Below are 276046 nucleotides of genomic sequence, written 5' to 3' on the forward strand. Positions count from 1 at the left end.
CCCTCTCGCGCCCGCTCCCCCCCCCCCCCCCCCAATCATCATCATGATGGAGCAACATGACTCGAGGTATTTACACTAAGTGCAGAAGAGAGCCAGGTTTATTCTGCTCTTTGTCTCTGACTCTGAGTCACGCTAGATTTGAACCTCAGGTAAAGCTGTTTGTTGTGCTCACTTTCTATAAGTCAAACCACATCCAAACGTCTAAGGCAAGACACGTTACTAATTTAAAACTCTAATATGAGACACGTTATTATACTAATATTGAGTTAAAACTAAATCTGAAACTCTAATTTAAGATAATTTGAATTAAGTCAAACCACATTTGAAACTCTAATATAAGACACTTTATTGTATTCATTTAAAACTCTATATAAGACATTTTGTTTTACTAATTTGTATTAAGTCCAACCACATTTGAAACTCTAATATAAGACACTTTATTTTGTTAATTTAAAACTCTATATAAGACATGTTGTTTTACTAATTTGCATTAAGTCAAAACACATTTGATACTCTAATATAAGACACTTTATTGTATTCATTTAAAACTCTATATAAGACATTTTGTTTTACTAATTTGTATTAAGTCAAATCACATTCAAAACTCTAATTGCTAATTTAAAACTCCATGATAAGGCAGTCAAACTACATTTCCACACAAAAACATTACAGGCTACATGTTTGAAGTATGTTTAAAACTGTTTAGAAAAAAGCTAACTCTGAAATTGAGTTCACCCCCCAAAAAAATGAAAGGCTTTACCCATCTGGAATTCAATTTGGAAGTAGTGTTTTTTTCAATTACATTTTTAAAAGAAAATAGTCACCTTTATAAATAAATGTTTATTGTCTACTAATGTTTACGACGTTTGTGTGTGCAACCATTGACTTTTGAAGAGCATTTCATAAGGGTCTTTTTTTCATGGCAGATGTTTTGATGTGTCACAGGAAAGCACAGGTGTAAACAGTCAAACAGCCACAGCTGAGTTCCATTCAGCTGCTTCAGGTTCAAGGTCCTGGTGGAGTTGTTGATGCTGACTCACTGTCACACTGTGACCTCGCCCTGGGACTGGAACTGAACACAGCCATAAGGGCACTTACACCTGTCATGTTACTATTAAATGGACAAAATTGCTTTTACTATAGGTATTACATAAATTAATCATAATCATTATTATTATTATAGAAACATTTAGCAATTATTTTTACTATTACGTAGAGCTCAATATAATTGTGTATCTATTTTATCCTCTTTAACTTATTGTCTCTCTCATGTAGCAGTTCTAATGACACCACTTTGGTAATTTATGACATATTATTTTCTGGCAAGGGGGGTGCATTTCATTCCACATATTTTTGCGTCTCTTTTCCATTTTCACAGGGCTACACAATATCACATTGATACGTGATCAAGTTTATTTATGAAGCACATTTAAACAATCTGAGTTGAAATAACGTACTAGATAAACATGAGAAGCACAATAACTCAGAAATATACACGGAAAACTCTAATATAAGACACTTTATTTTATTCATTTAAAACTCTATATAAGACATTTGTTTAACTAATTTGAATTGAGTCAAATCACATTCAAAACTCTAAGGCAAATAACTCTATTTCACTTATTCTAAACGTTGCCAAAGGCAGACACTTTATGTTACTAATATAAAACTCCATGATAATGCAGTTAAACTACATTTGTGACACATTATTTTTATTTGCTCATCGACTTTTCGGGCCAAGGGGGTGCAGTTCATTCAACATACATTTGCATCTCTTTTCCATGTTCACAGGGTTACACAATATCTAGTTGATAAGTTTATTTATGAAGCGTTTATGAAATGAGTTGAAATAATGTTCTAGATAAACATGAGAAGCACAATAACTCAATAAATAAATCAGATATATACATGGAAAAGTCTAAAAAGTGGATAAAAACTACTCTAAAAGCCAGAGCAAACATGTGTAGCCTTTAATATGTCTCCTGAGGGGGAGGTCATTGTAAATGCTAAAGTGCTTTGGGACGGCAAACACTTGATCACCTTTATCCTTCAGCCTGGAGCCGTACAGGTGGGAGGATCTAACTTGATTCCTGTTATCCTTGGCCAGGAGGGATGCAAGTACAGGTGAGTGCTGGGTGGTTCTGTTTATAAACTTCCTTTATTTCTACTCTGCTTCCTTGACCAGAGCTGATGAAGATCTCTGTGAAATCAATATGATGATTAATAGGCTGCATCTATAATTGCAGTATGAGAATCTGACTTTCACCCACAGGTTAACCATACATGTTCAACAACTGTCTTTGATCACATCTTATATATAAATAGGTTTTGGATCATTATAACAACTGACGACTGATCATTATAGCAACACAAACAAATTCAGTATATGAGGCAGCAACATGATTGTTGCCCTAATATGTAAAGTGCCTTGAGATAATGTATAATATGATTTGGCAATAAACAAATACAATTGAATTGAATTCACAAAATGTAAAATAAATAAAAATTGTGGTAATTTATGCTGCAAAACATTCTTAAATGTCAGCACTTTAAACAACTATACCTTGAAAAGACATAAATCCGTGATAAAAGGATAATGACAATTGACTTGGGGTTTCCGGGAATAAATCACAATGAGACTCCAGACTCTAGCAGTCAATATTACAAAAAATATAAAGTGATGCAAATTCAACATGCAACTTAAATATAATTTGTTTTTAGCGAAAGCCTAAGAAAAATGAAACTGACAATTATGAACTGAGTGCAGGTCAGTACATGCCTGCAAAGTGAGATTTCTCCCTTGGCCCTCTAGCCTCTAATATTCACTCCTCTGTGAAGAGTGTTTATTTTGACAGTGTTCTTACGTCTGACTTCCTCCGTTGTTAGCTCTAGCTTCTTTCAGTTGAGAGTTAGAGCTAAGGTAAAGGCCTGTACCCCACCTAAAGATCTAGAGAGGTGGGCCATGCTTTCATAACTTCTCAACTTGATTACAGTTATTAATTGTATGTGAGCTTAGATCAGTCATCCATTCAGTGCCTGCAGCTCGTCCAAAATGCTGCTGCTCGCCTCCTGACAGGAAAGAAAAAGAGGGACCATGTTACACCTGCGTTGTGCTCCCTTCACTGGCTTCCTGTTCGTCATAGATATATTTTGAAATTTTTGCGTTAACTTTTAAATTTCTTAATGGGCCGTCACGCCTTTGCAGTAGCCGTCGCAAACTTGTGGAACAGCTTATTCCTCCATATTAGATCTGCACCTTCTCTCACACACTTCTCTTTGGCCTTCTTTTCGATTTGATATCATTTTTATTCCAGGAGATTTTGTTTTATTTTATTAGTACTATATATTGATGATTTCTTGTACCTTTTACTTTGTAAAGCACTTCGGTCCACCGAGTTGACATTAAAGTTAGTATCTAAAAAACCTCAGGATATAGCCCGTAGATCTTAAGCAGAGGTTGCTGTAATAAGCCTTGAACTTGTTACCTTGCAGCCCAATGAGTTTGTCAAGTACTTTGTCAGGCACATCAGCTGGTTCCAGATTAAACAGCTTTTCTATTTGTTCGGTTACTTCAAGCCCTGAAACCTGTGGCTTAATGTCTGAAGGAGGTTTAAACACTCGTCAGCATATTCAGATGTCATTGCTGGCTTTTGTTCTTTCAGAGTATGAACATGCAGTGTTACCTCTGCCAAAGGCTTTACATTTAGTTTCAGATATCTTTTACATTTGGAAGCAGAGGGCTGAGAAGCTGGTTGGGACCTTGTTGCTTGACGTTAGGCCCTGAGAGGTAATTGATGTTGTCCACCTTGAAGGCCAAACCACATAGCAGCTGTGTCTCAATTCAAAGGCTGCATCCTTCTAGTCACGCCGCTGTGATGCAGTCGGTCTTCAAATGCAGCCTCCAAAGGATTCAGCCTGTAAATTGAGACACGGTTTTGATGTTGCTCTCTCTGTGTTCCCCAAAACGTTTCCCCTTCATCTTTACAAATGAATTTACCTCCTCCCACAGTTTGTTTGAGTATGAGTATGTGCACTTCACAGCAGTAAACCAGATATCGGCTCACACAGTAGTTCCCTTGATTCCTCTGGGAGTCAAACAGGGGACTTGGTGCTCAGGGCATTTACACCCATATGGTATGAGCCGTAAGCGCCGAGCTATAGGATCACTTTGGAACAGTTTGACTTTGTTCGGTTGTTCATAAATCCCCCCTCTGAATTCTTAATTCTCCTTCAGCTTAGCTATTAGCTCATTCACCACACAACTTGCCTTGTCAAACTCAACTCATCCAATTTACCATGTCTCCAGCTGTAATTGGACTTTGTCATCACTGCAAACAAGACAGACTGACTCATTCTTAATTCATCACAAATTATAATTTTTCCATTGGAAGGAGTAACATTCTTCATCTACTAGGTAGAGCTAACTTAACCGAAGTTTTTCTATTGGCGGACGTGTCCTAGAGCAAGATACTGAACCCAAAATTACCCCTGCCAGCAGTGTGTGACTGAGAAAGTACTGCAAATAGATACACTGTATGAATGAATGTGTAAATGAGTCAATGGCAGAAAACAACTGTCAAATAAATATTTTTCCTCATTATGTTATGTATTTATTTAATTATATTTGTGTCTACGATTTGTCTTGCGATTTGATCAAAGTATTTTGTTGGCTACACAAGAGTGGAGATTTCCCACCCCTGCAATACAGGTTTCTATAGAAATATCCTATAGCTATAGTACCATAATATTGACTAACAAGTTTTCACCTATGAAGACTGACCAAAACAAACACAAATACAGGATGCTAAATGAGCGGAGGGAAGGAGGTAAGCTGGAGAAGGCTGTTTGGCTCAAACACAATCCATGTGAGGGAGGCAGGGTTTTGTTCTGGAAGGAGCTCACATCCTGTTTGGACAAGCGAACACTCACTGGAGACGTTTTAATTTCTAATGTAAAGACTGCCCCCAGGGAGTTTGCATGTAATTATGAATTATCAAAGAACAGCAGACAGCCCCATCTTCACAGCGGTATTCACTTTTCACTGGATATTCCTTGAGTGGCATTCAAAGAGCAGCCCCCTCTGCTGCTGCTGCACACATTAAACTGGTGATTTGAGACGGTGCTGCTGCTGCTGCTGGCATCAAAACACCACCACCACCATGAGCTATTTGATATATGTGTGGAGAGAACATCAAAGTGAGTTAGATTCAGAAAAAGACTGTAGAAAAAAAAAAGATCTACATACTGTATGTAAGAGGAACGGAATGATTACATTTTAAGATCACGCACAGGGTGATTTCAAAAAACGCAATATATCCAACAAATAATTGACAAATCTTAAATATACACGTAGCGTCGTCACCCCCAGATAGGGGTGGAGGGTGCTATCTGACACTGAACACTGGAGAACAAAAGCAATACTGAAGAAGCAGGAGTATAAATTATCCCTGGGAAATGCAAAACAAACTAAATCATACTAGAGAAAGAAAAGGAGCACAAAACTAGAAAATTCTGCAGCCTCACAGCAAGCTGCCAACTCCTCTCTCCCCCTCACTACTGACTGGCATTTTAGCTTTATACCCTCACCTGCTTGGAACCTACCACCTGTGCTGGTAAGTATAAGGCGGGCTAAACAGAAAGACAAATCAGAATCAGAATAAGAAGGTATTTATTGCCAAGTAGGTTTACACCTACCTGGAATTTGCTCTGGTTATTGGTGCATACAATGGACATAGAAACATAAAAACACAATAAATACACCAAACAATAAAAAAATATATATATTTGGTCACTATTTACTTCTTATTTACTCACTTTTTCTAATATTTATACAAAGTTACATTAATTTAGACATAAACATATCTATATAAAAATATATAAGATAAAAGATAAGATTAAAGTAAAGTTAAAAAAGTGAAATGCAAAATGCAACATACAAAACAGTGAACAGTGTCAAATTGCAATATGAAATGTAATGCAGTATAATATAATATAATAAAATATTTGTGATAAACCATACTCAAGACAATATAAAGTTTGGACTCTAGGCTACTGCTGACCTATCAATGCAACCTAACTACACAGCAGATAAATGCAATAGGTTGACTCAAACACACGTCACCCATTCTCTGTCACATTGAGCCTGCCCAGCCCCTCCTCTCTCAGAGACCTGACCTGTGTGAACCTGTCACTTTCCCTGATCGACCTGCGGCACTGACCCCATGCACATATCTGGAAAACAACAAACAGAGCAGCTTCACAGACATAACAAAAATTAACTGTCAACACATACATAATAATACAACTCAAAACCAGATTATCTTCATAATCTAATTGATAATCAAAATTCAAATGACTCTTTTTGATTGTGGGCATGTCAAAATTGCATTAACCTCAAATATGAAATGAAACTAACTTCTATTAAGCTCCCACCCTTGCAACACCTACTGTATTGTTTGTGTTCTCTAGAGGATTACAGGGACATGCTGTGTTTAAATGGTGCAACATGTCACTCACAACAATCCCTTAGCCCTGACCCTGCATGGTGTGTTGGCCACTAACACACTGGGCTCCCTCCTTTGAATACAGCAGGAATTAAAAGTCACACCTAGCTGGGATCAGTGCTAATATTGGCAAACTAGGCTAACTAGCTTCCACTTCCACTGGGAATACAATATACATCTAAGGGAAGAAGTGGTTTCTCCCAACATGATGAATGTTCTTGTTGTGTCTGAAGAACAAACTTTAGACTTTAGCCCCTTTTCCACTGGTACAAAAAACTCATTATCACCCAATAACACGTGTCTTTTGTCTGCAATGGGAATGGATACAATCAGCATTCACTCCCAGGTCAAATGAGGTTGCAGTAGAAACAGGTTTTTATCAGTGGGATATTGGAATGTTGAACATGATGCATCGGGGAAAAATCAGGAAGGCCGACTTCTCTACCTGCAATTAAAGGCCGATCCCCTTTTATTGCTCTTTACTGACTAACAGACAATGTCTATCCTGTAGTCACTACTACTGTTTTAAAGACACACAGCTTTAGTTGTTAAACACTCATACCTAACTATTTGTGGACTTAATGAGAAATGGATGAAAAGCTTTTTAAGCATAATCATAGGCTGTCAGTGTATTTTCAAGTCACTAGCGACACAGAAGATAACGATCAGACAACATCAGTTGAAAATCTCTACAAAAACTGCACCACCATCTCAGTATATGTTTCTTTGCACAACTAGAACATTTCAGGATGACTTTAAAACTGCTGCTTCTCGACTGGCTCTCTGAACATGTTCTGTAGCCACCAGCTTAATCCAAGTGTAATTTTGACTTCTAAGAATCCAGATGACAGGCACAGATTTCACTGCAATCTGCGCATAGCTAGAAATTGATATGCATAATAAGTATATGAGGATTATGAGTGTACCCTCAATTTAAAAGTCAAATGTGACAGAGGGAAATCAGAGGTGTCTTTAAATAAGGAGCTAAATGCTCAATACGAAAGTGCTGCCTGTCAAGGAGTGTGTTTTTTTTAGGGGTCAGAGACACAGTTTGACAATCCCGCAGCTAATCCCCCAGATTAGTGAAGGTATTCATATTCATATACATCCACGCAGAAACCTTTGGGACATTTGAGGGTTTTTGATTCAGAATATCTAAGTTGTGGAGCTCCAAAGCGAGGCTGGGGGGCCGTGCACAGGCAGAGGCCAGTGGGTGCCAAAGGGGGCCGGGAGACGAGCTTTGACCAGCGTGTCACAGAGCGCTACTTTCACAGTCACCATCTTGGCTCCTGCTTCCAATGCATGAGGAGAATTTAATTACAGACTATGGAGTCCCTGCACACACACAAACACACACACACACACACACACACACACACACACACACACACACACACACACACACACACACACAGTGAGCAATAGCATTCCTGCACTCAATGACCTCTCCTCGAGGCCTTTTCAACAAAGGCGGCTGACTGAAGTTGGGTGGCGGAAAAAGGGGGAAGGTGTGGGGGATGAATGGGGTGGTGCTGTGGTGCTCTGGGGGTGAGAGAGTCCACAGAGCGACGGCATTAGCCCAGTCTTCCCGCCCAATGCCAAGGCTATTGACAAACACTGTGTTCTTATGTTGGTAAGACTAATTAGACTTAATAAAAGCAGCATGTGAACCGTCTGGTCACTCAGGGAAAGAGGAAGCCCCATGCAGGGGGGGGGGGGGGGGGGGGGGCTGCTCTGTGTGAACTCTGAAACCTTCAGCTTGAGGACAAGGCAGCGCCGACGATTGTGCAACACATGTGGAATGTTATTGTTTGGCTGATAGGTGTCGGAGGGAAATGTGCACTGTCATTCATGCTTCACTGAGAAGCAACAGATACACACATATGTCTCTTCTACTCACACACCTTCTGTTTGTTTAAACAACCCTGCAGGTACAACACTGTGCTCAACCTGCTCTCAGGCAGTTTATACCACCAGCTGTATTCTAAAGAAGAAACAGTTTATTACTAGCCATCGAGCAGTTATTAATATGTTTCTGCTAACTAAGCGAACACCAGCCAGGGTTTTTAGTTCTTTTCAAAACACTGAATTAACATTGTTCTTATCAATGGGTTATTACAAGTAAATATTTAATATAACTATTAATAAGAATACATATTTTGGTGATTAAAAATGCATTATTGAATTTCAACTTATAAAAAATACATTAATAATCACAAGTCTACAAAAATGTTCTAAACAGTAACAGGACAATTGCTTAAAGAAAGAAGCTGAAGGTGCACATGCAAACGCGTTACTTATCTCCTGCCTCCTACAACTTTATCAATTTATTGATTTGATCATATCAAGTCAAATATATCAAGTATTTTAGTCTAACACCAGTCTTGTCTTCTTAAATCAGAGAAAAATCAATCTGTTTATAAAACAAATCGACTTTTTTCTTTTCGAAATTAAGCTGAGCGAAAGTTCCACTTCCTGCTGTCTCCAGGCTCCACCAGCTCATTCTCTCAACCTGCCATACCTGTGCCATTCAGCTGTAAGTCAAGCTGTCATTCAGCTGCCAGTTCGGTACCGCCATCACTGATACCTCTTGTACACCAAAACTAAAGGGAACATGCAGGTTTTTAAACAAAGGTTTTTAAACATGGGTTAACCTGCTGACAAAAGGCGATGACTTATTTCTCATTGCCGGTAGAGGAGTTTGCTTCCTGTTTTTATGGTTAATGTCACGAACACTCAGGAAACTGAGGCTCTCTCTCACCTCGCTGTCTTGCCAAATTAACGCTTTTATTCGGATGTCTCACTTCCATCACTGTCGATCAGAGCTGGAGCCAATGAAAACCTGTCTGCTGCAGAGTCATTTGACTCGGTACTGAATGCTGATTGTATCTATTCCCATCGGAGACAAAAAAACACATATTAGTGGGTTTTTTCGACCGGTGGAAAAGGGGATTCAGTGCCCCATCTCTGCCCCTGCACCCCCGAAACACTGGATTGATCTATCTATTCAGGAGCCCCTAATGAGACGTCCAGACCTTCGTGCTCCATTCCTCATGGGCTCCGAGGAGAAGTCCTCCTCATATCTGAAGCACCTAATTCATTCAAGAAGTTTCACATAGCACTGGGGTGCCAAAGTGACTTTTATCAACTATTTCATTTGAGTTTACTTTTTTATTTTTCTATAAATCTCTGACATCTGTGTCAGTGTCATGAGTGATGACGCAATGATGCAGATCACTACAATTGGGAAAAATGACACTTGACACTTATTTCTAGTAAATTCCAGATGTGCGTTTGTGCTGGATTATGTAGCTTAAAGGTAATAATACGACTGCCACAGACTATAATAAGAGAAAAAACTGGTTTCTTCGTATACAGTTACAGTTCCTGGGCCCGGCCCTGTTGAGTGTCAGAGTCAGATTAGTGAAAACAGCCTGTTATTTCGGAGGGATTAGATGAAACGTGATCTGGGTAACAGCAGTTTTTATTCATCTGAACACAAACATGCACACATAATGTATCCAGCCTCTTCAGGAAGCTGTCTGCACAACAAGCATCTTATCACTAAAGCACTCATGACAGCTGTTTGCAACATTTTGTGTACCATGAATTCATGTTTTTATTTCCTAATTCAATATTTGGGGATTTCATGAGGCTTTTCAGTCACTAACAGCAACACAATGTATATCCAGAGTAGCTTAGTAAATATGCACTGTGCGCTGCACAAGCACATGTATAATCCTGCATCTGCTCGAAGCAATGACTCATAGGAGAAGTGTTCAAAGCAAGCAATCCAAAAGCATGAAAAAAAAATCTTGCTCAGAGCGAGAGACGTGTTGGTCAAAGAGTCATCAATTCAAGAGCGACGGTGACTCATCTCCAAGTGATTCATCAGGGTTTGCGGTCACCCGAATCGGACCGCCAGCCAAAAAGAAGCGGCGGCTGCAGGAGAGCAGCAAGTCCAGACAGAGGCACAAAGACGTAAATGCAGTTCCGTTGTCAGCGAGTGAGAAGGCATGTGACCCAACGCCAAATGCCTTTGATTACATCAATTACTGTGAGCCTGACGGTGCCTCAGGGAGCGATTTAACCGCCATTCAAAACAGAGGCTGCCACAGACCGACCAATCAGGATCTGGTTACGTTCAGCACAGCTCCTCGTTCACCCGAGAAAACATTCACATACAGACACAAGTTGGCCAATGCACATCTCAAACTCACATGTGTATTACTGTGTATACCCACACAACAGGTTTACATCTAAACTTTTATAGGCATGATTAACTTTAACTACCTTTACTTGTACACAACTTTCACTTTGTGTAATTTTGTCATATTGACATTGTTGGATGTATGTGAATTTAATTGTATTTTACCACTGCCGAGGAGGTTTTGTTTTCACCTCTGTATTCGTTTGTTTGTTGGTTTGTTTTGAACTAGGTTTTAACAAAAGCAACTGAACACATTTGCATGAAACGTGGTTGAAAGATGTGTTATAGGTCATATCGGGCTTATTTTGACATTTTCACCTTTTTCCCAGGGCATAATTCATGAACATTGTTGCAGCTTGATTTAAATTAAGGGGACTGTTTGTCAATGCAGAGGTACTGTATGTCCTACTGAGTGCCATTGTTATTATTGACCTCAGAGTTTGTTTTTACCAGGACACCATCTATGACCTCAATTTTGAACCAAATAATCAAATATCTGAAAACTGAACTTTCCAGATATGATAAAAATAGATTTTATGACAGAAACGTTGCACTGGATTGTACATGTGAACCTAATAAAGCCAAAGGCCACAGAGAAGCTCTGTCCTGTTGTAGGTTCATATGCAACTAATCTGTAGCAGCAAATACATCTTGCAGAACACATGATTTTTGACCGAACTACATTTTCTATTAACGTAATGAGGAAATAGTTTTGATAGTCTACTCTACATGTTTGGAAAGAATGATGTACTGAATGTATAAGTAATTTTTCCCTGACAAAAATACACAATCTTGCAGTACAAGAACTACTATTGTATCAACTCCAGCCTTATGAAACTTTTTAATGGTGAAATTAAGAATCTTACAGTAAAGGAAAGATCGTTGCCTGGCTTCAAATACAGAAAATGAACGGTGACTTCAGATATGACATGAACCAAAACCATCATCTTTCCCCAAACCCTTGCTAAACCGCTTTGCTGCAACTAAACCACAGAAGGGACTGAGGATGCAAACTCAGAACTGTTGAATTATTGACTCATCCACCACTGTAACTACTGTAACATTATTTCATAATGAACATTATGCGCTCACACTTCCTCTCTTCTATGGTGCGGTCACACCAGATTTAGCTTCCCATTCACTTGTTCACGCCTCCTCAATTGATCACCCACTTCCAACAGTCTGTCAGATTGATACTTGACTTGTGAAATCCGGTGGCTTTGAAAGCGGGGAAATACTGTTGGTTTATATTATTCTTTTGAAACTAAAACACAGTAACTAATGAAATGCTGCCTGGCTACAGAACTTTGAGGACTGCTGCTGTTAGCCTGCTAGACTCATTCTAGATCAAATTCATCACAAGACGTGCTGCAGGGCCTGTTCTAAACCTGCCTGTTTGGAATGGGATGTTTGTCTGGCCTGGGGTGATGCTGGTTGCAGCTTTCTTTTTTGAAACTGTTAAAGTGACTCGCAGTATTTGAGTTACCCGTCTGCATAACTCTGAGGCTGCAGCACTGCTGCTGCACAAAGCTGCTCACCTGTTTATTCAAAGTTTGAAGCAGTTGTCGTTGGCGTCAAAACTCCTGTTCGACAATGTCAGTTTTGTTGATGAGAACCAGCCGCTGCTACGACAGACGCCCTGCTCGCCTGGTTATTCAAGTTTTTGTATTGAACGTATCACATGTCCAAATTGTACCAAATTTGCCACTGCACTTCCTTGGGCCCTTGATAATGCACTTGCCAAGTATGAAGCTGATAAGATATTGGTTTGCGAGATATGCAAGACACAGACCGAGATTACAGACCAAGATTTCTAGAGGGTCTGTCGAACACCTTCTTTACTCTTCACCACTCCTTAATTTACACACTGCATGTGACTCTTCTCCTCAGTCCAATAAACATAGACCCATAACCCTGTGCATCTGTATATTCACATGCATATGTAGCTATGCTGTAATGCAAAGAACCCTGTAGAGGAGCTTCAGTTAATGTTCACATTAAACATCGCACCGAAGGAGAAATGTGATCTCAGTGACTTTGACCATGGTGTGATTGTTGGTGACAGATGAGCTTGTTTGAGTGTTTCAGAAACTCTCACAACATCCAGTGAGCAGCAGTTGTGTGTATATAAGAGAGGTCAGAGAAGAATAGTCTGACTGGTTGAGCTGACAGAAATGCAACGTTAACTCAGATAACCATCTCAGAATAAACAATACATCTAACCTTGCGTTGGATGCTTCTAGAACAGCAGAGACCACATCCTTTCAGCCAAGAACAGAAATGTGAGGTTGCCGGAAAACAGACTCACCAACACTGGACAGATGAAGATTGAAGAACGTAGCTTGGTCTGATGAATCTGTTTTTTTGCTGAGGCTGCAGATGTTAGACTCAAAATCTGGAGCATGAATCCATAGAGCAGCGGCAGATCTATATTTTTCTAAATCAGGGGCTATATCAGGTGCTACAATTTACACTAAGGGTCCAATTATCTGACAACATTCATGCACAATTCCTGATTGAGTAAGATGAACATTTAAGTAATTCCTTGTTCACTGTTAGCTCTATAACTTTGAATATATTTAGAAAATTGTTTCTTCCTTAAGCACAATATATCCTTCAGAAAAAAAGCCTAGAAAATAAACATTATATTTAATGTAAGTATTATTGGTAAGTCACTAGTTTTATTTTAAATTAATAAGTGAATACAAATATTAGGGAGAGGACTATCACATTTCATCTGGGGCCCCCTGCCCCCACCCCTGGATCCACCCCTGCCATGTGTCAACAACCCAGGCTGCAGGTGGTGTCATGGTGGGGATCTGAGTATTGTTGCTGTTGCTTGTTCGTGTCATGAACATGACGGTGAGTTCAGTGAACTCCAGTGACCTCCACAGTCAGCAACTAGTAGAACACCTTTGACATGTGGTAGAACAGGAGTTGGCTTCATGAATGTGCAGCTGACAAATATGCAGAAATAATGCGATGCAGTCATGTCAACATGCAGCAGATTAGAAAGGAAAGTTTTATTTTTTGCGATCTATGACATGAAAAATCCGAGGCTGTTTTGACAACAAAGGGAGGAACTGCCCACTGATAGTAAGAGTTTCTAACAAAGTGCACGGTAAGTGCATACTCACAGTGTGTTTGCTCTGGAGGCTGTTTACATGGTTAGGATGGATCAAACTAAGCTGCTTTGTCCTGGAGTCTAAAGAGTTGAAATCCTTTAAGACAGCCCAATCACTGGGTGACAGTTCCCTGTCTGTCACCGCTCTGGCTCCGGCAGGAGATGAGAGGAGTAAACAAACAGGAGTGAATGGGGTGTGAGAGATGAGTCATCGGTTCTGGGCTTGCAGTCGCTCTCTGTGTGCCTCTCTCAGTCTGCTGCACATCCGCTCCCCTGAAGGCCCTCGTCACCACAGGCATACTTCAGCAATTACCTTCTCGCCCACACACTGTCAGTCACATGGGCCGTAATAACAGGCTGTCGTACTGTCCCACTGCAGACTCACTCATCAGCCTCACACACACACACACACGCACATTCACGCACACACAAGCACACGCACGCACACACACACACACACACACACACACACACACACACACACACACACACACACACACACACACACACACACACACACACACACACACATACATACACACACACACACACACACACACACACACACACACACACACACACACACACACACAGGTTTGCAGCACTATCCTTATCATAACATTGCATTGACTTCCTTTCAGCATGGATGGCCTAACCCAAGAATAACTCCAAACCTTAACCCTAAACAACAAATGCCTAACACTAACCTGAACCCGACATCATCTCGTATCGTAGCCCTAAGGATCTCAGAAATTAGATTGTGCCTCATTAGGAGATCTTGTTCGCATGGGGAATTCCGGTCATGACAAGGTCGGTGTTTACAGTGGAAAAGGTCCCAAATGGCCTATTTATCATCTATTTATCATCCTTTATTATGCTTCCAGTTTACTCAAGCAAATTGAATGCATAAATGCAGTCCAGACCAAGCCAGATCAAGCAGTAAATAAAACACAATCTTGACATTTGACCTTTTGTTTGGCTTTTCGTGGAGCTTTTCTCATGCAAAACTGTGCAGGTTGGATGCAGGCTTTGTGTTGACATGTCAAGAACCTGGCTTGTTGTCAGTTTGAACTCCTCAGTCAGCGTGACCTTCTGCTGGAAAACAACCACCCGCTGTGGTGAGAAGAGCTTTACACCCTAACAGCAAAGTCTATAGCTGAGAGAAAATTGTTATATTATCAAATCAATATTGCTTCTGATGCTGTTCCACCCTGAATGAAAATATACACACCTTACATATTGCATATTACATTTTTGGGGACTTGCTGATGCTGTACAATAGACATTTCATTTTCTTTTAGCACTTCCCACTCATTCAGTATTGAACCTGTGGGAATCTGTTAATCTCACTGTCGCTCAGAAATGCCTCAACTCTTACTCATACAGTTCTCGCCATGAGGCAGCACATTCCACACATCAAAGGCAGGTGATACCTGGACTAGTGGATGTAAATGAATAGGACAACTCACCTGGGGTTGTCCAGGCAGTTAGTGATCCAGCACTGCAATCGCACAGTCTTATTCACCCCTTTATTCTTATTCTGCATAATTTTTGATTCTTCTGTATGGGATTTACCAACATACATTTACTGTACTCAAGTTCATTTTCCATACATCTGCACTTTTGCTTTACTCCCCCAGATATTCAGCAATTATCTGTATTTCAATATTTTAAATATATTCAAAATCAAATATAAAAGCTAACGTGTTACTTTAACCTTTACTTAAGTATATATTTGTCTATTTGACTACTTGTTTGAGTACTTCCTCCCCCACTAATCTATGATCTATTATAGATCTTCATAAAAGGTTAAGTCATACTTAACTCTGCATCTGTTTGCATTTATTTCAGCATAGTTACAAAGTTTGCAATTCTTTTAGACATTTTTAGAGTTTATAATGGGTATTAATACTGGATTTGTACTGTGCTCGTCAGTGTACTTGTACTTTAGTCTTTTCAATGCATCATGTTTCATGGGTTTACTAGAGGTGTATAGTGTTTTGATTATATATGAATGTGTATGTAAGCTGCAATTATTATCTCCTGTCGACAAAAGGTAGAGAAGTTGTTGAAAACTGGTGAAAGCTAATGGACATTCTTGTGCCTGTGCTATATGCCCCAGTTGTTCGTTGTCAGACAAATCTGACACACTGAACATTCTACATTGATCAATTCTATATCTGCCACTTCAACTTCTTTCAGTGCTTTAACTTCAAGTTCATTTACCAAAGCTCTATCAGGATTTAAACATATTTAAGTAGTTTCAAATGTTTAAATTGCTGTTTTTTAAGTGAAAGCTAATTTTTTGAGATTGACACGTTAGGCTTTATCTTGAAGTTGGCACAAAGCAGCGCCCAGTGCAACACAAATGTCTTCACTATACTTTCAGACTGACACATTTGTAATTCCTCCCATCCAGTGCTCATGTATGGTCCTCCATACTCATGTGGTTTTTGGCCCCACACAAATAAAACTGAATTGAATTGATTCAATGTTGTTCAAATATACTTAAGCCTTTCTACTCATTCATGAGCATTCTGATCTTAAAATGAGAAGTGGTCAGGCGCATCATTATCTTGCGGCAGCAGAAAGCCAATATCAAGATAACAAAATGCACCTGGATAGTTGTGTGCACAACATACATACACTCTTACACACATGGTGGCCTACCCATGTGCCAAGTGAAACCATTTCCTGTGCAGAGAAACTACCAACTGACATTCTGCCAAGGTGTAGGAGCAGTTGCAGCAGTTGGCTCTAAAGACAATGGGAGATGACACCCTGATATATTGATTTTGTTTTGCATCCAGAACACACCCTTTAAAACCATTCGCTGGCACAGCAACCTTGTTTTTTCCACTGTTGAAATAGCAAAAGTGGATTTGGAAATGTTCTAAATTCACCTGCGCCATTGGTTTCAGAGTGTGAGCTTAGATCGTTAAATCGGAGCACTGAGAGTGGGAGAGCTGGTTTGTGTGACTTGCAGGTTGAGTGGGTGGTGGCTCCCGGTCACCTTCCAGTGTGTGGAGTGGAAATTCAATCTACGAGTCGTACCTGCTGAGTTCCACCAGGCTGCACAGAGAGATTTGAGCTCTCTCACTCTCTGCTACCTCTCCAATCACAACTCTGCCTCTCTTGCATGATTCATACAAACAGCCACAGACTACTGATACATAAGACTACATTAAAGAAATTCTAAATAAATAAATCATCTAAATATGTATTTGTTAAAACCTTTGCTTCCAATATTGCATCCGAAAAGGAGCAGCTGCTCTCACTCTCCCTCCCATCACCCTCATTAGTGCCCCTGGGAATAGACCCGCAGTGAAATTATGAATGGAGAATGAAGGAGAGGAGTTCTGTTCCAAATAACAAATTAATTCATGATCCCAATTAGCATATTTACACAGCTACTGAAGCTAAAATGCAATGTGTAATTACATATTGCAAGGAGTGGAGTAAACAGAAAAATCTAATGTCACAACCTGAAGACTTTTGCTCCTCTAACATCGTTGAGTTTGCAGAGGAGACCTCGTAGAGCTGTTAAATAATCGCCTGCAGCCCCTCCACAGACCGACCAGGGATTCCTGCAGATTAATGGAATCCTAACTGGCACAGAGCGCAATTTATAGACCAACATGCAAGATATTATGACCCAAATTCTGTCCGTTATTGAAAACGGCAACATCTCTCTCTGCCACTGCTACCCTATTTATGTCATCCAGTTTCCATGGCTACCATGCCATAGATAAAATCTAAAGCACACACAGGTTTTCAAGTGCAACATCAACTTTGTGTTGTAAAAAGGGAAGAGTGATGACACTTCTGCCTTCCGTGCATTAATACACTTAAACAAAAGATAGATATGGATCTTATCATCCATTAGATCATAATCTGTATAAAGATGAAAGCAGGACCAGTGTGTTTGTATTTATTTAAAGATCTATAAAAAGAGTGAATCATAATGTTTGAAGCTACGCCTCAACCTATGTGTAGATGTGTAACCTACGCATATCCCTAGGCTGTACCCTGACGTGCACCTCCCCAAAAAATGTGTCTATGCGTCGATGCAACGCAGACCGCAGGAGCTGTGATTGGTCCGATTGGTAGCATCGCATTTGTGTCAGACTCATCACCATTTTTTAATTAAGTTGAAGGAAGAAACACAGACGTCTTTCTCTTCTCTGTTGCTGTTCTTCAATAAAAAAGTGTTTACTCTTCAACATCTATCAGCTCCAACTCCAACATGATTCCCTTAGTAACACTCACCATTGTTCTGAATACAGATACAGACAAGAAACAAGAAGAAACTCAAGACCAGCATAAAAACTTTCCCATACTTTCCCATGTGTACCCTACGTTTGAACCTACGGCGAAGCTTGGTAACAGAAGCATGAATTTGGTTGTTAAGGCTCCAGTGATGTCACGGTGCATCCAAGCCAAGCGAACGTGCTGCTGCATTAAGACTGTGTCCAGTGTCAGTACTTTTGCACTGACAAAAATATAGATATTAATAGTTAACATTAAATTAATTACACTAAAATGATACATTTAAACATATTTATACAAGTCAGATATGTGTCTTTACGTTTATTTCAAGCATTCCAATAGTGTTCCATATTTCATATCATTTACCATTGTTTGACTATGGCTGTAGGCTTTTTGTGTAACAACAACAATTAGTATTTGAGAATTTTGTCTCCCAAGACTTGACCTCTTTTGATGACACCAAAGTAATCCTCTCTTTTCCTGGATCTGAAACCCAGATAGCAGGACGAATCTCTGCCTGTCTGACTGACACCTCTCAGTGGAAGTCTGCACGCCACCTGAACATTTACCTTGACAAGACCGAACTGCTTTTCCTTCCAGGGAAAGGCTCTCCCAGCTATGACCTGACTATTACCTTTGACAACTCCGTGCTAGCCCCCAACCAGACTGCCAGGAACCTGGGTGTGACACTCGACAGTCAACTCTCCTTTACTGCCAACATTACTGCATCAACCCGTTCCTCTAGATACATGATTCACAACATCAGGTGAACACGTCCCCACCTCACTCAGGAGGCAGCCCAGGTTCTGGTCCAGGCTCGGGTCATCTCACACCTAGACTATTGGATCTCCCTCATGGCAGGTCTACCCGCTCGGGCCATCCGATCGAATGCAGCAGCTCGACTGGTCTTTAACCTAAATTCATTCCCAGTACTTAGCTCCTCTGCTCCCTTCACTGGTTACCAGTGGCTGCCCGTATCCGTTTCAAAACACTAGTACTTGCGTATCGTGCTGTGAACGGATCGGGCCCAGCCTACATCCAGGAAAAGGTCAAACCTTACACCCGAGCCCTTCCACTCCACTCTGCATCTGCCAATCGCCTTGTTGCTCTCTCACAACCAGCTAGCCACTCAACAAAATAACAACCCTTTGCTGTCCTGGCTACTAAATGGTGGAACAAGCTCCCCAAGGACATCAGGACAGCACAAAGTCTATACATCTTCCGCCACAGACAAAAAACATATTTCTTCCCACTATACCTTGGATAAAAAAAACCCACTATATTTAGTAGCACTTATATAGCACTCACATGCAGCACTTTGTAGCTGAGGAAGAAAATTGTACCGTCTTGATTCTTGTTGTTCTGGGTTTGTACCCTCATTGTTGAATGCACTTATTGTGAGTCGCTTTGGATGAAAGCGTCAGCTAAATGAAATGTAATCGAAAAGTGCAACAGAGCACGTCAACAAGATAACAATATTTACAACATTCAACACGTCAGCATGTTAAGAAGCGAGTTCCAAGTTAAATGTAACATGTGTGGTTTCATCTGTCCTTGTGGAAATCAAAAGCTTAAATATACAATGACACAAGCCAGATGGTTGCCTTCCTCTCCTGGTCTCACACACACACACACACACACACACACACACACACACACACACACACACACACACACACACACACACACACACAGACAGACAGACAGACAGACAGACAGACAGACAGACACACACACACACACACACACACACACACACACACACACACACACACACAATCACACACTCACACACACACACACACACACACACACACACACACACACACACACATACACACACACACACACACAGATCAACACCCTGCTCTTCCTCCCAGCCTCCAGCGGGCCAACACTACATGTCCTTCTGAGAACAAAAAAGCTGAGGACAAAGCTGGCAACCACCCTTGTCTTCCGTATTTCCACCAGTTCAGTGAGGGCACACACACACACACACACAGACACACACACACACACACACACACACACACACACACACACACACACACACACACGCACGCACACACACACACACACACACACACACACACACACACACACACACAACCTGGCTGGAGACGGAAGATTACATAATTTCTCCAGAATGAAATGACTCATTGTTCCCCATTTAGCTGCAACTTCAAATAGCGACAGTGAATAAAAGCCAGTGGTCTTTGTCAGCATATAAGTTGGATCTGAAATGTGAAACCTTCTAACCTTTGTCACTGTGTTCGCAGTGTCATCAGTCAATCGGGTCAGATTCAGGGTCATCCCTATCATGCACCTTATGTAACTCAATCTATTCCTATATGAGAAAGATAATTTCAGTTGAAGCAGCGGTTGTGTACACACAGGCAGTAAAGTGTGTCGGGCCGGGCACTGTGGAATGACAGAATGAGGCCTCACACTGATACTGGCTATTGATACACTGAAGATATGTTGGCTTCTTTGTCTGTGAAAAACAACCTCACTGACGAAGACTGGATGTTTAGCACCACCTGCTGGCTGAAGGGGCTCACGCTCAATTACTGTCTGAGCTGTGTTCAGAGTGCAGGGAAAAAACCTGCTTATGGAGAAAGATTCATTCAGTGTCAGCAAAAAAAGAAAACATTCCATGTGCTACACATAAATATATAATATCAGGGTGCTTCCACCTCATCTGTTCACTTGAGTGTTAATAAAAAGACTCGACATTGACAGACAGACAGATTTCCACTAGTTCTGAGATATCACGTTTTTCAAACTCATATAGTCATGCAACAATTCTAAAGTGTTGAACAATTACCTTTTCTACTAGAATCTACATTTTTTTATGAATCTAAATTTGTGCCCACCCCCCTCCCCCTCCATTGCAACATGAACATTATTATAAAAGAGAATTGTGTGATCTAGGTAGCAATATTACTACTATCATTAATAAATATATGTAATTGTGAATTTATCATGTTATTCCATAACTATTATATCATGTGGTATATCACATACTTGCTATTCCCCTATTATAAATTTTTATAATAATAATGTCATGGTTTAAGTTTAAATTGAGTGTTTTGAATCTCTCTGGGTTTTGTTGGGAGAAGGGGATGAGACAGGTAATGAAAGAAAAAAGATGGTGGGTTGAGGTCTCTGATCAGTCTTCAGTCTGCAGAGAGAAGCTCCAGTGGCTGTTTATCTGGAGCCTGGCAATCCAGCTCCTCTTCTTCTCTGACTTCCTATCCACCACTTCCTGCTTCCAGATGGTCCTTCCTGGAGACCATGACGCTGAACCTCTCAGTCACATCCTGCTCCTTGTCCTGCAGGTGGTAGTTACCTTTTTGCAGAGAGCTCTTCTGTCTCCACCGGACCTGCAGCTGCTCCTCTGCTTTCTTCTTGGCAGCTCTTACATCGCTGTTAATCTTCGTCAGGTGCTCCAGCTGAGCAGCGATAGACGCCTGGGTTTCTTCAGCTTCCTCTCTGAGCTGCTGGTTGTTCTTCAGCTGATCCACCTGTGGGTTTTCCACAGCGTTGTTCCTGTGCTGAAGCTCAGCCTGCAGTTTGTTGTTGGCCCATGTCTCTCCAGCATTCACTTTTCTTTGAGCTGCTGTATTTCCTCCGGAAGAACTTTGTCCTTCTGGTTTATGTCGGTCTCCTCACCCAGGTCCTGATGTTCTGTCTGCTGGTGAAGGTTCTGATACGTTCAATTTAAGAGTGAGAACATCAACTTTGATCTCAGATTCCAGAACGTCACAGCGAGTCTCTTCTAACTCCTTCATCGTATCAATAGATCTCCGCTCTTTAACCACTTTAGAGGAAGGTGTGTGTCAGTTGAAGAGAGTCTGAGCTGATCTCTCAGAATAACTCTGCTCCTCTTCAGGTCTCTGGATTTGTCCTGCTGGACTGTGGACTTGTCTTTACAGTTGTACATGGTGGTTCTGTGTTGCTTCTTTTGAAAGTGTTCAATTATTCTGTCCTGTATAGGTCTTCCCTCAGCATCGGGTGATAAAGAACTGACAGTCAACAGGAACTAAGCATAAATAACCTCTTTGTGTTCTTTATGTGTTATGTAGCAGTGATATCAAGGCCACATCGATATTTTTGCATTTCGTTTAAAATTCCTCTTTGATCACTGTTTCTTTTTAAACCTTGAATGCACAGAAAAGGAAATACCCAAAAAGAATCAAATGAGAAGAGACATATAAGTTCAACTATCACATGTAAAGTACAAACTTTAAAAGCAGCTCAGAAATGTACTGTTTTTATGGCCGTCTTGTTTTTATAGATTTACAGCTTTAATCTCTTTAATGCAGCCTCCTAAGAATGAACCTCCTGAATTGAGATGGAGATTGAAATCGGTTCTATCAGGATGAAATGTTTTGGTTTAAAAACTGTGCATCCGAGAGCGACTTCAAACCAGTGTATATTCCACGGGAGATCACATGTCGACAAACATCCTCCTGTAAACAGAGCTGTGAGGACAGAAAGACTTTGGGCACAAACAACCAAACAGTAGAATATATTTACATTGTACGAGTAAAGCAACAGCAACGGTCCAGGCCTGAGATCCACATGAATTATGAACAAACAAACTGTTGAGTTTACGTTACACAACATAAACATGTGGATAATTTCACCTGTCAACAGAGATGGATTCTTTATTTATTCAAATCAAACAAACGAGTCGGTGATGAGCTGCAGCAATATGTGTCTGGCTTGGATGAATGTTTACACTCATATATGACAAATCACGATTCAGATAATTCAGAAAACAAATAAATAAACATTTCTGAGAAAAGTGGTACAGGCCATTATCTAGAAATACAGTACAAAAGGAAGTAGAATGTGCATTCCTCTGACACCACATTTAAATTCACTAGATCCAAATGATAAATATGTCATAAATCCTCACGCCCATAAATAAAAAATCCTGGATCCTCCCCCTGATCCTGAGCTCCGTCCTGACCCAAATTGCATCGTTCCACCAAGTGTTGAAGTAAATGTCCAGTAATGCTTGAGAATTTCTGCCAAATAACAGACAAACAAACAAACACAGACAAACACATAACCATGGCGGATGTAGAAAATACAGTGAGTGAAGTTTCAGCTCTGACACAGCAGTGGAGGAACGTTTATTTGCTGTGTGACACATGTATTCCTGTGTCACTGGCCGTCCCACACACAGTCACACACTGACATACACAACCCCACCGTGCCCCGCCCACGTCCACACACTGAGCCACCTGTGGAATCTGAGAGCCCAAACTGAGTGTTCATTCATGGAGACTGAGTGTGACATGACCCATAGGCCTTATACTTCCTGTGTGTGACAGAGAGTGTGTGATGAACGGCGGTGAAAATTATTCACACCATACTTTACTGGGATCCCAGCCCATGAAGTGTGAAAATGTGTGTGTGTGTGTGTGTGTGTGTGTGCGTGTGTCTGTGTGTGGCGGGCTGCACACACTTCTCCTCTCTCCTCATTCTTTCCATCTGCACTTCTATCCATTGTTCCCAGCACAGCCACACACTGAAGCAGCAGGCAAGGTGGTAACTCTTTGGTTTCATTGAGTTAGTTCATCGCACACAAGACGTAAAACACATAAACATAAAGTAAACTATGAGATTGTTGTTTTTTCTCATTTGCTCTTACATTGTTCTTAGAAGATTTTATCATACTAGATAAGAATGTTTTTTTGTGCCTAATTTGACTTTGATTTTAACATCATATACCTATTTACACACATGTATTTTGGTTTAGTCATTTAAGTAATTTGATTTTTCGTTAAACTAATGTCAGTTTTCTTTGAGGTTACCAGTTTCGGGGGGGTTGTGCTGAAGTTGCCTGGCTGAGTCATCCCTGCAGCTTCAGATCTTTAAATACTACAGCTCACTAATTGGACGGTACCATGTCCCGCTGCGTGATGGGAAGGGCAGAGGTTACTATTTTAATTTACCTAAATTGTTTCGATACCGTTATTACTTTCTCACCATTGTGTTCAGTGATGCTATACTGACAGGTTTTGTTGTTTACTTAAATGATTTTTAATCAGTGTTTTATCCCGTATGTGTCAGAATGGATCAGCCTTGATAGGTTCCCGAGATGTCAGGTATGTTTGTACTTCTCACTTCTCCTTGGTTAGTGCTTGGGCTTAGTTATGTGATGTTGATCTCTTTTATAGGCCCACATTACTGTTTTGAGTATTTTGGACATTTCTTTGCATTTAAAAATAAAACGTCTTCCAAGAAAGCACCTGTGTACTTGCTCTTCCTATCCCTAACCCCATTTTCTTTCTCTGGGTGCCCCCCACTCACTCATGACTTCCTGCAAGACACTCAGTTTGGTTAATTAAATTCCAAGTTTCATATTGCAAGTATACTGTACATGCATAAGAGCCAAACATTTACACAAAAACACCTTTTCACCATTCAGTTTATTTCAGAATGCCTTGTTCTTTGCCATGTACTGTACCTCATTTCCCAAACATTCAGGAAACACTGTGTGTGTGTTTGTGTGGTAGTGAAAACAAAAACTGCTCCGAGGGAAATTGCTGAAGATTCCTTCTGTACAGACGCAGTTTCATGATTCAGACTCGTCAAACCTTGAACTCTAAAAACAGAATTGATCTAAATGAGAAATAAAATTTGAACATGACCAGAGGAAAAGAAGCGATTGTGCAAAAATACTTAAGAGATGAGAGAACAAAGAAATTGAAATTGATATCAAATGCTTCTTTTTTGAGCACTTTCCACTTTTTGGGATGTGAAGCTTTTACACCATCGTCTCACAGACGTACATTCCTCTCAGTCCCCTCCTTCCATTCAATGTCCATCATGATTTTTTCAAGCGTTCATCCCCAATAAATGTTACATAAAACAAGCACTTAAATGCAGGCAACTCCTAAGGCAACATGTGAACTAAAAACAAACTATACTGTATAGAGAATTATAGGCCCATCTACTTTGCCTTCAGGGGCATTCCCAGATAAAATATGTCCTAACGGAAAAACATGACACAAGAGCTATCATACAAAGTGAACTACTGATAGAAAAGACAAAAACATCGACACGCAAAAACAATACTGAAGTCAAAATAAAAAGGGAATCCATAGCCCGAGACTCTTTTTTTCCAGGTTCACACAAACGCTGAGAGAATCCTTTTACTGTGACGTCTGACATCAAGTGCCTCCCTGTGTGAACTGAACACATCAGCTGGAGGAAGTAAACCTGTGGACGGGCTCGTGCTCGTGATGAGAGAAGGGAGAGATAAATACGGTGATTTGAGGAGAGAGTGTGTTTTGCATAACAGGGATTCCATGTTCACACTGTAGAGCTGGTTTCGAACCCCCTCATTTCTCTGAAACATCTGCACACGGTTCACACTGTTTGCCGAGAAGACTTTTGTCTTGGTTTTCACATTGTGGAGGACGGTGTGGCTGTGAGCCAATGAGGAGTGGACACACACTGATTGGGCAAACCCAAGACGCCCTGAGAGCAAACGCAAAGAGACGCCCACGCCCGCGCTCGTCTGCCCGCCATCACACATCCAGGACAGCGTGCGGCTGACCCACCGGTCAGTCCCTGGGCGCAGAAGCAGGGGGGGGTGCAGTGACTGTTTGGCCTGCGGTGTCCCAGAATTCACTGCAACCGTGTGCAAATGTATATGTACAGTGGACGTCTTCCTGCCGGACAGGAGGACAGGTCTAAATGCAACATGCAGGACACAGTAGAGTGCAGGTCTCTTTACAAAGCTGGACTGGGTGTGAGTGAGTGTGGGTGAGCAGAGCATGAGGGCGGGGGGTGTTGTAGTGCAGGGGGGAAGGAGCATGGGGGGGCGGTCAACGGAGGGGAGGGAGGGACAGTAGTGGTTCAATATGTGTCTCATCAGGACGTGCCCTGTCTCTTCTGTTGCTGGACTCGTATCAGCTCCAGCTGTTTTTTGCATTTCTGGTAGTACGTGGACAGACTCTTGTTCTCCTCCAGCAGCTTCTTGTGCTCCTGCACCAGGCGAGAGGTGTTCTGCTGGTCCTTCTCATCTTGGTCCAGTTCAGCAATCAGCTCCTTCCTGCAAACACAGGAGTCGTCATCGTCATCGTCATCGTCATCATCATCATCATCATCATCATCATCATCATCATCATCATCATCATCATCATCATCATCATCATTATTATTACGTTTGAGACTGGTTTTCTTCACTATGCAGCCGTTGGGATTTTGGAAGCCATCCAATAAGGTTAAATTGAGGCAGCGTTTCCCAAAAGTGATCTAGACTTCTAATTTGTCCCACAGCAGTTGCGTAATAAAACAAATTATTTTAACACTTCTAATGATAAAATAAAATATTTCTCAGTTGGTCTGTTGCTCTATCGCAGCCTCGTATAACTGTGTGCAGGGTGTTTTGCCACATTCATGCTCCTGCGCTTGTGTATGATCCATAAAGTTGTCACTGTCCATGCAAACTGTCAGACCTCAGAGTTGCGATGCAGCTCTCTCTTGCATGTGAGAAATCCCAATGTGTGCGAGGGAGCAAGTCAATCATTTGCTTCCTATGGCGAAGCAAATGATTGACTTGTAGTTTGGTTTTCTTGAAGCAAATTATGCTAACTTGATTCTTGTTGTTACACAAACAACAATCAACAACAGCCTTAAGAGCAGTGAAGTGCTGGACAGAAACACTGAAGCAGTGAATGCAGATCCAGAGTAAAGACTGTATGTGTGAGCACAGCAGTGATCTTTGTAGAAAATGCTGATTCCATCATGTTCTATACATACCAGGTGAGCTGTTTAGTCAAACACTTGTTGTGTGTGCTGCTTCTGCTTCTACTAAATTTGGTGCTTGCCAACAGTTATCTTTTTCTACTCTCACTTCTCCGCATTTAGATAATGTTATGTTGTCGTGGCGTGGTGACATTTATTCTGCTCAACTTGTGACAACGCACACAGAGTAGAAGCTTTTCCCCTTCAGTGCCGATGCACTCATGTGAGCTGATTCGATTCCACATGAAAGCCAAACACACAAAAAGAACAGAAGATGAGAAGTGTCTGCTTTGTTCTTACTTTCTCTGGATCAGCAGGGCGATCTCGGTCTGCACCTTCAGATATTCCTGGGCCATCTTGCAGTGCTGCTCAAACACAGCCATGGACTCTTTGGAGTTGGGACAGGGAGCGAGGGGCTGCAGACACAGAAACACACGCAACAGCACGTTGCTGTTAATCGACTTTAAGTGGTCTTCTTGTGCATCACTGCAGCTGGAGCCTGAGCAGAGGGTAACACACCTCACTGATTAACCGTGTGTATTTATATTCACATAAGCGCCACCTTTTCAGGGACATTCCCTTTGTTATCCAGTTGCTACCAGAAATGTAAAGTGCCCTTAAATTCCTGTTTAAGAGTAAAGAGGTTGGCTGCAACACCAACAGGACATAACTAAAATTGCCATTATTCCAATGTACACAAAAAATAATTGTAGACTGTTGTGTTTGCTGGAGGCTGGACGGATGTTGTACCTGCAGCTGGTGATCCAGGGTGAGATACGCCATGGGAATGGAATTGTCTGAGCCGTTGCTGTCTGCGAAGAGAGAGGGAGACAGAGAGCGAGCGAAGACTGTTATTATCATTTGATGCGTCAAAACCATTTTCTCATGACTCCTACTTGCGTATTGGGCTGAATGTAGAGTCAAAATGCAGCACCATGTAAGAAAGCAGTCATATGGAGGACTGATAGAAAACTACTGCTGATTAAGGTTTTCCCTCAAGGGCTCTCTGAGGAAATTTGACAAAATCTGGAACCCCTTGTTGTTCATTATAGACTCATTAGATATTACACCTGAGGAGTCAGATATCTGAGTTCTGCTGACATACCACTAAAACTGACATTCCCAAAATGTTAGTTTTTCTTTAGTTTACTCTCTATGTGTTTTTTGTTTTGTTTCTAGTTTTTTTTTTTCTTTTAGTTTTGTTTCTTTTTCTCTTATGGAATTTGGAAAAATGTGAGCATTGTACAGTATCTCTTTTATGTCCTCATTTTGTATCGTCGATGCTCAATAAACATACTATAAAAAAATAATACTATATTGTACATAATGTATGAATGAGATTAAAATTCCTTCTTTAGCACAAAAAAAAAAAAGAAGAAAACTACTGCTGCTACTGCTGATTACATGCAGTAGCTGGGAAGTGGAAACACCGTCATGTTTATTAGTGTATAGTAATAATAATAATAAAGCCCTATGTCTATGCAGAAACTGGAATGATTAAAAAACAAGTGAGGAAAATGTTTATACGCGTATAGTTTGACCACGTTGTCAAGTTATTCACTTGTAAAAATTGTAGACACATTCAATGTTTTGATTCTACTTTTCATTTGTAGGTACAGATGAGATATTTTCACAATCTCTCTGGTGTATTGTTGTTGTGAGTACCTGTGGGATCCTCAGGGGAGAAGTAACCTCTGCTGCCCGTCTTATCCGGTGGCATCATCCTCATACTCGGACTGGAAGACCTGCTGCTGTTCCTGCTCCCCTGCAAGAAGATGCACACGCACACACACAGTCAGTCATGTGGGGAGCCAATCACAGCCTCTTAAGACTTGCAGCAGCAACATGTGATCAAGACCGTTAAAAAACAACAACAATCCAGCACACAAATCATCGTACACTTTTGAGATAGACTTTTATATTTCTGTGATAGTGATACAGTCATCGACTTCACAGGGCTGTAGTTGAGATTTAAATTAAGAAAATAATTGATTTTGTGTAGTAAAGAATAACTAATTATCCCCCTTAGGAATTAAAGAGCACTGTTTATAAGAAATATCTAAAGTTATTACAATTATACCCGCATTTAAGTCTCGAGTGTGTCTCTCTAGATCCCATCATAGGAAAGAGAATGATAATAAATTTAAATCAAAGAAAACCCATAATCAATAAGATAAACACATCGCTGGGAATTCGAGAGGTCAGATTGATCCCACAAACAACACAACACCATCTATCTTCCTTTTGCAATAGCACTTTTGTACAAAGTCCTTATGGTGAACTCTGAATGAACTTTTTGTTTCTACAGCCCTGTGGATTTTCTTATTAAACAAACGGAGACAAATGTTTGGGAAAGCAGGAGAAATGCTTCAAGCCGAGGATTTAAACTGTGAGAGTTTGTGTCAGAGTGTTTGTATGTGGAGGAGCAGTGTGTGGTTCCTCCACTAATATCTTCATTTTCCCTGCTCTGACATATCAATCACATATCTCCCCAAGGATGTCTCTCTCCAGAACCAGAATGCATCCAACACTTCTAAAAAAGACGACATCAATCAAACCTCCATGAGGCTTCACAAAAGGAGAGGAACTCAACAGTGAACACAGCAGCTGCCTTCAGGTCTCTGGTCGGTTTATAACCTTCATGAAACTGCACAGATCTCTCAAACACAAGATGATGTGGGTTTACATGTCTACTTCCAGAAGTAAAAGCCAGTTTATTTATGAGAAATGTTAAATTCAAACCAGTGTGTTGCTGCTATTGTTGATGAACACATTTGGGCAGGTGTTTGTCATTATACTAAGTCTCTGTGCACTGATCAGGTTATCTCTGGTTTGACCCACTTTCACAGCTATTTACAACAAATAAATAAAACTGTTAGGGACAAATCAGAAATTCTCCTGTAGTGGCATGATATCTTTGCAACAGACACGCCTGGTGCCCACAGTCATTTAGAGATGTTTGGAAATGCTGCTGGTCCGGGTTTGGTTTGAAAACTCTAGGGCAACGATCCTGTTTGGAAATGATGACGTAGACTCCCAGCCACTTGCTGACTGGATATGTTCGGTCACAAAATGGCCTTTGCTGATTTGTCAGGCTTCTATCACATGACCCTAGTCCTATGAAGCCTGAGTCACATTGTACTTCTATATGTAACTCCAGCTTTACAAGCCAAGGACAGAAAAAGCATTAGCAGTGTTGTGGTTGACGAATAAATCATGCGAAATTCACACCTGAAAGTGGCTTAAACTTTTGATACTGGGCGTGTCTGACTCTTGGTAATGTTGCGATCAACAACAACATATCATAGTTTCCTGATAAGGACACACAACACAGCCAGCTATGGCTCAAACATGCCGAGCTCGCTGTCAATGCAATACCAAAGGGCAGTACGCAGGAAATAAAAGGCACAACCACGTGAACACAAACCAGGTTCACCAGCTGCCTCTGCCTCTTCTCCCCAGGTTGTTCGTATGTTTTGTGTCAGACAATACCTGTATTTGAGGTAATTTGAAAGGATAGTGCCTGAAAACCTTTTCTTAACTTGTACCGCTTAGCAATAGAATCATACTGCTGTGCAGCAATGGATGGGTGGGCTGATTGAGCCTCTTGCTGGATATGCTGGAGAGTCAGGGGGGATGGGCAGTGACTTGAGCAACACTTTCCACCCTGCGGGCGAGTGTCATGGTTGAGGATATAAACACTAACTTAAGATTGGATACCACATGCTCCAGGGCAAATGCTACGGTTGCCTCATAAGGAAACTGTAGAAAGCCCATCAACAGGTGTCTGCCCCAAGTCACAAGTAATCCCCCATAAGTCAGAGTCACTGTCAGTCAATAATAAAACAGTGATGGCTACCACTTTATATAGATATTTAAAATATATATTAACCTGTCTGCACAGGCAGAGAAACAGATGGGACATTGTAATACATATAAACATACACTCTCTTAGTAAGTTTCCTAACCTACAAAGCAGCTGTAGCTAAAACATATTCAAATGAGACTAATGTCAATTCCCTGCCCCATAAGTCACTCTAACCATCAAGAGAGCAGTTCTTCTATTCATTTCCTTTTGCCCGACTGTGTCTTACCTGGTTGGACTCTGTGCTGATGCCTGGCAGATCCTGCACGGAGCGACGTCTCTGAGACTCACACGTGGCTGTGAACGGGATGGACGGGGCAGGGGAGAGAAGGAAATCAAGAACAGTTCGAAGTTAGTAACTGTGGGGGATCGATTCTGGTGTTAGCTGGTCGGTAGGAGAGGATCCAGACCCATGGGGAACAGCTGAACTGATTTAACCATTTACATTCTGGCCTGTCGACATGTGCTGCGGCATGGCTGGAACGCAACCGCAGTGCTCTAAGAACTCAGCTGCACTGCCGGTGCACGACAAATATACACATCAATCACTGAAGAGCAAATCTATCCACAGAAATAGCCGAGCCTTCTTATATGATTGGTTTGCACTGACTGGCTGGTTTGGGTTACAGGCCAGTGGTGAGGTGAGGACAAGGTCCCCAGGACCTGGCAGGTACAGCACTGACTTATCATCGCTTGCTTGTCTGCTGCCCGGCGGAACACCAGGATGAAACTAACGTCCCTGAGCTCTCACCTGTACAGGAACCGCCGTCAAAACATAAAATCTGCTTTACACTTGAATTTGTATTATAGTAATTTACCAGCCCCGAAGCCCATATTGTCCTCCAAATTTGTATTATTTATCTCATAACAAAAGTGAATGTCAATCAAGTGATCCGTTTGGTAAATAATAGTTTTTCAATCTCTTTTCCAAGCAGGATCACAGTTAATCAATTTTGGACACACTGTTTCCCAATAAAAAATTATAAAGTGTGTTTTCTGGAGTCAAATTTCATCCCTGGATGTGATGATGTTTTTATGAGTTTGAAATATATGTATATTTGAATTAACCAAATGCTTCAATTGGTTCTGTAGTTTTTCTGTTTAACTGAGAACTAAACACACAAAAAAAGAATATATAAGCATTCCTCTAGTTTGTTTTGCAGGAATTAGCTTTTTCCCTGAAAGGGTGTGTATTTTCCAAACTCTGCATGACCTGGAACTGATCATTGCACACTTACTCACACAACAGGCACAGACTGCTGGGTTTACCTGTCTAAGCTGTATAGAAGCTCTATCTACGGCACAATGAAGACAACAAAACACAAAGACACACACTGAAACTAGGTCAAGGTCACCTTTGACGTCTGAAATGTGATTACTTAATCTTTAGTCCAAGTGACAGCTGGTCAAAAGCTAAAGAAATTCACTTAAGCAGTCTTGAGATATCACATTTAAGAGGCCAAAAGCATGTTTTTGGAGACCAAAGTGACCTTAAAGGGAAAGTTTTTCACTCATTATCTACTCGCCACTAGATCTGGTCGATATGGGAAAAAAATATTATCGCAATATTTCTTTTCATATCAGTCAAAAGCGATAGATATCGCGATAAAAATCAAATAACCAGAACAAATTTGTTTTACACATTTGTGTTTATGTACAGTGTTCTTATGTACAAAAGTTTTTTCTTATGCACAAAACTCATTTGACTTGCTTGTACAATCCTTCTGTGCAACTGAACTTTACTTATTACATTTAAAACTAACCACTACAGTGAAAAGGTGCATATAATGAATTTTTATATTGCCCTTTTCTACTTCTTTATTCGGTTGTCTACCAGATTCTGAAGTGCCTGCTGCTGTGACAACGGATTTTCCCCGGTGTGTGGATTGATAAAGTTTTATCTTATCTTAACATAAATCAGCGTCACAGCACTTCACACACAAACTGATCATCACATGGGATATTCACCATCTAGTCCTATATTCTAAAGTAGTTATTAATTGATGATCGGATCATGTTAACTCTGATGTCCTCACTGTGTACGTCACAATATGTCTTGTGTTGTGTAGCAGGTTTAAACATGTTTCTCATAAACTCTGGAGCGAATAAAACAAAACAAAGTATAAACGTCAGTCCTGTACGAGTCCTAATGACTTGTGATCAGTGATGGTGTTTATTATTATAGTTTAAACTGAGAGCATGTCAGAGGGGGAGTGAGGAGCATACAGACTCCAACACATGATGACCAGACCTTAAATGTCGGTCTGTCCTGAAGCAGCGCTGCTTATAATTATTCAGTAGTGTGAACCTGCTATATTTATGCTCAGTCAATACATGCAGTGTTGTCCACATCTGTGCAGTCACCCAAACATGAACACGTGTGCTGCTCCTCCTCAACCTATGCTCTGTGCTTTGTGCTGTTTGAGAGGTCACAGTGACCTAAGACAATAAAATTCTCATCAGGTCAAAAGTGAATTGTGCCAGATGTATGAAATTTCTCGACATAAAACATTCACAAGAACATGAGGTCACTGTGACCTTGGCTTTTGACCTCCAGGGAACAAAATCTTATCAATTTATCTGGAGTCCAAGTGAACGTTTATACCAAATGTGAAGACACACGACTCCAGGGGAATGTTTTACCTAATTTGAAGAAATTCCCTAACGGCATTCTTGAAATATTGCATTCACAAGAATGGGATGGACGGACGGACAATCTGAAAACATAATGCCTCCGGCCACTGTCGCCAGTGCGGAAGCAAAAAAAACGTATTGGATCTGGTCCGGATCTGCTGCTGTTGCAAGATTGCCAATACAACGCTCAACCTGCGTTGTGTGCCATGAAACCAATACATAAAAATATGCCATTTAATAAACCCTGAATTAGTCATAGTACTTTAAGCAATAACTTGTAGTTCTATCATATGCAAAACACTCTTCTGTTAGCATGCGGGTAGGGCTCGGGCAGCTCTTCGATTTGCGGTACGTGCGTCGACACGTCGTTAGGTAGGTAGCTGAGCATACATACATCCGAAGAGCAAGCTGAAGCTATAAAAAACGCCCACAATCATCTAAAGCATAGGTCACCAAAAGGTGGACCACGGTCTGGACCGGACCCAGACCTATTATTAGATTTTGAAGGAGTGTTTCTGTTTTATCCTGACCTACTTTTCTCATATTTACGGTTGTCTTATTTTCACATTTTTGTCTTTACGGTAGTAAATCCTGGCAGCACAGAGTAGAATTTACTTCTCTCATTAAACAAGAGAAACTGGGTACAAAGAGAAAAGTGTTAAAGCTGTTTAGTTGTTAATATTTGTTGAGATTGTTCAGATGTGAAATGTCGTTAAGAAAAAGAAGAAACCAGAAAACATCTTTTTTTTCCCCTTCTAAAATTAAACACTTATTTTACTTGAAACGAGAAAATAACATTTATTTGGATATTAGAGTACACTAGTAAAATAATAATAAACATTGATGAACTACTATTGAATTGTACTTTCTTTATTTTATTTAACAGTCAGTTTTTGACTTCATAGAGACATTGATACAACTACCAGGCTACTTTAAAATGTATGACACTGACTAATAACGCATGTTAGACATTATGATGTTTCAGACCTTTGTTTGAGGAGATTTCATTGCGGATCAATTCATTATTACATAAATCGAGGAATGAAAGATAATTGTTGGATCAATAGAAAAATGTATCGTGAGATTAATAGAAAAAATAATGGTTGGATTAATTGTTTAAAAAAATAATAGATAGGTTCAGCCCTCCATGCAAGTAACTAGAGATGCAATAAGTTAGTATAATGTTGGATTTCAGCTAGAAAGTACAGAGAATGTGTCCGAGCTCTAATTTACTGATTTAACAGCAAATTTAACTTGACTGTAGAAACTTTAGCGCTTATCTGAGTAGGAAATTTTTATTGTATTACGTTCTTCTAGAGTAAACACAAATAAAAAAACAAAATCAATCCAAAGAAATTGTAATATATCTTGTCTCGTGGTTCTGTGCTGCTAGAGAGAACTTCAGCCAAAAAGCTGCCATTTACTTTAAAAATAAAAACATTTTACCAGGACCCTATGCCACAGGTACATACCCAACAGTGGACTTTGTATACCATTACCAATACTCCTACTCAACGTCTGCCAGGGTTATGAGTGCTGGGTAAGAAAGGCCTGCTGTCCAGATGTGTACATGCAATTATTAAGGTGCTCTTCCTTTGATAAGATGCAACAGTTGACTCCTTTTGTCACTGGATTAAGTTACTCTCTTATTCAACGCATCTCACACGGCTCCAAAAAAGAAACCTTTTCTGTCATCCAGAGCTTTACCCAGTCCTTTCATCCGTATCTCTGCTTGTAATAATAGCTCTGACCTTCAATCTGAGAGAGATTAATCAAAATGACTTCTTCAAAGTTAATGGATGTAAAGAGAGCAAGAGGAGGGTGGGGGTGGGGGTGGGGGAATGCCATGCTTCCTCACTGTCCTCTGTGCGTAAAAGGCAAGGACAAGCTCAAATACAGAGAAGTAGTGTGTTGTGGTTTACTCCTGCTGTCCCTGATCCACTGCAGCCAAGCCAGAGAGACGACAGCGCCATGAGTTAGGGAGTTGTCTCATCTGTGACACCTGATGTGAGGAAATGTGGATTTCCTCAAGTCAGCTTTTGGCTCTTAATGAAATTCTAAACGGAAGGTTCATTAGCCTCAGAGGAGGATAAATTAGCTTCCACAAATTTTTTGATAATAAAGGTGATAAGAGATGAGAAAGCTCCAGTTTCAACTCATGTTCTGTTTCTGCCCAGTAAAGGAATCACAGACGGGAAAGACATAAGGAAACTCTGATGTGTGTTACTCCAGAACCTGCTCGATTCTATCCGAAATTTCTCATTATTGTGTCTATAGTGACACATTTAATAGGAATGAAAATCCTGTGAGGGGCATAACATGGAGTGACACACAGGAGCACAGCAACCTACAGGCTGAGCCAAGCCAGCTCCACCCAGTCATCAGGAAGCCCAGTGGTCCAGTGGTACCTGTTATGACGATCTTGGGGACATCCAGAATGGTGCCGTATGATGCTGTTTTACGGTGGCCTCGTTTATACTGTGGGCGTGCTGCGGAAAAACATACACACATACAGCTGCGTACACAAAAAGCATGCAGACTGAGACAAACTGGGGGGACGGAGCCCACAGCTGGACTGGACTGGAAATGTAGGCCACACACATGCAGAGCATACAGTGTATGTGCAAGGGCAGCATGCACCTTGTACATTCCAGGCACTGTGCAGCCACTGCACTATAGCAACAGACAACAGCATGCATGAATTACACAAGCCCATGAAATGACATGTTTCTTTTAAATAAATGAATTTAATCAACAAAACAAAAACTAGACATAAAATGTGCGCTCTGCAGTTATCAAGTTTAATTCAGAACTATACAAGGGTGAAATTTCATCATGACACCACTGGCGAATCTGTTTCTTTCTCGCAGAGCATTTGAAGGGGGGGTGACAGCTGGGTCTGGCTCAGATGTTTTTAGAGACCAATCTTTACCTCAGATCAATGTAAGCACATGACAAACTGACTCAGGTGTTGGGGTAGCAGCTTCTTGCGGACTCAGAAAGGCCTCATTCCAGCAAGGCTCATGTATAAACGTATTATCAAATCTAAAATTGTAAGAAACTAACATCATGCCAATGTCCCTTTTAAGCTCCCTTCCTACTTTTCATGACGTTAAACTTTGTGCTTTGTAATGTGTGACATTACCTGCAGGTGCAAATGGCATCTTGTGCTCCAGCTCTGAAAGGTCAGCACTCATTCTTTTGCTGTCAGATGATGCCAGGCACTGTGTCCGTGAAGGCAGACTCTCAACACTGCCTCCTCTGGACAGAGGCAGACTCCTCAACGGGTCTCCCTAAAAACAGCAGAAGAACACTCACTCCAGTAGATGCTTTTCATATATATGTTTTATTTTCTTTGTTTATATTGGCTATAAACGACAACCTTAAGTGGTTTTGATAGGACTGTGAAGGACGGCTGTACCTTTGGCTTGAAGTAAGGTGCAAACTGAGGAGTAATCTTGATTGTGTCGTTGCTCCCTTGAGAATCGCTGCGCTCCATGTTTGCACCACTTCTGGTGCTTGTGCTGGTGCCAGTGTAGTCCACATATGAACCTGTTATTACCAAGAAACAGGACATAATCAACTTTTGCTCATTTAAAAACCAAATTCTTATTAGTAATGTTTACAGCCTGCAACTGTAATGCTCCAGCATTGTTTTCAGTATGTGAGGTATCTAAAATAAGAAAAGCGCAGACGCTTTTCCACAGTTCTATCAATGCTGATAACCCATGTTACAAGTACAAACTTTTGTACCTGTACTAGTTGCAGAGTTGCTCTGTCCATCATCTGAATACTGGTATGGATATTGCAGGGGTACATCGGATCCAGGGAAGTACTGAAAAATCAGATAAAAAGGCAGATAAAATATCAAAACCATTATCAGATATTGCCCAGGGTGGCTCTCAATACCTGCATCTGTGCAGTTAGTGTAACATCTGACTGAACACTGAACACAGCAAAGCTCCAAAACTAAACCAGGACAAAGTAAATATTCTAGTCCACAAGATGATCAGATTACAGATTTGCACCTATCTCAAGGATGGGCAAATACCTCTTATCTGGTTTAGTGTACTAGTATAAACCAGTACTAGTACTACTGCTAACACTACTAGTAGGCTGAGATAACTATCCAAACAATTAACAAAACAACCACCACACAACATTAAAGGGAACAAATTATATCATATTCTTGCCAATGAGTGTAAGTTGTATAAACCTACATGTATTTTTATATACATTTCTATTTAATGCATTGAGCATTAAATATGACATTCTGTAATGAAGTTATGTGAAATAGATAAGTCTAAATCATTTCTTTGTTGAGGGAAACTGAAAACTTGAAATAAAATGAATTATTTGGAGGTAGAAATTAGTATGGGCCCTTAACTACATTGAACTGTAGTCACTGTGCAAGAATATTATTTTTGGTCAAGAGCATTTCATCATAACAAGACTGAAATGATATAAGAAAGCACTGTAGTCTATTGTATTGTCCCACATGTATGATATTACTCTGATTAACTGATTAATTCTATCATTTTGTGAAATCTGTCCTGAACTAATATTTAGTCCACAGAATTAGATTCTCTCTCCTCTCTACGCACAGAGCCAGGTTGTATTTACACAAGAGTGTAAGTCACTGTTCAACATTCCTCTCATGCTACTCAAGTCGCTGTATGATGAGTGAAGGCATTCATCTAAGACCATTCCTTAAAACTGGTTAATGCTCCCCATGTTATTAAAGACTGCATGTACATTTAAAGTTTTACCTTTTCTCATTCTGCTCTCTGTGATTCAACTGCTTAAGTCAGGTTTAATGATTCATTCACCTCAGATTAATGGCAGCCTTATACAGATGGTAAGCAGTATGTGGGGACAGATTACCTTCATTAGATGAGTCATGATCTTCACAATCTCCTCCATAGAAGGCCGCTGAGAGGGGTCTTTAGACCAACAGCGAGTCATCAGACTCTCAATGTGCTTGGGCAAGTTTGTGATTAAAGGAGGTCTTGTACCTGAATGTAGAGAAATATTATTTTATTAAATGCTCAAACATAGCCAAAGGAACAAATAACATTACACAAGTCAAGCAAAGAAATATTCTAAATGTATTCTAAGTTTCTAGTGAGCTGCTGCTCGGGCCAGTAATGACTCAGGCAGGAAGATTCAGTGGTGAAAATTATCAGACTTATCCCCAGGTATTATTAGTGTCGCATTAGTATTCTCCTTCATCCATCTCTTTACAAAATAAACTGCAGGGAGTGCGGCTCTTTACTTTCACAGGCACCCAGCAGGCCTGGCTGTGCGGGCACATCTGTGAACTCCCAGTGGCTGACAGCTGGACGTGGCCTTTACTTCCTAACCCCACCATGAACGGTCGGTGACTCACCATTGTGCACAGCCCACATGATGCGAAAAGCCGGTCCTCCAATTTCGTCAAAGGGCTTCCTGCGAGTGATCACCTCCCAGAGAATGATCCCCCAGCTGAACACATCACACTTCTCGCTGTAATTGCTGCCTGCAAGAACAGAGGAACCCACAGCAACACTTAGGAACCTTGCAAACAAAGAAAAAAACACATTCTCCATTTGACATCACTGGCAACAGTTATTCTCCGTGGCACAGTAGGGATGAGAAGGAGGATGTGTTTGGGAAAGCACGGCACCTTTTGTGCCATTTCTGTTTTCAAAAGGGAAGGAGGAAATAAGGATTTTTTTTACAATTTTTTTCCCAAGGAACAGCTCCTGTGTTGCTTAATTACACGGCCTATTTTTGCAACATCGCACACCTACTTTAAAGGTGCCGCACTGAGGCTTTCTGATAACATTTCACACTGATGTTAATTACTTGTTTAAGAGTTCACCCAGAGGGCAGCAGTGCATCGTTAAGCTGCACGGGAACCTTGTAACTTGCCTCCAAATATAAGATAATGACTTGGCTTCAATTCATCTTTTCTGCTGACCCCGTCGCCAAGAACATGTCTCATCAAACAGAAATACATTTGGGCTTCTGGCCGAATGAGAACACCGATTTTATGCAGCTGTCTCCCGAGGGGAAATAAAGTCACCAGCATCAGTCAATTTATCTTCTCACTATGCCTAGGAGAATATACCACCATTAATAAGGCAGGAGAGTATGATGATGAATCAAATGAAATGCGTCAATTGTGGGACATTAAGTAAAAGAAAGAACACGTACAAATAAGTGAGTATGTTCAATGGTTTGTGGTGATTCTGAGACTTAATCGTAAGGTGACAGTGGATACATATGAATATGTTTTAGTCAGAAAAGGAAAACAGTGGACAGGGAAGTTATCTTAATAAATGCTTGGAATGCCGCTCATACTTGCCTTCAAATACCTCTGGGGCCATCCAGGCTGCACTTCCTTTGTTGTTGGTCATGTGCGTCTGAATGTCGCAAGCTGTTCCAAAGTCACATATCTTCAGCACGGTGCCACCTAACACTAGAAGCAGACTGAAACAAAGACGTCAAGAAATAAACACAAAGAAGCTTTGAGCATGAGAAGAAAAAAAGAGTATTAAGTAGAGTGAAAACACTGTGCTGTTATCAGCTACAGGTAGAACACAGTAGATTTTTCAACATAACTGCAACCCCACAAAAAGTCAACAATATCCGATACATGGCAAATGAAGCAAAAATATTTGCAAAAAGGTCAGAATTCTTTTGCAGTTGTCTTTCTTATTCGTTTAATTGACTTGTGAACCCAAAGACCAAATTGACCTAGAGGCTTGTCACCAATGTGCTAACATGCTGAGGTAAAGCATTTTAATTTTAAGTGATATTCCAGAACTATAAGCTGAAGGTTTTTATTTTATTTTATACAATCACACATTAAATGCTGTAGCTTAAACTAAAATGATTTATTAGCGTTAATAGCGTAACCTCATAACGGAAATAGGAAGGGCAAGTATACTCCAGGAAAAATAACTGAACACAGTTTGTCCCTAAATAAATTCATGTATAATGACCAAAAGTTGGCTACTTGTCACTATGTGTAACTTTGTCATTCTTGGAAACTGCAAACACTTTACAACAGCTGGTCTTTTCCTGATAATCCTGCCAGGAGTGTTCTCTCCATCAGACAACAACCTCTGGATATCCTCAGTAGTGCTGTGTTACTTAAGCCCTGAGGGGGGCTGAGTGTGTGAGAGTCTGTTGTTTTAAGTACTTTTCTGAATGGCCAAACACACACCAGAGTCATGGCAAAGAAATATGTGTGCAGTCCTTGTTGGCTAAACTGAGTCAGATTAATTTTGACTTGATGAAGTGCATCAAAGTTTTTTTCATCAAATGTTAATTATATTCTGAACGTGGGGCGGTTCAACGATGGCTGAGGGGCAATTCAATCCCAGTCTTCCCCATCAACAGGCTGAAGTGACCTTGGGCAAGATACGAACCCCCAATAGCCCCTCGTAGAAAAAGTGCTGCCCATAGATGCACTTTAGGAATGTGTGTGAATAAACTCTACTGTAAAGTGTTTTGAGTTGTCATCAAGACTAGACAAGGACTACATAAATACAGACCCTTTACCATATCTTACCTGACATTTCAATATAAAATATATAGAAATGAAAAGTCAGAGTAGTTGTTGCAGCAGTAGTTTTTTTGTATATATATTTTTTAAAACGTGCTACATAAATAAACTCTGAATCTAGTTGAAAGTAAAAGGAAAACTTTTGTCAATGAAATAAGGCCCTTTGTTGGCACAGTGAACCTGGAGAGAGGAGTGTGTAAGGTGAGGAGGAGCATACTTGGGTGGCTTGAGGTCCCTGTGAATGAGAGCCTTTGGTTTCATGCCATGGAGATAGGCCACGCCTTGGGAACACTGAAAACACCAGCTCATGGCATGGGAAGCAGTGTAATAGGGGAGGGGTTCAGCACCATGCAGCACTGTGGACAAGAGAGCACAGTCACAACAACCACCACAGATAATACATGTCCAGAGGAACCAAGCAGCCACATACAAACATAACAAACAGGGCCAGCTAATGTCGTGGTATAGTTTCTTTTACGAGTTTATTCAAGAGGGGAAGACCTGAGAATACATTGTTCAAAGACTTCCAGGACGAATTCTCATGAGTCTGTAACTAAGGAGGACAGGTAACTGTTGCTGACAAACCTCTAAAGCTGCTTTCAGACATGAACTGAACTCCAGAGATTCTCTGAACTTTCTCTGGAGGAGGTGCATGTGTGAATGTAAATGTCCAAGTGAGCGATTCTGGATTATCTGCAGACTTTCTACGCCTGGCCCCCTTATTACAAAGTCAGTAGAAAGTCATCGGAAACTGATTTGAGAACACAGTAGCATTTCGCCCGCTGGATTCACTACGAGCGAGTGGGGGGGTTGTTGACATATCTAACAAGCATCAGACATAAAAAAAAATAAAAAAATCTATGCGTCATACACATAGAAGACACGAAAATGTCAAGAAGGTTTGTGGTGATAAGAGCCAACTACTGAGTCGACATGCTGCTAACAAAATCATGTGATCTCTGCAGCGGAGTTAATAGGTACTTCCTGCCTCTCGCCTGCCTGTGCCACCCCTCGTCTGAGGATTTGTTGCTGTTGTGAAACGCGTCTGTGCAGAGAACCTCACGCCGCATTGAGCAGGTGTGAAAGACAAAGTGAGGATAAAATACGGACCAACTTATCCGGGTTTATCCGCTGGTCATGTTTGAAAATGGCAAGATTTTGTGGTTCACACTACTTTTCTGTTAAGGTGAGAGTTGTTTGAAACTGACAGATTGGGGTTCTTGAACCTATCAATCATCTTTTTGGTGCTGCTGCCACATTCTCAGTAGTTGACTTTGGAAATACATTTTTTTAGTATTTACAGTGGTGAGCAGTCTGCTGTGAGAGGGGAGAAACTCAATGTACTCGCCGCAGTACATCGAGTATATTCTATATATCGCACTACCCTATGACCATCAGGTATATGATTTTAGCTGACACACTGGCAGGTATTTACACTGTCTTAGGGATGTCCCATAAAGTTGAGAAGAACCTGAGCTGACTTGCAGCACTTTTTTAAGCTGACTGACACAGACCAGTGCAGAAGGAACAGTAAGACAGGGTGTTAACTATTACAAACCAAGTCCAGATTTAAAAATGACCACAAAAACCCTACAGATGTAGAGACAGGTTATGTTAATGTAGGTCAGAACAACTTGTTTCTGCTGTCTGCTGTGATACTCTCAGTTCCAGTGTCTGGCGGACAGAGCTGGCAGCCGCCCAGAGGCGGACAGGCACCGTGGTGTGGCAGGATGCCAACTTTTACTTTTGACTGTGTGTTTACATCTAAGATGAATATGAACCACGAAAGGCGAGCACCTTACAAATTAGTAAATGTAAACGTGCCAACATGGGGACAGCCCTAGAAATGATAGCATTACTAGATATTGCTGTTTACTTCATTTCCAAATTTACCAGATTCTTTTAAATGTATAACGCAAGAAGAAACCCGACATTTACAGCATGTCACTGTGCATGTATTTGATAAAGGAACTGGACGAGGGACTAAACATGCACACAGTGGGAGGATAACTGAACAGGGCTGCTTCTCATGTCTGTGCAAGGCTGTGTTCATTTCACCACTAGCACCGTGGAACAAGTGCGGTCACTGGTTATACAACAGTATCTTTCTTGAGCAAAACATGAAGACTCACCATTATACAAAGACCCGCCTTCAGCATATTCCATCACTAGGCATACCTGAGAGTGAAAGAAAATCATAGAGCAGAATTAACCAAACAGGAAAAAAACAATCGGACAGTAACACAGTGAGATACACTATTGGTGAGTTGGAGCATCATTGTGGCTGTAAAGCTAAAACAGCGTTACGTATAATAATGATCAAGTAACTTACTGGATTATTGCAGGAACCATACAACTTCACGATGTTGGGGTGATTCACACGTGAAAGCTGCCGGAGCTGAAGAAAAAAGGGGGGAAATGTTACACAAAATTCCTTCTGAATGCATCATGTCAAACACCTTGGGACTGTCATTATTTTGCACAAGGGGCGGGATTTGCTCATCACTGAAAAAAAATTAAAACAAAAGGTCTGACTGAAGTACTGGTGGAAAGGAAAACAGACTCCCTCCTCTCCTCCCCTTGTAATCTTATTTTGCCAAGCCTCTTTTACTTTAACATGAGCCAGAAGTACTGGCATTGGCCAGCTTTTACATGTATGTTCAAACCCTTGCAGTTGGAGGTGCATTTTTTGCATGTCCACGTTTGAATCTACAGGAACTTGCAGACTGATAAAAAAAAAAAGTCTGAGAGAGTGCTGAATGACTGCTGACGCTAGCTCCTCCCTGCTAATGATGATACTGAGGTACAGAAAGGGCACCAGCCACAGCATAGCTGTAGCATGTGTTCTAAGTCCTACCTATAGACCACCAGACTTACCCCCTTTCCTAGATCCCACACAACAAGTGGCACCAGAAGACCTGCAGGTGTGTCTGAATATAATCATAAGTCACCTAAACGTGTGGTAGGAGTGAGAAAGGAAGAGTAACAGTACCTCAACAATGAAGGCTTTCCTCTCCGATTCGCTCTCGATGGTCTTGATTGCCACATCTTTGCCTTTCCATTTGGCTTTGCATACAACCCCGAAGGCTCCTCTCCCCACAACCTGAAAATGCACAGTCAACAAGACAGTTACTTGTAGATATTCTGCTGCGGAAGTTTTAACAGTCGGTTGTTGCGAGCGCCCTCTTTTGTGCTGTGGTGTGCTGGGGAGACCACTTGAAGAAGAGAGAGGCTGTGGGACTGAGACTGGTGAGGACAGCCAGCTCTGTGGTGGGCAGGGAGCTGGAATCCCTCATATCAGTGGCAGAAGGATGGACCCTAAACAAACTGCTGGACATCATGGACAATACAGACCAACCCCTGCACAGCACACTGGCCGGGCAGAGGAGTACGTTCAGTGGCAGACTATGACTGGAATACTTTTACTCTTGCACTGTTTTCACTTCAAAAATAAAATACACTTACATCTGCTATACCGTAACTTCACAGGCTATGCAAGTCAACGGCACAGCTTGGCATCCAGCTTCATTTTATTGTATTAATCTGTATTTATATTTGTTTTCAATACCTCCGCGTCAGCTATTTGAGTCTTCAAACCACCTCATACTTTTGTATTGTCAATATCGCCATTAGCACATACTGACAGTGACAGCTTTGAAGTAGCTCTGGTGACTTTCATCTAACTGCAGTGAACTCATTGTTGACTAAATTTGAACTTTTTAATTAATCTATAATCACGATTCTTCACCTCTTGCTTATAAGTGTAGAGAAGTACTCTTGCGACATCTCTGAACATGAACAGACCACAGAAGTAAACACAACATACCTCCTCAACTTCAATGTCCTCATAGTTGATTTCTTCAAATGGGTACCCAGGTGGTGTTTCAAGCATGTCGGCGGAGGGCAGCGTTTGAGACATTACCAGCTAACGTCAGCTAGTAGCTCACTGAACACAAACAAACCACAGACAAATAAACACAGGTTACAGGTCAGCGTCTGATCGCAGTTCAAGGATGTGCGGACTTGCTTCAAGACCTGTATCTTCACTGTAAGACAGTCTAACTAACTCGTTACGTATAGTCATGGTTTAACAACACAATAGCTGCATAGGAAATTAGCTGCTCGGTTGGTTACACATAATGTCGCGACCTGTCAAACGAGATAGTGATGCAGCAAACCAACTGGCTAACTGCGTAGCCTAACTAGCAGAGCTAAGTGTAGCTACCTCACACAGACTCACGGAAAAGTTACGTAACAACACATTTACCTTTTGACATACGTAAAGGCAAGTTACGGATCCATAGCACCACTGTGCACCGGTGCTGGGCACAGTTTAATGTTATATTATTACAGTTGCAGGTAAAAACAAGACACCTAAGGCCTAGGCGGTGTTAGCTAGCTGGCCTGCTTGCTAACGCTAGCTACCGGGACTTGTTAGCTTCAACTCTCCAACCCTTCGCAGTTGACTTGTCACCGGTGCCGGCTCTCTGGACATGGGGGTGTTTTCTTCTATTCATGCACGGAAACCCGAGGAATCGTGCCCATGTCTAAAATCGTTCGTTCTCTATCCACTTGATAGCAGAAACATAACTTTTTTCATAACTGGGCTTGCAGGCTAAGCTAGGAGAGTATTTTTATTCTCCGCAGGAGCATCAGGAAGTGAGTGCGCACTGCAATGCTGTCCCCAGCACACGGAACTAAAGTTCTCATTCCATCCTAAAGAAAAGAAAGACTCACTTTAGAGTTACATTTACTTTATTTACATTGTTTAAATTACTACGTTGTAGTGAAGAAAACGCTACTTTAACTTTCACTCATCGATTAGCTTTCCACAGACTCCATAGTCCTATGAGGGGACCCAGCATATTTGCTGATTTTATTTTTGAATGTATATTAAATCAGTCATTTGATAGACAAGCACTTTTCTTTTCTTATTCTATTGTTATTTTACTTTACAGCATTTTGGTCAGTTGTGGTTATTTTTACACTTGTTTTATGAATTGACTTTAACTTTTCTTTTCTTTTAATATTCAGAATTTGTGTGAACTTTTTATTTCACACTAAACTATATGGTCACTCAGACAGACTCACTATAACAATGATGTTATATTTTTTGTCAAATATTGTACTGATTGTTGTTGTAACAGTGGAGGAATAACAAGAAAAAATCACTCTGCTCAAGTATTCTGCTTTGTATTGGATGTCCATTTTATTATGCTTAACACTTTTTACCCCCCCTGTTTTACCAACAACTCTAATTACTTGTTTGATTCAGATTTTATACAAAAAAATTATCATCTTATCAAATATGAGGCTTTAGAAATTTGTTTTAGATTAAACTTTTCAGCAGTGTAAATAAAGTATTCAAAAATAGCTACACCTAGAAGGTTCCATTATTGATTATACATTTGTTTGCAACACCTTAAAGAAAATATGTCAATACTTCATAATGTCTGTAAACTTTTTATATATTTTGGGTTTTCTATGAATTACTTCTTCTGTTCATAAATTTTCTTTTTTTTCCCGCTCAGGCTGGCTACCTCAAAGGGCCTATAAACATGGGATAAGACGCTAAACTTCAAGTATGTCATAACTTGAGATAAATACAACTTGTTGGTTAAGATCACTTTTGTTGGACAAAAGTTCCGTTGACCTTGGATGTAACAATTCAGCCTCGCAAGCAAGACACCCCTCGATCAGCCAGGTAACACTGATGTAATATCAAAATTACATTTATGAGGAGGGATGTTATATAAACACAACACTTGATGAATGCTAATTACATGCTCCACACACAGGGAGTAATAAGCAAGTTCCCAATGGAGGCTTTCCAAACCACTAGGCAAGCACAACTCATACTAATGAGCTTGAACTAATTTGTTGTGATATTGAACAGAGGGTTGTTAATAGCAGGAGCCATCTCTTTCCCCTGAAATAATTATTCTAATCGCTCATTTCAAAGGTGATTAAAATGTTCTCACCTGGCAGTTTTTCTGGGACTTCCTGCACTGGCATATGGTTTGGGACCTGAGTTCAACAGGAATTTGCATGTTTGTTTATTCTCTCAGCAGCCGAAAACCTTTCAGGAGTGAGATCTTATAAACAACTCTCCTTTCGGACAGATGACATGGACTACTCACAAAGGAGGCATCCTTTGCAGCACATGGCATCATCCTAGAGGACCTAGAGCAACGTGATTTGAGTGATGAATCTGGGTAATATCCTGCCATTCCAAAGTTACTTTCACCATCATGGACTTGAATATAGTGTGATGTCTGACAGGAAGAAACACAGCTGTCATCAGAGTAGTATTTTGCTTCAGGGGAAGCCGCCGCCACTGAGAGTGAAAAGAAAGGAGAAGAATTGAAAAGGGATAACAATGCACACTTTCGGTCTCTTCTCTAACAAACATGAAAAGTGACAGATAAAGTTATGTAAAGATGGTCCCCTCTTCTTATTTTTCTAGAGCAACTTTAGTTTGTCAGACACAGCTCCCTTCTTCCCAAATCTGCGCATTCTCATCTGAAACTTGTGGTTAGCCCCAGGACTCTGTCCTGGGCCCCAGTTCATTTTGTCTATGCCTGCCCATGGACAGATAATACATCAAGTATTACTAAAAGTATTTCACTTCAGAGCTTTATTTATATGGCACCAAATCATAATAAAAGTAAGGTCAGGGCATAGAGCAAGTCCAGACTCTTCTTGTTAATTAAAAAATGCTAAAAATACGATAAATTTCCCATCGGCAACGCATCATTTTCTCCTTAGCTAAATATACCCTATAAACTCTACAGGTCACTGGGGATGAGGAATAAACTATTGATCAGCATGTGAAGTGATTGATTGTATCCTATTGTTTTTTTCTACCCCAAATTCGAGAAACAGTGTTAATATAGGAGCCCTACCGTGGCTCGTATGAAGATATAGGTGGTAACACTCACAGTCATCCTGTCTTCACTCTTGTTTCTCCCATTTTGCCTGCAGTGAGACATTCATCTTTGGGAGTTTGTTATCTGACAGCTGCAAAACCTCATACACTATGGCTCATGTGACACAATCTAGAGGTACCTGCCACTATCATAGAGCTGCTGCGGCCCATAATCACTGGGTGCCAGATATAAGTCTTCTGGTCTTGCTCTTTGCTCCAAGTCAAAGTAGTAATAGTAATAGAGATTGTGTTTTTAAAGTTACAGTTCTTAACCTCAGATTGAGGGACACTATGGACAACTATGTGAATACAATTACCATAGTTTTGTTTTATTACTTTTTTCCACAATTCTCATGTCTGTATATATTTATATTTTGTTGTTGTAGTGTTTGCTTTAGACTATAAATCCTTGTACTTTGAAGTCTCATGCACAGGAGGAAACAGGCTGTTATGTCCTCACATGACCACTGGGTGCTGCTGTTGCACTTCCAACAGCTGGCTTCACCTTCAGATGAGGCCGATAGTGATGAGACACAATTCCACTTATGTAAAGCCTGGTTATTTCATTTGTTTGTGCGCCACCATACAAAGAAATTTCTCACAATTACAATGCATTCATTTATATTCTTATGTCAGCATCAGCATTCCCCTACATAGGAAATAATACATTTCCTCTGCTAAGTTGTATGATTGATTATGGTTCACTTGTGCAGCTGATGAACATTTGTCTTGTTTTTATGGCTTTTAAGTGCCACAAGCTCTCCACGCTGGTGTTATGGATATCTCTGTCCTCGATAAGACTCACGATGTTTAATTAGAGTAGAGGGGAAAAAGACCTTCGCAAATGCTCACCCAAATCATTTTCTATAAATGGAACAACCCCCCACCCTCCCGCCCCCAACAAGCAAACACTGTAAACACTGGGGACCGCTGCAAAGTCATTTTGCAATATCATTTAAGCTTTATCTAAATGCTGTGTTGGCTTACGCTGAATTTCCTAGACAGACTAAATACATCACCTGAAAATCCCGGAGGCCAATTAGTATTAGTCTGAGCAACCGCCTCTGTAGTGGAGTCACACAGTGTGAATCAAAGAGCTCCACCTGAAAGGCTGGCTTAAATCCTATATGACTCTGTAAAGACTGGAGCAATGGGACTATTATAGCCGGGGCATGTTCAAAGCCCAGGTAGAAATTAATGCATTATTGGCCTTCAGTCTGTTCTCACTTCAGGAGCTGATTTGAATCTGATTATTTTTTGGAGCATGAGTAGGTGTAGGGGACAAGAAACCCGCCTGGATTAGCCTCTGACACGTCTCAGCTGCCCTCAACTTCCATTTCTTTCTACCATGAAATTTACTTTTATTAAAAAAGGTAAATGTCTTGAGGCCATAAAACACATTCCTGATGTCACAGGTGGTGAAAATATGTTTTACTCAGAAAGCTACACTGCACAAATCACTTTGACAAGTTTATCCCCATCACAGATTATGGAGACATTTCATGTTGCTTTTGTGTGTGTGTGTGTGCGTGTGTGTGTGTGTGTGTGTGAGTGTGTGAGACTGTGTGTGTGTGTGTGTGTGTGTGTGTGTGTGTGTGTGTGTGTGTGTGTGTGTGTGTTTGTGAGTGTTGAGTATGAGTGTGTAGCATTAAAGGCTCTGTTTAGTTGAAGAATGGAGACATTATTTCACACAGCTACAAATGTTAAACGTGAAACTGTAATGTTCAGGTCCTGTATCAATTTGACGTATAACTACAGATGAATGACTAAATCACACTCAACAGCCTGTGAATTCTAATTTAAATTCATTCAATTCCCCATCATAAATCCATGAAGTTTTTACCGGACCTGTAGTCTCTTTACAGACACTCAAATGTATTGCATGTTCCAGGATAGGGTTCACTGGCCAATCACAACAAAGATTCACCCCGACAAGAGCAATGGAATTAAATAACATATTCCCCAATGTTCTATGTTAAAGAACTGACACTGAGTTCACTGCTTCAGCTATGTAATAAGCAAATTACTTTATATTTTTGTTGTAGTAACTTCCATTTCTAAAAGGCAGCAAACAACCTTTAGTTTTTTCCCAATTCTTCTGCTCAGCATGGCCTGCGAGTTGCCTCCCCCTTGCTTTATAATGAAGAGAGCAACAACGGTCGAATATGCTGACAGGTCAACAGGGCATGCAGTCCAGAGGTGCAGTTAAAAAAAAGGTTGCTCACTAAGTACAACACATAACACAGTGAATATTTTACTTTATCCTATTTTTGTTACATTTTCAAATTATAGGAACAGTGAAAGCACACTACCGACAAACCTGTTTGGGAAGTAGCTTTTCCCCTTGACCATCATAGATACTCAAAACAATATAACGATAGAATTGGCGCAAAATCTTAAAGCTGCAACCAATCAATATTTGTAGGTTGAATTTTTTGTCTTATGTCAAATTTGCAAATATGTTGCCCGTGATCAAACAAAATATATATCACTTACTCGGAGGTTCAACTGAGTTCTATTGTTTCATCTAATTGTTTTTGGTTGAATGGCCCACAACTGAACTATTTTGGTTCAGTCTAACCACTCACTAGCTTTGGAGAACAAAAAACTGTATGCCATCTGCTCAGCACCAAGTGGCAGAGGAAGTTAGCTTCCAGCTGTTAAACAGTGTTAGGGGCTAAAGATTTTACCACTTTAAAATCTGTCGCTTTTTCAAATATGATTTCATACACCTTCAACTTTATTAGATTTGCTTGAGCAAATATATGTTTTTTTCTCAAACGTGGACGGAGTCCAAACAAGAGCTAATACGGAACATTGGGTAAACTTGAATTTGTCTGGTAGCTAGAATAATGACTCATACAAGTGAATGCTAGTAATTGACAACACTTAACAACACTTTTGCTCTAATAACCTCACCTCCCTTAAATGTAGCTGTGTTGTTCACTTTCCTAGTGTTTTGATATCTATATATTAGAAACAGTCCAGAGAGGTTTTGACAATCTGACCATTATGGTAGATGCACTTAACATATCTGAATCTTTCTGGAAACAAACATTTGAACTCGTTGAGTATAACCAGCGTCCAACAATTCTTCCCTGAAAAAAACTTTTGTTTCCTGTTATAATTTTTTTTCTCTTTTTGCATTCAGACCAGTACATAGCCCAGTGCATGTAGCCATATATATATCCAGGGGAATCAATCATATTCAAGCAAATTGCAAAACTGTATGATATTATCAAAAGTCATAGATTAGCTTTCTCAAAGAGCTCCCATGGGATCCATCTGCAGGAAACACTACATTTCATCCGGAGCCACTGGCTTGACAGGCCAGTCTGCGGATATGTTTTGGCTTTGGAGTATATGATTATGGAAAGCAATCACTGGTACACAGTGGTTCGAAGCTGAAGTGGTTTTACACTCATTTAAAAGCTTGGTGTTTTTATTGGAAACACGAGAGGTTATCACAGGGCTCATATAGCTTGTGACATCATCTCAAGGAATGTCTGGCAGCCAAGTCTCGACACGAAATCATGACTGCTCCCACAGAGCTCCAGATAAAGACTCATTTATCAAACCTATTTTACCTGGCTGTGTCCTTGACAGTGAATCCAAAAGGCCCAGATGAAAGATAAGAATACCTTTTTTACAGCTGCTTTCCACATTAGAGACATGTTACTACAATCTGTTATACCTGGCATCTTGTCCTTTGGTACTCTGACCACTCATCCAGTCAAGAGTCTCTGTCTGTGATAAACACAAAGCGTCATGCCACAGAAACGACCAGTGCAGCAGCACATCAGGGTTGTGCATCAGAAGGCCTAGAGGAGTTGGATAAGGTAATGTCCGTACCCTTGAGCAGGCGGACAGTATCAAGGCGGGGAACAGTGTGTGGCGGTCTGCAGAGGGGGGTCAGACGGGGATCAAGGTCGTCCTTGTTATTTGGGATTATTCCTCCTGGTATCTGCAGGACTGCTTTTGGCGGTGATAAGAAACAGCAAAGAAAAGTAAGACACAGTTTTAGAGCCGCTTGCTCTCAACTCAGGTGCCCCATGAGAAATTGTTACAGTGCAAGGAACTAATTTCTTTTTCGGTGCCAGTGGGTCAGACGTACAATTTCTCAAGGATTTAGGCGGATTATGGCCGCCCTTTAGCACCATCCCTCTGCCTGACCACAGACTTTCAACGCCGACATCTATCTACAAGTACAGGAAGTTCACCATGCAGAGGTGACACTGATACCTGGCCTATGCTTGGTATCCAGGCATCAGTAAGAAAGAGTCGAGTTGATTAAATGTTGACTGAGAGACACAACAACATAAAGAAATAAGGTAAAGGCAGGGTTAAGGTCCACTTTAACTGATTTTACACATCCTGTGCTGAGTGATATGTGCTCTGTGGATTACCTTGTAATATTTTAGTTGTAGGTTGTTATTGTTTGTCATCGTGAAGGTGTTCTTGCAGATTTGGGTCCAGAATTCAGTATGGTCAGTAAGTGATAAGTCTCTTTGCCATGATTTGATTGTGATGGAAGCTGTTTGCTCAGCTATGGATATTAATTTATATAATTTTGAAAGACCTTTCCTTGGGTTGGAGATTTTTTTGATTTTCTCTACCAGTGAGGATGGGAGTAAATTATTGTTTGATATCTTGATTTTAGACTTTTAGACTTTTAGACTTTTAGACTTTTAGACTTAAATTGGAGTGGAGATATTCTTTTCCAATATTGTACTTCTGGCTGTCAAAAGTTGTTGAGCAGAAAATCTGGATTGTGCCGTATTGGAATGTATTTACAGGGTTTTATTGTGGATTATTTATTTTTTTTCTTGTCAATCATGAAGTGTCAATTCTAAATCTAAACATTTCTATTCTAGGATGTACTGTCATACTGTTATGTTAAAGAAACAACTTTTCCTTCGACCTGTCATAGTCATTATGCGATACCCTGCTCTATAAATGCGAAAGTCTCTGAACAGTGTTGACACCACTGATGTCTGACCATGTGTGGGACTTTTTCAGTTCCCAGAACAGCAACGACGCCGTGCATGATGTGTGTGGGAGTGTGAGGTCCCTTGGCAACACCACAAACCTTGTTAAGCATCTGAGATTTAATCACAATACAGAATATAATGAAGTTATGCAACAGCGGCCTGAAGAGGAGGAGAAGAAAGGTGTGAGACAGACTTCACTTCGCTGAGGCATTACACAGAACAGAGAGAGACAGAGTGGAGCTACTGGCCACGTTTATCACTGACCATGGGAAAGTGATTCCTGTCTGTCTAAACTCCAGATTGTGGGTTGATGTTCAATTCAATGGTAGTTCCCTGTATTCATAAAACCGCAGAATCTCATTCAGTCAAATTTATATAACCAAGCTAAAGAAATAAATATGGTTATGAAGCAAGAATGAAAACAAAAAAATAAACAGCTATAAAGATCATGGCTGCAACTTTTGAGTGCATCATGAAATGAGATTTGTGTTCCTGGGATCACCTCACATCAATTCAATAAAATAGTCCTCAGTTGTATTATTATTTTCAAAGCCCAGGATTCTGAAATGGCTGTTTTATTGCCAATACTCTCTGTGTGCCGGTGAGAGTACTGACTGGAATAATCATTCTCATGCATCTCACTGCACTCTCTCTTTCCAAATCCAGTTTAAAATGCTTTTATCACCCACAAGGTTCTGAATCATCTTTCATCGTGGTTTGTAACTGAGCTCCTGACACCCTGCTGTCCAAACAGGCCCCTCAGCTCTGCTGGTCCGGGTTTTCTAACTAATCCAGAGTCCAGTTTAGAAACAAAGGGTGGTCCAGCCTTTGCGGTACAGGCTCCTCAGCTCTAGATCTGTTTCCATGTTGAAATCTTGTCTTAAAACTTGCTTTTATAGAATGACTTTCCCTAACAGCTGACAGACTGCTCTTCTCTGGCCTTGAGCTATTTTCTTTCATTGAGAGTTTTTATCTTTTATTTTGTCTCTGTGAGAGATTTGTACAGTGCTGTGTTTAGGTGAAAGCGACCTTCCAGACTTCTTTTTCTTCTTCTCCTCCACCGTGGAGGAAAAAAAAGCCTCAGACAAAAAGCCCCTTTCACACTAGACAAAACACCAACACCCACTAACATCTGGCTTTTGTTTTCGTGGGAAAAATCCGCTTTTTACCTGCTTTGCAGCGAGCTGGATTGTTTTTTGTTGGTTCTCTTGTACAAAAGGTAACTTTATTCAGTTGTGCTCCTGGTTGTGCAATTAGGGTTCATCATTCACTTCACAACACTTACGGATTGTAAGGGCTGCACTTTACTGAAAACACAAAGAGAGGGGGAGTGGATGTGGCTCCTGAAGAGAGTCTGTGTTTGTCCCATATGTTGGTGCTGTATTGACAGTGAATACCGTATGACCCTTAGTCAGCTAAATAGAATCAGTCTTAACAGTGATTTATTTACGACGATATTAAGGTGATTTGGACTAATTATCGGAACTGAGATATTCCAACATACTCTATTTGTGTCCGCCCAAGGGGGATTTCGAATCCTTGAAACTAGTTTGCCGACTACTTTCCATGAAACTGAGACTCATCTCCATATTTCTGACTAGGTAACATTATGGAAATCATTTGGATTGTCACATTATATACAAAACGGAATATGGCGCTGTGATATTGTTGCACAAGCACAGATACACAGAGCCGTTGTTTGAAGAGCGGACACATTGTTAAAATACGGTGTGAAATGGGGTCGCCTCCTTCGGGAGACACGATGGAACAGCCGTGGTGCAGTCATCCAGTTTGGTGCTGCCCTGCTGCAATGAAGCCTTTAGCAAAAGCAGCTGGCTTGAGGCAGTTTTGCAGCCTCAGAGGGATGGTGAAGTTGCACGTGTGTTAATTAATTGGTGGTCTGGATATGCTTCACTGGTACACATCTTTCACATAGTTTGCACCTTAGGCTCACCTTTGGTATGTAAGTAAAACCCATACTATTCCCAAATAGGAGATGTTTTCTTTGCCCCTAACTCCTCCATTTAAACATTTCATTGCCTTGCTGTGATGTAACTCCCCCCACCCCTTGAAGATTGTCCTCTAATGCCTTGTGCTTCACTGAGTAGTTTGGGTTTGCTATATGGTGGTGCAGACCAAGACAAAACATCAACGCCCTTACAAAACATACAATACAAACAAAAGCCAGACTGTACAGAGATAGAGCATTACAGCCTATGCTAATCAATCCTTCAGTGAAAGTAAAGCATATGGCGAGGAATAGCCAAAATGGTATCATGCAATATTTGGGGTGTGATTCGGGAAAGTTAAGGTGCCTATTAATGCGTCAGGTTCAATCTGTAGATCATTCATTTTAGAATACCATTTAAAAAAATCCTGCCAGAAGGGGACAGATGTAAATCTTCTAAATCATTTGAAGATTTACATCTGCCACATATATCAGATACATTAGGATACATTATATTAATTTTTATATTTGTATTCAATTTTTCTTCTCTTTGGACTTTTAACCATAATCAAGGAGGCTATCGCGTTTATATAGTTGTGTCACCTCCTTATTGCGGGGTTGGTTACTTCGGAGAGAACTCTTACAAAGAATGACTGCCCCCTGGTGATCAATTTGTCTATCAGTGATCTCCAGTTCAGCAATTTACTGATGGATGATCAAGTCGAGCTGCATTTATCATTTCACTCAAAACATAATTGAAAAAGTACTTTTCTTATTTTCAAAGATATGCTATTCTGGCTAAGAACAGTCCGTTTATGCGTTACAACACCTCCAAAAATAACAATTACCATCCAATTTGCTGACATGCGTTCAAATGAGATGTGGGCTCACACTGCAGAGCCATCAGAGTGACGGAGGGTCTGGAGTATTTCCACAGCTCTATGGCCCAGCATTTATCTCCACACGGCTCCTTTTCAGCTGAGGAGACTTGTGGCAGCTGCTTATTTTGCCCCTACCTTGGCATGGCTGATGAACTGTGACAGCTGATGTCTGAACAACCAGTCAAAGAAACTGCCTGTAATGAGGAGTCTGCTGCTTGAGAGACAGATGCCATCATATTTCAGATAAAGTTATTCCCTTTGCACTGCCGAGGCCGGGCAGGCTCAACATGCCGGTGGCTGTCACGTGGTCGGGTTATTTCTGTTTGTGTGTGTGTGTGCATGTGTACGAGTCTTTTTTCCGGGAGGCGTAGGGGTGTGGGTGTGTGAAAATGTGGCTCTACACATATAATTTCATCGAAAATGCAAAATCTGGCCTCCACTCGGGCTTTGCTTGCCAGCTGCGTGTGGATGGAAGAAGCCAAAGTGAGATTCAAAGCCAGATTGGGCATTTTCAGACAACATTATGAATATATCTTGGCTGGATCTGTACTGGGAGTACTAATTGAAAAGCTGCATTTCCCTCTGGTTTAAAGGTGAGTCAGTGGTGTTAACGGTCATATGACTAATATTTTAAATTAGTCATTAATGTATTCAGCTGATTAACACTTACTAATAAACATCTTTACTGCTGTTGCAGACTCTCTCTGTTCTAATGCCAGGTTTCCAACATAGCTATTAGTTATCACACTTCTATATAATTGGGAACTCGTGAAAGCAAGATTGATATTACAAATCATCAGTCTTTAAAACTCTGAGCCTCCAGTTTGTCACCCAGGCTCTGTGTCAAATTGTGCTCCAATCAAGCCAAGATTGATGTTTGCAAAATTTTTGCAATATTTCAATAAGTATTCTTTAACGTGACGCTATATTTTTTTAAGTCTCAGTGCTGGAAAACATGGTGAGTCATCATGACAGCGGAGCAATCTGTCACTCATATGTCAAACAAGTGACCTGGATGACCTCAAGCTTCACCAGTGAGCAACTATAGAAACATGTTCTATACAGTGTGGACCTCGTTTCTTCCTGGATGTGAGGTAAAAAAAAGTCTAGAATCAGGTGTTGTTATAGCATGTTGGGAATGAAGTGAATGCTCATGCTCTGATACTGTCTCATCTGAAGCAGAGTCATATCACTAATGAGAGACACTGGTGTGACAACATATACTATGTTTTGTCAAAGCTCATGATATGCATGATCAAATGTACCCTAAAGAACACTGTATGTTGTAATATGCCCTTTTCTGATAATATTTTGACATTATTCTCAATATTGTGCTTTTATTTCTCCTGTTTTTTCTATACATTTAGTCTCAACTGCAGTTTTGCAAAGTAAGAACATTAAATCAAGTAATGTGCTTAAAGAGACGGTTGGTAATTTTTTTTTTTTTTTTTTTTATCTCATTTGTTGAAATCCTCTTCATGTCCCGAGAGCCATCAATTAATAAAGTTGTTGTAAAAAAGCTGGTTTATTCGGTCTGAATGAAATGAATGGTTGGCAAACCTGTCCGTCACTCACTGACCTGCATGCATGCATCCTGCCCGTGCGCACACTGCATTTCTAGCATTTTTAGCCTGCTGTTGCAGCTTTTCCAGTAATTGTAGACCCTAGCTTTGAGGACAAGTTGACGGTACTTGAATATTTCCATTTTATGCAGCTTCGAACATTTACTCCTGTTGACCGTTTTTAAGTTCATATTACTGTAAGTCTGTGCTCGGAACATAAGTAAACTTCCAAATGCAGGACTTCTAATTAAGTATTAAGAATTAAATTGATGTACTCTTCTTCCATCACTACTTAAGTTTCCCAAACAGACAATCAACTAGTACACCAAACTCTCGCACTAACCCCTAACCCTACCCCACTGTTTTGTAGAAAATAATTAGAATATATTGTTAATTAATGGAATTCGTGAGTTAAGGGAAATACTGCACTCACAGCTCTTGGTGAAGGTTAGAGAAAGACTGTTCTGGTTTAATAGAAAGAGAAAAGGTTCACAGTGACTTCAGACACAACACATTTAAATGTAAACACATTCATGGTCTTTCCCTGACTTTAGCCAAAGTGGTTTTGCTGCCCAAAACACACACTGTGCTCTGGACATGAACCCCGGCCAAATGTCTGACAGTCATTCGCTTTATACGCCCATCATACACCCCAACCACCTCCTGGCCACTCTGCTCTCCAATGTGAAGTTTATTCATTCAAACTGGTCTGTGTGTTTCTGTGTTCATGCTGAGAAAGGTTGTCATTACCTTTTTCTAATTTTCACATAAATCACATTGTATTCTCCGGGTATGTGAAATGTGGTATATAAAGAGACACTGAGAATGAAATCCTGTAGCTCCGAGCCACAAACATGTTTAACATTTAAACCACTGCTGTCCCTCCTGGCAACCAGAGCAGTTTGTTTTAAAACCACCTTTCCCACCAGTGGAAGGAGTCAAAAGTGCGTGTACATGTGTGTGTCTGTTTGTGTGTGTGTGTATGTGTGTGTGTGTGTGTGTGTGTGTGTGTGTGTGTGTGTGCGTGTGCGTGTGTGTTTGTGTGTGTGTGTGTGTGTGTGTGTGTGTGATGGAGTCACCTCTTCTTGTGTGGTAGGTGAGCTGAAATGTTGCGTCAGGTCCACTTACAGGCAAAGTTGTAGTGACGTTTGAAATTAATAAAGGAAATTGAGATTCATTTATACACGCCTGCCTCTGCAGGCACATCAGCAAATCTGTCAAGCAGAGGTCACATACTGTATATCCATGTTTCCTGCAGCGGAGGCTCCATGCCAAGGAGAAAATAACTCGTGTTTTTCAGCTCCAAAGGATGTTGTCTTCTCTGTGACCTGCAGCAGGCATCTATTCCTATGTCAAAGCAATAGATCAGCACTTTTAACTGAACTAGTCGGGGTCTGCTTCTGTGGAGTTTAGTGACAGATCTAATATAGCACAACCAGACATACTGCAGAAACATCAATGTGATCGTCAATCAGGCATCGCTTTGTCATGCACACCTAAAATACTTGTTTTCACAGAATTCCCTGTTGAGATGTATTTCATTAAATCTGAATCAACCAGACTGTTTTCTGTGATGTGATGCTGGTCAAAGCACTAACTTCCTCTTTCTCATTCAAATTAGATTCACAGGATGTTGTGTCCTCTGTGTTCGGCTCATACGTTAGTTTCCTTTATGATTCTGTGTAAGCTCATTTTACATGTGAGGAGTCGCCTCCTGTCCAGCCTTGTACTGGGTTGTGACACCTATTATAACCTATATCATAAAATAAAACATTTGCACATTTATCCATTGTTTTTATTGTGTTCTTCTTATCATCAATATAATATATTGTATACTGTAGCTTTATTCAATGCTTTTTCTTTGTTGTTGACGTCTTCATAGAGTAAGCTCATTCCTCTTTAGTCCAAAATTATAAAAAATATATATATATATTAACTGTATATCATTTAAATACATTTTTATACATCAAATACAGAGGTGGAGTTAGGATATGGTTAGTGTAACGGCCCCCCCGCTTCTCCATACAAACTTCTGAGTCTCTTGACTGATGTACACGGCTCTTTATTTTTGTATCTGGCCTGCCGTAGTAGCACCGTAAAACTGCAATGACAGTTTACAAGTAACAAAGATTTTAATCATTAAAACCAAACACTAACGTTTAAAATACAACGAACAAACAAATCGCCACGTGAGACACATCCGACTCGTTAACGTGACATAGCGACTCCCTTCCGCACCACCCGCAGCAAAGTAAATTGGACCAGATTCCTTACCTCGTTCCGCTTGGCGAGGGGTGTTAAGCTATTGTAGTTTGGATGGTTCTGAGGTCCGAGAAGTGCCGCAAGGCTGGCGTCCGGTTTGGTTTCCGCTCCTGATCTGCGCCGGGCTGTACGGCCGGTATTTTATTGCACTGGGGCGGAACGGAACGAGGGATCTGGTGTGTCGATTAAAACCGTCCGCTCCTTTGCTGCAGGTATTAATGCGAGGGGAGTCGCTACGTGTAAAGACAATAAAATAAAACTGAAAATACCCCAAGGCCTAGCTGCACATAACGACAAAATAAACCGAACCCAAAATAGCAGAATAAACAGTATGCATAAACTGGCTGGTTGTGCTGACAGTTACAGTTAGCGTAGCTCAGTATAAAGGGATGTATTTTTTTTCATACACCTACAACTTTAAAATTTTCCTAAAGAGCATGTTGTATCATTTTGTTTGGTCAGTCCATTAACACACATGTAAAATTAAATAGTATTTCACAGTTGTTCCCAAATGGTGTACCACGGCCCTTTAGTGTGCCATGAGGCAAGTCAAGGTGTGTCGTGGGAGTATAAAAATAATACAATATTATTATTGCAATAACTGCTTCTTAACAAAAACGTATATGTATTACTTTTGAAATTATTGTATCAGTTATTTTTATGCAATAATTTCTCAATATAGAGGTATTTATTTACGCCAAAAAAGTCCTTAAAATAACCTTCGAGAACCCTATATTTCTTTGTTGGCTCAGTTGTCAGGTGGTGGGAGTTATTAGTGAATGACACATCAAAAGGCCTTGATTGACAGCCAGTGTGAAGGAAAACAACTTAATAAAAGAGAGAAACATGGGTCAAATTGGATGATAACAAGAGCTTTTCATTGATAGGAATACGGTGTGCCTTGAGATTTTAGATTGCCCTTTGGTGTGCCCTAGGCAGAAAAAGTTTAAAAACCACTGGTGTAGCACGAAGAGTAGAAACTTCTAAATGCAGTGAAAGCGTCTAGTTGGCTCTCCTGTTTTTGTATTTATAGCTTCTTTCACAATGGACAAAAAAACCCACAAATACCCACTAGCATTTGCCTTTTGTCTGCAGTGGGAAAGGGTATGAGCAGCATTTAATCCAGGGTCAAATAACTGTCAATATTAACCAGCACCAGGTTCAATGGCAGTGGTGTAAATATGATGCCTTGGTGGATGTATTCATTTTCTGGCATGATGCAATTTTACCATGAAGGCAATAGAGGCTTGTCAAGCAGTAACCTGACTGAAGGTAGTCAGTTAGTCATCCTGACCAATGAATTATCTCTATCATCAACATATCAATAAAACAATATCAATATTAAATCACAGCTTCATCTCTCATCTCAACCAAGCTCATGAGAACACTGTGTGTCATATTTGATGACCAGCTCCTCTGAGCATGTTGTATCTGTCTCCTTCAGGCCTGACCTGAATAAGTACCACCCAGGCACAATGCACTTCTAGAAAAGAAACTGCAAATGATCCAGAATGTTGCGGTGCATCTTGTCTTCAAGCAACCTAAAGGTGGACATTTGCAGTTGTGTTGTGACTTTTGCTGTTGTGTTGTGGTTGTGTTGTGGCTTATGCAGTTGTGTTTTCTGTTAAAGCTCTTGTGTTAGACGTCTCGGCCACAATAGTTAACACTAAACTAAGCTATTTACCTTTCGACTCTCACATCATAGTTAAATGGTCGCTCCATTTTAGAAAAAAAAAGTTCACATTACTCATTTCAGGGAGTAATATGCCTTTTAAAATAATTGTATAATAAAATCCTCTGGGATCTGGAAGAGACTTTCTAACTTCTGAAAAGTGGTGAAAGGAGAATTCCGGCAGCAGCTGATGCTTTATGCAGAAAATTTTAATGTAGACTTGTTGCATCAAGGAGACCAGAAGGTGGAACAATATACAAATGCTTACAGAGTAACATGAGCAATTGTCAACACCAAGTCTGAAGAAGTGTAACACTGAATAGCTGGGACACCCGTTTAATGAATGTGTGAGAGAGGGTTGGGTTTGTAGTGGATATTCTGTTAAAGGGTTTCTAGTTCTCTAAAGATGTGGAAACTGGTGAAATATCATGCATTGAATGTGTGTCTTTTACAGGAGATAAACATGTCATTCAGTCTAAACTGTCCTATTTCGAAGGCCCCTTCAAACGCCTCCTTCAATTGACGGGAAACAAAGGCACTGGTGAATTCTTCCTGGCACAAACTATCCCAGGATTCATTGTGTTTCAGTGACAAACCTTTTTTTAAAAAGAGGTATTTCTGCCAGCTGGCAACAACGGTACACATGTTACAAAACCAAGGTTCATTAAAACTTTCTCGTTGTGTTCAACTTCAGCTCTGTTGCTCGGCAACTGCAATAACAGAGGGACGAGCTGGTGGTGCCCATCAAGAAAGTCCTGTATAGATCAGATCATTTAATTTAGGTTCGGCCTTCACGGTCTACACAGCCCACAAAAGAGGCGGTCTTCAGGGGCAGCATCGATCACGTCCTCCGGAGGATGCGGCCCCTGAATTGAGACACAGCTAAAGAAAGATAAATAAACACATTTCTAAATGTAATGAATTATTTATTTGTGATAAAAGTAATTATCTACAAAGTATGATAACACTAATGTTTTCCATTAGCAGGTAATATGCTGAATACCTGACAGAACATTCATACAGTTTGTCTGTATCTAAAAATGTTTTTCAGTTAGCTGTTTCCTGAATTATGTAACTATGATGGTCAGAGAGAGCTTGTGATCATATTTAAATTAGAAAATGCTGGCAGCTGATCCATGAAGATATAATAGAAGTTTGATGTTGAAGACCTCCTTGTTCCAACTCAGGCAACTCCTTCCTTCAATGATTCATTCCTGATCCAATCAATGCAATTAATTTACTCTAATAGTGGGCGGCTGTGGCTAAGGGGTAGAGTGGTCGTCCTCCAACATGAAGGTCGGCGGTTCGATCCCCAGTCTGAACCATCTGCATGCTGAAGTGTCCTTGGGCAGGATGCTGAACCCTAAATAGCCCCCCATAGAATAACAAAGTGCTGCAAGTAGATGCACTGTATGAATATGGGTGAATGTGAAACTGTACTGTAAAGCACTTTGAGTGGTCTTCATCAGACTAGAAAAGTGCTATACAAATCCATTTACCATACCATTTACTGTCTATTGCCACCTTCAAACTTATATCTCCTGAGTCCAGTTTCACTTTCACTGTGGTTGCTCACATCATTTGACCAATCTTTTCTTTTCCCAAGGCTGCACCTTATACCAAACTCTTAAATACAGCGTGCTTATTGTCATTGTGTTTAGGAAACTGCAGCTGTCATCTGCAGTGTGTAGGACCTTACTTTCCACTATATACTGGATGCATTTTAAAGCTCTAATACCATTAAAGATCATGTAACACCACTTCAGGATGCAACTGAATAAGCTTTTCAACAGCAGACTTACATTGAGAGACTTCACAGCACTGAGAGCTGCAACAGTGTAATTTGATTTCTTCTCTTGGTGATGTTCCTAGTCATTTGGTAAATTACAGATTGTGAAGTAATTTCCCCCAACACCAACAATCCATCCTTACCCTCCCTGATGAGCTGGAAGAGGCTTAATTTCCTCTGCAGAGTGGCTCCCTCTTGGGTCATTGGACACAACTATCATTGTTTCTTATCCACGTCTCAGTTTGGTTCCAAATTCAGACCCGTTTGAACACGCGGATTAAACATAGAACTAATCCAAGCCAAGTCAATGTATATTTTATACACCACAGGAACAGAGGAATAGCAAAGGAAATCAGATAGTTTTCCTTTGCATTTTCACTCTAATGTTGGAGTCAGCGTTTTCATTCTCCTTTTTCATTTCCTGCATGTCTTGCTGTAGTATGAAAAATGAAATGAAAACTTGTCTGACTCTCATCGAATTTATTTCAGCTTTAATTTAATTTTTCATTTCATTAGATCATATGACTGAAGCTGGTGGGCAACTTTAAATTGATCTGGAGGACATGACCAACTACATATATTAAAGATGTTGTGACTTGTTTTTGTAAGTTGTATATATTGTTAAAAAAATACTTTTATATTAAAACAGTTCATCTGCTTTGAAACAGCAGGGGTTTCACAGCATCAGACAATAAATAACCTGGTTTGTACTGTGAATGCTATTGTGCTGAGCTTTGCTCAAACATTTTTCAAAAATTATGCTTTTCACATCTGACTTCAACCTCACATCCTCTTACTTCAGTTTTCTTAGTTTTTTCTATCCATGAAGGAATGAAAGACATGTTTTACCAAGGTCCCTTTTTTTAAACTGGCAAGGCAGAATATCAATCTTATCAAAGCAGACTATGAAAAATATGAATTGATGAACATTCTTATCTCAAGATTAACCCAAGTATAAATGAAGAAGTGTGTTAAAATGAGGAATCTGAACAGAAATTTAAATAACAGAGGCTAAAAAGGATAAAGTAATTACTTTTTGAAAGCAAAGTCAGAACATATTTGCCTAACGGGGAAGCGTCACCAACTGGAGGTTGCCCACTTGTACAGCTTCGACTAAAAACAACAATACATTTCCCACTAACAAAATGTATATACCCCTTCTCAGCCATGAGTACCCCCGCCACCTTGTGTTGTTTCCCTCTAAAGTAATGTTTAATCACGAGTGCACGCTCCAGTTCAGAATGTGGCTGTAAGGTGCCTAAAGGTTGTTTGCCAACTACCATAAAAAAGACGAAGAAGAAGATAAAGCGAGTTTCTGTGAGATTTCAAGTCTCTGGAATGGCCACTGTGACATTGTTTTCTACAAACGGTAAGTGTGTGGTTGACGTTCTGGCCAAATCATCCAGTCCGATGTTGTGTAGATTATAAGATTAAAAATCGATTAAATCTGTCATCATGTCTGTGGTCTCCCATGTTTTTAAAAACTGGACAAGAGTCAAAATACTCTACTGTGCAGAGGCCCTTACATGCCAATCAAATGTCCAAAATGGACTGATCTCATCCAACGTGTTTGTAAGAGACCTGGAGCCTTGGTTTGTACGGGTTAGCCTTTAGCCTCTCCTCCCGCCTAAACTTAAGCTTGCCAGCCTGACTGACGTACATCATTGCTATACCCTTGCGGGTATTCCGACCCAACCACAGACATTGAGAATAGTTTATTGTATAGTTGACTTTCTTATTTGCTGTTGTAGGTCATAAAGAGGAGGCAATATTATAAAATCTGTCCGTTTCATAACCTGCTAAAAACTTTGAGTAGGGCATTTAAGGGACCCCTATGCCCTGCAAGGAGAATTTATCTGATGTTAAACCACTTCACAGACCCCTAACAGTGGGAACCAGAAATGCATGTGCCTTCATTCCTCTTTAGTGTCTCCACAGTTTCCCGTCCTTTCCAACTGCACAGTGTAAATTACTTGTTGCAAAGTCACTCAAAACCTCATGTAAAAAGGCACATGGCCCGTGTGAGGGTTGAACTCACGACCTTCAGATTATGAGACTGACGCACTGCCTACTGCGCCAACGAGGCCAATGGTACAGAGAAAATATGTGAGAAAAAAAAACGATATTTAAAAGTAGAGGAAATATAAAGGACTACTTGTCAGTCAAATAACCATATGCATCCAACGTCTGAAAATTCGGGATACATGTGTGTATTCTAGAACATTGCTGTCCCATACTGGGTCCAAATAATCCTCTTGGAGCGGGGTGGGGTTAACAGCCCATGTGGACTTTACTGCAAACGACAGAACCAACACCAGTGTGCTTTAGACTAGAAGGAGGCTATGGACATAGCAATCAATATACCCACACTTGAGATGTAAATCATTGGCTAAAGATACTCTGTTGCATTAGCCAGGAATCGAACCCAGACCTCCCGCGTGGCAGGCGAGAATTCTACCACTGAACCACCAATGCTTGTACATGCCTTTTTACGATTTGGATTTTTCGAAAAACGCACTCTTACAGGAACCCTATGGCCTGCCAGGACAATTTATCGGATGTTTAAACCACTTCACAGACCCCTAGGAAGTTTTGGAATGACAATAAATCTTCCTGAATCTGAAATCTTGAATCTTAGAAAGTTACTCTGTTGTGGGGCTAACAGCCCATGTGGACTTTACTGCAAACGACAGAACCAATACCAGAGAGCCTTTTTTTACGATTTTGAATTTTCCAAAACGCACTCTTAAGGGACCCCAATGCCCTGCCAGGACAATTTATCTGATGTTTAAACCACTTCAAAGACCCCTAAGAAGTTTTGGAATGACAATAAATCTTCCTGAATCTGAAATCTTGAATCTCAGAAAGTTGATCACTTGTCCAGGTTATGTCAGCTATGGGTGTGCAGAGGCTCTGTCTGCATTCCTGTCAATCTCGATTTTCTGCACATAGCAAAGAAGCACCACATGGTTTGGCCTGCTTTTCACCAGAAATGCAAAACTACTCTTTCATTTCTACAGTGGGAACCAGAAATGCATGTGCCTTCATTCCTCTTTAGTGTCTCCACAGTTTCCCGTCCTTTCCAACTGCACAGTGTAAATGACTTGTTGCAAGGTCACTCAAAACCTCATGTAAAAAGGCACGTGCCCCGTGTGAGGGTTGAACTCACGACCTTCAGATTATGAGACTGACGCGCTGCCTACTGCGCCAACGAGGCCAATGGTACAGAGAAAATATGTGAGAAAAAAAAACAATATTTAAAAGTAGAGGAAATATGAAGGACTACTTGTCAGTCAAATAACCATACGCATCCAACGTCTGAAAATTCGGGATACATGTGTGTATTCTAGAAAATTGCTGTCCCGTACTGGGTCCAAATAGTCCAAATGTTATGTACCAAGCCATTCGGACAAAACCGATGGTTGCTGTCAAAACTTTGAATAATCCAGAACAAGAGTCATACAAGATGACATATCAGTGTTTGTAAATTGATTTTGAACCAGTTAACAATGAGCATAATAAATCAATGATCTTAATCCTCTTGGAGCAGGGTGGGGTTAACAGCCCATGTGGACTTTACTGCAAACGACAGAACCAACACCAGTGTGCTTTAGACTAGAAGGAGGCTATGGACATAGCAATCAATATACCCACACTTGAGATGTAAATCATTGGCTAAAGATACTCTGTTGCATTAGCCGGGAATCGAACCCGGGCCTCCCGCGTGGCAGGCGAGAATTCTACCACTGAACCACCAATGCTTGTACATGCCTTTTTACGATTTGGATTTTTCGAAAAACGCACTCTTACAGGAACCCTATGGCCTGCCAGGACAATTTATCGGATGTTTAAACCACTTCACAGACCCCTAGGAAGTTTTGGAATGACAATAAATCTTCCTGAATCTGAAATCTTGAATCTTAGAAAGTTATTCTGTTGTGGGGCTAACAGCCCATGTGGACTTTACTGCAAACGACAGAACCAATACCAGAGAGCCTTTTTTTACGATTTTGAATTTTCCAAAACGCACTCTTAAGGGACCCCAATGCCCTGCCAGGACAATTTATCTGATGTTTAAACCACTTCAAAGACCCCTAAGAAGTTTTGGAATGACAATAAATCTTCCTGAATCTGAAATCTTGAATCTCAGAAAGTTGATCACTTGTCCAGGTTATGTCAGCTATGGGTGTGCAGAGGCTCTGTTTGCATTCCTGTCAATCTCGATTTTCTGCACATAGCAAAGAAGCACCACATGGTTTGGCCTGCTTTTCACCAGAAATGCAAAACTACTCTTTCATTTCTACAGTGGGAACCAGAAATGCATGTGCCTTCATTCCTCTTTAGTGTCTCCACAGTTTCCCGTCCTTTCCAACTGCACAGTGTAAATGACTTGTTGCAAGGTCACTCAAAACCTCATGTAAAAAGGCACGTGCCCCGTGTGAGGGTTGAACTCACGACCTTCAGATTATGAGACTGACGCGCTGCCTACTGCGCCAATGAGGCCAATGGTACAGAGAAAATATGTGAGAAAAAAAAACGATATTTAAAAGTAGAGGAAATATGAAGGACTACTTGTCAGTCAAATAACCATACGCATCCAACGTCTGAAAATTCGGGATACATGTGTGTATTCTAGAAAATTGCTGTCCCGTACTGGGTCCAAATAGTCCAAATGTTATGTACCAAGCCATTCGGACAAAACCGATGGTTGCTGTCAAAACTTTGAATAATCCAGAACAAGAGTCATACAAGATGACATATCAGTGTTTGTAAATTGATTTTGAACCAGTTAACAATGAGCATAATAAATCAATGATCTTAATCCTCTTGGAGCAGGGTGGGGTTAACAGCCCATGTGGACTTTACTGCAAACGACAGAACCAACACCAGTGTGCTTTAGACTAGAAGGAGGCTATGGACATAGCAATCAATATACCCACACTTGAGATGTAAATCATTGGCTAAAGATACTCTGTTGCATTAGCCGGGAACCGAACCCGGGCCTCCCGCGTGGCAGGCGAGAATTCTACCACTGAACCACCAATGCTTGTACTTGCCTTTTTACGATTTGGATTTTTCGAAAAACGCACTCTTACAGGAACCCTATGGCCTGCCAGGACAATTTATCGGATGTTTAAACCACTTCACAGACCCCTAGGAAGTTTTGGAATGACAATAAATCTTCCTGAATCTGAAATCTTGAATCTTAGAAAGTTACTCTGTTGTGGGGCTAACAGCCCATGTGGACTTTACTGCAAACGACAGAACCAATACCAGAGAGCCTTTTTTTACGATTTTGAATTTTCCAAAACGCACTCTTAAGGGACCCCAATGCCCTGCCAGGACAATTTATCTGATGTTTAAACCACTTCAAAGACCCCTAAGAAGTTTTGGAATGACAATAAATCTTCCTGAATCTGAAATCTTGAATGTCAGAAAGTTTATCACTTGTCCAGGTTATGTCAGCTATGGGTGTGCAGAGGCTCTGTCTGCATTCCTGTCAATCTCGATTTTCTGCACATAGCAAAGAAGCACCACATGGTTTGGCCTGCTTTTCACCAGAAATGCAAAACTACTCTTTCATTTCTACAGTGGGAACCAGAAATGCATGTGCCTTCATTCCTCTTTAGTGTCTCCACAGTTTCCCGTCCTTTCCAACTGCACCCTCTATGGAATACACAGTGTAAATGACTTGTTGCAAGGTCGCTCAAAACCTCATGTAAAAAGGCACATAGCCCGTGTGAGGGTTGAACTCACGACCTTCAGATTATGAGACTGACGAGCTGCCTACTGCGCCAACGAGGCCAATGGTACAGAGAAAATATGTGAGAAAAAAAAACGATATTTAAAAGTAGAGGAAATATGAAGGACTACTTGTCAGTCAAATAACCATACGCATCCAACGTCTGAAAATTCGGGATACATGTGTGTATTCTAGAACATTGCTGTCCCGTACTGGGTCCAAATAGTCCAAATGTTATGTACCAAGCCATTCGGACAAAACCGATGGTTGCTGTCAAAACTTTGAATAATCCAGAACAAGAGTCATACAAGATGACATATCAGTGTTTGTAAATTGATTTTGAACCAGTTAACAATGAGCATAATAAATCAATGATCTTAATCCTCTTGGAGCAGGGTGGGGTTAACAGCCCATGTGGACTTTACTGCAAACGACAGAACCAACACCAGTGTGCTTTCGACTAGAAGGAGGCTATGGACATAGCAATCAATATACCCACACTTGAGATGTAAATCATTGGCTAAAGATACTCTGTTGCATTAGCCGGGAATCGAACCCGGGCCTCCCGCGTGGCAGGCGAGAATTCTACCACTGAACCACCAATGCTTGTACATGCCTTTTTACGATTTGGATTTTTCGAAAAACGCACTCTTACAGGAACCCTATGGCCTGCCAGGACAATTTATCGGATGTTTAAACCACTTCACAGACCCCTAGGAAGTTTTGGAATGACAATAAATCTTCCTGAATCTGAAATCTTGAATCTTAGAAAGTTACTCTGTTGTGGGGCTAACAGCCCATGTGGACTTTACTGCAAACGACAGAACCAATACCAGAGAGCCTTTTTTTACGATTTTGAATTTTCCAAAACGCACTCTTAAGGGACCCCAATGCCCTGCCAGGACAATTTATCTGATGTTTAAACCACTTCAAAGACCCCTAAGAAGTTTTGGAATGACAATAAATCTTCCTGAATCTGAAATCTTGAATGTCAGAAAGTTTATCACTTGTCCAGGTTATGTCAGCTATGGGTGTGCAGAGGCTCTGTCTGCATTCCTGTCAATCTCGATTTTCTGCACATAGCAAAGAAGCACCACATGGTTTGGCCTGCTTTTCACCAGAAATGCAAAACTACTCTTTCATTTCTACAGTGGGAACCAGAAATGCATGTGCCTTCATTCCTCTTTAGTGTCTCCACAGTTTCCCGTCCTTTCCAGCTGCACCCTCTATGGAATACACAGTGTAAATGACTTGTTGCAAGGTCGCTCAAAACCTCATGTAAAAAGGCACATGCCCCGTGTGAGGGTTGAACTCACGACCTTCAGATTATGAGACTGACGCGCTGCCTACTGCGCCAACGAGGCCAATGGTACAGAGAAAATATGTGAGAAAAAAAAACGATATTTAAAAGTAGAGGAAATATGAAGGACTACTTGTCAGTCAAATAACCATACGCATCCAACGTCTGAAAATTCGGGATACATGTGTGTATTCTAGAACATTGCTGTCCCGTACTGGGTCCAAATAGTCCAAATGTTATGTACCAAGCCATTCGGACAAAACCGATGGTTGCTGTCAAAACTTTGAATAATCCAGAACAAGAGTCATACAAGATGACATATCAGTGTTTGTAAATTGATTTTGAACCAGTTAACAATGAGCATAATAAATCAATGATCTTAATCCTCTTGGAGCAGGGTGGGGTTAACAGCCCATGTGGACTTTACTGCAAACGACAGAACCAACACCAGTGTGCTTTAGACTAGAAGGAGGCTATGGACATAGCAATCAATATACCCACACTTGAGATGTAAATCATTGGCTAAAGATACTCTGTTGCATTAGCCGGGAACCGAACCCGGGCCTCCCGCGTGGCAGGCGAGAATTCTACCACTGAACCACCAATGCTTGTACATGCCTTTATACGATTTGGATTTTTCGAAAAACGCACTCTTACAGGAACCCTATGGCCTGCCAGGACAATTTATCGGATGTTTAAACCACTTCACAGACCCCTAGGAAGTTTTGGAATGACAATAAATCTTCCTGAATCTGAAATCTTGAATCTTAGAAAGTTAATCTGTTGTGGGGCTAACAGCCCATGTGGACTTTACTGCAAACGACAGAACCAATACCAGAGAGCCTTTTTTTACGATTTTGAATTTTCCAAAACGCACTCTTAAGGGACCCCAATGCCCTGCCAGGACAATTTATCTGATGTTTAAACCACTTCAAAGACCCCTAAGAAGTTTTGGAATGACAATAAATCTTCCTGAATCTGAAATCTTGAATGTCAGAAAGTTTATCACTTGTCCAGGTTATGTCAGCTATGGGTGTGCAGAGGCTCTGTCTGCATTCCTGTCAATCTCGATTTTCTGCACATAGCAAAGAAGCATCACATGGTTTGGCCTGCTTTTCACCAGAAATGCAAAACTACTCTTTCATTTCTACAGTGGGAACCAGAAATGCATGTGCCTTCATTCCTCTTTAGTGTCTCCACAGTTTCCCGTCCTTTCCAACTGCACCCTCTATGGAATACACAGTGTAAATTACTTGTTGCAAGGTCGCTCAAAACCTCATGTAAAAAGGCACATGCCCCGTGTGAGGGTTGAACTCACGACCTTCAGATTATGAGACTGACGCGCTGCCTACTGCGCCAACGAGGCCAATGGTACAGAGAAAATATGTGAGAAAAAAAAACGATATTTAAAAGTAGAGGAAATATGAAGGACTACTTGTCAGTCAAATAACCATACGCATCCAACGTCTGAAAATTCGGGATACATGTGTGTATTCTAGAACATTGCTGTCCCGTACTGGGTCCAAATAGTCCAAATGTTATGTACCAAGCCATTCGGACAAAACCGATGGTTGCTGTCAAAACTTTGAATAATCCAGAACAAGAGTCATACAAGATGACATATCAGTGTTTGTAAATTGATTTTGAACCAGTTAACAATGAGCATAATAAATCAATGATCTTAATCCTCTTGGAGCAGGGTGGGGTTAACAGCCCATGTGGACTTTACTGCAAACGACAGAACCAACACCAGTGTGCTTTAGACTAGAAGGAGGCTATGGACATAGCAATCAATATACCCACACTTGAGATGTAAATCATTGGCTAAAGATACTCTGTTGCATTAGCCGGGAACCGAACCCGGGCCTCCCGCGTGGCAGGCGAGAATTCTACCACTGAACCACCAATGCTTGTACATGCCTTTTTACGATTTGGATTTTTCGAAAAACGCACTCTTACAGGAACCCTATGGCCTGCCAGGACAATTTATCGGATGTTTAAACCACTTCACAGACCCCTAGGAAGTTTTGGAATGACAATAAATCTTCCTGAATCTGAAATCTTGAATCTTAGAAAGTTAATCTGTTGTGGGGCTAACAGCCCATGTGGACTTTACTGCAAACGACAGAACCAATACCAGAGAGCCTTTTTTTACGATTTTGAATTTTCCAAAACGCACTCTTAAGGGACCCCAATGCCCTGCCAGGACAATTTATCTGATGTTTAAACCACTTCAAAGACCCCTAAGAAGTTTTGGAATGACAATAAATCTTCCTGAATCTGAAATCTTGAATGTCAGAAAGTTTATCACTTGTCCAGGTTATGTCAGCTATGGGTGTGCAGAGGCTCTGTCTGCATTCCTGTCAATCTCGATTTTCTGCACATAGCAAAGAAGCACCACATGGTTTGGCCTGCTTTTCACCAGAAATGCAAAACTACTCTTTCATTTCTACAGTGGGAACCAGAAATGCATGTGCCTTCATTCCTCTTTAGTGTCTCCACAGTTTCCCGTCCTTTCCAACTGCACCCTCTATGGAATACACAGTGTAAATGACTTGTTGCAAGGTCGCTCAAAACCTCATGTAAAAAGGCACATGCCCCGTGTGAGGGTTGAACTCACGACCTTCAGATTATGAGACTGACGCGCTGCCTACTGCGCCAACGAGGCCAATGGTACAGAGAAAATATGTGAGAAAAAAAAACGATATTTAAAAGTAGAGGAAATATGAAGGACTACTTGTCAGTCAAATAACCATACGCATCCAACGTCTGAAAATTCGGGATACATGTGTGTATTCTAGAACATTGCTGTCCCGTACTGGGTCCAAATAGTCCAAATGTTATGTACCAAGCCATTCGGACAAAACCGATGGTTGCTGTCAAAACTTTGAATAATCCAGAACAAGAGTCATACAAGATGACATATCAGTGTTTGTAAATTGATTTTGAACCAGTTAACAATGAGCATAATAAATCAATGATCTTAATCCTCTTGGAGCAGGGTGGGGTTAACAGCCCATGTGGATTTTACTGCAAACGACAGAACCAACACCAGTGTGCTTTAGACTAGAAGGAGGCTATGGACATAGCAATCAATATACCCACACTTGAGATGTAAATCATTGGCTAAAGATACTCTGTTGCATTAGCCGGGAACCAAACCCGGGCCTCCCGCGTGGCAGGCGAGAATTCTACCACTGAACCACCAATGCTTGTACATGCCTTTTTACGATTTAGATTTTTCAAAAAACGCACTCTTACAGGAACCCTATGGCCTGCCAGGACAATTTATCGGATGTTTAAACCACTTCACAGACCCCTAGGAAGTTTTGGAATGACAATAAATCTTCCTGAATCTGAAATCTTGAATCTTAGAAAGTTAATCTGTTGTGGGGCTAACAGCCCATGTGGACTTTACTGCAAACGACAGAACCAATACCAGAGAGCCTTTTTTTACGATTTTGAATTTTCCAAAACGCACTCTTAAGGGACCCCAATGCCCTGCCAGGACAATTTATCTGATGTTTAAACCACTTCAAAGACCCCTAAGAAGTTTTGGAATGACAATAAATCTTCCTGAATCTGAAATCTTGAATGTCAGAAAGTTTATCACTTGTCCAGGTTATGTCAGCTATGGGTGTGCAGAGGCTCTGTCTGCATTCCTGTCAATCTCGATTTTCTGCACATAGCAAAGAAGCACCACATGGTTTGGCCTGCTTTTCACCAGAAATGCAAAACTACTCTTTCATTTCTACAGTGGGAACCAGAAATGCATGTGCCTTCATTCCTCTTTAGTGTCTCCACAGTTTCCCGTCCTTTCCAACTGCACCCTCTATGGAATACACAGTGTAAATGACTTGTTGCAAGGTCGCTCAAAACCTCATGTAAAAAGGCACATGCCCCGTGTGAGGGTTGAACTCACGACCTTCAGATTATGAGACTGACGCGCTGCCTACTGCGCCAACGAGGCCAATGGTACAGAGAAAATATGTGAGAAAAAAAAACGATATTTAAAAGTAGAGGAAATATGAAGGACTACTTGTCAGTCAAATAACCATACGCATCCAACGTCTGAAAATTCGGGATACATGTGTGTATTCTAGAACATTGCTGTCCCGTACTGGGTCCAAATAGTCCAAATGTTATGTACCAAGCCATTCGGACAAAACCGATGGTTGCTGTCAAAACTTTGAATAATCCAGAACAAGAGTCATACAAGATGACATATCAGTGTTTGTAAATTGATTTTGAACCAGTTAACAATGAGCATAATAAATCAATGATCTTAATCCTCTTGGAGCAGGGTGGGGTTAACAGCCCATGTGGATTTTACTGCAAACGACAGAACCAACACCAGTGTGCTTTAGACTAGAAGGAGGCTATGGACATAGCAATCAATATACCCACACTTGAGATGTAAATCATTGGCTAAAGATACTCTGTTGCATTAGCCGGGAACCAAACCCGGGCCTCCCGCGTGGCAGGCGAGAATTCTACCACTGAACCACCAATGCTTGTACATGCCTTTTTACGATTTAGATTTTTCAAAAAACGCACTCTTACAGGAACCCTATGGCCTGCCAGGACAATTTATCGGATGTTTAAACCACTTCACAGACCCCTAGGAAGTTTTGGAATGACAATAAATCTTCCTGAATCTGAAATCTTGAATCTTAGAAAGTTACTCTGTTGTGGGGCTAACAGCCCATGTGGACTTTACTGCAAACGACAGAACCAATACCAGAGAGCCTTTTTTTACGATTTTGAATTTTCCAAAACGCACTCTTAAGGGACCCCAATGCCCTGCCAGGACAATTTATCTGATGTTTAAACCACTTCAAAGACCCCTAAGAAGTTTTGGAATGACAATAAATCTTCCTGAATCTGAAATCTTGAATCTCAGAAAGTTGATCACTTGTCCAGGTTATGTCAGCTATGGGTGTGCAGAGGCTGTGTCTGCATTCCTGTCAATCTCGATTTTCTGCACATAGCAAAGAAGCACCACATGGTTTGGCCTGCTTTTCACCAGAAATGCAAAACTACTCTTTCATTTCTACAGTGGGAACCAGAAATGCATGTGCCTTCATTCCTCTTTAGTGTCTCCACAGTTTCCCGTCCTTTCCAACTGCACCCTCTATAGAATACACAGTGTAAATGACTTGTTGCAAGGTCGCTCAAAACCTCATGTAAAAAGGCACATGCCCCGTGTGAGGGTTGAACTCACGACCTTCAGATTATGAGACTGACGCGCTGCCTACTGCGCCAACGAGGCCAATGGTACAGAGAAAATATGTGAGAAAAAAAAACGATATTTAAAAGTAGAGGAAATATGAAGGACTACTTGTCAGTCAAATAACCATACGCATCCAACGTCTGAAAATTCGGGATACATGTGTGTATTCTAGAACATTGCTGTCCCGTACTGGGTCCAAATAGTCCAAATGTTATGTACCAAGCCATTCGGACAAAACCGATGGTTGCTGTCAAAACTTTGAATAATCCAGAACAAGAGTCATACAAGATGACATATCAGTGTTTGTAAATTGATTTTGAACCAGTTAACAATGAGCATAATAAATCAATGATCTTAATCCTCTTGGAGCAGGGTGGGGTTAACAGCCCATGTGGACTTTACTGCAAACGACAGAACCAACACCAGTGTGCTTTAGACTAGAAGGAGGCTATGGACATAGCAATCAATATACCCACACTTGAGATGTAAATCATTGGCTAAAGATACTCTGTTGCATTAGCCGGGAACCGAACCCGGGCCTCCCGCGTGGCAGGCGAGAATTCTACCACTGAACCACCAATGCTTGTACATGCCTTTTTACGATTTGGATTTTTCGAAAAACGCACTCTTACAGGAACCCTATGGCCTGGCAGGACAATTTATCGGATGTTTAAACCACTTCACAGACCCCTAGGAAGTTTTAGAATGACAATAAATCTTCCTGAATCTGAAATCTTGAATCTTAGAAAGTTACTCTGTTGTGGGGCTAACAGCCCATGTGGACTTTACTGCAAACGACAGAACCAATACCAGAGAGCCTTTTTTTACGATTTTGAATTTTCCAAAACGCACTCTTAAGGGACCCCAATGCCGTGCCAGGACAATTTATCTGATGTTTAAACCACTTCAAAGACCCCTAAGAAGTTTTGGAATGACAATAAATCTTCCTGAATCTGAAATCTTGAATCTCAGAAAGTTTATCACTTGTCCAGGTTATGTCAGCTATGGGTGTGCAGAGGCTCTGTCTGCATTCCTGTCAATCTCGATTTTCTGCACATAGCAAAGAAGCACCACATGGTTTGGCCTGCTTTTCACCAGAAATGCAAAACTACTCTTTCATTTCTACAGTGGGAACCAGAAATGCATGTGCCTTCATTCCTCTTTAGTGTCTCCACAGTTTCCCGTCCTTTCCAACTGCACCCTCTATGGAATACACAGTGTAAATGACTTGTTGCAAGGTCGCTCAAAACCTCATGTAAAAAGGCACATGCCCCGTGTGAGGGTTGAACTCACGACCTTCAGATTATGAGACTGACGCGCTGCCTACTGCGCCAACGAGGCCAATGGTACAGAGAAAATATGTGAGAAAAAAAAACGATATTTAAAAGTAGAGGAAATATGAAGGACTACTTGTCAGTCAAATAACCATACGCATCCAACGTCTGAAAATTCGGGATACATGTGTGTATTCTAGAACATTGCTGTCCCGTACTGGGTCCAAATAGTCCAAATGTTATGTACCAAGCCATTCGGACAAAACCGATGGTTGCTGTCAAAACTTTGAATAATCCAGAACAAGAGTCATACAAGATGACATATCAGTGTTTGTAAATTGATTTTGAACCAGTTAACAATGAGCATAATAAATCAATGATCTTAATCCTCTTGGAGCAGGGTGGGGTTAACAGCCCATGTGGACTTTACTGCAAACGACAGAACCAACACCAGTGTGCTTTAGACTAGAAGGAGGCTATGGACATAGCAATCAATATACCCACACTTGAGATGTAAATCATTGGCTAAAGATACTCTGTTGCATTAGCCGGGAACCGAACCCGGGCCTCCCGCGTGGCAGGCGAGAATTCTACCACTGAACCACCAATGCTTGTACATGCCTTTTTACGATTTGGATTTTTCGAAAAACGCACTCTTACAGGAACCCTATGGCCTGCCAGGACAATTTATCGGATGTTTAAACCACTTCACAGACCCCTAGGAAGTTTTGGAATGACAAAAATCAGAGGCTGTGTCTGCATTCCTGTCAATCTCGATTTTCTGCACATAGCAAAGAAGCACCACATGGTTTGGCCTGCTTTTCACCAGAAATGCAAAACTACTCTTTCATTTCTACAGTGGGAACCAGAAATGCATGTGCCTTCATTCCTCTTTAGTGTCTCCACAGTTTCCCGTCCTTTCCAACTGCACCCTCTATGGAATACACAGTGTAAATGACTTGTTGCAAGGTCGCTCAAAACCTCATGTAAAAAGGCACATGCCCCGTGTGAGGGTTGAACTCACGACCTTCAGATTATGAGACTGACGCGCTGCCTACTGCGCCAACGAGGCCAATGGTACAGAGAAAATATGTGAGAAAAAAAAACGATATTTAAAAGTAGAGGAAATATGAAGGACTACTTGTCAGTCAAATAACCATACGCATCCAACGTCGGAAAATTCGGGATACATGTGTGTATTCTAGAACATTGCTGTCCCGTACTGGGTCCAAATAGTCCAAATGTTATGTACCAAGCCATTCGGACAAAACCGATGGTTGCTGTCAAAACTTTGAATAATCCAGAACAAAAGTCATACAAGATGACATATCAGTGTTTGTAAATTGATTTTGAACCAGTTAACAATGAGCATAATAAATCAATGATCTTAATCCTCTTGGAGCAGGGTGGGGTTAACAGCCCATGTGGACTTTACTGCAAACGACAGAACCAACACCAGTGTGCTTTAGACTAGAAGGAGGCTATGGACATAGCAATCAATATACCCACACTTGAGATGTAAATCATTGGCTAAAGATTCTCTGTTACATTAGCCGGGAATCGAACCCGGGCCTCCCGCGTGGCAGGCGAGAATTCTACCACTGAACCACCAATGCTTGTACATGCCTTTTTACGATTTGGATTTTTCGAAAAACGCACTCTTACAGGAACCCTATGGCCTGGCAGGACAATTTATCGGATGTTTAAACCACTTCACAGACCCCTAGGAAGTTTTGGAATGACAATAAATCTTCCTGAATCTGAAATCTTGAATCTTAGAAAGTTACTCTGTTGTGGGGCTAACAGCCCATGTGGACTTTACTGCAAACGACAGAACCAATACCAGAGAGCCTTTTTTTACGATTTTGAATTTTCCAAAACGCACTCTTAAGGGACCCCAATGCCGTGCCAGGACAATTTATCTGATGTTTAAACCACTTCAAAGACCCCTAAGAAGTTTTGGAATGACAATAAATCTTCCTGAATCTGAAATCTTGAATCTCAGAAAGTTTATCACTTGTCCAGGTTATGTCAGCTATGGGTGTGCAGAGGCTCTGTCTGCATTCCTGTCAATCTCGATTTTCTGCACATAGCAAAGAAGCACCACATGGTTTGGCCTGCTTTTCACCAGAAATGCAAAACTACTCTTTCATTTCTACAGTGGGAACCAGAAATGCATGTGCCTTCATTCCTCTTTAGTGTCTCCACAGTTTCCCGTCCTTTCCAACTGCACCCTCTATGGAATACACAGTGTAAATGACTTGTTGCAAGGTCGCTCAAAACCTCATGTAAAAAGGCACATGCCCCGTGTGAGGGTTGAACTCACCACCTTCAGATTATGAGACTGACGCGCTGCCTACTGCGCCAACGAGGCCAATGGTACAGAGAAAATATGTGAGAAAAAAAAACGATATTTAAAAGTAGAGGAAATATGAAGGACTACTTGTCAGTCAAATAACCATACGCATCCAACGTCGGAAAATTCGGGATACATGTGTGTATTCTAGAACATTGCTGTCCCGTACTGGGTCCAAATAGTCCAAATGTTATGTACCAAGCCATTCGGACAAAACCGATGGTTGCTGTCAAAACTTTGAATAATCCAGAACAAGAGTCATACAAGATGACATATCAGTGTTTGTAAATTGATTTTGAACCAGTTAACAATGAGCATAATAAATCAATGATCTTAATCCTCTTGGAGCAGGGTGGGGTTAACAGCCCATGTGGACTTTACTGCAAACGACAGAACCAACACCAGTGTGCTTTAGACTAGAAGGAGGCTATGGACATAGCAATCAATATACCCACACTTGAGATGTAAATCATTGGCTAAAGATACTCTGTTGCATTAGCCGGGAATCGAACCCGGGCCTCCCGCGTGGCAGGCGAGAATTCTACCACTGAACCACCAATGCTTGTACATGCCTTTTTACGATTTAGATTTTTCAAAAAACGCACTCTTACAGGAACCCTATGGCCTGCCAGGACAATTTATCGGATGTTTAAACCACTTCACAGACCCCTAGGAAGTTTTGGAATGACAATAAATCTTCCTGAATCTGAAATCTTGAATCTTAGAAAGTTACTCTGTTGTGGGGCTAACAGCCCATGTGGACTTTACTGCAAACGACAGAACCAATACCAGAGAGCCTTTTTTTACGATTTTGAATTTTCCAAAACGCACTCTTAAGGGACCCCAATGCCCTGCCAGGACAATTTATCTGATGTTTAAACCACTTCAAAGACCCCTAAGAAGTTTTGGAATGACAATAAATCTTCCTGAATCTGAAATCTTGAATGTCAGAAAGTTTATCACTTGTCCAGGTTATGTCAGCTATGGGTGTGCAGAGGCTCTGTCTGCATTCCTGTCAATCTCGATTTTCTGCACATAGCAAAGAAGCACCACATGGTTTGGCCTGCTTTTCACCAGAAATGCAAAACTACTCTTTCATTTCTACAGTGGGAACCAGAAATGCATGTGCCTTCATTCCTCTTTAGTGTCTCCACAGTTTCCCGTCCTTTCCAACTGCACCCTCTATGGAATACACAGTGTAAATGACTTGTTGCAAGGTCGCTCAAAACCTCATGTAAAAAGGCACATGCCCCGTGTGAGGGTTGAACTCACGACCTTCAGATTATGAGACTGACGCGCTGCCTACTGCGCCAACGAGGCCAATGGTACAGAGAAAATATGTGAGAAAAAAAAACGATATTTAAAAGTAGAGGAACTATGAAGGACTACTTGTCAGTCAAATAACCATACGCATCCAACGTCTGAAAATTCGGGATACATGTGTGTATTCTAGAACATTGCTGTCCCGTACTGGGTCCAAATAGTCCAAATGTTATGTACCAAGCCATTCGGACAAAACCGATGGTTGCTGTCAAAACTTTGAATAATCCAGAACAAGAGTCATACAAGATGACATATCAGTGTTTGTAAATTGATTTTGAACCAGTTAACAATGAGCATAATAAATCAATGATATTAATCCTCTTGGAGCGGGGTGGGGTTAACAGCCCATGTGGACTTTACTGCAAATGACCGAACCAACACCAGTGTGCTTTAGACTAGAAGGAGGCTATGGACATAGCAATCAATATACCCACACTTGAGATGTAAATCATTGGCTAAAGTTACTCTGTTGCATTAGCCGGGAATCGAACCCGGGCCTCCCGCGTGGCAGGCGAGAATTCTACCACTGAACCACCAATGCTTGTACATGCCTTTTTACGATTTGGAATTTTCGAAAAACGCACTCTTACAGGAACCCTATGGCCTGCCAGGACAATTTATCGGATGTTTAAACCACTTCACAGACCCCTAGGAAGTTTTGGAATGACAATAAATCTTCCTGAATCTGAAATCTTGAATCTTAGAAAGTTACTCTGTTGTGGGGCTAACAGCCCATGTGGACTTTACTGCAAACGACAGAACCAATACCAGAGAGCCTTTTTTTACGATTTTGAATTTTCCAAAACGCACTCTTAAGGGACCCCAATGCCGTGCCAGGACAATTTATCTGATGTTTAAACCACTTCAAAGACCCCTAAGAAGTTTTGGAATGACAATAAATCTTCCTGAATCTGAAATCTTGAATCTCAGAAAGTTTATCACTTGTCCAGGTTATGTCAGCTATGGGTGTGCAGAGGCTCTGTCTGCATTCCTGTCAATCTCGATTTTCTGCACATAGCAAAGAAGCACCACATGGTTTGGCCTGCTTTTCACCAGAAATGCAAAACTACTCTTTCATTTCTACAGTGGGAACCAGAAATGCATGTGCCTTCATTCCTCTTTAGTGTCTCCACAGTTTCCCGTCCTTTCCAACTGCACAGTGTAAATGACTTGTTGCAAGGTCACTCAAAACCTCATGTAAAAAGGCACATGCCCCGTGTGAGGGTTGAACTCACGACCTTCAGATTATGAGACTGACGCTCTGCCTACTGCGCCAACGAGGCCAATGGTACAGAGAAAATATGTGAGAAAAAAAAACGATATTTAAAAGTAGAGGAAATATGAAGGACTACTTGTCAGTCAAATAACCATACGCATCCAACGTCTGAAAATTCGGGATACATGTGTGTATTCTAGAAAATTGCTGTCCCGTACTGGGTCCAAATAGTCCAAATGTTATGTACCAAGCCATTCGGACAAAACCGATGGTTGCTGTCAAAACTTTGAATAATCCAGAACAAGAGTCATACAAGATGACATATCAGTGTTTGTAAATTGATTTTGAACCAGTTAACAATGACCATAATAAATCAATGATCTTAATCCTCTTGGAGCAGGGTGGGGTTAACAGCCCATGTGGACTTTACTGCAAACGACAGAACCAACACCAGTGTGCTTTAGACTAGAAGGAGGCTATGGACATAGCAATCAATATACCCACACTTGAGATGTAAATCATTGGCTAAAGATACTCTGTTGCATTAGCCGGGAATCGAACCCGGGCCTCCCGCGTGGCAGGCGAGAATTCTACCACTGAACCACCAATGCTTGTACATGCCTTTTTACGATTTAGATTTTTCAAAAAACGCACTCTTACAGGAACCCTATGGCCTGCCAGGACAATTTATCGGATGTTTAAACCACTTCACAGACCCCTAGGAAGTTTTGGAATGACAATAAATCTTCCTGAATCTGAAATCTTGAATCTTAGAAAGTTACTCTGTTGTGGGGCTAACAGCCAATGTGGACTTTACTGCAAACGACAGAACCAATACCAGAGAGCCATTTTTTACGATTTTGATTTTTCCAAAACGCACTCTTAAGGGACCCCAATGCCCTGCTAGGACAATTTATCTGATGTTTAAACCACTTCAAAGACCCCTAAGAAGTTTTGGAATGACAATAAATCTTCCTGAATCTGAAATCTTGAATGTCAGAAAGTTTATCACTTGTCCAGGTTATGTCAGCTATGGGTGTGCAGAGGCTCTGTCTGCATTCCTGTCAATCTCGATTTTCTGCACATAGCAAAGAAGCACCACATGGTTTGGCCTGCTTTTCACCAGAAATGCAAAACTACTCTTTCATTTCTACAGTGGGAACCAGAAATGCATGTGCCTTCATTCCTCTTTAGTGTCTCCACAGTTTCCCGTCCTTTCCAACTGCACCCTCTATGGAATACACAGTGTAAATGACTTGTTGCAAGGTCGCTCAAAACCTCATGTAAAAAGGCACATGCCCCGTGTGAGGGTTGAACTCACGACCTTCAGATTATGAGACTGACGCGCTGCCTACTGCGCCAACGAGGCCAACGAGGCCAATGGTACAGAGAAAATATGTGAGAAAAAAAAACGATATTTAAAAGTAGAGGAAATATGAAGGACTACTTGTCAGTCAAATAACCATACGCATCCAACGTCTGAAAATTCGGGATACATGTGTGTATTCTAGAAAATTGCTGTCCCGTACTGGGTCCAAATAGTCCAAATGTTATGTACCAAGCCATTCGGACAAAACCGATGGTTGCTGTCAAAACTTTGAATAATCCAGAACAAGAGTCATACAAGATGACATATCAGTGTTTGTAAATTGATTTTGAACCAGTTAACAATGAGCATAATAAATCAATGATCTTAATCCTCTTGGAGCAGGGTGGGGTTAACAGCCCATGTGGACTTTACTGCAAACGACAGAACCAACACCAGTGTGCTTTAGACTAGAAGGAGGCTATGGACATAGCAATCAATATACCCACACTTGAGATGTAAATCATTGGCTAAAGATACTCTGTTGCATTAGCCGGGAATCGAACGCGGGCCTCCCGCGTGGCAGGCGAGAATTCTACCACTGAACCACCAATGCTTGTACATGCCTTTTTACGATTTGGATTTTTCGAAAAACGCACTCTTACAGGAACCCTATGGCCTGCCAGGACAATTTATCGGATGTTTAAACCACTTCACAGACCCCTAGGAAGTTTTGGAATGACAATAAATCTTCCTGAATCTGAAATCTTGAATCTTAGAAAGTTACTCTGTTGTGGGGCTAACAGCCCACTCTTAAGGGACCCCTATGCCCTGCAAGGAGAATTTATCTGATGTTAAACCACTTCACAGACCCCTAAGAAGTTTTGGAATGACAATAAATCGCAGTTGCTCTGCTTTTCACCGGAAATGCAAAACTACTCTTTCATTTCTACAGTGGGATCCAGAAATGCATGTGCCTTCATTCCTCTTTAGTGTCTCCACAGTTTCCCGTCCTTTCCAACTGCACAGTGTAAATGACTTGTTGCAAGGTCACTCAAAACCTCATGTAAAAAGGCACATGCCCCGTGTGAGGGTTGAACTCACGACCTTCAGATAATGAGACTGACGCGCTGCCTACTGCGCCAACGAGGCCAATGGTACAGAGAAAATATGTGAGAAAAAAAACGATATTTAAAAGTAGAGGAAATATGAAGGACTACTTCACAGACCCCTAGGAAGTTTTGGAATGACAATAAATCTTCCTGAATCTGAATCTGAAATCTTGAATCTTAGAAAGTAACTCTGTTGTGGGGCTAACAGCCCATGTGGACTTTACTGCAAACGACAGAACCACTACCAGAGAGCCTTTTTTTACGATTTTTAATTTTCCAAAACGCACTCTTAAGGGACCCCAATGCCCTGCCAGGACAATTTATCTGATGTTTAAACCACTTCAAAGACCCCTAAGAAGTTTTGGAGTGACAATAAATCTTCCTGAATCTGAAATCTTGAATGTCAGAAAGTTGATCACTTGTCCAGGTTATGGCAGCTATGGGTGTGCAGAGGCTCTGTCTGCATTCCTGTCAATCTCGATTTTCTGCACATAGCAAAGAAGCACCACATGGTTTGGCCTGCTTTTCACCAGAAATGCAAAACTACTCTTTCATTTCTACAGTGGGAACCAGAAATGCATGTGCCTTCATTCCTCTTTAGTGTCTCCACAGTTTCCCGTCCTTTCCAACTGCACAGTGTAAATGACTTGTTGCAAGGTCACTCAAAACCTCATGTAAAAAGGCACATGCCCCGTGTGAGGGTTGAACTCACGACCTTCAGAATATGAGACTGACGCGCTGCCTACTGCGCCAACGAGGCCAATGGTACAGAGAAAATATGTGAGAAAAAAAAACGATATTTAAAAGTAGAGGAAATATGAAGGACTACTTGTCAGTCAAATAAGCATACGCATCCAACGTCTGAAACTTCGGGATACATGTGTGTATTCTAGAACATTGCTGTCCCGTACTGGGTCCAAATAGTCCAAATGTTATGTACCAAGCCATTCGGACAAAACCGATGGTTGCTGTCAAAACTTTGAATAATCCAGAACAAGAGTCATACAAGATGACATATCAGTGTTTGTAAATTGATTTTGAACCAGTTAACAATGAGCATAATAAATCAATGATATTAATCCTCTTGGAGCGGGGTGGGGTTAACAGCCCATGTGGACTTTACTGCAAATGACAGAACCAACACCAGTGTGCTTTAGACTAGAAGGAGGCTATGGACATAGCAATCAATATACCCACACTTGAGATGTAAATCATTGGCTAAAGATACTCTGTTGCATTAGCCGGGAATCGAACCCGGGCCTCCCGCGTGGCAGGCGAGAATTCTACCACTGACCCACCAATGCTTGTACATGCCTTTTTACGATTTGGATTTTTCGAAAAACGCACTCTTACAGGAACCCTATGGCCTGCCAGGACAATTTATCGGATGTTTAAACCACTTCACAGACCCCTAGGAAGTTTTGGAATGACAATAAATCTTCCTGAATCTGAAATCTTGAATCTTAGAAAGTTACTCTGTTGTGGGGCTAACAGCCCATGTGGACTTTACTGCAAACGACAGAACCAATACCAGAGAGCCTTTTTTTACGATTTTGAATTTTCCAAAACGCACTCTTAAGGGACCCCAATGCCGTGCCAGGACAATTTATCTGATGTTTAAACCACTTCAAAGACCCCTAAGAAGTTTTGGAATGACAATAAATCTTCCTGAATCTGAAATCTTGAATCTCAGAAAGTTGATCACTTGTCCAGGTTATGTCAGCTATGGGTGTGCAGAGGCTCTGTCTGCATTCCTGTCAATCTCGATTTTCTGCACATAGCAAAGAAGCACCACATGGTTTGGCCTGCTTTTCACCAGAAATGCAAAACTACTCTTTCATTTCTACAGTGGGAACCAGAAATGCATGTGCCTTCATTCCTCTTTAGTGTCTCCACAGTTTCCCGTCCTTTCCAACTGCACCCTCTATGGAATACACAGTGTAAATGACTTGTTGCAAGGTCGCTCAAAACCTCATGTAAAAAGGCACATGCCTTGTGTTAGGGTTGAACTCACGACCTTCAGATTATGAGACTGACGCGCTGCCTACTGCGCCAACGAGGCCAATGGTACAGAGAAAATATGTGAGAAAAAAAAACGATATTTAAAAGTAGAGGAAATATGAAGGACTACTTGTCAGTCAAATAACCATACGCATCCAACGTCTGAAAATTCGGGATACATGTGTGTATTCTAGAACATTGCTGTCCCGTACTAGGTCCAAATAGTCCAAATGTTATGTACCAAGCCATTCGGACAAAACCGATGGTTGCTGTCAAAACTTTGAATAATCCAGAACAAGAGTCATACAAGATGACATGTCAGTGTTTGTAAATTGATTTTGAACCAGTTAACAATGAGCATAATAAATCAATGATCTTAATCCTCTTGGAGCAGGGTGGGGTTAACAGCCCATGTGGACTTTACTGCAAACGACAGAACCAACACCAGTGTGCTTTAGACTAGAAGGAGGCTATGGACATAGCAATCAATATACCCACACTTGAGATGTAAATCATTGGCTAAAGATACTCTGTTGCATTAGCCGGGAATCGAACCCGGGCCTCCCGCGTGGCAGGCGAAAATTCTACCACTGAACCAAACTCTTACAGGAACCCTATGGCCTGCCAGGACAACTTATCGGATGTTTAAACCACTTCACAGACACCTAGGAAGTTTTGGAATGACAATAAATCTTCCTGAATCTGAAATCTTGAATCTTAGAAAGTTACTCTGTTGTGGGGCTAACAGCCCATGTGGACTTTACTGCAAACGACAGAACCAATACCAGAGAGCCTTTTTTTACGATTTTGAATTTTCCAAAACGCACTCTTAAGGGACCCCAATGCCCTGCCAGGACAATTTATCTGATGTTTAAACCACTTCAAAGACCCCTAAGAAGTTTTGGAATGACAATAAATCTTCCTGAATCTGAAATCTTGAATGTCAGAAAGTTTATCACTTGTCCAGGTTATGTCAGCTATGGGTGTGCAGAGGCTCTGTCTGCATTCCTGTCAATCTCGATTTTCTGCACATAGCAAAGAAGCACCACATGGTTTGGCCTGCTTTTCACCAGAAATGCAAAACTACTCTTTCATTTCTACAGTGGGAACCAGAAATGCATGTGCCTTCATTCCTCTTTAGTGTCTCCACAGTTTCCCGTCCTTTCCAACTGCACAGTGTAAATGACTTGTTGCAAGGTCACTCAAAACCTCATGTAAAAAGGCACATGCCCCGTGTGAGGGTTGAACTCACGACCTTCAGATTATGAGACTGACGCGCTGCCTACTGCGCCAACGAGGCCAATGGTACAGAGAAAATATGTGAGAAAAAAAACGATATTTAAAAGTAGAGGAAATATGAAGGACTACTTCACAGACCCCTAGGAAGTTTTGGAATGACAATAAATCTTCCTGAATCTGAATCTGAAATCTTGAATCTTAGAAAGTAACTCTGTTGTGGGGCTAACAGCCCATGTGGACTTTATTGCAAACGACAGAACCACTACCAGAGAGCCTTTTTTTACGATTTTGAATTTTCCAAAACGCACTCTTAAGGGACCCCAATGCCCTGCCAGGACAATTTATCTGATGTTTAAACCACTTCAAAGACCCCTAAGAAGTTTTGGAGTGACAATAAATCTTCCTGAATCAGAAATCTTGAATGTCAGAAAGTTGATCACTTGTCCAGGTTATGGCAGCTATGGGTGTGCAGAGGCTCTGTCTGCATTCCTGTCAATCTCGATTTTCTGCACATAGCAAAGAAGCACCACATGGTTTGGCCTGCTTTTCACCAGAAATGCAAAACTACTCTTTCATTTCTACAGTGGGAACCAGAAATGCATGTGCCTTCATTCCTCTTTAGTGTCTCCACAGTTTCCCGTCCTTTCCAACTGCACCCTCTATGGAATACACAGTGTAAATGACTTGTTGCAAGGTCGCTCAAAACCTCATGTAAAAAGGCACATGCCTTGTGTGAGGGTTGAACTCACGACCTTCAGATTATGAGACTGACGCGCTGCCTACTGCGCCAACGAGGCCAATGGTACAGAGAAAATATGTGAGAAAAAAAAACGATATTTAAAAGTAGAGGAAATATGAAGGACTACTTGTCAGTCAAATAACCATACGCATCCAACGTCTGAAAATTCGGGATACATGTGTGTATTCTAGAACGTTGCTGTCCCGTACTAGGTCCAAATAGTCCAAATGTTATGTACCAAGCCATTCGGACAAAACCGATGGTTGCTGTCAAAACTTTGAATAATCCAGAACAAGAGTCATATGACATATCAGTGTTTGTAAATTGATTTTGAACCAGTTAACAATGAGCATAATAAATCAATGATCTTAATCCTCTTGGAGCAGGGTGGGGTTAACAGCCCAAGTGGACTTTACTGCAAACGACAGAACCAACACCAGTGTGCTTTAGACTAGAAGGAGGCTATGGACATAGCAATCAATATACCCACACTTGAGATGTAAATCATTGGCTAAAGATACTCTGTTGCATTAGCCGGGAATCGAACCCGGGCTTCCCGCGTGGCAGGCGAGATTACTACCACTGAACCACCAATGCTTGTACATGCCTTTTTACCATTTGGATTTTTCGAAAAACGCACTCTTACAGGAACCCTATGGCCTGCCAGGACAATTTATCGGATGTTTAAACCACTTCACAGACCCCTAGGAAGTTTTGGAATGACAATAAATCTTCCTGAATCTGAAATCTTGAATCTTAGAAAGTTACTCTGTTGTGGGGCTAACAGCCCATGTGGACTTTACTGCAAACGACAGAACCAATACCAGAGAGCCTTTTTTTACGATTTTGAATTTTCCAAAACGCACTCTTAAGGGACCCCAATGCCGTGCCAGGACAATTTATCTGATGTTTAAACCACTTCAAAGACCCCTAAGAAGTTTTGGAATGACAATAAATCTTCCTGAATCTGAAATCTTGAATCTCAGAAAGTTGATCACTTGTCCAGGTTATGTCAGCTACGGGTGTGCAGAGGCTCTGTCTGCATTCCTGTCAATCTCGATTTTCTGCACATAGCAAAGAAGCACCACATGGTTTGGCCTGCTTTTCACCAGAAATGCAAAACTACTCTTTCATTTCTACAGTGGGAACCAGAAATGCATGTGCCTTCATTCCTCTTTAGTGTCTCCACAGTTTCCCGTCCTTTCCAACTGCACAGTGTAAATGACTTGTTGCAAGGTCACTCAAAACCTCATGTAAAAAGGCACATGCCCCGTGTGAGGGTTGAACTCACGACCTTCAGATTATGAGACTGACGCGCTGCCTACTGCGCCAACGAGGCCAATGGTACAGAGAAAATATGTGAGAAAAAAAACGATATTTAAAAGTAGAGGAAATATGAAGGACTACTTCACAGACCCCTAGGAAGTTTTGGAATGACAATAAATCTTCCTGAATCTGAATCTGAAATCTTGAATCTTAGAAAGTAACTCTGTTATGGGGCTAACAGCCCATGTGGACTTTACTGCAAACGACAGAACCAATACCAGAGAGCCTTTTTTTACGATTTTGAATTTTCCAAAACGCACTCTTAAGGGACCCCAATGCCCTGCCAGGACAATTTATCTGATGTTTAAACCACTTCAAAGACCCCTAAGAAGTTTTGGAGTGACAATAAATCTTCCTGAATCTGAAATCTTGAATGTCAGAAAGTTGATCACTTGTCCAGGTTATGGCAGCTATGGGTGTGCAGAGGCTCTGTCTGCATTCCTGTCAATCTCGATTTTCTGCACATAGCAAAGAAGCACCACATGGTTTGGCCTGCTTTTCACCAGAAATGCAAAACTACTCTTTCATTTCTACAGTGGGAACCAGAAATGCATGTGCCTTCATTCCTCTTTAGTGTCTCCACAGTTTCCCGTCCTTTCCAACTGCACAGTGTAAATGACTTGTTGCAAGGTCACTCAAAACCTCATGTAAAAAGGCACGTGCCCCGTGTGAGGGTTGAACTCACGACCTTCAGATTATGACACTGACGCGCTGCCTACTGCGCCAATGAGGCCAATGGTACAGAGAAAATATGTGAGAAAAAAAAACGATATTTAAAAGTAGAGGAAATATGAAGGACAATATGAACCATACGCATCCAACGTCTGAAAATTCGGGATACATGTGTGTATTCTAGAACATTGCTGTCCCCTACTGGGTCCAAATAGTCCAAATGTTATGTACCAAGCCATTCGGACAAAACCGATGGTTGCTGTCAAAACTTTGAATAATCCAGAAAAAGAGTCATACAAGATGACATATCAGTGTTTGTAAATTGATTTTGAACCAGTTTACAATGAGCATAATAAATCAATGATATTAATCCTCTTGGAGCGGGGTGGGGTTAACAGCCCATGTGGACTTTACTGCAAATGACAGAACCAACACCAGTGTGCTTTAGACTAGAAGGAGGCTATGGACATAGCAATCAATATACCCACACTTGAGATGTAAATCATTGGCTAAAGATACTCTGTTGCATTAGCCGGGAATCGAACCCGGGCCTCCCGCGTGGCAGGCGAGAATTCTACCACTGAACCACCAATGCTTGTACATGCCTTTTTACGATTTGGATTTTTCGAAAAACGCACTCTTACAGGAACCCTATGGCCTGCCAGGACAATTTATCGGATGTTTAAACCACTTCACAGACCCCTAGGAAGTTTTGGAATGACAATAAATCTTCCTGAATCTGAAATCTTGAATCTTAGAAAGTTACTCTGTTGTGGGGCTAACAGCCCATGTGGACTTTACTGCAAACGACACAACCAATACCAGAGAGCCTTTTTTTACGATTTTGAATTTTCCAAAACGCACTCTTAAGGGACCCCAATGCCCTGCCAGGACAATTTATCTGATGTTTAAACCACTTCAAAGACCCCTAAGAAGTTTTGGAATGACAATAAATCTTCCTGAATCTGAAATCTTGAATGTCAGAAAGATTATCACTTGTCCAGGTTATGTCAGCTATGGGTGTGCAGAGGCTCTGTCTGCATTCCTGTCAATCTCGATTTTCTGCACATAGCAAAGAAGCATCACATGGTTTGGCCTGCTTTTCACCAGAAATGCAAAACTACTCTTTAATTTCTACAGTGGGAACCAGAAATGCATGTGCCTTCATTCCTCTTTAGTGTCTCCACAGTTTCCCGTCCTTTCCAACTGCACCCTCTATGGAATACACAGTGTAAATGACTTGTTGCAAGGTCGCTCAAAACCTCATGTAAAAAGGCACATGCCTTGTGTTAGGGTTGAACTCACGACCTTCAGATTATGAGACTGACGCGCTGCCTACTGCGCCAACGAGGCCAATGGTACAGAGAAAATATGTGAGAAAAAAAAACGATATTTAAAAGTAGAGGAAATATGAAGGACTACTTGTCAGTCAAATAACCATACGCATCCAACGTCTGAAAATTCGGGATACATGTGTGTATTCTAGAACATTGCTGTCCCGTACTAGGTCCAAATAGTCCAAATGTTATGTACCAAGCCATTCGGACAAAACCGATGGTTGCTGTCAAAACTTTGAATAATCCAGAACAAGAGTCATACAAGATGACATGTCAGTGTTTGTAAATTGATTTTGAACCAGTTAACAATGAGCATAATAAATCAATGATCTTAATCCTCTTGGAGCAGGGTGGGGTTAACAGCCCATGTGGACTTTACTGCAAACGACAGAACCAACACCAGTGTGCTTTAGACTAGAAGGAGGCTATGGACATAGCAATCAATATACCCACACTTGAGATGTAAATCATTGGCTAAAGATACTCTGTTGCATTAGCCGGGAATCGAACCCGGGCCTCCCGCGTGGCAGGCGAGAATTCTACCACTGAACCACCAATGCTTGTACATGCCTTTTTACGATTTGGATTTTTCGAAAAACGCACTCTTACAGGAACCCTAAGGCCTGCCAGGACAATTTATCGGATGTTTAAACCACTTCACAGACCCCTAGGAAGTTTTGGAATGACAATAAATCTTCCTGAATCTGAAATCTTGAATCTTAGAAAGTTACTCTGTTGTGGGGCTAACAGCCCATGTGGACTTTACTGCAAACAACAGAACCAATACCAGAGAGCCTTTTTTTACGATTTTGAATTTTCCAAAACGCACTCTTAAGGGACCCCAATGCCCTGCCAGGACAATTTATCTGATGTTTAAACCACTTCAAAGACCCCTAAGAAGTTTTGGAATGACAATAAATCTTCCTGAATCTGAAATCTTGAATCTCAGAAAGTTTATCACTTGTCCAGGTTATGTCAGCTATGGGTGTGCAGAGGCTCTGTCTGCATTCCTGTCAATCTCGATTTTCTGCACATAGCAAAGAAGCATCACATGGTTTGGCCTGCTTTTCACCAGAAATGCAAAACTACTCTTTCATTTCTACAGTGGGAACCAGAAATGCATGTGCCTTCATTCCTCTTTAGTGTCTCCACAGTTTCCCTTCCTTTCCAACTGCACCCTCTATGGAATACACAGTGTAAATGACTTGTTGCAAGGTCGCTCAAAACCTCATGTAAAAAGGCACATGCCCCGTGTGAGGGTTGAACTCACGACCTTCAGATTATGAGACTGACGCGCTGCCAACTGCGCCAAAGAGGCCAATGGTACAGAGAAAATATGTGAGAAAAAAAAACGATATTTAAAAGTAGAGGAAATATGAAGGACTACTTGTCAGTCAAATAACCATACGCATCCAACGTCTGAAAATTCGGGATACATGTGTGTATTCTAGAACATTGCTGTCCCGTACTAGGTCCAAATAGTCCAAATGTTATGTACCAAGCCATTCGGACAAAACCGATGGTTGCTGTCAAAACTTTGAATAATCCAGAACAAGAGTCATACAAGATGACATATCAGTGTTTGTAAATTGATTTTGAACCAGTTAACAATGAGCATAATAAATCATTGATCTTAATCCTCTTGCAGCAGGGTGGGGTTAACAGCCCATGTGGACTTAACTGCAAACGACAGAACCAGAAGGAGGCTATGGACATAGCAATCAATATACCCACACTTGAGATGTAAATCATTGGCTAAAGATACTCTGTTGCATTAGCCGGGAATCGAACCCGGGCCTCCCGCGTGGCAGGCGAGAATTCTACCACTGAACCACCAATGCTTAAACATGCCTTTTTACGATTTGGATTTTTCGAAAAACGCACTCTTACAGGAACCCTATGGCCTGCCAGGACAATTTATCGGATGTTTAAACCACTTCACAGACCCCTAGGAAGTTTTGGAATGACAATAAATCTTCCTGAATCTGAAATCTTGAATCTTAGAAAGTTACTCTGTTGTGGGGCTAACAGCCCATGTGGACTTTACTGCAAACGACAGAACCAATACCAGAGAGCCTTTTTTTACGATTTTGAATTTTCCAAAACGCACTCTTAAGGGACCCCAATGCCCTGCCAGGACAATTTATCTGATGTTTAAACCACTTCAAAGACCCCTAAGAAGTTTTGGAATGACAATAAATCTTCCTGAATCTGAAATCTTGAATGTCAGAAAGTTTATCACTTGTCCAGGTTATGTCAGCTATGGGTGTGCAGAGGCTCTGTCTGCATTCCTGTCAATCTCGATTTTCTGCACATAGCAAAGAAGCATCACATGGTTTGGCCTGCTTTTCACCAGAAATGCAAAACTACTCTTTCATTTCTACAGTGGGAACCAGAAATGCATGTGCCTTCATTCCTCTTTAGTGTCTCCACAGTTTCCCGTCCTTTCCAACTGCACCCTCTATGGAATACACAGTGTAAATGACTTGTTGCAAGGTCGCTCAAAACCTCATGTAAAAAGGCACATGCCTTGTGTTAGGGTTGAACTCACGACCTTCAGATTATGAGACTGACGCGCTGCCTACTGCGCCAACGAGGCCAATGGTACAGAGAAAATATGTGAGAAAAAAAAACGATATTTAAAAGTAGAGGAAATATGAAGGACTACTTGTCAGTCAAATAACCATACGCATCCAACGTCTGAAAATTCGGGATACATGTGTGTATTCTAGAACATTGCTGTCCCGTACTAGGTCCAAATAGTCCAAATGTTATGTACCAAGCCATTCGGACAAAACCGATGGTTGCTGTCAAAACTTTGAATAATCCAGAACAAGAGTCATACAAGATGACATGTCAGTGTTTGTAAATTGATTTTGAACCAGTTAACAATGAGCATAATAAATCAATGATCTTAATCCTCTTGGAGCAGGGTGGGGTTAACAGCCCATGTGGACTTTACTGCAAACGACAGAACCAACACCAGTGTGCTTTAGACTAGAAGGAGGCTATGGACATAGCAATCAATATACCCACACTTGAGATGTAAATCATTGGCTAAAGATACTCTGTTGCATTAGCCGGGAATCGAACCCGGGCCTCCCGCGTGGCAGGCGAGAATTCTACCACTGAACCACCAATGCTTGTACATGCCTTTTTACGATTTGGATTTTTCGAAAAACGCACTCTTACAGGAACCCTAAGGCCTGCCAGGACAATTTATCGGATGTTTAAACCACTTCACAGACCCCTAGGAAGTTTTGGAATGACAATAAATCTTCCTGAATCTGAAATCTTGAATCTTAGAAAGTTACTCTGTTGTGGGGCTAACAGCCCATGTGGACTTTACTGCAAACGACAGAACCAATACCAGAGAGCCTTTTTTTAAGATTTTGAATTTTCCAAAACGCACTCTTAAGGGACCCCAATGCCCTGCCAGGACAATTTATCTGATGTTTAAACCACTTCAAAGACCCCTAAGAAGTTTTGGAATGTCAATAAATCTTCCTGAATCTGAAATCTTGAATCTCAGAAAGTTTATCACTTGTCCAGGTTATGTCAGCTATGGGTGTGCAGAGGCTCTGTCTGCATTCCTGTCAATCTCGATTTTCTGCACATAGCAAAGAAGCATCACATGGTTTGGCCTGCTTTTCACCAGAAATGCAAAACTACTCTTTCATTTCTACAGTGGGAACCAGAAATGCATGTGCCTTCATTCCTCTTTAGTGTCTCCACAGTTTCCCGTCCTTTCCAACTGCACCCTCTATGGAATACACAGTGTAAATGACTTGTTGCAAGGTCGCTCAAAACCTCATGTAAAAAGGCACATGCCCCGTGTGAGGGTTGAACTCACGACCTTCAGATTATGAGACTGACGCGCTGCCAACTGCGCCAAAGAGGCCAATGGTACAGAGAAAATATGTGAGAAAAAAAAACGATATTTAAAAGTAGAGGAAATATGAAGGACTACTTGTCAGTCAAATAACCATACGCATCCAACGTCTGAAAATTCGGGATACATGTGTGTATTCTAGAACATTGCTGTCCCGTACTAGGTCCAAATAGTCCAAATGTTATGTACCAAGCCATTCGGACAAAACCGATGGTTGCTGTCAAAACTTTGAATAATCCAGAACAAGAGTCATACAAGATGACATATCAGTGTTTGTAAATTGATTTTGAACCAGTTAACAATGAGCATAATAAATCATTGATCTTAATCCTCTTGCAGCAGGGTGGGGTTAACAGCCCATGTGGACTTTACTGCAAACGACAGAACCAACACCAGTATGCTTTAGACTAGAAGGAGGCTATGGACATAGCAATCAATATACCCACACTTGAGATGTAAATCATTGGCTAAAGATACTCTGTTGCATTAGCCGGGAATCGAACCCGGGCCTCCAGCGTGGCAGGCGAGAATTCTACCACTGAACCACCAATGCTTGTACATGCCTTTTTACGATTTGGAATTTTCGAAAAACGCACTCTTACAGGAACCCTATGGCCTGCCAGGACAATTTATCGGATGTTTAAACCACTTCACAGACCCCTAGGAAGTTTTGGAATGACAATAAATCTTCCTGAATCTGAAATCTTGAATATTAGAAAGTTACTCTGTTGTGGGGCTAACAGCCCATGTGGACTTTACTGCAAACGACAGAACCAATACCAGAGAGCCTTTTTTTACGATTTTGAATTTTCCAAAACGCACTCTTAAGGGACCCCAATGCCCTGCCAGGACAATTTATCTGATGTTTAAACCACTTCAAAGACCCCTAAGAAGTTTTGGAATGACAATAAATCTTCCTGAATCTGAAATCTTGAATGTCAGAAAGTTGATCACTTGTCCAGGTTATGTCAGCTATGGGTGTGCAGAGGCTCTGTTTGCATTCCTGTCAATCTCGATTTTCTGCACATAGCAAAGAAGCACCACATGGTTTGGCCTGCTTTTCACCAGAAATGCAAAACTACTCTTTCATTTCGACAGTGGGAACCAGAAATGCATGTGCCTTCATTCCTCTTTAGTGTCTCCACAGTTTCCCGTCCTTTCCAACTGCACAGTGTAAATGACTTGTTGCAAGGTCACTCAAAACCTCATGTAAAAAGGCACGTGCCCCGTGTGAGGGTTGAACTCACGACCTTCAGATTATGAGACTGACGCGCTGCCTACTGCGCCAATGAGGCCAATGGTACAGAGAAAATATGTGAGAAAAAAAAACGATATTTAAAAGTAGAGGAAATATGAAGGACTACTTGTCAGTCAAATAACCATACGCATCCAACGTCTGAAAATTCGGGATACATGTGTGTATTCTAGAACATTGCTGTCCCGTACTGGGACCAAATAGTCCAAATGTTATGTACCAAGCCATTCGGACAAAACCGATGGTTGCTGTCAAAACTTTGAATAATCCAGAACAAGAGTCATACAAGATGACATATCAGTGTTTGTAAATTGATTTTGAACCAGTTAACAATGAGCATAATAAATCAATGATCTTAATCCTCTTGGAGCGGGGTGGGGTTAACAGCCCATGTGGACTTTACTGCAAACGACAGAACCAACACCAGTGTGCTTTAGACTAGAAGGAGGCTATGGACATAGCAATCAATATACCCACACTTGAGATGTAAATCATTGGCTAAAGATACTCTGTTGCATTAGCCGGGAATCGAACCCGGGCATCCCGCGTGGCAGGCGAGAATTCTACCACTGAACCACCAATGCTTGTACATGCCTTTTAACGATTTGGATTTTTCAAAAAATGCACTCTTACAGGAACCATATGGCCTGCCAGGACAATTTATCGGATGTTTAAACCACTTCACAGACCCCTAGGAAGTTTTGGAATGACAATAAATCTTCCTGAATCTGAAATCTTGAATCTTAGAAAGTTACTCTGTTGTGGGGCTAACAGCCCATGTGGACTTTACTGCAAACGACAGAACCAATACCAGAGAGCCTTTTTTTACGATTTTGAATTTTCCAAAACGCACTCTTAAGGGACCCCAATGCCCTGCCAGGACAATTTATCTGATGTTTAAACCACTTCAAAGACCCCTAAGAAGTTTTGGAATGACAATAAATCTTCCTGAATCTGAAATCTTGAATGTCAGAAAGTTTATCACTTGTCCAGGTTATGGCAGCTATGGGTGTGCAGAGGCTCTGTCTGCATTCCTGTCAATCTCGATTTTCTGCACATAGCAAAGAAGCACCACATGGTTTGGCCTGCTTTTCACCAGAAATGCAAAACTACTCTTTCATTTCTACAGTGGGAACCAGAAATGCATGTGCCTTCATTCCTCTTTAGTGTCTCCACAGTTTCCCGTCCTTTCCAACTGCACCCTCTATGGAATACACAGTGTAAATGACTTGTTGCAAGGTCGCTCAAAACCTCATGTAAAAAGGCACATGCCCCGTGTGAGGGTTGAACTCACGACCTTCAGATTATGAGACTGACGCGCTGCCTACTGCGCCAACGAGGCCAATGGTACAGAGAAAATATGTGAGAAAAAAAAACGATATTTAAAAGTAGAGGAAATATGAAGGACTACTTGTCAGTCAAATAACCATACGCATCCAACGTCTGAAAATTCGGGATACATGTGTGTATTCTAGAACATTGCTGTCCCGTACTAGGTCCAAATAGTCCAAATGTTATGTACCAAGCCATTCGGACAAAACCGATGGTTGCTGTCAAAACTTTGAATAATCCAGAACAAGAGTCATACATGATGACATATCAGTGTTTGTAAATTGATTTTGAACAAGTTAACAATGAGCATAATAAATCAATGATTTTAATCCTCTTGGAGCAGGGTGGGGTTAACAGCCCATGTGGACTTTACTGCAAACGACAGAACCAACACCAGTGTGCTTTAGACTAGAAGGAGGCTATGGACATAGCAATCAATATACCCACACTTGAGATGTAAATCATTGGCTAAAGATACTCTGTTGCATTAGCCGGGAATCGAACCCGGGCCTCCCGCGTGGCAGGCGAGAATTCTACCACTGAACCACCAATGCTTGTACATGCCTTTTTACGATTTGGATTTTTCGAAAAACGCACTCTTACAGGAACCCTATGGCCTGCCAGGACAATTTATCGGATGTTTAAACCACTTCACAGACCCCTAGGAAGTTTTGGAATGACAATAAATCTTCCTGAATCTGAAATCTTGAATCTTAGAAAGTTACTCTGTTGTGGGGCTAACAGCCCATGTGGACTTTACTGCAAACGACAGAACCAATACCAGAGAGCCTTTTTTTACGATTTTGAATTTTCCAAAACGCACTCTTAAGGGACCCCAATGCCCTGCCAGGACAATTTATCTGATGTTTAAACCACTTCAAAGACCCCTAAGAAGTTTTGGAATGACAATAAATCTTCCTGAATCTGAAATCTTGAATCTCAGAAAGTTTATCACTTGTCCAGGTTATGTCAGCTATGGGTGTGCAGAGGCTCTGTCTGCATTCCTGTCAATCTCGATTTTCTGCACATAGCAAAGAAGCATCACATGGTTTGGCCTGCTTTTCACCAGAAATGCAAAACTACTCTTTCATTTCTACAGTGGGAACCAGAAATGCATGTGCCTTCATTCCTCTTTAGTGTCTCCACAGTTTCCCGTCCTTTCCAACTGCACCCTCTATGGAATACACAGTGTAAATGACTTGTTGCAAGGTCGCTCAAAACCTCATGTAAAAAGGCACATGCCCCGTGTGAGGGTTGAACTCACGACCTTCAGATTATGAGACTGACGCGCTGCCTACTGCGCCAACGAGGCCAATGGTACAGAGAAAATATGTGAGAAAAAAAAACGATATTTAAAAGTAGAGGAAATATGAAGGACTACTTGTCAGTCAAATAACCATACGCATCCAACGTCTGAAAATTCGGGATACATGTGTGTATTCTAGAACATTGCTGTCCCGTACTAGGTCCAAATAGTCCAAATGTTATGTACCAAGCCATTCGGACAAAACCGATGGTTGCTGTCAAAACTTTGAATAATCCAGAACAAGAGTCATACAAGATGACATATCAGTGTTTGTAAATTGATTTTGAACAAGTTAACAATGAGCATAATAAATCAATGATTTTAATCCTCTTGGAGCAGGGTGGGGTTAACAGCCCATGTGGACTTTACTGCAAACGACAGAACCAACACCAGTGTGCTTTAGACTAGAAGGAGGCTATGGACATAGCAATCAATATACCCACACTTGAGATGTAAATCATTGGCTAAAGATACTCTGTTGCATTAGCCGGGAATCGAACCCGGGCCTCCCGCGTGGCAGGCGAGAATTCTACCACTGAACCACCAATGCTTGTACATGCCTTTTAACGATTTGGATTTTTCGAAAAACGCACTCTTACAGGAACCCTATGGCCTGCCAGGACAATTTATCGGATGTTTAAACCACTTCACAGACCCCTAGGAAGTTTTGGAATGACAATAAATCTTCCTGAATCTGAAATCTTGAATCTTAGAAAGTTACTCTGTTGTGGGGCTAACAGCCCATGTGGACTTTACTGCAAACGACAGAACCAATACCAGAGAGCCTTTTTTTACGATTTTGAATTTTCCAAAACGCACTCTTAAGGGACCCCAATGCCCTGCCAGGACAATTTATCTGATGTTTAAACCACTTCAAAGACCCCTAAGAAGTTTTGGAATGACAATAAATCTTCCTGAATCTGAAATCTTGAATGTCAGAAAGTTTATCACTTGTCCAGGTTATGTCAGCTATGGGTGTGCAGAGGCTCTGTCTGCATTCCTGTCAATCTCGATTTTCTGCACATAGCAAAGAAGCACCACATGGTTTGGCCTGCTTTTCACCAGAAATGCAAAACTACTCTTTCATTTCTACAGTGGGAACCAGAAATGCATGTGCCTTCATTCCTCTTTAGTGTCTCCACAGTTTCCCGTCCTTTCCAACTGCACCCTCTATGGAATACACAGTGTAAATGACTTGTTGCAAGGTCGCTCAAAACCTCATGTAAAAAGGCACATGCCCCGTGTGAGGGTTGAACTCACGACCTTCAGATTATGAGACTGACGCGCTGCCTACTGCGCCAACGAGGCCAATGGTACAGAGAAAATATGTGAGAAAAAAAAACGATATTTAAAAGTCGAGGAAATATGAAGGACTACTTGTCAGTCAAATAACCATACGCATCCAACGTCTGAAAATTCGGGATACATGTGTGTATTCTAGAACATTGCTGTCCCGTACTAGGTCCAAATAGTCCAAATGTTATGTACCAAGCCATTCGGACAAAACCGATGGTTGCTGTCAAAACTTTGAATAATCCAGAACAAGAGTCATACAAGATGACATATCAGTGTTTGTAAATTGATTTTGAACCAGTTAACAATGAGCATAATAAATCAATGATCTTAATCCTCTTGGAGCAGGGTGGGGTTAACAGCCCATGTGGACTTTACTGCAAACGACAGAACCAACACCAGTGTGCTTTCGACTAGAAGGAGGCTATGGACATAGCAATCAATATACCCACACTTGAGATGTAAATCATTGGCTAAAGATACTCTGTTGCATTAGCCGGGAATCGAACCCGGGCCTCCCGCGTGGCAGGCGAGAATTCTACCACTGAACCACCAATGCTTGTACATGCCTTTTTACGATTTGGATTTTTCGAAAAACGCACTCTTACAGGAACCCTATGGCCTGCCAGGACAATTTATCGGATGTTTAAACCACTTCACAGACCCCTAGGAAGTTTTGGAATGACAATAAATCTTCCTGAATCTGAAATCTTGAATCTTAGAAAGTTACTCTGTTGTGGGGCTAACAGCCCATGTGGACTTTACTGCAAACGACACAACCAATACCAGAGAGCCTTTTTTTACGATTTTGAATTTTCCAAAACGCACTCTTAAGGGACCCCAATGCCCTGCCAGGACAATTTATCTGATGTTTAAACCACTTCAAAGACCCCTAAGAAGTTTTGGAATGACAATAAATCTTCCTGAATCTGAAATCTTGAATGTCAGAAAGATTATCACTTGTCCAGGTTATGTCAGCTATGGGTGTGCAGAGGCTCTGTCTGCATTCCTGTCAATCTCGATTTTCTGCACATAGCAAAGAAGCATCACATGGTTTGGCCTGCTTTTCACCAGAAATGCAAAACTACTCTTTAATTTCTACAGTGGGAACCAGAAATGCATGTGCCTTCATTCCTCTTTAGTGTCTCCACAGTTTCCCGTCCTTTCCAACTGCACCCTCTATGGAATACACAGTGTAAATGACTTGTTGCAAGGTCGCTCAAAACCTCATGTAAAAAGGCACATGCCTTGTGTTAGGGTTGAACTCACGACCTTCAGATTATGAGACTGACGCGCTGCCTACTGCGCCAACGAGGCCAATGGTACAGAGAAAATATGTGAGAAAAAAAAACGATATTTAAAAGTAGAGGAAATATGAAGGACTACTTGTCAGTCAAATAACCATACGCATCCAACGTCTGAAAATTCGGGATACATGTGTGTATTCTAGAACATTGCTGTCCCGTACTAGGTCCAAATAGTCCAAATGTTATGTACCAAGCCATTCGGACAAAACCGATGGTTGCTGTCAAAACTTTGAATAATCCAGAACAAGAGTCATACAAGATGACATGTCAGTGTTTGTAAATTGATTTTGAACCAGTTAACAATGAGCATAATAAATCAATGATCTTAATCCTCTTGGAGCAGGGTGGGGTTAACAGCCCATGTGGACTTTACTGCAAACGACAGAACCAACACCAGTGTGCTTTAGACTAGAAGGAGGCTATGGACATAGCAATCAATATACCCACACTTGAGATGTAAATCATTGGCTAAAGATACTCTGTTGCATTAGCCGGGAATCGAACCCGGGCCTCCCGCGTGGCAGGCGAGAATTCTACCACTGAACCACCAATGCTTGTACATGCCTTTTTACGATTTGGATTTTTCGAAAAACGCACTCTTACAGGAACCCTAAGGCCTGCCAGGACAATTTATCGGATGTTTAAACCACTTCACAGACCCCTAGGAAGTTTTGGAATGACAATAAATCTTCCTGAATCTGAAATCTTGAATCTTAGAAAGTTACTCTGTTGTGGGGCTAACAGCCCATGTGGACTTTACTGCAAACAACAGAACCAATACCAGAGAGCCTTTTTTTACGATTTTGAATTTTCCAAAACGCACTCTTAAGGGACCCCAATGCCCTGCCAGGACAATTTATCTGATGTTTAAACCACTTCAAAGACCCCTAAGAAGTTTTGGAATGACAATAAATCTTCCTGAATCTGAAATCTTGAATCTCAGAAAGTTTATCACTTGTCCAGGTTATGTCAGCTATGGGTGTGCAGAGGCTCTGTCTGCATTCCTGTCAATCTCGATTTTCTGCACATAGCAAAGAAGCATCACATGGTTTGGCCTGCTTTTCACCAGAAATGCAAAACTACTCTTTCATTTCTACAGTGGGAACCAGAAATGCATGTGCCTTCATTCCTCTTTAGTGTCTCCACAGTTTCCCTTCCTTTCCAACTGCACCCTCTATGGAATACACAGTGTAAATGACTTGTTGCAAGGTCGCTCAAAACCTCATGTAAAAAGGCACATGCCCCGTGTGAGGGTTGAACTCACGACCTTCAGATTATGAGACTGACGCGCTGCCAACTGCGCCAAAGAGGCCAATGGTACAGAGAAAATATGTGAGAAAAAAAAACGATATTTAAAAGTAGAGGAAATATGAAGGACTACTTGTCAGTCAAATAACCATACGCATCCAACGTCTGAAAATTCGGGATACATGTGTGTATTCTAGAACATTGCTGTCCCGTACTAGGTCCAAATAGTCCAAATGTTATGTACCAAGCCATTCGGACAAAACCGATGGTTGCTGTCAAAACTTTGAATAATCCAGAACAAGAGTCATACAAGATGACATATCAGTGTTTGTAAATTGATTTTGAACCAGTTAACAATGAGCATAATAAATCATTGATCTTAATCCTCTTGCAGCAGGGTGGGGTTAACAGCCCATGTGGACTTAACTGCAAACGACAGAACCAGAAGGAGGCTATGGACATAGCAATCAATATACCCACACTTGAGATGTAAATCATTGGCTAAAGATACTCTGTTGCATTAGCCGGGAATCGAACCCGGGCCTCCCGCGTGGCAGGCGAGAATTCTACCACTGAACCACCAATGCTTGTACATGCCTTTTTACGATTTGGATTTTTCGAAAAACGCACTCTTACAGGAACCCTATGGCCTGCCAGGACAATTTATCGGATGTTTAAACCACTTCACAGACCCCTAGGAAGTTTTGGAATGACAATAAATCTTCCTGAATCTGAAATCTTGAATCTTAGAAAGTTACTCTGTTGTGGGGCTAACAGCCCATGTGGACTTTACTGCAAACGACAGAACCAATACCAGAGAGCCTTTTTTTACGATTTTGAATTTTCCAAAACGCACTCTTAAGGGACCCCAATGCCCTGCCAGGACAATTTATCTGATGTTTAAACCACTTCAAAGACCCCTAAGAAGTTTTGGAATGACAATAAATCTTCCTGAATCTGAAATCTTGAATGTCAGAAAGTTTATCACTTGTCCAGGTTATGTCAGCTATGGGTGTGCAGAGGCTCTGTCTGCATTCCTGTCAATCTCGATTTTCTGCACATAGCAAAGAAGCATCACATGGTTTGGCCTGCTTTTCACCAGAAATGCAAAACTACTCTTTCATTTCTACAGTGGGAACCAGAAATGCATGTGCCTTCATTCCTCTTTAGTGTCTCCACAGTTTCCCGTCCTTTCCAACTGCACCCTCTATGGAATACACAGTGTAAATGACTTGTTGCAAGGTCGCTCAAAACCTCATGTAAAAAGGCACATGCCTTGTGTTAGGGTTGAACTCACGACCTTCAGATTATGAGACTGACGCGCTGCCTACTGCGCCAACGAGGCCAATGGTACAGAGAAAATATGTGAGAAAAAAAAACGATATTTAAAAGTAGAGGAAATATGAAGGACTACTTGTCAGTCAAATAACCATACGCATCCAACGTCTGAAAATTCGGGATACATGTGTGTATTCTAGAACATTGCTGTCCCGTACTAGGTCCAAATAGTCCAAATGTTATGTACCAAGCCATTCGGACAAAACCGATGGTTGCTGTCAAAACTTTGAATAATCCAGAACAAGAGTCATACAAGATGACATGTCAGTGTTTGTAAATTGATTTTGAACCAGTTAACAATGAGCATAATAAATCAATGATCTTAATCCTCTTGGAGCAGGGTGGGGTTAACAGCCCATGTGGACTTTACTGCAAACGACAGAACCAACACCAGTGTGCTTTAGACTAGAAGGAGGCTATGGACATAGCAATCAATATACCCACACTTGAGATGTAAATCATTGGCTAAAGATACTCTGTTGCATTAGCCGGGAATCGAACCCGGGCCTCCCGCGTGGCAGGCGAGAATTCTACCACTGAACCACCAATGCTTGTACATGCCTTTTTACGATTTGGATTTTTCGAAAAACGCACTCTTACAGGAACCCTAAGGCCTGCCAGGACAATTTATCGGATGTTTAAACCACTTCACAGACCCCTAGGAAGTTTTGGAATGACAATAAATCTTCCTGAATCTGAAATCTTGAATCTTAGAAAGTTACTCTGTTGTGGGGCTAACAGCCCATGTGGACTTTACTGCAAACGACAGAACCAATACCAGAGAGCCTTTTTTTAAGATTTTGAATTTTCCAAAACGCACTCTTAAGGGACCCCAATGCCCTGCCAGGACAATTTATCTGATGTTTAAACCACTTCAAAGACCCCTAAGAAGTTTTGGAATGTCAATAAATCTTCCTGAATCTGAAATCTTGAATCTCAGAAAGTTTATCACTTGTCCAGGTTATGTCAGCTATGGGTGTGCAGAGGCTCTGTCTGCATTCCTGTCAATCTCGATTTTCTGCACATAGCAAAGAAGCATCACATGGTTTGGCCTGCTTTTCACCAGAAATGCAAAACTACTCTTTCATTTCTACAGTGGGAACCAGAAATGCATGTGCCTTCATTCCTCTTTAGTGTCTCCACAGTTTCCCGTCCTTTCCAACTGCACCCTCTATGGAATACACAGTGTAAATGACTTGTTGCAAGGTCGCTCAAAACCTCATGTAAAAAGGCACATGCCCCGTGTGAGGGTTGAACTCACGACCTTCAGATTATGAGACTGACGCGCTGCCAACTGCGCCAAAGAGGCCAATGGTACAGAGAAAATATGTGAGAAAAAAAAACGATATTTAAAAGTAGAGGAAATATGAAGGACTACTTGTCAGTCAAATAACCATACGCATCCAACGTCTGAAAATTCGGGATACATGTGTGTATTCTAGAACATTGCTGTCCCGTACTAGGTCCAAATAGTCCAAATGTTATGTACCAAGCCATTCGGACAAAACCGATGGTTGCTGTCAAAACTTTGAATAATCCAGAACAAGAGTCATACAAGATGACATATCAGTGTTTGTAAATTGATTTTGAACCAGTTAACAATGAGCATAATAAATCATTGATCTTAATCCTCTTGCAGCAGGGTGGGGTTAACAGCCCATGTGGACTTTACTGCAAACGACAGAACCAACACCAGTATGCTTTAGACTAGAAGGAGGCTATGGACATAGCAATCAATATACCCACACTTGAGATGTAAATCATTGGCTAAAGATACTCTGTTGCATTAGCCGGGAATCGAACCCGGGCCTCCAGCGTGGCAGGCGAGAATTCTACCACTGAACCACCAATGCTTGTACATGCCTTTTTACGATTTGGAATTTTCGAAAAACGCACTCTTACAGGAACCCTATGGCCTGCCAGGACAATTTATCGGATGTTTAAACCACTTCACAGACCCCTAGGAAGTTTTGGAATGACAATAAATCTTCCTGAATCTGAAATCTTGAATATTAGAAAGTTACTCTGTTGTGGGGCTAACAGCCCATGTGGACTTTACTGCAAACGACAGAACCAATACCAGAGAGCCTTTTTTTACGATTTTGAATTTTCCAAAACGCACTCTTAAGGGACCCCAATGCCCTGCCAGGACAATTTATCTGATGTTTAAACCACTTCAAAGACCCCTAAGAAGTTTTGGAATGACAATAAATCTTCCTGAATCTGAAATCTTGAATGTCAGAAAGTTGATCACTTGTCCAGGTTATGTCAGCTATGGGTGTGCAGAGGCTCTGTTTGCATTCCTGTCAATCTCGATTTTCTGCACATAGCAAAGAAGCACCACATGGTTTGGCCTGCTTTTCACCAGAAATGCAAAACTACTCTTTCATTTCGACAGTGGGAACCAGAAATGCATGTGCCTTCATTCCTCTTTAGTGTCTCCACAGTTTCCCGTCCTTTCCAACTGCACAGTGTAAATGACTTGTTGCAAGGTCACTCAAAACCTCATGTAAAAAGGCACGTGCCCCGTGTGAGGGTTGAACTCACGACCTTCAGATTATGAGACTGACGCGCTGCCTACTGCGCCAATGAGGCCAATGGTACAGAGAAAATATGTGAGAAAAAAAAACGATATTTAAAAGTAGAGGAAATATGAAGGACTACTTGTCAGTCAAATAACCATACGCATCCAACGTCTGAAAATTCGGGATACATGTGTGTATTCTAGAACATTGCTGTCCCGTACTGGGACCAAATAGTCCAAATGTTATGTACCAAGCCATTCGGACAAAACCGATGGTTGCTGTCAAAACTTTGAATAATCCAGAACAAGAGTCATACAAGATGACATATCAGTGTTTGTAAATTGATTTTGAACCAGTTAACAATGAGCATAATAAATCAATGATCTTAATCCTCTTGGAGCGGGGTGGGGTTAACAGCCCATGTGGACTTTACTGCAAACGACAGAACCAACACCAGTGTGCTTTAGACTAGAAGGAGGCTATGGACATAGCAATCAATATACCCACACTTGAGATGTAAATCATTGGCTAAAGATACTCTGTTGCATTAGCCGGGAATCGAACCCGGGCATCCCGCGTGGCAGGCGAGAATTCTACCACTGAACCACCAATGCTTGTACATGCCTTTTAACGATTTGGATTTTTCAAAAAATGCACTCTTACAGGAACCATATGGCCTGCCAGGACAATTTATCGGATGTTTAAACCACTTCACAGACCCCTAGGAAGTTTTGGAATGACAATAAATCTTCCTGAATCTGAAATCTTGAATCTTAGAAAGTTACTCTGTTGTGGGGCTAACAGCCCATGTGGACTTTACTGCAAACGACAGAACCAATACCAGAGAGCCTTTTTTTACGATTTTGAATTTTCCAAAACGCACTCTTAAGGGACCCCAATGCCCTGCCAGGACAATTTATCTGATGTTTAAACCACTTCAAAGACCCCAAAGAAGTTTTGGAATGACAATAAATCTTCCTGAATCTGAAATCTTGAATGTCAGAAAGTTTATCACTTGTCCAGGTTATGGCAGCTATGGGTGTGCAGAGGCTCTGTCTGCATTCCTGTCAATCTCGATTTTCTGCACATAGCAAAGAAGCACCACATGGTTTGGCCTGCTTTTCACCAGAAATGCAAAACTACTCTTTCATTTCTACAGTGGGAACCAGAAATGCATGTGCCTTCATTCCTCTTTAGTGTCTCCACAGTTTCCCGTCCTTTCCAACTGCACCCTCTATGGAATACACAGTGTAAATGACTTGTTGCAAGGTCGCTCAAAACCTCATGTAAAAAGGCACATGCCCCGTGTGAGGGTTGAACTCACGACCTTCAGATTATGAGACTGACGCGCTGCCTACTGCGCCAACGAGGCCAATGGTACAGAGAAAATATGTGAGAAAAAAAAACGATATTTAAAAGTAGAGGAAATATGAAGGACTACTTGTCAGTCAAATAACCATACGCATCCAACGTCTGAAAATTCGGGATACATGTGTGTATTCTAGAACATTGCTGTCCCGTACTAGGTCCAAATAGTCCAAATGTTATGTACCAAGCCATTCGGACAAAACCGATGGTTGCTGTCAAAACTTTGAATAATCCAGAACAAGAGTCATACATGATGACATATCAGTGTTTGTAAATTGATTTTGAACAAGTTAACAATGAGCATAATAAATCAATGATTTTAATCCTCTTGGAGCAGGGTGGGGTTAACAGCCCATGTGGACTTTACTGCAAACGACAGAACCAACACCAGTGTGCTTTAGACTAGAAGGAGGCTATGGACATAGCAATCAATATACCCACACTTGAGATGTAAATCATTGGCTAAAGATACTCTGTTGCATTAGCCGGGAATCGAACCCGGGCCTCCCGCGTGGCAGGCGAGAATTCTACCACTGAACCACCAATGCTTGTACATGCCTTTTTACGATTTGGATTTTTCGAAAAACGCACTCTTACAGGAACCCTATGGCCTGCCAGGACAATTTATCGGATGTTTAAACCACTTCACAGACCCCTAGGAAGTTTTGGAATGACAATAAATCTTCCTGAATCTGAAATCTTGAATCTTAGAAAGTTACTCTGTTGTGGGGCTAACAGCCCATGTGGACTTTACTGCAAACGACAGAACCAATACCAGAGAGCCTTTTTTTACGATTTTGAATTTTCCAAAACGCACTCTTAAGGGACCCCAATGCCCTGCCAGGACAATTTATCTGATGTTTAAACCACTTCAAAGACCCCTAAGAAGTTTTGGAATGACAATAAATCTTCCTGAATCTGAAATCTTGAATCTCAGAAAGTTTATCACTTGTCCAGGTTATGTCAGCTATGGGTGTGCAGAGGCTCTGTCTGCATTCCTGTCAATCTCGATTTTCTGCACATAGCAAAGAAGCATCACATGGTTTGGCCTGCTTTTCACCAGAAATGCAAAACTACTCTTTCATTTCTACAGTGGGAACCAGAAATGCATGTGCCTTCATTCCTCTTTAGTGTCTCCACAGTTTCCCGTCCTTTCCAACTGCACCCTCTATGGAATACACAGTGTAAATGACTTGTTGCAAGGTCGCTCAAAACCTCATGTAAAAAGGCACATGCCCCGTGTGAGGGTTGAACTCACGACCTTCAGATTATGAGACTGACGCGCTGCCTACTGCGCCAACGAGGCCAATGGTACAGAGAAAATATGTGAGAAAAAAAAACGATATTTAAAAGTAGAGGAAATATGAAGGACTACTTGTCAGTCAAATAACCATACGCATCCAACGTCTGAAAATTCGGGATACATGTGTGTATTCTAGAACATTGCTGTCCCGTACTAGGTCCAAATAGTCCAAATGTTATGTACCAAGCCATTCGGACAAAACCGATGGTTGCTGTCAAAACTTTGAATAATCCAGAACAAGAGTCATACAAGATGACATATCAGTGTTTGTAAATTGATTTTGAACAAGTTAACAATGAGCATAATAAATCAATGATTTTAATCCTCTTGGAGCAGGGTGGGGTTAACAGCCCATGTGGACTTTACTGCAAACGACAGAACCAACACCAGTGTGCTTTAGACTAGAAGGAGGCTATGGACATAGCAATCAATATACCCACACTTGAGATGTAAATCATTGGCTAAAGATACTCTGTTGCATTAGCCGGGAATCGAACCCGGGCCTCCCGCGTGGCAGGCGAGAATTCTACCACTGAACCACCAATGCTTGTACATGCCTTTTAACGATTTGGATTTTTCGAAAAACGCACTCTTACAGGAACCCTATGGCCTGCCAGGACAATTTATCGGATGTTTAAACCACTTCACAGACCCCTAGGAAGTTTTGGAATGACAATAAATCTTCCTGAATCTGAAATCTTGAATCTTAGAAAGTTACTCTGTTGTGGGGCTAACAGCCCATGTGGACTTTACTGCAAACGACAGAACCAATACCAGAGAGCCTTTTTTTACGATTTTGAATTTTCCAAAACGCACTCTTAAGGGACCCCAATGCCCTGCCAGGACAATTTATCTGATGTTTAAACCACTTCAAAGACCCCTAAGAAGTTTTGGAATGACAATAAATCTTCCTGAATCTGAAATCTTGAATGTCAGAAAGTTTATCACTTGTCCAGGTTATGTCAGCTATGGGTGTGCAGAGGCTCTGTCTGCATTCCTGTCAATCTCGATTTTCTGCACATAGCAAAGAAGCACCACATGGTTTGGCCTGCTTTTCACCAGAAATGCAAAACTACTCTTTCATTTCTACAGTGGGAACCAGAAATGCATGTGCCTTCATTCCTCTTTAGTGTCTCCACAGTTTCCCGTCCTTTCCAACTGCACCCTCTATGGAATACACAGTGTAAATGACTTGTTGCAAGGTCGCTCAAAACCTCATGTAAAAAGGCACATGCCCCGTGTGAGGGTTGAACTCACGACCTTCAGATTATGAGACTGACGCGCTGCCTACTGCGCCAACGAGGCCAATGGTACAGAGAAAATATGTGAGAAAAAAAAACGATATTTAAAAGTCGAGGAAATATGAAGGACTACTTGTCAGTCAAATAACCATACGCATCCAACGTCTGAAAATTCGGGATACATGTGTGTATTCTAGAACATTGCTGTCCCGTACTAGGTCCAAATAGTCCAAATGTTATGTACCAAGCCATTCGGACAAAACCGATGGTTGCTGTCAAAACTTTGAATAATCCAGAACAAGAGTCATACAAGATGACATATCAGTGTTTGTAAATTGATTTTGAACCAGTTAACAATGAGCATAATAAATCAATGATCTTAATCCTCTTGGAGCAGGGTGGGGTTAACAGCCCATGTGGACTTTACTGCAAACGACAGAACCAACACCAGTGTGCTTTCGACTAGAAGGAGGCTATGGACATAGCAATCAATATACCCACACTTGAGATGTAAATCATTGGCTAAAGATACTCTGTTGCATTAGCCGGGAATCGAACCCGGGCCTCCCGCGTGGCAGGCGAGAATTCTACCACTGAACCACCAATGCTTGTACATGCCTTTTTACGATTTGGATTTTTCAAAAAATGCACTCTTACAGGAACCCTATGGCCTGCCAGGACAATTTATCGGATGTTTAAACCACTTCACAGACCCCTAGGAAGTTTTGGAATGACAATAAATCTTCCTGAATCTGAAATCTTGAATCTTAGAAAGTTACTCTGTTGTGGGGCTAACAGCCCATGTGGACTTTACTGCAAACGACAGAACCAATACCAGAGAGCCTTTTTTTACGATTTTGAATTTTCCAAAACGCACTCTTAAGGGACCCCAATGCCCTGCCAGGACAATTTATCTGATGTTTAAACCACTTCAAAGACCCCTAAGAAGTTTTGGAATGACAATAAATCTTCCTGAATCTGAAATCTTGAATGTCAGAAAGTTTATCACTTGTCCAGGTTATGGCAGCTATGGGTGTGCAGAGGCTCTGTCTGCATTCCTGTCAATCTCGATTTTCTGCACATAGCAAAGAAGCACCACATGGTTTGGCCTGCTTTTCACCAGAAATGCAAAACTACTCTTTCATTTCTACAGTGGGAACCAGAAATGCATGTGCCTTCATTCCTCTTTAGTGTCTCCACAGTTTCCCGTCCTTTCCAACTGCACCCTCTATGGAATACACAGTGTAAATGACTTGTTGCAAGGTCGCTCAAAACCTCATGTAAAAAGGCACATGCCCCGTGTGAGGGTTGAACTCACAACCTTCAGATTATGAGACTGACGCGCTGCCTATTGCGCCAACGAGGCCAATGGTACAGAGAAAATATGTGAGAAGAAAAAACGATATTTAAAAGTAGAGGAAATATGAAGGACTACTTGTCAGTCAAATAACCATACGCATCCAACGTCTGAAAATTCGGGATACATGTGTGTATTCTAGAACATTGCTGTCCCGTACTAGGTCCAAATAGTCCAAATGTTATGTACCAAGCCATTCGGACAAAACCGATGGTTGCTGTCAAAACTTTGAATAATCCAGAACAAGAGTCATACAAGATGACATATCAGTGTTTGTAAATTGATTTTGAACCAGTTAACAATGAGCATAATAAATCAATGATCTTAATCCTCTTGGAGCAGGGTGGGGTTAACAGCCCATGTGGACTTTACTGCAAACGACAGAACCAACACCAGTGTGCTTTCGACTAGAAGGAGGCTATGGACATAGCAATCAATATACCCACACTTGAGATGTAAATCATTGGCTAAAGATACTCTGTTGCATTAGCCGGGAATCGAACCCGGGCCTCCCGCGTGGCAGGCGAGAATTCTACCACTGAACCACCAATGCTTGTACATGCCTTTTTACGATTTGGATTTTTCGAAAAACGCACTCTTACAGGAACCCTATGGCCTGCCAGGACAATTTATCGGATGTTTAAACCACTTCACAGACCCCTAGGAAGTTTTGGAATGACAATAAATCTTCCTGAATCTGAAATCTTGAATCTTAGAAAGTTACTCTGTTGTGGGGCTAACAGCCCATGTGGACTTTACTGCAAACGACAGAACCAATACCAGAGAGCCTTTTTTTACGATTTTGAATTTTCCAAAACGCACTCTTAAGGGACCCCAATGCCCTGCCAGGACAATTTATCTGATGTTTAAACCACTTCAAAGACCCCTAAGAAGTTTTGGAATGACAATAAATCTTCCTGAATCTGAAATCTTGAATGTCAGAAAGTTTATCACTTGTCCAGGTTATGGCAGCTATGGGTGTGCAGAGGCTCTGTCTGCATTCCTGTCAATCTCGATTTTCTGCACATAGCAAAGAAGCATCACATGGTTTGGCCTGCTTTTCACCAGAAATGCAAAACTACTCTTTCATTTCTACAGTGGGAACCAGAAATGCATGTGCCTTCATTCCTCTTTAGTGTCTCCACAGTTTCCCGTCCTTTCCAACTGCACCCTCTATGGAATACACAGTGTAAATGACTTGTTGCAAGGTCGCTCAAAACCTCATGTAAAAAGGCACATGCCCCGTGTGAGGGTTGAACTCACGACCTTCAGATTATGAGACTGACGCGCTGCCTACTGCGCCAACGAGGCCAATGGTACAGAGAAAATATGTGAGAAAAAAAAACGATATTTAAAAGTAGAGGAAATATGAAGGACTACTTGTCAGTCAAATAACCATACGCATCCAACGTCTGAAAATTCGGGATACATGTGTGTATTCTAGAACATTGCTGTCCCGTACTGGGTCCAAATAGTCCAAATGTTATGTACCAAGCCATTCGGACAAAACCGATGGTTGCTGTCAAAACTTTGAATAATCCAGAACAAGAGTCATACAAGATGACATATCAGTGTTTGTAAATTGATTTTGAACCAGTTAACAATGAGCATAATAAATCAATGATCTTAATCCTCTTGGAGCGGGGTGGGGTTAACAGCCCATGTGGACTTTACTGCAAACGACAGAACCAACACCAGTGTGCTTTAGACTAGAAGGAGGCTATGGACATAGCAATCAATATACCCACACTTGAGATGTAAATCATTGGCTAAAGATACTCTGTTGCATTAGCCGGGAATCGAACCCGGGCCTCCCGCGTGGCAGGCGAGAATTCTACCACTGAACCACCAATGCTTGTACATGCCTTTTTACGATTTGGATTTTTCAAAAAATGCACTCTTACAGGAACCCTATGGCCTGCCAGGACAATTTATCGGATGTTTAAACCACTTCACAGACCCCTAGGAAGTTTTGGAATGACAATAAATCTTCCTGAATCTGAAATCTTGAATCTTAGAAAGTTACTCTGTTGTGGGGCTAACAGCCCATGTGGACTTTACTGCAAACGACAGAACCAATACCAGAGAGCCTTTTTTTACGATTTTGAATTTTCCAAAACGCACTCTTAAGGGACCCCAATGCCCTGCCAGGACAATTTATCTGATGTTTAAACCACTTCAAAGACCCCTAAGAAGTTTTGGAATGACAATAAATCTTCCTGAATCTGAAATCTTGAATGTCAGAAAGTTTATCACTTGTCCAGGTTATGGCAGCTATGGGTGTGCAGAGGCTCTGTCTGCATTCCTGTCAATCTCGATTTTCTGCACATAGCAAAGAAGCACCACATGGTTTGGCCTGCTTTTCACCAGAAATGCAAAACTACTCTTTCATTTCTACAGTGGGAACCAGAAATGCATGTGCCTTCATTCCTCTTTAGTGTCTCCACAGTTTCCCGTCCTTTCCAACTGCACCCTCTATGGAATACACAGTGTAAATGACTTGTTGCAAGGTCGCTCAAAACCTCATGTAAAAAGGCACATGCCCCGTGTGAGGGTTGAACTCACAACCTTCAGATTATGAGACTGACGCGCTGCCTATTGCGCCAACGAGGCCAATGGTACAGAGAAAATATGTGAGAAGAAAAAACGATATTTAAAAGTAGAGGAAATATGAAGGACTACTTGTCAGTCAAATAACCATACGCATCCAACGTCTGAAAATTCGGGATACATGTGTGTATTCTAGAACATTGCTGTCCCGTACTAGGTCCAAATAGTCCAAATGTTATGTACCAAGCCATTCGGACAAAACCGATGGTTGCTGTCAAAACTTTGAATAATCCAGAACAAGAGTCATACAAGATGACATATCAGTGTTTGTAAATTGATTTTGAACCAGTTAACAATGAGCATAATAAATCAATGATCTTAATCCTCTTGGAGCAGGGTGGGGTTAACAGCCCATGTGGACTTTACTGCAAACGACAGAACCAACACCAGTGTGCTTTCGACTAGAAGGAGGCTATGGACATAGCAATCAATATACCCACACTTGAGATGTAAATCATTGGCTAAAGATACTCTGTTGCATTAGCCGGGAATCGAACCCGGGCCTCCCGCGTGGCAGGCGAGAATTCTACCACTGAACCACCAATGCTTGTACATGCCTTTTTACGATTTGGATTTTTCGAAAAACGCACTCTTACAGGAACCCTATGGCCTGCCAGGACAATTTATCGGATGTTTAAACCACTTCACAGACCCCTAGGAAGTTTTGGAATGACAATAAATCTTCCTGAATCTGAAATCTTGAATCTTAGAAAGTTACTCTGTTGTGGGGCTAACAGCCCATGTGGACTTTACTGCAAACGACAGAACCAATACCAGAGAGCCTTTTTTTACGATTTTGAATTTTCCAAAACGCACTCTTAAGGGACCCCAATGCCCTGCCAGGACAATTTATCTGATGTTTAAACCACTTCAAAGACCCCTAAGAAGTTTTGGAATGACAATAAATCTTCCTGAATCTGAAATCTTGAATGTCAGAAAGTTTATCACTTGTCCAGGTTATGGCAGCTATGGGTGTGCAGAGGCTCTGTCTGCATTCCTGTCAATCTCGATTTTCTGCACATAGCAAAGAAGCACCACATGGTTTGGCCTGCTTTTCACCAGAAATGCAAAACTACTCTTTCATTTCTACAGTGGGAACCAGAAATGCATGTGCCTTCATTCCTCTTTAGTGTCTCCACAGTTTCCCGTCCTTTCCAACTGCACCCCCTATGGAATACACAGTGTAAATGACTTGTTGCAAGGTCGCTCAAAACCTCATGTAAAAAGGCACATGCCCCGTGTGAGGGTTGAACTCACAACCTTCAGATTATGAGACTGACGCGCTGCCTACTGCGCCAACGAGGCCAATGGTACAGAGAAAATATGTGAGAAAAAAAAACGATATTTAAAAGTAGAGGAAATATGAAGGACTACTTGTCAGTCAAATAACCATACGCATCCAACGTCTGAAAATTCGGGATACATGTGTGTATTCTAGAACATTGCTGTCCCGTACTAGGTCCAAATAGTCCAAATGTTATGTACCAAGCCATTCGGACAAAACCGATGGTTGCTGTCAAAACTTTGAATAATCCAGAACAAGAGTCATACAAGATGACATATCAGTGTTTGTAAATTGATTTTGAACCAGTTAACAATGAGCATAATAAATCAATGATCTTAATCCTCTTGGAGCAGGGTGGGGTTAACAGCCCATGTGGACTTTACTGCAAACGACAGAACCAACACCAGTGTGCTTTCGACTAGAAGGAGGCTATGGACATAGCAATCAATATACCCACACTTGAGATGTAAATCATTGGCTAAAGATACTCTGTTGCATTAGCCGGGAATCGAACCCGGGCCTCCCGCGTGGCAGGCGAGAATTCTACCACTGAACCACCAATGCTTGTACATGCCTTTTTACGATTTGGATTTTTCGAAAAACGCACTCTTACAGGAACCCTATGGCCTGCCAGGACAATTTATCGGATGTTTAAACCACTTCACAGACCCCTAGGAAGTTTTGGAATGACAATAAATCTTCCTGAATCTGAAATCTTGAATCTTAGAAAGTTACTCTGTTGTGGGGCTAACAGCCCATGTGGACTTTACTGCAAACGACAGAACCAATACCAGAGAGCCTTTTTTTACGATTTTGAATTTTCCAAAACGCACTCTTAAGGGACCCCAATGCCCTGCCAGGACAATTTATCTGATGTTTAAACCACTTCAAAGACCCCTAAGAAGTTTTGGAATGACAATAAATCTTCCTGAATCTGAAATCTTGAATGTCAGAAAGTTTATCACTTGTCCAGTTTATGTCAGCTATGGGTGTGCAGAGGCTCTGTCTGCATTCCTGTCAATCTCGATTTTCTGCACATAGCAAAGAAGCACCACATGGTTTGGTCTGCTTTTCACCAGAAATGCAAAACTACTCTTTCATTTCTACAGTGGGAACCAGAAATGCATGTGCCTTCATTCCTCTTTAGTGTCTCCACAGTTTCCCGTCCTTTCCAACTGCACCCTCTATGGAATACACAGTGTAAATGACTTGTTGCAAGGTCGCTCAAAACCTCATGTAAAAAGGCACATGCCCTGTGTGAGGGTTGAACTCACGACCTTCAGATTATGAGACTGACGCGCTGCCTACTGCGCCAACGAGGCCAATGGTACAGAGAAAATATGTGAGAAAAAAAAACGATATTTAAAAGTAGAGGAAATATGAAGGACTACTTGTCAGTCAAATAACCATACGCATCCAACGTCTGAAAATTCGGGATACATGTGTGTATTCTAGAACATTGCTGTCCCGTACTGGGTCCAAATAGTCCAAATGTTATGTACCAAGCCATTCGGACAAAACCGATGGTTGCTGTCAAAACTTTGAATAATCCAGAACAAGAGTCATACAAGATGACATATCAGTGTTTGTAAATTGATTTTGAACCAGTTAACAATGAGCATAATAAATCAATGATCTTAATCCTCTTGGAGCGGGGTGGGGTTAACAGCCCATGTGGACTTTACTGCAAACGACAGAACCAACACCAGTGTGCTTTCGACTAGAAGGAGGCTATGGACATAGCAATCAATATACCCACACTTGAGATGTAAATCATTGGCTAAAGATACTCTGTTGCATTAGCCGGGAATCGAACCCGGGCCTCCCGCGTGGCAGGCGAGAATTCTACCACTGAACCACCAATGCTTGTACATGCCTTTTTACGATTTGGAATTTTCAAAAAATGCACTCTTACAGGAACCCTATGGCCTGCCAGGACAATTTATCGGATGTTTAAACCACTTCACAGACCCCTAGGAAGTTTTGGAATGACAATAAATCTTCCTGAATCTGAAATCTTGAATCTTAGAAAGTTACTCTGTTGTGGGGCTAACAGCCCATGTGGACTTTACTGCAAACGACAGAACCAATACCAGAGAGCCTTTTTTTACGATTTTGAATTTTCAAAAACGCACTCTTAAGGGACCCCAATGCCCTGCCAGGACAATTTATCTGATGTTTAAACCACTTCAAAGACCCCTAAGAAGTTTTGGAATGACAATAAATCTTCCTGAATCTGAAATCTTGAATGTCAGAAAGTTTATCACTTGTCCAGGTTATGTCAGCTATGGGTGTGCAGAGGCTCTGTCTGCATTCCTGTCAATCTCGATTTTCTGCACATAGCAAAGAAGCACCACATGGTTTGGCCTGCTTTTCACCAGAAATGCAAAACTACTCTTTCATTTCTACAGTGGGAACCAGAAATGCATGTGCCTTCATTCCTCTTTAGTGTCTCCACAGTTTCCCGTCCTTTCCAACTGCACCCTCTATGGAATACACAGTGTAAATGACTTGTTGCAAGGTCGCTCAAAACCTCATGTAAAAAGGCACATGCCCCGTGTAAGGGTTGAACTCACGACCTTCAGATTATGAGACTGACGCGCTGCCTACTGCGCCAACGAGGCCAATGGTACAGAGAAAATATGTGAGAAAAAAAAACGATATTTAAAAGTAGAGGAAATATGAAGGACTACTTGTCAGTCAAATAACCATACGCATCCAACGTCTGAAAATTCGGGATACATGTGTGTATTCTAGAACATTGCTGTCCCGTACTAGGTCCAAATAGTCCAAATGTTATGTACCAAGCCATTCGGACAAAACCGATGGTTGCTGTCAAAACTTTGAATAATCCAGAACAAGAGTCATACAAGATGACATATCAGTGTTTGTAAATTGATTTTGAACCAGTTAACAATGAGCATAATAAATCAATGATCTTAATCCTCTTGGAGCAGGGTGGGGTTAACAGCCCATGTGGACTTTACTGCAAACAACAGAACCAACACCAGTGTGCTTTAGACTAGAAGGAGGCTATGGACATAGCAATCAATATACCCACACTTGAGATGTAAATCATTGGCTAAAGATACTCTGTTGCATTAGCCGGGAATCGAACCCGGGCCTCCTGCGTGGCAGGCGAGAATTCTACCACTGAACCACCAATGCTTGTACATGCCTTTTTACGATTTGGATTTTTCGAAAAACGCACTCTTACAGGAACCCTATGGCCTGCCAGGACAATTTATCGGATGTTTAAACCACTTCACAGACCCCTAGGAAGTTTTGGAATGACAATAAATCTTCCTGAATCTGAAATCTTGAATCTTAGAAAGTTACTCTGTTGTGGGGCTAACAGCCCATGTGGACTTTACTGCAAACGACAGAACCAATACCAGAGAGCCTTTTTTTACGATTTTGAATTTTCAAAAACGCACTCTTAAGGGACCCCAATGCCCTGCCAGGACAATTTATCTGATGTTTAAACCACTTCAAAGACCCCTAAGAAGTTTTGGAATGACAATAAATCTTCCTGAATCTGAAATCTTGAATGTCAGAAAGTTTATCACTTGTCCAGGTTATGTCAGCTATGGGTGTGCAGAGGCTCTGTCTGCATTCCTGTCAATCTCGATTTTCTGCACATAGCAAAGAAGCATCACATGGTTTGGCCTGCTTTTCACCAGAAATGCAAAACTACTCTTTCATTTCTACAGTGGGAACCAGAAATGCATGTGCCTTCATTCCTCTTTAGTGTCTCCACAGTTTCCCGTCCTTTCCAACTGCACCCTCTATGGAATACACAGTGTAAATGACTTGTTGCAAGGTCGCTCAAAACCTCATGTAAAAAGGCACATGCCCCGTGTGAGGGTTGAACTCACGACCTTCAGATTATGAGACTGACGCGCTGCCTACTGCGCCAACGAGGCCAATGGTACAGAGAAAATATGTGAGAAAAAAAAACGATATTTAAATTAGAGGAAATATGAAGGACTACTTGTCAGTCAAATAACCATACGCATCCAACGTCTGAAAATTCGGGATACATGTGTGTATTCTAGAACATTGCTGTCCCGTACTAGGTCCAAATAGTCCAAATGTTATGTACCAAGCCATTCGGACAAAACCGATGGTTGCTGTCAAAACTTTGAATAATCCAGAACAAGAGTCATATGACATATCAGTGTTTGTAAATTGATTTTGAACCAGTTAACAATGAGCATAATAAATCAATGATCTTAATCCTCTTGGAGCAGGGTGGGGTTAACAGCCCATGTGGACTTTACTGCAAACGACAGAACCAACACCAGTGTGCTTTAGACTAGAAGGAGGCTATGGACATAGCAATCAATATACCCACACTTGAGATGTAAATCATTGGCTAAAGATACTCTGTTGCATTAGCCGGGAATCGAACCCGGGCCTCCCGCGTGGCAGGCAAGAATTCTACCACTGAACCACCAATGCTTGTACATGCCTTTTTACGATTTGGATTTTTCAAAAAATGCACTCTTACAGGAACCCTATGGCCTGCCAGGACAATTTATCGGATGTTTAAACCACTTCACAGACCCCTAGGAAGTTTTGGAATGACAATAAATCTTCCTGAATCTGAAATCTTGAATCTTAGAAAGTTACTCTGTTGTGGGGCTAACAGCCCATGTGGACTTTACTGCAAACGACAGAACCAATACCAGAGAGCCTTTTTTTACGATTTTGAATTTTCCAAAACGCACTCTTAAGGGACCCCAATGCCCTGCCAGGACAATTTATCTGATGTTTAAACCACTTCAAAGACCCCTAAGAAGTTTTGGAATGACAATAAATCTTCCTGAATCTGAAATCTTGAATGTCAGAAAGTTTATCACTTGTCCAGGTTATGTCAGCTATGGGTGTGCAGAGGCTCTGTCTGCATTCCTGTCAATCTCGATTTTCTGCACATAGCAAAGAAGCACCACATGGTTTGGCCTGCTTTTCACCAGAAATGCAAAACTACTCTTTCATTTCTACAGTGGGAACCAGAAATGCATGTGCCTTCATTCCTCTTTAGTGTCTCCACAGTTTCCCGTCCTTTCCAACTGCACCCTCTATGGAATACACAGTGTAAATGACTTGTTGCAAGGTCGCTCAAAACCTCATGTAAAAAGGCACATGCCCCGTGTGAGGGTTGAACTCACGACCTTCAGATTATGAGGCTGACGCGCTGCCTACTGCGCCAACGAGGCCAATGGTACAGAGAAAATATGTGAGAAAAAAAAACGATATTTAAAAGTAGAGGAAATATGAAGGACTACTTGTCAGTCAAATAACCATACGCATCCAACGTCTGAAAATTCGGGATACATGTGTGTATTCTAGAACATTGCTGTCCCGTACTAGGTCCAAATAGTCCAAATGTTATGTACCAAGCCATTCGGACAAAACCGATGGTTGCTGTCAAAACTTTGAATAATCCAGAACAAGAGTCATACAAGATGACATATCAGTGTTTGTAAATTGATTTTGAACCAGTTAACAATGAGCATAATAAATCAATGATCTTAATCCTCTTGGAGCAGGGTGGGGTTAACAGCCCATGTGGACTTTACTGCAAACGACAGAACCAACACCAGTGTGCTTTCGACTAGAAGGAGGCTATGGACATAGCAATCAATATACCCACACTTGAGATGTAAATCATTGGCTAAAGATACTCTGTTGCATTAGCCGGGAATCGAACCCGGGCCTCCCGCGTGGCAGGCGAGAATTCTACCACTGAACCACCAATGCTTGTACATGCCTTTTTACGATTTGGATTTTTCGAAAAACGCACTCTTACAGGAACCCTATGGCCTGCCAGGACAATTTATCGGATGTTTAAACCACTTCACAGACCCCTAGGAAGTTTTGGAATGACAATAAATCTTCCTGAATCTGAAATCTTGAATCTTAGAAAGTTACTCTGTTGTGGGGCTAACAGCCCATGTGGACTTTACTGCAAACGACAGAACCAATACCAGAGAGCCTTTTTTTACGATTTTGAATTTTCAAAAACGCACTCTTAAGGGACCCCAATGCCCTGCCAGGACAATTTATCTGATGTTTAAACCACTTCAAAGACCCCTAAGAAGTTTTGGAATGACAATAAATCTTCCTGAATCTGAAATCTTGAATGTCAGAAAGTTTATCACTTGTCCAGGTTATGGCAGCTATGGGTGTGCAGAGGCTCTGTCTGCATTCCTGTCAATCTCGATTTTCTGCACATAGCAAAGAAGCACCACATGGTTTGGCCTGCTTTTCACCAGAAATGCAAAACTACTCTTTCATTTCTACAGTGGGAACCAGAAATGCATGTGCCTTCATTCCTCTTTAGTGTCTCCACAGTTTCCCGTCCTTTCCAACTGCACTCTCTATGGAATACACAGTGTAAATGACTTGTTGCAAGGTCGCTCAAAACCTCATGTAAAAAGGCACATGCCCCGTGTGAGGGTTGAACTCACGACCTTCAGATTATGAGACTGACGCGCTGCCTACTGCGCCAACGAGGCCAATGGTACAGAGAAAATATGTGAGAAAAAAAAACGATATTTAAATTAGAGGAAATATGAAGGACTACTTGTCAGTCAAATAACCATACGCATCCAACGTCTGAAAATTCGGGATACATGTGTGTATTCTAGAACATTGCTGTCCCGTACTAGGTCCAAATAGTCCAAATGTTATGTACCAAGCCATTCGGACAAAACCGATGGTTGCTGTCAAAACTTTGAATAATCCAGAACAAGAGTCATATGACATATCAGTGTTTGTAAATTGATTTTTAACCAGTTAACAATGAGCATAATAAATCAATGATCTTAATCCTCTTGGAGCAGGGTGGGGTTAACAGCCCATGTGGACTTTACTGCAAACGACAGAACCAACACCAGTGTGCTTTAGACTAGAAGGAGGCTATGGACATAGCAATCAATATACCCACACTTGAGATGTAAATCATTGGCTAAAGATACTCTGTTGCATTAGCCGGGAATCGAACCCGGGCCTCCCGCGTGGCAGGCGAGAATTCTACCACTGAACCACCAATGCTTGTACATGCCTTTTTACGATTTGGATTTTTCGAAAAACGCACTCTTACAGGAACCCTATGGCCTGCCAGGACAATTTATCGGATGTTTAAACCACTTCACAGACCCCTAGGAAGTTTTGGAATGACAATAAATCTTCCTGAATCTGAAATCTTGAATCTTAGAAAGTTACTCTGTTGTGGGGCTAACAGCCCATGTGGACTTTACTGCAAACGACAGAACCAATACCAGAGAGCCTTTTTTTACGATTTTGAATTTTCCAAAACGCACTCTTAAGGGACCCCAATGCCCTGCCAGGACAATTTATCTGATGTTTAAACCACTTCAAAGACCCCTAAGAAGTTTTGGAATGACAATAAATCTTCCTGAATCTGAAATCTTGAATGTCAGAAAGTTTATCACTTGTCCAGGTTATGGCAGCTATGGGTGTGCAGAGGCTCTGTCTGCATTCCTGTCAATCTCGATTTTCTGCACATAGCAAAGAAGCACCACATGGTTTGGCCTGCTTTTCACCAGAAATGCAAAACTACTCTTTCATTTCTACAGTGGGAACCAGAAATGCATGTGCCTTCATTCCTCTTTAGTGTCTCCACAGTTTCCCGTCCTTTCCAACTGCACCCTCTATGGAATACACAGTGTAAATGACTTGTTGCAAGGTCGCTCAAAACCTCATGTAAAAAGGCACATGCCCCGTGTGAGGGTTGAACTCACGACCTTCAGATTATGAGACTGACGCGCTGCCTACTGCGCCAACGAGGCCAATGGTACAGAGAAAATATGTGAGAAAAAAAAACGATATTTAAAAGTAGAGGAAATATGAAGGACTACTTGTCAGTCAAATAACCATACGCATCCAACGTCTGAAAATTCGGGATACATGTGTGTATTCTAGAACATTGCTGTCCCGTACTAGGTCCAAATAGTCCAAATGTTATGTACCAAGCCATTCGGACAAAACCGATGGTTGCTGTCAAAACTTTGAATAATCCAGAACAAGAGTCATATGACATATCAGTGTTTGTAAATTGATTTTGAACCAGTTAACAATGAGCATAATAAATCAATGATCTTAATCCTCTTGGAGCAGGGTGGGGTTAACAGCCCATGTGGACTTTACTGCAAACGACAGAACCAACACCAGTGTGCTTTAGACTAGAAGGAGGCTATGGACATAGCAATCAATATACCCACACTTGAGATGTAAATCATTGGCTAAAGATACTCTGTTGCATTAGCCGGGAATCGAACCCGGGCCTCCCGCGTGGCAGGCGAGAATTCTACCACTGAACCACCAATGCTTGTACATGCCTTTTTACGATTTGGATTTTTCGAAAAACGCACTCTTACAGGAACCCTATGGCCTGCCAGGACAATTTATCGGATGTTTAAACCACTTCACAGACCCCTAGGAAGTTTTGGAATGACAATAATTCTTCCTGAATCTGAAATCTTGAATCTTAGAAAGTTACTCTGTTGTGGGGCTAACAGCCCATGTGGACTTTACTGCAAACGACAGAACCAATACCAGAGAGCCTTTTTTTACGATTTTGAATTTTCCAAAACGCACTCTTAAGGGACCCCAATGCCCTGCCAGGACAATTTATTTGATGTTTAAACCACTTCAAAGACCCCTAAGAAGTTTTGGAATGACAATAAATCTTCCTGAATCTGAAATCTTGAATGTCAGAAAGTTTATCACTTGTCCAGGTTATGTCAGCTATGGGTGTGCAGAGGCTCTGTCTGCATTCCTGTCAATCTCGATTTTCTGCACATAGCAAAGAAGTATCACATGGTTTGGCCTGCTTTTCACCAGAAATGCAAAACAACTCTTTCATTTCTACAGTGGGAACCAGAAATGCATGTGCCTTCATTCCTCTTTAGTGTCTCCACAGTTTCCCGTCCTTTCCAACTGCACAGTGTAAATGACTTGTTGCAAGGTCACTCAAAACCTCATGTAAAAAGGCACGTGCCCCGTGTGAGGGTTGAACTCACGACCTTCAGATTATGAGACTGACGCGCTGCCTACTGCGCCAATGAGGCAAATGGTACAGAGAAAATATGTGAGAAAAAAAACCGATATTTAAAAGTAGAGGAAATATGAAGGACTACTTGTCAGTCAAATAACCATACGCATCCAACGTCTGAAAATTCGAGATACATGTGTGTATTCTAGAAAATTGCTGTCCCGTACTGGGTCCAAATAGTCCAAATGTTATGTACCAAGCCATTCGGACAAAACCGATGGTTGCTGTCAAAACTTTGAATAATCCAGAACAAGAGTCATACAAGATGACATATCAGTGTTTGTAAATTGATTTTGAACCAGTTAACAATGAGCATAATAAATCAATGATCTTAATCCTCTTGGAGCAGGGTGGGGTTAACAGCCCATGTGGACTTTACTGCAAACGACAGAACCAACACCAGTGTGCTTTAGACTAGAAGGAGGCTATGGACATAGCAATCAATATACCCACACTTGAGATGTAAATCATTGGCTAAAGATACTCCGTTGCATTAGCCGGGAATCGAACCCGGGCCTCCCGCGTGGCAGGCAAGAATTCTACCACTGAACCACCAATGCTTGTACATGCCTTTTTACGATTTGGATTTTTCAAAAAATGCACTCTTACAGGAACCTTTTGGCCTGCCAGGACAATTTATCGGATGTTTAAACCACTTCACAGACCCCTAGGAAGTTTTGGAATGACAATAAATCTTCCTGAATCTGAAATCTTGAATCTTAGAAAGTTACTCTGTTGTGGGGCTAACAGCCCATGTGGACTTTACTGCAAACGACAGAACCAATACCAGAGAGCCTTTTTTTACGATTTAGAATTTTCCAAAACGCACTCTTAAGGGACCCCAATGCCCTGCCAGGACAAGTTATCTGATGTTTAAACCACTTCAAAGACCCCTAAGAAGTTTTGGAATGACAATAAATCTTCCTGAATCTGAAATCTTGAATGTCAGAAAGTTTATCACTTGTCCAGGTTATGTCAGCTATGGGTGTGCAGAGGCTCTGTCTGCATTCCTGTCAATCTCGATTTTCTGCACATAGCAAAGAAGCACCACATGGTTTGGCCTGCTTTTCACCAGAAATGCAAAACTACTCTTTCATTTCTACAGTGGGAACCAGAAATGCATGTGCCTTCATTCCTCTTTAGTGTCTCCACAGTTTCCCGTCCTTTCCAACTGCACCCTCTATGGAATACACAGTGTAAATGACTTGTTGCAAGGTCGCTCAAAACCTCATGTAAAAAGGCACATGCCCCGTGTGAGGGTTGAACTCACGACCTTCAGATTATGAGACTGACGCGCTGCCTACTGCGCCAACGAGGCCAATGGTACAGAGAAAATATGTGAGAAAAAAAAACGATATTTAAAAGTAGAGGAAATATGAAGGACTACTTGTCAGTCAAATAACCATACGCATCCAACGTCTGAAAATTCGGGATACATGTGTGTATTCTAGAACATTGCTGTCCCGTACTAGGTCCAAATAGTCCAAATGTTATGTACCAAGCCATTCGGACAAAACCGATGGTTGCTGTCAAAACTTTGAATAATCCAGAACAAGAGTCATACAAGATGACATATCAGTGTTTGTAAATTGATTTTGAACCAGTTAACAATGAGCATAATAAATCAATGATCTTAATCCTCTTGGAGCAGGGTGGGGTTAACAGCCCATGTGGACTTTACTGCAAACGACAGAACCAACACCAGTGTGCTTTAGACTAGAAGGAGGCTATGGACATAGCAATCAATATACCCACACTTGAGATGTAAATCATTGGCTAAAGATACTCTGTTGCATTAGCCGGGAATCGAACCCGGGCCTCCCGCGTGGCAGGCGAGAATTCTACCACTGAACCACCAATGCTTGTACATGCCTTTTTACGATTTGGATTTTTCGAAAAACGCACTCTTACAGGAACCCTATGGCCTGCCAGGACAATTTATCGGATGTTTAAACCACTTCACAGACCCCTAGGAAGTTTTGGAATGACAATAATTCTTCCTGAATCTGAAATCTTGAATCTTAGAAAGTTACTCTGTTGTGGGGCTAACAGCCCATGTGGACTTTACTGCAAACGACAGAACCAATACCAGAGAGCCTTTTTTTACGATTTTGAATTTTCCAAAACGCACTCTTAAGGGACCCCAATGCCCTGCCAGGACAATTTATTTGATGTTTAAACCACTTCAAAGACCCCTAAGAAGTTTTGGAATGACAATAAATCTTCCTGAATCTGAAATCTTGAATGTCAGAAAGTTTATCACTTGTCCAGGTTATGTCAGCTATGGGTGTGCAGAGGCTCTGTCTGCATTCCTGTCAATCTCGATTTTCTGCACATAGCAAAGAAGTATCACATGGTTTGGCCTGCTTTTCACCAGAAATGCAAAACTACTCTTTCATTTCTACAGTGGGAACCAGAAATGCATGTGCCTTCATTCCTCTTTAGTGTCTCCACAGTTTCCCGTCCTTTCCAACTGCACAGTGTAAATGACTTGTTGCAAGGTCACTCAAAACCTCATGTAAAAAGGCACGTGCCCCGTGTGAGGGTTGAACTCACGACCTTCAGATTATGAGACTGACGCGCTGCCTACTGCGCCAATGAGGCAAATGGTACAGAGAAAATATGTGAGAAAAAAAACCGATATTTAAAAGTAGAGGAAATATGAAGGACTACTTGTCAGTCAAATAACCATACGCATCCAACGTCTGAAAATTCGAGATACATGTGTGTATTCTAGAAAATTGCTGTCCCGTACTGGGTCCAAATAGTCCAAATGTTATGTACCAAGCCATTCGGACAAAACCGATGGTTGCTGTCAAAACTTTGAATAATCCAGAACAAGAGTCATACAAGATGACATATCAGTGTTTGTAAATTGATTTTGAACCAGTTAACAATGAGCATAATAAATCAATGATCTTAATCCTCTTGGAGCAGGGTGGGGTTAACAGCCCATGTGGACTTTACTGCAAACGACAGAACCAACACCAGTGTGCTTTAGACTAGAAGGAGGCTATGGACATAGCAATCAATATACCCACACTTGAGATGTAAATCATTGGCTAAAGATACTCCGTTGCATTAGCCGGGAATCGAACCCGGGCCTCCCGCGTGGCAGGCAAGAATTCTACCACTGAACCACCAATGCTTGTACATGCCTTTTTACGATTTGGATTTTTCAAAAAATGCACTCTTACAGGAACCTTTTGGCCTGCCAGGACAATTTATCGGATGTTTAAACCACTTCACAGACCCCTAGGAAGTTTTGGAATGACAATAAATCTTCCTGAATCTGAAATCTTGAATCTTAGAAAGTTACTCTGTTGTGGGGCTAACAGCCCATGTGGACTTTACTGCAAACGACAGAACCAATACCAGAGAGCCTTTTTTTACGATTTAGAATTTTCCAAAACGCACTCTTAAGGGACCCCAATGCCCTGCCAGGACAAGTTATCTGATGTTTAAACCACTTCAAAGACCCCTAAGAAGTTTTGGAATGACAATAAATCTTCCTGAATCTGAAATCTTGAATGTCAGAAAGTTTATCACTTGTCCAGGTTATGTCAGCTATGGGTGTGCAGAGGCTCTGTCTGCATTCCTGTCAATCTCGATTTTCTGCACATAGCAAAGAAGCACCACATGGTTTGGCCTGCTTTTCACCAGAAATGCAAAACTACTCTTTCATTTCTACAGTGGGAACCAGAAATGCATGTGCCTTCATTCCTCTTTAGTGTCTCCACAGTTTCCCGTCCTTTCCAACTGCACCCTCTATGGAATACACAGTGTAAATGACTTGTTGCAAGGTCGCTCAAAACCTCATGTAAAAAGGCACATGCCCCGTGTGAGGGTTGAACTCACGACCTTCAGATTATGAGACTGACGCGCTGCCTACTGCGCCAACGAGGCCAATGGTACAGAGAAAATATGTGAGAAAAAAAAACGATATTTAAAAGTAGAGGAAATATGAAGGACTACTTGTCAGTCAAATAACCATACGCATCCAACGTCTGAAAATTCGGGATACATGTGTGTATTCTAGAACATTGCTGTCCCGTACTAGGTCCAAATAGTCCAAATGTTATGTACCAAGCCATTCGGACAAAACCGATGGTTGCTGTCAAAACTTTGAATAATCCAGAACAAGAGTCATACAAGATGACATATCAGTGTTTGTAAATTGATTTTGAACCAGTTAACAATGAGCATAATAAATCAATGATCTTAATCCTCTTGGAGCAGGGTGGGGTTAACAGCCCATGTGGACTTTACTGCAAACGACAGAACCAACACCAGTGTGCTTTAGACTAGAAGGAGGCTATGGACATAGCAATCAATATACCCACACTTGAGATGTAAATCATTGGCTAAAGATACTCTGTTGCATTAGCCGGGAATCGAACCCGGGCCTCCCGCGTGGCAGGCGAGAATTCTACCACTGAACCACCAATGCTTGTACATGCCTTTTTACGATTTGGATTTTTCGAAAAACGCACTCTTACAGGAACCCTATGGCCTGCCAGGACAATTTATCGGATGTTTAAACCACTTCACAGACCCCTAGGAAGTTTTGGAATGACAATAAATCTTCCTGAATCTGAAATCTTGAATCTTAGAAAGTTACTCTGTTGTGGGGCTAACAGCCCATGTGGACTTTACTGCAAACGACAGAACCAATACCAGAGAGCCTTTTTTTACGATTTTGAATTTTTCAAAACGCACTCTTAAGGGACCCCAATGCCCTGCCAGGACAATTTATCTGATGTTTAAACCACTTCAAAGACCCCTAAGAAGTTTTGGAATGACAATAAATCTTCCTGAATCTGAAATCTTGAATGTCAGAAAGTTTATCACTTGTCCAGGTTATGTCAGCTATGGGTGTGCAGAGGCTCTGTCTGCATTCCTGTCAATCTCGATTTTCTGCACATAGCAAAGAAGCATCACATGGTTTGGCCTGCTTTTCACCAGAAATGCAAAACTACTCTTTCATTTCTACAGTGGGAACCAGAAATGCATGTGCCTTCATTCCTCTTTAGTGTCTCCACAGTTTCCCGTCCTTTCCAACTGCACCCTCTATGGAATACACAGTGTAAATGACTTGTTGCAAGGTCGCTCAAAACCTCATGTAAAAAGGCACATGCCTTGTGTGAGGGTTGAACTCACGACCTTCAGATTATGAGACTGACGCGCTGCCTACTGCGCCAAGGAGGCCAATGGTACAGAGAAAATATGTGAGAAAAAAAAACGATATTTAAAAGTAGAGGAAATATGAAGGACTACTTGTCAGTCAAATAACCATACGCATCCAACGTCTTTAAATTCGGGATACATGTGTGTATTCTAGAACATTGCTGTCCCGTACTAGGTCCAAATAGTCCAAATGTTATGTACCAAGCCATTAGGACAAAACCGATGGTTGCTGTCAAAACTTTGAATAATCCAGAACAAGAGTCATACAAGATGACATATCAGTGTTTGTAAATTGATTTTGAACCAGTTAACAATGAGCATAATAAATCAATGATCTTAATCCTCTTGGAGCAGGGTGGGGTTAACAGCCCATGTGGACTTTACTGCAAACGACAGAACCAACACCAGTGTGCTTTAGACTAGAAGGAGGCTATGGACATAGCAATCAATATACCCACACTTGAGATGTAAATCATTGGCTAAAGATACTCTGTTGCATTAGCCGGGAATCGAACCCGGGCCTCCCGCGTGGCAGGCGAGAATTCTACCACTGAACCATCAATGCTTGTACATGCCTTTTTACGATTTGGATTTTTCGAAAAACGCACTCTTACAGGAACCCTATGGCCTGCCAGGACAATTTATCGGATGTTTAAACCACTTCACAGACCCCTAGGAAGTTTTGGAATGACAATAAATCTTCCTGAATCTGAAATCTTGAATCTTAGAAAGTTACTCTGTTGTGGGGCTAACAGCCCATGTGGACTTTACTGCAAACGACAGAACCAATACCAGAGAGCCTTTTTTTACGATTTTGAATTTTCCAAAACGCACTCTTAAGGGACCCCAATGCCCTGCCAGGACAATTTATCTGATGTTTAAACCACTTCAAAGACCCCTAAGAAGTTTTGGAATGACAATAAATCTTCCTGAATCTGAAATCTTGAATCTCAGAAAGTTGATCACTTGTCCAGGTTATGTCAGCTATGGGTGTGCAGAGGCTCTGTTTGCATTCCTGTCAATCTCGATTTTCTGCACATAGCAAAGAAGCACCACATGGTTTGGCCTGCTTTTCACCAGAAATGCAAAACTACTCTTTCATTTCTACAGTGGGAACCAGAAATGCATGTGCCTTCATTCCTCTTTAGTGTCTCCACAGTTTCCCGTCCTTTCCAACTGCACAGTGTAAATGACTTGTTGCAACCAATACCAGAGAGCCTTTTTTTACGATTTTGAATTTTCCAAAACGCACTCTTAAGGGACCCCAATGCCCTGCCAGGACAATTTATCTGATGTTTAAACCACTTCAAAGACCCCTAAGAAGTTTTGGAATGACAATAAATCTTCCTGAATCTGAAATCTTGAATGTCAGAAAGTTTATCACTTGTCCAGGTTATGTCAGCTATGGGTGTGCAGAGGCTCTGTCTGCATTCCTGTCAATCTCGATTTTCTGCACATAGCAAAGAAGCATCACATGGTTTGGCCTGCTTTTCACCAGAAATGCAAAACTACTCTTTCATTTCTACAGTGGGAACCAGAAATGCATGTGCCTTCATTCCTCTTTAGTGTCTCCACAGTTTCCCGTCCTTTCCAACTGCACCCTCTATGGAATACACAGTGTAAATGACTTGTTGCAAGGTTGCTCAAAACCTCATGTAAAAAGGCACATGCCTTGTGTGAGGGTTGAACTCACGACCTTCAGATTATGAGACTGACGCGCTGCCTACTGCGCCAACGAGGCCAATGGTACAGAGAAAATATGTGAGAAAAAAAAACGATATTTAAAAGTAGAGGAAATATGAAGGACTACTTGTCAGTCAAATAACCATACGCATCCAACGTCTGAAAATTCGGGATACATGTGTGTATTCTAGAACATTGCTGTCCCGTACTAGGTCCAAATAGTCCAAATGTTATGTACCAAGCCATTCGGACAAAACCGATGGTTGCTGTCAAAACTTTGAATAATCCAGAACAAGAGTCATACAAGATGACATATCAGTGTTTGTAAATTGATTTTGAACCAGTTAACAATGAGCATAATAAATCAATGATCTTAATCCTCTTGGAGCAGGGTGGGGTTAACAGCCCATGTGGACTTTACTGCAAACGACAGAACCAACACCAGTGTGCTTTAGACTAGAAGGAGGCTATGGACATAGCAATCAATATACCCACACTTGAGATGTAAATCATTGGCTAAAGATACTCTGTTGAATTAGCCGGGAATCGAACCCGGGCCTCCCGCGTGGCAGGCGAGAATTCTACCACTGAACCATCAATGCTTGTACATGCCTTTTTACGATTTGGATTTTTCGAAAAACGCACTCTTACAGGAACCCTATGGCCTGCCAGGACAATTTATCGGATGTTTAAACCACTTCACAGACCCCTAGGAAGTTTTGGAATGACAATAAATCTTCCTGAATCTGAAATCTTGAATCTTAGAAAGTTACTCTGTTGTGGGGCTAACAGCCCATGTGGACTTTACTGCAAACGACAGAACCAATACCAGAGAGCCTTTTTTTACGATTTTGAATTTTCCAAAACGCACTCTTAAGGGACCCCAATGCCCTGCCAGGACAATTTATCTGATGTTTAAACCACTTCAAAGACCCCTAAGAAGTTTTGGAATGACAATAAATCTTCCTGAATCTGAAATCTTGAATGTCAGAAAGTTTATCACTTGTCCAGTTTATGTCAGCTATGGGTGTGCAGAGGCTCTGTCTGCATTCCTGTCAATCTCGATTTTCTGCACATAGCAAAGAAGCACCACATGGTTTGGTCTGCTTTTCACCAGAAATGCAAAACTACTCTTTCATTTCTACAGTGGGAACCAGAAATGCATGTGCCTTCATTCCTCTTTAGTGTCTCCACAGTTTCCCGTCCTTTCCAACTGCACCCTCTATGGAATACACAGTGTAAATGACTTGTTGCAAGGTCGCTCAAAACCTCATGTAAAAAGGCACATGCCCCGTGTGAGGGTTGAACTCACGACCTTCAGATTATGAGACTGACGCGCTGCCTACTGCGCCAACGAGGCCAATGGTACAGAGAAAATATGTGAGAAAAAAAAACGATATTTAAAAGTAGAGGAAATATGAAGGACTACTTGTCAGTCAAATAACCATACGCATCCAACGTCTGAAAATTCGGGATACATGTGTGTATTCTAGAACATTGCTGTCCCGTACTGGGTCCAAATAGTCCAAATGTTATGTACCAAGCCATTCGGACAAAACCGATGGTTGCTGTCAAAACTTTGAATAATCCAGAACAAGAGTCATACAAGATGACATATCAGTGTTTGTAAATTGATTTTGAACCAGTTAACAATGAGCATAATAAATCAATGATCTTAATCCTCTTGGAGCGGGGTGGGGTTAACAGCCCATGTGGACTTTACTGCAAACGACAGAACCAACACCAGTGTGCTTTCGACTAGAAGGAGGCTATGGACATAGCAATCAATATACCCACACTTGAGATGTAAATCATTGGCTAAAGATACTCTGTTGCATTAGCCGGGAATCGAACCCGGGCCTCCCGCGTGGCAGGCGAGAATTCTACCACTGAACCACCAATGCTTGTACATGCCTTTTTACGATTTGGAATTTTCAAAAAATGCACTCTTACAGGAACCCTATGGCCTGCCAGGACAATTTATCGGATGTTTAAACCACTTCACAGACCCCTAGGAAGTTTTGGAATGACAATAAATCTTCCTGAATCTGAAATCTTGAATCTTAGAAAGTTACTCTGTTGTGGGGCTAACAGCCCATGTGGACTTTACTGCAAACGACAGAACCAATACCAGAGAGCCTTTTTTTACGATTTTGAATTTTCCAAAACGCACTCTTAAGGGACCCCAATGCCCTGCCAGGACAATTTATCTGATGTTTAAACCACTTCAAAGACCCCTAAGAAGTTTTGGAATGACAATAAATCTTCCTGAATCTGAAATCTTGAATGTCAGAAAGTTTATCACTTGTCCAGGTTATGTCAGCTATGGGTGTGCAGAGGCTCTGTCTGCATTCCTGTCAATCTCGATTTTCTGCACATAGCAAAGAAGCACCACATGGTTTGGCCTGCTTTTCACCAGAAATGCAAAACTACTCTTTCATTTCTACAGTGGGAACCAGAAATGCATGTGCCTTCATTCCTCTTTAGTGTCTCCACAGTTTCCCGTCCTTTCCAACTGCACCCTCTATGGAATACACAGTGTAAATGACTTGTTGCAAGGTCGCTCAAAACCTCATGTAAAAAGGCACATGCCCCGTGTGAGGGTTGAACTCACGACCTTCAGATTATGAGACTGACGCGCTGCCTACTGCGCCAACGAGGCCAATGGTACAGAGAAAATATGTGAGAAAAAAAAACGATATTTAAATTAGAGGAAATATGAAGGACTACTTGTCAGTCAAATAACCATACGCATCCAACGTCTGAAAATTCGGGATACATGTGTGTATTCTAGAACATTGCTGTCCCGTACTAGGTCCAAATAGTCCAAATGTTATGTACCAAGCCATTCGGACAAAACCGATGGTTGCTGTCAAAACTTTGAATAATCCAGAACAAGAGTCATATGACATATCAGTGTTTGTAAATTGATTTTGAACCAGTTAACAATGAGCATAATAAATCAATGATCTTAATCCTCTTGGAGCAGGGTGGGGTTAACAGCCCATGTGGACTTTACTGCAAACGACAGAACCAACACCAGTGTGCTTTAGACTAGAAGGAGGCTATGGACATAGCAATCAATATACCCACACTTGAGATGTAAATCATTGGCTAAAGATACTCTGTTGCATTAGCCGGGAATCGAACCCGGGCCTCCCGCGTGGCAGGCGAGAATTCTACCACTGAACCACCAATGCTTGTACATGCCTTTTTACGATTTGGATTTTTCGAAAAACGCACTCTTACAGGAACCCTATGGCCTGCCAGGACAATTTATCGGATGTTTAAACCACTTCACAGACCCCTAGGAAGTTTTGGAATGACAATAAATCTTCCTGAATCTGAAATCTTGAATCTTAGAAAGTTACTCTGTTGTGGGGCTAACAGCCCATGTGGACTTTACTGCAAACGACAGAACCAATACCAGAGAGCCTTTTTTTACGATTTTGAATTTTCCAAAACGCACTCTTAAGGGACCCCAATGCCCTGCCAGGACAATTTATCTGATGTTTAAACCACTTCAAAGACCCCTAAGAAGTTTTGGAATGACAATAAATCTTCCTGAATCTGAAATCTTGAATGTCAGAAAGTTTATCACTTGTCCAGGTTATGGCAGCTATGGGTGTGCAGAGGCTCTGTCTGCATTCCTGTCAATCTCGATTTTCTGCACATAGCAAAGAAGCACCACATGGTTTGGCCTGCTTTTCACCAGAAATGCAAAACTACTCTTTCATTTCTACAGTGGGAACCAGAAATGCATGTGCCTTCATTCCTCTTTAGTGTCTCCACAGTTTCCCGTCCTTTCCAACTGCACCCTCTATGGAATACACAGTGTAAATGACTTGTTGCAAGGTCGCTCAAAACCTCATGTAAAAAGGCACATGCCCCGTGTGAGGGTTGAACTCACGACCTTCAGATTATGAGACTGACGCGCTGCCTACTGCGCCAACGAGGCCAATGGTACAGAGAAAATATGTGAGAAAAAAAAACGATATTTAAATTAGAGGAAATATGAAGGACTACTTGTCAGTCAAATAACCATACGCATCCAACGTCTGAAAATTCGGGATACATGTGTGTATTCTAGAACATTGCTGTCCCGTACTAGGTCCAAATAGTCCAAATGTTATGTACCAAGCCATTCGGACAAAACCGATGGTTGCTGTCAAAACTTTGAATAATCCAGAACAAGAGTCATATGACAAATCAGTGTTTGTAAATTGATTTTGAACCAGTTAACAATGAGCATAATAAATCAATGATCTTAATCCTCTTGGAGCAGGGTGGGGTTAACAGCCCATGTGGACTTTACTGCAAACGACAGAACCAACACCAGTGTGCTTTAGACTAGAAGGAGGCTATGGACATAGCAATCAATATACCCACACTTGAGATGTAAATCATTGGCTAAAGATACTCTGTTGCATTAGCCGGGAATCGAACCCGGGCCTCCCGCGTGGCAGGCGAGAATTCTACCACTGAACCACCAATGCTTGTACATGCCTTTTTACGATTTGGATTTTTCGAAAAACGCACTCTTACAGGAACCCTATGGCCTGCCAGGACAATTTATCGGATGTTTAAACCACTTCACAGACCCCTAGGAAGTTTTGGAATGACAATAAATCTTCCTGAATCTGAAATCTTGAATCTTAGAAAGTTACTCTGTTGTGGGGCTAACAGCCCATGTGGACTTTACTGCAAACGACAGAACCAATACCAGAGAGCCTTTTTTTACGATTTTGAATTTTCCAAAACGCACTCTTAAGGGACCCCAATGCCCTGCCAGGACAATTTATCTGATGTTTAAACCACTTCAAAGACCCCTAAGAAGTTTTGGAATGACAATAAATCTTCCTGAATCTGAAATCTTGAATGTCAGAAAGTTTATCACTTGTCCAGGTTATGGCAGCTATGGGTGTGCAGAGGCTCTGTCTGCATTCCTGTCAATCTCGATTTTCTGCACATAGCAAAGAAGCACCACATGGTTTGGCCTGCTTTTCACCAGAAATGCAAAACTACTCTTTCATTTCTACAGTGGGAACCAGAAATGCATGTGCCTTCATTCCTCTTTAGTGTCTCCACAGTTTCCCGTCCTTTCCAACTGCACCCTCTATGGAATACACAGTGTAAATGACTTGTTGCAAGGTCGCTCAAAACCTCATGTAAAAAGGCACATGCCCCGTGTGAGGGTTGAACTCACAACCTTCAGATTATGAGACTGACGCGCTGCCTACTGCGCCAACGAGGCCAATGGTACAGAGAAAATATGTGAGAAAAAAAAACGATATTTAAAAGTAGAGGAAATATGAAGGACTACTTGTCAGTCAAATAACCATACGCATCCAACGTCTGAAAATTCGGGATACATGTGTGTATTCTAGAACATTGCTGTCCCGTACTAGGTCCAAATAGTCCAAATGTTATGTACCAAGCCATTCGGACAAAACCGATGGTTGCTGTCAAAACTTTGAATAATCCAGAACAAGAGTCATATGACATATCAGTGTTTGTAAATTGATTTTGAACCAGTTAACAATGAGCATAATAAATCAATGATCTTAATCCTCTTGGAGCAGGGTGGGGTTAACAGCCCATGTGGACTTTACTGCAAACGACAGAACCAACACCAGTGTGCTTTAGACTAGAAGGAGGCTATGGACATAGCAATCAATATACCCACACTTGAGATGTAAATCATTGGCTAAAGATACTCTGTTGCATTAGCCGGGAATCGAACCCGGGCCTCCCGCGTGGCAGGCGAGAATTCTACCACTGAACCACCAATGCTTGTACATGCCTTTTTACGATTTGGATTTTTCGAAAAACGCACTCTTACAGGAACCCTATGGCCTGCCAGGACAATTTATCGGATGTTTAAACCACTTCACAGACCCCTAGGAAGTTTTGGAATGACAATAAATCTTCCTGAATCTGAAATCTTGAATCTTAGAAAGTTACTCTGTTGTGGGGCTAACAGCCCATGTGGACTTTACTGCAAACGACAGAACCAATACCAGAGAGCCTTTTTTTACGATTTTGAATTTTCCAAAACGCACTCTTAAGGGACCCCAATGCCCTGCCAGGACAATTTATCTGATGTTTAAACCACTTCAAAGACCCCTAAGAAGTTTTGGAATGACAATAAATCTTCCTGAATCTGAAATCTTGAATGTCAGAAAGTTTATCACTTGTCCAGGTTATGGCAGCTATGGGTGTGCAGAGGCTCTGTCTGCATTCCTGTCAATCTCGATTTTCTGCACATAGCAAAGAAGCACCACATGGTTTGGCCTGCTTTTCACCAGAAATGCAAAACTACTCTTTCATTTCTACAGTGGGAACCAGAAATGCATGTGCCTTCATTCCTCTTTAGTGTCTCCACAGTTTCCCGTCCTTTCCAACTGCACCCTCTATGGAATACACAGTGTAAATGACTTGTTGCAAGGTCGCTCAAAACCTCATGTAAAAAGGCACATGCCCCGTGTGAGGGTTGAACTCACAACCTTCAGATTATGAGACTGACGCGCTGCCTACTGCGCCAACGAGGCCAATGGTACAGAGAAAATATGTGAGAAAAAAAAACGATATTTAAAAGTAGAGGAAATATGAAGGACTACTTGTCAGTCAAATAACCATACGCATCCAACGTCTGAAAATTCGGGATACATGTGTGTATTCTAGAACATTGCTGTCCCGTACTAGGTCCAAATAGTCCAAATGTTATGTACCAAGCCATTCGGACAAAACCGATGGTTGCTGTCAAAACTTTGAATAATCCAGAACAAGAGTCATATGACATATCAGTGTTTGTAAATTGATTTTGAACCAGTTAACAATGAGCATAATAAATCAATGATCTTAATCCTCTTGGAGCAGGGTGGGGTTAACAGCCCATGTGGACTTTACTGCAAACGACAGAACCAACACCAGTGTGCTTTAGACTAGAAGGAGGCTATGGACATAGCAATCAATATACCCACACTTGAGATGTAAATCATTGGCTAAAGATACTCTGTTGCATTAGCCGGGAATCGAACCCGGGCCTCCCGCGTGGCAGGCGAGAATTCTACCACTGAACCACCAATGCTTGTACATGCCTTTTTACGATTTGGATTTTTCGAAAAACGCACTCTTACAGGAACCCTATGGCCTGCCAGGACAATTTATCGGATGTTTAAACCACTTCACAGACCCCTAGGAAGTTTTGGAATGACAATAATTCTTCCTGAATCTGAAATCTTGAATCTTAGAAAGTTACTCTGTTGTGGGGCTAACAGCCCATGTGGACTTTACTGCAAACGACAGAACCAATACCAGAGAGCCTTTTTTTACGATTTTGAATTTTCCAAAACGCACTCTTAAGGGACCCCAATGCCCTGCCAGGACAATTTATCTGATGTTTAAACCACTTCAAAGACCCCTAAGAAGTTTTGGAATGACAATAAATCTTCCTGAATCTGAAATCTTGAATGTCAGAAAGTTGATCACTTGTCCAGGTTATGTCAGCTATGGGTGTGCAGAGGCTCTGTCTGCATTCCTGTCAATCTCGATTTTCTGCACATAGCAAAGAAGTATCACATGGTTTGGCCTGCTTTTCACCAGAAATGCAAAACTACTCTTTCATTTCTACAGTGGGAACCAGAAATGCATGTGCCTTCATTCCTCTTTAGTGTCTCCACAGTTTCCCGTCCTTTCCAACTGCACAGTGTAAATGACTTGTTGCAAGGTCACTCAAAACCTCATGTAAAAAGGCACGTGCCCCGTGTGAGGGTTGAACTCACAACCTTCAGATTATGAGACTGACGCGCTGCCTACTGCGCCAATGAGGCAAATGGTACAGAGAAAATATGTGAGAAAAAAAACCGATATTTAAAAGTAGAGGAAATATGAAGGACTACTTGTCAGTCAAATAACCATACGCATCCAACGTCTGAAAATTCGAGATACATGTGTGTATTCTAGAAAATTGCTGTCCCGTACTGGGTCCAAATAGTCCAAATGTTATGTACCAAGCCATTCGGACAAAACCGATGGTTGCTGTCAAAACTTTGAATAATCCAGAACAAGAGTCATACAAGATGACATATCAGTGTTTGTAAATTGATTTTGAACCAGTTAACAATGAGCATAATAAATCAATGATCTTAATCCTCTTGGAGCAGGGTGGGGTTAACAGCCCATGTGGACTTTACTGCAAACGACAGAACCAACACCAGTGTGCTTTAGACTAGAAGGAGGCTATGGACATAGCAATCAATATACCCACACTTGAGATGTAAATCATTGGCTAAAGATACTCCGTTGCATTAGCCGGGAATCGAACCCGGGCCTCCCGCGTGGCAGGCAAGAATTCTACCACTGAACCACCAATGCTTGTACATGCCTTTTTACGATTTGGATTTTTCAAAAAATGCACTCTTACAGGAACCTTTTGGCCTGCCAGGACAATTTATCGGATGTTTAAACCACTTCACAGACCCCTAGGAAGTTTTGGAATGACAATAAATCTTCCTGAATCTGAAATCTTGAATCTTAGAAAGTTACTCTGTTGTGGGGCTAACAGCCCATGTGGACTTTACTGCAAACGACAGAACCAATACCAGAGAGCCTTTTTTTACGATTTAGAATTTTCCAAAACGCACTCTTAAGGGACCCCAATGCCCTGCCAGGACAAGTTATCTGATGTTTAAACCACTTCAAAGACCCCTAAGAAGTTTTGGAATGACAATAAATCTTCCTGAATCTGAAATCTTGAATGTCAGAAAGTTTATCACTTGTCCAGGTTATGTCAGCTATGGGTGTGCAGAGGCTCTGTCTGCATTCCTGTCAATCTCGATTTTCTGCACATAGCAAAGAAGCACCACATGGTTTGGCCTGCTTTTCACCAGAAATGCAAAACTACTCTTTCATTTCTACAGTGGGAACCAGAAATGCATGTGCCTTCATTCCTCTTTAGTGTCTCCACAGTTTCCCGTCCTTTCCAACTGCACCCTCTATGGAATACACAGTGTAAATGACTTGTTGCAAGGTCGCTCAAAACCTCATGTAAAAAGGCACATGCCCCGTGTGAGGGTTGAACTCACGACCTTCAGATTATGAGACTGACGCGCTGCCTACTGCGCCAACGAGGCCAATGGTACAGAGAAAATATGTGAGAAAAAAAAACGATATTTAAAAGTAGAGGAAATATGAAGGACTACTTGTCAGTCAAATAACCATACGCATCCAACGTCTGAAAATTCGGGATACATGTGTGTATTCTAGAACATTGCTGTCCCGTACTAGGTCCAAATAGTCCAAATGTTATGTACCAAGCCATTCGGACAAAACCGATGGTTGCTGTCAAAACTTTGAATAATCCAGAACAAGAGTCATACAAGATGACATATCAGTGTTTGTAAATTGATTTTGAACCAGTTAACAATGAGCATAATAAATCAATGATCTTAATCCTCTTGGAGCAGGGTGGGGTTAACAGCCCATGTGGACTTTACTGCAAACGACAGAACCAACACCAGTGTGCTTTAGACTAGAAGGAGGCTATGGACATAGCAATCAATATACCCACACTTGAGATGTAAATCATTGGCTAAAGATACTCTGTTGCATTAGCCGGGAATCGAACCCGGGCCTCCCGCGTGGCAGGCGAGAATTCTACCACTGAACCACCAATGCTTGTACATGCCTTTTTACGATTTGGATTTTTCGAAAAACGCACTCTTACAGGAACCCTATGGCCTGCCAGGACAATTTATCGGATGTTTAAACCACTTCACAGACCCCTAGGAAGTTTTGGAATGACAATAAATCTTCCTGAATCTGAAATCTTGAATCTTAGAAAGTTACTCTGTTGTGGGGCTAACAGCCCATGTGGACTTTACTGCAAACGACAGAACCAATACCAGAGAGCCTTTTTTTACGATTTTGAATTTTTCAAAACGCACTCTTAAGGGACCCCAATGCCCTGCCAGGACAATTTATCTGATGTTTAAACCACTTCAAAGACCCCTAAGAAGTTTTGGAATGACAATAAATCTTCCTGAATCTGAAATCTTGAATGTCAGAAAGTTTATCACTTGTCCAGGTTATGTCAGCTATGGGTGTGCAGAGGCTCTGTCTGCATTCCTGTCAATCTCGATTTTCTGCACATAGCAAAGAAGCATCACATGGTTTGGCCTGCTTTTCACCAGAAATGCAAAACTACTCTTTCATTTCTACAGTGGGAACCAGAAATGCATGTGCCTTCATTCCTCTTTAGTGTCTCCACAGTTTCCCGTCCTTTCCAACTGCACCCTCTATGGAATACACAGTGTAAATGACTTGTTGCAAGGTCGCTCAAAACCTCATGTAAAAAGGCACATGCCTTGTGTGAGGGTTGAACTCACGACCTTCAGATTATGAGACTGACGCGCTGCCTACTGCGCCAAGGAGGCCAATGGTACAGAGAAAATATGTGAGAAAAAAAAACGATATTTAAAAGTAGAGGAAATATGAAGGACTACTTGTCAGTCAAATAACCATACGCATCCAACGTCTGAAAATTCGGGATACATGTGTGTATTCTAGAACATTGCTGTCCCGTACTAGGTCCAAATAGTCCAAATGTTATGTACCAAGCCATTCGGACAAAACCGATGGTTGCTGTCAAAACTTTGAATAATCCAGAACAAGAGTCATACAAGATGACATATCAGTGTTTGTAAATTGATTTTGAACCAGTTAACAATGAGCATAATAAATCAATGATCTTAATCCTCTTGGAGCAGGGTGGGGTTAACAGCCCATGTGGACTTTACTGCAAACGACAGAACCAACACCAGTGTGCTTTAGACTAGAAGGAGGCTATGGACATAGCAATCAATATACCCACACTTGAGATGTAAATCATTGGCTAAAGATACTCTGTTGCATTAGCCGGGAATCGAACCCGGGCCTCCCGCGTGGCAGGCGAGAATTCTACCACTGAACCATCAATGCTTGTACATGCCTTTTTACGATTTGGATTTTTCGAAAAACGCACTCTTACAGGAACCCTATGGCCTGCCAGGACAATTTATCGGATGTTTAAACCACTTCACAGACCCCTAGGAAGTTTTGGAATGACAATAAATCTTCCTGAATCTGAAATCTTGAATCTTAGAAAGTTACTCTGTTGTGGGGCTAACAGCCCATGTGGACTTTACTGCAAACGACAGAACCAATACCAGAGAGCCTTTTTTTACGATTTAGAATTTTCCAAAACGCACTCTTAAGGGACCCCAATGCCCTGCCAGGACAATTTATCTGATGTTTAAACCACTTCAAAGACCCCTAAGAAGTTTTGGAATGACAATAAATCTTCCTGAATCTGAAATCTTGAATCTCAGAAAGTTGATCACTTGTCCAGGTTATGTCAGCTATGGGTGTGCAGAGGCTCTGTTTGCATTCCTGTCAATCTCGATTTTCTGCACATAGCAAAGAAGCACCACATGGTTTGGCCTGCTTTTCACCAGAAATGCAAAACTACTCTTTCATTTCTACAGTGGGAACCAGAAATGCATGTGCCTTCATTCCTCTTTAGTGTCTCCACAGTTTCCCGTCCTTTCCAACTGCACAGTGTAAATGACTTGTTGCAACCAATACCAGAGAGCCTTTTTTTACGATTTTGAATTTTCCAAAACGCACTCTTAAGGGACCCCAATGCCCTGCCAGGACAATTTATCTGATGTTTAAACCACTTCAAAGACCCCTAAGAAGTTTTGGAATGACAATAAATCTTCCTGAATCTGAAATCTTGAATGTCAGAAAGTTTATCACTTGTCCAGGTTATGTCAGCTATGGGTGTGCAGAGGCTCTGTCTGCATTCCCGTCAATCTCGATTTTCTGCACATAGCAAAGAAGCATCACATGGTTTGGCCTGCTTTTCACCAGAAATGCAAAACTACTCTTTCATTTCTACAGTGGGAACCAGAAATGCATGTGCCTTCATTCCTCTTTAGTGTCTCCACAGTTTCCCGTCCTTTCCAACTGCACCCTCTATGGAATACACAGTGTAAATGACTTGTTGCAAGGTCGCTCAAAACCTCATGTAAAAAGGCACATGCCTTGTGTGAGGGTTGAACTCACGACCTTCAGATTATGAGACTGACGCGCTGCCTACTGCGCCAACGAGGCCAATGGTACAGAGAAAATATGTGAGAAAAAAAAACGATATTTAAAAGTAGAGGAAATATGAAGGACTACTTGTCAGTCAAATAACCATACGCATCCAACGTCTGAAAATTCGGGATACATGTGTGTATTCTAGAACATTGCTGTCCCGTACTAGGTCCAAATAGTCCAAATGTTATGTACCAAGCCATTCGGACAAAACCGATGGTTGCTGTCAAAACTTTGAATAATCCAGAACAAGAGTCATACAAGATGACATATCAGTGTTTGTAAATTGATTTTGAACCAGTTAACAATGAGCATAATAAATCAATGATCTTAATCCTCTTGGAGCAGGGTGGGGTTAACAGCCCATGTGGACTTTACTGCAAACGACAGAACCAACACCAGTGTGCTTTAGACTAGAAGGAGGCTATGGACATAGCAATCAATATACCCACACTTGAGATGTAAATCATTGGCTAAAGATACTCTGTTGAATTAGCCGGGAATCGAACCCGGGCCTCCCGCGTGGCAGGCGAGAATTCTACCACTGAACCATCAATGCTTGTACATGCCTTTTTACGATTTGGATTTTTCGAAAAACGCACTCTTACAGGAACCCTATGGCCTGCCAGGACAATTTATCGGATGTTTAAACCACTTCACAGACCCCTAGGAAGTTTTGGAATGACAATAAATCTTCCTGAATCTGAAATCTTGAATCTTAGAAAGTTACTCTGTTGTGGGGCTAACAGCCCATGTGGACTTCACTCAAAACCTCATGTAAAAAGGCACATTCCCCGTGTGAGGGTTGAACTCACGACCTTCAGATTATGAGACTGACGCGCTGCCTACTGCGCCAATGAGGCCAATGGTACAGAGAAAATATGTGAGAAAAAAAAACGATATTTAAAAGTAGAGGAAATATGAAGGACTACTTGTCAGTCAAATAACCATACACATCCAACGTCTGAAAATTCGGGATACATGTGTGTATTCTAGAAAATTGCTGTCCCGTACTGGGTCCAAATAGTCCAAATGTTATGTACCAAGCCATTCGGACAATACCGATGGTTGCTGTCAAAACTTTGAATAATCCAGAACAAGAGTCATACAAGATGACATATCAGTGTTTGTAAATTGATTTTGAACCAGTTAACAATGAGCATAATAAATCAATGATCTTAATCCTCTTGGAGCAGGGTGGGGTTAACAGCCCATGTGGACTTTACTGCAAACGACAGAACCAACACCAGTGTGCTTTAGACTAGAAGGAGGCTATGGACATAGCAATCAATATACCCACACTTGAGATGTAAATCATTGGCTAAAGATACTCCGTTGCATTAGCCGGGAATCGAACCCGGGCCTCCCGCGTGGCAGGCAAAATTCTACCACTGAACCACCAATGCTTGTACATGCCTTTTTACGATTTGGATTTTTCAAAAAATGCACTCTTACAGGAACCTTTTGGCCTGCCAGGACAATTTATCGGATGTTTAAACCACTTCACAGACCCCTAGGAAGTTTTGGAATGACAATAAATCTTCCTGAATCTGAAATCTTGAATCTTAGAAAGTTACTCTGTTGTGGGGCTAACAGCCCATGTGGACTTTACTGCAAACGACAGAACCAATACCAGAGAGCCTTTTTTTACGATTTTGAATTTTCCAAAACGCACTCTTAAGGGACCCCAATGCCCTGCCAGGACAAGTTATCTGATGTTTAAACCACTTCAAAGACCCCTAAGAAGTTTTGGAATGACAATAAATCTTCCTGAATCTGAAATCTTGAATGTCAGAAAGTTGATCACTTGTCCAGGTTATGTCAGCTATGGGTGTGCAGAGGCTCTGTCTGCATTCCTGTCAATCTCGATTTTCTGCACATAGCAAAGAAGCACCACATGGTTTGGCCTGCTTTTCACCAGAAATGCAAAACTACTCTTTCATTTCTACAGTGGGAACCAGAAATGCATGTGCCTTCATTCCTCTTTAGTGTCTCCACAGTTTCCCGTCCTTTCCAACTGCACCCTCTATGGAATACACAGTGTAAATGACTTGTTGCAAGGTCGCTCAAAACCTCATGTAAAAAGGCACATGCCCCGTGTGAGGGTTGAACTCACGACCTTCAGATTATGAGACTGACGCGCTGCCTACTGCGCCAACGAGGCCAATGGTACAGAGAAAATATGTGAGAAAAAAAAACGATATTTAAAAGTAGAGGAAATATGAAGGACTACTTGTCAGTCAAATAACCATACGCATCCAACGTCTGAAAATTCGGGATACATGTGTGTATTCTAGAACATTGCTGTCCCGTACTGGGTCCAAATAGTCCAAATGTTATGTACCAAGCCATTCGGACAAAACCGATGGTTGCTGTCAAAACTTTGAATAATCCAGAACAAGAGTCATACAAGATGACATATCAGTGTTTGTAAATTGATTTTGAACCAGTTAACAATGAGCATAATAAATCAATGATCTTAATCCTCTTGGAGCAGGGTGGGGTTAACAGCCCATGTGGACTTTACTGCAAACGACAGAACCAACACCAGTGTGCTTTAGACTAGAAGGAGGCTATGGACATAGCAATCAATATACCCACACTTGAGATGTAAATCATTGGCTAAAGATACTCTGTTGCATTAGCCGGGAATCGAACCCGGGCCTCCCGCGTGGCAGGCGAGAATTCTACCACTGAACCACCAATGCTTGTACATGCCTTTTTGCGATTTGGATTTTTCGAAAAACGCACTCTTACAGGAACCCTATGGCCTGCCAGGACAATTTATCGGATGGTTAAACCACTTCACAGACCCCTAGGAAGTTTTGGAATGACAATAAATCTTCCTGAATCTGAAATCTTGAATCTTAGAAAGTTACTCTGTTGTGGGGCTAACAGCCCATGTGGACTTTACTGCAAACGACAGAACCAATACCAGAGAGCCTTTTTTTACGATTTTGAATTTTCCAAAACGCACTCTTAAGGGACCCCAATGCCCTGCCAGGACAATTTATCTGATGTTTAAACCACTTCAAAGACCCCTAAGAAGTTTTGGAATGACAATAAATCTTCCTGAATCTGAAATCTTGAATGTCAGAAAGTTTATCACTTGTCCAGGTTATGTCAGCTATGGGTGTGCAGAGGCTCTGTCTGCATTCCTGTCAATCTCGATTTTCTGCACATAGCAAAGAAGCACCACATGGTTTGGCCTGCTTTTCACCAGAAATGCAAAACTACTCTTTCATTTCTACAGTGGGAACCAGAAATGCATGTGCCTTCATTCCTCTTTAGTGTCTCCACAGTTTCCCGTCCTTTCCAACTGCACCCTCTATGGAATACACAGTGTAAATGACTTGTTGCAAGGTCGCTCAAAACCTCATGTAAAAAGGCACATGCCCCGTGTGAGGGTTGAACTCACGACCTTCAGATTATGAGACTGACGCGCTGCCTACTGCGCCAACGAGGCCAATGGTACAGAGAAAATATGTGAGAAAAAAAAACGATATTTAAAAGTAGAGGAAATATGAAGGACTACTTGTCAGTCAAATAACCATACGCATCCAACGTCGGAAAATTCGGGATACATGTGTGTATTGTAGAACATTGCTGTCCCGTACTAGGTCCAAATAGTCCAAATGTTATGTACCAAGCCATTTGGACAAAACCGATGGTTGTTGTCAAAACTTTGAATAATCCAGAACAAGAGTCATACAAGATGACTTATCAGTGTTTGTAAATTGATTTTGAACCAGTTAACAATGAGCATAATAAATCAATGATCTTAATCCTCTTGGAGCAGGGTGGGGTTAACAGCCCATGTGGACTTTACTGCAAACGACAGAACCAACACCAGTGTGCTTTAGACTAGAAGGAGGCTATGGACATAGCAATCAATATACCCACACTTGAGATGTAAATCATTGGCTAAAGATACTCTGTTGCATTAGCCGGGAATCGAACCCGGGCCTCCCGCGTGGCAGGCGAGAATTCTACCACTGAACCACCAATGCTTGTACATGCCTTTTTACGATTTGGATTTTTCCAAAAACGCACTCTTACAGGAACCCTATGGCCTGCCAGGACAATTTATCGGATGGTTAAACCACTTCACAGACCCCTAGGAAGTTTTGGAATGACAATAAATCTTCCTGAATCTGAAATCTTGAATCTTAGAAAGTTACTCTGTTGTGGGGCTAACAGCCCATGTGGACTTTACTGCAAACGACAGAACCAATACCAGAGAGCCTTTTTTTACGATTTTGAATTTTCCAAAACGCACTCTTAAGGGACCCCAATGCCCTGCCAGGACAATTTATCTGATGTTTAAACCACTTCAAAGACCCCTAAGAAGTTTTGGAATGACAATAAATCTTCCTGAATCTGAAATCTTGAATGTCAGAAAGTTTATCACTTGTCCAGGTTATGTCAGCTATGGGTGTGCAGAGGCTCTGTCTGCATTCCTGTCAATCTCGATTTTCTGCACATAGCAAAGAAGCACCACATGGTTTGGCCTGCTTTTCACCAGAAATGCAAAACTACTCTTTCATTTCTACAGTGGGAACCAGAAATGCATGTGCCTTCATTCCTCTTTAGTGTCTCCACAGTTTCCCGTCCTTTCCAACTGCACCCTCTATGGAATACACAGTGTAAATGACTTGTTGCAAGGTCGCTCAAAACCTCATGTAAAAAGGCACATAGCCCGTATGAGGGTTGAACTCACGACCTTCAGATTATGAGACTGACGCGCTGCCTACTGCGCCAACGAGGCCAATGGTACAGAGAAAATATGTGAGAAAAAAAAACGATATTTAAAAGTAGAGGAAATATGAAGGACTACTTGTCAGTCAAATAACCATACGCATCCAACGTCTGAAAATCCGGGATACATGTGTGTATTCTAGAACATTGCTGTCCCGTACTGGGTCCAAATAGTCCAAATGTTATGTACCAAGCCATTCGGACAAAACCGATGGTTGCTGTCAAAACTTTGAATAATCCAGAACAAGAGTCATACAAGATGACATATCAGTGTTTGTAAATTGATTTTGAACCAGTTAACAATGAGCATAATAAATCAATGATCTTAATCCTCTTGGAGCAGGGTGGGGTTAACAGCCCATGTGGACTTTACTGCAAACGACAGAACCAACACAAGTGTGCTTTAGACTAAAAGGAGGCTATGGACATAGCAATCAATATACCCACACTTGAGATGTAAATCATTGGCTAAAGATACTCTGTTGCATTAGCCGGGAATCGAACCCGGGCCTCCCGCGTGGCAGGCGAGAATTCTACCACTGAACCACCAATGCTTGTACATGCCTTTTTACGATTTGGATTTTTCGAAAAACGCACTCTTACAGGAACCCTATGGCCTGCCAGGACAATTTATCGGATGTTTAAACCACTTTACAGACCCCTAGGAAGTTTTGGAATGACAATAAATCTTCCTGAATCTGAAATCTTGAATGTCAGAAAGTTTATCACTTGTCCAGGTTATGTCAGCTATGGGTGTGCAGAGGCTCTGTCTGCATTCCTGTCAATCTCGATTTTCTGCACATAGCAAAGAAGCACCACATGGTTTGGCCTGCTTTTCACCAGAAATGCAAAACTACTCTGTCATTTCTACAGTGGGAACCAGAAATGCATGTGCCTTCATTCCTCTTTAGTGTCTCCACAGTTTCCCGTCCTTTCCAACTGCACCCTCTATGGAATACACAGTGTAAATGACTTGTTGCAAGGTCGCTCAAAACCTCATGTAAAAAGGCACATAGCCCGTGTGAGGGTTGAACTCACGACCTTCAGATTATGAGACTGACGCGCTGCCTACTGCGCCAACGAGGCCAATGGTACAGAGAAAATATGTGAGAAAAAAAACCGATATTTAAAAGTAGAGGAAATATGAAGGACTACTTGTCAGTCAAATAACCATACGCATCCAACGTCTGAAAATCCGGGATACATGTGTGTATTCTAGAACATTGCTGTCCCGTACTGGGTCCAAATAGTCCAAATGTTATGTACCAAGCCATTCGGACAAAACCGATGGTTGCTGTCAAAACTTTGAATAATCCAGAACAAGAGTCATACAAGATGACATATCAGTGTTTGTAAATTGATTTTGAACCAGTTAACAATGAGCATAATAAATCAATGATCTTAATCCTCTTGGAGCAGGGTGGGGTTAACAGCCCATGTGGACTTTACTGCAAACGACAGAACCAACACCAGTGTGCTTTAGACTAGAAGGAGGCTATGGACATAGCAATCAATATACCCACACTTGAGATGTAAATCATTGGCTAAAGATACTCTGTTGCATTAGCCGGGAATCGAACCCGGGCCTCCCGCGTGGCAGGCGAGAATTCTACCACTGAACCACCAATGCTTGTACATGCCTTTTTGCGATTTGGATTTTTCGAAAAACGCACTCTTACAGGAACCCTATGGCCTGCCAGGACAATTTATCGGATGGTTAAACCACTTCACAGACCCCTAGGAAGTTTTGGAATGACAATAAATCTTCCTGAATCTGAAATCTTGAATCTTAGAAAGTTACTCTGTTGTGGGGCTAACAGCCCATGTGGACTTTACTGCAAACGACAGAACCAATACCAGAGAGCCTTTTTTTACGATTTTGAATTTTCCAAAACGCACTCTTAAGGGACCCCAATGCCCTGCCAGGACAATTTATCTGATGTTTAAACCACTTCAAAGACCCCTAAGAAGTTTTGGAATGACAATAAATCTTCCTGAATCTGAAATCTTGAATGTCAGAAAGTTTATCACTTGTCCAGGTTATGTCAGCTATGGGTGTGCAGAGGCTCTGTCTGCATTCCTGTCAATCTCGATTTTCTGCACATAGCAAAGAAGCACCACATGGTTTGGCCTGCTTTTCACCAGAAATGCAAAACTACTCTTTCATTTCTACAGTGGGAACCAGAAATGCATGTGCCTTCATTCCTCTTTAGTGTCTCCACAGTTTCCCGTCCTTTCCAACTGCACCCTCTATGGAATACACAGTGTAAATGACTTGTTGCAAGGTCGCTCAAAACCTCATGTAAAAAGGCACATGCCCCGTGTGAGGGTTGAACTCACGACCTTCAGATTATGAGACTGACGCGCTGCCTACTGCGCCAACGAGGCCAATGGTACAGAGAAAATATGTGAGAAAAAAAAACGATATTTAAAAGTAGAGGAAATATGAAGGACTACTTGTCAGTCAAATAACCATACGCATCCAACGTCGGAAAATTCGGGATACATGTGTGTATTGTAGAACATTGCTGTCCCGTACTAGGTCCAAATAGTCCAAATGTTATGTACCAAGCCATTTGGACAAAACCGATGGTTGTTGTCAAAACTTTGAATAATCCAGAACAAGAGTCATACAAGATGACTTATCAGTGTTTGTAAATTGATTTTGAACCAGTTAACAATGAGCATAATAAATCAATGATCTTAATCCTCTTGGAGCAGGGTGGGGTTAACAGCCCATGTGGACTTTACTGCAAACGACAGAACCAACACCAGTGTGCTTTAGACTAGAAGGAGGCTATGGACATAGCAATCAATATACCCACACTTGAGATGTAAATCATTGGCTAAAGATACTCTGTTGCATTAGCCGGGAATCGAACCCGGGCCTCCCGCGTGGCAGGCGAGAATTCTACCACTGAACCACCAATGCTTGTACATGCCTTTTTACGATTTGGATTTTTCCAAAAACGCACTCTTACAGGAACCCTATGGCCTGCCAGGACAATTTATCGGATGGTTAAACCACTTCACAGACCCCTAGGAAGTTTTGGAATGACAATAAATCTTCCTGAATCTGAAATCTTGAATCTTAGAAAGTTACTCTGTTGTGGGGCTAACAGCCCATGTGGACTTTACTGCAAACGACAGAACCAATACCAGAGAGCCTTTTTTTACGATTTTGAATTTTCCAAAACGCACTCTTAAGGGACCCCAATGCCCTGCCAGGACAATTTATCTGATGTTTAAACCACTTCAAAGACCCCTAAGAAGTTTTGGAATGACAATAAATCTTCCTGAATCTGAAATCTTGAATGTCAGAAAGTTTATCACTTGTCCAGGTTATGTCAGCTATGGGTGTGCAGAGGCTCTGTCTGCATTCCTGTCAATCTCGATTTTCTGCACATAGCAAAGAAGCACCACATGGTTTGGCCTGCTTTTCACCAGAAATGCAAAACTACTCTTTCATTTCTACAGTGGGAACCAGAAATGCATGTGCCTTCATTCCTCTTTAGTGTCTCCACAGTTTCCCGTCCTTTCCAACTGCACCCTCTATGGAATACACAGTGTAAATGACTTGTTGCAAGGTCGCTCAAAACCTCATGTAAAAAGGCACATAGCCCGTATGAGGGTTGAACTCACGACCTTCAGATTATGAGACTGACGCGCTGCCTACTGCGCCAACGAGGCCAATGGTACAGAGAAAATATGTGAGAAAAAAAAACGATATTTAAAAGTAGAGGAAATATGAAGGACTACTTGTCAGTCAAATAACCATACGCATCCAACGTCTGAAAATCCGGGATACATGTGTGTATTCTAGAACATTGCTGTCCCGTACTGGGTCCAAATAGTCCAAATGTTATGTACCAAGCCATTCGGACAAAACCGATGGTTGCTGTCAAAACTTTGAATAATCCAGAACAAGAGTCATACAAGATGACATATCAGTGTTTGTAAATTGATTTTGAACCAGTTAACAATGAGCATAATAAATCAATGATCTTAATCCTCTTGGAGCAGGGTGGGGTTAACAGCCCATGTGGACTTTACTGCAAACGACAGAACCAACACAAGTGTGCTTTAGACTAAAAGGAGGCTATGGACATAGCAATCAATATACCCACACTTGAGATGTAAATCATTGGCTAAAGATACTCTGTTGCATTAGCCGGGAATCGAACCCGGGCCTCCCGCGTGGCAGGCGAGAATTCTACCACTGAACCACCAATGCTTGTACATGCCTTTTTACGATTTGGATTTTTCGAAAAACGCACTCTTACAGGAACCCTATGGCCTGCCAGGACAATTTATCGGATGTTTAAACCACTTTACAGACCCCTAGGAAGTTTTGGAATGACAATAAATCTTCCTGAATCTGAAATCTTGAATCTTAGAAAGTTACTCTGTTGTGGGGCTAACAGCCCATGTGGACTTTACTGCAAACGACAGAACCAATACCAGAGAGCCTTTTTTTACGATTTTGAATTTTCCAAAACGCACTCTTAAGGGACCCCAATGCCCTGCCAGGACAATTTATCTGATGTTTAAACCACTTCAAAGACCCCTAAGAAGTTTTGGAATGACAATAAATCTTCCTGAATCTGAAATCTTGAATGTCAGAAAGTTTATCACTTGTCCAGGTTATGTCAGCTATGGGTGTGCAGAGGCTCTGTCTGCATTCCTGTCAATCTCGATTTTCTGCACATAGCAAAGAAGCACCACATGGTTTGGCCTGCTTTTCACCAGAAATGCAAAACTACTCTGTCATTTCTACAGTGGGAACCAGAAATGCATGTGCCTTCATTCCTCTTTAGTGTCTCCACAGTTTCCCGTCCTTTCCAACTGCACCCTCTATGGAATACACAGTGTAAATGACTTGTTGCAAGGTCGCTCAAAACCTCATGTAAAAAGGCACATAGCCCGTGTGAGGGTTGAACTCACGACCTTCAGATTATGAGACTGACGCGCTGCCTACTGCGCCAACGAGGCCAATGGTACAGAGAAAATATGTGAGAAAAAAAACCGATATTTAAAAGTAGAGGAAATATGAAGGACTACTTGTCAGTCAAATAACCATACGCATCCAACGTCTGAAAATCCGGGATACATGTGTGTATTCTAGAACATTGCTGTCCCGTACTGGGTCCAAATAGTCCAAATGTTATGTACCAAGCCATTCGGACAAAACCGATGGTTGCTGTCAAAACTTTGAATAATCCAGAACAAGAGTCATACAAGATGACATATCAGTGTTTGTAAATTGATTTTGAACCAGTTAACAATGAGCATAATAAATCAATGATCTTAATCCTCTTGGAGCAGGGTGGGGTTAACAGCCCATGTGGACTTTACTGCAAACGACAGAACCAACACCAGTGTGCTTTAGACTAGAAGGAGGCTATGGACATAGCAATCAATATACCCACACTTGAGATGTAAATCATTGGCTAAAGATACTCTGTTGCATTAGCCGGGAATCGAACCCGGGCCTCCCGCGTGGCAGGCGAGAATTCTACCACTGAACCACCAATGCTTGTACATGCCTTTTTACGATTTGGATTTTTCGAAAAACGCACTCTTACAGGAACCCTATGTCCTGCCAGGACAATTTATCGGATGTTTAAACCACTTCACAGACCCCTAGGAAGTTTTGGAATGACAATAAATCTTCCTGAATCTGAAATCTTGAATCTTAGAAAGTTACTCTGTTGTGGGGCTAACAGCCCATGTGGACTTTACTGCAAACGACAGAACCAATACCAGAGAGCCTTTTTTTACGATTTTGAATTTTCCAAAACGCACTCTTAAGGGACCCCAATGCCCTGCCAGGACAATTTATCTGATGTTTAAACCACTTCAAAAACCCCTAAGAAGTTTTGGAATGACAATAAATCTTCCTGAATCTGAAATCTTGAATGTCAGAAAGTTTATCACTTGTCCAGGTTATGTCAGCTATGGGTGTGCAGAGGCTCTGTCTGCATTCCTGTCAATCTCGATTTTCTGCACATAGCAAAGAAGCACCACATGGTTTGGCCTGCTTTTCACCAGAAATGCAAAACTACTCTTTCATTTCTACAGTGGGAACCAGAAATGCATGTGCCTTCATTCCTCTTTAGTGTCTCCACAGTTTCCCGTCCTTTCCAACTGCACCCTCTATGGAATACACAGTGTAAATGACTTGTTGCAAGGTCGCTCAAAACCTCATGTAAAAAGGCACATGCCCCGTGTGAGGGTTGAACTCACGACCTTCAGATTATGAGACTGACGCGCTGCATACTGCGCCAACGAGGCCAATGGTACAGAGAAAATATGTGAGAAAAAAAAACGATATTTAAAAGTAGAGGAAATATGAAGGACTACTTGTCAGTCAAATAACCATACGCATCCAACGTCGGAAAATTCGGGATACATGTGTGTATTCTAGAACATTGCTGTCCCGTACTAGGTCCAAATAGTCCAAATGTTATGTACCAAGCCATTTGGACAAAACCGATGGTTGTTGTCAAAACTTTGAATAATCCAGAACAAGAGTCATACAAGATGACATATCAGTGTTTGTAAATTGATTTTGAACCAGTTAACAATGAGCATAATAAATCAATGATCTTAATCCTCTTGGAGCAGGGTGGGGTTAACAGCCCATGTGGACTTTACTGCAAACGACAGAACCAACACCAGTGTGCTTTAGACTAGAAGGAGGCTATGGACATAGCAATCAATATACCCACACTTGAGATGTAAATCATTGGCTAAAGATACTCTGTTGCATTAGCCGGGAATCGAACCCGGGCCTCCCGCGTGGCAGGCGAGAATTCTACCACTGAACCACCAATGCTTGTACATGCCTTTTTGCGATTTGGATTTTTCGAAAAACGCACTCTTACAGGAACCCTATGGCCTGCCAGGACAATTTATCGGATGGTTAAACCACTTCACAGACCCCTAGGAAGTTTTGGAATGACAATAAATCTTCCTGAATCTGAAATCTTGAATCTTAGAAAGTTACTCTGTTGTGGGGCTAACAGCCCATGTGGACTTTACTGCAAACGACAGAACCAATACCAGAGAGCCTTTTTTTACGATTTTGAATTTTCCAAAACGCACTCTTAAGGGACCCCAATGCCCTGCCAGGACAATTTATCTGATGTTTAAACCACTTCAAAGACCCCTAAGAAGTTTTGGAATGACAATAAATCTTCCTGAATCTGAAATCTTGAATGTCAGAAAGTTTATCACTTGTCCAGGTTATGTCAGCTATGGGTGTGCAGAGGCTCTGTCTGCATTCCTGTCAATCTCGATTTTCTGCACATAGCAAAGAAGCACCACATGGTTTGGCCTGCTTTTCACCAGAAATGCAAAACTACTCTTTCATTTCTACAGTGGGAACCAGAAATGCATGTGCCTTCATTCCTCTTTAGTGTCTCCACAGTTTCCCGTCCTTTCCAACTGCACCCTCTATGGAATACACAGTGTAAATGACTTGTTGCAAGGTCGCTCAAAACCTCATGTAAAAAGGCACATGCCCCGTGTGAGGGTTGAACTCACGACCTTCAGATTATGAGACTGACGCGCTGCCTACTGCGCCAACGAGGCCAATGGTACAGAGAAAATATGTGAGAAAAAAAAACGATATTTAAAAGTAGAGGAAATATGAAGGACTACTTGTCAGTCAAATAACCATACGCATCCAACGTCTGAAAATTCGGGATACATGTGTGTATTGTAGAACATTGCTGTCCCGTACTAGGTCCAAATAGTCCAAATGTTATGTACCAAGCCATTTGGACAAAACCGATGGTTGTTGTCAAAACTTTGAATAATCCAAAACAAGAGTCATACAAGATGACATATCAGTGTTTGTAAATTGATTTTGAACCAGTTAACAATGAGCATAATAAATCAATGATCTTAATCCTCTTGGAGCAGGGTGGGGTTAACAGCCCATGTGGACTTTACTGCAAACGACAGAACCAACACCAGTGTGCTTTAGACTAGAAGGAGGCTATGGACATAGCAATCAATATACCCACACTTGAGATGTAAATCATTGGCTAAAGATACTCTGTTGCATTAGCCGGGAATCGAACCCGGGCCTCCCGCGTGGCAGGCGAGAATTCTACCACTGAACCACCAATGCTTGTACATGCCTTTTTACGATTTGGATTTTTAGAAAAACGCACTCTTACAGGAACCCTATGGCCTGCCAGGACAATTTATCGGATGTTTAAACCACTTCACAGACCCCTAGGAAGTTTTGGAATGACAATAAATCTTCCTGAATCTGAAATCTTGAATCTTAGAAAGTTACTCTGTTGTGGGGCTAACAGCCCATGTGGACTTTACTGCAAACGACAGAACCAATACCAGAGAGCCTTTTTTTACGATTTTGAATTTTCCAAAACGCACTCTTAAGGGACCCCAATGCCCTGCCAGGACAATTTATCTGATGTTTAAACCACTTCAAAGACCCCTAAGAAGTTTTGGAATGACAATAAATCTTCCTGAATCTGAAATCTTGAATGTCAGAAAGTTGATCACTTGTCCAGGTTATGTCAGCTATGGGTGTGCAGAGGCTCTGTCTGCATTCCTGTCAATCTCGATTTTCTGCACATAGCAAAGAAGCACCACATGGTTTGGCCTGCTTTTCACCAGAAATGCAAAACTACTCTTTCATTTCTACAGTGGGAACCAGAAATGCATGTGCCTTCATTCCTCTTTAGTGTCTCCACAGTTTCCCGTCCTTTCCAACTGCACCCTCTATGGAATACACAGTGTAAATGACTTGTTGCAAGGTCGCTCAAAACCTCATGTAAAAAGGCACATGCCCCGTGTGAGGGTTGAACTCACGACCTTCAGATTATGAGACTGACGCGCTGCCTACTGCGCCAACGAGGCCAATGGTACAGAGAAAATATGTGAGAAAAAAAAACGATATTTAAAAGTAGAGGAAATATGAAGGACTACTTGTCAGTCAAATAACCATACGCATCCAACGACGGAAAATTCGGGATACATGTGTGTATTCTAGAACATTGCTGTCCCGTACTGGGTCCAAATAGTCCAAATGTTATGTACCAAGCCATTCGGACAAAACCGATGGTTGCTGTCAAAACTTTGAATAATCCAGAACAAGAGTCATACAAGATGACATATCAGTGTTTGTAAATTGATTTTGAACCAGTTAACAATGAGCATAATAAATCAATGATCTTAATCCTCTTGGAGCAGGGTGGGGTTAACAGCCCATGTGGACTTTACTGCAAACGACAGAACCAACACAAGTGTGCTTTAGACTAGAAGGAGGCTATGGACATAGCAATCAATATACCCACACTTGAGATGTAAATCATTGGCTAAAGATACTCTGTTGCATTAGCCGGGAATCGAACCCGGGCCTCCCGCGTGGCAGGCGAGAATTCTACCACTGAACCACCAATGCTTGTACATGCCTTTTTACGATTTGGATTTTTCGAAAAACGCACTCTTACAGGAACCCTATGGCCTGCCAGGACAATTTATCGGATGTTTAAACCACTTCACAGACCCCTAGGAAGTTTTGGAATGACAATAAATCTTCCTGAATCTGAAATCTTGAATCTTAGAAAGTTACTCTGTTGTGGGGCTAACAGCCCATGTGGACTTTACTGCAAACGACAGAACCAATACCAGAGAGCCTTTTTTTACGATTTTGAATTTTCCAAAACGCACTCTTAAGGGACCCCAATGCCCTGCCAGGACAATTTATCTGATGTTTAAACCACTTCAAAGACCCCTAAGAAGTTTTGGAATGACAATAAATCTTCCTGAATCTGAAATCTTGAATGTCAGAAAGTTTATCACTTGTCCAGGTTATGTCAGCTATGGGTGTGCAGAGGCTCTGTCTGCATTCCTGTCAATCTCGATTTTCTGCACATAGCAAAGAAGCACCACATGGTTTGGTCTGCTTTTCACCAGAAATGCAAAACTACTCTTTCATTTCTACAGTGGGAACCAGAAATGCATGTGCCTTCATTCCTCTTTAGTGTCTCCACAGTTTCCCGTCCTTTCCAACTGCACCCTCTATGGAATACACAGTGTAAATGACTTGTTGCAAGGTCGCTCAAAACCTCATGTAAAAAGGCACATGCCCCGTGTGAGGGTTGAACTCACGACCTTCAGATTATGAGACTGACGCGCTGCCTACTGCGCCAACGAGGCCAATGGTACAGAGAAAATATGTGAGAAAAAAAAACGATATTTAAAAGTAGAGGAAATATGAAGGACTACTTGTCAGTCAAATAACCATACGCATCCAACGTCGGAAAATTCGGGATACATGTGTGTATTGTAGAACATTGCTGTCCCGTACTAGGTCCAAATAGTCCAAATGTTATGTACCAAGCCATTTGGACAAAACCGATGGTTGTTGTCAAAACTTTGAATAATCCAGAACAAGAGTCATACAAGATGACTTATCAGTGTTTGTAAATTGATTTTGAACCAGTTAACAATGAGCATAATAAATCAATGATCTTAATCCTCTTGGAGCAGGGTGGGGTTAACAGCCCATGTGGACTTTACTGCAAACGACAGAACCAACACCAGTGTGCTTTAGACTAGAAGGAGGCTATGGACATAGCAATCAATATACCCACACTTGAGATGTAAATCATTGGCTAAAGATACTCTGTTGCATTAGCCGGGAATCGAACCCGGGCCTCCCGCGTGGCAGGCGAGAATTCTACCACTGAACCACCAATGCTTGTACATGCCTTTTTACGATTTGGATTTTTCGAAAAACGCACTCTTACAGGAACCCTATGGCCTGCCAGGACAATTTATCGGATGTTTAAACCACTTCACAGACCCCTAGGAAGTTTTGGAATGACAATAAATCTTCCTGAATCTGAAATCTTGAATCTTAGAAAGTTACTCTGTTGTGGGGCTAACAGCCCATGTGGACTTTACTGCAAACGACAGAACCAATACCAGAGAGCCTTTTTTTACGATTTTGAATTTTCCAAAACGCACTCTTAAGGGACCCCAATGCCCTGCCAGGACAATTTATCTGATGTTTAAACCACTTCAAAGACCCCTAAGAAGTTTTGGAATGACAATAAATCTTCCTGAATCTGAAATCTTGAATGTCAGAAAGTTTATCACTTGTCCAGGTTATGTCAGCTATGGGTGTGCAGAGGCTCTGTCTGCATTCCTGTCAATCTCGATTTTCTGCACATAGCAAAGAAGCACCACATGGTTTGGCCTGCTTTTCACCAGAAATGCAAAACTACTCTTTCATTTCTACAGTGGGAACCAGAAATGCATGTGCCTTCATTCCTCTTTAGTGTCTCCACAGTTTCCCGTCCTTTCCAACTGCACCCTCTATGGAATACACAGTGTAAATGACTTGTTGCAAGGTCGCTCAAAACCTCATGTAAAAAGGCACATAGCCCGTGTGAGGGTTGAACTCACGACCTTCAGATTATGAGACTGACGCGCTGCCTACTGCGCCAACGAGGCCAATGGTACAGAGAAAATATGTGAGAAAAAAAACCGATATTTAAAAGTAGAGGAAATATGAAGGACTACTTGTCAGTCAAATAACCATACGCATCCAACGTCTGAAAATCCGGGATACATGTGTGTATTCTAGAACATTGCTGTCCCGTACTGGGTCCAAATAGTCCAAATGTTATGTACCAAGCCATTCGGACAAAACCGATGGTTGCTGTCAAAACTTTGAATAATCCAGAACAAGAGTCATACAAGATGACATATCAGTGTTTGTAAATTGATTTTGAACCAGTTAACAATGAGCATAATAAATCAATGATCTTAATCCTCTTGGAGCAGGGTGGGGTTAACAGCCCATGTGGACTTTACTGCAAACGACAGAACCAACACCAGTGTGCTTTAGACTAGAAGGAGGCTATGGACATAGCAATCAATATACCCACACTTGAGATGTAAATCATTGGCTAAAGATACTCTGTTGCATTAGCCGGGAATCGAACCCGGGCCTCCCGCGTGGCAGGCGAGAATTCTACCACTGAACCACCAATGCTTGTACATGCCTTTTTACGATTTGGATTTTTCGAAAAACGCACTCTTACAGGAACCCTATGTCCTGCCAGGACAATTTATCGGATGTTTAAACCACTTCACAGACCCCTAGGAAGTTTTGGAATGACAATAAATCTTCCTGAATCTGAAATCTTGAATCTTAGAAAGTTACTCTGTTGTGGGGCTAACAGCCCATGTGGACTTTACTGCAAACGACAGAACCAATACCAGAGAGCCTTTTTTTACGATTTTGAATTTTCCAAAACGCACTCTTAAGGGACCCCAATGCCCTGCCAGGACAATTTATCTGATGTTTAAACCACTTCAAAAACCCCTAAGAAGTTTTGGAATGACAATAAATCTTCCTGAATCTGAAATCTTGAATGTCAGAAAGTTTATCACTTGTCCAGGTTATGTCAGCTATGGGTGTGCAGAGGCTCTGTCTGCATTCCTGTCAATCTCGATTTTCTGCACATAGCAAAGAAGCACCACATGGTTTGGCCTGCTTTTCACCAGAAATGCAAAACTACTCTTTCATTTCTACAGTGGGAACCAGAAATGCATGTGCCTTCATTCCTCTTTAGTGTCTCCACAGTTTCCCGTCCTTTCCAACTGCACCCTCTATGGAATACACAGTGTAAATGACTTGTTGCAAGGTCGCTCAAAACCTCATGTAAAAAGGCACATGCCCCGTGTGAGGGTTGAACTCACGACCTTCAGATTATGAGACTGACGCGCTGCATACTGCGCCAACGAGGCCAATGGTACAGAGAAAATATGTGAGAAAAAAAAACGATATTTAAAAGTAGAGGAAATATGAAGGACTACTTGTCAGTCAAATAACCATACGCATCCAGCGTCGGAAAATTCGGGATACATGTGTGTATTCTAGAACATTGCTGTCCCGTACTAGGTCCAAATAGTCCAAATGTTATGTACCAAGCCATTTGGACAAAACCGATGGTTGTTGTCAAAACTTTGAATAATCCAGAACAAGAGTCATACAAGATGACATATCAGTGTTTGTAAATTGATTTTGAACCAGTTAACAATGAGCATAATAAATCAATGATCTTAATCCTCTTGGAGCAGGGTGGGGTTAACAGCCCATGTGGACTTTACTGCAAACGACAGAACCAACACCAGTGTGCTTTAGACTAGAAGGAGGCTATGGACATAGCAATCAATATACCCACACTTGAGATGTAAATCATTGGCTAAAGATACTCTGTTGCATTAGCCGGGAATCGAACCCGGGCCTCCCGCGTGGCAGGCGAGAATTCTACCACAGAACCACCAATGCTTGTACATGCCTTTTTGCGATTTGGATTTTTCGAAAAACGCACTCTTACAGGAACCCTATGGCCTGCCAGGACAATTTATCGGATGGTTAAACCACTTCACAGACCCCTAGGAAGTTTTGGAATGACAATAAATCTTCCTGAATCTGAAATCTTGAATCTTAGAAAGTTACTCTGTTGTGGGGCTAACAGCCCATGTGGACTTTACTGCAAACGACAGAACCAATACCAGAGAGCCTTTTTTTACGATTTTGAATTTTCCAAAACGCACTCTTAAGGGACCCCAATGCCCTGCCAGGACAATTTATCTGATGTTTAAACCACTTCAAAGACCCCTAAGAAGTTTTGGAATGACAATAAATCTTCCTGAATCTGAAATCTTGAATGTCAGAAAGTTTATCACTTGTCCAGGTTATGTCAGCTATGGGTGTGCAGAGGCTCTGTCTGCATTCCTGTCAATCTCGATTTTCTGCACATAGCAAAGAAGCACCACATGGTTTGGCCTGCTTTTCACCAGAAATGCAAAACTACTCTTTCATTTCTACAGTGGGAACCAGAAATGCATGTGCCTTCATTCCTCTTTAGTGTCTCCACAGTTTCCCGTCCTTTCCAACTGCACCCTCTATGGAATACACAGTGTAAATGACTTGTTGCAAGGTCGCTCAAAACCTCATGTAAAAAGGCACATAGCCCGTGTGAGGGTTGAATTCACGACCTTCAGATTATGAGACTGACGCGCTGCCTACTGCGCCAACGAGGCCAATGGTACAGAGAAAATATGTGAGAAAAAAAACCGATATTTAAAAGTAGAGGAAATATGAAGGACTACTTGTCAGTCAAATAACCATACGCATCCAACGTCTGAAAATCCGGGATACATGTGTGTATTCTAGAACATTGCTGTCCCGTACTGGGTCCAAATAGTCCAAATGTTATGTACCAAGCCATTCGGACAAAACCGATGGTTGCTGTCAAAACTTTGAATAATCCAGAACAAGAGTCATACAAGATGACATATCAGTGTTTGTAAATTGATTTTGAACCAGTTAACAATGAGCATAATAAATCAATGATCTTAATCCTCTTGGAGCAGGGTGGGGTTAACAGCCCATGTGGACTTTACTGCAAACGACAGAACCAACACCAGTGTGCTTTAGACTAGAAGGAGGCTATGGACATAGCAATCAATATACCCACACTTGAGATGTAAATCATTGGCTAAAGATACTCTGTTGCATTAGCCGGGAATCGAACCCGGGCCTCCCGCGTGGCAGGCGAGAATTCTACCACTGAACCACCAATGCTTGTACATGCCTTTTTACGATTTGGATTTTTCGAAAAACGCACTCTTACAGGAACCCTATGTCCTGCCAGGACAATTTATCGGATGTTTAAACCACTTCACAGACCCCTAGGAAGTTTTGGAATGACAATAAATCTTCCTGAATCTGAAATCTTGAATCTTAGAAAGTTACTCTGTTGTGGGGCTAACAGCCCATGTGGACTTTACTGCAAACGACAGAACCAATACCAGAGAGCCTTTTTTTACGATTTTGAATTTTCCAAAACGCACTCTTAAGGGACCCCAATGCCCTGCCAGGACAATTTATCTGATGTTTAAACCACTTCAAAAACCCCTAAGAAGTTTTGGAATGACAATAAATCTTCCTGAATCTGAAATCTTGAATGTCAGAAAGTTTATCACTTGTCCAGGTTATGTCAGCTATGGGTGTGCAGAGGCTCTGTCTGCATTCCTGTCAATCTCGATTTTCTGCACATAGCAAAGAAGCACCACATGGTTTGGCCTGCTTTTCACCAGAAATGCAAAACTACTCTTTCATTTCTACAGTGGGAACCAGAAATGCATGTGCCTTCATTCCTCTTTAGTGTCTCCACAGTTTCCCGTCCTTTCCAACTGCACCCTCTATGGAATACACAGTGTAAATGACTTGTTGCAAGGTCGCTCAAAACCTCATGTAAAAAGGCACATGCCCCGTGTGAGGGTTGAACTCACGACCTTCAGATTATGAGACTGACGCGCTGCATACTGCGCCAACGAGGCCAATGGTACAGAGAAAATATGTGAGAAAAAAAAACGATATTTAAAAGTAGAGGAAATATGAAGGACTACTTGTCAGTCAAATAACCATACGCATCCAACGTCGGAAAATTCGGGATACATGTGTGTATTCTAGAACATTGCTGTCCCGTACTAGGTCCAAATAGTCCAAATGTTATGTACCAAGCCATTTGGACAAAACCGATGGTTGTTGTCAAAACTTTGAATAATCCAGAACAAGAGTCATACAAGATGACATATCAGTGTTTGTAAATTGATTTTGAACCAGTTAACAATGAGCATAATAAATCAATGATCTTAATCCTCTTGGAGCAGGGTGGGGTTAACAGCCCATGTGGACTTTACTGCAAACGACAGAACCAACACCAGTGTGCTTTAGACTAGAAGGAGGCTATGGACATAGCAATCAATATACCCACACTTGAGATGTAAATCATTGGCTAAAGATACTCTGTTGCATTAGCCGGGAATCGAACCCGGGCCTCCCGCGTGGCAGGCGAGAATTCTACCACTGAACCACCAATGCTTGTACATGCCTTTTTGCGATTTGGATTTTTCGAAAAACGCACTCTTACAGGAACCCTATGGCCTGCCAGGACAATTTATCTGATGTTTAAACCACTTCAAAGACCCCTAAGAAGTTTTGGAGTGACAATAAATCTTCCTGAATCTGAAATCTTGAATTTCAGAAAGTTGATCACTTGTCCAGGTTATGTCAGCTATGGGTGTGCAGAGGCTCTGTCTGCATTCCTGTCAATCTCGATTTTCTGCACATAGCAAAGAAGCACCACATGGTTTGGCCTGCTTTTCACCAGAAATGCAAAACTACTCTTTCATTTCTACAGTGGGAACCAGAAATGCATGTGCCTTCATTCCTCTTTAGTGTCTCCACAGTTTCCCGTCCTTTCCAACTGCACCCTCTATGGAATACACAGTGTAAATGACTTGTTGCAAGGTCGCTCAAAACCTCATGTAAAAAGGCACATGCCCCGTGTGAGGGTTGAACTCACGACCTTCAGATTATGAGACTGACGCGCTGCCTACTGCGCCAACGAGGCCAATGGTACAGAGAAAATATGTGAGAAAAAAAAACGATATTTAAAAGTAGAGGAAATATGAAGGACTACTTGTCAGTCAAATAACCATACGCATCCAACGTCGGAAAATTCGGGATACATGTGTGTATTCTAGAACATTGCTGTCCCGTACTGGGTCCAAATAGTCCAAATGTTATGTACCAAGCCATTCGGACAAAACCGATGGTTGCTGTCAAAACTTTGAATAATCCAGAACAAGAGTCATACAAGATGACATATCAGTGTTTGTAAATTGATTTTGAACCAGTTAACAATGAGCATAATAAATCAATGATCTTAATCCTCTTGGAGCAGGGTGGGGTTAACAGCCCATGTGGACTTTACTGCAAACGACAGAACCAACACCAGTGTGCTTTAGACTAGAAGGAGGCTATGGACATAGCAATCAATATACCCACACTTGAGATGTAAATCATTGGCTAAAGATACTCTGTTGCATTAGCCGGGAATCGAACCCGGGCCTCCCGCGTGGCAGGCGAGAATTCTACCACTGAACCACCAATGCTTGTATATGCCTTTTTACGATTTGGATTTTTCGAAAAACGCACTCTTACAGGAACCCTATGGCCTGCCAGGACAATTTATCGGATGTTTAAACCACTTCACAGACCCCTAGGAAGTTTTGGAATGACAATAAATCTTCCTGAATCTGAAATCTTGAATCTTAGAAAGTTACTCTGTTGTGGGGCTAACAGCCCATGTGGACTTTACTGCAAACGACAGAAGCAATACCAGAGAGCCTTTTTTTACGATTTTGAATTTTCCAAAACGCACTCTTAAGGGACCCCAATGCCCTGCCAGGACAATTTATCTGATGTTTAAACCACTTCAAAGACCCCTAAGAAGTTTTGGAATGACAATAAATCTTCCTGAATCTGAAATCTTGAATGTCAGAAAGTTGATCACTTGTCCAGGTTATGTCAGCTATGGGTGTGCAGAGGCTCTGTCTGCATTCCTGTCAATCTCGATTTTCTGCACATAGCAAAGAAGCACCACATGGTTTGGCCTGCTTTTCACCAGAAATGCAAAACTACTCTTTCATTTCTACAGTGGGAACCAGAAATGCATGTGCCTTCATTCCTCTTTAGTGTCTCCACAGTTTCCCGTCCTTTCCAACTGCACCCTCTATGGAATACACAGTGTAAATGACTTGTTGCAAGGTCGCTCAAAACCTCATGTAAAAAGGCACATGCCCCGTGTGAGGGTTGAACTCACGACCTTCAGATTATGAGACTGACGCGCTGCATACTGCGCCAACGAGGCCAATGGTACAGAGAAAATATGTGAGAAAAAAAAACGATATTTAAAAGTAGAGGAAATATGAAGGACTACTTGTCAGTCAAATAACCATACGCATCCAACGTCGGAAAATTCGGGATACATGTGTGTATTCTAGAACATTGCTGTCCCGTACTAGGTCCAAATAGTCCAAATGTTATGTACCAAGCCATTTGGACAAAACCGATGGTTGTTGTCAAAACTTTGAATAATCCAGAACAAGAGTCATACAAGATGACATATCAGTGTTTGTAAATTGATTTTGAACCAGTTAACAATGAGCATAATAAATCAATGATCTTAATCCTCTTGGAGCAGGGTGGGGTTAACAGCCCATGTGGACTTTACTGCAAACGACAGAACCAACACCAGTGTGCTTTAGACTAGAAGGAGGCTATGGACATAGCAATCAATATACCCACACTTGAGATGTAAATCATTGGCTAAAGATACTCTGTTGCATTAGCCGGGAATCGAACCCGGGCCTCCCGCGTGGCAGGCGAGAATTCTACCACAGAACCACCAATGCTTGTACATGCCTTTTTGCGATTTGGATTTTTCGAAAAACGCACTCTTACAGGAACCCTATGGCCTGCCAGGACAATTTATCGGATGGTTAAACCACTTCACAGACCCCTAGGAAGTTTTGGAATGACAATAAATCTTCCTGAATCTGAAATCTTGAATCTTAGAAAGTTACTCTGTTGTGGGGCTAACAGCCCATGTGGACTTTACTGCAAACGACAGAACCAATACCAGAGAGCCTTTTTTTACGATTTTGAATTTTCCAAAACGCACTCTTAAGGGACCCCAATGCCCTGCCAGGACAATTTATCTGATGTTTAAACCACTTCAAAGACCCCTAAGAAGTTTTGGAATGACAATAAATCTTCCTGAATCTGAAATCTTGAATGTCAGAAAGTTTATCACTTGTCCAGGTTATGTCAGCTATGGGTGTGCAGAGGCTCTGTCTGCATTCCTGTCAATCTCGATTTTCTGCACATAGCAAAGAAGCACCACATGGTTTGGCCTGCTTTTCACCAGAAATGCAAAACTACTCTTTCATTTCTACAGTGGGAACCAGAAATGCATGTGCCTTCATTCCTCTTTAGTGTCTCCACAGTTTCCCGTCCTTTCCAACTGCACCCTCTATGGAATACACAGTGTAAATGACTTGTTGCAAGGTCGCTCAAAACCTCATGTAAAAAGGCACATGCCCCGTGTGAGGGTTGAACTCACGACCTTCAGATTATGAGACTGACGCGCTGCCTACTGCGCCAACGAGGCCAATGGTACAGAGAAAATATGTGAGAAAAAAAAACGATATTTAAAAGTAGAGGAAATATGAAGGACTACTTGTCAGTCAAATAACCATACGCATCCAACGTCGGAAAATTCGGGATACATGTGTGTATTCTAGAACATTGCTGTCCCGTACTGGGTCCAAATAGTCCAAATGTTATGTACCAAGCCATTCGGACAAAACCGATGGTTGCTGTCAAAACTTTGAATAATCCAGAACAAGAGTCATACAAGATGACATATCAGTGTTTGTAAATTGATTTTGAACCAGTTAACAATGAGCATAATAAATCAATGATCTTAATCCTCTTGGAGCAGGGTGGGGTTAACAGCCCATGTGGACTTTACTGCAAACGACAGAACCAACACCAGTGTGCTTTAGACTAGAAGGAGGCTATGGACATAGCAATCAATATACCCACACTTGAGATGTAAATCATTGGCTAAAGATACTCTGTTGCATTAGCCGGGAATCGAACCCGGGCCTCCCGCGTGGCAGGCGAGAATTCTACCACTGAACCACCAATGCTTGTATATGCCTTTTTACGATTTGGATTTTTCGAAAAACGCACTCTTACAGGAACCCTATGGCCTGCCAGGACAATTTATCGGATGTTTAAACCACTTCACAGACCCCTAGGAAGTTTTGGAATGACAATAAATCTTCCTGAATCTGAAATCTTGAATCTTAGAAAGTTACTCTGTTGTGGGGCTAACAGCCCATGTGGACTTTACTGCAAACGACAGAAGCAATACCAGAGAGCCTTTTTTTACGATTTTGAATTTTCCAAAACGCACTCTTAAGGGACCCCAATGCCCTGCCAGGACAATTTATCTGATGTTTAAACCACTTCAAAGACCCCTAAGAAGTTTTGGAATGACAATAAATCTTCCTGAATCTGAAATCTTGAATGTCAGAAAGTTGATCACTTGTCCAGGTTATGTCAGCTATGGGTGTGCAGAGGCTCTGTCTGCATTCCTGTCAATCTCGATTTTCTGCACATAGCAAAGAAGCACCACATGGTTTGGCCTGCTTTTCACCAGAAATGCAAAACTACTCTTTCATTTCTACAGTGGGAACCAGAAATGCATGTGCCTTCATTCCTCTTTAGTGTCTCCACAGTTTCCCGTCCTTTCCAACTGCACAGTGTAAATGACTTGTTGCAAGGTCACTCAAAACCTCATGTAAAAAGGCACATGCCCCATGTGAGGGTTGAACTCACGACCTTCAGATTATGAGACTGACGCGCTGCCTACTGCGCCAACGAGGCCAATGGTACAGAGAAAATATGTGAGAAACAAAACGATATTTAAAAGTAGAGGAAATAGGAAGGACTACTTCACAGACCCCTAGGAAGTTTTGGAATGACAATAAATCTTCCTGAATCTGAATCTGAAATCTTGAATCTTAGAAAGTAACTCTGTTGTGGGGCTAACAGCCCATGTGGACTTTACTGCAAACGACAGAAACAATACCAGAGAGCCTTTTTTTACGATTTAGAATTTTCCAAAACGCACTCTTAAGGGACCCCAATGCCCTGCCAGGACAATTTATCTGATGTTTAAACCACTTCAAAGACCCCTAAGAAGTTTTGGAGTGACAATAAATCTTCCTGAATCTGAAATCTTGAATTTCAAAAAGTTGATCACTTGTCCAGGTTATGGCAGCTATGGGTGTGCAGAGGCTCTGTCTGCATTCCTGTCAATCTCGATTTTCTGCACATAGCAAAGAAGCACCACATGGTTTGGCCTGCAAGTAGTCTAAATTGCAGCTGCTCTGCTTTTCACCAGAAATGCAAAACTACTCTTTCATTTCTACAGTGGGAACCAGAAATGCATGTGCCTTCATTCCTCTTTAGTGTCTCCACAGTTTCCCGTCCTTTCCAACTGCACCCTCTATGGAATACACAGTGTAAATGACTTGTTGCAAGGTCGCTCAAAACCTCATGTAAAAAGGCACATAGCCCGTGTGAGGGTTGAACTCACGACCTTCAGATTATGAGACTGACGCGCTGCCTACTGCGCCAACGAGGCCAATGGTACAGAGAAAATATGTGAGAAAAAAAAACGATATTTAAAAGTAGAGGAAATATGAAGGACTACTTGTCAGTCAAATAACCATACGCATCCAACGTCGGAAAATTCGGGATACATGTGTGTATTCTAGAACATTGCTGTCCCGTACTGGGTCCAAATAGTCCAAATGTTATGTACCAAGCCATTCGGACAAAACCGATGGTTGCTGTCAAAACTTTGAATAATCCAGAACAAGAGTCATACAAGATGACATATCAGTGTTTGTAAATTGATTTTGAACCAGTTAACAATGAGCATAATAAATCAATGATCTTAATCCTCTTGGAGCAGGGTGGGGTTAACAGCCCATGTGGACTTTACTGCAAACGACAGAACCAACACCAGTGTGCTTTAGACTAGAAGGAGGCTATGGACATAGCAATCAATATACCCACACTTGAGATGTAAATCATTGGCTAAAAATACTCTGTTGCATTAGCCGGGAATCGAACCCGGGCCTCCCGCGTGGCAGGCGAGAATTCTACCACTGAACCACCAATGCTTGTACATGCCTTTTTACGATTTGGATTTTTCGAAAAACGCACTCTTACAGGAACCCTATGGCCTGCCAGGACAATTTATCGGATGTTTAAACCACTTCACAGACCCCTAGGAAGTTTTGGAATGACAATAAATCTTCCTGAATCTGAAATCTTGAATCTTAGAAAGTTACTCTGTTGTGGGGCTAACAGCCCATGTGGACTTTACTGCAAACGACAGAAGCAATACCAGAGAGCCTTTTTTTACGATTTTGAATTTTCCAAAACGCACTCTTAAGGGACCCCAATGCCCTGCCAGGACAATTTATCTGATGTTTAAACCACTTCAAAGACCCCTAAGAAGTTTTGGAATGACAATAAATCTTCCTGAATCTGAAATCTTGAATGTCAGAAAGTTGATCACTTGTCCAGGTTATGTCAGCTATGGGTGTGCAGAGGCTCTGTCTGCATTCCTGTCAATCTCGATTTTCTGCACATAGCAAAGAAGCACCACATGGTTTGGCCTGCTTTTCACCAGAAATGCAAAACTACTCTTTCATTTCTACAGTGGGAACCAGAAATGCATGTGCCTTCATTCCTCTTTAGTGTCTCCACAGTTTCCCGTCCTTTCCAACTGCACAGTGTAAATGACTTGTTGCAAGGTCACTCAAAACCTCATGTAAAAAGGCACATGCCCCGTGTGAGGGTTGAACTCACGACCTTCAGATTATGAGACTGACGCGCTGCCTACTGCGCCAACGAGGCCAATGGTACAGAGAAAATATGTGAGAAACAAAACGATATTTAAAAGTAGAGGAAATAGGAAGGACTACTTCACAGACCCCTAGGAAGTTTTGGAATGACAATAAATCTTCCTGAATCTGAATCTGAAATCTTGAATCTTAGAAAGTAACTCTGTTGTGGGGCTAACAGCCCATGTGGACTTTACTGCAAACGACAGAAGCAATACCAGAGAGCCTTTTTTTACTTAAGGGACCCCAATGCCCTGCCAGGACAATTTATCTGATGTTTAAACCACTTCAAAGACCCCTAAGAAGTTTTGGAATGACAATAAATCTTCCTGAATCTGAAATCTTGAATCTCAGAAAGTTGATCACTTGTCCAGGTTATGGCAGCGATGGGTGTGCAGAGGCTCTGTCTGCATTCCTGTCAATCTTGATTTTCTGCACATAGCAAAGAAGCACCACATGGTTTGGCCTGCAAGTAGTCTAAATTGCAGCTGCTCTGCTTTTCACCAGAAATGCAAAACTACTCTTTCATTTCTACAGTGGGAACCAGAAATGCATGTGCCTTCATTCCTCTTTAGTGTCTCCACAGTTTCCCGTCCTTTCCAACTGCACCCTCTATGGAATACACAGTGTAAATGACTTGTTGCAAGGTCGCTCAAAACCTCATGTAAAAAGGCACATGCCCCGTGTGAGGGTTGAACTCACGACCTTCAGATTATGAGACTGACGCGCTGCCTACTGCGCCAACGAGGCCAATGGTACAGAGAAAATATGTGAGAAAAAAAAACGATATTTAAAAGTAGAGGAAATATGAAGGACTACTTGTCAGTCAAATAACCATACGCATCCAACGTCTGAAAATTCGGGATACATGTGTGTATTCTAGAACATTGCTGTCCCGTACTGGGTCCAAATAGTCCAAATGTTATGTACCAAGCCATTCGGACAAAACCGATGGTTGCTGTCAAAACTTTGAATAATCCAGAACAAGAGTCATACAAGATGACATATCAGTGTTTGTAAATTGATTTTGAACCAGTTAACAATGAGCATAATAAATCAATGATCTTAATCCTCTTGGAGCAGGGTGGGGTTAACAGCCCATGTGGACTTTACTGCAAACAACAGAACCAACACCAGTGTGCTTTAGACTAGAAGGAGGCTATGGACATAGCAATCAATATACCCACACTTGAGATGTAAATCATTGGCTAAAGATACTCTGTTGCATTAGCCGGGAATCGAACCCGGGCCTCCTGCGTGGCAGGCGAGAATTCTACCACTGAACCACCAATGCTTGTACATGCCTTTTTACGATTTGGATTTTTCGAAAAACGCACTCTTACAGGAACCCTATGGCCTGCCAGGACAATTTATCGGATGTTTAAACCACTTCACAGACCCCTAGGAAGTTTTGGAATGACAATAAATCTTCCTGAATCTGAAATCTTGAATCTTAGAAAGTTACTCTGTTGTGGGGCTAACAGCCCATGTGGACTTTACTGCAAACGACAGAACCAATACCAGAGAGCCTTTTTTTACGATTTTGAATTTTCCAAAACGCACTCTTAAGGGACCCCAATGCCCTGCCAGGACAATTTATCTGATGTTTAAACCACTTCAAAGACCCCTAAGAAGTTTTGGAATGACAATAAATCTTCCTGAATCTGAAATCTTGAATGTCAGAAAGTTTATCACTTGTCCAGGTTATGTCAGCTATGGGTGTGCAGAGGCTCTGTGTGCATTCCTGTCAATCTCGATTTTCTGCACATAGCAAAGAAGCATCACATGGTTTGGCCTGCTTTTCACCAGAAATGCAAAACTACTCTTTCATTTCTACAGTGGGAACCAGAAATGCATGTGCCTTCATTCCTCTTTAGTGTCTCCACAGTTTCCCGTCCTTTCCAACTGCACCCTCTATGGAATACACAGTGTAAATGACTTGTTGCAAGGTCGCTCAAAACCTCATGTAAAAAGGCACATGCCCCGTGTGAGGGTTGAACTCACGACCTTCAGATTATGAGACTGACGCGCTGCCTACTGCGCCAACGAGGCCAATGGTACAGAGAAAATATGTGAGAAAAAAAAACGATATTTAAAAGTAGAGGAAATATGAAGGACTACTTGTCAGTCAAATAACCATACGCATCCAACGTCTGAAAATTCGGGATACATGTGTGTATTCTAGAACATTGCTGTCCCGTACTAGGTCCAAATAGTCCAAATGTTATGTACCAAGCCATTCGGACAAAACCGATGGTTGCTGTCAAAACTTTGAATAATCCAGAACAAGAGTCATATGACATATCAGTGTTTGTAAATTGATTTTGAACCAGTTAACAATGAGCATAATAAATCAATGATCTTAATCCTCTTGGAGCAGGGTGGGGTTAACAGCCCATGTGGACTTTACTGCAAACGACAGAACCAACACCAGTGTGCTTTAGACTAGAAGGAGGCTATGGACATAGCAATCAATATACCCACACTTGAGATGAAAATTGGCTAAAGATACTCTGTTGCATTAGCCGGGAATCGAACCCGGGCCTCCCGCGTGGCAGGCAAGAATTCTACCACTGAACCACCAATGCTTGTACATGTCTTTTACGATTTGGATTTTTCAAAAAATGCACTCTTACAGGAACCCTATGGCCTGCCAGGACAATTTATCGGATGTTTAAACCACTTCACAGACCCCTAGGAAGTTTTGGAATGACAATAAATCTTCCTGAATCTGAAATCTTGAATCTTAGAAAGTTACTCTGTTGTGGGGCTAACAGCCCATGTGGACTTTACTGCAAACGACAGAACCAATACCAGAGAGCCTTTTTTTACGATTTTGAATTTTCCAAAACGCACTCTTAAGGGACCCCAATGCCCTGCCAGGACAATTTATCTGATGTTTAAACCACTTCAAAGACCCCTAAGAAGTTTTGGAATGACAATAAATCTTCCTGAATCTGAAATCTTGAATGTCAGAAAGTTTATCACTTGTCCAGGTTATGTCAGCTATGGGTGTGCAGAGGCTCTGTCTGCATTCCTGTCAATCTCGATTTTCTGCACATAGCAAAGAAGCACCACATGGTTTGGCCTGCTTTTCACCAGAAATGCAAAACTACTCTTTCATTTCTACAGTGGGAACCAGAAATGCATGTGCCTTCATTCCTCTTTAGTGTCTCCACAGTTTCCCGTCCTTTCCAACTGCACAGTGTAAATGACTTGTTGCAAGGTCACTCAAAACCTCATGTAAAAAGGCACATGCCCCGTGTGAGGGTTGAACTCACGACCTTCAGATTATGAGACTGACGCGCTGCCTACTGCGCCAACGAGGCCAATGGTACAGAGAAAATATATGAGAAACAAAACGATATTTAAAAGTAGAGGAAATAGGAAGGACTACTTCACAGACCCCTAGGAAGTTTTGGAATGACAATAAATCTTCCTGAATCTGAATCTGAAATCTTGAATCTTAGAAAGTAACTCTGTTGTGGGGCTAACAGCCCATGTGGACTTTACTGCAAACGACAGAAGCAATACCAGAGAGCCTTTTTTTACGATTTTGAATTTTCCAAAACGCACTCTTAAGGGACCCCAATGCCCTGCCAGGACAATTTATCTGATGTTTAAACCACTTCAAAGACCCCTAAGAAGTTTTGGAGTGACAATAAATCTTCCTGAATCTGAAATCTTGAATTTCAGAAAGTTGATCACTTGTCCAGGTTATGTCAGCTATGGGTGTGCAGAGGCTCTGTCTGCATTCCTGTCAATCTCGATTTTCTGCACATAGCAAAGAAGCACCACATGGTTTGGCCTGCTTTTCACCAGAAATGCAAAACTACTCTTTCATTTCTACAGTGGGAACCAGAAATGCATGTGCCTTCATTCCTCTTTAGTGTCTCCACAGTTTCCCGTCCTTTCCAACTGCACCCTCTATGGAATACACAGTGTAAATGACTTGTTGCAAGGTCGCTCAAAACCTCATGTAAAAAGGCACATGCCCCGTGTGAGGGTTGAACTCACGACCTTCAGATTATGAGACTGACGCGCTGCCTACTGCGCCAACGAGGCCAATGGTACAGAGAAAATATGTGAGAAAAAAAAACGATATTTAAAAGTAGAGGAAATATGAAGGACTACTTGTCAGTCAAATAACCATACGCATCCAACGTCGGAAAATTCGGGATACATGTGTGTATTCTAGAACATTGCTGTCCCGTACTGGGTCCAAATAGTCCAAATGTTATGTACCAAGCCATTCGGACAAAACCGATGGTTGCTGTCAAAACTTTGAATAATCCAGAACAAGAGTCATACAAGATGACATATCAGTGTTTGTAAATTGATTTTGAACCAGTTAACAATGAGCATAATAAATCAATGATCTTAATCCTCTTGGAGCAGGGTGGGGTTAACAGCCCATGTGGACTTTACTGCAAACGACAGAACCAACACCAGTGTGCTTTAGACTAGAAGGAGGCTATGGACATAGCAATCAATATACCCACACTTGAGATGTAAATCATTGGCTAAAGATACTCTGTTGCATTAGCCGGGAATCGAACCCGGGCCTCCCGCGTGGCAGGCGAGAATTCTACCACTGAACCACCAATGCTTGTATATGCCTTTTTACGATTTGGATTTTTCGAAAAACGCACTCTTACAGGAACCCTATGGCCTGCCAGGACAATTTATCGGATGTTTAAACCACTTCACAGACCCCTAGGAAGTTTTGGAATGACAATAAATCTTCCTGAATCTGAAATCTTGAATCTTAGAAAGTTACTCTGTTGTGGGGCTAACAGCCCATGTGGACTTTACTGCAAACGACAGAAGCAATACCAGAGAGCCTTTTTTTACGATTTTGAATTTTCCAAAACGCACTCTTAAGGGACCCCAATGCCCTGCCAGGACAATTTATCTGATGTTTAAACCACTTCAAAGACCCCTAAGAAGTTTTGGAATGACAATAAATCTTCCTGAATCTGAAATCTTGAATGTCAGAAAGTTGATCACTTGTCCAGGTTATGTCAGCTATGGGTGTGCAGAGGCTCTGTCTGCATTCCTGTCAATCTCGATTTTCTGCACATAGCAAAGAAGCACCACATGGTTTGGCCTGCTTTTCACCAGAAATGCAAAACTACTCTTTCATTTCTACAGTGGGAACCAGAAATGCATGTGCCTTCATTCCTCTTTAGTGTCTCCACAGTTTCCCGTCCTTTCCAACTGCACCCTCTATGGAATACACAGTGTAAATGACTTGTTGCAAGGTCGCTCAAAACCTCATGTAAAAAGGCACATGCCCCGTGTGAGGGTTGAACTCACGACCTTCAGATTATGAGACTGACGCGCTGCATACTGCGCCAACGAGGCCAATGGTACAGAGAAAATATGTGAGAAAAAAAAACGATATTTAAAAGTAGAGGAAATATGAAGGACTACTTGTCAGTCAAATAACCATACGCATCCAACGTCGGAAAATTCGGGATACATGTGTGTATTCTAGAACATTGCTGTCCCGTACTAGGTCCAAATAGTCCAAATGTTATGTACCAAGCCATTTGGACAAAACCGATGGTTGTTGTCAAAACTTTGAATAATCCAGAACAAGAGTCATACAAGATGACATATCAGTGTTTGTAAATTGATTTTGAACCAGTTAACAATGAGCATAATAAATCAATGATCTTAATCCTCTTGGAGCAGGGTGGGGTTAACAGCCCATGTGGACTTTACTGCAAACGACAGAACCAACACCAGTGTGCTTTAGACTAGAAGGAGGCTATGGACATAGCAATCAATATACCCACACTTGAGATGTAAATCATTGGCTAAAGATACTCTGTTGCATTAGCCGGGAATCGAACCCGGGCCTCCCGCGTGGCAGGCGAGAATTCTACCACAGAACCACCAATGCTTGTACATGCCTTTTTGCGATTTGGATTTTTCGAAAAACGCACTCTTACAGGAACCCTATGGCCTGCCAGGACAATTTATCGGATGGTTAAACCACTTCACAGACCCCTAGGAAGTTTTGGAATGACAATAAATCTTCCTGAATCTGAAATCTTGAATCTTAGAAAGTTACTCTGTTGTGGGGCTAACAGCCCATGTGGACTTTACTGCAAACGACAGAACCAATACCAGAGAGCCTTTTTTTACGATTTTGAATTTTCCAAAACGCACTCTTAAGGGACCCCAATGCCCTGCCAGGACAATTTATCTGATGTTTAAACCACTTCAAAGACCCCTAAGAAGTTTTGGAATGACAATAAATCTTCCTGAATCTGAAATCTTGAATGTCAGAAAGTTTATCACTTGTCCAGGTTATGTCAGCTATGGGTGTGCAGAGGCTCTGTCTGCATTCCTGTCAATCTCGATTTTCTGCACATAGCAAAGAAGCACCACATGGTTTGGCCTGCTTTTCACCAGAAATGCAAAACTACTCTTTCATTTCTACAGTGGGAACCAGAAATGCATGTGCCTTCATTCCTCTTTAGTGTCTCCACAGTTTCCCGTCCTTTCCAACTGCACCCTCTATGGAATACACAGTGTAAATGACTTGTTGCAAGGTCGCTCAAAACCTCATGTAAAAAGGCACATGCCCCGTGTGAGGGTTGAACTCACGACCTTCAGATTATGAGACTGACGCGCTGCCTACTGCGCCAACGAGGCCAATGGTACAGAGAAAATATGTGAGAAAAAAAAACGATATTTAAAAGTAGAGGAAATATGAAGGACTACTTGTCAGTCAAATAACCATACGCATCCAACGTCGGAAAATTCGGGATACATGTGTGTATTCTAGAACATTGCTGTCCCGTACTGGGTCCAAATAGTCCAAATGTTATGTACCAAGCCATTCGGACAAAACCGATGGTTGCTGTCAAAACTTTGAATAATCCAGAACAAGAGTCATACAAGATGACATATCAGTGTTTGTAAATTGATTTTGAACCAGTTAACAATGAGCATAATAAATCAATGATCTTAATCCTCTTGGAGCAGGGTGGGGTTAACAGCCCATGTGGACTTTACTGCAAACGACAGAACCAACACCAGTGTGCTTTAGACTAGAAGGAGGCTATGGACATAGCAATCAATATACCCACACTTGAGATGTAAATCATTGGCTAAAGATACTCTGTTGCATTAGCCGGGAATCGAACCCGGGCCTCCCGCGTGGCAGGCGAGAATTCTACCACTGAACCACCAATGCTTGTATATGCCTTTTTACGATTTGGATTTTTCGAAAAACGCACTCTTACAGGAACCCTATGGCCTGCCAGGACAATTTATCGGATGTTTAAACCACTTCACAGACCCCTAGGAAGTTTTGGAATGACAATAAATCTTCCTGAATCTGAAATCTTGAATCTTAGAAAGTTACTCTGTTGTGGGGCTAACAGCCCATGTGGACTTTACTGCAAACGACAGAAGCAATACCAGAGAGCCTTTTTTTACGATTTTGAATTTTCCAAAACGCACTCTTAAGGGACCCCAATGCCCTGCCAGGACAATTTATCTGATGTTTAAACCACTTCAAAGACCCCTAAGAAGTTTTGGAATGACAATAAATCTTCCTGAATCTGAAATCTTGAATGTCAGAAAGTTGATCACTTGTCCAGGTTATGTCAGCTATGGGTGTGCAGAGGCTCTGTCTGCATTCCTGTCAATATCGATTTTCTGCACATAGCAAAGAAGCACCACATGGTTTGGCCTGCTTTTCACCAGAAATGCAAAACTACTCTTTCATTTCTACAGTGGGAACCAGAAATGCATGTGCCTTCATTCCTCTTTAGTGTCTCCACAGTTTCCCGTCCTTTCCAACTGCACAGTGTAAATGACTTGTTGCAAGGTCACTCAAAACCTCATGTAAAAAGGCACATGCCCCATGTGAGGGTTGAACTCACGACCTTCAGATTATGAGACTGACGCGCTGCCTACTGCGCCAACGAGGCCAATGGTACAGAGAAAATATGTGAGAAACAAAACGATATTTAAAAGTAGAGGAAATAGGAAGGACTACTTCACAGACCCCTAGGAAGTTTTGGAATGACAATAAATCTTCCTGAATCTGAAATCTTGAATCTTAGAAAGTAACTCTGTTGTGGGGCTAACAGCCCATGTGGACTTTACTGCAAACGACAGAAGCAATACCAGAGAGCCTTTTTTTACGATTTTGAATTTTCCAAAACGCACTCTTAAGGGACCCCAATGCCCTGCCAGGACAATTTATCTGATGTTTAAACCACTTCAAAGACCCCTAAGAAGTTTTGGAGTGACAATAAATCTTCCTGAATCTGAAATCTTGAATCTTAGAAAGTTACTCTGTTGTGGGGCTAACAGCCCATGTGGACTTTACTGCAAACGACAGAAGCAATACCAGAGAGCCTTTTTTTACGATTTTGAATTTTCCAAAACGCACTCTTAAGGGACCCCAATGCCCTGCCAGGACAATTTATCTGATGTTTAAACCACTTCAAAGACCCCTAAGAAGTTTTGGAATGACAATAAATCTTCCTGAATCTGAAATCTTGAATGTCAGAAAGTTGATCACTTGTCCAGGTTATGTCAGCTATGGGTGTGCAGAGGCTCTGTCTGCATTCCTGTCAATCTCGATTTTCTGCACATAGCAAAGAAGCACCACATGGTTTGGCCTGCTTTTCACCAGAAATGCAAAACTACTCTTTCATTTCTACAGTGGGAACCAGAAATGCATGTGCCTTCATTCCTCTTTAGTGTCTCCACAGTTTCCCGTCCTTTCCAACTGCACAGTGTAAATGACTTGTTGCAAGGTCACTCAAAACCTCATGTAAAAAGGCACATGCCCCATGTGAGGGTTGAACTCACGACCTTCAGATTATGAGACTGACGCGCTGCCTACTGCGCCAACGAGGCCAATGGTACAGAGAAAATATGTGAGAAACAAAACGATATTTAAAAGTAGAGGAAATAGGAAGGACTACTTCACAGACCCCTAGGAAGTTTTGGAATGACAATAAATCTTCCTGAATCTGAATCTGAAATCTTGAATCTTAGAAAGTAACTCTGTTGTGGGGCTAACAGCCCATGTGGACTTTACTGCAAACGACAGAAACAATACCAGAGAGCCTTTTTTTACGATTTAGAATTTTCCAAAACGCACTCTTAAGGGACCCCAATGCCCTGCCAGGACAATTTATCTGATGTTTAAACCACTTCAAAGACCCCTAAGAAGTTTTGGAGTGACAATAAATCTTCCTGAATCTGAAATCTTGAATTTCAAAAAGTTGATCACTTGTCCAGGTTATGGCAGCTATGGGTGTGCAGAGGCTCTGTCTGCATTCCTGTCAATCTCGATTTTCTGCACATAGCAAAGAAGCACCACATGGTTTGGCCTGCAAGTAGTCTAAATTGCAGCTGCTCTGCTTTTCACCAGAAATGCAAAACTACTCTTTCATTTCTACAGTGGGAACCAGAAATGCATGTGCCTTCATTCCTCTTTAGTGTCTCCACAGTTTCCCGTCCTTTCCAACTGCACCCTCTATGGAATACACAGTGTAAATGACTTGTTGCAAGGTCGCTCAAAACCTCATGTAAAAAGGCACATAGCCCGTGTGAGGGTTGAACTCACGACCTTCAGATTATGAGACTGACGCGCTGCCTACTGCGCCAACGAGGCCAATGGTACAGAGAAAATATGTGAGAAAAAAAAACGATATTTAAAAGTAGAGGAAATATGAAGGACTACTTGTCAGTCAAATAACCATACGCATCCAACGTCGGAAAATTCGGGATACATGTGTGTATTCTAGAACATTGCTGTCCCGTACTGGGTCCAAATAGTCCAAATGTTATGTACCAAGCCATTCGGACAAAACCGATGGTTGCTGTCAAAACTTTGAATAATCCAGAACAAGAGTCATACAAGATGACATATCAGTGTTTGTAAATTGATTTTGAACCAGTTAACAATGAGCATAATAAATCAATGATCTTAATCCTCTTGGAGCAGGGTGGGGTTAACAGCCCATGTGGACTTTACTGCAAACGACAGAACCAACACCAGTGTGCTTTAGACTAGAAGGAGGCTATGGACATAGCAATCAATATACCCACACTTGAGATGTAAATCATTGGCTAAAAATACTCTGTTGCATTAGCCGGGAATCGAACCCGGGCCTCCCGCGTGGCAGGCGAGAATTCTACCACTGAACCACCAATGCTTGTACATGCCTTTTTACGATTTGGATTTTTCGAAAAACGCACTCTTACAGGAACCCTATGGCCTGCCAGGACAATTTATCGGATGTTTAAACCACTTCACAGACCCCTAGGAAGTTTTGGAATGACAATAAATCTTCCTGAATCTGAAATCTTGAATCTTAGAAAGTTACTCTGTTGTGGGGCTAACAGCCCATGTGGACTTTACTGCAAACGACAGAAGCAATACCAGAGAGCCTTTTTTTACGATTTTGAATTTTCCAAAACGCACTCTTAAGGGACCCCAATGCCCTGCCAGGACAATTTATCTGATGTTTAAACCACTTCAAAGACCCCTAAGAAGTTTTGGAATGACAATAAATCTTCCTGAATCTGAAATCTTGAATGTCAGAAAGTTGATCACTTGTCCAGGTTATGTCAGCTATGGGTGTGCAGAGGCTCTGTCTGCATTCCTGTCAATCTCGATTTTCTGCACATAGCAAAGAAGCACCACATGGTTTGGCCTGCTTTTCACCAGAAATGCAAAACTACTCTTTCATTTCTACAGTGGGAACCAGAAATGCATGTGCCTTCATTCCTCTTTAGTGTCTCCACAGTTTCCCGTCCTTTCCAACTGCACAGTGTAAATGACTTGTTGCAAGGTCACTCAAAACCTCATGTAAAAAGGCACATGCCCCGTGTGAGGGTTGAACTCACGACCTTCAGATTATGAGACTGACGCGCTGCCTACTGCGCCAACGAGGCCAATGGTACAGAGAAAATATGTGAGAAACAAAACGATATTTAAAAGTAGAGGAAATAGGAAGGACTACTTCACAGACCCCTAGGAAGTTTTGGAATGACAATAAATCTTCCTGAATCTGAATCTGAAATCTTGAATCTTAGAAAGTAACTCTGTTGTGGGGCTAACAGCCCATGTGGACTTTACTGCAAACGACAGAAGCAATACCAGAGAGCCTTTTTTTACTTAAGGGACCCCAATGCCCTGCCAGGACAATTTATCTGATGTTTAAACCACTTCAAAGACCCCTAAGAAGTTTTGGAATGACAATAAATCTTCCTGAATCTGAAATCTTGAATCTCAGAAAGTTGATCACTTGTCCAGGTTATGGCAGCGATGGGTGTGCAGAGGCTCTGTCTGCATTCCTGTCAATCTTGATTTTCTGCACATAGCAAAGAAGCACCACATGGTTTGGCCTGCAAGTAGTCTAAATTGCAGCTGCTCTGCTTTTCACCAGAAATGCAAAACTACTCTTTCATTTCTACAGTGGGAACCAGAAATGCATGTGCCTTCATTCCTCTTTAGTGTCTCCACAGTTTCCCGTCCTTTCCAACTGCACCCTCTATGGAATACACAGTGTAAATGACTTGTTGCAAGGTCGCTCAAAACCTCATGTAAAAAGGCACATGCCCCGTGTGAGGGTTGAACTCACGACCTTCAGATTATGAGACTGACGCGCTGCCTACTGCGCCAACGAGGCCAATGGTACAGAGAAAATATGTGAGAAAAAAAAACGATATTTAAAAGTAGAGGAAATATGAAGGACTACTTGTCAGTCAAATAACCATACGCATCCAACGTCTGAAAATTCGGGATACATGTGTGTATTCTAGAACATTGCTGTCCCGTACTGGGTCCAAATAGTCCAAATGTTATGTACCAAGCCATTCGGACAAAACCGATGGTTGCTGTCAAAACTTTGAATAATCCAGAACAAGAGTCATACAAGATGACATATCAGTGTTTGTAAATTGATTTTGAACCAGTTAACAATGAGCATAATAAATCAATGATCTTAATCCTCTTGGAGCAGGGTGGGGTTAACAGCCCATGTGGACTTTACTGCAAACAACAGAACCAACACCAGTGTGCTTTAGACTAGAAGGAGGCTATGGACATAGCAATCAATATACCCACACTTGAGATGTAAATCATTGGCTAAAGATACTCTGTTGCATTAGCCGGGAATCGAACCCGGGCCTCCTGCGTGGCAGGCGAGAATTCTACCACTGAACCACCAATGCTTGTACATGCCTTTTTACGATTTGGATTTTTCGAAAAACGCACTCTTACAGGAACCCTATGGCCTGCCAGGACAATTTATCGGATGTTTAAACCACTTCACAGACCCCTAGGAAGTTTTGGAATGACAATAAATCTTCCTGAATCTGAAATCTTGAATCTTAGAAAGTTACTCTGTTGTGGGGCTAACAGCCCATGTGGACTTTACTGCAAACGACAGAACCAATACCAGAGAGCCTTTTTTTACGATTTTGAATTTTCCAAAACGCACTCTTAAGGGACCCCAATGCCCTGCCAGGACAATTTATCTGATGTTTAAACCACTTCAAAGACCCCTAAGAAGTTTTGGAATGACAATAAATCTTCCTGAATCTGAAATCTTGAATGTCAGAAAGTTTATCACTTGTCCAGGTTATGTCAGCTATGGGTGTGCAGAGGCTCTGTGTGCATTCCTGTCAATCTCGATTTTCTGCACATAGCAAAGAAGCATCACATGGTTTGGCCTGCTTTTCACCAGAAATGCAAAACTACTCTTTCATTTCTACAGTGGGAACCAGAAATGCATGTGCCTTCATTCCTCTTTAGTGTCTCCACAGTTTCCCGTCCTTTCCAACTGCACCCTCTATGGAATACACAGTGTAAATGACTTGTTGCAAGGTCGCTCAAAACCTCATGTAAAAAGGCACATGCCCCGTGTGAGGGTTGAACTCACGACCTTCAGATTATGAGACTGACGCGCTGCCTACTGCGCCAACGAGGCCAATGGTACAGAGAAAATATGTGAGAAAAAAAAACGATATTTAAAAGTAGAGGAAATATGAAGGACTACTTGTCAGTCAAATAACCATACGCATCCAACGTCTGAAAATTCGGGATACATGTGTGTATTCTAGAACATTGCTGTCCCGTACTAGGTCCAAATAGTCCAAATGTTATGTACCAAGCCATTCGGACAAAACCGATGGTTGCTGTCAAAACTTTGAATAATCCAGAACAAGAGTCATATGACATATCAGTGTTTGTAAATTGATTTTGAACCAGTTAACAATGAGCATAATAAATCAATGATCTTAATCCTCTTGGAGCAGGGTGGGGTTAACAGCCCATGTGGACTTTACTGCAAACGACAGAACCAACACCAGTGTGCTTTAGACTAGAAGGAGGCTATGGACATAGCAATCAATATACCCACACTTGAGATGTAAATCATTGGCTAAAGATACTCTGTTGCATTAGCCGGGAATCGAACCCGGGCCTCCCGCGTGGCAGGCAAGAATTCTACCACTGAACCACCAATGCTTGTACATGTCTTTTACGATTTGGATTTTTCAAAAAATGCACTCTTACAGGAACCCTATGGCCTGCCAGGACAATTTATCGGATGTTTAAACCACTTCACAGACCCCTAGGAAGTTTTGGAATGACAATAAATCTTCCTGAATCTGAAATCTTGAATCTTAGAAAGTTACTCTGTTGTGGGGCTAACAGCCCATGTGGACTTTACTGCAAACGACAGAACCAATACCAGAGAGCCTTTTTTTACGATTTTGAATTTTCCAAAACGCACTCTTAAGGGACCCCAATGCCCTGCCAGGACAATTTATCTGATGTTTAAACCACTTCAAAGACCCCTAAGAAGTTTTGGAATGACAATAAATCTTCCTGAATCTGAAATCTTGAATGTCAGAAAGTTTATCACTTGTCCAGGTTATGTCAGCTATGGGTGTGCAGAGGCTCTGTCTGCATTCCTGTCAATCTCGATTTTCTGCACATAGCAAAGAAGCACCACATGGTTTGGCCTGCTTTTCACCAGAAATGCAAAACTACTCTTTCATTTCTACAGTGGGAACCAGAAATGCATGTGCCTTCATTCCTCTTTAGTGTCTCCACAGTTTCCCGTCCTTTCCAACTGCACAGTGTAAATGACTTGTTGCAAGGTCACTCAAAACCTCATGTAAAAAGGCACATGCCCCGTGTGAGGGTTGAACTCACGACCTTCAGATTATGAGACTGACGCGCTGCCTACTGCGCCAACGAGGCCAATGGTACAGAGAAAATATATGAGAAACAAAACGATATTTAAAAGTAGAGGAAATAGGAAGGACTACTTCACAGACCCCTAGGAAGTTTTGGAATGACAATAAATCTTCCTGAATCTGAATCTGAAATCTTGAATCTTAGAAAGTAACTCTGTTGTGGGGCTAACAGCCCATGTGGACTTTACTGCAAACGACAGAAGCAATACCAGAGAGCCTTTTTTTACGATTTTGAATTTTCCAAAACGCACTCTTAAGGGACCCCAATGCCCTGCCAGGACAATTTATCTGATGTTTAAACCACTTCAAAGACCCCTAAGAAGTTTTGGAGTGACAATAAATCTTCCTGAATCTGAAATCTTGAATTTCAGAAAGTTGATCACTTGTCCAGGTTATGTCAGCTATGGGTGTGCAGAGGCTCTGTCTGCATTCCTGTCAATCTCGATTTTCTGCACATAGCAAAGAAGCACCACATGGTTTGGCCTGCTTTTCACCAGAAATGCAAAACTACTCTTTCATTTCTACAGTGGGAACCAGAAATGCATGTGCCTTCATTCCTCTTTAGTGTCTCCACAGTTTCCCGTCCTTTCCAACTGCACCCTCTATGGAATACACAGTGTAAATGACTTGTTGCAAGGTCGCTCAAAACCTCATGTAAAAAGGCACATGCCCCGTGTGAGGGTTGAACTCACGACCTTCAGATTATGAGACTGACGCGCTGCCTACTGCGCCAACGAGGCCAATGGTACAGAGAAAATATGTGAGAAAAAAAAACGATATTTAAAAGTAGAGGAAATATGAAGGACTACTTGTCAGTCAAATAACCATACGCATCCAACGTCGGAAAATTCGGGATACATGTGTGTATTCTAGAACATTGCTGTCCCGTACTGGGTCCAAATAGTCAAAATGTTATGTACCAAGCCATTCGGACAAAACCGATGGTTGCTGTCAAAACTTTGAATAATCCAGAACAAGAGTCATACAAGATGACATATCAGTGTTTGTAAATTGATTTTGAACCAGTTAACAATGAGCATAATAAATCAATGATCTTAATCCTCTTGGAGCAGGGTGGGGTTAACAGCCCATGTGGACTTTACTGCAAACGACAGAACCAACACCAGTGTGCTTTAGACTAGAAGGAGGCTATGGACATAGCAATCAATATACCCACACTTGAGATGTAAATCATTGGCTAAAGATACTCTGTTGCATTAGCCGGGAATCGAACCCGGGCCTCCCGCGTGGCAGGCGAGAATTCTACCACTGAACCACCAATGCTTGTATATGCCTTTTTACGATTTGGATTTTTCGAAAAACGCACTCTTACAGGAACCCTATGGCCTGCCAGGACAATTTATCGGATGTTTAAACCACTTCACAGACCCCTAGGAAGTTTTGGAATGACAATAAATCTTCCTGAATCTGAAATCTTGAATCTTAGAAAGTTACTCTGTTGTGGGGCTAACAGCCCATGTGGACTTTACTGCAAACGACAGAACCAATACCAGAGAGCCTTTTTTTACGATTTTGAATTTTCCAAAACGCACTCTTAAGGGACCCCAATGCCCTGCCAGGACAATTTATCTGATGTTTAAACCACTTCAAAGACCCCTAAGAAGTTTTGGAATGACAATAAATCCTCCTGAATCTGAAATCTTGAATGTCAGAAAGTTGATCACTTGTCCAGGTTATGTCAGCTATGGGTGTGCAGAGGCTCTGTCTGCATTCCTGTCAATCTCGATTTTCTGCACATAGCAAAGAAGCACCACATGGTTTGGCCTGCTTTTCACCAGAAATGCAAAACTACTCTTTCATTTCTACAGTGGGAACCAGAAATGCATGTGCCTTCATTCCTCTTTAGTGTCTCCACAGTTTCCCGTCCTTTCCAACTGCACCCTCTATGGAATACACAGTGTAAATGACTTGTTGCAAGGTCGCTCAAAACCTCATGTAAAAAGGCACATGCCCCGTGTGAGGGTTGAACTCACGACCTTCAGATTATGAGACTGACGCGCTGCCTACTGCGCCAACGAGGCCAATGGTACAGAGAAAATATGTGAGAAAAAAAAACGATATTTAAAAGTAGAGGAAATATGAAGGACTACTTGTCAGTCAAATAACCATACGCATCCAACGTCGGAAAATTCGGGATACATGTGTGTATTCTAGAACATTGCTGTCCCGTACTGGGTCCAAATAGTCCAAATGTTATGTACCAAGCCATTCGGACAAAACCGATGGTTGCTGTCAAAACTTTGAATAATCCAGAACAAGAGTCATACAAGATGACATATCAGTGTTTGTAAATTGATTTTGAACCAGTTAACAATGAGCATAATATATCAATGATCTTAATCCTCTTGGAGCAGGGTGGGGTTAACAGCCCATGTGGACTTTACTGCAAACGACAGAACCAACACCAGTGTGCTTTAGACTAGAAGGAGGCTATGGACATAGCAATCAATATACCCACACTTGAGATGTAAATCATTGGCTAAAGATACTCTGTTGCATTAGCCGGGAATCGAACCCGGGCCTCCCGCGTGGCAGGCGAGAATTCTACCACTGAACCACCAATGCTTGTACATGCCTTTTTACGATTTGGATTTTTCGAAAAACGCACTCTTACAGGAACCCTATGGCCTGCCAGGACAATTTATCGGATGTTTAAACCACTTCACAGACCCCTAGGAAGTTTTGGAATGACAATAAATCTTCCTGAATCTGAAATCTTGAATCTTAGAAAGTTACTCTGTTGTGGGGCTAACAGCCCATGTGGACTTTACTGCAAACGACAGAACCAATACCAGAGAGCCTTTTTTTACGATTTTGAATTTTCCAAAACGCACTCTTAAGGGACCCCAATGCCCTGCCAGGACAATTTATCTGATGTTTAAACCACTTCAAAGACCCCTAAGAAGTTTTGGAATGACAATAAATCTTCCTGAATCTGAAATCTTGAATGTCAGAAAGTTGATCACTTGTCCAGGTTATGTCAGCTATGGGTGTGCAGAGGCTCTGTCTGCATTCCTGTCAATCTCGATTTTCTGCACATAGCAAAGAAGCACCACATGGTTTGGCCTGCTTTTCACCAGAAATGCAAAACTACTCTTTCATTTCTACAGTGGGAACCAGAAATGCATGTGCCTTCATTCCTCTTTAGTGTCTCCAAAGTTTCCCGTCCTTTCCAACTGCACAGTGTAAATGACTTGTTGCAAGGTCACTCAAAACCTCATGTAAAAAGGCACATGCCCCGTGTGAGGGTTGAACTCACGACCTTCAGATTATGAGACTGACGCGCTGCCTACTGCGCCAACGAGGCCAATAGTACAGAGAAAATATGTGAGAAACAAAACGATATTTAAAAGTAGAGGAAATAGGAAGGACTACTTCACAGACCCCTAGGAAGTTTTGGAATGACAATAAATCTTCCTGAATCTGAATCTGAAATCTTGAATCTTAGAAAGTAACTCTGTTGTGGGGCTAACAGCCCATGTGGACTTTACTGCAAACGACAGAAGCAATACCAGAGAGCCTTTTTTTACTTAAGGGACCCCAATGCCCTGCCAGGACAATTTATCTGATGTTTAAACCACTTCAAAGACCCCTAAGAAGTTTTGGAATGACAATAAATCTTCCTGAATCTGAAATCTTGAATCTCAGAAAGTTGATCACTTGTCCAGGTTATGGCAGCGATGGGTGTGCAGAGGCTCTGTCTGCATTCCTGTCAATCTTGATTTTCTGCACATAGCAAAGAAGCACCACATGGTTTGGCTTGCAAGTAGTCTAAATTGCAGCTGCTCTGCTTTTCACCAGAAATGCAAAACTACTCTTTCATTTCTACAGTGGGAACCAGAAATGCATGTGCCTTCATTCCTCTTTAGTGTCTCCACAGTTTCCCGTCCTTTCCAACTGCACCCTCAATGGAATGCACAGTGTAAATGACTTGTTGCAAGGTCGCTCAAAACCTCATGTAAAAAGGCACATGCCCCGTGTGAGGGTTGAACTCACGACCTTCAGATTATGAGACTGACGCGCTGCCTACTGCGCCAACGAGGCCAATGGTACAGAGAAAATATGTGAGAGAAAAAACGATATTTAAAAGTAGAGGAAATATGAAGGACTACTTGTCAGTCAAATAACCATACGCATCCAACGTCTGAAAATTCGGGATACATGTGTGTATTCTAGAACATTGCTGTCCCGTACTGGGGCCAAATAGTCCAAATGTTATGTACCAAGCCATTCGGACAAAACTGATGGTTGCTGTCAAAACTTTGAATAATCCAGAACAAGAGTCATACAAGATGACATATCAGTGTTTGTAAAGTCATTTTGAACCAGTTAACAATGAGCATAATAAATCAATGATCTTAATCCTCTTGGAGCAGGGTGGGGTTAACAGCCCATGTGGACTTCACTTGCTTTAGACTAGAAGGAGGCTATGGACATAGCAATCAATATACCCACACTTGAGATGTAAATCATTGGCTAAAGATACTCTGTTGCATTAGCGGGGATCAAACCCGGGCCTCCCGCGTGGCAAGCAAGAATTCTACCACTGAACCACCAATGCTTGTACATGCCTTTTTACGATTTGGATTTTTCAAAAACGCACTCTTACAGGAACCCTATGGCCTGCCAGATGTTTAAACCACTTCACAAACCCCTAGGAAGTTTTGGAATGACAATAAATCTTCCTGAATCTGAAATCTTGAATCTTAGAAAGTTACTCTGTTACAGTTACACAGTTTCCCATCCTTTCCAACTGCACCCTCTATGGAATGCACAGTGTAAATGACAGTCTATTTTCTGTGCTGCTTTTTCGAGCTGCTTCCATTTATTGTGCCGATATAACTCCACCTCCCCAATTACGCACAAATAATAGGATTGATATTGATCTTTTCATCTTGCACTCGGAAAACAAAGCAAAAACAATGTTAAAATATATATTTCGTTTGCTTTGAATGTAGATACTATGAGGTTTAAGTAAAATAAAGGTCAGAAGAACCAGATAAATGCAGTGATTTCCTGATGATAGGCTACCTTTATTTGTCTGATGACAGGAATTCGGCCTGCATACGAGCACCCACCTACTATATAGTTGCATATATCACACACACACAAACACAGTCACTCAGATCTCAACACATTTGCACAAAGTTGGTCCGATTCACTCCTAGTCTGATCACATTATCCTCTCCTGTGTGTGAGTGTGCAGAGTTCAGCCGGCAGTCAGCTCCCTCTGAGGCTGCAAGTGTTTCCACACACTCCTTCTCTGCCATCCGGCCCGGGAGACACACAACAGAGCCGAGAGTGTAGGCGTCCACAGGAAATATTCCCCCCTTAATTATTCCTGGGCTCATGTTAGACGCAGAGCACATAGGTCAGCAATTTCCTGAATACCATATATATGTAAACTGACTTGCGAACTCTGTGCTTTCTCTGTTTCCATATGTCTTCTTAAATGACAGGGTCTCAGCGGGCCTTCTGTCGCCATGGGTTTGGAACGGAAGTTAGCAAAGCATGTCGGCATGTGCATTTACTAGATAAGATGATCATGAGTGCAAATGTATGGCCAACATATCCTCCATACCTCCATGTGGAACACGCCATACCCACAAACAGTCATATCTCTGCAGCGTAATAAAAAGCACATGACTGGAAGAAGAAGAACTGCTATTCCCTTACAGATAGACAGTAGCAGAGATCTCCCACTAGAGCTTTCGCAAACCTGAACCTCAGATTCACTTAATTTCTCTCAGCTCCACACACTTGGGTGTTAATAATAAATCAGCCTCTCCCTGTGATCTCCCATGTCACCAGATTGTGTTTAACTATGTGGTCCCACATGGATATACATTGTAGTAAATACAACCCATTCAAAAGGAACTGTTTGTCACAGCCAGATGACAGCCATACTAAATATGTAGTTGCTGTATACGTAATATTTAGGTAATGGTTAGGTCTTCCCATTATAGACTATCTATAAAGATGGACGACATGACACCGCCCCAAAAAGGAAGCCAAACCATCTGGGTTGCCCACTGCTGGCTGTCTATAGTATGTGGGTCATAAAACCCCACCTTTTCGTGTTAGTTGATGAGATGAAAATGTTCTGTAATTTTAGGTTGTTCTTATCACACTGATGTATGTTCTAATGTTTGTTTAAATTAGTCATTTGATACTAGATAAACAGGTCAAGTTGGAGACTGGCCCCAACTGAAACTTGATTGGCCCCTTAAGTGCCCTTGTCCTGTCCGTAAAGCTACAGAGCTAACAGTAAACATGGAATGACTTAAAGGTTCAGTATGTAGAATTTAGTGATGTCTAGTGGTGAAGTTGCATGTTGCAGCTGAATACCCCTCACTTCACCCTCCACTTCCAAACATGAAGGAGAACCTGTGGTAGCCTTCAGTTGTCATAAAAACTCTATTCTAGGGTAAAGAAAAACATCAATTCGCACAATGAAAACATCACTAGTATTATGTTATATTCAATTTTGCCAATGGGTCCCTTTCACCTAAATCTTACACAGTGGGCCTTTAAATGTGCACCTTGCATGGATGTTAAACATATAATTGGCCCCTCTGTGTAAATGTTGGCCCCCCTAAGGAAAAACATCCTGTAGTAAAACAGGGTAAAAAATCATGATTGACAACTGAGACTGACTGGTTTGTAGAGTCGTGAGTGAGTGTAGCAGGACCTCGATACGGCGGCTTCACATAACTCCTGCCCAGAGTCTGGCTCCAAACGATGTCACTCGTGGGATATTAAGAGGTTTGGCTTCATTTTTGTACAGTGGGACGATGTGTTTTCATCTTTATGTACAGTCTATAATGAAACATACATATAGTTATTTGAATCACTTCTGACATTCTATGAGAAGCATGTTCATAATTGTCTGATCGTGAGTCACTGTAGTGTCCATAATAGTAGTCCATACACCACCCTGAGCTCTTAGCAAGACACCATGTTCGGCAGCGGAGACAATTTATGAACACCACCTTTAATGAGAAATTCCATGAATAACAGCTCTGAGGAAACCTTCACATTATAGGGTAATCTGTACTACAGAGCGCTATCAAGACTGAGGATCTCTTCAGTCATAAATGATGAAAACTGATACCACAGCAAAGCAAATCCTCATGAATAATATCATATTTAGCCCTCATCAGTTTCTGCTGTCAGTAATATTGATTCCTACATAGATGGATGACGTTTTAGGAAGATGAAGAACGTTGACTTATTAAAAAGTGGTACACAAGTGATTCATTAACAATTAATACACAATGTTAGTGGGAGAAACAGGAGGGACAGCAGGAGCCCCAAGACCCCACAGCAGCTTAATCCAGCACTGTACTAACTCCACTTGAACATGTCTTCTTCTGTGTCTTCTGATTTAATACAGTTGTCTGCAACTGGCAGCCTGCAACCAATACAATCTCCCAGCAGATAACTTTAATATCTGATTATTTGTAGTTGTCCATATCGGGCTGAGACACAGAGCATAGGTGCTGATCTCTGTCATTGCAACAACATTTGCAGAATCACTAACTCTTTAGCAATTTGTCTACAAAGTAAAAGTACAGCATTAACTTTGTTGCTGCATTGCTTCATAATGAGCTGAGTTTTTTTTTTTTTTTTTTTTTACTATTGAACAGACCCCTGAAAAAGCTGACATGCAATGTATGAAAAACTAACAGCAATTAAGTAAATCTTTCAAACTCATGTACAAACCAGTTTCCAATTGATAAAAAAAAAACAATCTTAACTGCAAATAAACCAGGCGGGATGAATATAACGCTTTATATCTTTACTCTGCACTATAGACTGTTCATAAAAAGCTCGGCACACAAGGTCCAGCACACAAACAATATAAAGTAACAGTATATTGTAGAAGTGTTTGAGGAGGACTCACTGATGACAAGGAGTAATTCTGAAGTAGCTCCAGAGCATCAACACAGCACAAAAGAACAGAAGATTCCAAACAGGCAGGTTTAGAAAGGGCACTGCACTAGTGGTGCAGTATATGAACAAGATATGGAATATTGGAACGAATTGAAAAGGTGAAATTACAAAAACCAGGAGCCCCATAGGAAAAATACAGAGCCAGATAGTGCTGATGAGAAGTCTTTATCTCCCAGCAGATTTGATGATAGTGTGTACAGTACATACAGCCTTGTAATTAAAGAAAGGGGCCAGACTGAGGCAGTGCAATGACCTGAGCATCATTATCAACCCACTAATTTCCTGTTTAAACCAAATGGTGATGGAGAGAAGTTGCCATGTGTGATAATAAGACAATCTCTAATACATACTAAGTATTAATTGCCATGTGCTATGTAAGGCTACAGTGTTAAAGAGGAGGGATGTTCCTGTGATGATTCCAGCTTATCAGCATCGATTACCACAGCGGCTGAGCTGCTGGAGATGGCTCAACCTCTTTCTTCATGGATTTTCAAGGAATTTAATTTTTACATTTGGTTTCCCAGCTCTAAAACGGACTGACATTTCCAGTGAACTTCAGTTGGAATCTTAATACAATCAGCATGTCAAATCCATTTTCAGGGGCTGCCTTTGCTGTGGTTGCTGACATCTTGAGCTGTGGTGCCAAGAGAAGAAGTTGCCTCAGGGTGTGCTTTTCTTCTGTGTTTGGCTTTTTACCCAAACTGCTGCATATGCCCAAGTATGTATTCCAGGAAATGTGTGATGTGTTAATTTTAGTCTCAGTCAATGCTTTTTCAAACCCGCATGATTCATCTTGCACATGCCATCCGGCATGTTCATATTCACACTTCTTGCCCACACTACAGAGAACAGCAGATGCTCATCTGTGACATATAGATGACCACAGAAGTTTTAGAAAAAGCTGGAGAACAGAACAGAAACTTCACTTGTGTAGCCTACATACTTAAGATAACATACTCAAAGTATAGAAACTGGTTGTTTTCTCTTTCCTCTCGTTGATGGTCAGTCAGGAGAGGTCCTGAAGCAATGGAAACCAGCTCATCCTGACACCGAGAAGAGAACTCATTCGAGGAGATGTGTTGTGTTCGGGCCCCGCTGTGTTCAAGTATTTTCCTCTAAGCTCTTTGATACAGCCATCTAACTGAGAGCTGGTAGACTTCCACTTCTAAAGCTGTCTCACTCCTCAGCACTGCAGACAAGAGAGCTTGTGCAGAGGATATGAGACGCATAGGAGAGAAGACATATTTAGTCTCAGCTTGCTAGTTCACCCAATGGGGATCAAGCAAGGCAATTTTGCAGTAAATAATACCAATTTCTCCCTCCAGACAATCAAAAGGCTATCTCTGTGAAAAATAACATTGGCCCACACCAGATGATTGCCCACTTTTTTTTCTTGTGGAAACTTGGGTGGTAGTGGCAGAGTCTGAGTTTTTGACACTATACACTTTCTCTCAAACACCTGGGAGAACCTGTAGTGAACTTGAGTATCCTGGACTTACAGTCATCAGGAGGACAGTCAAATTAACGTTAATGTGACTATGCTGTAGTTTTAATAAAGAGTTAGAAATACCATCTTTGTTATGGCTATATCATGTCAAGCATGTGAATGTTTTCACCCTATCCATTAGTTGTTTTCTATAGCCGTTTTCAGACTTGACCTCTGGGTAAAATCCGGAGAATGGCTACGGAGTTTACCCAGAGTTCACCTTTCACTCACGCACAACACAGCGGGAGGTTCTCTGCTCAGACAAGTCCACAATCACAACAGCAACAAATCCTCCGCATTATTCAGGTGAGTGGCGGAGCAGCCGGGTGAAGCAGACAGATGCAGGAAGTGACATATTAACTCCACTGCGTAGATCAATTGATTTTGTTGTCAGCACCCCGACACTGTCGACAGCCCTTTTCACCACAAACTCTCTTGACATCTTCGTCTGTGTCTTCCACGTGGATGACAGCACTTTTTCACCTCGGGAATATTTGTTTTCTTTTTGTTTTTTTCATTTCCAGCGGGGGATCCCCTGCTGTGTTCTCACATCAGATTCTCCTGTATTTCTAGAGACTCTGCACACATGCACCTTCTCTGGACAAAACACAGAGGAACCGTGCAGTACAGTTCATGTCTGAAAGCTTGTTGTGAAATGACTGTTTGTTATGTGTTTAAAAGCAAGATTAAACAAAAACAACACAACACATTTCTATGGAAACTGGTGGTGGCTTAGGTCTTTGAAGAACTCATCGAATTTTGGTTCAGATCCAGGGATTGTATTTATTTTTTTACTTTCTTTAACATTGCAAGCGTGTTTTAATTCATCTTGATGAAAAGTATCAGGTATCTATGAGTGTGGAATCTGGTGCAGCTTCATTGAATTCAAGGAGACAGGTGATATAAATTCACATGGTATAGTTCATCATAGTTATAGTTAATCATGTAAATGTTAATATCTTGTTTATCAATACACAAAACTAAAAGGCCACGAAGAGCAAATATCTTCCCCAACACTAATTTGCTATTTAATCATCAGGTTGATCATACATGTATTGAAAAAAGATACATATGCCATGTTCAGAGATTTCTGCAAACCACATTAGACACAAAAAAAATACTATAAATTTGTACTGTACATCAACTGAAAAGAAAGCACCCCTTAAAAATACATATTTTCACAAGCACAAGCCTGGGATTGAATAAAACAAGAACTCTGCGTTATTTCTTGAGAAATTCACAAACATGTCTATCAGCCCCCTATCGCTACATTAAAGAAAGTGTGTGTGTGTGTGTGTGTGGGGGGGATCCAGTATCTGTTACCTTGATCATATGCACTCCAAAATTGACTGGGTTCTTTATACCTTTTTATACCTTTATACCTCACCTTCCACCAAGTTTCAAAGATAATTTGCTCAGCGGTTGTGCAAACAAACAAACAGACAAAGAAAACATAACCTCCTTTGGAGGCTGGAGGGTTCAGTGATTGGACTGGCAGGATTAAATCTGGCTGGGAAAAAGCCCTTGCCCCTCCTCCATGCATCAACACCACCGTGGAGCCCTTGAGCAAGGTCCACAACTCCAACAGCCTCAGTGGAGCTATGAATGAGATCACTCAGCTACACAGACACACCACATGAATGTACAAGCAAAAGTTATCCTCCCTAGTCTTTCTGCAACATGGCTACTTTTGTTTATTGATCTTTATTTTATTTATAAGTGAGAAAGACACAAAGCAGGGGTTGCTTGAAGCCACGGCCGACCCCAGTGAGGGGAGCTGTCATATTGCTCTTCCCATCCTGGATGACTCTCGCTGCCTTTAGGAAGCAGGCTGTCTATTGAGAGGTGGCACACTTAGTTCTTTGTGTTGTGGTGTTTTGTGATGGGCTGTGAGGATGTGAGTGCCACAAGCCTGACAGAGACCCACTAAACCATATCCCAGCACACCAGTGGGCAGAGATAAACTGAATAAATAGATTATTAATGTCATGCTAACACCACTACGACTAATAGTAATTATAGTATTAATCATGATGAGGGCTACTATGACATCTAGACAATAGACAATGAAAAGCGGAGGAGGGGTGATACATACCCTGCACACGCTCTGTATATATATAATCAGGTAATGTAATTTTTTTAATGTGATAATGCCATTTCATAATGATGTAATTTATAACATATGACGATGAAGGATTGGTTAATCTGAATAAAATGTAGATTGTATCTCTAATCTTATTAAAACACTACTACCACACTGCACTTCATCGTGATGTTATGATGAGGTTATTCCGACCATATGATCATAAATAATTTTCCAATCTATTTAAGCTTCAGGAAGTGTCCACAGAGATACATGGAAAAAAGCTTTATTTATGTATGTATGACTTTGTTTTCTGACTTCATTGTGATGTCTCTATGATATGATATGATGGGGTGAGCTTTTGGTATGCTGCTTTGTACACGCACATACACACAGACACGGTCATGTCTCAATGACTTTGGAGGACATCACATTTTCTTACATTCATTTCAGTCTAACCTGAACCTGAACCTGAATGCCACCTAAAAAATTGAAAAAAATATTCCATCATTCACTTCATTGTGAAACAGTGGTGGGACAAATTAGCCAGATTGGAAACACGGATTTTGAGTCTGTTGTGTAAAGGTAATTATCCTAAATGTCAGCTACTATAATGGCAAACAGGCTACATTGATACGGATTCAAAACACTCTCTGAGGGAGTGTGGGATTAAACCAGAAACCTGCGTAGACAACCAGTCCATCTCCTGCCTAATATTATCTGATCATGATTTATAAAGATAAGATTCACTGTTTCTAATCTTGCGACGAAAGCTTTCACAAAAGCTTAAGCTCTAGTGATGGTTTTAGGTTCCCAAGTTCATAAGTGAGAAGAGAAGAGGAGGGGAGAAAGAGGAGGCTTTTTGAAGTCTCAGTAGATATGATATCCTGTGGTATCAGTAGATGTGACTATTGGGACATTTTTTAATAAGTCATTCTGCAATTATATTATATTAAAGTTACTTACCAAAGCTTTAAATAAAGGGCCTAAAAACTCTGCTCTGCTACTACTGGTTTATCAAAGACGAGCATGGAGACAGTGATCGCTTCTTAAATGTTGCTAAAGACAGAGTGAGATTAAGGCAAATTAAAAACTTTAAAAAGGAGACAGAACAATTGAGTGAAAATATGAGAAAGTGTGTGTTCACATCTGAGGCCAGTGATGGACCCCAGAGACTGCAGCATCTGACTATTTTCTAAGCTTTCCTCTTGTGTTCTTTAAACATCATTGAAAAGGATTATTTATGGTGGTAATTCACGAGTTTCACAAGACATTTAGCAGAGCAGCTGGGACTTGAAAGACAGAACCAAACACGGGCCACTTCTCTGAAAGGGGAACTTTCAACATAATTACATGGTGTTTTGACAGGAACGAGAGGAAAAGAGGGCGCAGATAGCGCTCGGTGCTCGGTGGTGAGAGTGGGGAGCGAAGCCGCAGAGAGTGCCGTGTTCATGCAGCTGGAGCAGATGCCGCTGTTGAGAACAGAAAAAGGATCCACGGGTGATCGTGCAAGACTGATTAGACTTCCTCTATCTTCCCCAAATGAATTCACAGTGATTGAGTATGAGGCGACACCTCCCCACTCCATATCACTGTCACTCCTTAACACTCTTCTCAGCAACATCCACCTCAGTCTGGGAGGTTTCCACTGCAAATACTAAACCATGTCCTTGCAGAGGATGGAGCTGAAGGACCCTGCTCTGAAGTATGACCCAGCTGCATCACTCACAAGTAAATCTAAGCAGGAGGATTGTTGTAAGCAAATGTTAGGATCTTTGAAAATATTCAATGTAATACTGATAAAAGCTAATATTGTCCTGCCAATTCTAAAGAACTATTTTTACTTTATTAACATACACCTGTCTGCCCGTCATTTTCTTGCAGGGAGCAGGTGGTGGTGAATGTCACTCGACCAGAGCTGCAGCTATTGTTGCTTCCATAAGATGAGAGGCTATAATAGGCCCTCTGAGCAGCGCTACCTCCTAAGGGGCAGACTAGACACCACAGTGACTCACAGAATTTAAGTGACATGACGTGGGCCAGGTCAGCTGGTTAACATGCTCATTTCAGTAGAAGCAAAGACGAGGTAGAAATAGAAGCAAAAGAGAAGTTACCAACAGTCTTGCTTTCCACCTGGAGACAGTTTTTGACAAGTGAAGGACTGAAGTTTGACGATTAACTTCTCTGCTACACTGTTAATGCTTATGTTGCTATTTACTATATCGGAATAGCAAAGACTATACAATTCAAAACAATTACTTCCTAATAAACCCTCTTTCTATTCAGGGTCCTATGGTTAAAACATATTGGTGAAACAAAAATATGTTATATATTGTTTACATACATAAAGTTATTAGCAAAATATTTTTCGGAAAGCCCCTGGTGCTGAATTAGAACATTTCTAGTGTTAGTTTGAAAAAGGGAACTACAGTACATGCTGCTGTCTGACCCCAGGACTCGAATACCACTTTCAGACAGTGCACGCATATTATGCAGGTCACCTCAGCTCGGCTGAAACTCCAGAATTTCTCTTACCAGCCCCCTGGTAAAAACTCTAATTAATGTCCTAATAAACCCATATGGGAATACTGCAGGAGATCCTTTAGCAGATTCCCAGTGGCTGCAAATGTGAAGAAAAAAAACAAAAAAACATCTAAGAATAAAAAAGATGAGCCAGAAACTTTGAGTTTGAGAGCTTTTGGTGATACAGGCGACATCTGCGTCAATGTGCTGTTCACAAAAACATGATCTCTGCAGCAAAATGTATACGTCACATCCTGACTCTGCACGCCGCACCATTGTGTTGCTCATATGTGAAAGACAAACTCCAAGGAAAGTCCGGACCCAATTGTGTAGGTGTGAGTGCATGTTTGAAAAGGGCTCTATAGTTACATAGAAAAACTTAAAAGTTAAATGACAGTTTCATTCCTCTGTCCATCTGCATGTTCGCTCTTTTGATCCTGCACATATGCTTGCTATTTCCTGCTCATTTTTTGTGGATCTTTTCAATGACATTTACATTAGGTATCACGTAATGTATTTCCCTTCCTGGCAGCAACGCTAATTCAAAGCTGTTGTTTTCACGACAATCGCAACATCCTTCAGGGACTGATGGCTGGAGAGTAAAACCTGAACGGTGCAATGAAGCTGATTAGCTATGAAGGCATTCTCTCTTTTGGGATCTCAAGCTCTGTGTCCCATCAGAGTTTAGAACGGGCTTTTAGGGTTTTGACCAACTTCCCAACGTAGTCATCATGTAAAACCCTTTAAAACGACACTTTCAATGTGATGCCTCTTTTACAAGCAGAAATAGTGTCAGTTGAGAAAAAGCATTTTAGTCGGTCCAATAATATTTGTAATTAGCATCCTTCCAAATATCACACGGGTTGAACCATTGTTTGAAAGCACAATACACTGAGCTGAAGTGATGACGAATCCTATAATGTCCCAAAGCTGAATAAAATAAGCTTTAAATGTCTCTTTTATCTTTTATAGCCGAACATGAGACTCTTAAAACATCTGTGGAGGTCCTTGACAGTTTTTTTTGTTTCTTGCAGCTGTGCTCTGTTTGATTTGAGGTTACCTCTGAGGTTACCTTTGTGTTTTGTGTGAGATGTTGGAAAGGGAGGGGGAGGAGAAGGCACTCAGCGGATAGCTGCTGGCAGCTTTTCATTCAGAACTATTTAATTCAGGCAGAGGTGAGTGAACCGCCCAGGAGAACAAGGAAAGACGTGTGAGATACAGACAATACTGTCGACAGCCAACATCATACTGGAGCCACCCAGTCAGTCACTTGGGGAATCACTAAAAAAAGACAAGCTAGAGTAATTTGATGGTGAGGGTTGTACAAGATTTAGTAACTGGATTAATGAAATCCACTGTGGCCCACAGTTTTATAAAGTGGTAACTGTAATAATAAACCAAGACACTTGCATCTGTTTCTACTTTCACAAATGTATTTTTCCATATTTCGTGGAGCATTTTTAAACATGCCCTCATGGAGACAGCATAGTGACCGAAACCCTTTGAAACTCGTAGATTTAGGGTTTACCAAATTTTTCCATTACCTTAAACAGCTTGACCATTTGACTGAAGGAAAACTTGAGTCAAGATGAAACTGGTCATATCTCACGTTAACTCAGACAGGCGTAAGTCAAATGTTAAGTCACCTGGGATCGTTTCAAACAAGCTTTCAAGTAAAATCAAGACAAAATAATATCACTTGAGACAAATTTAAGTTTTAAGTCAGTTCAGACAAGTTCAAGTCCTGTCTCAAGTCTGATTTGATGATTTTATCAAGTCAGCATATCGTTCACGTGCAAGGAACAACCCAACCAACCGTTTTGACGCTTGAAATTATATTGAATAAGTCCCTACCTTTTAGTTTTTGTTCATTTGTGTATACTGCCATATATTTTGTGAAGCACTTTGTAGCCTTGCTGAGATAAGTGCTATACATATAAAGTTATCAATTATAATATAATTATAATAATAATTATCATTATTTCATATTTGTAGGTTTGACCAATCACACACATGTTCTATAAAAACATGAAAACAAATTAATCTGCAGGCTTTTAGAGATCATTTTACCCCACTACAGTTATTAAGATCTGAACACGATAATTAATCTGAGGAAATACATTTTCTGTCACAAATCATTCAACTCTCTACATCAGTGCTCTTTCAGATAATTAAATTACCCATTTGTATTTTAGTTTCTCAACTCGAACAAATTAGCAGAGAGGCAAACCTCACACGGGCTTTCCGATAAATCTTATTCTAAGTCATTAATTTGATGAAATATATTTTCTAAAGGAAATAATTTCAATATCTTTGATGATGAGGACGGTCAAATTAAACCTGGAGGCTTTCACATGATCAGACAATCACTGAGGTGGGAATCACAATCGCAGGAAGTGAGGAATGTGAAACTAAAGGAAAAGGGGCACAAACTTATAACAGGCAAAAGACAACCTGACCTAGGATGCAATGCGGGAGAAATTCAAGCACACACCCCGACCCACACACAAACATACACACACACACACACACAAAAAGCTCATAGCCTGTGGATACATGGGCAGATTTCCTTTGGTGTGTCTCATGGTACATTCCCACGGGTTTGTGTGAATAATCGGGGAATACATCATCCATGTAGGGTGCCTGCGAAACTCAAAGTGTTTGTACAAAGTGCGTTTCAAAGACAAGCATCAAAGCCAGACCAGCAGACGCAACATGAACAATTTGAAGTGAACCAAATTCCTGACAAGGATCCTGAGGATTTTCTGTTTGTTTGTTATTAAGACTGAATTGGGAGGGTAACAACAAAGGGGGAGTGCAGGGGATGAGTGAAAAAAAGCCATTTGCCTCGTGTTATTTCAAGATTCGCCTAGGCAATTACAAAAAGTCATTTAAATGCTAACAAGCAAGATGGGCAAAATGAACCAGGACATAAAAGACTAAACCTCCAAATAATCCCTATGATCAAACATGAGAAAGGACACACACATTAAACAAAGAGGCACACACACACACAAACAACATTTGACTAGACATGTCTCCTGAGGTATTTGATATCATTAGTGAAAAAATACCATAGAAATGGTTCAGTTTGATGATGCGACAGCCATGTGTGCTGTAGAAATCCTCCAATGAACCTCAGGAGCTTTAGCTACTCAGTCATTCAGATACATATATGACTGTATGATTTACAATGAAGCACATGCATGCTGCACTATGTTAATATGGTAATACTTTGATTACTTTGTTTTATAAAGTAATGTTATTGTTCCAAATTCAGTGTTGGCTACCTTCTGACCATATCAATTGTATGTACTGTATCTAGGGTTGCAAAGGGGCGGAAAGTTTCCGGAAACTTTCCATGGGAAGTTTAGCTCGGGAATTTGGGGAATAAAAAAAAAAAAACAACTACGCAAATTAAACGCTGAGCAATAAAAACATCATTCAAAACTCTATTTTAAAGATGTATGGACGCAGCACATGCTGCACGTTGAGTTTCAATCCTCCACTGTGCATTCTTCCATCACATGCACAGATAGTTCCCAGCATCCTGCACACTACAGCAGGGCTATTGAGGCCTGCTGTAGTGTGCAGGACTAGTCAGGTAAGTTTCGATGATATTACTGGGGAGAATATATTAGCATGCTGATTGAGGATTGTTCATCTGTTCATCTAGCCTATTTCCATTCATTTATCCATCAATTGTAAAATATGTTTACAGACGATTCCAATTGTTTGGCTAACTATTTATATCTCTGGCATTGCATTAGTGTTTTTTTACAAACTTTTTTCTCATCTTATTCTACAGAACAATGCCACGTGCACTATCTCATGTGTGGAGGCATTTCACCCCATCCAATGTAGAAGGAAAGGCTGTGTACATTTGCAAATACTGTGCAAAGACCTATGTTAAGAATGACACAAAGATGCAGAAGTCAAGTGCCCAAAGCTTCCTCAGAGCTCAAATAAGCCTATGACAAAACAAAATGTTTATATTTATGTCTGTATATGACAAGGTAAATACAGTTAGTATAAATTACCCACAACATTTCCAGTTTATTCCTGTTAATTGCCGTCTATTCCCGTTTATTTACGTTAATTCCCGTATATTCCCATTAGTTCCCGTTAATTCCCATGGAAAGTTTCCAACTTTGAATATTTCCGGAATTTTGCAACCCTAACTGTATCATACCAAAAAGCCTATGTAATATCTGTTGAATAGATGTAGCTACAAATGGAAATCATTCTGTTTTAATTACAACAATTTTAAATAAAACCATCGGTATGTTGATCTGCGACGAGCGAAAACAAGATTTAACAGTACTACAAGTACAAAAAAGTGATACAAACAGAAATCTAGCTAAGCCTAATCAGTACTATACAGTACTATTGCTTACAATAATCAATACTCAATCAAATTTTATTTGAATATTCACAAATCACAATTTGCCTCATAGGGCTTAACAAGGACATTCATTGCTCTTAACCCTCAATTAGAGAAAGGAAAATCTACAAAAGAAAACCTTTTCACGTGTGACAGAGCACAGCCACAAAATAACAATGTTTAAAACAGTGTCTAACATGAATGGAGAGGCGTATCAATGATTAAAATATTAATACAAAAGAAAAAGTATGACAGAGATGAAGGGACAAGCTGCAGAGTCTTTGAAGACCTACAGCTGGAGACCGATAAAAGGGAATTACAATAATCGAGTCTGGTGGACACATTTTTCTGCATCTTTTTGAGAAGACAGAAAGTGCCTGATGTTACGTAGACGGACAAAGGCGAAATTCATTTGTCTTGCTAAAATCATAGTGGACCGAATAAGGGAAATTGAACATGTGTGCATTTTATTACTTCAAATTTGTGAGAAAAGTATGTCAATAACTATATTTTATTAAATGTCTGAAAAAAGAAGGCTATTCTTTGACACCTTTCTATTGATGTTGAAATGATATGTGTGGCCCTTGCCTCTGGGTAACACTTGGAAAAACCTGCCACGACTCCAGACGACAGCAGACTGATGCTACTGGGACTTATTGAGTATTTGCTTTGACAGCTGTTTCTCACTAAGTGTTTTGCACTGATTAATTGGGATGCTGAATAAAAGGTGTTGCAGGTAATTGTGTTCTGAGGTGAACAAAGGTGTAAAGCAAGAGCAATTTAATTAAATATTGAACAGTCTCAGATGGATGTCTGTGTTGGTGACCCAAACTGCGAGCAATGCTAATTAAAATGTCTCTTCTGTCAGGGGACCGACTGCAGCTCCTCAGCTTGCTCACCTGCGGAATCCGTTAATTGCAGCAGATAAACAGTCCCATTTAATAGCTATTTAACACAACAGAACTATACACACTCTGTGTTGATGACTGGGGATTCTTTTCTTTTTTTCATGCATGGGAAATACCGTAAATTCTCAAATAAACAGAGGTGTTAAATTAACTCTAATTCAGTGTAATGTACATTTCCACAGCGCTAATTCCAGCAGCGGCAGTCATTCTCAGCACTCCTCCTTCTGTTCTAATGGAAATACTGCCTTCATTAACTAACTACTTCTTAACTTCTTCTCATCTGCTGGTTTTTCTCTTTTTTTATTAAGTAACTATATGAAACTTGTGCTTTTTATAACTTTATAACTTTAGGTCGTTTTTTTTGCAGCCCCAGCTGTATAGAATAAAGACTGTATAGAGTAGAGACATTTCTTTGCTGGTGGATACTTTTCAGCCGTGCTTGCATTCTCAGTCTGTCGGTTTTCAACTTGAATCCACAGTGAAATATCCCAAGAACTATTGGATGGACCATATAGACCCGAGCAATGAAACAAGTGGAGCTGCATGACTCCAGGAGAAAATTAAATGGAGCGAAGTTATGGTTTTGCTGACCCTCTTTTTCTCTTAATAAAAATAAAGTTACCATCACACAGTCCCTGCAATCAGGGGATTGTATCTGAGAAGTTTTCCTATTTTCAGCAAAAGATTAAAACAAGTTTTTGAGTTGAGAGACTTTTGAGTTGTTTCAGTCCCATTTGTTGCTGATTGTTCAGAGCAGATGGACAGTGCACTGACTGATAGACAGACAGACAGACAGTGAAGTGACTGACAGACAAACAGTTCAGTAATTTACAGACAGCCCACTGACCTACAGACAGACAGCACAGTGACTTACAGACAGATAGACAGCATAGTGACTTACAGACAGACAGCACAGTGACTTACACACAGACAGACAGCTGATTGATTTACAGACAGACAGACAGACAGCTGAGTGGCTTACAGACAGACAGACAGCTCAGTGGCTTACAGACAGACAGACAGCTGATTGACTTACAGACAGACAGACACCTCAGTGGCTTATAGACAGACAGACAGCTCAATGGCCTACAGACAGCACAGTGACTTAGAGACAGACAGCAACGTGACTTACAGACAGACAGACAGCACAGTGACTTACAGACAGACAGACAGCACAGTGACTTACAGACAGACAGACAGCACACTGACTTACAGACAGACAGCACAGTGACTTACAGACAGACAGACAGACAGCACAGTGACTTACAGACAGACAGACAGCAAAGTGACTTACAGACAGACAGCGCAGTGACTTACAGACAGACAGACAGCTCATAAACTTACAGACAGACAGCGCAGTGACTTACAGACAGACAGACAGCTCATAAACTTACAGACAGACAGATCAGTAATTTACAGAGAGACAGACAGCTTAGTGACTTACAGACAGACAGACAGACAGCTCAGTGACTTACAGGCAGACAGACAGCTCAGTGACTTACAGACAGACAGACAGACAGCTCAGTGACTTACAGAGAGACAGACAGCTCAGTGACTTACAAACAGACAGACAGCTCAGTGACTTACAGAGAGACAGACAGACAGCTCAGTGACTTACAGACAGACAGACAGCTCAGTGACTTAAGACAGACAGACAGACAGCTCAGTGACTTACAGAGAGACAGACAGCTCAGTGACTTACAAACAGACAGACAGCTCAGTGACTTACAGAGAGACAGCTCAGTGACTTACAGACAGACAGCTTAGTGACTTACAGACAGACAAACAATTAACCGTCAAATGTTGAGAAATGTAAAGTGACTTTTTAAATTCATACAGACTTAGTATTGGTTTCAGGTCTGGTCACAGATATCAGCTCATATCACATCTACTTGGATATCATTTATATTTAGATACGAGGATGCATCGCTCCAGGAATGATGTCTGCTTTCATCCAGCAGCTCTGGGTTGAGCTTTCACTATTATGATCATTCTCCCCCATCTCATACAGGCCAAATGGTGCAAATCAATTGTAAGGGCTGGTTTCACAATTAGTCCTCGACTGGAATCACCCTCAAGTCACCTTTGGAGTTGTACACTAGAATCGTCCCTGATCTGGTGAGATACAACATCTAATGATGCCATGAGAGCAGCTGCCACTGGAACCTGTGTAAAACAAACCAGTCTAGATTGGAGCAGGTGGCTGTTTGTTGACTTAATGGTTTAGGAAACTTGACCTTTGGAATCTCCAGAGGATGAGTGCTGATGACTTTGGTGACCTTCACCTTTCCTGTAGTGTTTGGTAATTGGTTTTTTGGGAGGGAGGGAGGGAGGGTTTATGTCTAATTTGTTAATTTGGTTTTAATTATTTTCAATTAGTTTGCTTTGTCCTATTATTTGGGCCTCTCTCCCAGGAGGACAGCACAGAGAGTAGAGTTAGAGGAGTCCGCCACATATTTGTGTCTCTTTTTCTTTAGTGCAGTATGCATAGGACCCAAAGTTGAGTTAGGGAGCTGGATAGATGACAACTAGAGGAAGGCACATAATATCTCTAGGCCTGATTTTCTTGTAAACTGATATAGAATGATATATATAAATATAGAACTGATAAACAATGGTTTGCCAAGATGAGCCAAGGTTTTACATTTATTTGTAGAACAGAGTAGCTCCACATGAAGACCAATGATATGTGGCCACTGTGATGGGGAGAGATTATAATAGTTATTTATGCATGATGATAGCAACACAACTTGTTTACTCTCTGTGTGGCTCATCAGCCCGGTCTCCCTGATGTATTGAGAATAATTAATAATGCTTAAGATATCATAAATCCCCAGAAAAAAACTATTCCTTCCCCCTGCAGGATTTCCCTCACAGTACTGTAAATACACTGAGCCAATGAAGACACATTTCTAGTATGAACCTTTGGTGCTAAGCTTTACCTTCAATCTTTTATTAAAGAACTGTGTATTTTGTGATGCATTTCTTGTATCATTTAGACTGATTGAGAGGGGAAAATATCATGGTAATCCAAGTGGTGGAAGTACTTCAAGTTCATTACGTTCAGAACCACAGGCACCTGAAATCGCTTTTTCCAATTACCAATAATTAAAATTTTCGAATTATCTTGCGATTATAAGAGGTTGCTTTTTTTTCATAGCTTATCCTAGAGCAAAAGAAAATACAGTAGATATCTTTCTACTTTCAGAAACAGGAACACTGTGTGCGGAGAGTCTCGGTTGGCAAGGTAATAAAGATGTCTGCTGAGAGCTCAAAATATGACAGGGAAAAGTCTGAATTCTTATTTTTGACTCTGCAGAGCAGAAGTGACAACCTGTGTCTGGCTGAAAAAAATAATGAGCCTGGAATGCTTGCTCATCACTTCAGGAGCAGCGTCTCTTAGCGATTAGACAGGAAAAAGGGTCCGGCCCATCCGTGCTCTGCATGCCCGACTTCTGTTGTTTCTGGAGAACTCAGGAAGTAGCTCAATCCTTTCTCCCCCCTGGGAGAGCAGTCAGGTACTTCACCTTATGAATGCACCGCTCCATGCCTGAATGCGTCTGCAGAAACCTTAAATGGCATGCGGGTGTATAGAAGGAATGATGAAACAGAGTTCCTGTCATGGTTGGAAGTCAGTGGCCGTGACCCCTGGGTAATAACTTCTATTGTGGTGCCTTTTCTCTGTCCTGTGGCCTGTGTGTAAATACGGACGAGGACAATGAATGGTGAAAAGTAGCAATTATCTGGCAGGTTTCACCTGTGAGTGCACTCGAAGTTGCCCTGGATGAGCACACAGCCTTATGTGGGAAGTACACAGCATCAAATATGATTTCCACTTTTTGACACTAGCTAAAATATCTCTATTGGAACTGGAGGTGAATAAAACTGGCACGGTGGATAATCCTCTCGGAGAGGATTGCAGAGGAGTAAACCTGCCGGGCAGGAGCAAATTATGATGTCAGCAGCAGCGGCGTGTGGAAGTGGAAGTGCTCTCATGGGCTCAGATTTGAGACTATTTTTGACCCCACCACCGCAGCTCCCTTATTAAATCAGACTCAATGAAAGCAATACCGCTCACATTAATGCCACACTGGCTTTTACATGGATTTCTCATCAGGCTTAACTGCTTCAATTTACATACACCGATCAGCCACAACATTTAAACCAGTTACGGGTTTTAATGTTGTGGCTGATTGGTGTATGGTCTGTGCACTTTTTGGAAAAGTGCAGGGTTGATGCTGGAGTTGGTAGCAACTGAGAGAAAATAGGGTCATTTGTGGATTTGTAGTGACTGTGTTTGAGGCAGAGGTCTATGCTGGATCACAGTAACTGAGAACTGAGCCAGTGTTTGTTTATTTTATTATTGTTCTGCCACTATATCACCAGACAAGACAGAAGACATTGGATGATGATCATGATTCTGCAAAGGTTGTAAAGATTGTGGTTTGAGTGAATGACAGGTGCATATTAGACATGTCTTTATTAGATGGAACACGGTCCCAAATAAATTATTGTGTAAAAGTGATGATGTGTTCCTCCAGGTGATGGAAAAATCTTGTGAGCTTATGGATACGAGTTAACAGAGTCTAATGGCACCTAATGCCACGCCGATACTGGTTCTGTGTGCAGCGTGTGATGACTCCTTCGCTGATCAGCTGGGTCTTACGCATGTCTGTTGTTCACATAGGGAGTGTGTCTGCTATGTGTGGTTGCTGGTTTAACTTCTGTATTTCCTTGGATGAAATAAGCTTATGTACTAAACTAAATCATGCAAAGCACCTAGACGATTCACGCATCCAGTGTGGCCTGATTATTGTCCTTTACCAGGCGTAGACCCATGAGACACAGAGATGCCGACTGTGTTTTTTTTTGCTTTTTACAATACAAGTACGTTTATATCAATCCAAGGTACAGTAAAATATTGTTTATGGCTTATGACACCTGTGTGTAACCTATGTACTGAAGCAAAGTGCCTATTACTGAATAAATATTACACCTAAATACATATGAAACAGAAATAATACCTAAAGGAAGATCACATTTCTTGCACTCTGCATAGCTGCTGAATTTGTAAATGGGGGGGAATCAGGTCTATCATCGGCCCAATAATCCTTACGTGTGCAGCAACCATAAGAAAACGGAAGCAGACAACTTTTGCCTCTGGTCTTTATGTTTACCTAGGCTAAACACAGTTAGACTAAGTCTGTACTTTACTTAACGCAGGAGAAAACTACAGGAAACAATTTCTGTACTATTCCTTCAACAAAAACAATACTGTGTTGACAAATTCATTATATAAAAGAGTCCTATAAACTCCCACATAGCCTGGAGATGAACCCTTATCTAACCACTTACTATCTTAACTTCTACCTTTCGCATTTCCGTCTCACCATAAACTCAAACTTTTGAACATCACTTGATAATAAGTTGAGTATCAGCATTGGACTATTCAAATCAAGAGTGACCCAGATTCCACTGAGCTGCGTTCTACCCCCCTGCACCGTGTAGTATTAGTTAATGGTTAGGTTTGCTCTTGGATGCTCTTTAAAAGCTCTTCTGCTGCTTTATCACGCCTGCACAAATGTGTTTGTTTCGTCTCTTTTTGAGCTTTTGTTTATACCGCTGTATCGTTATCATTTGAAGTCTGTTTTTTAACACTAAACGACATCCGCACAGAACCGGGATTTGTCTGACCGGGGAGCTTATTAATTCAGTGGAGGTCTAATGCATCGCTGTGTAGGCAGAATCTGGAGCACCTGCTGACAGAGACACAGAGTTTTCGGATTCTTGTGAAAAAACACCGGCTGCCATTCAGGGGTTACCTGCAGTAAGCAAAGTGCTGTATGCAGAGAATGAGCCATCAACCACCACAGGGCATCTCTCTCTGGAGGGCACTTATACCACTGTCAGGTGTTTATGCGACAGCGCTGGCCAGAGGCATTATGTTTTGGGCTTGTCCGTACAAACCGTTCTCACGGAGGCAATAACTCAGGAACGCCTCGAGGGAATTACTTCGAATTTGTTCAATTTGACTGAAGGAAGAACAATAAGAATCAGGTCGTAAAAGGTGAAGCTCACTGTGACCTTACAAAATATGCTTTTAGCAATGTATATTTAACAAATAATATATTATAAGATTAAAGGAGGGTGAAGCGATTACTTTTTATACCCAAAGGGTCAAAGGTCAGTTTCACTGTGACATCATAATGTTCTGCAAAAATACCTTTCTGGCCATTATTTAACACCATAACTCATAAAGGAACAGAAATGGAGATCATGAGCATATTTTCTGCAACTTGACTGATCTGTGGAGGCGTAGAACCATAATGGGATAATTCTAGTTATATAATATGCTCTGTAAAAAGCAAGGCTTCCACTGAAGAGGTGTCAGGGATCACAAAGAGCAGTAACTGCTCTTTCATACTGATGTTTTTGAACATAAGTGGTGTATTAGATGGCAATGATATTTGGCGATCTCCTTCGTAGACACAGGTTACATGAGGCCGATGAGCGACTGAATAGAGACATCAGTCGAACTTTTCCAAACAGCAATCTGTTGTCATCTCAAGTATTTTGTTTACTTGTCAAGATGGAACACTGGAGCTGGCTTGTGCAAATACCAGCGATGACAGGGAGGATTTAACAGTCAAGTCAATGTCAGCATGCGTATCATACAAAAGCAGAGGGCAGGAATGTGAGGCGTGATTGAGTAACAGTCACATTTTGTATAAAAGGCGATGTCACAGGCGTTGCAGTTATATGCAAAAGACATTTCTTCTGTCCACAGCTGCTTAAATGTGTAGATGTATTTTCACAGCAGGATTCGCCACCTGCTGAGTCTCATACAGTCGCACCATATGCTTAGACGAACCTGTTGAACTACCGACGCTATCAAGCAGCAAATAGGAAACATGTTGATTAGCAGACTGAAAATGAGGCTGTCTTCACACCACAGGCCTCTGTGCTCAGCTGCTGCTCATGCCTGTCATTCATTCCACTGGTTTCAGTAATATCTGTGTTACAGCACCATCCCAACCTTTCAACTCTGTTACCATCACTTGTCTGTAATGAACAAGTCATCTATATGTAGATATCTCTAATAGCTATGGAGCAGTTGCTATTCTCTCATTTATCTCACGATCACCTGATGAAGACCCCGGCTTGTCCCCGTTCATCCTGGCCCACTGGTGAGACCATCAATGGACATGCAGCAGTTCCCAGTAAGCAGCTCTGCTCCCGGTAGACTACGTGCACCAAATCCTGGGACTACAGCACAAACTCACCCATGTTTAACTTTATTTTCCATTGTGTTTGCTGCTGCAACAAGGCAAATATCTCCCCTCAGTTCATCTTATCTTGTCTTATCAGTGCTTTGTACTCATTGTACAAGAAGGTTCTGGGTTTCAATCTCAGTACCGACCAGTGTACAGTTTGCTTGTTCTTTCTTTGTGTGCATGGGTTTTCTCCAGGTACAACCTCCCACAGTCCAAAGACAAGCAGCTTAGGGAAAGTGTGGACTCTAAATCACTTAAAGGTTTGAATGTGAGTGTGGATGGTTGTTTGTTTCTGTATGTCGGACCTGTGATACACTGGCAATCTGTCCATGCTGTTCCCACCTCTCACTCAATGTCAGGTGGCATTGGCTCCAGCCCTCAAAGAAAAGTCGGTACAGATAATGAATGGATGGATTGATGGATGCTCAGTTGCTAAGTGGAACATCCATTTACAGTTTTTTCTGTTGCTTCTTCTGTTTTTGGACTCCACTCAAATAATTACTTAATCCTGCATCTCTCTTGCAGTGGGTGTCTGTGTTTAAAACCAAGCCGTAACAACTTACATTTATAAGATCCTACTGACATTAGTCTCTGATTGTTTGGTGCATTTTTCCTGATCAACTTCGGTTTAATCTAATTATTACCACAGATCTTATTGACTCACAGGAACCTGGGGCCGTGTAGAGTTCCTGAGGCATAGTGATCCTGGCAGGTGTCTTGTTCTCTGAGTACAGGTGATGTTGCTGTGTACATAGGCTGCTGTGTGCACAGTTCTTGATGGTAACCTCAAGGTTATATAGAGAGATGGCTACAGGTTTTGCACGAATATCATCCTTTTTTACAGTGGCATAATATAAATGGCATGTTGAATAAAGTGCCTCTCAGAATGTATCTTCCTTAAATGTATTCTACATTCAAGTGCATATATCAGACTAAATTATATACATTTACCCATTACAGAAGTCTGTATTAGTTGATACAAAAAGACCAAGATATGCCAAATCTATATTTTAGGACTACATTGCAAAGAGGTATCTGCCCCCTGATCGGTGAAAGTAAGTCATGGTGAGTAAATGCAGCTATTATAGGTGTTAAGCTGATATGTCAATATGGATACTGTATTCTCTAATTCATATCCCTACCACTATCATTAATGTATCATGGCTGTGCTTTATAATTTACTGTGTTCGTTTGAATGATGTATGTTACTAACTCTATACCAGGGTTAATTTCTATCACACTTGATGATTCAGCACATTATCCTAAGAGCAGACATTTTGATACTACAACAAACGCTCAAACTAACATGCCAATAGGAAGGTGGCGAAAAAGACTAGATCAACGAGCCGATGACTGTGAATGTCAGTAATGTGGTGCAGTGATGATTTAAATAGACAGAACGGTACGAACCAGTTTATTTTAAAAACTGCACTTTGGAAGGTGTTTGTAAAAATCTCCATTAGTGTGGACATGAAGTAAAGCCTTTATACTGATATAAATCAATCTCGTTGATCTATTATTCCTTATTACTCAATGCATAAACTTTGTTTTAGCCAAGTTGATATAAACTGTTCTGCTTTTTTCTGAAGAATGTTGTAGCATTTATTAGCAAAGAGGTTATGTTTTCAGCCATGTCTGTTTGATGGTTTGCTTGTTTGTTTATTTGTCAACAGGATTACACAAAAACTCAATATCATCGACCTGCAGAGCTAGAGAGCCCCTTGTCCCCCCCCCAGCCACCTTTTCAGACCTACACATGCGCGCATCATGGAATCACCAGTTTGACATAGGCTTACGTGGAAAACCAGGAGAATCGAACTCTATCAGTGCTACCAACATGATATTCGTCATTCGTGTGTGTGTTTTTAAAGGAAACAAAAAATTAAAAAGCTTTTGTTTTAACTTAATTTGGGAGTGTAGAAATAGAGTGCTGCTTAAAGCTGTTCGCTATTATGCCACCAGTGTATTTATTTGTGTTTATATTTATATGAGTGCTAAAATTAATTTGAGCCAATAGTGATGTTACTACAAATACTCTGTTTCCTTCTCTTTATGGCTCTAAAACGATAAGGGGCAGGGACAGTGGCTCTCTGGCTCTGCAGGAGGAGGCTTCTCTAGAAACTACTCCTGAGAACCCAGGATACTTTGTTGCAGATGTGGATTAAACAGAAGATCTTGGATTTTTTTCCCCTCTTTCTTTATGTGTTCTGACGAATAAATCATTTATGTGATCAGACATTTTTTCCTTTTGTATTTCTACTTTCCATGCGCCAAATAGTGTCCGATCATTTTACGTCAGATACATCGCTTTAAAAAGATTCAAACCTCTTTTGAGTTAGTCCAATACATCACAGTATCTATCTACTGCTTCCGCTGCTGCAGAAATCAAGACATCTTTGCAAGGAGCACAGTTCGAAGTGCACATTGATTTGAAGAGTTGTTTTGACATGACCATGAAATGATTTGTGCTGTGACAAATGTGAAACATGATGTTCACTGTTGCAGATTATTGATCCTAAGCAAGAGCAAGGGATGGATGGAAATTAATCTCACTGATTTACAAATAGGGATCATTATATAATATCTGTGGGTATAAACGAATACCAAACAATTTCTTAAAATATCTCACCAGTTAATAAGATAAGGATCAAAACATATCTTCATCTCAGCTTCAATACTAAATATACTTGAATTGCATATATATGGATATGTTTGTGAAGGTGTTTTTTTTAAAACCCCTTTATCATGCAATGAATTATAATCAGTGTTGGGGAGTAACGGAATACATGTAACGGCGTTACGTATTTAGAATACAAATTATGAGTAACTGTATTCCGTTACAGTTACAAATTAAATAGATGGTATTCAGAATACAGTTACATTGTTGAAATCAGTGGATTACATGACGGTAAAGTTATTCACTCTCTCGTAAATCCACCGGCGGCAAAGCCCCCAGGAAGCAGCTGGAGACCAGGGCTGCCGTAAGAGCGCACCTTCCCCCGGCGGCGTGAAGAAGCCTCACCGCTACCGGCTCGGGGCCGGGACCGAGGCTCTGAGAGACTTCCGTCGCTACCAGAAATCTACGGAGCTGCTGATCCGCAAGCTGCCCTTCCAGCGCCTGGTGAGAGAAGACCGACATGCGCTTCCAGAGCTCCGCTGTCATGACTCTGCAGGAGGCCAGCGAGGCACGCCGGGTTCACCTTCAGCCGGCACAGAGATGGGAGAGGATAGGAGCCGGACATCCAGCTGGCCCGCCGCATCGGCGGAGAGAGAGTTTAAACTGCTGCTGCTCCACTGACTATAACAACGCCGCAATCATACACTTGCATTACAAACCGGAAGTATTCCAAGTATTCAGAATACGTTACTTAGATTAGTTAATGTAATGGAATACGTTACAGGTTACATTTTTGGGCATGTATTCTGTATTCTGTAACGGAATACGTTTTGAAAGTATCCTTCCCAACACTGATTATAATGTATAATAAAACTTGTATTTGACATTTATTTTCATGATAATATCTCTTTGCAGATGTTTGGTCAGCTATCCTGAAATTTTAAATGCAAATTTAACTGAAAATGAGAAATGTGTCATTTTAACAGAGCACTTTTATTAGAACTTGAGTATTTTTGTGATCTGCCCTGAAAAGTCAGAGACTGAGCATGAACACTGAGGTTTGTGGAGTTTCAGGAGGAAACTGCCTCAGTTATTCTCTCACAGGAGTTTAACTTGTCTCCATCAGCTTTGAATGAGATCCTGGACTGAAGACAAAAGAACCGACTGGATTTATTCTTTATTTCTACTTTCAGCGGCTTCACACATTACATTTTGATGGCTTTATACATATATATGAGATTGAAATGTATAATCACATGTATAAGAAGCCCATGTGATGAGAGCTGCAGAACAAACCCTCAGAGGGACTCGATGAGGACCCTCTCCAATGGAACTGCTGGTTCAGATCATGAAAATCTAAAAGAACAGAAACCTACGCAGCAGCAGATAAATATGCCCGTTCACTAAATATGTAAATACAATGAGGACGAGTGGATTCAGACTTTACAGAGATGAGCCGTTATAAAAACAAACCAGGTTCCACATTTACAATTTGACCAAACATCCCATAACACTGATGGTCTGTAAATCCAACCTGAGTGCAGTTGAACATGTTGACGCTCTGAGTTCATTGATCATTTCATCAGTAAAGTCTGTTCAGTGACTCTTGTTCAGTGATTTCATGGACACACAATCAGATTGTTTCACCTCCATCTCACATGTGGAAAAGAAAATAACAAATAATCACCTCCTTGATGAGGATCAGGATCAACACAGATTCTAAAACATCACACAACCTGATTTCTACTTTGATTTAGAAAACAACAGCAACATTAGTTATTTCAAACACATTCATGTCAGTGTAATTAAAGATTTCTGTCTTTACAAAGTGAGAACTAAATATGTGTGATAAAGGAAGGTCCATGTTTGATTGACAGTTGATCTCTGTGCGGAGCAAAAACGTCACCACGACGAACTTTGATCAACAAACATGGAGAAAAAAGAAGTTAAAGATTTAAACACAGAATCTAAATCACTGCTTTTAATGACTCAAGTCTATTTGAGTTTACAGAATTCAGCTGTGGATCCAGAAGAAACCCAAACTCCAGCATAGAGAGGCTGAGTGAATGTGGTCTGGACTCTGTGGAGGAGTCATGGTGTCAGAGACCCTGTAGAAGGACAGAACACCTGCGCTGTGATCCAGGTACACTCCTACTCTGGAGGACAGAGGAACTGACACTGGAGTGGCGATGTTGTTGTAATAAAAGTAAGAACTGTTTACATGACGACATAATGACCAAGATTTATCATTTAATCCAAATCCACATTCTAGTGAGATCCCTGCTCTGCTGATATTCTTGTATGTGACTGCTACATAGACTCCTCCTCTTACCATCACCTCCACTTCCCAGTAACAACGTCCAGTCAGACCCTCTCTACTCAGGACCTGAAACCAATCAGTGAATCTGTCTGGGTGATTAGAATAAGACTGTCCTTTACTCATAAATGTTACTTTTCTGTTTCCCTCAGATAATAAAACATGTCTGCTTGCTGTGTTTGGATCCAGTGTGATTTCCTGTGAATATTTTAAGAAGTCAGCTCTGGTCTCTGGCTCTGGTTGTCGCAGTAAAACATCTACTTGTCACAAAATCTGTAAAATCTTTGTCTCTGTCTCACTCAGAATGTCCTGTAGTCGACCTCCGACCTGTGACACAGCTGCTGTCATGTCCTCAAAGTTCCTCAGAGGACGGATCCTGATGCTGGATTAGTGTGTAGATTCACTGAGTGGTGACTGTGAGGGGTAGTTGTGTAGAAGCTGGTTGTGATCCTCTGTGTCTGAGAGCTGCTTCAGTTCATAGTCTTTCCTCTTCAGCTCAGTGATCTCCTGCTCCAGACTCTCCTGAAGCTCTCTGACTCGACTCACTTCAATTTCCTGCTGGGATCTGATCTGCTGCTTCACATCAGAGCTTCTTTTCTCCAGCAGACGGATCAGTTCAGTGAAGATCTCCTCAATGTCCTCCACTGCTTAACAGCAGAGCCGTTGACGGCCTCCTCCTCCTGTTGAAGCAGCTTCACGTCTTTCGCTGTGTCCTGGACTCTCTGCTGGATTGTTTGTCTCCTCAGCCCGAGCTCTCTCTGCCTCTCAGTCCTTTCTGCTGCAGCTGACACTGTGTCGTGGCCTTTATGTTCCTCCACAGAGCAAAGATAACAGATACACTGCTGATCAGTGCGGCAGAACATCTTCATCACCTCATCGTGACGAGAGCAGATGTTCTCCTGGAGCTTCTCCGAGGGCCCCACCAGCTTGTGTTTCTTCAATGGAGCTGACTGAAGATGATGCTGGAGGTGTTTTTCACAATAGGAGGCCAAACAAACCAAACAGGACTTGAGAGCTTTCAGTTTTCTCCCAGTGCAGACATCACAGGCCACATCTTCAGGTCCAGCATAGCAGTGATCAGCAGGAGCAGCTTGGAGTCCAATCTTCTTCAGCTCCTCCACTAAATCAGCTAACATGGTGTTTTTCCCCAGGACAGGCCTCGGTGTGAAGGTCTGTCTGCACTTAGGGCAGCTGTAGCTTCCTCTCTCCTCCTCTTTGTCCCAGTGGGTGTTAATACAGCTCTTACCGTAGCTGTGTCCACAGACAGTAGTCACCGGATCCTTCAGTAGATCCAGACAAATCGGACAGCAGAATCTTTCTCTGTCCAGTTGATTTTCTTGCTGCGCCATTTCAGCTGGTGCCAGTGACTGTAGAACAAATTCACTTCCTCTGAACAGAAACAGATCTCTGCTCCTCACCCTCTCGTTCACTTCCTGCAGTGACTCAGGTCCCACAGTTCACAGCTTGTTGTTCACTGGTTCTTACACGTACACACCTGTGAAGGGAGGAGACACGGGTATATCCTGACTGGGAGGAGCTAGTTGGGTTTGAGGAAGAAGTTGTTGGTGTTTCAGGATTTACTGCATTTCACAGTGGCCTTCATGAGATTCAATGAGAGGCAGAGTGTGTTATCCTTCATTCACAACACACAGTAACAACTAAATTCAAATCAAATAGATGCATTTAATAATAATAAATCATATCTTTATCTATAAAGCACATCTCAGAACAAATAAAGAATAACTCGTAAAAATAACAAATACAAACTCACTCATAAAAGAATGAAAAACTAAAAAAGTAGAATAAAGGTTAAGTTAAGGTTAAGGTCGTCTTTACTGCCCCTGAGGGGCCATATGGTTTTCAAACAGTAGTCACACACACCCAATACACATCATAACAATACATAAAAAGTGTTAAACAGCCATTAGTCCTTTGTTAAAATACAAAAATATATTAAAATGTGTGTGTGCCATACACCAGGGCTACAGCTGGTTTAAAAGTCCGACTGCTGAGGGCACAATGATCTTAAAGATTACAGAAATAGAAGCAGTACCACACATTACAATAATAAAACTAGAAAAATGGATCCACGATCTCTGGTTCGCAATCCACCATCATATGGTCCATGATCAAATTACAGAATCATTAGTGTAATAATGGGTGCATCTGTATCCCCACATGTGAACTCTGTTGTCAGTGATGAGCAAATCATTTTGCTCATCAGGTAATCAGTTGAACATTTTTGTACCGGTACCTTTACGTTTTTTGGCACTTTTTCCAGAGTTGATCGATCAGTTGTTCAATCAGAAATGGTCTGTCAACCAAATTATTCACTACTGTAGTAGCTCTTAGATATTACCTATATGAAATCAAATATCTACTAAAATTAAAATTCCTACAATTTTTAGGGCTGCAAAGCAGCAGTGAACGGGCCCGAGCACATGCATTTTGAAGCATTGCATGCGTTCTGCGTCCGTCACGTGAAGTCGATTCTTGCTTGCTAATTGCTCATTACGGTCAACGCTATCAATTGCACATCACACTGTCAAAATTTTATGTAAATTGAATGATAGTTGTTAAACAAAGCTCATATCTTGTTGCCAGTAGGTGGCGCCATCAGTATCATTACATACAGAATAATAGATCTGTATAGGAATGGCTATAATATATAGCGTGAGCTATTTTGTGTCAATTGGACAATGTTACAATGTAAATGGATCTTTGAATTAGTTTGTATCTCCATCTTGTTATGATGACACTCATCTAAATTTGAAGTTGATCTGATGAAAGCCCTGGGACAAGTACCTCAAAGTAAGAATGTGGAATATGGCCAAAATGGCCACTAAATGCAAAATGGCGGGCTTCTTGTTGCGTTTTTTTTAAATTGCACCTTTAGACTTTTTTGTTTGTCTGGCCATGATACACCTGTGTATCGATTATTGTGAAGATCGGTCAATGTGAACGCATTCCGGAGGGCTCGGGGGGCCCTGCCACGCCCATTGAAAATTACTCCAGAATACGTACATTTTTACCACTTTCTAACTTTTTGCAAATTTTGGTAAGAATTTGAACATGTAAAAGCCCTCAAAAGCCAATTAATATGCCTGAAAAAAAAAAAAAAAATCCTTACAATTTTAATAGGGCTTCACTGTCTTTCAGTGCTTGTCAGTGCTCTGGCCCTAATAAACCAAACAATATATATCGATGACATACTTCTTTCAAAATGTACAAATATCATCTGACAGTGTGGACCAATAACTGATGAATGGTGTTGACGAACAGTTTGGCTCAGAACAAAATATGAGAAAATGTATTAAACATTATTTTGTGTACCTCATAGATAGAGTATACATATGTCTCTTTAACCTGCTAGTGTTATAGGTCCAGTATGAATGTAAGTATATCAGGTTAAGTGTAATTTATAGTCCACTAGAGATATAGTCTGTTGCCTGTTATGAAACAGGATCAATTACTTAACATTTCAGTTTTGTCCGACCTGCATGATTCTCTTTGATTCTCTTCATTGCTCCTTCTTTGCTCCTCCACAGACACGTTTCCTCTCGCCAACATCACAGATCAAAGCTATCAAATTAACTTTTTTATCGTTACTGAGCAGTGAACTCATAAGAAACACTGGCTCCTGTTGAAGCACTCAAAAAAGTTTGGGGTCATTTTTTAAATACCCGCCAGTTCATGCAGTTTGTATGGATGTGTGGTGCAGCTTTCTCTGGGAAATCCTATGCTGTGGTTGGAGATCTCATTATCATCCTCCACGGTCTACTGTCTGCGCCACACCACAAGGGTTCATGTCATTGTGTAAACTCTTTAGTGTTTCATTCATCCACTCTTTCTACTCATGTGTGTTTCAGAGTTTAAGTCAAGTGTCCTTTGTGGTCAGGTGTGGTTGGGGTGTCTGAGCCATGAGAGCTGAGGGACTAAATGCTGTGGATGATGTGTATTTCTGCCATCACTTCCTGGTTAACTCTATCATGACCCCATGGTCCAGCCTGATGTTAAGGTTGTTTTTCCTAACACACAGCTCCCCCACAACAGAGGGATGAATATAGAATGATAGAATATGCACTGATAACTTGACAGTTAGATAAACACCCTCCTAACATCAAAACTAACCCTTTGTTTAATGGTTTATTGATGTAGTGAGAACGGGTGAAAGTGATATCTTCTAATACACCAATATTACTGTCAACATTTTGCTAGAGAGATTGTATATGAAGTTCACTGGACGCAAAAAGCAGATGTCTGACAGGGCAGGAAAGAGCAACAATGAAATACATCCTCTAATAGACAGGTTTATAGTATCTGTTGGCAGGCAGGCAAAAAAGAAACCTAAAGAAAAATAAGAGAGAACCCAGCCGGTGGGGCGGTGTTTGTCCATGATGCTCTGGCTTGACTTTCTGCAGGCGTAGTGGATGTGATGACAAAGCAATGGCATAAGACGTAGCACTACAACAACAAAAAAAAATTTGATTTCTTCAGAGCTGGATGAAGCTTGCTTTAATTTACAAGCTGCCCTAAATCAGGCATCCATAAGTATGCAGATCAAAAACACCAGTTATAAATGATCGATTTAAACTCAATCAGTACTGTTATGGTAATCATGGCATGCACATTTCTGTCAATAATATTTCTATTTCTAGAAAATGTGGTCAGTAGAACACTGACCTCCACCACAGAGGGGTATTGGGTCTTATTAAGTACTGTTTAATAAGTGATACCTGCGTGTAAATATAAAGTTAACTATGTAAAAGCTTCAAATATGGCTAGAAACTAGTTCCATTGAGCGTTAAAACAATAAACAGAAATTAATTTGGAAGCACATCAATACTAAACCGAACGCAGATAACTCCTCTTTGGAAATGTTACACATTATCTAGTTTTCTATTTGTCAAATGAAAAGAAAATACTATAAAGGGAAAGAGGGACAGTTAGTTTTGCCCTGATGAAAAGATGTCTGAAAATATGATAACTGAAGAAACATGAAAGTCGGATGCAGGTTTATGCACATGTTGTTTATGCACATGTTCATTCAGAAGATCCCCAACATGAGAATATCATATAAAATGTTAGCTGCAGGATGACATTGTAACATTATGTTGGGGAAGAGACCCCAGTGATCTGACTTACAACAATGAGTCATAAAGCGTGAGACTTGCCTCGGGAAACCCCTCACAATAAAATTCCAGCATGGAGATCTTATCTCCATGTGAGAGAAAATCACTTCCTGGGTCCACCACTGTAAGCCGCTCCCTGAGACTTGACTTCTGACCTTTCAATTGGCCGAAGGCCACACTGACCCCTGACCCCTCCTCCAAGGAGGCCGGCCTCCTCTCAGTAGTACAAAAGAACTGAACTCACAGAAATCTCTCTCTTTCCACGCTGCTCAAGTTGTCTTCTGACCTCAAGAGGTCTAACCACACGACTCAGTAACTAAGGAGGCGATTAGACGTTTGTTTAATATCATTTTATTGAAGTCGTTTCATTTTCTTCTTTTATCTCAGTCGAAGTTTTATTTTTGATAGGACTCTTTGCTGTTTTAACTTGAAAGGCCGAAACAGGAAGTGCCCCGCTGGACGGACTCCGACACTTCCATAGACTTTTCTTTTTTTTCAACGATCCACACACGGCTACCACAAAGCCGTTCCCTGCAGAAGCGCGACGTTCATCCCGCTGAGGAGTAAGAGGCAATCCACTCCGTTCCTGTAAAACAGCACGTTCTCCGCTGTTACAGAAGAAAGACGAAGTTTCATTCCGTCAAGGCAGCACGAGTAATTCGCTTCCTTTTCCGGTCCAGCGGCCGAGCTCCGGAGCTCCGAGACCACGTGATTCACTGGCCCCCGACACATTCGCGCCGAGGCGCAGGAACACCGCGAGGGTGGTACAGTAAGAGACTTGATTATCTGGGCAGATACATAGCATATTGGTTAATATTTGAGTGTATTTGTTTACGGGACCTCCGTGTCTCATTGTTTAGCCACGACGATCCGGACACTTCCGGTTTCCGGTTACGGCCTTGTGCCACAGTTTTTAAGCGCCGTGACTAATCGTCTCCGGCTGCACTCGTTCCCGTCTGAATAACCTTACAGAGATTTTACCGTCAGACTTCAGCACACAACGCCGTTTGGGTGCTGAGCGGTAAAGTAAATGTAACTTGTTTCTGACGGTGTTTTTAAGAGCTTCTTTGAACTCTCCTTGCATGCCTTCTCTCTCTCTCTCTCTCCTTCTAAACCGACCTATACACCCGTTCCGATCTGTATTTAGAATACAGTTCATGTAACATAGTTAAATCTATATTTAAAGGGCCTGAACGCATCTGGCCGCCATTTTGAAGCCAAAACTGAGCTAGAACAAAGAACCCCTTTGTTCTGCCTCCTCCTTGTGTCTTACATGTGGTCCGGCGGCCATTCGAGGTTATTCATCTCTAGACCCGCCCTCAATTCTGGCTCTAAATTCATAACTAACCCGCCATTTTGTTTTGTAGTTTTAAGCCTAACATTGTCGGCCTCCATCTTAGATGTGACGTCACGACGTTACTGCGTCATCGCCACGCCCCCTTTTTTCTCTCTCTCTCTCTCTCTCACACACACACACCCACATACACACACACACACACACACACACACACTTTGATAGACACAGACAGATGCACACACACAGATGACACATAGATGAATACATGTGTTTTCTAAATTGTGATAAATGCTGCTGCTGTTGTGATCTTTGAAATATGGGAGTTTGTTAAGATGATGAATCATTAAATAACACTAACTTTATTTCACACACACACACATAGACACATACACACAGAGAGACACTTTGACACACACACACATAGAGACAGACATACATAGGTAGACCGCAGGTTGTCCATGTATTTTCTGAATTGTGATAAGTGCTGCTGCTGTGTTTATCTTTGAAATATTGGAGCTTGTTAAAATGATGAATCATTGAATAACATTATAACTTTATTTCCCCTTTTAATAAATGCTTTTGTAATTAAAGTATCTGTAGTCTGTGATTATTTGTGCATATGTGTGTGAATACAGCTGGATTATGATTGCCTGTGCTCGAACTTAGAAGCCTTCACTGTTTATTAAGTAATCGTTAATATTAAAATATTGACATTATTAATTTGACATTTATCATTATGAGACTGATAATTATAGTTTGACTCGTTGGTCCCTGGAAACCAGGGTGGTGCCCCTCTACGATAAGTTATGGCCTTATCATTTTTTTAAATTATTTTTAATAAATAACCTTTTATTTTAATAATCATATTTCATGATTATTAATAATTAGCCAACGTCAAGTCTACCTACTATTGCACAACAATTAACATTTTAATCAAATGTTTGTTTTTTTCTCTTAATTTGAATATCCGAAAGTGAAGTCAAGCCATTATTATGCAAACTGGACAACAGCGTACACAGATGAATGCTATGGGGTTGAAATTATTCTGAAACTTATTTTGAACTGTTAAGATCTGAAGCAGGAACTGGACCCAAATTCAAAAATCAAACAAGAGCCGAAAGTAAAATTACGCTTTTTAATGAAAGTTGTTGTATTTCTCAGCTTAGGTCGCGGGTCGTCTCTGGTGTAGATGTTGTGGCCTAGCAGGATACAAAGGCATAGCTGTGTGTGTCTCATAGAGTGATCGACTGGTAACTAAACCGAAGGGCATATTTCCTGGCAGGAAACAGGCAGGTATGAATCAGGTAGGGCGGAAAGGCACGTATGGAACCCGGAGCAGGCAGTGACATGAAGAATCAGCTGATTGGAAAGCCCAGCTTCAGGGAACAGACCTGCACTACTCCTGCAGGTATTACAGGATGGTCAGACTGAATACTCTGGTGACTAGAAGAGAGATGACCTGGGTTCTTATACAGCTGGAGGTAGGTAGTGGAGAAGAGCTGCAGGTGTGCCAGGGACCTGCAGGGAGAAAACACAACAATTACCAAACCTCATTCATTCCAAACCTGACACACCAATCAAAAATCATTCACACATTCATTCACATGTACATACACACTCACAAAGGAGGGAGGGGGAGCCTCAGTTCAGACCATGACAGTGAACTTGTGATAGTTAAGAACTAGTTTTGAGTGTTTATATTTCAAGAAATGTATATTTTGCACTTTTATGTACATCAATTCAGTTTAACTATTTCTCTCTCTCTCTCTCTTTATCTCTCTTTCTCTCTCTTTCTCTCTCTCTATCTCTATATTTATACCCAGTATATATAGAAGTAAACGGAATAAAATCATTCAGTAAATGAAACAACAGATATCAGATTGAAATACACCACATAAGCTGCTCACAGAACATTCTCTGGAGGGGCTGTATAAGTGGTAAAGCAAATGTCCAAGTGAGAGCCTTTCAGACTTTCTCTGAAGTTTCTCCTGTCAGCCCCCTTATAAAAATTCCCTAGAATGTCCGAATGAGTGACGTGAGAACACAGCAGGAGATCGTCTGCAAGAGTTAACACAAGCAAGTGGGTCTCTTGATGTTTCTAACGTGTCAGATGCAAAACTGAAAGAAAAAACACAGTTTTTGGTGATAAGGGATGACGATGGTGTCAAAGTGTGATCTTAACAAAAAAAAAGTGATCTCCACAGCTGAATTAATACATTACATCCGGCACCACCCTTTACCTGAGTGGGGAATATCCTGCTGTCCCAATGCTGCAGACATCTTTTGTTTGAAAGCGCTGTGTATCTTCTGTAAATAAATATAGAGATAATTGACTATTCATACACTTAATAAGTCTGTGTCTTTTACCTGTAAATAACAGATAAGCACCTATTTCTTTCACTTGCACAAAATGTGACCAGTGAATCTGCCATGCACAGTTGTATATTCACAACATACCATTAGACTGCCATAAAATAAAGCAGGTAGAAAGTAACGTGTCCTGTCCGAAGCACCTTTTCAAATTATGTATAACTTACTCATTTTAGGCACCAAAATTGAAGTGTGTTGCTGGATATGAATTCATTTAAGAGTCCAACAAACTGTGACTTGTTATCCTCGGCCAGTAAAACCTTATATGTTCATCCTTGGGTCCAAGTGAACGTTTGTACCAATTTTTAAGAAACTCAACATTCCTGAAATATCATGTTCACGGGTGGGATGGATAGACATCAAGAAACTCCAGTGGCTTCGGCTGACCCTGGCTCAGAGGCATACAAATACTGATTTACAGCTTCACAAGGTGCTTGTACTGTCGGCGGCAAGCTCGGTATCACCTTTAATAAAACAGTTCATGTCGGATCAGAGCTTCGAAAATATGACTCCAGTTTTTATGTGTACTCTGATAAATCATGTTTTTTGTGTCCTTGTGCTACAGATTCTCTTCCAGTATTGTCCTGTCACACCCTTGTCTCATATGCTTCTGTTTGGTATAGTTCATGCTGTTATCTGTTGATGTTATCTATCTTTCAATCTGCCGCAGTCAAACTGTGTGTTCCAGAGGAAGAGAACCTGCCCTCATTATGTCACACTGTCACAAAAAGTTTTTGATACTAAATGAGGTGAAAGTCATCCAGTTACATTGTGCTGAGCTCCCATTTTAAAGTGAGTCAGATATTCCCAGGTAGCGGCAGGAAATGTGTTTTATCTGTTTGTTGCACTCATCAGTTAATATTCCCCAGAGAGTCTTTAGAGCATCACACTTTACCTAATTACTACACACAGGCAATGAACTCATCTGAAAACAACTGGTACCAAGCAGGGATCCTTTATCACTTGAATTGTGGAGTGAGTTTGTTTAGTATAATAATGTTTGATCATTTATATCCCAGAGTGGTAAGTCACAGTCCAAACGCCAGGTTTCCCCGCTGCCAGGAATGTAAAATGGTTGCATTTGCATCTCATTAAAGACGAGATGTGACTGTGGAGTGATAGCCACTGACAGAGCCAGATATTTCACTGGCCTTTCTCTCCTTCGCTGTAGGGGTGGCTCACATCAGAGGAGACTAAACACAATGGCAGATTTGTATTAGGTTTGGTTTTAGCCGCAGGGTCCAAACGGTAATCAATGAACAAAACAAACTAGTGTTTACATCGCCCACTCGTCTGGGTGAATCTTTCAATAGTCCGCTTCAGGAACACCAATCAATTCATTTAGATTAATTAACTCCCCGAGCAGCTCTCACAGTTACAACTCTATTTCTCCCTGTATTAGAACGGCCTGTTATGACTGGTTTCACAGTCAGAAATCACATCACAGAGGCCAAATTATGAAATATGATAACTGTTTGGAGAAGCACCTGCAAGCACAGTGTGAGGACTTAATAAAAATTCCTAATTATGTTTTTATAAATGTGGAACAAATAGGACTGTAGTACATGCACAGTGGTAATCCTGGCACAGCTAGTGAAATCAGGCTACACTGATACATTCCACCCCCTCCCATCAGAATTCTTGTCAAAGCTGCATTCCCAAAAATCATGAAGGTGCGCTGACTCACAACCGCCAGAAGTTGACTTTTCCGTGACTCGCTCGCTGAACCAGTGGATATTGTCTCTGCCTCAGCTTGTGGAGACTCGGGTCGGGCACAGTGAGAGCATGGGCAGGATGCACGCAGGCAGACAGGTATGCCGGCGAATCATTTCAACCGAATGAAATGATTGGTCATGTTTATTCAATGGTTTGTATCCATAGAGGGCTTTTATAGTCTGGATGACCACTCAAAGTGCTTTATAAGTTTTGCCTTACACTCATATCGGATGCAGACCCACATTCATACAGTGCATCTAGGTGCAGCACTTTCTAAAGGACCCAACGGGTAAGACTGGGATCAAATTGTTGACCCTGTGATTGTAGGACAACCTGCTCTCCCTTCTGAGTCCTGCAAGGGCCACGGAAATTGGGTTTTTCTTTTCTACAGACAACTTCATTAATTGATGACTAACAAATAAGAAGTGTTTCAGAGCATCTTTCGAACCCCACCTTTAGGTTTTCAACGGGTACTGCTTGCCTCTCTCTAGTTTGTGCTACATTCAACTGAATGAATCAGTCCTGAAAACGTGCAAACATACATTATTAGTATGTGACTCACATCCTTGCCTTGTCTACCTTTGGTTTTTGTAACCACATGCCACCTTTGATATATAAACACCAGCAGCTTACATGAAACATGTTCTACCGGGTTTTGTTTTTTTCTGTGGGGAATTACAAGACTGACACATTCTCCATCCGAAGCCATCCGTCTGCTCCTCTATCAGCTGTCACCCATTCCTAAACTGAAACTCTTCACACATGTCAAACACAGAGAGGGTAACTTTCACTAAAGAGCCTGGAACACACAGTAACAGTGTGAGCTGCGTTAGCCTAAAACTGACCTTTTCCTCTGCGGTTCTAGAACAAGACTACAGACGTCATCAAAAATCTAAGGTTCTAGACCAGATTAACTGGAGCTAAAGTTGCACTTTATGAGATAAACAACATTTTCAGTTTTGTGATTAGTGAAGTTTCACACATTGTGTCGCTGCCAGTGTTTATTCATATGAAACTTCATTATTAAAGGGGGATTTTCGCAAGGGCTCATGTTGTATGAAGTTCTTGTTGATGGTAAATGTTTTTTTTCTTTTTCTGGTCACTTTCTGGTTGACTCGCACTTTAAGAGTTTGACTGCATCAGTTTCGCTGATGTTGTTTCATCTTTCCAGGCCAAATCATTTGGATGACATTCTATTTGACACCAGTTCGATCAGGACCACTTACGTCATAATGTATCTGATTTCAATCATTTCAATAATTTACATTTGACAGTGATCATGGGGTGGAGCTGTGGCATCAAGTTGCTGCTTATGCATGTGCTCAACCAATCATGAGTCAGTCTCAACTGTCAATCATGATGTTTGACGTAATTTTATAGCATCAAATAATGAATTAAAACCAAACATGAGCATTTGAACATGCATCAGTGATACAAGAACAAGCGAAAATAATAGAAACCATCTTTATAAAATGTATTTCTAATGTGTACTTTTTTAGTTTGGTCGATGTCCTATCTGCTAACATGGAGGGGTTGGGGTTTATGCGCCATGCTGCAGTCAGCCATCATGGGGCACTGAGCTTGATTATGTGTGGTTAAATGTCAAATTAAAAGTGTCTTAAATCTCCAAATTTCACTATTTGAGCAAGATTATGACAATTTGTTTTAAACATAACCCTGAGTTAGTCAAACATTTTTGAAAGACCTACTGTCAAAAACCTGGGGCAGATTTTTTGTGCAATGAAGGATTATTTGGGACATTTTCATAGGCTGTGAATAGCAGTAAGAGCTGCCTCATACTAAAGTAAGATGTTCATAACTTTACAGACATCAATATCACAGGTATTGTTCAAAAGGAGGAGCTCAGAAGCCTTCCCATCAGATAATTCCTGAGGTGAAATGAAAGGAAACTGCTCTGAACCTCGACCAGGGTAAATATTTCAACCTTAATGTCTGCACACACCTGCATAATTCATATGAGAACTCTGTGCCGCTGAGTTTATGAACTGCACCCACCTGTTCAATGTCTTCACAGAACATTTCCTTCCCAAAAGAGTTGTATATGCCTCCTCTGAAGTTACAGAGAGGGCTCAAAGTCATTTTGTGCAGAAACCTGCAAACACACACACACCCACACACACTCCGGAGCATCCACTACCCTGCCTTTCTCTAGTCCCTCCACACTCCCTCACTTCTTGCCTCTGGCTGTACTCCCACCAGCCAAAGGTGGACCCCAGTATTTTACTGTGAGGTTTGCATGGATGTCATGGTGGATAAATGTGCAGTCAGCTGGAATTCCTACAGTGAGAGGAGTGCACAAGTACAGGACTAAATCATTATGTCCCTAATTGCGGTTTTCCAGGAGTCTAAGGCTGGTGATATCCAGTTAGTTTATAATACAAACTGTTTGTCCACATATGTCAAGAGAAAGACTTTTGACAAAGTGTTCCTAAAAGGCTGCTTCCCAAGGATATTCCTGACTTCTGACATTTAGTGCTACTGTGTGGTCAAACTGTTATATGAATGAACATTCCAAAGGATGATTCCAAATATCCAGACTGACCTTTTATCAATCAAAACATGGCTTCTATGCAAAATCAGTTCAGGTGAAATTGAAGACAGCACTTATGGAACACCACTACCGGGCCACACCGGCTGCAGTTCAGCCGTGGTTCAGCTCCTCAAGAGAATCAAGCTCTCGACCATAAATTCCGTATGGTCAGTTCACCGCAGAATAGACACTGACAATGATCCTTCCCCACAGTTTCAATGTATATCTGTTAAAAATTCTATTTTCAAATTCATCAGGTGTGGCCCAGACGCTTTTAACCAATTTGACATAAATGATGATCGTTGCTAGGCCTGTTTATTTTCATCCGTCCATGTATTGTCTTCCACTGATCCGGGCTCACGTTGTGGAGATAGCCAGCCAGGTAGGATATCCCAGAAGTCCCTCTCCCTATCAACACTTCAAGTTCTTTCTGAGGGATCCTGAAGTGTAATGTAATGTAATGTAATTTTGGGTCTAAGTTGGAGTCTCCTTCCTGAAGCGTGGGCACCTCCAATGGAATGCTCCCAGAGGGCATCCTGACGCCAGTTGCCAGAACCGCCCCAACTTTTCCCTTTCCACATGAAGAAACAGGGGTTCTACTCCGAGCTCCATATGGATGTCTGACAGCCTCAACCTATCTCAAGGGCTAAGGCCAGCGACCCAATGGAGAAAACACGCCTGCTTTTGTTAACTTCCCAGAGCTTGTGATCATAGGTGAGGGATTTTGCAAACTTCATTTCATCTAAGAAAAGAGATACAAAAGTTATTTTTGTGACCATTAGCACAATTGTCTCTCCCACCACTCCACAAATGTCTCCCTTATAACACTGATTGAAATAACCTTCTCAAATGTTTTGTGGACAGAGTCAGGGATATCAGAACCAATATGACCTCTTCCTCAAACCATCATACAGTTGGTGTGTCCTGCTTTTCTCCTTTTATCTTAGACAATGTCATGAATTACAGCCATGAAATGAATCCTACTTCTGATTCCACTTAATATTTTTGCCTCCATTAATTACATGCCTCTAGCCAAGTTGCCTCTTGAGTACTAACTGAAAACAGATATATGATTCATCCAGGTTTTCATTAACTGCATTAACCAGAAGTCAATAACAACATGATGATGGCTGCAGAAGATGGGTAATGGTTATTGTCGATGCTCATTTTTGTAAGACAACCTCAGTTCTGCTTTAAATGTGGCGATTACGGCTAGCTAGTTCTGGCAGGCAACTCGAGCTGCGCTGCGCCAGTCATGTGACATACATCATGTGACATACATCATGTGACATACCCCACTCTCCACAACCATCTATATTACACAACTACCTTATCAGGTGGTCTATTTAACCAGAGAGAAATTTCCCATCCCCCCCTATGCTCACACTGCTGCTGCAGTATTGCTACCATTTGCTTCAGCTCCTCCAGCCCCCCCCAGCATCCACCTGTAGGCTCCAACGGGCAGTTACAAGTATTTGCTCATCACTCCCATCACTCCTGTGTAATCACATTTGGGAAGGGATTAAGTTGGAGCCTAGACGGCAAACACTAAACCTGTTCTAGTGCTGCAATAAATGTTTGAACGTGAGTTGTCTGACTGAAATAGCATTGTTAATGGTTCATTCAACAGGGCTAAACCAGTTGGTGGTTTTCTCTGGGGTGGACTTTGGATTGCTTATCATCCTATCTTGCCGATTTGAATTCTTAAATGGTTCAGTTCATGTCAGAAACAGCACCTCTGTCTGCTCTGGGCCCCATGTATATCATGTATTTTGCCTCTTGGAGAGATCATTAGCCTTTGTATCTTCTTATCATTTTTATGGTGATGATAATCTGTTGTTTTATTCTATTTACATTTTATAAGAATTACTAATTATCAATTTAAAATGAATATTAACATTACTGTAGTCAATTGAATTATTGAGAGGACAGAGTGTCTTATAATTGCTTCTGACAGTTAAATCCCAATTTCTTTACATGTATGTTTTGACCAAAACCTTTAAAATTAGTGTCATCTTTGACCAATCTCTATCTTTTGATAATCATGTAAACCAGTTGATTTTTCAATTTGAGATATATTGCTAAATTAAGACATCATGGTTTGATTTCTTTCTCATTTGATTATTGTAATGAGCTCTTTGTCTGTTTGAATCAAAACCTCTTTGAACTATTTCTAAATTGTCCGAAACACAGCTGCTCAGTTTTTAGGTAAAATTATCAAGAATATCACATATCATACCAACGGAATCCTCTGCACTGACTCCCAAAGAAATTCTGCATCTCTTAAAATACCTGTGCCCACATTTATAGCCTTGCATGCTCAAACACCCCACTATATTACCGACCTCCTTCTCCCTTATACGGCCAATGGGGCTCTTAGGTCTCGTGAACAAATATTACTGGCTGTTCCTCAAACTTACTATAAAACCTGAGGTGACCGTGCCCTTCAAGGTGTTGCACCCAATTTATGGAATGGTCTCCCTTTACCACTCCTGTGACGTCTTTATGGAGCAGCTGAATACGTTTTTATTCAGACTGACTTTTGGTCGGCCTCCTTTGTTTTATTTATTGCTTTTTACTGGCATTTCCTCGTCTGTGTTAGGGACTTTCTGTGTCTGCGTCATTTGTCGTTGTGATTTTAACCTCTGCAATTTTTTTTGTCAAAAGTGTACTTTTGTCCATTTCAACCACTTGTTGTATCAGTGAAAGGTGCAATACAAAGAAACTTTACTCACCCGTTTACAAATAACAGTTTTGTTACAGAGCCAGACTGACAGTTTCACAACTAAGGTCAGCGATCTTCTGGTCCAGGCCCCTGGCACATGTTAGCAAAATAACCCTACACCATAATTTACCTCTAAAGAGCTTCACTTGGTGATCATTTCTACAGAGCCTAAGGCCTCAGAAGAAGTTGAGAGGAAAGAGAGAGAAGTTCAAACCTCGCCAATACTTTCTCACCTCCACACACTGTCTGCTGGCTACTGATTTCTGTAAACACCACTGGCAAGAGAATGAGTTGTTCCAATGAGAGGTGGTGTGGGAAGTCCCCAGGACATTACTGTCAAGGGGACAAATTAATAACGGATTAGGCTGCAACCTTGTCAAAGAGCTTGGAAAACCTGCTGCAGCTATCCTGTCCCGTTCAGGTTGTTCATACCGCACTGGGGATAATTGAAAGGGGAATCTTGACTGCATGGGCACAGTAGCTGCCCAGAAAAGAGAAATGGACAAAAGTGATTATAAAGACAGATAATCTCATTGGAGGCTTATGCTCTCTTATATTTCATCTTAACACGGGCCTAAAGCCAAGAATCTGTCCAGCTGAATTTTATCTGCAGCTCATCAGGAACACCCAGTGACACCGTATTTGTGTTATATTTAATTTTCTGTGCACAATGGTTTCCACACTTTTTACCTTGCACGCTGTTTCACACTCTGTGGACCTGATGTATGTTTAAACGGACTAAATTATGGATTGGATGTTAGGGGAATTCAAAATGTGAAGTATCCTGCTGAACGTGGCTCCATATGGACAAGTGGTCTGAGGAATGCACTCCAGATAGCACTTCTGAAGCATAGTGAAGCACCTCAAAGTAATTCTGTCACATCATTCATCAAAACAAGTGCCTCCTCCTAACAACTTTCAAATAATCCTGCATGTCACTCAGTGTTACAGGGGGCACTAATGTTCGTGCACATTCTGGCACAGCAACTATTGCATTCAAATTACCCCCCAAAAAGTGATCTATGCACCTCAAGGACAAGAATGAACTTATACACATACTAAAAACTGCTGATCGAGTGGGTTTGTGGACTTTTCATCTCTTGAACTAATGAGCAGAGAGAGAATCTCAAGAGGTTCCCATCAGGCAGCAACGGTGTAAAGTTTAGAGAGGCAGACCTGTGACTGAAAAGTTGCACACTCTGTTTAGTAGCATCTGAGTAGGAAAGTGAATATGTAAGCAAATCTTCTAACCCTGAAGTGTTAGAGTGGAGGATGGAGCTGGTCAGTGGGAGAAGAAAGTGGAACTAATATGGAGGTGCTGTTAGGATTTCAAATTTTTATCTATAGTCTGTACTGACAGAATTCTTAACAATAAAGATATGAGTAGTTTTAGCTAGATATTAGGCCTTCATATAGATTATTAGCAATAACCTTTTTATTCTCAGAATGTTCAATCTTGAAACTAGTTAGAAATGTGTGTGCGTCACGACGATGGTCAGTCTCACAGCGGTCTGATTAGTTCTGGAGGTCGAACAGAGTGACTTTGTTGACTTAATTTTGTGACATTGTTTGGGTTCACTTCCTGGATTCAGTGACAAGAGGCGTGGGATTGTGGCTGGACCAATAACGGAGATCCAAAGTGATTTGCGGTGACACCCCTCCAATATTTTACAACCAATCACATTAAATCTACTGTTATAATTATATCAACCCCCTTCTGTTCGGGGCCATTGTTAACTTCCTACTGCTAACTTAATTAGCATAGGCTGTGATAATTGTCCATAGCTATGAATAACTCTTCATTGTATCTTTAATAAAACACTTGATTGAACCAAAACCTTGGATCGGCTTCTCTCATATTTTAAAGATAAACAAACACGCCTGACAGTGCCTGAGACTTGATGAAATCAGCATAGTCACTCAAAGCCTCCAACTGTTAACGCCATTTATATTATCCATTGTCTTATTTTGTCATCTTTGCTGTTACGAATGCAGTTGTTTTTTGTTGTATATTTTGGTTTGTGTGTGTTTATGGTGTGTGTGTTTATCACTTTGATAATAGTAGTGCTGTACTTGCACATTTTATTGTATTGTTCTCTCCAGTTAAATTGAGTTGCTAAGCTGTTGTTTGTTTTCTTTATATTCTGTTAGGTTAGCAGCCACTTTCCTTTTAGTTTAGTTTAGTTTGTTATGTTGGCCTTTGTCCCCCTGACATTTATATTTTTTAGCGTAATCCTTTAATCTGTTTGAATGAGAAATAAATTACCCTTATTCGCTATACCTGAACAATCAGTGTTCCTGTGGCTACTTGGAACTCAAGGACAATGAGAGTCTAGTTTTGAACGTTGAAGGAGTCTAACCTTTAAACATCCAATAGAACATGCAAAAATATTCTATTAAAGCAACTTGTATATTATAACTGATTTGAGAACCACAAATTATTCCTGTCAAATACTTTCATTTTATTACATTAAATTACAAATCATTTAGCTAATGCTTTTATACAAAGCGGCTTACAATAGAGGATTCAACCATGAGGGTACAAACCCAGAACAACAAGAATCATGTAAGTACAATTTGCTTCAAAAAGCCGACCTACAAATGCTAAATGTAAGTACAACTAACTTTTTTATTTTCAATTTTTATAAATGAACCATTACTGACCATTGCAGGAGACCTCCTGACACATGCAGGTATGCAGGTGCTGTGTGAACACTGGCTTTCTTGCTGGTGATGAGAGAACCACTGTGACGCTGTGGAACAGAGGCTGTCAGGGGGAAGTGCCAATGTGAGGTTTCACCTACACCAGATGAAGTTATAAGTCTACTGCAGCAGGTGACTGACACATCAGAATGAAGCCAGCACCAATTACACCGGGGAGAGCCGGCACTGTTCTCACAGGACACGTCTCATTATTTCCACCTCTGCAAAAGACGGCAAATAAATAAAAAATGAATAAAAAAATTACATTGTCAAATGTTCAGGCCCTTGCTGGGTAGGCAAAAGGTTTCATTTCTTTAGTTATTGTAGACTGAAGACCGACCCACAGTTTTCATTCAGTGACACTGAAGATATTGTTATCCCCACTCATTATATAATCCAGTTATATAATTTGCCTCATTGTCTGTTGTGCTATTTGAAAGCACAAACCTGTAATCTGATCAAATCATCGCTGCACTTCTCCCAAAAATTCATCAGTTGCCATAAAAGCCAAATCTTTTTACCATTAATTTTAAATTGAGAGTAGTGTGCAGAAACCACTCTGTAAAGCTGATATAATTCCACATTGAGTTATCCCTGCGCTCATAAAATAATATAAATCGTGAGGAGGGACTCACTGTGAAGAATTATAAGGTTTTAAACCAATCTCAAGCTTGCACCTACAAAACCTGTAATTTAAAAAAAATACTTTTATATTTTAAATAAAAAATTGGCAGAAAAGTAATTTTCCTCATCATATGATGATAATAATTTTATTTGCTGCAGATTAGTCAGTGCAGTTCAGCAGCTTCCCTATGGGAGGCGCAGTGTGAACAAGCAAAATCAGAAGAAGGTAAACAGCAGAGCTGGGAGATTAAAGAGGACGAGAGTACACACAAGACAAACTCTGCCTCTGTGTGTTCACACTCACCTTTCTGCTGGTTTACACTCACAGTCTGAGGTGTGCAGTGTGCATTGATTAGTCAGGGACCAAGCCACATCCCATTCCATGGTTTACCAGAGGAGGTAAAGTGGAGGGCAGGGGTCAGTGTGTTTCTATGTGTATGTTGTTATCTTTATATTGATGTACAGTACACACTATATGCTTGTGTGTGTTCTGTATAGACGATATGGCAACAGGGCCCTGACCTCATCTATTGAACTGGCTTCATCACCCAACATTATTGTTAGGCCAATCCCACCTACTAACGGCGTTTCACACTGGACAGGTCGCCAGCATATTACAGGGGCAACATACAGAAACTAATAACCATTCACATCTACTCTCTTTATACCCACACAGACACAGAGAGAACATGCAAACTCTTCACAGAAAGACCAGGGTTGAACTGAAGAAAATAAATTATGAATTCAAGGAATGATTAACCAGTTGGTTTGATTGATCATCATGTTGATAATTTAGTCCATCAGTTCAGCATTCAGTCCATTACACCTTCCACTTCTCAAGGTTGTGACTATTATGTAGCTCAGATATCCAGATTATTGATTTCTAATTCTGTATGTCCTCTGCAAGTTAACTATTTTGAAAGTCTGTGTGCAATATGTCCAGCTTATAGAATAGATCAGCAGAATAGATTGACGGTGTGGACACTTTGGTTGTAGATTGGAACTTTAAAGGGGAATTCTTGTATTTTTCAACCTGCAACCTCTGTTTAGAAATGTGTGTGTGAGTAAGTGAGGGAAGCTTTTGGAATCAGGCCAGTAGATCACCTCTGCTGGCAGGTGCAACACGGCTGCATTGTCAGTCCACAAAATGTCCGCTACAAGTGCTTTCTCACTCTCAAGTTTCGAGAGTCTTGAGTTTTTGAAGGAAGACGGAGATAGAAACGTCAACGAGAGTTTCAGAGAGAAGTTTTAATTTTACTCAAACAAACTGTTATACTGGAATCATTTCCTGATATGGATAATGTCAATGAAGCATTTGTTGACGCTTGTTAGCTACCACAGGCTAATCACCAGAGGTGGGACCAAGTCAGCAAGTAAGTCTCAAGTCTTTGCCCTCAAGTCCCGAGTCAAGTCCAAAGTCAAGACTGACAAGTCTCAAGTCAAGTCCAAGTCCTGCAGTTTGAGTTTCGAGTCCTTTCCAGTCCTTTTGATCACAGAGTAATAATATATTTACACAGATCATGTATGCTTTTAAAATCTTTATTTATTTATTAAAACTTGCGGGAGCCGCTCCTATGCAGTGCAAAAATGGACAACGGCTCATAAATCCAATCCAAAAACAGTTATTTTTAATTAAAGGAGATCTTTACAAATTTAAGTGCAATGACATTAAACATGTCAAACATTAAACATTTAACATGTCAACACAACATTTAAGAACTTTTGGGAGGACATGTCAAGACATGAACCACATGACAACTAAAATAAAAAGTTAAAATGCCGCTGTCCCACTGTATATTTAAACTTTTGGTTAAACTTTGGTCCATCTTTCGAGCACTAGTCTACAAACATCTTGTTGAGTTTGAGCAGCAGCTGATTTTCAAGGTGAGTAGAGCTCATCCGGGCTCGTTTTGCAGTGAACAGCAGGCGGCCGAGGCAGGTAGGCCAGTAGGCTATTGAGTTTCAGGCAGTGTTGTCCATGAACACGTTCATTTTTATGAGAACGTTGTACTAAACGCAACTTAATGACAAATAATGAATTTGAACGGTAAACACGTTCATACTATCTGAGGTCAAGCTGAAACGTTACGTAATGTTTTCCTTCTCCTGAGGAGAGACGCTGTCTAAAACGAATGCTTGCACCCTGTCGTTGTGATCGTTGTTGTGTTTATTTGAAATGAAATGCAGTCTTACAGGGCAAAATACCGTCTGAAAGATGCAATTCCGTTTTTCAACTTTTTTTTGTTGGGGGGGGCTCTTGCATAGAGCCCCAAATATGCTAGGGCCGCCCCTGTGTAGCGCAGTGATTCTCTGTATGGTGCGCCCCACCGGTGCGGCGCGGAGGCATAACAGGCTGGCGACCGGGAGGAGAAAATGCGAGGCGGATCTAATATTATAGCCGAACTAATGTTTTGACGTCCGCATCTCTTTAACGGCGGAGCAGTAAACAAATCGCTCTTTCGCCGTAGCCAGGGGTCTGCACCCCGGGGCTCTGCAGCCCCTCCGCAGTGGATCCCTGTGCAGTGTTGTGCCTGTCGCGCATATGTTTCGCGAACAGTGAACTTTACGATCAGTTTGTGCGTCAGGGGTGTAAAGTAACGAAAGGCAAGGCAATTCTCACTGCAGCATCTAACACTGCAGTGAGAATTGCCTTGCCTTTCGTTACTTTACACCCCTGACGCACACATACACAATGAAAGATACAGAGCGTTCCTTAATAACATACTTTTTAATCTTTGGGTTTTGGGGAAAGGAGCAAGTCTTATCAAGTCAAAAGGCTCAAGTCCAAGTGAAGTCACGAGTCATTGATGTCCAAGTCCAAGTCGAGTTGCAAGTCTCTTTACATTTTGTCAAGTCGAGTCTAAAGTAATCAAATTCATGACTCGAGTCCAAGTCATGTGACTCGAGTCCACACCTCTGCTAATCACAACAAACTACACTGAAGAAACACTGCAGCATGGAGGGATGCAAGGAAGAAAATGTGTCTGTGCACATTCCTCCTAAGAGAGTTACTTTTCAAGACCAGCGGTTAGGCTTTATTTCTTCTGATGGGACTTACTCCTACATTGGCCCACTGTCCTGCTAAAACTTGAGCAAACATGAGGACGGTGTGACTTACTGTTCAGAAACATACTGTTTCTAAGTGACTTTGATTATCTGACTGGTCTTCTACAGCTGTATCCAAACAGAACAATGGGACGTTCAGCTGGGTTTACCAGAGAGATCGTCAATGCACCAGAATGTGACCGGCAATAGGTTTGGTCATGTGTCACTCAAAGGCAGTCAGCCAATCAGAGGAGGGGCTCATAAATAATTTAAGAGACAAGCGAAAACAGCCTGGAGGGCCAGAGAGGGGCAGAAGAGAAGACATGGAAATACACATTGCAGCAGTTTTTTCGACTTTAAACCACTGATATATCATCTTAGGGGAACCAATACCTCAAATTAAGTCCCACAAAGGTGTTAAATATGGGCCCTTTAATATAGAGTCCAGGATGAAAAATTCCACTTTAAGGACTGAATCGGAGTAAAGGAAATATAAAGATTAAATTGTAGCCACTGCTGTCAAAGGCGGCCTATTGAACCAATTCAAACTGATTTTGTGAGTACCATACACATACACACCGTTATTTATTCACATAGGACACAGGTTGAAAAATAGCAGGATTCCTCATTCATGCAGAATAAGATCCATGAGGACATTTTGCTACGAACTAATAGGTAGGATCTGATCTTCCTCTCCACCATGGAGAGTATACAAACAAAACAAAAGGCAAAAAAAAACTGTACAAGATCCACATGTCTAGAGAAGGAACCAGACACACAGGGGGAGAGACAAGGAGGAGGTTGGGAGTACAGACAGAGTTCAACATACCCAGAATGTCTTTTTGTTATCTGGCTTCATTGAGTCTGACATGTTTAGAGTTTAGACTTGGAGGATGTTTGACTGTGGCTTCACTCTCAGTATGGAGACGTGTGTCAGTAACTCCTGTCGAACTGTAGACTGGTTGCTTGTTACCACAGTGTCTTTCTGTTTCTACACATGTAAAATACAGAAGTCGCAACATGTCAGTGGTGATGCAGAGTTAAAGTCACCTTTCACCAAGTAAATGAGAAATAAAAGTCATGTTATTGTTTGTGTTTATGATGAAGTAATTATTGGAATTGCTTTTTCTAGGAACTTGCCCAAGACTGAGGCCATATTTATCAAGTTGTCTTTTAAATGGCACAAAAAGTTATTTACTGTCTTGGCATCATTGAGGAAGTTTTTTGGTCATGGTTCAACAACAGTGAATATCCACAATCCCAATGCCACCAAAAGCATCAGGTAGATCTGGCAAACATGATAATAGAACCATTTCTAAGATAAAAATGTTGATCCCAACGTCAGTGATGTTACAAAGGTGGCATTTGTCCATCTCTACCATATTGTCCAAGTTTGTCAAATTTTAACAAGAAATGATCACCGGCAGAGCTGGTTGTTGGAAAGCTGCTTCCACACATGCACTGTGACCTTGAACATTTCTAGACTTAAAGGGATAGTTTAAAAAGAAAAAATGCACTCATGATCTACTCACCATCAAGCCACTGAAGGGATGGGTGAAGTGTTTGAGTCTTCAAAACAATTCTGGAGTTTCAGGGATCAACAGTGCTGCAGCCAAATTCAACACAAGTAAAGTGAATGGTGACCGATTACTGGAACGTAAACTTTGAAGAAATGAAAATCAACAACAGAAAAAACACAACATGCCTCCGTACTGCTCCTGTGATGTCATCCAAGTGTCTGTAAGCCCCCATATTCAAATTCAACTAATTCTAACTTGTTTTTAGCCTAAATGTTTGCTGTTATCCTCCTAGCCCGGAGTACCGAGCTCTTGGGGAAAGACATCAGCATTAACTGCAGCTATCGCAACTTCTCACTGATCTCGTCCCGCGCCTCTTGGGCGGGAGCTTGTGGGGTGTGTGTTCACAAACATAAACGCAGCAACCAGCTACTTAGGTCGTGCAACACTGTTTACCCCTGTAATTCCAGAAGTGTCTTGTGGTCTCAAACACTTCACCCATCCCTCCATCGGCATCGTGGTGAGTAAAATCATGAGTGCCTTTTCATTTTTGGGTGAACTATCCCTTTAACTAGGAGGAGCCAAATGTGAGAACGCAAAATGCTTTCTGCTGCCAGCTCCTGTAGTGAGACATCAGACTGAGCCGATGTGTGAAGAGAGCAGGTCATTGTCCAGAGTGAGTGGGCGCGTTCCTGATATTTCTCCTCTGTGTCCTGCTCACTCTACTTAGGCATCAGCCCTCGCCTAAGCCATACAGAATAATTAAAATAGGTGTGAACATGTCTCACATGCAAAATATGTGAAAATGGTTCTTTGATAGGTACTCCCTGTCTTGGCAAGTAATGAAAACTAACAAGAATCAATACCTAAAATAAAAAAAACTATAGATATGATTTGTTATTTCAAAATGATTAATAGAGGTCCACATTTGCTCAATGTAGCCTGACAGTCCACTGCTAGGTGTGTGTATGTGTGTGTGTGTGTGTGTGTATGTTAGAATAAAGTGAAAGAGGGGAGAACTAAGCCCCTCAAGGTTTGAAATTATACACATCTGTGTCCGGCCTGAACTTGTGGCCCTGTAATTTTCCAACACGACACTATGAATAAACAATGTGATTCCTGAAAAGCCACACTGACTGTGCAGCTGCTGGAGAACGGCCCCCTCTCAGATTAATGACTGCAGTCTAATCAGGTGACAAAATGGCTGCCTGGGGCACAGAGATGACTGTCCATTTTCACAGGTCATTTGTTTAATGCTCCCTTATTAAGATCATTGCTGCGGCGCTGCGGCGCTGCGGCGCCAGCGGCCGACAGACAGCCGAGCACGGTTTGCTCATGAGCGGCTGGGCCACGGTGCCTCGCTATTATATTTCACCAGAGATCACTTGCAATTATCACAGTTGTGTTATCTCCACAATTAGCCTGCCCATGCATCAAATAAACCCCAACAGCATGTGCTTGTGGAATAAACATCCCTCATCAAAAGCGCAGACGCTTTGTTTCCAAAATTTTATGATCTCTGCTCGCTCTTTGTTCATTTAGAGTACTACACCAATCAAGCCCAACATCAAGGGGCTGTGATTTAGCAGCTTGATAGGCTGGCAGCACTGTAGCTCTGCAGGCACCAGCTGTCGTGCAGTCACTGGTGGGAACGTGCGTCCTCAGTGGGGAAAGTCTCCTTCCTGCTGTTGTAATGTGACTCGGGGGGGACAAACTGCTATCCAGAGCATCTGGGGTAACGCAGTGTCACAAGAGCAGAGCAGAGAGGCCTTCACCTCCACCCAAGGCCATCACGCTTATGAGTCTAGATAGTGCCGAGGAATACTAAGGAGGGGAATGGGGCATCGTCAAACACCAGGGTTCTCTGGGATTGGAACAAATGGGCTTCTAGGTCTTTTGTTACTGGTCATTGCGTCACCAAAGATCCGACCATCAGCAGTTCTATGAAAACTTTACACTTTGTTGGGTCTGAAGGAAATACGAAAAAAGAATTGTTATACATATTAACTTCATTTGTTTTCATTCACGCTCAGGGCTGGACTGGGAGAACAAAACGGCCCGGGCATTTTTTGGCTCAGACCGGCCCACATAATTAGCCGAGCACATCTGCCATTAAATTGACGTAACTTATGTCTTCTAAATGTCTTAAAGTAGCTCATATTAAAAGTACTTAAGTATCAAAAGTATCTGGTGTTGAAATGTACTTAAGTATCAAAAGTACAAGAACTAAAATAAAAAATGCAAAGCTCTTTTTATAGTAGGTCTATACAGACACAAAACAACCCAAAATGTTTCTCCTCAAGATTGATCTCAACTGACTGAAAAATTACAACAACAATATGCATATAATGTATAATTTTACCAATTTTGAACCCTAGATGCTGAGGTTCAAATAGTAATGGACCAGTGCATCTAGAGACAACAAAGAATTAACTATAAACAAGTGCCTCTTGTGTCTGCCCAAGAACATTAATAAACTGCAGTATAACCACTAAAACATTCTGTAAATATCACTAAACATGGACCTCTCATCAGTAGCAAGAGTGATACACAATGCCCCTTATGATAACTCAGCAAAGGGAAACCAGATCTAGGCACACAAAATAAGACACTATCTCTTATCCTATTCTAGAGGAAGTAAAAGTCGTAGCAAGATTTCTGAAGGTGAACCTGCGGAGGGATAGACCAACCCCCCCCGACGGCAAACACGCCACCGGGACCTGCACATCTCAGGAGGGAGGGGGCAGCGAGTGAGAGAGCGAGAGAGAGGTGCGCCGTGGGTAAAGGCGTGCGACGCCAACCTCCGCTGCTCAAGTAACGAGCCAGTTTGGAGAATGTATTGAAAATTGAAAATGCGCGCTCACATGTCTGCCTCCACTCGCTCATCATTGTCGAGTCCTCCTCGCTCGTCTCCCGGCGCACCTGCTGCTGCTGGGCTGGTGAACCCGGCACCACATAGGTCCGTCAGTTTGGCACATTTAGCAGCCTCCACCTCCAGAGACTTCTGCTTTTTTTCCCGATGCTTCTCAGCGCCACCCGGGCGTTTTTTTACTCTTATTATCCATTAAGTTAAGTTTCTGTCTCAGCAGCAGCCAGTCCCGCGACTCCCCCCCCCCCCCCCCCCGGTTTGTATTGTGATTGACAGCACTGTCAGGGCTCTCTGAGCCTGTCAGCCCATGATTGATTGACAATGACAAACAATAGACCAATAATATGTGTCGATGCTGGCAACACACTGCTAGCCCTCTGTAGCCAATTGGCCGGCCCAATTGGAGGGAATTTAGAGAGGAAGAAGAGAAAAAAAACAAAAAAACAACATAGCGGACCAGACCGGCCCACATTGGGTCAACGGCCCACCGGGATTATGCCCGGTATGCCAGATGGCCAGTCCACCCCTGTTCACGCTTCATAAATACAGTTTCTAATGAACCATTCAAAATCATGTGAGACCAATAGTGTAGTGAGAAAACGGCCGCTCATTGTTTAGCATGAAATCAACATCAGATAACTTGAAAACTCATCATAAGAAATTAGTGCAGCTCACATTTTGTGTTAACAACTAAATTACTAGTCCAGCGTCAAATCCACAATACTGCAGGGAAATAATTTATTGCGGAAAAATGATGACCATGTTGTAAAAAAAGCTGGCTTCATACAGTATAGTGTGGAGATTACAATGATATTCTGACCTACAAGCCCCCCCCCCCACCACCACAGACACACTTACAAACATGAAAAACACACACAAACGTCTGAGACAGTGAAAGTGTAATGACTCAGAAAACTGTTCACTTTTACTGAAGATAAAAGCCAAAGCCACCAAGCCAAAGTCATAACAGAGGAGGGCAGATGATGGAAAGTCTGAGAGTAGCTAACAGCCACACAGGGCTTGGCTAAAGTGTCCGAAATCACGTGTTACCCACTTTACTACAAAGTCCCCTACATAATGAGTTCACCTGCATGTTTCGTGAGAATTCGTGAGAAGGGTTAGTGATGGTCACTAACCCTGCAATGTATATCATCTTTCATTACCCTTGCACTGAATGAAAGAAAAACAGACAGACAGGATAGAGAGGACTTTAGGATTTGAAGAAATGAGCCATGTCTGAATGAAAAAGAAGGGATTAAAAAACCTCAGATGCGACTTGATAAATGGCAGCGGCAACAGAAAACCATTCATTCTAAAGAACTTCAAGTTGTAGTAATTCATAAATATTGGAAAATATATTCAGTATAATATGCACTGACCCCTTTTTAATTGTGAAACAACAATTAGGTTCTTACCGGAGCAGAGAAAATGACCTGAGTATTGTCTACAGGTGTTTTCTTCATAGATTATATATAATATATATAGTTGAGACAATCTGGCAAGGACTGGAAATCTGGGAAAATTGACGGGAAATAGGTGACCAGGTGGGTGTGAGAGTGAGGGGACTTGACGTGTGAAAAGGGAGATGTTCGATATCTTAACCTGGTATCGGGAGGCGGCCATGTACTGATATCAAGTCATCTGCGGAGGCAGCAAATGCTGGATCCGTCCTGGTCCTTTGCTGCATGCCATTGCAAACATATCTTAAGAAAAGGAAAGAAAAGGGGGAAACAGGAATTAATGAATTGACTGAAACCTATTATAATGTTCATGAGGAAAAACCTTGACACAAAAGAACACTACAACTCCTATATCTACGCTGGATGTGATCCTCTTCCTCTACATGTCCTACTGTCAAAGAGCAACTTGACTGTCCCTACACAAAGTTCTGCTTTGTATTCTTATAGTGTTCCCTGTTCTCAGGTTTAGCTGGGAAAATATTTCTAATTCATCTGGCTAATTTGGGATAAACTGACGACATAATTTAAGCAGATGTGTTTATTTTCAGATGCTTCAGTGTAACAGTTGACTTCTGTGTGTGGATTATCAATAACACTAAAGCATTCTGAAGACTTACATATTCAATTATAATAAACTTAAACGCAAATAAGATCAGGGAGTAAAATAATACAGAAAACAGAAACATCAATATTCAACATTTGAACAATTACAATAAAATGATATAAAAGATGAGGAATGCAGGTGATAAAATTCTGGATCAGGGTTATTATTAAGTCCTTTTAAAATGATATGGTTGAAGAAGGGATTTAAAAGATGTCAGTGACTCTGCAGCCTCAGATCCACAGTTGGTGGGTTCCAGAGGTGAGGGGCCTTGACTGTAAAAGCTCATTCACCTTTATTATTAAGCGGAGACCTATACGAGCAGCCAGCAGAGTCCTGCCCATAGATGTGAGGCCCTGCTCTGGCTCATAAGGGAGCAGTAACACAGCAGTGTAGCTGGAGGCTGGACCATGAAGTGTTTTATAGGTGATCAGTAAAATCTTGAAACTCTGAACTGACTAGCTTTATATGTTTTGTGCTGCTGTGCCATATTTTATGTTGGTTCTTTTGTCAGATTAGTTATTTTTCATTGGTGAGAAAGCCTTTCCAAGCAAGTGCAGAACTATGTTTATAGAATCTTGTAAGATGAATTACCAGATACAGGATGTGTGGTTCAGGTCACATACTCGACAGCAGGCAGGTTCGGTTGGGGCCAGTCTGAAAGGCATAGGTATATTATAACAGGGATTATACGAAATGTATTATTTTAAATACTAATAGATCTAAATATTACATTGTTTTTGTTCGTATTAGCATTACAGTCGCTGTGGTCAGCTAAATTTACAGAGGTAAAAAGTGTCAGACAACACATTTGCTACTGGTAGCTTGTGTAATGGTTGTTGTTGTGCTTTTTCCAAACAGCAAATATACAACAATCGCCTATCAACTAAGAAAATGGTACAGTGATGTATTTTTAGTTTTTTTAACAAACCATCTTTGTTTAAAGGGCAACAGCCCACGGTTTCACTCTGTTGTCTGAGTGACTCACATAATAAAGTTGGAACAGCTCACAAAATCTATAAACAAGAACCCTGCTAACAGCATTGATCTTTGCCATTGATTAAATGGGGGGGACAATTGAGTGCAGGGGGGGTTGTAGTAATGAGACATTTTATACTTTCAGCAGGGCACTTCTGCAGAGTCGCACTTTGACTCAACCCCTGACACACAAAGAAATATATGCCCTGCTCTGCCAAGCTACAGTCATTACTCAGGTGAAATGATGCTGAACCACAAACCCACTGGAGAGCAAAGGCAGTGTCCTCATGGTCGCCTTCTGAAAAAGGAGTAAAGACAGGTGCAAACCGATTTAACCAAAATTCAAATCTCATGCAGAAATCCAACTGTGCTTTTTGCCCTGTAGGAACACGCAGGGCAACAGTTTGTTCTTTGGACTGATGAATTTAAATAGAGACTTTTCAGAAGGCAAACTCTTTTCTTGTGTCGCCAGATTTTAAAGGTACAAATGTCATAATAATAGCAGATGGCAGAACAACTTTTGAAGAGAGGTAACTTTATTGAATTTACAACTTCTGGCTCCTCTGATTAATCAGATAGCAAGGCTTGCCAGGAAGACTAAACCAGGATGAAACAAACGAGGTGTAGCAATGGATCTGTACTCACCAGGCTCTGTTCAGGTTTTCAGAAATGCTACAGTAAAGCCTGTCGGATCTGTTTTGAAACTAGAGAAAGGACAAACGTTTTGTCAGGATATTGAATTCCATTAGACCTCCCTCGGCACAGAAAGCCATTTGAACTCCAATGCCAGTTGTCACAAACAAGGACAGAAGGCGTCTGGCACAATGAATGAGATGTGTACTCAGTAATATTGCAATACATAGAGTTTTTACTGTGTCTTTGGGTTAAACATCATAGGTGAAAATCTACAACTACTGTATATGTATGTCCACCTATCACAGCAAAGGTTATCTGTACTATGATGACTGTAATATTTGTTAATGAAAGTCCTATCTCTTATTTTCTGAGATGGTTTGTTAAAGTTTAAAGCTGTATATTTTTACCTGAACAATTGAATGACTATTTTTAATTGTATGTGACAACTGTGTTGCTGAGTTGCTTATTGTGAGAAGAACCTGTGAAGCATCATCACCTGACTCAGCAGTCTCCCTCAGCTCTTAGCTCTTTAAAGAAAAATCATTTTAATTCACTCAATTGGTTTTACAAACCATAACTTCATTAGTTTGGTTTAATCGTCATCAGCCTCATTTCTAACAGCAACAGGGAGAAGCTTTCACTCTGATAAGCAAACTGTACACGACCTGCCCCTCACCAGCTGAGCAGCTGGCAAACATATATGGACATTAAAAGGGTTAAATATATTAGGATTTGATGTTAAAAACGTAAACTAGAAACAGAGTGAATACTGGACTTATGTGTCAGATTCAGAAACATTTCATTTGTTGTTGCATCGGCATTAGAGCTCTAAGATAGTGTAAATAAAATATATTCAAATACTTAAAATGGGGGGGGGGGACAGTGTTTTATGGGTTGCTTCTCTGCTCCAAATGATCAATGGTCAGCTGCTTAAACTTTCCATTAATCATGCCACAATAAAGTACAGTCTATTCAGATCACTAATAAACAATTCACAATCCATCTCAAAACTCATCCTTTTAATGGTAACTTTAACAATTAAACTGTTTTGACCAGACAACAGCACTAACTTCATTTGTTCATTAATGACATCCACTTAAGCACAGTGGCAGAATCACAGTTTTAGTATTACTGAATCTCCACAACATAAGGACTAGACAAACAGGAAAACAGCTTGGGAACTTTTGGCCAAGTGATATACTGATTTGAATTTTACTAGAAAGACAGGAACTACTTTGTGTTTCGTAGATAATTATGCATCTAAGTAGGAAATACATGACATGTGGAGTTCCCCAGGGCTCCATTCTGGGGCTTCTTCTGTTGAACATATACATAATCCCACACAGATAATGGGAAACAACTAAGTACGTTGTCATAATTTTGCAGATGATAAACAAATATACAGAACAATATTACCAGGGGACTATATTTTCATGCAAACTGGGGGCTTGTTTGTACCAGAACCTACCAGAAATAGTAAGATCCATGAAAACAGTGGGAGGAAATGGCCAGAAAAATGTGCATAATGTTCTGATGAGATGGATGAGGTGGTTATAATTCAACTCGGAGCCAAGGCACTTCTTTATGTCAATCCTTTCTACATATGCTCATCTGGCTTAACTCCATGTAAGAAAGCTCATGTGGCGAACTTGTTCCAAACTTAATGGATCCTTAATCTCAGCTTTGTCTGCTTACAGTGTAAGAAATTTACCGAGTGTGAACGAGAACAACTGTTGCAGCAGCATCCATCTTCACTTTCATTTCAGGTAAATTATGTCCACTATTTAGTTTTTATCACAGTGGTTCTAAAAACAGGATTCACACGTACGCTCTGAGGTGTTTAAAGGAACCGACTCGATAGACATGTCTCACCAGAAATGTTCACGAGTGCTCCGCATCCCTTATGACAGAGTGACGGCACTCTGTCACCATTTCCCTCACTTTCTTTTATAGAAAGTAGAGTGGTTAATATACATAGCTCGGGCCAACCACCAGAAGAGAAGTGACACGACTTCCAACACGCACAAGCCTGTGGAGACGGGGGAGACTGGAAAGAAGAGGGGGAGAAGGAGGACTAAAAACAGGGAGAGAGGCAGAAACAGAAAGCAGGAAGAGGTGAGAGGGGATTGTGACAGAGACAAACAGCATACACGATATACAGTGTAAAATGAGTGTTTTGTAAAATGGTTGGCCGACAAGCCGCAGAGTTGAGATAAATATGACATGGCAGCAGCAATGAATCTCCAAAGAATGAACAGATCTACTACTCCCCTATGTATTTGTCTCTGTCCCTGTGAAGCCCTCTAACCTGTAGCTTGACTTAAAGATGAGCTCTCAACACTTGCAACAGCTGCAGTATTTTCCCCTGAAAAGGCAGTTTTTAAAAAAAAACGTTGCTATACCTATCTTTACCTTCTGAACCAACAAATTCAATAAGTACAAGCTGAAAACAGGCAGATTTTTGGCAAAAATGCTGTTTTTGGCATGTCAAAATGTGGATTAAGGATTTTCTGGGAGGAGAAGCAACTATGACAGAAAAATAGAGATAAGGCTTAAGCTTATGTTATACTTTCCACATGCTCGAGTACGCAAGGGTCTGAGAGGGTCAACGCAATGCCAATTTTATTATCACTGTACATGAGACTTTGCGAATGTCTTTGTACCTGTGCCAACTGTACATGCACCTCCAGGCAGACTAGAAAAAAATATAATACCTATAAGGGCACATAGCAGACCGCATTCTGTACCTCCGCCAAACAGTCCCCTTACGAAACCAGATTTAAATTCACTATATCTGGATTTGTATGTGGATTTGCACCAAATTGCACACAATCATAACTATCAGTCTCCTAAAAGTGCCTATTGTTTTTACATCAAGACTTTTATATTATTATAATTATTATATGATGCCATATTAGTAAATTGGAGGAAAAAAATCCCTGGATCCACACCAAAATGATTCTTCTTTAGAGGTGGAGCAAACATTTGTGAACCACAGGAGGACTGTGCATGATGTGACACCTAAAGGCTGCTTCTGAGCTGTATTTAACTACACAAATGTCTAAGTGAGTGGAAACTGTCTTTAAATGGACATTTTTTGCCAGCTCCATGTTACAAAGTCTGTATGGTTCCACAGTTTTCACCTACGTCTTTGATTTTGCACATTGACCACCCACGGTCATATATACAGTACTTGGCATTGGACTACTCTCTAAAAGGAACTGGAAGCTTCAATGTTACCTGAAGGAAGATGAAGCAGATGGAAACATCCTACCATAACACAAAGTGGTAGGATGCAAACTTAATACACTTACACTGTTTAAATAGACTGTTTGTCTCACAATTGTCTGCGTTTGTTTACTGAATCGGAAGCCAGATGAGGACGCATTTATTCAACCCTCGTACCCTTATTTATTTTTGACTTGTCCTGGGGCTACATGTGCTTTCAGAGGAGCAGTCATGATGTCTGTGGCTCGGCAACATTTACAGCAGGAGAAGTAAGTCCATGGCCAAGGTGGATGAGGAGAACCTTGTAATAGTTGTTTGCAGATACAGAATCTTGCTGTAAGGTTTAAATCACTACAGCGGTGAGATTTACTGAATGTCTGCCCCATGCTCCTCCAGGAGGAGCTGGCACAAGCTGAACATGTTTTATAGAGTCATAACCATTGCCAAATCATAACAGATATTTTAGGCTCAGCCGTTCAATGAGTCTTCGTTGAAAACATTTATGTACATATATCGTCTTTAATGTGACAAGACTGTCCTTAGCATCGTCGGTGTCCATTGTCCTTGGAGAGAAGCGCTCGGCTAGAAAAAAAAACACATTTCTATTTCCCCTGGAAAAGAGGAGGATGAATGTCACAGTAAAAGTTTCCTCTTGTGAAGGTGGAACAAAATTGACACAAAGTTCTAAGACCTAAAAATTGGATACATAACTACAAGTTGACAGTACTGAGAAAAACAATGTTTTATGCTCTGACACCCAGGCGGTTAAGCTATGCATTGGAAGTCAGAGTGAAGCATCTACAAACGGTTTCTCAGTAGCAATGATCCCAAAACAAACCAAGACAACACACACAACCACCTCTGAGGATATAGGGCAATCTCAGAATGATACATGTTCCTTTTTAAGTTTGTTCTTCTGATCACGCATTTCAAAGTTGCCTGATTTAATTGTATGTCACATTATATACCTTCTATGACTAACACCTTAACTGTTAAGCTACAGTAGATTAACGTCGTTCAGGAACATAGATCTTCTATGTCAATGGTCGACTTGATTGGCACCCAGTTACTATCCTTTTTATTCTGCCCCTTTTCCAACATTCTTCCTGATCATCTATAATGTTTCTGCAGTATTTTTTTATTTCCATTCTGTTAAAGTAGTTTTTGCCCAAATCCACCATTACTCCTTTTATTTTGTTTTCTTCATCAGACCTAAGCAGAGGGGAACAACTCTAAAGATGTGTCCCTGGCCGACGGATTACCATTCCTGTCATTTAAAAAAAATAAACAGAAAACATTAATTACATCAAATCAGGCACCACCTGTGCCCAAGTATATTTTCTGCGAGTTCATCAAGTGCAAGACATGAAGAAGTTATCAACCTTCTGGTGACATTTCGAACTCATTAAATCAAATTTGATCGCCCCATCTTTTGAACATGATGAGTGATCTGCATATTTGAGTTGTCTGTTTACCAGAACCATTCAATATCTGAATGTATTAATGTGCTGGTGTGCACTGCCAAACTCATATGTCCTGGGCTGTTGGGTAATTCAAAGTGAATTCACTGCCAGGGACATCAATTGAAATATCAGCAAAGTTTGGTGCACACTTACATTTCACATACATTTAAATGTTTGTGTAAAGCGGAGACAACAAGACATAAGGCTCAAGTCAAGTGAAGAAACAAATCATTGGTGTTAAAGTCTGGAATCTCTTTCCATACATAATTTTTGCTTTTAGTGACTGACAATTTGCACCAATGCACCTTGTTTTCACGTTATTAGAATGTGAATGATCTAATAGATTTTTTCCATGCAATCTTTTGTCGTAACATTTTCACATTGATGCACATGTTGATGTAATGGATGGTAGGATCAACCTGGTTTGAATCAGGTGAGGTGCATACACAATGTGGACATTCTGTTTCACATGATGAGCATTATGACGATGTAAGGTCCAGCTGTGTATTTTACTACACTTATTTGTCAGGCTCCATGTGCAAAAAACATTAATCTTATGGAAGCTGCATGATACCACATTTGTCTGGTCCAGTTTTTTTTGAGAGCATCTATTTAGTTAAAGTGCACACATGCGGAAATGCCCAAATCAAAACACACTAATATTCAGAATATACATAAAATCATAGTTCAATCTAAAAAGAGTGGCATACACAGACCTCTACAAGTGTACATACCTTCCTACACACACACACACACATGCAAGTGGTGTTGAAAAGGGCTCAGACTTCCTGGGGGACTCAGCTTGCTACCATTACACCACCAGAAATGAATCATCTGCTATTGATTTCTGCACACTCTCCTCCACCAGCGAATTCATCACAGCTCGATTTCAGAATCCATCTCTTTTCCAACTATTTCCATAAAAGCCTTTTGATTGATCCGCGAGTCGCACAAGACTCAGGTGTTAAACTCCTGTTTGGTTTCCAGGCGGCCCCAGGATTTGTGCCTTGATTATTTCCTAGGTGCACAAGCCTGTGGCTCTGATTAATTTCCACCTAATTGTAACCTTTGTGCGCTGTATTGACTTTCTAGATGCGACTTCGCCCAGAGCGGCAAATTAATAATATTGCAAAGACAAATGTGTGTAAAACTTTAACCTAACCCTTAAAATTGATGACTCTCATAGAAAACAATCATTTCTTTGCAGGTTAATATTGCTTTTCTGACAAAACTGGCCCTCAGCCCCCAATTTGACGATAGCAAATACAATTCAGGAAGCAGTGAGCACCACATCACCTTATTTCCACTGAGTGTATAAACCGAATATTGATTTTCTCTGGCTGGCCTGCTTAGGAGGTGAGGAAGCCATGTTATAAAGGGGAGGTCTGTTTAACACAACTGCTGTACTTATCAAAAGGGCTTTTGACCTTATAAATGATTGTGCTTGTTCAAACGCAGATGGTGCTCTACTTTAAAATGAATGTTCTGTGTAAGGTAATGGTACTAATTCTGGGCTGCATTCAACTTTAAATTGGAATATATGAAGCTGTTTGGGCCTAATTATCATTTTTTTCTACAACTTATGATCCATCCATTCATCTTTGAAGGGGCGAGAAGCGGGGTACACCCTACTCATCCCGCCCTTATTGCTGTTGCCTAGCAACAGAGCTGACGTTGAACACAATGAGAAAGAATAATGAATTCCTTGTTTAATTTATTTTGGTGTACCGTTAGCTGTCAGTCTGAGTTGAAGCGTACTGGATAAGCATTGGACATATCATAGCTTTCTGGCGCCCTTACTTCTTTGAAAAGTGGTTCGTTAATGAAGCACAATGAATCCTGGGTTGGGCTGGGAAGGATCGCCTGCTGGAGCCTTTGTTTCATGGGAATGGAAGGACCTTTTTGTTGGCCACATTTGAGGGAGCCTTCAAAAAGGGACAGTCTAATAGTGCCGCTGTGATTCAATAGGTCTTACATTGCAGCTTCCAAAGGATTAGGCCCCTGAATTGAGACACAGCTAAAGAGACAAACAACCATCCACACTCACACTAACACCTATGGGCCATTTGAAGTTACCAGTTACCTTGCATGTCTTTGGACTGTGGGAGGAAGACAGAGTTCCTGGAGGAGACCCACACAGACACAGGGAGAACATCCAATCTCCCTGGTCGGTTTGCAGAATCCTCTTGCTGCGAGGTGACAGTGCTGCAGTGCATAAATGTGCTGCATCCAACTTATGACTAATTTTGGACATTGAAAGGCATCATTTTTAACGCGCTTATATAGGGTTGTGGGTGATGCAATTAAAATGAATGGTCAAAATTGACAAAAATACTCAGCATTTAAATTCCACATCACCAATTCGTGATGAAAGTTTGTGATATTGAAAAAAACAAATCAGGTGAAAACAAGTTTTAAGGTTAGGTTTGGGTTTAGGATGAATTTAGGTAGTATTTTAGATCGAAGTTTAGATTTAGGTTTGGATTAGGTTAATGTTAATGTTAATGCTAATGCTAATGTTAATGTTGTTGGGTAAGGGGTTAGGCAAGCAGTCACTATCGTTATGTTGAGAGTAAGGCCCTACCTCTTAGCCCTTCCCTTCCCTTTATAACCCTCCAAATGGAGAGGTTACTGTCTCACTGTTTACATCGACAACTACTGATGATGTAACAGGTTCTTGAAGGGCTGGCCCAATTCATAGGGGAAGGTTTCAACCACTACCCCTTGTGACTCCATTTCAAGGGGCAAGATAACCCTTGAAAACAAGTGACAGGGGTAGGGGTAGGGCCAAGGGGTGAAATGGGATTGGGCCCAAGTCTCCAGAAAATCAATTTGTCTGTATGTGTTTGTGTGTGTGTGTGTGTGAGTGTGTGTGGGTGTGTGTGTTTTGGGGGCATTCTGATCCCAAGTCATCAGAATTGGATTTAGAATCATGTCAACTATTTTGTTCCATCATTTCATACCAAAAAGGTTAAACAAATGTAAGTAACCATCGTTCTATTGAGAATCATATTGGCTTACGTTGTTCGACAAAATGATTATTTGGCAGCCAAAAGGTCTGAGCCTCACATTCTCCTGTTTTTGTTTGACCTTAGCTGTGCAACCCTCTCCCCTAACAAGCCGACCACATGACAGAGAGAGATTACCATTCATTATTCATGAAATCCAATGAAAATACTTACATCAAAAAGGAGTTGACTGCAAGGTCGAGCCATAGTATGTGAATCGATGTTCCCATTTGTCCACAACTATGCCAACATAAATGAGAAAAGCCTCTTCTGCAGGGAGTAACATAAACTCTGTGAAGGGTTTTCAATAGTCAACCTCAGTATCTGACTGAGTTGGAGATTAATGCAAAATCCTTCCAGATTCTCTCCCACTCTGCAGAGGTGAGTGAAATCCCTAAATCTTTCTCCCACTGGTACAGAGTCTGAATGTTTGAATTCAAAAAGGAGTGAAATCTCTGAAACAAGTGAAGCTGTGGCAATGGTGGAATATTCATAGAGACTCAGATGCAAAGAACAGAAATAAGGTTTGGGACCAAAGGCAAAGACTTTACTCACAGACTCACAGTCCAGTTCTTCATAAGCAAGATGACTGTTCAAAGTTTTTTGGTTTCCAAATACTTATTGAACAAAATAATACTAGAAATACAAGAGTTTACAGGTGACACAATTCAATTTAAATGTGTAAATTCCATTCAAAGATAAACACAAACATAAAGCAATCCTTAATTTCTACCACAAGCAGTAGCGCTATGGTCCTGGGAGTCTTTATTTCCTGGGTTTTTCTTCTCGGGCTACATTGTTCAACATCTCACAGTTGAAACTTGTTTGGGCGCATATAGCTTGCGAAGTGACCATCAATTAAATTATTTGTTATTATAAGTATGTAACATGTCATACTGCTGATAGTCAGTGGGTGCACACTGACCCCAAAAAACACAATAAGTGATTCACTGGTTTGCTTCACTGACACTCCCAGTCTGAAGGTAACCAGAGCGCCTTTGGAGATAACTGGATGCTGTATCAGCAGCTGATCAGGGGGGCATCTAGGACCACTGGGCCCCGTTTCAAGGATTCATGCCAAAATGCTGTTTCTCCTCTGGAATTAGCATAACCATAAGGGCATGGCAGGGAACTGGCAATGACACCACACAAAAGATCACCCTGACACTGGAAATCTTTATGACATTACACCGCCTGAATGGAAAACCCTGGAAATTGGGGTAATCTTGTTTTCCATGTCAGTCATCCACAACGTTCATTTCAGCATGAACCCTTTATTTGCCACATTTTGAGCCAGACAGCAGTCAGGCTCTATCAAAGCGAGGATAAGATCAAATATACACAGCAGGTAAACAGATCAAAGCATGAAGTTGCTTCCTGGCATCTTATGTTCAGGACTTGACTTCACAGAATCCTGCTCTTGCCATGAAGCCAACCGCATGCTGACAAGTAAATAGACACCAGCTACTTTGCCTTTTTCCAAAGAAGTAATGGATGAATTCTTTTTATCACCCTTCTCTTGACCCTTATCGACCTAAAGTCTCTCTGGGGTTGAGGGCATTTTGTCTGGGGGTTTCCAGATGAAATGGATTGGTTATAAGTTTCTCTACGGCTAAGAAGTTGTACAATCTAAAGCAGTAAGTTCCAATCAAGATGCTCGTACCTCAGGAATTTATGTCAAATAATGAATAAGGCACCTGAGTAATACATTTTAATTATTTGATTACAAAAATATATATTAAAATAAAATATCATTATAAAGCCCCCACAGTCATGCGATTATATTTATCAGCCCACATTAAAGCCAATTAATTGAAAATTGAAAATGAAAAATAATAACAATAATAAATAATCCTTATTATTATTATTTTGGATTATTTATAAGGATTGGAGCATGTTAAAGATAATAATAAAAACAATAATAATCCTTACAATTTCAATAGGGCCTCACTGTCTGTCAGTGCCTGTCAGTGCTCGGGCCCTAATTATGGATACATATTTTCAAAATCCAGCTAAAAGTTAAACATTTATAGTTGAAACATAGGTGTTGAAGGGCTTAAGGAAGTCATGCTGAAGAGGATTTAATATGAAATGAACACAACAGACACACAAGGTAAGTCATATTTAAAAACAAATTGAGACGAGTTCAACGAGTTGCAGACGCAGAGCGAGAGCAGAGAAAAGCTGGTTGAATCATGAATCACTGGTTTAAATCTCCAGCCTCAGCCAGTACATGTTGCTCTAGTCTAGAACACTATTGTAGTCTAACAATGTCACTGCTGTATAAATAATAGTGTTCATTTACATTCAGCTGAAACCCAGTGGAGATGAGCACAAGTGGAACATGATGGGTGGTGTCGAGGAGGGGGTACCTTATCTGACAGGTCTGTGGGGGGTACGTGGGAAAAGAAAAAGGGTTGGGAACTGCTGGTCCAGATTAGAGGAGAACAGCTGTGCTGATGGTTGACCTTTCTTTGAACTCTCACTGTTTGTCTCACAGCTGATTAGAGAAACTTGCATATCTGAAAGACTATTTATTCCCCCTCTCGTTTCATCTCCATCTGAAGTTTCCTGACATGCCGAAGGGGATGCGAATCAATGCAAGATCCCGGGAAGAGTATTACTGTGATAAGTTTATTCCAAAGACATGAAAGGGAATGCCATAATAAGCTGTCAGCCCCAAAGTATTTTAGACTGCGCGAGTGTGTGAGAATTTTAATCACACAGCTGTCTTCTCTTGTAGACTCGGCTCCCGCCAACAGACGACGTCTTTTGCGTGACAAATGAGAACTTCACGGCGTATCTAGGTTTCATTTGGAGTCAGACGTGCGTTTTGAAAGGGGAACAATGCATATTTAGCCACAACTCATCGTGTCTCTCTGTATAACAGATAAAAGTCTAAGAGTACAATTTCTCCCAGAGCATGTCGACAGGCGGTAAGTGGGTTGTTTCATGTGCAGCTGTAGCCGGAGGAATTCATTGGTTCAGTGTGTGCGCTCGTGTCAAGTGTGACAACAGCACCTCTCCAACAACTTGTTATAAAGGAAGTGTGAGGACTACCCAGCAGGAGGAATTTTCACTGGCATGCAACATGCTCTTCACATTTCAGATACAAAAGAAGAGAAGAGATTTCAAGGGTCTTCATAAAATATTAGACCAGTTCTTGTCTTTGCTTCACAAAAGGAAGTAAGATCAGAGAGTTGCCTCAAGAAATTATTTACAGACCCTTAAGAACTTAGAAGGTCTCGGAGTTCCACCTTATTCCAAAAAGATTTTCAGCTCATGCAGTGCTGAATTTTTATATAATTGCTTAAAGATACAAACATGCATACTTAAATATAAACATATGGCAATGACATATATCTATATCAGTATTGCACTACAAATGGTGATGAGTTCTATGAGACACAGAGGCATGTTCATCTCTGCATCAATTCCAGGTTACTGTCTATGGACTTCAGCTGTGCCTACACTCATTGTGCCTGATCTGCTCCTCTCGTGACAAGATTGGGTTGCATAGTTAGAATTCAATGAACAGTTACATTTAATCATCTGTGCAGAATACAACTCAACAGGCCATTTAACTAGCCTGCAAATACATATACATGTGATTGTTCTTCTGCTCTTCAGTAGGCCACAGCAGGGCCACACTGAGAGCAGCACGTGGCGGCTGCCTCACTGATCTGCTGCGTCTCGCATGTGTCTGTTCACACAGGGAGTGTCTCTCCCACAGAGCTGCTACATGCGTTTTCTGCTCCAACTGCTGTATTTCCTTGAATTAAAGTAGACCTTTGTACTCAACTACATACCGGGACTCTACTGTATGACAGCTTGCATCCTCTGGTCCTGCAATAATAGAAGCTTTGTTAAAATAAATGTATGGATTCAGTGAACAGTCATGCAGGGTGCTTTTATTTAGAAAGAGGTACAGGATGGGTTGCAAATATTTGCACAAAATGTGTACAAATGTGCCTTATTGTCTCCAGAGGAGGTGCATGTGTGAACACAAATTTCAGAGTAAGACGCTCCGCAGTTTCTACAGACTTCGTGCGCCAGGGCACCTTAGTATAAAGTCCATAGAAATCCATGAGAAGTCGATGTGAGAACACATCTGCTGGATTCACCACGAGTGAGTGGGGGGGTTGAAGATGCTTCTAACCTGCGACAGCCGCAAAAAATGAAAAAAATATGGAAACAAAATAAATATGTGAAAAAGCGGCGTCACACATGTAGAAGACATCAACAAAGATGTTTGTGATGATAAGAGCTGATGATGTTGTCGGGGCTCTGTAAACATGATCCACGCAGCTGAGTTGATACATCAATTCCTGCCTCTGCCTGAATTGAGTGTGGGATTTGTTGCTGTTGTGAACCTGTCTGTGCAGAGAACCCACCGCTGTGTTGTGCATGTGTTTAGAGGCAAACTCTTGGGAAACAGAAATCAGGTTAAACCACTTATCAAACATCATATTTACATAGTAATCACTGTGATTATAACACTGATTTATTTTAACCTGACCTTATGTTGGAAGCAGCTAACTTATTTTGAGTGTTGTAATATACAAGACAGTTTGATTTGACTGGAGCATGTAGAATAATAGACCATCAACCAATCAACTAAATGTGTGACCTAGCACATAGAGACAGCAGAATGTAAAAACAGTGAAGTAGTTTGTTCCTTTTTTAGAGAAAAATATGTTATCAAGTTGGTCACTATCTCCATAGAGGATTCAACAGACCTCATCACATCAGCAGCAGCCATCTTTCATATTAATGCTTCAGTTGCTGCTTCCCTGTTATCGCATCAAACCTGCCAACATTTTAGATAAATGGTTGCATTTGGCCAACTAGTTTCCGGATGGATGGAAACCTGTCCGACTGGGCAGAGGTCTAGATCCATCTGCTAGAGTAAAACATCTTTCTAACTGGTCTGGTTTCCAGGCTGTCTCTAAATCTCATTATTATTATATCAAAAAAAGGTATGTAAATTAGAAATTAAGGCTGGAATACTTTTAATAATGAATTTGGGAAATATGCACTTTAACTCAGGTTTACCCTCCCAATTGTGCATATTAATTTCTGTTTGTACCATCCATTACACTGTATGTATTCAGTTTTACTGTATATATATTCGATTTCATTCTATTTAATTTCTTTATATTTTTATTTTTTAAGTATTGCATATTTACTTATTATTACTTAACCGGTATCTATTTTTGACTGTCTTCTTTGCTAATGTATATTTTCCAAGTATCTTATGTAGGAACAAAAACACTATGAATCATCTTTACAAACATGAAGCTCGGTGATCAGTTGTGACCACAGCCAACCACAGCTGTCATTGATACTGGGTGTGGTCTGAGGTGAAAATGTTTGACAGGGCAGAGACACACAGGGTCTGCCTGGTGTTGCTCTCACTGACAGAGACAAAAAATGTTGCCGGAGAACAAAAATGTAGATCTCCAGCCAAGACTACAGAGTGATGGAGGGATCAGGCGTCTCAAACTACCAGATCAGGCTGCCAGCTCCAACCCACAAGGCAATTTCATATGTTTAGATTGGTCACACCAGGCCTACAAATTGATTTGAGTTCTTTTAAAATCAAAAACATGAGAGGGAACTTTTTCTGACAGTAATGTGCACTGAAACAAGCCCAAATGTGGTTGTTAGAGCGAAACTGATGAGGTCTGTGGATGACTGATAAAGATGCTGGGAAAGAAATGTTTCTTCATTTCCAGGTACAATCAATTGAGCTGTGAGGGATCCAGACGCCGGATAGGTGAGAGTGCTCAGATTTAAGTCAGGCATACTGCATGATTAAGTCTCTCACAACATTCCTCATGCATAGGATGATTGTTTCCTAACTTCAGCTCTTATAAGGCAGCTACTTCTCCAGGTAAGATTTATAGCGATACTGCACACAGTGATGTAAACTCAAACTACGTCACTGTTCTTGATGAAATACATTAATGCTGTTTTTAAAATAATATTTATTACCAAATAATAATACCAAAATCGACATTAATTACATGGCTTATAACAAGGTTAACACACTAATGATTAAGAGTCCTGCCACCAGCGACCACTTGAAAGTAGAAATCTGGAAAGCCCTCAACCACCACATTGTCTACCATTCAGAGACCCTTTCCTATCCTACCCCTTGGTTGTCACTCAAACGCACACACACACACACACATATATACTGTATATATATTACATTTTGTTTCCTATTTTATTTAGGAAATATCTATATCTATTTTTTATATTTGTGCCTTCACAAAACACACTGCAGAAAACCCCTTGTATGTGTAAATGTATACCTGGCAATTAACTCTGGATAAAATTTAATTTAATTTTGAGTGAGCTATTTTCACCTTTATTATACACTTATAAGCTTGAGACATGTCTTAGAGGTTCCTGTATGTGCACAAAATGGAAACAGATAATCCCTTTCCCTGATCGCCATGTCTGCTCACCACTGGTGTTTAGTTGAAGACCGTCTGTATTCCCACTGCTGCTGCTGATGCTTCCTGTGTGCTTCTCTTGAAGATAATCCAAAACACCCTGATGCTGGAGGGGATTCACTGCTGGCTTCAAAACAAAGTTCAAAGTTCGAAATCCAAAACTTGGAGCAACGTCTGGTGTGAACCTACCACATAGCCCCCCTGAACATAAATGTTGGCATCCGTGCAGCTTGGAGGCACTGTTATTTTTAGGGTTTCAAAGTGAAGCTTATTTGGTGTGATCTGGATATTCGTACCATCCTGGTTTGCAAGAACCAATGACCGCTAGATCTGGAATGTCTCATCTTACTGCGTGGTCTACCTTGCAGCATTTTTACTTCCATCTGTGCCAAACCTCAACATTATTTCTTTTTATATTCCGTGGTTTCTTTGACAGGGAGAAAAAGCAGACCAGTGTAATGGAAGACTTGCACACAAGCATCTCAATTTGTTTCAAGATTTGTTTCACAAGAAACTTAAAGGAATTTGATTATGTAAACAATCAACATTTGTTTTTATTTTATTTAGCTTTAGTAATAAAGCAGTAGCTAAAGGGAGACATGCACTCTATGATTTGAAACTGTTTCTGACCCAATTTCTGAGCTGCGCGACTCATTTTTTTAGTGAATTTCTGTCATCTCAGGCCTTCGTCAGCCTCTCACACAGACCAAGCAGCAGCTCGATTTCCCAAACTCAGCACCTTTTTTCTCCCTGCACCACTGTGGTTTATGGCTGAAAGCAAGGAAGAAAATGTTTTTAAAGTACAGTAAATTGTCACTGGCTATCCAGTTAATCTTGTATAATCCATACAGTAAAATGTTACTAGCTTACCTTGAAAAATGGACAAATCACACAGCCTATGTCCTGTCCTCCCTTAATCATTAACAACTCAAAATTTATATTATTTCCATACATTTCTGGTATCTTTTTGACATTTAGTAACACTTCCTGTCTTTTCAGTTCCTAGTCATTGGATCAACTTCACCAGACACCTGTACGTGCTGAGTTCCTGACCCTGCTTTTGCGGCCAGGGAGCCCTTTTTATATAGTGTGCTCTTCCAGTGCCAGATTGTCTTCATTTCTTCATGTGCAAGTTATCTCGTGTTTGTCCTTCTGTGTTACTCCAGTGTGTAACTGGATTTTTGCCTGCCTCTTGTCTGATTCCGTCTGATCTCGACTGCTGCTTTGTGTATGAGCTGGTTGAACCTCAGCGAAGATGATGTTTATTTAGCTACACCTGTTTGCCTGCGTGTTCTCTGTGCCTGTCTGCCATCGCCGCCACAGCTTCACACAGATGGGAACGCTTTTTTCGTCTGCTGCCATCTTTCATTTCTTCAGCAGAAGTTACGTGTTTCACATGCGCGTGATGTTTTTATTCACTCAATCTGTTTCCATTGCACTTTCCATTATGGCATCATCAATGCCCCAACTTTCTTACCTCCGCCCAGAGTAAACTAGTGTTGTTCCTTCTTCTGTGTCTTCATGCGCATTGAAATAGTTGGATGGAAATTGACTGTATGAGTATTTATGTCTGCCTGTTCCTGCGGTCAACTTGTCTGTTCAGTATCCTCAGCAGCTCAGCAGCACATCCACCACCCAATGCCTCAAAACATTTTTTACCGTTCTAGGGCCAATGCTTAAGTAGAGTCAACCGTTCTACATGCGGACATTTATGTAAATTTAATGTGACGAGCCCCCGACCACCAGCGACTGCTCGTGTGAGGGAATCTCAGACCCTTGGCTGTCTCTCTCAAACACTGTCAGCTTTGAAACCACCGGGTGGAACAGTTGTCTGTGATGGTAATTCGAATGACTCGGGACCCCCACGTTCCTCAGTTACAGTTCTGCCTCGTCTGTCTCGACACCGGCCGACTGTACCAGTGACCTAAATGGATCAGAATGACTGTGGACTATGCTGTCGGGAAGCTCTTATAGATAACTTAGCTTGACAAGGTAATTGGTAAATGTGTGCGTTTGTGTGAAGTTACATGTTTAATTTAATTTTAAAAGTCTATTATTTATAATGTAAATAAAATATATATTACAAAATACATTATACATATTATGTATATTTCAGAGAAGACATGTTGACATTTTATTATGAGTTAACTTTCCCTTGTAGCATTCATTTGGCTGAAGTCTGTGCAGTGATGATTGGCTTTTGTAGAGCTTTTCACATACAATTCCAACTGACAGGCCACTTCTGAAGATGCTGATAGAGATGTATAACTTCTATTCAGGACAATTTCCTGTATCATTAAACATGGCAAACCTATTAGTTAGGAGGAGAATCCCACAAGAGATCAGCTAAATCAGATCCACTGCCGTAATCACAGAAAGAGGGATAGCGCCTCGCCGGCCCAGCAGCATCAAAGCAGATACAGGGAACTTAGCGAGGATCTTTGTGCATGGATAAACAGGATGATGGTTCACTCTGTGTACAGATAAAAGCTGCTCTCAAGTGCTGCCCTTTTACTCAGGCGTTCATTTGCAGTTGCCGTCACGAGTCGGTTAGCTTAATGCCCATAACCTTTATCAAAGTGTGGCTTTGAACATTGTCTGATTGTGCGTTACCTTTCCCCATTAAAGTACTATAATACCTTTTACACAATACTTTAACAATAGAGGATTCAAAAGAGGCAATCATGGGTGGTTTTGTCTGCTCCTGTGATGGCTAATTGGTGCCTTTTGTGGCTCCGGAGGCAGACAATGTGACCTCTGAGAGTAAATCAAAGTACATTTTTAGGAGAGATTAATATTGGGCAGAAGGCGGGAAAGACATTTTCTTCAGACTATGATTATTCTCATTCTAACAAACCTTATCTATGCACATATATTTTATCTGGAAGTCCCTCCAGAATAACTAAAATCATGTGTGACACCTGATCCTGGACCTCCTATCTCTGCAGTCTTTTTATCTGTTAAAGTGTGCATTTGATAACAGTAATGTGAAACTTGGGTTCTGGAGTCTCCCTGTATGTTCACAGAGCGGGGGCTCTGGTTCAAATAAGAGTGCCTGCAGAGCTGGACGTGTAGTGGCATAGCTTTTGTTGTGAGTTTATTGACATTTCGCACACCAGTAAATGAGCAGGTCCTGGCCCTTGGCCCTCGATGTGGGTGCAACACCACAGAGCAAATTAACATCAGCTCATGAGGGAAAGACTACATGGATTTTATGTTACATAAATATAGAGTCCTTTCTGATAAGCTGTGCATCGTATATCACCACCAACAGTATCTGTTTGTTCTGAAAACCAAGGAGGCTATGTTCTCATTGCAGTTTGTAGCAGCTAACAGCCAACATTCTGTTTGTCTGCATGATTATGCCAAAAGAATTTAACCAATTTGTTAACTTGGTGGAAGGAAATTGTAGACCAATTTTTTTTTCCACTGTCTTTAACAATGTCAAAGAGGCCGTTATTTGACATGTGAACCAATTCTCCAAAGAAGAAGGCATGAATCCTGATGACAAAATTAGGCACATTTAGGTGCAGCTTGATTGAATTTAAGGTGCTTGTCAAGCCTAGGTGGATGATATGCACTCTGCTAAGTGTTGTTAATCTTTTCAATGAATTCTCTTCATTCAGGATTCATACTCTGCCATTCCATGTTGGCCCTGAGAGCTCAAAGTACTGCAGCTCAACAAAACACGAGCAAATGAGGAAAACTGCTTGAGAAATGCACCAGAGGTCAAAATAACCGGAGATACTTCGGTGCATGTCCCAGCTATGTTCATCACTTATTTTTTGAGTTCCATGAAAAATCTTCTGTTGTCATGTGGTTGTAATTTCTATTGCTGGATTGTGTTTTGTAGCTTTGTGCTGTGTGGTCTATTTGCATGTGTTGTCTTAAGTTGGGTTGAATGCAAATGTGTTGCTAACTGCAACCTTTTACCCTTGAGTGTGTGTTGTTCTTTGGCTTCACCCATTGAGTTTGAACTCTAATGAGATTTGTTCTGTCCCCAGTGCCAGAGAACTATGCATCCAACAAATGTTGTGTAACTAAAACCCCAGTTTACCATGCACACATACCCACAAACAGAAAGCGGTTGTGGTTTTTGGCGACCACGATGATGTGTGTGATCTATGAACCAACACATCACAACAAACTGATGCTGACAACAACAAGTCCGTACAGCCAAAAGTTTTCAGGGTACACAGATTGATAAAAACATTCCTGAAATAAATCACCAGCGAACACAGACCACTAAAACCAAGTACAATCTGAGAGGGACCTTCCTCTACAGGCGACTAAAACATGAGGATAGGAGAGATTTACAGTTTGATGGTCATAACACTCCTGTTGGTCAGATGTCTCTTGTCCATATGGCTCATTAAGATTAATGTCCATGACTAAAACATTTGGACACCAAAGCTCCCAGATGCTGGTGTGTTTGTCTGAGAGTCAGAAGTAGCCTGAGGTGCAAATGGAGCTGTCTCTTGTCCCTGACAGACTGTGAAGACTGCTGATGCGTTTAGTTCTTTTAAGAACAGGAAAGTTTGTCGACTTTGACTGGTCTGCGGCTTTCTTGACAGGCAGCACCTCTGTCCTTGGGAGGACGCCGTTCATGCATTTGGTTAGGACGGCTGCGGCTGATGCCTGGGTCTTTGTCTCACTTTATTAAATTACAGTCGCTGTCAATAAACTGACAAGACTTGCCTGTTTCCTGCATAATGCCTGAGAATGTACTGGAGAGTTGCAGAGAAGGTTTCTCAGAGCGCTGCAGTGTTTCCATCACTGTTTTAGAAGCATCTGTGTTCTTTTCTCATCATGTCTATCAGTTAAGATAGTTTGTACTCAACACCGAGTAATTGCTGAGACTGGAAACAGAGAAACTAAAACAAGTCAATCTGGAGGAGAGCTCTCCTCTTCTTTGTTTCAGCAGTTTTGGGTCATAATTTCACCATTTTCTTAAAATGATCTAAAAGATTTGTACAACTGACTGAGCATGATTCTTTCTCCATCATACTTTTTCAGCAATAACTGGAGAAAGGGACCAATTACTGTGACATAGTTATGGGGTCACTGGGTTCATAGTAAGGGTTTTCTGGGTGGATGACTGTGGATTTGTTGGAAGACCTGGATACCAGACTCAAAGAGGAAAAAGCTACTCACCAAACACATAAGCCAGCTTCTAGGTTTGTCTCTGCGTTGGGTGGTCCACTCCACACGCCCATTAGTGTTTCTCCTGCTGGACCCACAGGCTTGTTCACAGCCACAGGCTTTACATTGCCAAACATACAGTAGTCTAAAATAGACTAAAAATAAGAATGTTGAAAGAAAGAATGATAACAATAATCTTATTTAAGGCCCTTTCAAGAAGCCACAGGTCGATGGTGGAAGGCAAACAATGTTGAGCTGCTGAAAGGGGCCGCAGATGAGAAAATGTGTCATTCTGGTGGGCAATTACCAATTATGTATTTTTGTTGGAGGGCTGGTTGGCATCGAGATACACTTTAACAGAGCAGGGACGAGTTTGTGAAATCCCTTAAATGAAAGAAGAGAATGAATGTGCACCACCTGCTCCGATGTGACAGTTATAAATGGAATGAAGAGGTTCAATGGAGTCTACTGAGGAAAATGTGTCCAGCTGGTGACGAGTGTGTTTAGTCACAATACAGGTAGATAGGACTCGGATTATCAATATTATGTGTTAAATAAAAAATATTTGTGGATCATATTCACACATTATATCCCAATATGAGATTCAATCAGTCAACAATTACTCTATCAGCAGTTTTTTTCCATTTGAATCTGGCAAATGCAGCTGAATGTACAACAAAAATGTCAACATAAACAATTTGACTCCGTTTAAATTAATTGTAATTCACTGTAGACATGGCACTAAGGTGGATCATTTTGTGACAAATAACATTTTGCAACATTACACAAGGTAAATATTATGATGGTAAGATCTTGTACATTGAACGGACTGCACTGTCTACTCCTGGCAATATATGACGGACTGCACACTGGGAGCACCGGGACATTTCCCTCTGGCCTGATAGACCCCTGGCCTTGAGCTGATAACTTGACCAGCAATAATGTAAGAAGCAGGAATGAGATGATGGACCTTTCAAATCCACTTAACTGAAATCCGACGTAACCGACGTAATCACGGTGGCAGCGTGATGTCCCTCGGCGACGGACATAGCTGCCAAAGATATTACATCTCCACTATCTGAACTCGTTGTAGCAGCAGTTCATCCACTTCTGAGAGTATTGCAACAAGTTCCCGGTGAAATGGAAGGCAGTGGCAGAAGAAAAGGAAAGGTAGAGCAGAGAGGGAGAGAATTAAGAAGATAGAAGCTCTTGCCTCAGATGCAGCTAGCCAGCTACATACTGCAAAATAAGACATGTTTATCAGGAGGAGAACAGGTCAGTCAAGGGACACTAACTGGGTGCAGCAGTACAGAACTGTGGTCTAACCTGCCTCCACTCCGGAATACATGGTCAAACTAGCCCCCACTCATTTCATCTAAGTTAATAGTGTGTTAGAGTGATTTCAAAATAAAAAAGTGACCTTCCTGTAAGTGGGATGTCAATATAATGAGGTGAGATAACAAATGAAATAATGAATCAATTAAAATACACACAAATAAATTCAACAAAGTTAATTAATTATCAGTAATTACAAAACATTACGACTGTGTGAAACGATTTCAGAGAAAATTTTGACTTAAAACATTAATTATTTCTCATTACCACTGTGTGAATAACTTTATAATGAAGAAAAACATAAATTCAAGCAACTACATTGAGTCATTAAGAAACTACCTGTTTCCACAGACTAATTTCACTTCATAATGACAGTTCACCACTTCAGATTTTCACCCAGACAATATCAGGATAATCTGATTTCAAAGTTAAAGCTCTTGGAAATACTTTCTTGTCACCGTTTTGGTTGTGGAAACAAAGAGGGAGATTCAAATGGCAGTTGACAAAGATGATGTTGAAGTGTATTTCTGGTCAGCCGAGAGGTTGATGTGGTTGTAGAAGTTGATGGTGAAGGTAAGGAACGCGGACCCAGTACTAACAAGTATAATAATGTTTATTACACAGAAGTTTCACAGGTCAGGACGAGCTCTAGAACTCAGAGAAATCACACAGCCAAATGGTGAAGTCTGACAGGCCGTGGTCAAACACACATTATAGAGAGGTTAGTTCCACCCATGGCTTCGGGTAACATGTCATCCCACCTAAGGCCTCCTAATAAGGACGTGTTTTGTACATGAAGATGAAAATACAATGGTCAAGGATCTTCCCTTCACCTCCATCCATTTGCTGATCAGAGGTCATTCTCTAGGTCAAAGGGCCTTCCAAACAAGGAAAGACCTACTTGCATAAACAACTGAAAGACTCTCTGAGAATGTCTGAGAGTCACCAAAATAGACATCATAAATATCAGCCTGTCATTCTATTTAAACACATGCTAAAATCTTTTACTCTAGTGAATACACTACAATGTCATTGAAAAGATGGCAGAGCAGAGGACAGTGAGTAACTGCACCGCCTACTTGTTTACTGGTCTGGTTACATCAACAAATAGGGTTAGCCTACAAAAGCAGAGGTCTGGTGGTTTGTGTGAAAAGGGTGGCCTGGAGAGGAAGCAAATTCCCAGTTGAATTATGGTCCCTGTCCGCCCCTGGTAGAGTATGTATCAAAGGTAAAGTGGTTATAGAGCGGTTCGATTCCAGGCCATGGTATGGTAAGTATAGAGGCACTTTATGAGGGTGAGTGTGAATTGGTTTATGGGAATGTGTGTAAAGCGCTGCAAGAGTTTGTTAAGACTAAAAGGAATGAGGTCAATAAAGTCAATCTGCTTTATTCATATTTCAAAATGACGGTCCTAGACAACAATGAATTTCCTCTGAGAACAGCCTCTCCATAGGATTTCTGTCAAGCTGTCAGTCTGATATGATGGAGATAGTCCTGTGTTTAAAGAGGTATAAAAAGAAGTGAATTTCATTGGCCATAACTGTCACAACCTTTATCCGCTGTTTTAATGTATGATAATAAATTCTTTCTTATCCCACAGCAGTTTCACATCAGCTGCAGGTATGCTTGGTTCAGCTGGCAAGAAAAACATCACGGTACATTTGGCACACCCGTACTAAGAGAGCAAAGGGGAAGGTGCACTTCACTGTACTCTAAGTTTGATTAAATAAGACCCAGGTTGTGCCCTCCATTTTAATAGACATTATGAGTTACAAACCATTACATCTTCAAAATGCAGTTGGTTAAATTAGCTAATTAGTGCACAGATGAAGTAAATTGACAAATAACAGCAATCAAAAGGCTTCTTCTTAAAAACAAGTAAAGGCCAGAATGTTCTAAGTGTCAGTATCTTGCCAGGTCACTGAGACATTGGAATTAATCAAAAACTCCATCAAAGTCCTGCAGATATATTACATTTTGAGTTATAGAGTCATAAAGGCCCCTCTTATTGCTCTTTTAAGTGTTAGAAGTCATGATTGGGGCAATTTTGAACTAAGTGACGAAGAAAATTGTCTCATATGGCTGGTTTAATACAGCCAGCCTTCAAGATGGCAATAGAAGTCATCGTTCCATCAATGAATTGTTTCTCAAAGACCGTTGCTTTTTCTTCTGATTGTATCATACGCATGAGGCTGTGTAAGTTTGTAAAGCCAAGACTGTCAGCGACAAATTCATACACGTGTGAAGTCGGACGACACAGTGTCACAGAAGAGAGGGAGGCATCTGAGGACAAGAGACGTTTTTTCTGCAGGAATGAGTGTTTTTATTAAAGGGGAACTAGTGCAAATCCACCTGGCTGCAGAAAGCTACACATAAACCACCACATTGCTCTCTAAGTCTGTTTGGTGTAACATCTAGATTGGCTGCTGATTCACTCCAAATGATAGCCTTAAGTGACTTCACAGGTAATATCCCAGCTTCCCTCAGTCTGGGGTTCTTTCTATCAGCTGGTATCCAGTGTCTAAATGCCTTCAGACTGAGCTGGGAATAAAATTATTCTTTTAAAATTGGAGACTTTCCTCACCCTGACAGTTCCCGTGTACAGCATATCAACCAGGAAAAGAAAGGTAATAACCAGCGTTGGTCCAAGGGGAGGAGAGTCAGCCAGTTATAGCCAGTCCGTCCTCCTCTTACCCTATTTACCCACTGTGCTAATGATAGCTCATCTCTTAGAGACATTTTACAGATCGAAATGCCCACAGACTGAATGTAACTGAAACATCCAACAACAACCCTGCTGCAGCTTTATGTTTCGGTTGATATGAGGTAAATGAGATCATGCTAAGGAGATTAGTGGATCTCATTCCCTTCCCTTGATTAATTTCCTGTAACGTGTTAATTAACATGGCTTTACTAATAAACTTTCTTTCTTTGGCTGACTTCCCTAACTGGGCTGACCACAATCAATCAGACGAATGCATTTCGGCAACACAGGTTGGCAGTCAGTCATTAGTCACTGTGAGTAATGCCACCATGACGGCCCTCCATTAAGATAATATAAATCTCCTACATTAATACAGATGAGCAAAATGGCTTATTGGTTAACTGAAAGGTCGACTCAGAGTCAAGGTCGCGCCCACTTACCCTTGTGCGAACAATTCCATCTGAACATGAGTGTAATACAAAATACACTGTATAGCCTCCCGCTGTGCAATAACTGAAGTTTCATTCTGGGATCAAAGCTAATAACTAATTGAAGATCCTGAGGGGTAGGATCAGGAAGCAGACTGGGCTGAAGGCTGGCAGCTGGGAATGAGCCTGGAGTCTAGCCCAAGCAGCGGTAGAGCCATTCTAGGAAGATTCCAGGCCGAGATTGGGGTTGTCTGCTGGGTCCATTGTAGCAAAAGGGCGCATGCCTATGAAGCCTACTCACAAACATTAGCGTGAGCCATCAAAAAAACCCAATAATCTTTTATTTTATCCAGGACATGTATCATCTTCGTTTAAACGACACACTAAACGCAGCCCAATGCATGTTTGTACTCTTCAAGTTTATTTAGCTGTGTAGTACCTGTGTGAGTAGAGAAACTGTGTAATGGCCTCTGGGTTCTCCCAAAATGTGGGCGACCTCCAGGTCCCTGCTGTTCCTGAACGGCTCCAGTATAGACACATATGGATTACTGGAGCTGCTGTTCAACTAATGTGATGCTCACTTTACATCTGTCTGCATGGAGAAGGTGTAAGCGGATTACTTGTTTCTTAACTGAAGGTGGCCCTGCTTGCTTTCTGCACACAACAGTGGGAGATGACAGATATGACAGACAGAGATAAGCGGATTATGTTTTTCTAAATGAAAACAGTCATTGAATGTTTGCATGTTTCAATGTGTGTTAAGCAAGTGGACTGAAGCAGTTTGTCATTAGTCAAAGCTTAGAGGCCTGGATACTTTGTTGCTTGACTTTGCTCCTGAAACAACACCATGGCAGGGAGGTGGCAACATCAACTGTACTCTTTAATGGCAATCAGCCACAGGCATGAATTTCCTGCTACATATTGTCATAATAAATCTTGAGTGTTTGCAATGTACTGGATAGCACTTTATTAATGGTCTCAAAGTTGCCTCCACAAGAAAACATTCCCAACACAATGACACGGCCAGCAATGTGGACTGTTGACACAGGGCAGGTCTGCTCCATAGATTCAAGCTGTTTACTCCTGATTCAGACTCTACAGCAGTGATGCCAGGGTTACGGCCCGCGGGCCGGACCCGGCCCGACTGTACATCACATCCGGCCCGAGGGTGATAAGGGGAGAATATAAATTTTAATTTAATTTTGATGGAATTTAAAAAAAAAAAAAAAATTAAAATTTTCGGTGGACTCCGTTAGTCGGTCTGTTGCTGCTGCCCGCCTCAGCTGCAGCAGCGCCGGTAGTGCTGATCGAGATGTTGTCAAAGAAGAGGAAGGTCGACACTGAAGCTCGCATCTTTCAGGATAGATGGAGAGAAAATTATTTCTTTTGGGAAGTAGGAGGCAAACCCGTGTGTCTTATCTGTCGTCAACAAGTGGCTGTACTAAAGGAGTACAACATCAAACGACACTACGAGACCCACGCCGAGAAATACGGCGAGTACACAGGGCAACTCCGGACTCAAAAGCTAAACGAGCTAGCATCATCGCTACAGAAACAGCAAGCCGTGTTCTCCAAATGTCGAGATACACACGAAGGTTCGTTTTATTTTAATACATATTGTAACGAACTGATAGTTGAGTTCTGTTCTGTTTGACTGCTTGATATGTGGTTGTTATGAATGTTCCGCTAAGTACACCGTGTTGAATAAGTACTGAGATGTCCTGAGTGTCTGTGAATAGGTCGGGGTCGGACATGTGACAGTTCTTGACCAATGGCTGTGTGGGATGACAGGCTCTCATTGGCTGGTTCGTTGGCGTGTCAGGGGTGAATGAGGAAGTGGAGGGAGAAGACGAGTGTTGATAGATAGATAGATAGATAGATAGATAGATAGATAGATAGATAGATAGATAGATAGATAGATAGATAGATAGATAGATAGATAGATAGATAGATAGATAGATAGATAGATAGATAGATAGATAGATAGATAGATAGATAGATTACTTTCCGAAAGGAAATTAAGTTGTCATAGCAGCCGGTACATTTGAATACAATAAAATACAAAAATACAATACAATAGAATAAAATAAAAAATATTGAGGTAGAAAGAATAAAAAACAGATGGTAATGTTATTGTTAGACAGTATATAAGAATAGTACAGTATATATAGTATATAATATAACATAATATATATTTATATATGATAGTAATTATACCAATATAAAAGCAGTATATAGTAATAATGGCAGCAACAGTATATATACTAATAATAGTAATAGTGATATAATAATAGTAATTATAACATGTACACATGTATAAATATGTGTATATAGACTTATGTATACAAAGAATATACAGAGAGTATGATATATTTTATAATTTCCAGTGTGATATGGGGGGGAGGGAATAAAAGGGGCTGGGGTTGACTGATAGCCAGGCTAGTGCCATAAAGGCACATGGGTGTGTGGAAATATGGGTTGGTGACTGGTGATGACTGGCAAAGTTAATGTGCCTCATCTGTTATTGAGCCAATTTAGTTTTTAGATAGCTCATATTTGCCTATTTTTTCAAGAACCGTTTTGTTTTACTAATTCCTACTGGATATTCAATCACATGGTCTAATGTTGGACTACTTATTCTGGCGCTTTCTTTCTGTGACTCGTTTAGGCCTACTTGGCCTGGCCTTCTTTTAATTGGCGTTATTTTGCATTGACTTGTTTTCATGTGCAAGCCTTCAATAAATATAATAAAAGTAATTAACAGTTTACACTTGTGTTATTTATAGGAAATGTGTTTTGTTGGCACCTAGTCTATTTTGTTGCATTTCTAATTTATAAATGTAGGCTACTTGCATGGATAGGAAAATGTAACATTTTTAGAGGGTAACTGTCTCCTGCTTTAGGCTATGTAATTTTAGGCCTCATTGTGAGGCTATTTTGGTGCCGATGCAATTTCTTATTGATGTGTAGGCCTTCATGAATAATTTCAAATAACCTACCTATCCATGTGTTGAGTCAGTGTTTGGCCTTTTCAGTCCGAAAGTGTAATCCGGCCCCCTGAGGTCTTGCTTGAAAAAATCTGGCCCCCTGTCCAATTTCACCCTGGCATCCCTGCTCTACAGCCTTCAACAGGAATACAGATTCATCAGACCAAGCTATATTTTCAACCATCCACTGTTGGTGAGTCTGTGTCACTGCAGACTCACATTTCTGTTCTTGGCTGACAAGGGTGGAACCTGACGTCGTCTCTACTGTTGCAGACCGTTCAGCATAAGGTATGAGGTGTTCATGAGATGCAGTTCTCCTCGGCACTCAAACAATGTTTACCTGAGTTCAGTCAGAAAAGTCACGTTCAAATGTTTATTGCAACAGTAGAACATGTTCGTGTTATGTGTCTAGGCTCCGACTAATTGTAACCCCCCGTCGGAGCCTACATGTTGATGCTGGGGTGGTGGAGGGGGTGGAGCAGCTGGCAGCAAACCTGACCTAGCAATGTTGGCAAGCAAAGGGAGTTATGGGAAATCTCTGCCTAAACAGAACGCCTAATAGGCTGGGTGTGTATTATAGATGATTGAGAGAGTGAGGCATCTCAAATGATTAAAGCAGCGCAGCTCGAGTTGGCTACCTGAAGTAGTTTGCAAGCGTCGCTCCATTTACCATCGAATTTCTGTCAGCTCCAACAGTCTGACCATTCTCCTCGGACCTCTCTCATAAACACAGCACTGCTGCTCACTGGATGTTTTTCTGTCTGTTCGTTTTTGGCTCCATTCAAAATCTCCAAGGTCTGTTGTATGTGAAAGTCTCGGGAGATAAAAAATACCAACCAGCCCGTCTGACACCATCAATCACATTTTTCCATTCTGATGTTATGTGGATACTTGCATGAACAAGCAGCTGTACAGTTGTTTGCTAATAAAGTGCTCACTGCGGTTACACATCTGAGATATTTCAATCTAAATCTGGTTTTCCGTGTTGTGAAAGGGTCTGGTCCAGTGTCGGGGCCTGGCTTTGGGTGCGATCACATTGTTACTCAGCATCGGGACAAGAATCTTCAAACAGAATGTTCAAAGCTTTGCAAATCAGGCTTTTTGACTGAACAGTCTTTGATCAGTGATGTGTCCTTTACTTGACTGTTTCATGTTTTCCTCGGTTGAGAATCAGCTTCATGTTGTTACTGTGGCTACTTATTCTCTGTTTTAGCATAATTCACAGTACAGTGGTGGATTATTTGCATGGACAGGCATTAAAAGGACTAAATATAACTTTCTAAATGAAGCATATGTAGTATAAAAATTATCATAGGGTAACATGCAGTAGGAAGCAGCCTACTTTTAAGGTTTGAATCAGTCGAGGGAATAATGCTGTATCTTATTTAAATACTTACATACTTGTATGACTTCTTCTTACGATGTGAAATCATTAGTAATATGTAGATGGTTGTTTAACTGCACAGAGAGCTGTGAGGGTTGAAAATACTTCAAAATGTTTATGATGTACAGCATTTAGGATTAATTATCCCACATGAGTGTTTGTTGTGCAAGAACTATTCTAATCCAGTGTTACCCTTTGCAAGGTAGGTAAAACAGCTTGATACGACTGGTAATTCCATATGGACAATTTTATTTCAATGTTGAGAACAGTCCACTAAGGCTACTGGTAGATTACTTATGCTTATAGGAAAAAAAGCATTTCATCAAATAAGCAGTCTACAGCTATTCAATAATTATGAGATACTTTTTATTCAGAATTGGTCCAGATTTACTTGAAAATTATCAACAGACCTAATTAAAGCTGCCGACTTGTTGGCTGCAAATGCTGATGGTAAATTACTTCAAGGTCAAGCTCAAATCCGTCTGATGAAATAAATCGAATATCAATCTCCTCAAGCTATTGTTGGTCTCCTGAGAGAAATGTCACTAGCTAGTTATGTGCCAACTGCTTTTGTCTGCTGCTTGGTTCTCTATAAATCTCTTTATTTTCACACAAATTATCTTTTAAGACATTATTGTAAATATATTAATCACAGCCACTTTAATACCTTGGACAGTTTAGGCTCTATTTGCAAATTTGTCATGCCATCAGCACTGACACAGACTATATTTTTCATAATGTATAATGGCTTAATTAGCTAAACTTCCCAGTTAATCAGCCTG

General features: G+C 41.3%; 1 protein-coding gene and 174 non-coding genes across 176 annotated transcripts; all 175 read right to left on the minus strand.

Moving 5' to 3' along the window:
* Positions 1-24536: 24536 nt before the first annotated feature.
* On the minus strand, positions 24537-45593 carry map3k7 (mitogen-activated protein kinase kinase kinase 7). Of its 2 annotated transcripts, XM_061091156.1 has the most exons (18): positions 45203-45593; positions 44762-44881; positions 43928-44038; positions 43268-43333; positions 43068-43113; positions 41153-41291; positions 39726-39854; positions 38770-38894; positions 38265-38395; positions 37134-37215; positions 36802-36932; positions 36526-36673; positions 35789-35869; positions 30976-31043; positions 28547-28646; positions 27632-27693; positions 27182-27297; positions 24537-26186 (listed from the first exon to the last, which is right to left on the minus strand). In XM_061091156.1, the coding sequence occupies exons 2-18, from the start codon at positions 44852-44854 to the stop codon at positions 26006-26008; spliced, it is 1809 nt and encodes a 602-aa protein (XP_060947139.1). In that variant the 5' UTR covers positions 44855-44881; positions 45203-45593; the 3' UTR covers positions 24537-26005. The 2 variants fall into 2 exon arrangements, with proteins under 2 accessions (XP_060947139.1, XP_060947140.1); XM_061091157.1 differs by lacking the exon at positions 35789-35869.
* A 19388-nt stretch (positions 45594-64981) lies between these two features.
* On the minus strand, positions 64982-65055 carry trnam-cau (transfer RNA methionine (anticodon CAU)). The gene has a single exon. It is a non-coding gene; the product is annotated as a tRNA-Met (tRNA).
* Positions 65056-65372: 317 nt separating this feature from the next.
* trnag-gcc (transfer RNA glycine (anticodon GCC)) lies at positions 65373-65443 on the minus strand. The gene has a single exon. It is a non-coding gene; the product is annotated as a tRNA-Gly (tRNA).
* A 669-nt stretch (positions 65444-66112) lies between these two features.
* On the minus strand, positions 66113-66185 carry trnam-cau (transfer RNA methionine (anticodon CAU)). The gene has a single exon. It is a non-coding gene; the product is annotated as a tRNA-Met (tRNA).
* A 473-nt stretch (positions 66186-66658) lies between these two features.
* On the minus strand, positions 66659-66729 carry trnag-gcc (transfer RNA glycine (anticodon GCC)). The gene has a single exon. It is a non-coding gene; the product is annotated as a tRNA-Gly (tRNA).
* Positions 66730-67398: 669 nt separating this feature from the next.
* On the minus strand, positions 67399-67471 carry trnam-cau (transfer RNA methionine (anticodon CAU)). Its single transcript has one exon. It is a non-coding gene; the product is annotated as a tRNA-Met (tRNA).
* A 473-nt stretch (positions 67472-67944) lies between these two features.
* trnag-gcc (transfer RNA glycine (anticodon GCC)) lies at positions 67945-68015 on the minus strand. The gene has a single exon. It is a non-coding gene; the product is annotated as a tRNA-Gly (tRNA).
* A 1231-nt stretch (positions 68016-69246) lies between these two features.
* On the minus strand, positions 69247-69317 carry trnag-gcc (transfer RNA glycine (anticodon GCC)). Its single transcript has one exon. It is a non-coding gene; the product is annotated as a tRNA-Gly (tRNA).
* A 685-nt stretch (positions 69318-70002) lies between these two features.
* Positions 70003-70075, minus strand: trnam-cau (transfer RNA methionine (anticodon CAU)). Its single transcript has one exon. It is a non-coding gene; the product is annotated as a tRNA-Met (tRNA).
* Positions 70076-70548: 473 nt separating this feature from the next.
* Positions 70549-70619, minus strand: trnag-gcc (transfer RNA glycine (anticodon GCC)). Its single transcript has one exon. It is a non-coding gene; the product is annotated as a tRNA-Gly (tRNA).
* Positions 70620-71304: 685 nt separating this feature from the next.
* trnam-cau (transfer RNA methionine (anticodon CAU)) lies at positions 71305-71377 on the minus strand. Its single transcript has one exon. It is a non-coding gene; the product is annotated as a tRNA-Met (tRNA).
* Positions 71378-71850: 473 nt separating this feature from the next.
* Positions 71851-71921, minus strand: trnag-gcc (transfer RNA glycine (anticodon GCC)). Its single transcript has one exon. It is a non-coding gene; the product is annotated as a tRNA-Gly (tRNA).
* Positions 71922-72606: 685 nt separating this feature from the next.
* trnam-cau (transfer RNA methionine (anticodon CAU)) lies at positions 72607-72679 on the minus strand. The gene has a single exon. It is a non-coding gene; the product is annotated as a tRNA-Met (tRNA).
* A 473-nt stretch (positions 72680-73152) lies between these two features.
* On the minus strand, positions 73153-73223 carry trnag-gcc (transfer RNA glycine (anticodon GCC)). The gene has a single exon. It is a non-coding gene; the product is annotated as a tRNA-Gly (tRNA).
* Positions 73224-73908: 685 nt separating this feature from the next.
* trnam-cau (transfer RNA methionine (anticodon CAU)) lies at positions 73909-73981 on the minus strand. Its single transcript has one exon. It is a non-coding gene; the product is annotated as a tRNA-Met (tRNA).
* Positions 73982-74454: 473 nt separating this feature from the next.
* Positions 74455-74525, minus strand: trnag-gcc (transfer RNA glycine (anticodon GCC)). Its single transcript has one exon. It is a non-coding gene; the product is annotated as a tRNA-Gly (tRNA).
* Positions 74526-75210: 685 nt separating this feature from the next.
* trnam-cau (transfer RNA methionine (anticodon CAU)) lies at positions 75211-75283 on the minus strand. Its single transcript has one exon. It is a non-coding gene; the product is annotated as a tRNA-Met (tRNA).
* A 473-nt stretch (positions 75284-75756) lies between these two features.
* On the minus strand, positions 75757-75827 carry trnag-gcc (transfer RNA glycine (anticodon GCC)). The gene has a single exon. It is a non-coding gene; the product is annotated as a tRNA-Gly (tRNA).
* A 685-nt stretch (positions 75828-76512) lies between these two features.
* Positions 76513-76585, minus strand: trnam-cau (transfer RNA methionine (anticodon CAU)). Its single transcript has one exon. It is a non-coding gene; the product is annotated as a tRNA-Met (tRNA).
* A 473-nt stretch (positions 76586-77058) lies between these two features.
* Positions 77059-77129, minus strand: trnag-gcc (transfer RNA glycine (anticodon GCC)). The gene has a single exon. It is a non-coding gene; the product is annotated as a tRNA-Gly (tRNA).
* A 388-nt stretch (positions 77130-77517) lies between these two features.
* trnam-cau (transfer RNA methionine (anticodon CAU)) lies at positions 77518-77590 on the minus strand. Its single transcript has one exon. It is a non-coding gene; the product is annotated as a tRNA-Met (tRNA).
* Positions 77591-78063: 473 nt separating this feature from the next.
* On the minus strand, positions 78064-78134 carry trnag-gcc (transfer RNA glycine (anticodon GCC)). The gene has a single exon. It is a non-coding gene; the product is annotated as a tRNA-Gly (tRNA).
* Positions 78135-78819: 685 nt separating this feature from the next.
* trnam-cau (transfer RNA methionine (anticodon CAU)) lies at positions 78820-78892 on the minus strand. The gene has a single exon. It is a non-coding gene; the product is annotated as a tRNA-Met (tRNA).
* A 473-nt stretch (positions 78893-79365) lies between these two features.
* trnag-gcc (transfer RNA glycine (anticodon GCC)) lies at positions 79366-79436 on the minus strand. Its single transcript has one exon. It is a non-coding gene; the product is annotated as a tRNA-Gly (tRNA).
* A 685-nt stretch (positions 79437-80121) lies between these two features.
* Positions 80122-80194, minus strand: trnam-cau (transfer RNA methionine (anticodon CAU)). The gene has a single exon. It is a non-coding gene; the product is annotated as a tRNA-Met (tRNA).
* A 473-nt stretch (positions 80195-80667) lies between these two features.
* trnag-gcc (transfer RNA glycine (anticodon GCC)) lies at positions 80668-80738 on the minus strand. The gene has a single exon. It is a non-coding gene; the product is annotated as a tRNA-Gly (tRNA).
* Positions 80739-81407: 669 nt separating this feature from the next.
* On the minus strand, positions 81408-81480 carry trnam-cau (transfer RNA methionine (anticodon CAU)). Its single transcript has one exon. It is a non-coding gene; the product is annotated as a tRNA-Met (tRNA).
* Positions 81481-81953: 473 nt separating this feature from the next.
* trnag-gcc (transfer RNA glycine (anticodon GCC)) lies at positions 81954-82024 on the minus strand. The gene has a single exon. It is a non-coding gene; the product is annotated as a tRNA-Gly (tRNA).
* Positions 82025-82709: 685 nt separating this feature from the next.
* trnam-cau (transfer RNA methionine (anticodon CAU)) lies at positions 82710-82782 on the minus strand. The gene has a single exon. It is a non-coding gene; the product is annotated as a tRNA-Met (tRNA).
* Positions 82783-83264: 482 nt separating this feature from the next.
* On the minus strand, positions 83265-83335 carry trnag-gcc (transfer RNA glycine (anticodon GCC)). The gene has a single exon. It is a non-coding gene; the product is annotated as a tRNA-Gly (tRNA).
* Positions 83336-83798: 463 nt separating this feature from the next.
* On the minus strand, positions 83799-83871 carry trnam-cau (transfer RNA methionine (anticodon CAU)). Its single transcript has one exon. It is a non-coding gene; the product is annotated as a tRNA-Met (tRNA).
* Positions 83872-84518: 647 nt separating this feature from the next.
* trnam-cau (transfer RNA methionine (anticodon CAU)) lies at positions 84519-84591 on the minus strand. Its single transcript has one exon. It is a non-coding gene; the product is annotated as a tRNA-Met (tRNA).
* A 473-nt stretch (positions 84592-85064) lies between these two features.
* Positions 85065-85135, minus strand: trnag-gcc (transfer RNA glycine (anticodon GCC)). The gene has a single exon. It is a non-coding gene; the product is annotated as a tRNA-Gly (tRNA).
* Positions 85136-87059: 1924 nt separating this feature from the next.
* On the minus strand, positions 87060-87132 carry trnam-cau (transfer RNA methionine (anticodon CAU)). Its single transcript has one exon. It is a non-coding gene; the product is annotated as a tRNA-Met (tRNA).
* A 663-nt stretch (positions 87133-87795) lies between these two features.
* trnam-cau (transfer RNA methionine (anticodon CAU)) lies at positions 87796-87868 on the minus strand. The gene has a single exon. It is a non-coding gene; the product is annotated as a tRNA-Met (tRNA).
* A 1208-nt stretch (positions 87869-89076) lies between these two features.
* trnam-cau (transfer RNA methionine (anticodon CAU)) lies at positions 89077-89149 on the minus strand. Its single transcript has one exon. It is a non-coding gene; the product is annotated as a tRNA-Met (tRNA).
* Positions 89150-90332: 1183 nt separating this feature from the next.
* Positions 90333-90403, minus strand: trnag-gcc (transfer RNA glycine (anticodon GCC)). The gene has a single exon. It is a non-coding gene; the product is annotated as a tRNA-Gly (tRNA).
* A 1231-nt stretch (positions 90404-91634) lies between these two features.
* On the minus strand, positions 91635-91705 carry trnag-gcc (transfer RNA glycine (anticodon GCC)). The gene has a single exon. It is a non-coding gene; the product is annotated as a tRNA-Gly (tRNA).
* Positions 91706-92390: 685 nt separating this feature from the next.
* Positions 92391-92463, minus strand: trnam-cau (transfer RNA methionine (anticodon CAU)). Its single transcript has one exon. It is a non-coding gene; the product is annotated as a tRNA-Met (tRNA).
* A 452-nt stretch (positions 92464-92915) lies between these two features.
* Positions 92916-92986, minus strand: trnag-gcc (transfer RNA glycine (anticodon GCC)). Its single transcript has one exon. It is a non-coding gene; the product is annotated as a tRNA-Gly (tRNA).
* A 1231-nt stretch (positions 92987-94217) lies between these two features.
* trnag-gcc (transfer RNA glycine (anticodon GCC)) lies at positions 94218-94288 on the minus strand. Its single transcript has one exon. It is a non-coding gene; the product is annotated as a tRNA-Gly (tRNA).
* Positions 94289-94973: 685 nt separating this feature from the next.
* Positions 94974-95046, minus strand: trnam-cau (transfer RNA methionine (anticodon CAU)). Its single transcript has one exon. It is a non-coding gene; the product is annotated as a tRNA-Met (tRNA).
* Positions 95047-95519: 473 nt separating this feature from the next.
* On the minus strand, positions 95520-95590 carry trnag-gcc (transfer RNA glycine (anticodon GCC)). Its single transcript has one exon. It is a non-coding gene; the product is annotated as a tRNA-Gly (tRNA).
* A 669-nt stretch (positions 95591-96259) lies between these two features.
* trnam-cau (transfer RNA methionine (anticodon CAU)) lies at positions 96260-96332 on the minus strand. Its single transcript has one exon. It is a non-coding gene; the product is annotated as a tRNA-Met (tRNA).
* A 473-nt stretch (positions 96333-96805) lies between these two features.
* Positions 96806-96876, minus strand: trnag-gcc (transfer RNA glycine (anticodon GCC)). Its single transcript has one exon. It is a non-coding gene; the product is annotated as a tRNA-Gly (tRNA).
* Positions 96877-97561: 685 nt separating this feature from the next.
* trnam-cau (transfer RNA methionine (anticodon CAU)) lies at positions 97562-97634 on the minus strand. The gene has a single exon. It is a non-coding gene; the product is annotated as a tRNA-Met (tRNA).
* A 473-nt stretch (positions 97635-98107) lies between these two features.
* trnag-gcc (transfer RNA glycine (anticodon GCC)) lies at positions 98108-98178 on the minus strand. Its single transcript has one exon. It is a non-coding gene; the product is annotated as a tRNA-Gly (tRNA).
* A 685-nt stretch (positions 98179-98863) lies between these two features.
* trnam-cau (transfer RNA methionine (anticodon CAU)) lies at positions 98864-98936 on the minus strand. Its single transcript has one exon. It is a non-coding gene; the product is annotated as a tRNA-Met (tRNA).
* Positions 98937-99409: 473 nt separating this feature from the next.
* Positions 99410-99480, minus strand: trnag-gcc (transfer RNA glycine (anticodon GCC)). The gene has a single exon. It is a non-coding gene; the product is annotated as a tRNA-Gly (tRNA).
* Positions 99481-100165: 685 nt separating this feature from the next.
* Positions 100166-100238, minus strand: trnam-cau (transfer RNA methionine (anticodon CAU)). The gene has a single exon. It is a non-coding gene; the product is annotated as a tRNA-Met (tRNA).
* A 473-nt stretch (positions 100239-100711) lies between these two features.
* Positions 100712-100782, minus strand: trnag-gcc (transfer RNA glycine (anticodon GCC)). The gene has a single exon. It is a non-coding gene; the product is annotated as a tRNA-Gly (tRNA).
* A 1231-nt stretch (positions 100783-102013) lies between these two features.
* Positions 102014-102084, minus strand: trnag-gcc (transfer RNA glycine (anticodon GCC)). Its single transcript has one exon. It is a non-coding gene; the product is annotated as a tRNA-Gly (tRNA).
* Positions 102085-102769: 685 nt separating this feature from the next.
* trnam-cau (transfer RNA methionine (anticodon CAU)) lies at positions 102770-102842 on the minus strand. Its single transcript has one exon. It is a non-coding gene; the product is annotated as a tRNA-Met (tRNA).
* A 452-nt stretch (positions 102843-103294) lies between these two features.
* Positions 103295-103365, minus strand: trnag-gcc (transfer RNA glycine (anticodon GCC)). The gene has a single exon. It is a non-coding gene; the product is annotated as a tRNA-Gly (tRNA).
* A 1231-nt stretch (positions 103366-104596) lies between these two features.
* On the minus strand, positions 104597-104667 carry trnag-gcc (transfer RNA glycine (anticodon GCC)). Its single transcript has one exon. It is a non-coding gene; the product is annotated as a tRNA-Gly (tRNA).
* Positions 104668-105352: 685 nt separating this feature from the next.
* On the minus strand, positions 105353-105425 carry trnam-cau (transfer RNA methionine (anticodon CAU)). The gene has a single exon. It is a non-coding gene; the product is annotated as a tRNA-Met (tRNA).
* Positions 105426-105898: 473 nt separating this feature from the next.
* trnag-gcc (transfer RNA glycine (anticodon GCC)) lies at positions 105899-105969 on the minus strand. The gene has a single exon. It is a non-coding gene; the product is annotated as a tRNA-Gly (tRNA).
* A 669-nt stretch (positions 105970-106638) lies between these two features.
* Positions 106639-106711, minus strand: trnam-cau (transfer RNA methionine (anticodon CAU)). Its single transcript has one exon. It is a non-coding gene; the product is annotated as a tRNA-Met (tRNA).
* Positions 106712-107184: 473 nt separating this feature from the next.
* Positions 107185-107255, minus strand: trnag-gcc (transfer RNA glycine (anticodon GCC)). The gene has a single exon. It is a non-coding gene; the product is annotated as a tRNA-Gly (tRNA).
* A 685-nt stretch (positions 107256-107940) lies between these two features.
* Positions 107941-108013, minus strand: trnam-cau (transfer RNA methionine (anticodon CAU)). The gene has a single exon. It is a non-coding gene; the product is annotated as a tRNA-Met (tRNA).
* A 473-nt stretch (positions 108014-108486) lies between these two features.
* trnag-gcc (transfer RNA glycine (anticodon GCC)) lies at positions 108487-108557 on the minus strand. The gene has a single exon. It is a non-coding gene; the product is annotated as a tRNA-Gly (tRNA).
* A 685-nt stretch (positions 108558-109242) lies between these two features.
* trnam-cau (transfer RNA methionine (anticodon CAU)) lies at positions 109243-109315 on the minus strand. Its single transcript has one exon. It is a non-coding gene; the product is annotated as a tRNA-Met (tRNA).
* Positions 109316-109788: 473 nt separating this feature from the next.
* trnag-gcc (transfer RNA glycine (anticodon GCC)) lies at positions 109789-109859 on the minus strand. Its single transcript has one exon. It is a non-coding gene; the product is annotated as a tRNA-Gly (tRNA).
* Positions 109860-110544: 685 nt separating this feature from the next.
* On the minus strand, positions 110545-110617 carry trnam-cau (transfer RNA methionine (anticodon CAU)). Its single transcript has one exon. It is a non-coding gene; the product is annotated as a tRNA-Met (tRNA).
* A 473-nt stretch (positions 110618-111090) lies between these two features.
* trnag-gcc (transfer RNA glycine (anticodon GCC)) lies at positions 111091-111161 on the minus strand. The gene has a single exon. It is a non-coding gene; the product is annotated as a tRNA-Gly (tRNA).
* Positions 111162-111846: 685 nt separating this feature from the next.
* trnam-cau (transfer RNA methionine (anticodon CAU)) lies at positions 111847-111919 on the minus strand. The gene has a single exon. It is a non-coding gene; the product is annotated as a tRNA-Met (tRNA).
* A 473-nt stretch (positions 111920-112392) lies between these two features.
* On the minus strand, positions 112393-112463 carry trnag-gcc (transfer RNA glycine (anticodon GCC)). The gene has a single exon. It is a non-coding gene; the product is annotated as a tRNA-Gly (tRNA).
* Positions 112464-113148: 685 nt separating this feature from the next.
* Positions 113149-113221, minus strand: trnam-cau (transfer RNA methionine (anticodon CAU)). Its single transcript has one exon. It is a non-coding gene; the product is annotated as a tRNA-Met (tRNA).
* A 473-nt stretch (positions 113222-113694) lies between these two features.
* trnag-gcc (transfer RNA glycine (anticodon GCC)) lies at positions 113695-113765 on the minus strand. The gene has a single exon. It is a non-coding gene; the product is annotated as a tRNA-Gly (tRNA).
* A 685-nt stretch (positions 113766-114450) lies between these two features.
* On the minus strand, positions 114451-114523 carry trnam-cau (transfer RNA methionine (anticodon CAU)). The gene has a single exon. It is a non-coding gene; the product is annotated as a tRNA-Met (tRNA).
* Positions 114524-114996: 473 nt separating this feature from the next.
* trnag-gcc (transfer RNA glycine (anticodon GCC)) lies at positions 114997-115067 on the minus strand. The gene has a single exon. It is a non-coding gene; the product is annotated as a tRNA-Gly (tRNA).
* Positions 115068-115752: 685 nt separating this feature from the next.
* On the minus strand, positions 115753-115825 carry trnam-cau (transfer RNA methionine (anticodon CAU)). Its single transcript has one exon. It is a non-coding gene; the product is annotated as a tRNA-Met (tRNA).
* A 473-nt stretch (positions 115826-116298) lies between these two features.
* Positions 116299-116369, minus strand: trnag-gcc (transfer RNA glycine (anticodon GCC)). The gene has a single exon. It is a non-coding gene; the product is annotated as a tRNA-Gly (tRNA).
* Positions 116370-117054: 685 nt separating this feature from the next.
* On the minus strand, positions 117055-117127 carry trnam-cau (transfer RNA methionine (anticodon CAU)). Its single transcript has one exon. It is a non-coding gene; the product is annotated as a tRNA-Met (tRNA).
* Positions 117128-117600: 473 nt separating this feature from the next.
* Positions 117601-117671, minus strand: trnag-gcc (transfer RNA glycine (anticodon GCC)). Its single transcript has one exon. It is a non-coding gene; the product is annotated as a tRNA-Gly (tRNA).
* Positions 117672-118356: 685 nt separating this feature from the next.
* Positions 118357-118429, minus strand: trnam-cau (transfer RNA methionine (anticodon CAU)). The gene has a single exon. It is a non-coding gene; the product is annotated as a tRNA-Met (tRNA).
* A 473-nt stretch (positions 118430-118902) lies between these two features.
* trnag-gcc (transfer RNA glycine (anticodon GCC)) lies at positions 118903-118973 on the minus strand. Its single transcript has one exon. It is a non-coding gene; the product is annotated as a tRNA-Gly (tRNA).
* A 685-nt stretch (positions 118974-119658) lies between these two features.
* Positions 119659-119731, minus strand: trnam-cau (transfer RNA methionine (anticodon CAU)). Its single transcript has one exon. It is a non-coding gene; the product is annotated as a tRNA-Met (tRNA).
* A 467-nt stretch (positions 119732-120198) lies between these two features.
* On the minus strand, positions 120199-120269 carry trnag-gcc (transfer RNA glycine (anticodon GCC)). The gene has a single exon. It is a non-coding gene; the product is annotated as a tRNA-Gly (tRNA).
* A 685-nt stretch (positions 120270-120954) lies between these two features.
* On the minus strand, positions 120955-121027 carry trnam-cau (transfer RNA methionine (anticodon CAU)). The gene has a single exon. It is a non-coding gene; the product is annotated as a tRNA-Met (tRNA).
* Positions 121028-121500: 473 nt separating this feature from the next.
* Positions 121501-121571, minus strand: trnag-gcc (transfer RNA glycine (anticodon GCC)). Its single transcript has one exon. It is a non-coding gene; the product is annotated as a tRNA-Gly (tRNA).
* A 685-nt stretch (positions 121572-122256) lies between these two features.
* trnam-cau (transfer RNA methionine (anticodon CAU)) lies at positions 122257-122329 on the minus strand. Its single transcript has one exon. It is a non-coding gene; the product is annotated as a tRNA-Met (tRNA).
* Positions 122330-122796: 467 nt separating this feature from the next.
* On the minus strand, positions 122797-122867 carry trnag-gcc (transfer RNA glycine (anticodon GCC)). Its single transcript has one exon. It is a non-coding gene; the product is annotated as a tRNA-Gly (tRNA).
* A 685-nt stretch (positions 122868-123552) lies between these two features.
* On the minus strand, positions 123553-123625 carry trnam-cau (transfer RNA methionine (anticodon CAU)). The gene has a single exon. It is a non-coding gene; the product is annotated as a tRNA-Met (tRNA).
* A 468-nt stretch (positions 123626-124093) lies between these two features.
* trnag-gcc (transfer RNA glycine (anticodon GCC)) lies at positions 124094-124164 on the minus strand. The gene has a single exon. It is a non-coding gene; the product is annotated as a tRNA-Gly (tRNA).
* Positions 124165-124833: 669 nt separating this feature from the next.
* trnam-cau (transfer RNA methionine (anticodon CAU)) lies at positions 124834-124906 on the minus strand. The gene has a single exon. It is a non-coding gene; the product is annotated as a tRNA-Met (tRNA).
* A 473-nt stretch (positions 124907-125379) lies between these two features.
* On the minus strand, positions 125380-125450 carry trnag-gcc (transfer RNA glycine (anticodon GCC)). Its single transcript has one exon. It is a non-coding gene; the product is annotated as a tRNA-Gly (tRNA).
* A 685-nt stretch (positions 125451-126135) lies between these two features.
* On the minus strand, positions 126136-126208 carry trnam-cau (transfer RNA methionine (anticodon CAU)). The gene has a single exon. It is a non-coding gene; the product is annotated as a tRNA-Met (tRNA).
* Positions 126209-126681: 473 nt separating this feature from the next.
* On the minus strand, positions 126682-126752 carry trnag-gcc (transfer RNA glycine (anticodon GCC)). Its single transcript has one exon. It is a non-coding gene; the product is annotated as a tRNA-Gly (tRNA).
* Positions 126753-127421: 669 nt separating this feature from the next.
* Positions 127422-127494, minus strand: trnam-cau (transfer RNA methionine (anticodon CAU)). Its single transcript has one exon. It is a non-coding gene; the product is annotated as a tRNA-Met (tRNA).
* A 473-nt stretch (positions 127495-127967) lies between these two features.
* On the minus strand, positions 127968-128038 carry trnag-gcc (transfer RNA glycine (anticodon GCC)). The gene has a single exon. It is a non-coding gene; the product is annotated as a tRNA-Gly (tRNA).
* A 685-nt stretch (positions 128039-128723) lies between these two features.
* On the minus strand, positions 128724-128796 carry trnam-cau (transfer RNA methionine (anticodon CAU)). Its single transcript has one exon. It is a non-coding gene; the product is annotated as a tRNA-Met (tRNA).
* A 473-nt stretch (positions 128797-129269) lies between these two features.
* Positions 129270-129340, minus strand: trnag-gcc (transfer RNA glycine (anticodon GCC)). The gene has a single exon. It is a non-coding gene; the product is annotated as a tRNA-Gly (tRNA).
* Positions 129341-130571: 1231 nt separating this feature from the next.
* Positions 130572-130642, minus strand: trnag-gcc (transfer RNA glycine (anticodon GCC)). The gene has a single exon. It is a non-coding gene; the product is annotated as a tRNA-Gly (tRNA).
* A 1103-nt stretch (positions 130643-131745) lies between these two features.
* On the minus strand, positions 131746-131818 carry trnam-cau (transfer RNA methionine (anticodon CAU)). The gene has a single exon. It is a non-coding gene; the product is annotated as a tRNA-Met (tRNA).
* A 1229-nt stretch (positions 131819-133047) lies between these two features.
* On the minus strand, positions 133048-133120 carry trnam-cau (transfer RNA methionine (anticodon CAU)). Its single transcript has one exon. It is a non-coding gene; the product is annotated as a tRNA-Met (tRNA).
* Positions 133121-133593: 473 nt separating this feature from the next.
* On the minus strand, positions 133594-133664 carry trnag-gcc (transfer RNA glycine (anticodon GCC)). The gene has a single exon. It is a non-coding gene; the product is annotated as a tRNA-Gly (tRNA).
* Positions 133665-134349: 685 nt separating this feature from the next.
* trnam-cau (transfer RNA methionine (anticodon CAU)) lies at positions 134350-134422 on the minus strand. Its single transcript has one exon. It is a non-coding gene; the product is annotated as a tRNA-Met (tRNA).
* A 467-nt stretch (positions 134423-134889) lies between these two features.
* trnag-gcc (transfer RNA glycine (anticodon GCC)) lies at positions 134890-134960 on the minus strand. Its single transcript has one exon. It is a non-coding gene; the product is annotated as a tRNA-Gly (tRNA).
* A 685-nt stretch (positions 134961-135645) lies between these two features.
* Positions 135646-135718, minus strand: trnam-cau (transfer RNA methionine (anticodon CAU)). The gene has a single exon. It is a non-coding gene; the product is annotated as a tRNA-Met (tRNA).
* Positions 135719-136185: 467 nt separating this feature from the next.
* trnag-gcc (transfer RNA glycine (anticodon GCC)) lies at positions 136186-136256 on the minus strand. The gene has a single exon. It is a non-coding gene; the product is annotated as a tRNA-Gly (tRNA).
* A 685-nt stretch (positions 136257-136941) lies between these two features.
* Positions 136942-137014, minus strand: trnam-cau (transfer RNA methionine (anticodon CAU)). Its single transcript has one exon. It is a non-coding gene; the product is annotated as a tRNA-Met (tRNA).
* A 468-nt stretch (positions 137015-137482) lies between these two features.
* On the minus strand, positions 137483-137553 carry trnag-gcc (transfer RNA glycine (anticodon GCC)). Its single transcript has one exon. It is a non-coding gene; the product is annotated as a tRNA-Gly (tRNA).
* Positions 137554-138238: 685 nt separating this feature from the next.
* Positions 138239-138311, minus strand: trnam-cau (transfer RNA methionine (anticodon CAU)). The gene has a single exon. It is a non-coding gene; the product is annotated as a tRNA-Met (tRNA).
* Positions 138312-138779: 468 nt separating this feature from the next.
* trnag-gcc (transfer RNA glycine (anticodon GCC)) lies at positions 138780-138850 on the minus strand. The gene has a single exon. It is a non-coding gene; the product is annotated as a tRNA-Gly (tRNA).
* A 669-nt stretch (positions 138851-139519) lies between these two features.
* On the minus strand, positions 139520-139592 carry trnam-cau (transfer RNA methionine (anticodon CAU)). Its single transcript has one exon. It is a non-coding gene; the product is annotated as a tRNA-Met (tRNA).
* A 473-nt stretch (positions 139593-140065) lies between these two features.
* On the minus strand, positions 140066-140136 carry trnag-gcc (transfer RNA glycine (anticodon GCC)). The gene has a single exon. It is a non-coding gene; the product is annotated as a tRNA-Gly (tRNA).
* A 685-nt stretch (positions 140137-140821) lies between these two features.
* Positions 140822-140894, minus strand: trnam-cau (transfer RNA methionine (anticodon CAU)). Its single transcript has one exon. It is a non-coding gene; the product is annotated as a tRNA-Met (tRNA).
* A 473-nt stretch (positions 140895-141367) lies between these two features.
* trnag-gcc (transfer RNA glycine (anticodon GCC)) lies at positions 141368-141438 on the minus strand. The gene has a single exon. It is a non-coding gene; the product is annotated as a tRNA-Gly (tRNA).
* A 1231-nt stretch (positions 141439-142669) lies between these two features.
* On the minus strand, positions 142670-142740 carry trnag-gcc (transfer RNA glycine (anticodon GCC)). Its single transcript has one exon. It is a non-coding gene; the product is annotated as a tRNA-Gly (tRNA).
* Positions 142741-143843: 1103 nt separating this feature from the next.
* trnam-cau (transfer RNA methionine (anticodon CAU)) lies at positions 143844-143916 on the minus strand. The gene has a single exon. It is a non-coding gene; the product is annotated as a tRNA-Met (tRNA).
* Positions 143917-145992: 2076 nt separating this feature from the next.
* Positions 145993-146065, minus strand: trnam-cau (transfer RNA methionine (anticodon CAU)). Its single transcript has one exon. It is a non-coding gene; the product is annotated as a tRNA-Met (tRNA).
* A 473-nt stretch (positions 146066-146538) lies between these two features.
* trnag-gcc (transfer RNA glycine (anticodon GCC)) lies at positions 146539-146609 on the minus strand. Its single transcript has one exon. It is a non-coding gene; the product is annotated as a tRNA-Gly (tRNA).
* Positions 146610-147294: 685 nt separating this feature from the next.
* Positions 147295-147367, minus strand: trnam-cau (transfer RNA methionine (anticodon CAU)). The gene has a single exon. It is a non-coding gene; the product is annotated as a tRNA-Met (tRNA).
* Positions 147368-147840: 473 nt separating this feature from the next.
* On the minus strand, positions 147841-147911 carry trnag-gcc (transfer RNA glycine (anticodon GCC)). The gene has a single exon. It is a non-coding gene; the product is annotated as a tRNA-Gly (tRNA).
* Positions 147912-149142: 1231 nt separating this feature from the next.
* trnag-gcc (transfer RNA glycine (anticodon GCC)) lies at positions 149143-149213 on the minus strand. Its single transcript has one exon. It is a non-coding gene; the product is annotated as a tRNA-Gly (tRNA).
* A 459-nt stretch (positions 149214-149672) lies between these two features.
* trnam-cau (transfer RNA methionine (anticodon CAU)) lies at positions 149673-149746 on the minus strand. The gene has a single exon. It is a non-coding gene; the product is annotated as a tRNA-Met (tRNA).
* A 472-nt stretch (positions 149747-150218) lies between these two features.
* On the minus strand, positions 150219-150289 carry trnag-gcc (transfer RNA glycine (anticodon GCC)). Its single transcript has one exon. It is a non-coding gene; the product is annotated as a tRNA-Gly (tRNA).
* Positions 150290-150974: 685 nt separating this feature from the next.
* On the minus strand, positions 150975-151047 carry trnam-cau (transfer RNA methionine (anticodon CAU)). The gene has a single exon. It is a non-coding gene; the product is annotated as a tRNA-Met (tRNA).
* A 473-nt stretch (positions 151048-151520) lies between these two features.
* Positions 151521-151591, minus strand: trnag-gcc (transfer RNA glycine (anticodon GCC)). Its single transcript has one exon. It is a non-coding gene; the product is annotated as a tRNA-Gly (tRNA).
* Positions 151592-152822: 1231 nt separating this feature from the next.
* On the minus strand, positions 152823-152893 carry trnag-gcc (transfer RNA glycine (anticodon GCC)). The gene has a single exon. It is a non-coding gene; the product is annotated as a tRNA-Gly (tRNA).
* A 685-nt stretch (positions 152894-153578) lies between these two features.
* trnam-cau (transfer RNA methionine (anticodon CAU)) lies at positions 153579-153652 on the minus strand. Its single transcript has one exon. It is a non-coding gene; the product is annotated as a tRNA-Met (tRNA).
* A 472-nt stretch (positions 153653-154124) lies between these two features.
* On the minus strand, positions 154125-154195 carry trnag-gcc (transfer RNA glycine (anticodon GCC)). The gene has a single exon. It is a non-coding gene; the product is annotated as a tRNA-Gly (tRNA).
* Positions 154196-154880: 685 nt separating this feature from the next.
* Positions 154881-154953, minus strand: trnam-cau (transfer RNA methionine (anticodon CAU)). The gene has a single exon. It is a non-coding gene; the product is annotated as a tRNA-Met (tRNA).
* Positions 154954-155426: 473 nt separating this feature from the next.
* trnag-gcc (transfer RNA glycine (anticodon GCC)) lies at positions 155427-155497 on the minus strand. The gene has a single exon. It is a non-coding gene; the product is annotated as a tRNA-Gly (tRNA).
* A 685-nt stretch (positions 155498-156182) lies between these two features.
* On the minus strand, positions 156183-156255 carry trnam-cau (transfer RNA methionine (anticodon CAU)). The gene has a single exon. It is a non-coding gene; the product is annotated as a tRNA-Met (tRNA).
* A 473-nt stretch (positions 156256-156728) lies between these two features.
* Positions 156729-156799, minus strand: trnag-gcc (transfer RNA glycine (anticodon GCC)). Its single transcript has one exon. It is a non-coding gene; the product is annotated as a tRNA-Gly (tRNA).
* A 685-nt stretch (positions 156800-157484) lies between these two features.
* trnam-cau (transfer RNA methionine (anticodon CAU)) lies at positions 157485-157557 on the minus strand. The gene has a single exon. It is a non-coding gene; the product is annotated as a tRNA-Met (tRNA).
* A 473-nt stretch (positions 157558-158030) lies between these two features.
* trnag-gcc (transfer RNA glycine (anticodon GCC)) lies at positions 158031-158101 on the minus strand. Its single transcript has one exon. It is a non-coding gene; the product is annotated as a tRNA-Gly (tRNA).
* Positions 158102-158786: 685 nt separating this feature from the next.
* Positions 158787-158859, minus strand: trnam-cau (transfer RNA methionine (anticodon CAU)). The gene has a single exon. It is a non-coding gene; the product is annotated as a tRNA-Met (tRNA).
* Positions 158860-159332: 473 nt separating this feature from the next.
* Positions 159333-159403, minus strand: trnag-gcc (transfer RNA glycine (anticodon GCC)). The gene has a single exon. It is a non-coding gene; the product is annotated as a tRNA-Gly (tRNA).
* A 685-nt stretch (positions 159404-160088) lies between these two features.
* On the minus strand, positions 160089-160162 carry trnam-cau (transfer RNA methionine (anticodon CAU)). Its single transcript has one exon. It is a non-coding gene; the product is annotated as a tRNA-Met (tRNA).
* Positions 160163-160634: 472 nt separating this feature from the next.
* Positions 160635-160705, minus strand: trnag-gcc (transfer RNA glycine (anticodon GCC)). The gene has a single exon. It is a non-coding gene; the product is annotated as a tRNA-Gly (tRNA).
* A 685-nt stretch (positions 160706-161390) lies between these two features.
* Positions 161391-161463, minus strand: trnam-cau (transfer RNA methionine (anticodon CAU)). Its single transcript has one exon. It is a non-coding gene; the product is annotated as a tRNA-Met (tRNA).
* Positions 161464-161936: 473 nt separating this feature from the next.
* trnag-gcc (transfer RNA glycine (anticodon GCC)) lies at positions 161937-162007 on the minus strand. Its single transcript has one exon. It is a non-coding gene; the product is annotated as a tRNA-Gly (tRNA).
* Positions 162008-163238: 1231 nt separating this feature from the next.
* trnag-gcc (transfer RNA glycine (anticodon GCC)) lies at positions 163239-163309 on the minus strand. Its single transcript has one exon. It is a non-coding gene; the product is annotated as a tRNA-Gly (tRNA).
* A 685-nt stretch (positions 163310-163994) lies between these two features.
* trnam-cau (transfer RNA methionine (anticodon CAU)) lies at positions 163995-164067 on the minus strand. The gene has a single exon. It is a non-coding gene; the product is annotated as a tRNA-Met (tRNA).
* Positions 164068-164540: 473 nt separating this feature from the next.
* On the minus strand, positions 164541-164611 carry trnag-gcc (transfer RNA glycine (anticodon GCC)). The gene has a single exon. It is a non-coding gene; the product is annotated as a tRNA-Gly (tRNA).
* A 459-nt stretch (positions 164612-165070) lies between these two features.
* Positions 165071-165143, minus strand: trnam-cau (transfer RNA methionine (anticodon CAU)). The gene has a single exon. It is a non-coding gene; the product is annotated as a tRNA-Met (tRNA).
* Positions 165144-165616: 473 nt separating this feature from the next.
* trnag-gcc (transfer RNA glycine (anticodon GCC)) lies at positions 165617-165687 on the minus strand. Its single transcript has one exon. It is a non-coding gene; the product is annotated as a tRNA-Gly (tRNA).
* Positions 165688-166372: 685 nt separating this feature from the next.
* On the minus strand, positions 166373-166445 carry trnam-cau (transfer RNA methionine (anticodon CAU)). The gene has a single exon. It is a non-coding gene; the product is annotated as a tRNA-Met (tRNA).
* Positions 166446-166918: 473 nt separating this feature from the next.
* trnag-gcc (transfer RNA glycine (anticodon GCC)) lies at positions 166919-166989 on the minus strand. Its single transcript has one exon. It is a non-coding gene; the product is annotated as a tRNA-Gly (tRNA).
* A 685-nt stretch (positions 166990-167674) lies between these two features.
* trnam-cau (transfer RNA methionine (anticodon CAU)) lies at positions 167675-167747 on the minus strand. Its single transcript has one exon. It is a non-coding gene; the product is annotated as a tRNA-Met (tRNA).
* A 473-nt stretch (positions 167748-168220) lies between these two features.
* On the minus strand, positions 168221-168291 carry trnag-gcc (transfer RNA glycine (anticodon GCC)). The gene has a single exon. It is a non-coding gene; the product is annotated as a tRNA-Gly (tRNA).
* A 669-nt stretch (positions 168292-168960) lies between these two features.
* Positions 168961-169033, minus strand: trnam-cau (transfer RNA methionine (anticodon CAU)). The gene has a single exon. It is a non-coding gene; the product is annotated as a tRNA-Met (tRNA).
* Positions 169034-169723: 690 nt separating this feature from the next.
* Positions 169724-169797, minus strand: trnam-cau (transfer RNA methionine (anticodon CAU)). The gene has a single exon. It is a non-coding gene; the product is annotated as a tRNA-Met (tRNA).
* A 472-nt stretch (positions 169798-170269) lies between these two features.
* trnag-gcc (transfer RNA glycine (anticodon GCC)) lies at positions 170270-170340 on the minus strand. The gene has a single exon. It is a non-coding gene; the product is annotated as a tRNA-Gly (tRNA).
* Positions 170341-171009: 669 nt separating this feature from the next.
* Positions 171010-171082, minus strand: trnam-cau (transfer RNA methionine (anticodon CAU)). Its single transcript has one exon. It is a non-coding gene; the product is annotated as a tRNA-Met (tRNA).
* A 664-nt stretch (positions 171083-171746) lies between these two features.
* Positions 171747-171819, minus strand: trnam-cau (transfer RNA methionine (anticodon CAU)). The gene has a single exon. It is a non-coding gene; the product is annotated as a tRNA-Met (tRNA).
* Positions 171820-172292: 473 nt separating this feature from the next.
* trnag-gcc (transfer RNA glycine (anticodon GCC)) lies at positions 172293-172363 on the minus strand. Its single transcript has one exon. It is a non-coding gene; the product is annotated as a tRNA-Gly (tRNA).
* A 685-nt stretch (positions 172364-173048) lies between these two features.
* Positions 173049-173121, minus strand: trnam-cau (transfer RNA methionine (anticodon CAU)). Its single transcript has one exon. It is a non-coding gene; the product is annotated as a tRNA-Met (tRNA).
* Positions 173122-173586: 465 nt separating this feature from the next.
* On the minus strand, positions 173587-173657 carry trnag-gcc (transfer RNA glycine (anticodon GCC)). The gene has a single exon. It is a non-coding gene; the product is annotated as a tRNA-Gly (tRNA).
* A 668-nt stretch (positions 173658-174325) lies between these two features.
* On the minus strand, positions 174326-174398 carry trnam-cau (transfer RNA methionine (anticodon CAU)). Its single transcript has one exon. It is a non-coding gene; the product is annotated as a tRNA-Met (tRNA).
* A 663-nt stretch (positions 174399-175061) lies between these two features.
* trnam-cau (transfer RNA methionine (anticodon CAU)) lies at positions 175062-175134 on the minus strand. The gene has a single exon. It is a non-coding gene; the product is annotated as a tRNA-Met (tRNA).
* Positions 175135-175607: 473 nt separating this feature from the next.
* On the minus strand, positions 175608-175678 carry trnag-gcc (transfer RNA glycine (anticodon GCC)). Its single transcript has one exon. It is a non-coding gene; the product is annotated as a tRNA-Gly (tRNA).
* Positions 175679-176363: 685 nt separating this feature from the next.
* Positions 176364-176436, minus strand: trnam-cau (transfer RNA methionine (anticodon CAU)). The gene has a single exon. It is a non-coding gene; the product is annotated as a tRNA-Met (tRNA).
* A 473-nt stretch (positions 176437-176909) lies between these two features.
* trnag-gcc (transfer RNA glycine (anticodon GCC)) lies at positions 176910-176980 on the minus strand. The gene has a single exon. It is a non-coding gene; the product is annotated as a tRNA-Gly (tRNA).
* Positions 176981-177665: 685 nt separating this feature from the next.
* On the minus strand, positions 177666-177738 carry trnam-cau (transfer RNA methionine (anticodon CAU)). Its single transcript has one exon. It is a non-coding gene; the product is annotated as a tRNA-Met (tRNA).
* A 473-nt stretch (positions 177739-178211) lies between these two features.
* Positions 178212-178282, minus strand: trnag-gcc (transfer RNA glycine (anticodon GCC)). Its single transcript has one exon. It is a non-coding gene; the product is annotated as a tRNA-Gly (tRNA).
* Positions 178283-178951: 669 nt separating this feature from the next.
* trnam-cau (transfer RNA methionine (anticodon CAU)) lies at positions 178952-179024 on the minus strand. The gene has a single exon. It is a non-coding gene; the product is annotated as a tRNA-Met (tRNA).
* Positions 179025-179891: 867 nt separating this feature from the next.
* Positions 179892-179964, minus strand: trnam-cau (transfer RNA methionine (anticodon CAU)). The gene has a single exon. It is a non-coding gene; the product is annotated as a tRNA-Met (tRNA).
* A 690-nt stretch (positions 179965-180654) lies between these two features.
* Positions 180655-180728, minus strand: trnam-cau (transfer RNA methionine (anticodon CAU)). Its single transcript has one exon. It is a non-coding gene; the product is annotated as a tRNA-Met (tRNA).
* A 472-nt stretch (positions 180729-181200) lies between these two features.
* trnag-gcc (transfer RNA glycine (anticodon GCC)) lies at positions 181201-181271 on the minus strand. The gene has a single exon. It is a non-coding gene; the product is annotated as a tRNA-Gly (tRNA).
* Positions 181272-181940: 669 nt separating this feature from the next.
* Positions 181941-182013, minus strand: trnam-cau (transfer RNA methionine (anticodon CAU)). The gene has a single exon. It is a non-coding gene; the product is annotated as a tRNA-Met (tRNA).
* A 664-nt stretch (positions 182014-182677) lies between these two features.
* Positions 182678-182750, minus strand: trnam-cau (transfer RNA methionine (anticodon CAU)). The gene has a single exon. It is a non-coding gene; the product is annotated as a tRNA-Met (tRNA).
* Positions 182751-183223: 473 nt separating this feature from the next.
* Positions 183224-183294, minus strand: trnag-gcc (transfer RNA glycine (anticodon GCC)). The gene has a single exon. It is a non-coding gene; the product is annotated as a tRNA-Gly (tRNA).
* A 685-nt stretch (positions 183295-183979) lies between these two features.
* trnam-cau (transfer RNA methionine (anticodon CAU)) lies at positions 183980-184052 on the minus strand. The gene has a single exon. It is a non-coding gene; the product is annotated as a tRNA-Met (tRNA).
* A 468-nt stretch (positions 184053-184520) lies between these two features.
* Positions 184521-184591, minus strand: trnag-gcc (transfer RNA glycine (anticodon GCC)). The gene has a single exon. It is a non-coding gene; the product is annotated as a tRNA-Gly (tRNA).
* Positions 184592-185259: 668 nt separating this feature from the next.
* trnam-cau (transfer RNA methionine (anticodon CAU)) lies at positions 185260-185332 on the minus strand. The gene has a single exon. It is a non-coding gene; the product is annotated as a tRNA-Met (tRNA).
* Positions 185333-185995: 663 nt separating this feature from the next.
* trnam-cau (transfer RNA methionine (anticodon CAU)) lies at positions 185996-186068 on the minus strand. Its single transcript has one exon. It is a non-coding gene; the product is annotated as a tRNA-Met (tRNA).
* A 473-nt stretch (positions 186069-186541) lies between these two features.
* Positions 186542-186612, minus strand: trnag-gcc (transfer RNA glycine (anticodon GCC)). Its single transcript has one exon. It is a non-coding gene; the product is annotated as a tRNA-Gly (tRNA).
* A 685-nt stretch (positions 186613-187297) lies between these two features.
* trnam-cau (transfer RNA methionine (anticodon CAU)) lies at positions 187298-187370 on the minus strand. Its single transcript has one exon. It is a non-coding gene; the product is annotated as a tRNA-Met (tRNA).
* A 473-nt stretch (positions 187371-187843) lies between these two features.
* Positions 187844-187914, minus strand: trnag-gcc (transfer RNA glycine (anticodon GCC)). The gene has a single exon. It is a non-coding gene; the product is annotated as a tRNA-Gly (tRNA).
* A 669-nt stretch (positions 187915-188583) lies between these two features.
* trnam-cau (transfer RNA methionine (anticodon CAU)) lies at positions 188584-188656 on the minus strand. The gene has a single exon. It is a non-coding gene; the product is annotated as a tRNA-Met (tRNA).
* A 664-nt stretch (positions 188657-189320) lies between these two features.
* trnam-cau (transfer RNA methionine (anticodon CAU)) lies at positions 189321-189393 on the minus strand. Its single transcript has one exon. It is a non-coding gene; the product is annotated as a tRNA-Met (tRNA).
* Positions 189394-276046: the final 86653 nt, after the last annotated feature.

Source organism: Limanda limanda, chromosome 18, assembly GCF_963576545.1.
Source record: "Limanda limanda chromosome 18, fLimLim1.1, whole genome shotgun sequence".
Lineage (NCBI taxonomy): Eukaryota > Metazoa > Chordata > Actinopteri > Pleuronectiformes > Pleuronectidae > Limanda > Limanda limanda.

Excerpts from the sequence above, each read along its gene's own strand:
- map3k7 (XM_061091156.1), bottom strand. The coding sequence starts at position 44,854 with ATGTCTCAAACGCTGCCCTCCGCCGACATGCTTGAAACACCACCTGGG. Across the intron at positions 37,216-38,264 it reads TCATGACTCATCTAATGAAG|TACTTCCCTGGATCCGATGT; the intron begins GTAATCTGTCCC and ends CTGATTTTTCAG. Across the intron at positions 31,044-35,788 it reads CCCCAAGATCGTCATAACAG|CCACGTGTGAGTCTCAGAGA; the intron begins GTACCACTGGAC and ends TCCCGTTCACAG.